General features: G+C 38.8%; 2 protein-coding genes, 1 long non-coding RNA gene and 2 pseudogenes across 3 annotated transcripts in view; 2 read left to right on the top strand and 3 right to left on the bottom strand.

Annotated features, from left to right (window-relative positions):
• LOC102958242 overlaps positions 1-2,301 on the top strand; it is a 24,341-nt pseudogene extending 22,040 nt beyond the window's left edge.
• A 69,237-nt stretch (positions 2,302-71,538) lies between these two features.
• On the bottom strand, positions 71,539-218,518 carry LOC102953771. The gene is made up of 6 exons (XR_001509926.2): positions 218,412-218,518; positions 202,926-203,047; positions 201,840-201,942; positions 141,286-141,417; positions 131,724-131,859; positions 71,539-73,204 (listed from the first exon to the last, which is right to left on the bottom strand). It is a non-coding gene; the product is annotated as an uncharacterized LOC102953771 (long non-coding RNA).
• On the bottom strand, positions 192,028-192,570 carry LOC102953496 (annotated as a pseudogene).
• A 14,991-nt stretch (positions 218,519-233,509) lies between the features above and the next one.
• Positions 233,510-242,818, top strand: NR2F1 (nuclear receptor subfamily 2 group F member 1). The gene is made up of 3 exons (XM_042959593.1): positions 233,510-234,008; positions 236,442-236,969; positions 242,058-242,818. Exons 1-3 carry the CDS (start codon positions 233,546-233,548, stop codon positions 242,336-242,338), a joined length of 1,272 nt encoding a protein of 423 aa, XP_042815527.1. The 5' UTR covers positions 233,510-233,545; the 3' UTR covers positions 242,339-242,818.
• Positions 242,819-266,673: 23,855 nt separating this feature from the next.
• FAM172A (family with sequence similarity 172 member A) overlaps positions 266,674-288,358 on the bottom strand; it is a 424,226-nt gene continuing 402,541 nt past the window's right edge. The window contains exon 11 of the mRNA XM_007078915.3: positions 266,674-269,656. Coding sequence (XP_007078977.1) covers positions 269,514-269,656 — 143 coding nt within the window. The 3' untranslated portion in view covers positions 266,674-269,513. The remainder of the gene's footprint in view (positions 269,657-288,358) is intronic.

Genomic DNA, 288,358 nt, shown 5'->3' on the forward strand with positions numbered 1-288,358 from the left:
CACTGGGTGTTGTATGGAAACCAATTTGACAATAAATTTCATATATTAAAAAAATAAAAAATAAATAAATAAATAAATAAATAAAAATGTTAAAAAAAAAAAAAAAAAAAGGTGACCTGACTCTCCAAGGGATGAAAACGATGAACTACTACATGCCCTGAAACTGAGGGAAAAATTAAAAATAGGCAGCTGGAAGACAGAAGACTCACTGTCTATGTCACAGGAAGTTTACCCAGGTATGGCTGATGGATGAATTACAAAGAGACCCATCAAAGTGCCCCTTCAAGAAAAAAATCAGCTTCAAACAACCACTGAGACCAGACAGAGAACCCCAATATCAGGGATTTCCTGAAAATTCCCTCCCTTCCATCCCCCTCATAACCCTGGAGGTACAAGGCAACCTAATGGGATGAGTAGGGAGAGAAGAAATGAAATATAAGATAATAGAGTTGTTCTGCATACCTGGCTGCCACTGCAGACCTTCAACCAGAACAGGTTCAAGCTGAGGGAGGGAAAAAGACTTAATTTCATATGAAGTATCAAGTTTTGCTATTACATGGACCTTGAAAAGAGAGTTAGTTTTATGACTAAAGGGACTAGAAGGCTTTTGATTTTCTGGGAGGAAATGGGAAAGTTATGGATCTAACACATATTTCATCCCAAGAGCAGAGAAGATCTACCCAGAGCAAGTTTGGCTGAGCAAAGGGAGAGGGGAGCACTTTTCAGTTTCACCATACGTCCTATGAACAACTGCTATTTCCACAAATACTACCTTTATAATCCAAAAGTACTCTTTGAAGTTGAAAATGGATATATCAGTAATTTGGTAATGTCAAGATGCTTGAAATGTTGCCCCTGGAAAGTGGTGTTTCATTCTCATGACCCAAGGTTGAACTTCTAAACTCTCTATTTTGCAGTTACAGCGGTAATTGATGATAAGATCTTCATATTCGTCCCCCAAAAAATAATTTCTTGACTTTAAAAAGTATTTTTGCAGGGTGCCTGGTTGGTTCTGTTGGTTGAACAACTGACTCTGGATTTCAGCTCAGGTCATGATCCCAGGGTCATGGGATTGAGCCCTGTGTCGAGCTCCATGCTAAGCATGGAGCCCGCCTAAGATTCTCTCTCTCTCTCTCTCTCTCTCTCTCTCTCTCTCTTCCTGCCCCACTTCCCTACTTGCACCTACTTGCACTCTCTCTCACTCTAAAATAACAGAAAAAAAGTATTTTTGCAACAATATAAATAAATACCCCCTAAAAAACTTTTGCACTAAAACATTTTAACATTGACTATTATTGAAAAGGTCTCATTTGCATTTATTATTTAATAGACTGCATTCAATTTGCCAGTGAGCACAGGAACAAAACGATATTCTAAATTATTTTCCATAAGCAAATCTCTAATTCAGTTTGATAAAAGAGATTCTCAACATGTTATAGATGAACGATTAGGAAGCATTTTACGTGATAATGATTGTTGGTCTAGAAATCATTATTATCTAACACATGCTGAAACTATAAAGAACCCCATCATTCAAAAATGGCATGTAAGAAGGCTACTTTGCTCATACCATAACTAAACTTAGTCTCACCATCCACCTGGTTGATCATATCCTCTTAAAGCTGACAGCCAGATATAAAATATGAGAAAAATTCCAAAATCATCCTAAAATGCATAAGGTGAACACAGAGGGTCCTTCCTTTTACAACAGTATTTCCACATAACGTTCCTGGCATCAAATAGGTCAACATGACAGAAACCAGGAAGACAAAAAAGAAGAATATCTTGATTTGGTCAGTTGGTAGGTTGCCTTTCTAATCGTTCTACACTAATCTTTTGCTATTCCTGAGTTTCCTATACTCTGACACCTCTGTGTGTTGGTCTTGATGGGGACTTTGTTTTTGTTGATCTATGGGCCTGCACAAGTTCTTCCATTTCTTTAAGGCCGAGAAGATTTAAACTTCTACAGACAAGATGAAGAATATATGCCTAGTTAAGAATCCAATCATCAGAAATGAGTGGAAAACGGGTTAGGTGGGACTAGGCCTGCACAGTTATCACTAAGTCCATGGGGAGGGACAGGACTGTCCCAATAGCTGTTTGCCTTCTCATTTGGCTACTCTTCTTAGGCTCCTGCCACAGGTCAGCCTCTTGGCCAGTGTTGCTCAAAGACCTTACTTCAGTACAACCATCTGCCAGCTCCATTCCTTCCAGGTTTATGCCAACACAATGCCACTCAGAAACTTTGGCCTTACTCTGAAATTTCCCTTGCTCCCAGTGAAACATCTAAAGGCTTCTTAACTTTGACATGATTTGGGTTCTTCCTTTAGGCTCTGTAACCAGCTCTTCTACAGGAACAATCTGCCCTCCATTTTTACATTTATTCCTAACCCTCATGGGTTGGAAAATCAGACTGATGTGTATCCGTAAATTCGTCACTTGCACAAACATGCATCCACACACTCTTTTAACAGGTGTACTAATAACAAAAATTAATTTAAGCACCATCCCAAATCCTGCCTTCTCCCTCCAACCACCGTCCTCCAGCCCTGGCCTCTGCTCACTCTCTTGCTTTCTGCTGGGAGCTCCCTTAGCAAAGCTATATAGGTCCTCCTGTGATGTAAAAAGCCAGCAGAAGCTCCACACACATCACCAATTGACAAGGAGGAAGCCCAGCTTTCCAAACAGTCCCAGAAGTCACAGGAACTCATTCCTTTAATTTAGACCAATAAGATACAGGAGGTGGCAAAGAGCTGTCAGAGGAAACTCCCTATCTCTGCAGTCAACCCTTCCATACAACCCCTTTGGAGACATTCTGCATGACCTAACAACTATAATTGTTCCTTTGTGGCAGTTCCACAACGCACCACATTGGACTTACTCTTTTCCCTCTCTGCCTACCTTCTATTCGCCCCTCACTGTTGCTTCCCTGAGATTTCACCTTCCAATAAACTACTCGCATTTATCTTTTGTGTTCTCAGATATCTATGTAAAGAGAGCGTAAAATAAACTATTTCCCTTGTCGAAATTTTTTATTACCTGATAGTTTTTTCTAATGTTTAAGGTCTCTGTTTTATCCACCAATTGGAGGGCAAGTTTAGCTTTTTAACTGGTTCGCTTTATTTATAAATGTGTCTTGAAGATCTGAAGATACCATATTTTATCAATGTGCCATATATTTTTTTAGTCGTTAATAATTATTTTTCCAAGATGACTCAGACTTAATACTCTTGAATTTGACCAAATGAGGAAGGTGGTTGGTGCATCAACAGGGGGTTCTTCTACAATAATCACAATCAGATAAAGATTGAATTTGCCAGAGCTGATGTACTTCATACTTTTCAACTTGTGTGCATGAGGACCGAACTGGACATTTCTCCTTTTTATGTCGTGTTGAGTTGTTCTTTAAATTACAGAATTAAATGCTCAAAGATGAAATCTTTTGAGTTACAATGTCGCTGAATCAAATGCTGTAAAGATGAAGTAGCTTTGCTGTTATGTCTGTCAAAGCCTTCTAGCTATACTTCACATTTGGTGCCTTTATATTTGTTCTTCTATTTCTATTTTGTTAAATAAAATGTTGGAACATATACCAAGAAACACAGATTGTCCATAGCAGCATGAGACTTAGGCTGTGGTTGGAAATAATTTAAATTAAACATTACATGAACACCGAAGAAGTTTCCAACTTCCCAATTTAACTTATGTATAAATTATACCCCACCCCTCAAAAAATATAAAAATATTATATTAAGGCATCTAGGTATCTAAATATACGATAGATAGATAGATAGATAGATAGTCTGTATTTGTGTATAAATTATATTTTAAAGGGGATAAAAATTAAATATATCCTCATTTTTTAGCAAAAAGATTACTAAATCTCACCAGAATAAAGTACTAAACATAGAAAAATCCCTAGAACATAAATCTTGCTTGAAGAAATTACCTTACTTAAAATATAAATTATGCTTTTAAAGAGAACTCTTACCCAAAACATACATCCTATGATCAGATAAAGGGCATTCAATGATAAGGATGTAAATAATCATGCAAATGCTTTTCCAATTGGGCAACTAGAAGCATTCATTTTATTCCACAGTCCTCCAAAATGCTGTGTTGCTTATCAAGTTTTAAAATAACTGCTTCCGTGTCCACATTTTGGCAGCCACAAACTATGGCGTGACTAGAACTTTGCTCATGTTACTTTGGATTCACAGGCTGTGTCTAAATGCAGCCTCTGAATTGGACTGCCTCATGCAGACTCTAGCCAAATTGGTTGCAGAGATCTTCATCAAATGTTAAGAAATCAAAAAGATCCAATTATTAAAGACATTTTAAATGTACAGGCCCACACACAGTCTAGGCTAAGGCCCAACATATCCCACGGAATGACAGAAAACATTTGGCAGCTGATATAACTCTTAGAGTTGATAACAGATGACCCTGATCAGAGAGTGACAGGAAGTACATTTTCTAAAACTTAGCTGTGACCTAATCACATATTGAATTACCAGAGAAGTTTCATGAAGAAAACCTTCAGCCCAGTTATGACCCTCCTACACGGACAAGACATCAGAAGAGAAAACAGCAGATACATCAACAGGAAAATGTAATGAATAATTTTATGCCCATAAATTTGATGACTTAGACAACATGAACAAATTTCCAGAAAGCAATAACTTAACTGAACATGCTCAAAAAAGTATTAACAACCCAAGTGGTCTTATTACCATAAAGAACACTGAAGTAAAGTTTAAATTGTTCCCACAAAGAACACAACAGAGAATTTTTATAAATTTTCAGGGAATAATCCCAGTCTTATACAAACAATTCCAGAGAATAGAAAAGGCAGGGAAGAGGGGACAATTCATTTTATGTGATTTCATAAACCTCTCATACTGTAAGCAAACAAGGACAGTAAGAGAAAGGAAAATTACAGGCCAGTCTCATTCACGCACATAGATTCAAAAATTCCAAATAAAATATTAGTAAACATAATTAACCACTCTATACAAAATATACCATCATCTTTTCAGCTTCTATCAAGAATAAAAAGTTGCCAATTGTGGTTTCAGCTTCAAGCCGTAAGGAGGTTGGAAGATGTCACTCCCATCATTACAAGAAGAAAAAGCTGGACAAAGTGAAAATCAAAAACTTTGCTTGGATCTATCAGACAATGGAGGTTGTGAGACAAATTACCACCCCAAAACCTAGGGGGAGGCACATCCAGAAAGATATGAGAGTTGAGACTTGCTTTGCTACAGCAGAAGTTCCTAGAGCCTTAAACTGATAGGAACAATTAAATAGTAATTTTGACAACTGCTGAAAGAGAAGTGTAGGCATGAGAGTTTCAGACTCCAAGGTGAATTTTTCCTAGGGTCAGGGTCTTTGGTCCCCCTAGATTTTAATGGGCTTTCTCTCCAGCAACCCCAACAGGTCTTACATGAGCATCTGAAAACTGGAGAAAGATTCCCGTGTGGCTCTGGCAAGGGGAGGGTAAGAGTAATCCTCATGAAATCTACTCAGAGACATCTCCATTAAATAGGGCTACTCTCCGAGGCAAAGGACTTTGTCTTAGCATGATTTTGAAACCTTGTCCCAGATAGGGGAAAGGAACTCTTCCCTATTCCAGCCCCCCTCCAGCCTTCCTATCTCATTCAAGAGGAAAAAATGAAAACCATAGCAAACAGGGGACAGGGTGTCAAGGAAATAGATTCAAAATGCTACAGCTGAGGAAGGGAGCAGGGAAAATAAAAAGCAAACCACTGGAGGAGGGACAGAAATAATTATAAAGACCACAGCCCCTGAACACAGGCTCACTAAAAGACTAAGAGTTGATCAAAAGATTACGTAAGGCTTAACTTGGAGTGCCTGACTGGCTCAGCCAGTAAAGCATGCAACTATTGATCTCAGGGTCACGAGTTTGAGCCCCACGCTGGGTGGAGAGATTACTTTAAAAAATAAATTACGATACTCCTCCTCATCCACCACGGTATCAACTGGGTTTCAGTAAAATAATAGTGGATTTCAGCCAAAAAAGCTGCAAGACACAGGATCTCTCTGGGGAGCAGTACATAGGGAAGCCCCAAGACAAAGAGAAGAGACAAAAACAAGGATGCTGGAGGAATCTGAGGACTCTGCAACAGTAACTACAACACACATTAAACACGTTAAACACAACCCAACTCTTAGCAAGAGTAGCGTAAGTCCACAGGCTGAAGGCCTATTAAATTAGTCTCTGTTATCTGACACAATATGTTCTGCTTACAACAACAACAAAAAATTACAAGGTTGCCAAAAGACAGGGGGGAAAAAAGCACAATCTGAAGATAAACACAATCTGAGGAGAGAAAGCAGTCATCAGAATGAGACGCGGATATGGCAGACCTAATGGAATTATCAAACAGAGAATTTAAAGGAACTACAATTATTATGCCAAGCGCTCTAATGGAAAAAGGAGACAACATGCAGATTCAGATGGGTAATGTTAAGTGAAGAGGTGGAAACCTTAAGGAAGAATAAAGAGGAAATGCTATAAATTACAAACACAGTAAAGAAATGATGAATGGTCTTGATGGGCTCATCAGTAGACTTGACACACTTGAGAAACAATCAGCAAACTTGAGGTAAATAGGTCAATAGAAACTTCTCAAACTGAGATGCAAAGAGAAAACAGAATGACACAGAACAGAACTTCTAAGCACAATGGGACAACTTCAAAAGGTATAACCAACTCATAATTATAACACCAGAAGAACTAAGAGAAGGAAGAAAAAATATTTGAACTGATAATGGCGAAGAACTTTCCATTTTAAGGACAGATAGACAACCCACATATTCAAGAATCTTAAAAAACACTAAGCAAGACTTTTTTAAATAGCAACAACAACAACAAACCACCTAACCTCTTGTATTCAAATTACATAAAACCTAGGGCAAATAGAAAATCTTGTTAGAAGCCACGGGATGAAGAATAAGACAAAGCTTCTCTCTGTGACAACTTCTGCTTAACATTGTATCAAAGGTCTTGGGAAAAGTTAAGCAAAAAGAATTCAAAAGGAAGAGAGAAAACTACCATGATTCTTAAATAACACAATAATGTGTATAAAAACCCAGACTTAATTATAAAGTTTGTAATATTTTTATGAAGAAAGTTATAAAATTTGATTGGAACACATAAAAGAAGATATGAAAAAGTTGAGAGATGTGTCATCTTCATGGATACAATAACTGAACACTACAAAGATGCGAAATCTCCTCTAATTCATGTGTAGACTAAAGGCAATTCTAAGAAATTTCCAAAGGTTTTCGGTGAAACTCAACATGTCAATTCTAAACCTTGCATGGAAGATCAAGGGTTAAAACTATCTGAGTCAATCTTCTGACAAAAACAGGATGGGGGAATTGCCCTGATACCGAAAAAAAATATTATCAAGTTACATTAGTTAATACAGTGCAGAACCGGAACATAAGAAAGAAAAGGAATGGAATATAGAATCTGCAGGCAGATACACACCTGCATATAAACTTGAGTTGTGAAGCAGTAACATTGTAGGTCAGGGAGGAAATGTGTCAATAAGTGTTATCTGGACAATTGCTTATCTATATGGGGGAAGAAAGAAGTTGAACCTCTGTATCGCACAATGCATAAAAACGAATTCCAAGTGGATGAAAGACTTAAAGGAGAAAGACAAAATGATAAAACTTTTAAAGGATAGTAAACGGCAGAGAAGACAGAAAATAAATACTGTGTATGCTATGTATTAATTAAGTCCAATGATGACATATAGGGGGAGATCTCTGGGAAGGTGGGAAGGGAGCGATTATTCCAAGCAGAAGAACTAGCGACTTCGAAGACCCAGGGGTGTGTATTGGCAGGGACTTGCGGGGACTTGTAAGCAGCAGCGTAGGGCTGGCTATCTCAATGTATGGGGGCAGGAATAGTAATGGAAACTAATCTGGAAAAATCGATGGAGGTCAAATCCTAAAGAGCTTGTTTGCTCCATGAAGGAATTTGAGCAGAGTCCTATAGGAGCCACCAAGGAATTTGAAATAGAAGTAACAGGATTTCATTTGCATTTCAGATACATCTATCCGACTTCCAGGTAGGTGATAGAATGGAAAGGGCTTCGACTGGAAGCAGGGAACTAAGCAGACTAGTAAAGGAATGTAGGCACTCATGTTAGCTTGAGTTAAGACAGCTGCAAAGGAGCCAAAGAGGAGCGGAGGGAATGAAACAGGAGATAAGGAGGAGTTGGAATCCACAGGGCTCTGTAACCGTGTGGAGGAGGTGGAGGATGTGAGAATGCCTCTCAGGCTTCCAGAATGGGTAAATGAGTAGATGGTGATGTAAATTAATAACAGCAAGAGGAACCAATTTGGGGGATGGGAGATAAGGAGTGAGATAGTGAGTTCGGTTTTAAACAAACTGATTTTGGATACTATTATCATATCCAGGCGGAGATGTGCAGTCAGCGTTGAAGACGTCAAGACATTGGAGATAGTGAAAGGTCAAAACCAGTTGTGTCCATAGTGAAGGAACAAAATCAGAAGGCACCCTGATATTGTTAAAGAAAGTTCGCTCTAAATGATTATGGTGGTCAGAGGCACCACCTGGAAAATGTGCTGCCTGGGGGGGAAAAGTCTGAAAAAGAAACTACTGCTAAATTTCTGTCTTAATTAAAAACAAAATTATATTTAATGATGTGAAAATAATGAGGTCCAAATGAGCTTGAAGACCCAAAGTTGCAAAGATACTTTGTAAAATTTAAATGATTGTGCCTACCTTTGCTGACTCGGGTGAAGGTTTCTCTCTATTCGCTCTTTATACATAGAATGTATAAGAAACACATTGTTGGGGTAAGTCTCTCCTAGATGGAGATATCTAGGGTCTCACGCTATATAAGTTCTTCCTTGAAAACTAGAATGTTCAATACAATAGCAACAGCATCCCAAGACGTAATGGGAAAATGCAGTCTAAAATGCCAGGGAAAATTAAAACAACCCTATAATGGTGGCACTGGCACTTTAGATCCCTCCATAAACTTCTGATTAACTAGAGTAACAGAGACCAAATGAACACAGAAGCAGATTTAGCTTTTCAGACTTTGGAGCATCATATAGGGAATCATTGCCTCAGTGACCTGGAAAAGTGTATACATTCCCCGAGGTGAACAGAGAGATTTAACTCAATAAATATTACAGAGAGCACATGAGAAAGCTGCCGAAGTTTCAGAGATGGGCTTTTAAATAAAACAATTACAGAATTGATGGAGTAGGTCTTCTGGTTTTATCGCCTTCACTTTTTCTAGGTCTCTAAAAAGCAACATGTTTTTAAACGTTACAGGCAGTTTCCTTGGCACCTTTTGACATTAGCTATTATCTTTCTTAATTCCCTAAATTCTCTCTGTTTTCAAAATCTCCACCTGTCATTTCTCTATTGTTTCCCCCGACATGTGTGCAGAAATGGAGAGACTCCAAGCAGACCTAAAGACGTGTCTGTGTCACTAAACACAGTCCATTGTACTCTATTTTTCTTTAGTTACAGAATCTCTAAGAAAATGCTCAAAACAATTATGCTTCACGTTATACAATAAAAATAGCTTTCTGTATTAAGCTGCTGCACATGTTGGGGAGACAGTGTTGTTTTTTTACTAGCATTTTTCTTGAACACACATCTCTGACTGAAACTCTGAGCTTCACTCCCAAGACAGTACAAATCGGCTCTTTTTACTTCTCTCATTTGCCTCCCTAAACAATATTAGTTGATTTCTAGTTACTAGAAGTTCTGGAACGTAGGAAACCAGGTGCTGCTATTTTATTTCTTCTGCTTCTCTAAAAGCCTAAGGTTTAAACACTGAATAACAACCTTGGCTAATGGAAGGTGTCCTTTGATTCCAGCATCGTTGATTGCCAGGCATCGTATTTAAATAATTACGGTGTAGAGTCCTAAATTAGGAATAAACTCTACACTATGGCATGGACATTTAAGTTAAATATTCAGACTGGTAGCATTATAGTTTTGCATGCTTGACCATGTTTAATAATAAATGACGTACTCTGCTTAAATGGTTATGTTTGAAGGTTAAGCTACCATGTGAAAATCTCTTTGGTTTTCATACTATTATAATAAATGACTGATTTTAATTTTATTTGGAGTATTAACCTTTGCTGAAATAATCCTAAACCATGCTGGTTTTTGTTTTCCATAACATTTTAGTGATTCTCAACCCACCACACTTTTATAAATGGGTATACATAAAGGTCACACCTTTCTGTGAAAGACATGTGATTCTCTTTCAAACAGAGAAAGACCAGATACAAAGTAAAAGTGAGAAAAAGTTGGGGTCAGGCAAACAGCTTTATTTGCCACACAGTGAACGGAGCAATGCTACTTGTCCATCTTGGGGGTTTTGTTCCAGTTTCTTTCCCGAACTGGCTGCTGGAAAATTATCTGTCCCTGAGAATGGAGCCTGAGGACTAAATCCGCAAATATTGGTAATCACCGGTGATAATTATTAGGGTAGTGTATTTGTTTTCTGTAGCAACTGTAACAAATTGCCACAAACGGAGTGGCTTAAAACAACACAGATTTATTATCTCATAGTTCTGGAAATCAGAAGTCCAAAATGAGTCTCACTGGGCTAAAATTAAGGTGTCAACAGAGCTGTGTTCCTTCTGGAAGCTGTAGGGAGAATCTATTTCCTTGCCTCTTCCAGCTCTATCTTAGTCTACTCAGGCTGCTCTCACAAAATACCACAGACAGGAGAGATTATAAACAACAGAAATTTATTTCTCACAGTTCTAGAGACTGCAAGTCCAAGATCAGAGGACCAGCATGGTTGGGTGAGGGTTCTCTTTGGGTCACAGACTACCTGGTGTGTCCTCACATGGCAGAAGGGCTGACGGAGCTCTGTGGGGTCTCGTTTTAAGAGCACTAATCCCATTTATGAGGACTCCACCCTCGTGACTTACTCACCTCCTAAAGGGCCCACCTGCTAATGCCACATCACATTAGCCATTAGGATTAAAATGTATGAGTTGTGAGAGAATACATTCAGCCGCAAGTTCCTAGAGGCCCGTCACCTTCCTTGCCTCATGGCCCCCTTCCTCCATCTTCAAAGCCCAGAACAAAAAGTTCTTCTCACACTGCCCACCTCACTGGTCCTCTTATTTCTGATTCCTCTTCCACTCTTAAGGATGCATGTGATTCCATTGAGTTCACATGGATAATTTAGGGTTATCGCTCCACCCTAAGGTCAGGTGGTTAGCAACATTAATTTCATCTGCAAACCCAACTCCTCTTTCCCTGGTAGCCTAACATACTCACAAGTTCTTTGAATTAGGACCTGGACATCTTTGGGGAGCCATTGTCCTGCCTACAATAAACTCTTACACAGCATTATTTTGACAAGAACTGTGATACTCCCTTGAAAGCAGTACACGTCTCAAGGGACACCTAACTCTGGCTCCCCTCTTAAGCATTAACAATCCCACGGAGATATGCACCCCTGAAGAGGGCCACTTACCCCACTTACCCCCAGATTCTCCCACTCACACCTTTGCCATGGAGTTGTCCCCACTGTGAGCTGGCATTGACTCACCTGACAAGGGTGAGGTGGGGAGTATCATGAAACTTGAAGGCCAAGGCAGAGAATCTTCAGGAAGAGGAAATACCTGTGTTTCCCATGAGCTTGTGTCTTATGATTCCAGTTCTGGACATCCTCAATGCCTGTTTTCAGAAGCTGCCTGGTACCTGGTGACTATCCCACCAAAATATGTCTAAAATACTTGTGTATGGGGACGTCTGGATGACTCAGTCAGTTAAGCCTCCTACTCTTGATTTCAGCTCAGGTCATGATCTCACCATTAGTGAGTTAGAGCCCCACCTCCGGCTCTGTGCTGACAGTGCAGGAGCCTGCTTAAGATTCTCTCTCTCTCTCTCTCTCTCTCTCTCTTCCCCTCCCCAACACATGCACACTCTCAAAAATAAATATTTTTTTTTAAAAAAGGAAATTCTTCTGTATTAGTTAACGTAAAAGTAAGCCACTATGACAGCTTCTTTCTAACAATGAGATACAACTTTTAGTCTCTCTGACATCACGGTCCACCCAATTTCAGCTGAAGGGGTAGCTCTGACCATTCATCAGCCCAGATCCCTCCCATCCTGACTTTGTTGAGTGACCATTGTCCTCATCTGCCTGGTCAAAGTGGGGTTACCTTCAAATCTGTTTCTATCCCAGAGGTATAAGAAACAAGGGAAGTTTAGTATGAGTAATTCTTCTCAGCAAGTGAGGCAGTGACTGCTCTCATCACTTCTCCTCACATTCAAAATTTAATCACGTAGACACACACCTAGCTGCAAGGGAGGCTGGGAAATGTAGTCTCTAGCGAGGGAGCTTCCAACACTTATTTAGGGGCTGCTTTGTGCCAAGTCCTTTATGCACGTTTTTTGTATTGCTTGTTATAAACAAATGAAGCAACAGAGGCTGAAAGTAGCTAAGTCATTTGCTCATGATTACCCAGAACACCTGGAGCTGAACCCGGTCTCTCTGGTCACAAAGCTGACCAGAAGCAACATGTGACCTCAGAGCTACACACACTGCCTTGCTAGGCAGAACTTGTTTTTCAGGATTTTGGAAAACATTAAAGTTGGATCTGCCTCTTTTCTAAGTTCTTCATTTCCCTGTACAAACATTCCCTCTACCTTCTTTTTCCTTTCACTGATCAAAACATAGTGTTCACATTTATTTTATCATCTGTCCTATGTATTCAGTAAAGTGCTGTGTACATTTATAGAGTCCTTAATTTTAAATTTTAAAAGTCCTTAGATTGTTGTAGTCTCTTACTTTTAAAGAGCATATTTCAAATTCATTCAGTTCACTTTTTCTTTTGCTGTCTTTAAAGACACTTGATTTCTGGGGCCCCTGGGTTGGCTCAGTCAGTTAGGCCTCCGACTTCAGCTCAGGTCATGATCTCATAGCTTGTGAGTTCAAACCCTGTGCCGGGCTCTGTGCTGACAGCTCAGGGCCTGGGGGGCCTGCTTCAGATTCTATGTCTCCTTGCCTCTGCACTTCCCCTGTGCTCTTTCTCTCTCTCAAATATAAACATGAAAAAAGTTTTTTAAAGACATTTGATTTCCTTCCCCACAGTGGCCCACCTTGGTGGGAGGAGTTACTCGTTGAAGGCAAGGAGCATGCAGGCTTCAAGTTAATGATTAGACCCACAACCTTGCACAAGAGCAAACTCAGAACAAGATCAACCAGAGGAGGCTGAAGAGAATTAGTAGGTGGCAGAAAACCTTATAAAAAGAAAACTGGGGAAGTTTGCTGCAGAACCCCAGCCCCTTTGAAAACAGAGTGGGAAGCGACAGAGAGGTCCTGTCTACTCTTCCTCTTTAGGAAGTATTCACTTGTCCTTTCTCTGCTGTTTCATAAGCCTTTATATCAGCATTCATGAACTTCCAGTCCCAGTTTTGAAGGTAGCGCCCAAGAGACAGAGTGACGATCTTCAGTCGGTTCTTCATCCTTCCACAGCACTCTGCATACAAATGGTGTTCGCTAAAAGATTTTGGAACTTAAATGTGGAAGGTATGAGTGAAAAACTATGGATGACATATGCTCTTTTCTTCTTCCCAGAGCCCAGACAATGACCGTCTGATGGTTACATATCTGATGATAAGGTCCGTACAGAATGTCAGACGCATGCTCACTGACACCGTGGGCCCCACGGCACTGGAGGGCCTCCGGACCCGGGTTTGCCTCTCAGGTGCTCACCGACATAGCTCCTACCACCACCTCCGCAAAGAGACCAACAACAGTGCATGTCCTTGTAAGCTTAAAGTGCTTTTTCTCAAAGCTGCATAACTTGTCAAAATTGTTTGCCCACATCACTGCAATCTGTGTGCAGGGAAGCCTGAAACAAGCCCGTGTTTGGAAAGCAATGGAGAAAGTACAAGAGGTTCTGAAATTCATAAGCCTGGGAAAGCAATGATTCAGAGAGAAGCTGCTCTTCTCGGTTCTTCCAAATTGAAAAGCACTCAAAGCAATAGAGCAGCTGCTGCTTGCCTAGGCTGGTTCCTATTGACCTGACTTGACCTTGTACCTCACGTGTGAATTGGGCCTCCAGCCAGACCCGGAAACCACAGCCCCCTCCCATGACCAAGTTTGACCTACACATCTCTCCTCCTCCCTGCAGAAGCACCAGGGGAGGCTGGCCGCAGAGAGACAGTCAAGAGTGAGGTCAAAGGAGTTGCTTAATTAAAGGGTTAACACCGAAGCAGTCCCCACAGCCCTCCTTCCTTCCCTTTCTGCCAGTCTGCTCTCTTCTCATCCTTTGCATTTTATAGTCTTCAGTTCCAATTACAGGGGATTAATAATTAAGTGATTGTTAATTCTTTTCTGTCTCCTGGAAGTCATGATCATCTGAGCAATGATGATACAACCGTAGCCTGAGAAGGAAATGAAGATGGACAGAACTGAAAGAAAATACAGTGTTTTCCTCCCTGTGTAAAAATTATAGCATCCTCAAACGAAACAGGTTGTAGTTCATAGTCTTCAACCCATAAACAAACAATTTATTCTATTTTGAAATATGTTTCTTCTTTCCCATTTCCCAAGTACTTTCATGTTCTCCAGACTTGGGGAGGAGAAATAAAGGCAACGTTACCATTCAGGAATCATTATGAGCTTCCTTGGCAACAATTATTCAACTTTAAATATTTACTTGGCAGCTGATTCAAATTCAAATAGACCTGCAGTTATTGGGTAAAATAAAGTGTGCCCCATAACTCAAAGCCCTCATAATGTGTGTAAATTTTTCAGGTGACCTAATTTGTGTTTCCAGTTTGACCCACAGTAAGTTGAGTCACTCATTACTGGATGGCATGCAACTAAGGCCAACCCAAAAGATCTCAGTCAAAGAATGTTCTTCTCTGATGTTGTTCTTGACTTCCCAGGTTTGTAAAACTAAATCCATTCTGGAAAACAGTGAATCTTTATGGTGTGTGTGTGTGTGTGTGTGTGTGTATGTGTGTGTGATGTGTTTGTAGCTAGGTGATGAATACCAAGCATGTTCCTATTTTTTTAAGTTTATTTACTTTTTTGAGAGAGAAAGAGAGAGAGAGAGTGTGTGTCAGTAGGGGAGGGGCAGAGAGAGAGGAGAGAGAGAATCCCAACCAGTTTCCGCGCTGTCAGTACGGAGCCTGCCACAGGGCTCGAACCCACGAACCATTGAGATCATGACCCGAGCCGAAATCAAGAGTCGGATGCTTAGCCAACAGAGCCACCCAGGTGCCCCCTAACTATTTTAAAGCAATTCAAAGAACTGGCAACTAGGGGCACCTGGGTGGCTCAGTTGGTTAACCAGTTAAGTTTCTGATTCTTGATTTCTGCCCAGGTCATGATCTCGTGGTTCGTGGCATCTAGCCCTGTCCAGTGCAGAGCCTGCTTGGGATTCTCTCTCTCCTCTGTCTCTCTGCCCCTTCCCCACTTGTGCTTGCACTTGCGCTCTCTCTCTCTCTCTCTGAAAATAAATGAATAAATAACAGAACTGGCAACTAGAAAAACCTAACCACCTCCTAACCTCACTAACCACCTCCACATAATACTAATTATTGTCTTTGTACTCCCTCAAAGTGATTTGAACTACATTATCCTACTCTTGCATTCTCCATTTTCCCTAATACAGATTTTATATCTCCAGCAGCTGCATCTTAAACTCTTCAAAGACAGTAGCTCTTTATTTACAGTTAGACTCTCAACAGATACTTGGGAATGAACAAATGAACAAATGGATGAATGAATGAAAGCCTAATTCAGACAAAGTCCCATTCATTAATGAGGCTTTTTTGCTACCTACCTTCTTCCCTCCTACCCTCAATGTTCTTTGGAATTCTAAGGTTCTGCAAGCATGGGAGAGCATTTGGGTTTGAGCCGATATCCCAGTATACTACCCACAGCAAAGATCAGGCAAACCGGCATGGTATCTTCCTTTGGTGACAAATTGACTAGCGGTCAGTAACAAATGAATGCCTACGAACTTATCCATACCATAGATACCTTTAGCATTTGTATGAAGTTTGCAGTCCTTCTGATCTGACGAGCTGATGATAAGGTTTAAGAGCAAGTAAATACTGTAAGTGATTCCACTTTGAAACATTTTCTACTAGTTCTTTCAAGCTCCTGAGTCAGTTTCATTGAGGAGTATCCTGGGATTGCAAGGCAAATTACTTTTGTGTGAACCGATATTTTCTTGATACACTATCGGGCAAGCAAAGTAGAAGACAGAAATGAATTGGATCTGAGGCTGCTATGTGCCTGCAGGTGTCATTCAGAGTCCCGGATTTCAGATTTTTCATTCGTCACATCACATCTTCATAGCTATCATCGACTAGCTATGAAATAAGGGAAAGTGAATATTTGGACTTAGTAATTAAAAACACTTTTAGTTATATGTTCAAGTTTTATATAAGATTTCATTTTTTTTCACTTTAAAATGACTAAGGCATTCCTAGTGAAGACAATGACATCTGTCAAGAACTTGAGAGGTTTTTAAGTAACCTACACGTTTCATTCATTCACAGTCATTCGACAAGTAGGTCCCAGCACCTGCACATTGTCTGGTGCTGGAAAATAGCTGTGAATCAGAGAATCACATTCCTGCCTCCACTCAAGACGACTGGTATAGTAGAGTATCTATAGTATTTTCTTTTTAACTTCTCACAATAACTGTGATCAGGGCACTTTGTCCTCAGTTTCATACATGCCATGGAATACCAGCAAAATGAACTTTCAGGACCAAAATATCCACAAATTAACTGCCTCACTCATAAAAAGCTGTGTGAGTTACAATATTACTGATGCAGGTGAAAGCACCTCTTTCTGAGGTAAACACTCCCTGTATCTTCCACTGTTACTCTGGTTTCCGGGTCCCTCGCAGCCCTGTTTGCCATTTCCCTGCTGCTTTCTAATCTGTGGACCCCCGCGCAAGGTGTCTGAAGGCTGGGGGGGAACACTCCAGAACTGGCTTAAGCACTGGTTGCAGGAGACACAGGCAACGAAATCCCGATCCAAATCAACCCACAGGAGAGGCCTTTCTCCTTAACCTGTCCATGGCTCTTGTCCAGATTACCTGCATGCTGACCAGATTCTGGAATCCGATGCTCTCCAACTGGCCACGGGATCGCGGCACAGCCCACGTGAGCGCTATGTACTGTAAGAGAAAGTCAGCCTCCAGTTCTTCCCTGGAGAGCAGAGCGCAGAGGTCACATCATTCAGTTCAAGCCAATCATCCAGCGAGTGTCAGATTAGTCCCTGTCACATGTAAAACCAAACCTGGGTCTTCTTCTCAAGAAACGCACACTTAAACGGGGTGCTTTACAGAGCTTGCTGAGGGATCAGTCAAAACCTTATGTCATAAAAACCATAGGGGAAGGCCAGCGCCAGCCTGAGTGCCACAAGGCAGCAAAGCAGCCCTACCGCACCCAGCAAGGACTCTGGGCCGGAACGCCCGCATTCATAACCCTCCACAGGGGCACATTCCTTAACCATTCAGAGCATCCTTCTATAAACGCGGAAGACAAAACAGGGCTTCCTCACAGTACGGTTGGAAGAATGAAGTGAGTTCGTGCACGCAAACCCGTTAGCTCTCAGCCTGGCGCAAAACCCTGGTGGCTGTGATCCCGGGACACACCACACGAACGCCTGGGCACTCCAGGCTCAGAACACTGGCCCACCACCGTTTGCTTATTTCCGGCCACGTGACTTTCCCCAAAGAAACATGAAGACACATTAAACAGTGGGAGAGACAGTGAAAATATTTACAAATGACATCAAACGCCAGGCTCATACTAAAATTGTGACATTTAGTTTCTTCTCCTCAGTCACTGGTACTAGTATATCAATCACGGGGAGAAACGCATTCAGATTATTAGACTGTCTCAGGGCACCTGTGGCCTTTGTCTGTTTTACAAATTCCTCAAAATTCTTTTCTAAAAATGGATGAGACTGTAATTCATTTTTAATGTGCAAGAAGAATTGTAAGAAATGCAAAAGCCTCTTAGGTGATATAAAAATTGAAAATGCTCCATAAAAAGGACCCACTTAAATGTCTGACTTGTAAAAGTAAATGTCGTTTTAAAATTTTTCATTTGTCACACTCCATGAGGTCTCTCCTGCCTGCCAATGCCATGCGAGTCCCTCCTGGTGCTCTCTGGAGTGTGGGGACAGCATGGCCACCAGCGCTTCTGCTGGTGTGCTGCTGGATATGCGAAAATCCACCTCGCCCATGGGCTGCTGTTACTACTGTTCCCCAAACTGGCTACTGTAAGAAATTTTCATCCACCTCCTGCATTTTACAGCTACCCAGACAGAGACGCTGCCCACGTCACTCATCCAGATAGATGCAGAGCAAGCACCAGACTCCTGCTTCCTGAGGACTCCCAGTCCAGTGCTCATGCCACAAGACCAGGCTTACACTGAGATGCACCAGAGAGAATGCCCAGTGCCAACTTCTAGCTATAAGTTCTTACTTAGATCAGAACCTTGAAAAGCCTCTGAGTGCTGGGTATAATTTTGGCCCCAGCACCTCCGGGACCTCTGTGGAAATATCCTCCCCCCCCCCCCCCACCCCACAACTCTAGCAAGCTTCGGCCCTCCAGGACTCCTGAATTAATGCCAAGCACACGTTGCCAGAATATCCCTGAGAACCAGTGCTGCCCATGGTGGGACAGGATGGCTTCCAGCTCAGCCAAGCAAACCTGTTCTCTCGGAATTTCAGCAACCACCAACCCAGGGAGAGAGTAAGCCATCTGTAGGCACCGTGGGCTGGTTTGCTGCTCCTAAGTTCATGCCTCACACTGAGCTGCCTTCACTTAAGGGCTGCCAAAGTTCTTCAAAGTATGGAGATGAAAATCTTTATAAAACAAACACAGAAATCTATTACCAGCAGTCAACAAATGCTGGCACCTTGACGAATGGCCAACCTGCTGGCATCCAGAAAATGTGCCATGCTGACAAGTGACTCTTTCAGAGGAGCCCTTCGCTTAAATGAGGTGTGTGTCCACCACAGCAGAACACGTGGGGAAGTTCAAGGATCAATGAGGGCGCTAATTAAAGCAGAGCATCAATCCCCTGTGTTTAGAATGCATTTACAGATCCAGTACTTGTCAGCTCACCCAAGCTCTCTGAATCCATGATTATAAAATGTGTCAAGTCGTGCTGTAGATGTCAGCAGACTCTGCCCCCTGCCTGAACTGCTGCTGGGGGTGCAGAGCTGGCCAGGCCCTGGCTGGGGGGAGGGAGGATGCACCTAGTGTTCTATGGCATTGCACCTTGTCTGGGCAGGCAAGCCCATGGTCACTCCCCGGAAATGCACAGAAGGATAGTTCACCCAGTTTCAGAATCAGGTACAAAACCTGAACTCGCCCACCCAAAATGCAGATGTGGAATGTAAAGCTGTTGCCTAAACAGATTAGGATGAGAAGTCTCCTTAATAATGAAAATCTTTGGCAACTTAGCCTGAAATTCTGCAGAAACCCTCAAGGGGATTTTAAGAGAAGAAGATTTTTTAATCATCATTTTTAATGAAAGCCACATCCCCTCCCGATCCACCTCTCCACAAGATACCCAAACTAATGCCCCCAGCAAGTTTTAATATCTTTTTGTATTTATCCTTTTATTTACATTTTTAGTCTTAGGTTTTTATTGAAACAAAGATTAGTTATAGAACATTTTGTTTCCAGGTTAATTTCAAAACAAACCTTTGCACTACTGGCTTGCATGTATATATAGAGGAATTTTTATATGTACTTATATTTGCAAAATATATAAAAGTAAAATATATAAAAATTTATAAAAATGCATATTATATATAACTATATAGGCAATATAATATATAATGTATGTATGTTATATAATATAAATACAAACTTTATTATATATTTATATACCATATGTATGCACCAATTTTATATACTATGTGTATACAAATTTATATATATATATATATATATATATATATATATATATTTCAATGCCTATATACAAGGACACTTCTGTTTTCTATCACCTTTGAAGAAATACAGGAAGCTCAGAGGAATGAGATGTATTCCCTAATCTTTAATCTTCATATTAGTAGACGGGCTTGAGTAACTAAGAGTTTGCAAAACATAAACCTACAATCCCCACCTGGTCCTGCAGGCAAAGTGCACCTAGCTCCCAGGCACAGGCCTCCCCCTCTGTGGGAGAAATGGTGTTTTATACCATGTTGCTGCCTAATATTTCAAGTACATTTTGCAGACTCATTTTCCCAGCATTCTGTTGTTTCAGCTGAACCATTCATGCCACAATATTTTTATAAGCTCTGAGGCTGAAAAAAGTTCCCATCCAGGCAGGATATATGAACCTCTTAGTTTTCTGATGCAAAAGTAACATTTCAGATTATCCTCATGCAAAAGAATCCACTTTCCTTATGCTGGCAGGTGACTGGGAGAGTGGAGACTTGAACAAGGATATGAAATACAGGTAATACTTCTGTAGTGCCTTCTGCCACGGCATATGGGCAACAGCTGCCTTTAGGCTCTGCTGAGATTAAATCGGTGTTTTCCACCCGGATGTGGGGCATGGAGAGGCTTCTGTGAGAGATACAGGTCACAGACAGGAGGCCCACACTCCCACTAGGTGGCCACAGTCTTGTAAGGACCGTATTTCACACTAAGCATGGTGGGTAAGAAGAGCCAGAGCTCTGGAATCAGAGACCTGAGCTTGAATCCCAGGTCTGCTACCTGTGCAGCCACAGGCAAGTTATGTAGGCTCAAATAGCCGTAGCCAATTGTGCAATCTCAGGCAAGTTTCTTTACGTCTCTGTGCCTCAATATCCTGTCCTAGAAAACAAGAATATTAGCAGTTCTGTTCTTATAGGTGAGGACTGAATGGTTAAGAGAGATAAAGCTCTTGGAATAGAGCTAGCACATAAGACAGCTGTTTCAGATGGTTCCGAAAATCCCAGCTTGAGAAAGCCCTCCAGGAAAAGATGAAGAGGGGGAAGAAAGAAGCAAAGATGGGGACAATGGGAGGAAAAAACGAGCAAACATTGTTGCCCTTGCCTTTGAAAACACTTGGTCACACTGGCTTCTGTGGAGTCGGCTCTCAGTGCCTCTGCTTCTGAATTTGAGCTGCCAGGCAGGATGAGTGGGTCCCCAGGAATTGACCACTGCTGTGGTCACACAGTTGTTTCTTCAATTGCTTTACCATACAATGACTTGAAAGCCTCCAAACAGAGAACTTTTTTGTAGACATTGATATGGAGAAAAGGCGGAAAGAGAATTGAGCTTGAATGCTACAAAAAATACCGTTTAAACATTTAAAATTAACCAATGGTAACAGAAAGAATGTTCTAATTTCAATTAGCTTCCAGAAAGTTCTCCTGTAAGAACAATTCAGGAACCAGTCATTGCATATAAATGTCATATTAGTGTATGACCATGGGAGCTTTCTAAGCTCAGAGTCTGAGAGCTTCTCTTAAGTGGCTAAGATCTGTCTTCCTACATTCTGAAGGTAAGGGACCAGGGAAACCCCAGGAAAAAACAAACCCATCTCATTAAGGCTCTCTGACCTCATCTTTGAGATGGGCACACACCCCTTACAGCTGAGTCTGCCAAAGCAGTGGGCTCTCAGGGCAGTGGCCAAAGGTTGCAGTCTAAAAAGGACACTAAATCTCCTTGACATTTGCAACACTCTGAAAATGTAGCCAGAAAGAGAAACATATGGGGTACCTGGGCGGCTCAGTCAGTTAAGCATCCAAATTCATGATCTCGCCGTTCGTGAGTTCAAGCCCCACGTCGGGCTCCATGCTGACAGCTCAGAGCCTGGAGCCTGTTTCAGATTCTGTGTCTCCCTCTCTCTCTGGCCCTCCCCCACTAGCACTCTGTCTCTGTCTCTCTGTCTCCCTCTCTCTCTCTCTCAAAAATAAATAAACATTAAAAAAAAATTTTAAAGAGAAACATAGCTATGGAACTCCTTCCGGGAGGAATACAACATATAGTTGAAGTACATTACTTGATAAACCTTTGGCAGGGACTATTGATGTCTAATACCCATTCTCGCCTCTTTTCATGTGGCCAAGCTGGGAAGGCTGCAGTTTCCTCATGTAGTCATGTGATTAGGTTTTGGCCAATGGGTGGTAAGCAGAAATGGTATCTGGAGCTTCCAAATCATGCCCATAAAAAAGAAGAGAAGTGGCCTCTCCTTCCACTGTACCTTTTCTCCTTCCCTTTGGGTGGATGTGGTTGCAGTAGGAAGCCATCTCAGACTCTGAATATGAACGTCCTGCTGTAGGGATAGCACAGCAACAAGCTAGAGGGAGTCTGAATCCCAAATACTGTGGAGACCGCATGCTAGCCCCAGACTGCTTACAGGCTGAACCTTTATAGGGCAAACTTGGTATTTGCAGTCTCTGTGGCCCTAACATCATCTACGTTCTAACTAAAACAGTCTCATTTGGGGTGGGAAGCTGGGGTGAGATCACAAGGGATGTCCTTGAATGAAAATAACTGAACATAAACTGCCTTCAAAGGTGGAAAGGTTCCAGTAATGCAGGGTTCTGTTTTGCTTTTTGCAGCAGAGCTGAATTGCCATGAACAATAAAGAGGACACGGAGCCCATGTAACATCCTCCTTCTCAGCTCTTCCCACAGGCAGTGCCCAGCCTAGTCTTCATATAAATGTGACTAAATATTTACAAAATATTGACTTGAAGGCAGAGGGCCTGGGTGCACATCTCAGTCTTGTCTTGCCTTCCAGGCAAAGTTTTTTTGAGATGTGAGATGTTTGTGAAAGCACTTAGCAGAGTGCTTGCCAAGTATTTGGGGCTCAGTGAATGTTGCTTTCCTTTCTTCTTGACAGCTGCCTCCTTTTTCTCATAACATACATGGGGTTTCTAATAGAGGACCTCACTCACTACTCAAAAATACTTTGGAGGTTCCCTACCTATAATTTCATGTCTTATAAAAGATATAAATGCAGCCCAAACCTCCTGTGAATTACTGGAAGGCCAAGTAAACATGTTTTCTCCAATTTACAAAGTAGGAACGAGGCTTTCTGAATATTTTGTTTGGGAACCAATGGATGAAAGGATAACCCCATGCCAGGAGAACGAAATTGTTCATTGGGGACTCCTAATTTAATTATTTTACACTATTCTCCAAGTTTCTTTCCTTACTGTATTGAAAGGAATGTTCTGGGTCAATGAACCCTGAAGGCCAAAATGTGAAAGTGAAAGGAAATACGACATAGGAAAGTATCTTACACTCATTGTGAAAATCATCTTACTGTGGCCTCATTGGTTCATCCCTCACTCTTTGGATCTTGACGACCACAATCCATCCAACACACATGCATGAGCACTGCCTGAGACCCACATCCTGTGCCAGGCTCTGAGGATACCAAGACAAAGTCCCTGAAGACCTTCAATCCACTGGGGCTTCAGACCAGGAAGAGGAATGGAGTGCGAAACAGGCAGAATGAAGGGTAACCAATTCTGCCTCCACAGGGAAGGATTCAACATTCTAGCTGGGTCTGGAAGACCTGAAAGGACTTTGTGAAGGGCAAAAGACATTCTTGACAGTGACTGATTACAGATCACTTTGGAGCAGTACAGATGCTGAAGAGAACCGGAGAGAGAGACGAGTTAGACCAATTATAATCAAGGAGTGAAGAATAAAGGCCTAGGTTCAAGAGGTGGTAATAAGGATGCCAACAGCACAGAATTTAAAGACAATAAGACAAGGGCACCTGGGTGGCTCAGTCGGTTAAGCGGCCGACTTCCGCTCGGGTCATGATCTCGCGGTCCGTGAGTTCAAGCCCTGCGTCGGGCTCTGTGCTGACAGCTCAGAGCCTGGAGCCTGTTTCAGATTCTGTGTCTCCCTCTCTCTGACCCTCCCTCATTCATGCTCTGTCTTTCTCTGTGTCAAAAATAAATAAACGTTAAAAAAAAAATTTTTTTTTTAAATAAATAAATAAAAATAAAGACAATAAGACGTAAAAATAAAGACAGAGGAGGTAACTGCATGGTTCTTCGCTGCCTGTATTAGGTAGTTGGTGTCTAAATAAAACAAGGCAAGTAATCGAAGATATAAAACAAATTTAGGAAAGAAGGCACCAAGTTCGGTTTTGAGATAAGTTTGCAGTTCTGCAAGTCATATCCAGAGAGATATCGGGGAAGCTGTCGGAAGTAAGGGCCTCAAACTCAGGCAAGAGTTTAGGCTGCAGGTTTGGATTGGGAGGTCTTGCCAACACTCACGGTGGCTGAAACAATTGGAGTAGATGAGAGACACAAGGAGATATGCAGAAATAAGGGTATGGACCAGAGACAGAACCATAAGTACTCCGACACCTAAGCAATGGAAAAGGAATGAAGAAAAGACTCAGGGAGAGAACACAAAAATGGGGATTTCAAAATGTAGAGAGTAATCAACGGTCTCAAATACTGTAGAGAGGTCACTGAGAATAAGAACTGAAAATAGGCCGGCAAACTTGGCAACTGGGAGATGCCGGTGACCCGTGAGAACCCATCCAGAGGAGCTATGAAGGTACAGCCCTGACTGTAGGGAGAGGGGAGAAATGAGTGGGCACGAAATAAACTTGGTGAGACTGAGTTACACCTTCAAGAAATGTGGTGGTATGGGGCGCCTGGGTGGCTCAGTCGGTTGAGCGTCCGACTTCGGCCAGGTCACGATCTCACAGTCCGTGAGTTCGAGCCCCGAGTCGGGCTCTGGGCTGATGGCTCAGAACCTGGAGCCTGCTTCTGACTCTGTGTCTCCCTCTCTCTCTGCCCCTCCCCCGTTCATGCTCTGTCTCTCTCTGTCTCAAAAATAAATAAACGTTAAAAAAAAAAAATTAAAGAAATGTGGTGGTAAATTGAAGGCGGGAAATTGAGTGACAGCATGATGGAAGGTTGTACCAAAAGAAAACAAAACGAAAGATGGAGGAAGATTTAAATACCTTTGCAGGCTGATCAGAAGGGACCAGAGCAGAAGGAGGGGTCAGTGATGCCAGAAGGAAGGAACCGAGGGAAGGAGATCTGGAGCAGGAGAGAATGGATGGGGTGTGGGACCCTCACTGACTTCAGCCTGTGAGCAGGCATGAGACTTCCACACTTATTCTTTAGGCAGATTGCCGTTTAAAATAATAATAATAAGGGGCGCCTGGGTGGCTCAGTCGGTTAAGCGTCCGACTCCAGCTCAGGTCACGATCTTGCAGTCCGTGAGTTCGAGCCCCGCGTCGGGCTCTGGGCTGATGGTTCGGAGCCTGGAGCCTGCTTCCGATTCTGTGTCTCCCTCTCTGTTTGCCCCTCCCCCGTTCATGCTCTGTCTCTCTCTGTCTCAAAAATAAATAAAACGTTAAAAATAAATTAAAAAAAAAAATAATAACAACAACAACAATAATAAACTCACCTAGGTTGGATCCTCGGTGACCAACATGCCAGATTGAACGGTACTACCCTACAAAATCTAGAAAGTCTAGTTGCCTTCGAACTCCAGGAGATTTTGACTCTAACTTGAGAAGCCAACACTGTTTCCCACTTCTGTCTATACTGATCTCTCCTTAGTGTTGTTTATCACCATAGCCCTCTGCTTACCCTCCCCTCTTTAGACTGGTCTAGTCGGTAAAACACAGTTTCTGAGTTTAAATCCAAATTTCACCACTTACTCCTTGTGTGATCATAAGCAAGTTTATAGTATCACTGTGCTTCAGATTCTTCATATGTAAAGCAGAGATGTTCGCACGCCTCAAAGCTGGATCTTCTTATTTTTCATGGCAATTCACTTATAACTATAAAAACATCTTTATTTCTTAAATTCCTACAGGAGAAACAACCACATTGTTGTGATTCAAAAATTCCCTATTTATCCTATTGAAATGACTGTTTCTTTATTATAAATGTTTGCAAAAGCAAAAAAAAAAAAAAAAAAAGCCAGGATCCCCCTCTAGATACAACACAACTCAGGCCCTACTATTTTTATGAAATCTCAAACACTAGTATGGTAGGCTTAATAGGGGTTCCCCAAATATTCAGATCCTAATCCCTGGAACTATGGAATATTACTTTTTTATGGAAAAAGGGACTTTGCAGATGCCATTAAACTAAGGATCTCAAGATAGGGATACTGTATTGTCCAGGTGGGCCCAAAATGTAATCACAAGTGTTTCTATAAGAAGAAGCCAGGAAAGATCTGGTCACAGAAGAGACAAAGGCCATGTAAAGAAATGGAGGGAAGCCAAGTGGAGAAAAAAGATGGTAGTCAGTGTCTTCGAAGATGAAGGAAGGGGCCATGAGCCAAGGAAAGCAGCTCCAAGAGCTGGCAATGGCAAGAAAGTGGATTCTGTCACAGAGCACAGCCCTGCAGACAACTTTAACTCAGTAAAACTAATTTTGGACTCTGACCTCCAGAACTGTAAGAAAATTAATTTTTATTGTTTTTAAGTCACTAAGTTTGTGGTCATTTGCTACAGCAACAACAGGGAATTAATACAACTGTTTTCTTCTTGCTGATACCTAGAAGGCAAGTTATCAAGCCCTCTACTTTCAAGAGAAGAAGGCGTCAATAGTTACTGATCCTCTTTTATTTCTGGACCACAAAATGGATCCTCTGAGAGAACCTACCAATACCATCCCAATCAAAGCAGCCTCTCAGACTCTGTGATGGGGGACTGTCCATCCCCCTCTAACCAAGAACCAAAGAGAAGGTTCACATGTGCTAGGGAGAATGGTTTTATGTTTTTAATCAAATGAAATTAAAATAATCATTTCAAATTTTACATATAATATAAAGGTAATCAGACTAAATTAAGATTCCACTTTTTATTTGCCCAAGAAGCAGGGAAATTCAAGTTTATTTTTAAGTACTAATAAAACCTGCAGTGTAAGGAAGTGGTTTCCAAACACAACCCATAAAATAAGGATGTATTTAAAATGCTGTTATTAGATAATTGCCATTCCCACAAACTTCCCCTCACGCATCCTGGCAGCCAGTCACACTCTGAAGCAAAAGGAAGAAATGGTTTTATGAACACTTTTTTTTTTTTTTCTTGTGACATTCTGGTGAACAATAAGATCAGGACACCAATAAAAACCTGCTCCCTGAAAGAAAAAAAATATTAAATTTTTGTCGAGTGGTCCTAAGAGAACGCATGAAAAATGTACTTCTTCCGGGAGGGTATCTGGGTGCATTCAGGATAGAGTCAGAACACAAAAGCCTGGAGGTCTCTGTTTTTTACAGTTCACCTTCCTCTTTAGCAGTAAGTACATGACATTTTCTGAATTGTTGTAGGGTGTGGTTCATGTGCCTGGATAAATGCCTATCTCTGTTTGTCCCTGATCCCACTTGGAAGAAAGATAAAACTTGATTTAATGTATCCTCATTCAGCATCCGAGTGACTTTTAATGAAACTTCATTTTAAACACTACTCATGTAATTGTCTATAGCTGAAAATATACCATGAAGAAAATTTACCATGGAAATTTACCAAGGAGATTTGACTCATAAAAAACATCTAGATCTTATTCTCAATTTGATATATCAAACCAACTGAGCTCCCACTGTGTACAAAAAAAAAATAAGCTAGATGCTGAAATTGGGGATGAAGTTCAATGATGAATGAGTCACCTGCCCTGAGTGAGCTTAAAAATCAACCTTTTCTAAAATAAAGATAGAAGGAAGCGAGCAAAGTTATTCAATTCAAACCTCGGTTTTCATTGGAGCTGGGTAGTACTGCATGTTTGTAGTGTTACTTTGTATTAGCCTCTACTCCCCATTCTCCTAGTAAGAGTCATGATACCACCTCAGTACATTCCATTTTTCAGGCTCTTCATATATCTGAAATTCCCAGATATTCCATATTTCATTTGTTCCAGACCCACTCTATTCCAGCACCATAAAGAATTGAGGGCTAGCTTATATTTCTGAACTCTGTTGAAATGGGGTTTTTAATTCTTTGAGATCACAGTTTAAGTTACATATACCAAAAATGGAAATCAAATATAAGCATGCTATCCTGAAATGTGGTAAGAATAACCCCAAAACAGATGTTCTTCTTCTAAAAAAAAAATACAAATAAAAATTATAGAGTAAACACCTCTTTCCAGAGGGCACCAATAAAGAGATGAATCAAATTCTATTAGTATTAGTGTGTCCGGTGGTTGAGAATCACATTCTCAATTCCAAATTCCAGCAACAACCCCATTAAGAGTCTTTTTGAAAAGCTATGCAACTGGCTTTTCTTCTGTTTGCTCTAACTGGATTCCAGGTTTTCTCCAGTATCCTTTTCTTCTGGTGGGTCTGTATAAACCGTTCCTCAGTTTTTAGTGTTCTTGTATAATTTATTCTCCTTTTTTTCCCTTATGTGTATTTCCCCAGCCTCACTAGAAGGCAGCCCTTCTTTTTCTCCTTTCTTCTTTGGCTTTTCCTTTTGTCCCACAGGTAGTCTGTGACAAAGCCATTTCTAGGTAGTATCTCTAGGGCTCCAGTGCACGTGTTTGTCTGATAATCAAATAGATCTCCTGCCTTTAAAAAACATTGTCAGGGGCACCCGAGAGCCCGACTTCAGCTCAGGTCACGATCTTACCATTCGTGGGTTCAAGACCAGCATTGGGCTCTGTGCTGACTGCTCAGAGCCTGAAGCCTGCTTCAGATTCTATGTCACCCTCTCCCTTTCCCCCTCCCCTGCTTGTTCCGTCTCTCCCTCTCTCTCTCAAAATAAATAAATATTTTTATTTAAAAAACAATTGTCAGTTCAGACCACTTTCTTACACCATACAAAAAAATAAACTCAAAATGGATGAAAGACCTAAATTTAAGACAGAAAACCACCAAAATCCTAGAGGAGAAAACAGGCAACAACCTTTTTGACCTTGGCCACAGCAACTTCTTACTTGGCATGTCTCCGGAGGTAAGGGAAACAAAAGCAAAAATGAACTATTGGGATCTCATCAAGATAAAAGTCTTCTGCACAGCAAAGGAAACAATCAACAAAACTAAAAGGCAACCAATGGAATGGGAGAAGATATTTACAAATGACATATCAGATAAAGGGTTATTATCCAAAAATCTACAAAGAACTTATCAAACTCAACACCCAAAAAACAAATAATCCAGTGAAGAAATGGGCAAAAGACATGAATAGACAATTTTCCAAAGAAGACATCCAGATGACTAACACACACATGAAAAAATGCTCAAACATCACTCATCATCAGGGAAATACAAATCAAAACCACAATGAGATATCACCTCACACCTGTCAGAATGGCTCACATTAACAACTCAGGCAACAACAGATGTTGGTGAGGATGTGGAGAAAGAGGAACTTTGTGCACGGCTGGTGGGAATGCAAACTGGTACAGCCACTCTGGAAAACAGTATTGGAGGTTCCTCAAAAGATTCAAAAGAGAACTACCCTATGCCCCTGCAATTGCACAACTAGGTATTTATCCAAAGCATACAGGAATGCTGATTCGAAGGGGCACATGCACCCCGATGTTTATAGCAGCGCTATTGACAACAGCCTAGCCAAAGTATGGGAAAAGCCCAAATGTCCATCCACTGATGAATGGATAAAGAAAATGTGGTATACACACACACACACACACACACACACACACACACACTATAGAATATTACTCGGCAATCAAAAAGAATGAAATCATGTCATTTGCAACAACATGGATAGAATTAGAGTGTATTATGCTAAGCAAATTAAGTCAATCAGAGAAACACAAATATCATGATTTCACTCATATGTGGAATTTAAGATACAAAACAGATGAATATAAAGGAAGGGAAGCAAAAATAATACAAAAACAAAGAAGGAGACAAATGATAAGAAACTCATGAACACAGAGAATAAAACTGAGGGTTGCTGGCAGGGTGTTGGGTGGGGGGAAGGGCTAAAGGGGTAAAGGACATTAAGGAGGACACTTGTTGGGACTGATTACTGGGTGTTATATGTAAGTGGTGAGTCACTAAATTTTATTCCTAAAATTATTATTACACTATATGTTAACTAACTTGGATTTTAATTTAAATAAATAAATAAATAAATAAATAAATAAATAAGATTATCAGTTCATCTGTCATCTTTCTGGTTCTTTAAATTTTGAGAACATATAGATGATATTGATAAATTATCAGGCTTCTGTGGTGCTAAAATGGCCAAAGCTAAGGTTTTTATCTCATTTTATTTTTCACCAATTGCTTCTGGCAAAAGAGGAGAATTATGTCAAGATTTTAAGACTTTATGAGCTGCTGTGTAAACAATATTATATACTATTAAAAAAAAAGAAAACCTGTGAAAACATTTTTAAAACATCAAATGAAATTAAACTTAACAAAAAGTTACCCCAAAGAGAGGAAATAAGGCAATGGTTAGTATGTTTAGTCACATATTATTCCTAAGGTTTTATATAGTGATACACATTTTTGGAATGGCATGACCAGGTATTATAAATCTAGATACATATAAAACAATCTTTGGTTAAGTTTATTCCTAGGTATTTTATTTTGGGGTACAACTGTAAATGGAATTGTTTCCTTAGTTTCTCTTTCTACTACTTCATTGTTAGTGCATAGAAACACTACAAATTCTGGTTATTAATTTTGTATCCTGCAACTACTGAATTCACTTATTGCTTCTAATAGATTTTTTGAGGGAGTCTCTAGGATTTTCGATGTATGTTATGTCATATGCAAAAAGTGACAGTTTATGGGGTGAGCATAGCATAATGTACAAAACTGTTGAATCACTAGGTTGCACACCTGAAACTAATGTACATTATGTGTCGACTATACATACATTCAAACATACATACATACATAGATACATAAAACAAGCTTTGGGAAAATTTTGTTAAAGAGAAGCATTAAAGTAAACTTAAATTTGGTGAATTTTGTGCCATAGAAAAAAATATATTTACTGGTCTTTTTTTATATTGTTTTGCAATAAAGGTAGTTAGATGTAAATATGATTTTTGGTAATAATTTAGGGATGAGCCCCCCAACATTGCTTTCATTTGAGCAAATGAGAAATCTAATTTGGATCTGTATTCTAAGAAGTAGATATTATTTTCATTTGCCCACGATCTCTGTAACTCCATCTTCTGAACAATTTTATTCATTTCTAGGAAGAAGGTTGTGGAATTCCCAAGAGCCAAAAGAGATCATAAATTAGAGTGAGACATTAACCATGTCCAGAACAGAATGGGGTAGAGTAACAAGCCATGTGATGTGTGTGGATTAGTATATGCTTAACAAGCTTGATCATCTTTTAAACTTGTTTTTCAGATAGCCCATTAGCCTGAAAAGAGCTCTGGAAACTCTTACATACACAGGAGGTATATGACTTGGTTTTAGAGCCTACTAATCATAGATATTAACATGACAAAATAACAGAATTTAGGAAATTAATAAGGTATCCTGGTATCAGGGCCTCCTGACAAATACTCAAAACAGATTGGATCCAGAGAGATAAACAAGTGAGGTTCTAATTCTCACCCCACCCAGTGTATCCCACTATACCTGAGTCAACAAAAAACTGAAAGATAACACAGATATCACAGGGTGGGATATCTGAGTGCGTAACAGCAGAATGCATTTCTTTCCTTTTCCTGTTTATGTTGTCAATTACAAAATGCTGAGTTGGAATGTTCTTATATTTAAGACCTGTTCAGCGTTTTCTCTTTTTCCTCACATTTATGTTAGCCTTTTCCTTTAATTATCTCACTGTTGTTATTCTTGGCAAGGCTTCCCTTTGCATTATGGTGTGTTTACCTTCCAAACAGTCCCTACTTCCTCCTTATCTTTGTGAGCTTATTAAAATTTCCAGCTCCAACGGCTCACTTCCCCTCTTCAGCATATCCTCACCTTCACAGCTCACTTCTCTTTCTTTCTTTTCAACCCTTCTTTCAACTCTCACCCCAGCCCTCTCACCCCTTTGGAATAACAAGTTATTTCCTCTTTCATTTCCTCTTGCAGAAGATGTTTTTGGACCCATTCCCGAAAATCTTTGGCATGAAACCCATGCCGCTCTGTGTTTCCACTGGGCACATTTCCAGAGGTGTTTCATCGGCCGGGAGCCCTTGGCCTTCACACCAACTTAGGCCTGGCTTTGTCAATCATGTCCATCACTGTCCAGCATTCCCGGCAAGCCACTATGGTGGGAACAGGACTAGCAGGGTCTTGTTCCCTCTGGCAATAGGCTCTTGTTTTTGTATGATTTTCAAAAAGTCTGTTTGAGGTAGGAAAATCTGGACTTCTTCTTTTACAGCAAGTGAAAAGGCGATTAGGTGAAGGGAGGGAGTGCTAAGTCAGCAATACTTACGTGGCTAAGACATGTTTCTGAATCTATGTAATAAGTTTATTATCCGATTGCTTTTCATTCTTTATAGGTCAATACAGAAGTGAGTTTGACAGCTGCATCCAAGCTGGAGGACAAAAATCTGTGAAACCAAAACTCTACCTAAAATCAAATGTTTTCTATTTTAAGGTGGAAAAAGTTGAGCAGAGGAGAGTTGAATTAATTTGTCCTTTACTGGGGAACGGAGCCTTATTCCCTGTAACGATTCTATTAAACAGACTAAAAAATTTACTATTTATTACTCGATAGTGTATTGAAGTGAACAGTTTCATTGCACATTTTGATGTTTGTTCTTAATGTTTAGTATCACTAATATGATATATTTAAGAGCTAAATGACACTGTCTTGAGAAGAAGGTCTTTCTTAGGTACTGAAAGACACGAAGATTAAGAAGCCATGACAGTGTCCTGAGTCATGTAACCCTAAGCAGTGTCCTTGACGTTCTATATCTAGTACTCTGGCAACCACGTAAGTAATGCACGAGAGTACACACTCAAACTAATGGCATTCAAATCTGGTACCCATGAACAGACACACTGAAAGTGAACAAATTAGTAATTTCCCTTGAGTCAAAGCATTCTGGATCCAAAATCTAAACCTGGTCTATTTTATGAAGTTTGATTGGTTTGTTGGGTGCAAAGGTTGGTAACAGAATAGAAGAGGCCGTGACTTTTCATCTAATTTTAAATATTGCTTAGTAAATAAGTCCAGGTACTGGGCCAAGTTAAAACATGTTCTAAGTTACTCCAGTATATTGTTGTCAGTACAGTTAAAAATGCAAAGTCAAAGAGACTTCGAATTCAAAATTGTATCTGCCGGCAGCTCCAATACAGCATCTCCCTTCAATCTTATGAGCATACTGATGAGGGCTCAGAAAATACCACATTGCTTATAAGGCCAGCGTTCAGGACACAAATAAATCAGTGGAAGAGGAAGGAAGAAGACGGAACCTTTGTAGATCAGGGGGCACTAGTGAGCGCTTGTTCAACTGATGACCCAGCAACCATTTAAATCCACCTCACAGCCCTAGGGCTAAAGAGGACACCAGACCCCACACAAGAGACTGAGAGCAGGGCCCAAAACAATCCACTCACCCTCTCCACTAACACTGTCCAGTCTGCAGAGCTCACTCTTGTGTGAGGATGAACAAAAACGGGTGGGAAAAGTACTACAGAACGAGAGAAAGAGAGCAAGTTCCGCAAGACCCCAAGAAAGAGCAAGCTGGGTTTGAGTTTATCACTTGCTGGGCACCTGAACTTGGACAAGGTACTTAAAACTCTCTCATCTTCAGTTTTTGTGAGAATTAAATAATGTATAAAAAGCAAAAAATGTTGTCTCTAAGATAGAAATATTCATTAAATGCTGATTAGTGTAATGATTATGATTACCAGATATTAAGATGCATTATCAAGTTGTCATTCATTCATTCAGCAAATATGATTGAATGCCTGTTCTATTCTGACATTAAAGCCATACTGTATTCCCTTTCTTATTATCATGCTGCTTGTATTCTAGCATAATAATTAATAATTAAAATAGTTCTGCTTTAGGAATGATAAGCTAAATGGAAAGCAGGATGGTAATATTATCAATTGAGTTCTGGGAGAGAGGGTCATAGGAATCTCAAAATCAGAGTCAAAATCTGAGTTCAACTACACAAACTGTATTATAAACTGGATTTAATATAAGCTTATGTAATTCAACTTTTATATCTAATATTTAAGAACAAAATTACTATTGTACCCACAAATATAAGTGCAACAGTATCTGACCACAGACTCCACATCAATTGTTTGTCTAATGTGGAATATGGAACACAGAAGGAAACTAATTTATTAAGTTTTTCTATTAAAAAAAGTAAACCAATACAATAATATTGGTTCTAACTTGCTAGCAATCCTGATGTTCTGTAAGTCACTATTTCAGAACCAGAACTTTCTCCCATGCAATACTCTAATTTTACCCTCAGAGGTCTTTGCCATTTAATTTAATGTTATCAAATTAGTCCTTTTACACTAATTCTGCTAATATTGATCTATATGGATTTTCTTAGAGAAAATCACAATAAAAACACAATTTTAAACTGACTTTTGAAATATGGTTTAAATTCATTGATCTTTTTTGTCTGGGTCAGGGCTGAAGGAGTAAGTTATCATATATTTGCCTTAAAGTAAACCCATTCTTCAGGTTTTCTAAAATGTAATATGTTACCGTTTCTGCTCCTCACTAATTTAATAAATCCAGTTGTTGTTGTTTTTTCCAAAAAAAAAAATCCCTGAAGATGTTTTTGTTCTGTGTATAATGACTCCTCAAGCATCCTAATAAAGTACACTTGAATCTTGCAATGAAAGTGTTCTTAAGTAAGTCTTCTTCTCATTCGGACTACCTCACCCGGCAGCAAAAACTTTTACCTAATTGTAAACATTAAAATTACATGATTTGGGTCCCCTGAAAAGTTTTGACTAAATAGGTACTCATGGAAACATGTCAGAGGATATAACAATTTTTAAGCCATACATTGGTGTATGGCTTAGAAATTAGAAATTGGATGCTGAAATGGAATCCTCTTTTGTTTTTAAGATTATCTGTCTATCCTTATTTAGAGAAGCCAAAAAAGAAAAATAACTTCTTGCCCCACACTAAGCACCTTTAAAGTCATGAAATGCAAAGCCCCTTTGGACCATCTCCTGTCTTTCTAGCTCTCTCTGCCAGTAAAGGCTTTTTAAAAATGGAAAGGAATATCTTTATGTTCTGCCTAACTGTTCCCTGCTGCCTCCTTCTTTTTGATGGGTAGGTTGGTGCTACCATCAGCAGTCCAATTCTCTATCATCACATTTTAAACTACACCGAAAAGGAAAAAGGAGAGAGCAAGTATATCAGAATCCAGAGAGCTGACCACACTGGCTTCAAGTTTGCTCATTGAAACATGCCTCCCTAGAGCCACCAGTCCATAACCGTGTCTGAAGAGTTTGAAGAAAGAAAAAAAGCAGGAGAAGAAATACCAAATATTCAGATACAGGTAGCTGACCACAAATGGTTTCTACCGTGTTACCAGCCAGTATCTTACTCATGCATAGAGCAGTGGGCAGAAATGGTCTTGGAGGCAAACAGTCCTGAGTTGTTGTAATCATGGCTCTGTATCTGGACGAGTTAGTCAGTTTCTCTGAGCCTGTTTCCTCATCCAGAAAATACAGATTATAATACTTTCTTGTTTCTGTTGTAATACAAATTAAGTTAAAATGAAATCTGTGAAGTACTTGGCACGGTAACTGACCCACAATAAGTACTGTTAAGTATCAGCTATTAGCATCACCAGCCTCATCATCATCGTTTCTTCTAATTGTCTCTGTTGTGCATTCCTTGTTTCCCCCTATTATGCCAGTCATTTCAATCAAAATGTTTAAGTACATACCACGTGCCAAGCAAGCACTGTAGAGGGATTTGTGATACAAAGAATAACTGGAATGTGGAGATTCTGTATGCAGGCAACCAAGATCCAAAAGATGGGACAGAGATATAAACACATAAGCACTCTACCTACTAGTGAACTCATGACACTGTTTTGCCCTTATTTCTGTGTATGTCTACATTTGTTAACAAACTACATGCCTCTCATCGCCAAGGCCCATGTCTTAGTCTTCTTGATAGCCCTAGTACTTAATCTGGCCCATGATTACATACTTGTGCAATAAAGGTTTGCAGAGCAAACAAATGAATAAATGAATGCTTTGCATTCACAGCAAAGAGAGCTTACTTCACCTAGAGAAGACGGGGTGGTCTCACCAAGGAGGTCACATTTGAGCTGGGTCTTAGTGAATAAATTGAAATTCAATACGTGAAAAGGGCTGAGGTGTGAAAGAGCTTTCTCGGGAAAAGGAACCATATAAAAATTCAATTATAAATTCTTTGAGGGTTAGAGTTCCAGTTTTAAATTCTCTTATAACAGCGCACAGGACTTTGAAGAGTACTGAACAAGAAAAGTTATCCATGGATAACTGAATATCAACACCACCTAATATTTCTTGAGCACTTCAACATGCTGGTACTGTACTAAATGTCTTACAGTATTAACTCATTTAATTGCAAAACAATCATATGAAGTAGGTAATCATTTTACTTAGGAACAGAGAGGTTAAGTGCTTTACTCAAGGTCACACAGACAGGAACTAGCCGAGCCAGCTTTCAAACATAGAGTCTGAATAGAGAGCTTATAGTCTTACAGGCTCTCTCACCTTTCTATTTATTCACTCCATCACTCAGTAAATACTGATTACTGACTTTGTGCCAGGCACTCTAGTGTTCTAAGCACTAGAGTAGTGCTTACCCTTGTGAAGCTTGCATACTAGTATGAGAAGAAATACAATAAACTAAACAAATAAGTAAACAATATAAAATATGAGATAATAGTGCTATGGGATGATAATAATAAGGAGAGAAGGGGAAAAAAGGGGTGTGAGATAAAGAAGAGATGTTAAACTTTAACTACGGGAGTCTGGGAAGGCCTCTCTGAGAAGATGACATTTAAGCAAAACTTGAAACAGGTGAAAGAGAGAGAACTCTGTGGTTATCTGGAGGGAGAGATATGGAAGCAAAGGGCAGATCAAGTGCAAAGTTGCTGAAATAAGAACATGCCTGGCCTGTTGAGGAATCACAGTGGGCCAATGTGGCCGAAGCAGAGTAAGCAATGAGGGAAGATGAGGCCAGATCATCCAGAGTCTTCTAAACACTGACTTACATTCAGTAGGGAAAACACCATTCAATGATTGGTTTTCTTTACACCGCTACTCAATCAGCCTTCTTCCCTAGCCTGAGCCAAGCAATGGAACAGGTTTGACAACTGGCCACCCCACTCATTCTGTTCTTTAGACCCAAAGAGAGTGAGTTCACTTTTTGGTACTAAAGGACCTATCCCATTTTCTTTAAATCCGTTTCTGCATACAATAAAATAGAACCATGGACAGAATCATTATTGACTTAGAAAAAGTCTCTGGACCCTTAAATAAGATTGATGCGTTTAATAGACCAGAAGATTAGGGGCAGGGTAGGAAAGGAATGCTTACTTTAGAAGAGCTGCTCTGAGCTTGTAACCATTTTTTGATGACAATTTTTGTGATTTTATCTTATCTCCTACCCAGTGTTCATGGGTAGTAAGGCGCATTTAGTTAAAATGCTTTTTTTTTTTCATATATTTTACAAATGTTTCAAATAAATACCAATTTTTTGCCTCCTAAGCTTAGATTATTTTGTTTTACCTCAATTTTCAATTTATAATTTGATACCAGAGTCCCATTTGGGGTGAAAATCTTCTTCAAGGAAGAACCCCATTCACCATTCAAACAAAACACAAAAGGGCATCTGGGTGGCTCAGTCGGTTAAGCATTGGACTTCGGCTCATGCCATGATCTTGCCATTCTCGAGCTCGAGCCCCGCGTCAGGATTTGTGCTGACAGCTCAGATTCTGTGTCTCCCTCTCTCTCTGCCCCTCCCCTGCTAGAACTCTGCCTCTCTCTCTCTCAAAAATAAATAAACATTAAAAAATTTAAAAGAACCCACAAAGATTAAATTTGACAGGGAAATTTCATAAGATAAAAGCAAATATAAGTAACCAAGAAATGAATAATCTTAAAATCTATTATCTTAATAATCATTCTTTATAAGAAATGTGAAATCTTTGATTCAATGAAATTTTTAATCATTTTTATTTAGGTAAAATTTACATACAATGAAATCCACAGAGCTTAGGTATGTAGGTTAACAAGTAAATATAAACATCCAAGTAACCAACAACCTTTAAGCAAAAAGATACAGAAAAATTCCATCTTCCCATAAAGTTTCTCACACATCTTACTAGTAAATGCCTTCAAATTCCAAGACAACCACTGTTCTCATTTCAAAATCTCACCCTAGATTAGTTTTACCATGTCTTGAGTTGCACACAAATGGAATCATACAGTACACACTCATTTGAGTCTTGCTTCTTTTGCTCAACATATTGAGATTCATTCATATTGTGTACTAGCCTTAGTTCATCATGTTTATTGCAAAGTCATATTCCATTGGATGACTGTGCCAGTTTGCTTACTCATTCTCTTGTTGATGGACATTGGGTCGTTTCCAGTTTGAGGCTATTATGAAAAAAAGCTGCTATGGACATTCTTGTAGAATTCTTTTGTGAACAAATGTTTTCATTTCTCTTGGCTAAGAACACTAGAGAGTAATTGTGCAGTTATAGAGGTTATTTATCTACATTTCACTTTAGAAGAAAGTACCAGACAGCTTCCACAACTCCCGTTGTTTTCTCCTCCCACGCAATAGTTCATGAGAGATGTAAATTGTACATATCTTCACCAATATTTGGTGTGTTGAGTTTTTTTTTTTTAAGAAAAGCCATTCCAGTCTTCCTGAAAGGCTACATCATTGTGGATTTAATTTGCATTTCTCTGATGACAAATGATTCTGAGCCTATTTTCAGGGGCTTATTGGCCATTTGCCTATCTTCTTTTTGAAATGCCTGATCTAGTTGGTCTTTTTGCTCATATTTATTGCATTGTTTGCTTTCTTTATTGATATGTAAAACTCTTTTACATCTTTTTGATTATGTCATTTGGCAGTATATTTTTTAAATGATTTGTTTCAGTCCGTTGCATGTCTTTTCTATTTTCAGTGGTGTTTTTGATTATAAAACATTTTTAACCTTGATGAAGTCTAACTTAATCATTTAAAAACTTTTTTGTGGTTCATACTTGTTGCATTCTAAAAAGCCTTTGCTGTCTCAAGTTCACAGTGATATTCTCGGTTTTCTTCTAGAAATTTTATACTTTTATGTTTAAGTTTATACACCATCTCAAATTAATTTGCATGTAGTATGACAAAGGGGTCAAGATTCATTTTTTTCTCCATGCATTTATCCATTTGTTCCGAGTCTATTTGTTGCAAATATTTTCCATTTCCTCACTGAACTGCAGTGGCATCTTGATCAAAAGTCAATTTGCTATATGTATGCATATCTATTTCTAGACCTTATTCTGCTGATATATTTTTTTATCTTTATACCAATAATATATTGTCTTGACTACCATAGTTTTATAGTAAGTGTTGAAATCAGGTAGTTTAATTCCTCTAAGTTTGTTCTTTTTCAAAATTATTTTGGTTCTTCTAGACTCTTTTCACTTCCATACAAATTACAGAATCAGCTACTTTCTCCAAAAGTGGCGATGGGAGCTATTGTAACTTTGATTGGAATTGTGTTGTCTCTATCTTTGGATCAATTAGGCAGAAGTGATATTTCAACAACACTGAGTCTTCTTTCCATGGACAAGGTATAATTCTCCTTTATTTAGGTTTCCTTTAATTACTGTCAGCATTGTTTTGATGTCTTCAGTGTAGAAGTCTTGAACATGTTTTGCTAAATTTATGTCTATTTATTTTAGGAATTTTGATGCTGTTGTATCCTTAAATTTTGTGTTCAAATTTTTTGTTCCTATAATATAAAAATACAAATAACTTTATCTATTGACCTTGTATCCTATGACTTTACAAACCCACTTATTAAAATTTTTTGAGAGAGAGAGAAAAAGCACATGAGTGGGGAAGGGGCAGAGAGAAAGTGGGGGAGAGCAGATCCGAAGCAGGTTCTATGCTGACAGCAGAGAGCTCGATGCAAGGCTCGAACTCACGAACCATGAGATCATGACCTGAGCAAAAGCTGGACACTTAACCAACTGAGATACCCAGGCGCCCCACAAACCCACTTACTAGTAATTTTCCTGTTGCTTTCTGAAGATTATCTATACACACTATTATAGCATCTGCAAATAAAAGCAGTTTGACTTTTTTCTTTTCAATATTTATGTCTTAAATTCCTTTTTATTTAATTCCTTTTCATTTTATTTCTTTTCTCCTTTTCTAGGTTTTTGGGGTTTTTTAATATTTTTTAATGTTTATTTATTTTTGAGAGAGACAGAGAGTGAATGGGGGAGGTCAGAGAGAGAGAGGGAGACAGAATCTGAAGCAGGATCCAGGCTCTGAGCTGTAAGCACAGAGCTCCATGTAGGGCTCAAATGCAGGATCATGACCTGAGGCGAAGTCAGACTCTTAACTGACTGAGCCACCCAGGTGCTCCTCTCTTTTTCTAGGAGAAAATACTTCATATGGTGGCAGCTAAGACCTCCAATATAATGTTAGATGGAACTTGGAAAACTGGACATCCATAAGAGTACATTGTTGCCTTAATCCTTATCTTAGGGAAAACCTATTCAGTTTTTCACCATTAAATGTAATGTTATCTGTAGGTTTTATTTGCTTTTCTTTTTCTTTGTTTCTTTGTTTTTTTTAAGATGCTGTTTATCACATTAAGTAAGTTTTCTTCCATTCTTTTTGCATTTCTTCCAGTATGGATCTGTTGAAAATGAAGTCTCTCAAATTCTATTCATCTAAAAATATCTTATTATGTCAGTATGATTTTTAAAGGATATTTTCATTACATATTGAATTCAAGGCTGACAGGTTACTTTTTTATGACCTTTAAAGATATTTCACTGTCGGGGCACCTGGGTGGCTCAGTGGGTTGGGCATCCGACTTCGGCTCGGGTCATGATCTCACGGTTTGTGAATTTGAGCCCCGCATCGGGCTCTGTGCTGACAGCTCGGAGCCTGGAGCCTACTTCTGATTCTGTGTCTCCCTATCTCTCTGCTCCTCCCCTGTTCACGTTCTGTCTCTCTGTCTCTCTCTCTCTCAAAAATAAAATAAACATTAAAAAAAGGATATTTCATTGTCTTCTGATCTCCATACTTTCTCATAAGAAATCAATCATCATTCCATGTGGTATATATACACAATGGAGTATTACTCGGCAATCAAAAAGAATGACATCTTGCCATTTGCAACAACATGGATGGAACTGAGTGTATTATGCTAAGCGAAATTAGTCACAGAAAGACAAATATCATATGACTTCACTCATACGTGGAATTTTAAATATAAAACAGACGAACAGAAGAGAAGAGAAGCAAAAATAATACAAAAGCAGGGAAGGGGGACAAAACATAAGAGACTCTTAAATACAGAGAACAGACAGGTTGCTGGAGGAGTTGTGGGTGGAGAGAGGGGCTAAATGGGCAAGGGGCACTAAGGAGGACACTTGCTGGGATGAGCACTGGGTGTTACATATAGGGATGAATCACTGGATTTTACTCCTGAAATCATCATTGCGCTATATGCTAACTAACTTGAATGTCAATTTAAAAAGAAAGAAAGAAATTAATCATCATTCTTATCATTGTTTCCCATCATGTAATGCCTTTTCTCCCTCCCTCTCTCCCCCTCTGTCTCTCTCTTTCTTTCTTAAAGATTTTCTCCTTATCACTGGCCTCCAGCAAGTTTATTATTATATGTGTAAGTATAGATTTTTTTAAATTTATCGTGCTTGAATTGGATCTTTAATTGGATGCTTTTCACCTAGTTGAGAAATTTGGGATCATTATTTCTTCAAAAGGTTTTTCTGCCCTAGCCTATTAATTCATTCTCTCAATTCTCTTAGTTGAATATGTCTTATACTCCACAGATCACTGAGGCCCTGTTCTCCCCCTGCCATCTTTTCTTCTCTGTATTCTTCAGCTTAAGCAATTTCTATTGATTTTTCTTGAAGGTTACTAACTCTTCTACATTGTGAAATTTTTATTTCTTATATTTTATTTTTCAGTGCTAAAATTTATATTTGGTTCTTTTTCATATTTTCCACTTCATACTGAGATTCCTTATCTGTCCATTCATTTGACCACCTTGTCCTTTAAGCCCTCGTACACATTTCTCATAGCTTTTATAAAATCTTTGTTGCAAACTCCAACATCTTGACTATTTTAAGGTTTGTTTCTATTGACTGCTATTGTGGACTATAGTTCATTGCTTCTTCACATATTTAATATTTTTGCATGTTGGATATTGGGAATAACACGTTGTACAGAGTGTATCTCCCTTTAAGGTATGCTAGTATAATTGTGGCAGTTAGATAATTTACTGGCAGTTTCTCTTAGTCCAGTCAGACCTGGTTTTAGGCTTTGTCAGTATATTCTCTAATTGAGGATGTGGCTCTTACTCTAAGTTGTGGTCCTTATCCCTAAAGCATGGCCTTTTAGAGGTTTCAACTGAATGTCAGCCCACTTTGACTAGGCTAGAACTTCAGTACCTTCCAGCATTGCACAAACTATGGAAGCTCCATTCAGCCTTTGGACCCACTAGCTTCGCTTTGCTAGGCCTTACAGATTCTTACCCTGCATATATATAGCCCAACTCTTGGCAAAGGACAAAAAGAAAACGTACATACAGATTTCTAGGCCTCAATCAATGTCCTCCTCTCTTGGACCTTGTCCTGAATATTCCAGGCACCTTGGCAAACTCGAACTCTGATCCTTGCCTTCTCAGCTAAGCAAGACTCATACTTGGGCCTCATCTCCTTGAACCCCAGTCTGAAAGATGCTACAAGTCAGAAAATTGGATTAAACATGAAACTTACCTTTTATCTTTCCTCCCAAGGATCATAGCTTTGTCCTGTCTATTTCCAGTGCCTGGAAAACTATATCCTCATATAGTTGGTTCCGTTTTATAATTATTTACAGTAGGATATTGATACCAGTTACTCTAATATATCCAGAAAAAGAAATCCAATCTACTGATAACTCATCAATTTATTATCTTGTGCCAGAGTTAATTACTTCAGCCTCAGTTTCCTCATCTTGTAAAATTATGGGTTGCCTATACAAGTCTGCCTCCTCTAAGATCCTAAGATTGAGTAATATCTTGCTTCAAAAGTTAGAGAATATCTCAGGTCACAGCCTCATTCCTTATATATGCACAAATGGATTCAATTAGGGCCAGCATTTGGACTACCACTTTGACCTTTGCCAGTCAACACTGGGGCGGTATGATTTTTCTGAAAGCTTAAACAAAATAAATCATTTCCTTAAAGGCATTATAGTTAGCAACACTCTTACAAACCCTACATCATTGTGCTGGGGTAGAAATAAAAATGGTCCAAATTTTTCCCATTTAAAATGAAAAGTTGGCACCAATTTAATAGAGAATTGTATAGGTTAATGACTAGAATATTGGGAATGTGCCTGGAATTTCTTGAGAGAAAAGGTCCCAGAAATATAAAAGAGAATTTTCCATACTCAAGAACCATAATACTTCACATATGTGCCATGGGGTAGAGTGAAGAGAAACAAATGGGAAATAGTTAATAATCTGGCATACTTTCAAATCTTCCAAGAACACACACACACACACACACACACACACACACACCTATTTTATATGCCTATCATGAAATGATAGAATAAACTTACTAACCTTGCAAAAGACTAGGATTTATAAGCTACCTAAAAAACTATCCATTTCCCCAATTTCCCTTTTTGCTTTTCTTCCTTTCTTTACAGACACTGATATTTACACATAAAAGTATATTTAAAGGGTTTTTAGGCAAAAATACTTTTGTACCTATAAAGCCCTTTATTTAAAAGTTTAAACCTTTCTTCTGCCTGAGAGCACTTGAAGGTTGTCTTGATAAACATTATATGTGGAAAACACAATTTTTTCTTGCATTAAGCATTTTTAATAAAATATTTTTAAACTTCATGGAGTCATTTCAGATGATCTAAAAGAACCCCAGAGACAATAAAAGAAGAGCACATCTGTTATCCTCTCTGTTAATATAAGTGTCTGATTGTTTCATGTCCCACAAGGCATATTCCCACATAAAACATGACAGGGAGAATGAGTAGTAATGACTAGAGTGCAATGACTGGATTTGTGAACATCCCACACAATGACCATCAGTCCACTTATGAGATGATGTGCTAACAATACCAAAAATGAGCAATGGCAACCATTGTACCTCACATGACTATTAAACAACATAGAGGGATATGTGAACACCGAACGCTTGTTGGAGAGAAAGCATTTACTAACCCTGCTCCTAGGACTCCCAAAGCCTCAGCTCCCAGTTTACAGCACATTTTTCTCTTTCTTTGTCTATAGGATGAGAACACCTATTTCCAGGCAACTCTTGACCTTGAGAGTCACGTGAGAAGTTTTAGGTATGCAGTTTTTTGAGATGGAGCTATTTTGAGGTTGATTTTAAATATGCAGTTAAAGGAACATTTCTGTATACAGACCGTGCTCACATTGCACAACATTGTGGAACCATAAAAGTGGTCATGCATGCTGAAACTGTTCAAGTCATTTTATTTATTTTTTCCAATTTTTTAACATTTATTTATTTTTGAGAGACAGAGACAGAGCATGAGTTGGGAAGGGGCAGAGAGAGAGGGAGACACAGAATTGGAAGCAGGCTCCAGGCTCTAAGCTGTTAGCACAGAGCCCATTGCAGGGCTTGAACCCACGAACCGTGAGCTCATGACCTGAGCCGAAGTCAGACGCTTAACCAACTGAGCCACCCAGGTGCCCCTGTGCAAGTCATTTTAATAATCAGTGGGGAAAATTATGATTGCTCTGTGATCTCTAAAAATTTTTGTCACAACAAGTCATCTCTTATTATCCATTACAAATATATAGAGAAATGAAAACAATAGAAAAAATTACTATTTGTTCAATACATTCTAATTTAAAACACTTCATTGAAAATTAAAGGTTTTATTTTCATAAAAATCTTATCAAGAGTAGACTAAACAGTGTTTTCCCTCTTCTTATTGTATAACAGGATATAGAGCATGTATGTTTTCTGTCATATTGAATTGTTATAGTCTTTTCTAAGTTTGGGTCAGCTTTTAGCATTTTGTTCCTTGTGATTTAGACATCACATAATATTTTGGAGAGTACTTTAATGTGGAGTTTTTTGGTTTGGGATTTTGGGTTTTTGCCAATGTCACTTTCTCTAGGACATATTCACCTTTTTTGTTCATAACCACTTTCCAGTTTCACTTCCAGAGTCATCACCGTTTGTTTCTTTGTTGCACTTTCAATTCCCTGTTTCGATGATGTAGACTTGTAAAATGTCATTTGGATTCATCAGTTAGGAGACAAAGACACAACATCACTAAGCACTTTGCCATCTGTGTATAAACTGAATAATAGATGCAACCGACCAATCACCAAACAGGCACCAAGTAAAGTGATGTGATTGGTTACTGATCACGATGCGCATCTGCTTTTAACATCATGATTTGGGGGCCAAATGGGTACCCGTGAAGTTTGTGCATTATACAATTACTTGTAGTAACTGAAATTTCGACCATTTTGTCGAGGGACTGTTGTTATCTAACTATACTGTGATAACTGAAATTCATGCATATCTGAACCATGCAAAATGAGGACTGGTTGTATTTAGAGAATTGGTTTTCCCATTGATTTGATTTTGCCTAAATTGAGTCATTGGGTGTTTTCTCTCTGTTTTAAAGGATTTTACTAAACTTCTAAGCACAGGGCTTGCTGTTCTCTTCAGAATGTAGAGGAAATAAATCTCAGGTAAAACACAGTTACGTAGGAGATAGAAATATTCAACTTTCTATAGAACTTATTTTCTCATTAAACGTTTATTTCACCAAGTGGCAAAATCTAATATTATTCAGTACAGAATTCCCTTTAAAGTACCTGTCTAGAGCTTGTGTCTGAATTCAAGAGGCTTATATAATGCCAGGTTGTGGTAGGGTAGTAGGGTGAGTAAATTTCTGACCTCCAGTCATCAGCTTCTCTCAACGCCAGCATGCATTGGTGTTGCAATGAGCTACCATCTTCCTGCCTGAACTTGACTGTCATAGAGTCACAAAGTCTTCCTCTCCTGATCTTGACGCCCTTCGGGTGCCCTGGTTCTTTGGGCAGGTCTAACAGCTTTCTGTAACCTAGAAAAACATTCTGTGGATCTACAAGCTAGGCTAGGATGCTCAAGGTCTCTTTAGGAATCTCAAGTTCAATGCCCCATTCGAAAGGTGCTCTTATCTCTCCCTATCAAAGCAGAGTTTGTTCCCTTTCTGAGCCCTTCCTGAAAGAGGACACAGGCTTCTTCTTGGATTTCCAAACCAATCTGGGTATTCTATCAATGCTTTCAACTCTATACTGGAACACAATCCAAGAATCCTCTTCTTAAGACCCACAAATACCCCTTTAGCTTCAGCTTGATTGATTACCTTCTCTTTTATACATGGTCCCTCCCCTACCAGCAAACACTACAAGAGTGGATGGATTCTGGCTCTGACAATGAAGTATCCTTCTACCCTCCCAAATCATCTTACCATATGCCTAGATCTTTCCAAAACTCAAAATTCAAGATTTTGGCTCACTTCTCATGTCTACCATCAGGGGTTCCACTACAATGACCCCTTCTCAAGCAGCAGATGTTTCAAGAATGTAGCTTAAGTGGAGGAAGGGCCATGGAATAAAAATACATAGGAAAAAAATGAGCTAATGTATTTCTTAAATTTTATCTCGTAGCAAATGAAAAAGAAACAATGTGTGGGGTGTTGATTATGAACTTGAGCAAAGGTCTGACTGCTTCCTAAGTCTAAATCCAGAATTTACGCAGATATATTACTTTATTTCTTTGAGTCTCAGTTTCATCATCTGTTAAACTGTCATTATAATGGTTCTGACCTCAAAATTTTTGTGGAAATTAAACTTTGCCAAAAAAAGCATTTAGCATAGTTCCTGGCAAGTAGGAACTGTTCAATAAATGTTAGCCTTTGTTACTAAGGGAAACAGTCATTAGTGGATGCTGAAAACTCAAAATTTTGAGGCTACATATCCCCCCAAATACCCTTAGAATTATGCCACTTATATGCCACTTATGTGGTTGCCAAAAAGTTTGCAAAATACAGTTATCCCACAATTCTGTTTTAAGCTAAAGAACTAAACTTTGCTTAGAATTTTCTTTACACAAAATTAAACGATGGGTAGTTGCTGCTTTTTAAGAAGGATTCTGCAATTACACATTGCATGCATCCTGTGATCTAGGATAGGATAATAAGTTTTATGAATTTCAGTAAAAAGCATTTTTCTTTATCATCAACAGAGTCAAACATTTAGAAGGCTGCCAACAGGGTCCAATCATGCAAAATCCTATTAGCTAATCCACGCCATTAATTCATATGAACTAATAGATTGAGAGTGAAGGATCAAGAATCACAAATATTCACATTTGCCCCTCCTATATTTGAATGATTAATATGCCTATGGCCCTGAGAAACATTCATAATTGTCACTGCCTTCCATCGTTTCCGTGTTGTGCCTGGAACTGCTTCCCAGAAGTGTGTGTGTGTATGTGTGTATGTATGTGTGTGTGTGTGTACACAAAGGTTGAGGGCAAGAGAAATAAATGGTTTTGAAATGAATGAATAGGATATAATTTATTGAAGCATTAAACAGGGTATTGATAGCTTTCCTTAGCTTTCCTTACAGTAGCTGCACATCTGGATACAAAATAAAATCAAATACATAAATGAATAATCGTCTCCTCAGCAACTGCACCCACTGAGAAAAGTAACACCTGTTAAAGCTGAATACAGGGGCAACACAGTTAGAGAGGCACTAAGTCAGGACAAGCCCAACAATTAAATCATAGACTCAAATCTCTCCTGCAGTGGGAAGAACCATCCTCTTAGCTCCTGCCTGTTATTTCCAACTTCGTACATCTGTTTCTCTACGAGCTTGACCTCTCCCCCTTCTTCTGATGGCAGCATCTCAATTTTGCCTTAGGGAACTACTACTCCTCCAAAGAATGAATTTGGTGAAGAAAGCATCTCCCTCCATCTTCAACTAAAAACACTCAGAATCTCTCTTTTACAGGAATTTAGTCTTAACCAGGAGAGTGTCCCAGAGAGCTCCTCACCCCTTACACCATGTGAGCACACAGCAAGATGGCTGTCCACTAACCAAGAAACCGACACTCACCAGACACTAAATCTTGAACTTCCCAGCCTCCAGAGCTGTGAGAAATAAATGTTTGTTATTTAAACCATGCAGTCTACAGTAATTTGCTATAGCAGGCTGAAATGATAATACCAAACAGTTCTTAATCTAATATTATACTTCCTTACCAAAAACACGGGTTTTTCTCCACATTAAAACAAACAAACAAACAAACAAACAAAAATAATAATAACAGAAAACACGACTTGTCTAGAGATTCATGGTTAGTGAGAACTTGGTCAACCATCTTGGACTAAGGAGTTGCCATGGCAGTTTTTAACCCATACTCACTCATTTGAAGGAAAGGCAGGACTTGAGTGTCCCTGAGGCTTGTCTTAGCTTCCTAGACAGATGTCCCTCTGTGCCTCTTTGGCACAGACACACTTCTTCATTTCTTTCACACAGTTGACTACCAGCAGCTCCCTTTCAGTTGGCCAAAGAACACTGTGAGGCAACCTTCCACCAACCCCCTGCAAAGCAGCCCAGGACACTGTGAAAAACCAGAGCAACCTCTTTCAAATAACAAAAAGAGCTTGAACAATAATTTTTTTAATCATTCATTCCAGAATCCTTTGAAGCTATAAAAGTTACTATTATTCCCATTAGACTTTTAAAGGGGCTACACTTTTTTCCCAAACTTTTAACAAAACTGAACCATGCAAAAAACTTGTTTTGTTTTGTTCTGTTCTGTTCCGTTTTTAAAGAGAGTTATGTAGTAGTTTTCTCACATTTTCCAAGGTACTGCCTTTGGTAATTAATTCTGATATTTAATAATCCTCAGCTTGATTTCTTTCTTTAATATGAAGGACAGTGTAGGCCAGTATTTAACTAGCTTTTTGAACTACAACCGCCCCCAGATCCTGCTGAGTGAGAAGGGAGATTCCACACCAATGTACTTTTTTGTGACAGGCATAATGCTACCCCTTTTAATGCAGAGACCTCAGACTTTCATTCAGAATTGTTCCCTAAGGCAAATGACCATTCTTATACCAATTTGGAATTCAGCAATCAAATTCCATTTTGGACACCTCCTATATAACTGCCTTATTTTAGCCACTCTCATGAGTATAATAACAATAGAGGGTAATGTTTACTTATAACACTGTAGTGATACCACCAAATTTCAGGACTGGTATCTATTTTCCTGTGAAGACCACATCTTTCTCTCTCTGAGCTCCGAACGTCCTTGGATCACAAGCTTTTACAGACTGCGTTGTCTTCCCATTCTTTGTAAAAGAAACAACAAGATACAGAAATGGCAATGGCAAAATAATAGTAATAATAATGGTGAATAATGAACCATGAACGAAAGGAACCACAATGCAGAAGAGCTGACTCAAACCCACCTGCTGTCCAAAGATATCAAGAAATACTGCCCCAAGTGTTTATTCTGAGACTCACATTTACTTATGTGATCATATATTTCATCATCCCTTTTGACTGACTTCAGTTACTCCCCACTTTTTGTGTACAGAAAACTCTGTAGAATCTCTAAGATGGGTAGAAGTCACAAAGAGGATAGGAAGTCCACAGTCTTGTTACTCAAAGTGGGTCCAGGATCAGCAGCATTAGCATCACCTGAGACCTATCAGAAATACAGAATCTCTTGGAGCCTGGGTGGCTCGGTTGGTTAAGCATCTGCCTCTTGCTTTCAGCTCAGGTCTTGATCTCATGGTTCGTGGGTTCAAGTCCCACACTGGGCTCCACACTGACAGCGTGGAGCCTGCTCAGGATTCTCTCTCTCTCCTTCTCTCTCTGCCCCTCCCCTGCTCTCTCTCTCTTTCTCTCAAAAGAAATAAATAAACTTAAAAAAAAAAAAAAGAAATGCAGAATCTTAGGCTCTCCCTCACACTTAGTAAATCAGAATCTGCATTGCGATAATCTCCACTGGCTAAATTCCTCCATACATTAAAAGCCTGAAAAGCTCTGGACTATAGTATTTGATAATTGGAAAGAGTTTTCAAAGCTACCTGGAGTTTCTGGTTGTAATTTCTAGAATATGGGAGAATTTATAATGCATGTGCACGTCTTCCTTGCAGTATAACACGAAACCCTTCTGATTTGTGACTGAAATAAGAAGACATCTTATAAGATCTGTCTCTACTGATATGAATTGCCCCACAGTGAAATTTTTCAACCATATATGCATCCACTGAAAGAAAAGAATTTATGTGCATATCAAATTTAAAATAGTTACATTTATTTTAATAACACTTAACATGAACATGAATTATGCAACCACATTAAGGATAGAATAAGAAAAATAAAACCGGTTCCTGTAAAATAACTTTGTCCCCCAAATGTGCCCAAAACAAAATCTTGGACCAACATTACTTTTCTTTGTCTCTTTTCCAAAATATTCCATTAAATAGATTTAACTTTGTCTTTCAGGCAAAATGCCCTTGGCAAGAATTATTTTGTGATACACTTAGATCCATATGGCTCATTCCATTATAAAATGACCATGAACATTGAAAGGAAAGAACACAGATTTCTTCTAAAGAATTTATTTGAGGTGCCAAAATAGACTAAAATGAGGCTCTTGCAAGGGTTAAACTTACATTCCATGTCGTCCAAAAATCTAATGAAATTTGGGCCTTCTGGGAAGGATGGAGAAAATTTTATAGAAAATGAAGACTCCAAGGAAAACAATCTCCACAGATAGTTCAAGACGAATGAGAACCTATCTATAGCATTCAGGATTTAGGTTAAAAATAAGGAAAAGTTTCCTGACAATTAAGATTATTAAATGCATAAATTATCATTAAATGGAAAGTCAAGAGGACGCACTTTTAACAAAGCTTGCCACCATGAAATCACAGAATTGATTTATTCTTATTAAGGCTCTTGTTTTAACAATAATTTGTGTTGTTATTATTATTATTATTATCATTATTATTACATCAGTGCCAATTGAGCACTAAAAACACACCAGGCACTGTGTTTTGTACTTTACATACATTGTAGGTGCTACTTTTTTTTTTTTTTTTTGCTATTATAAATTATTTTTCTTATTGACGTATAATTGACATACAACATTTAAGTTTCAGGTGTACACCTGTAGATGCTATTATTATACTCATTTTACAGCTGAAAATAATTGAATATTCCCAGTTAAATAAACTTATCCAAGGCCACAAAGGCAGTGTATGGTAGGATTAGGATTCCTACCCAGGCAGCTTCCCTCCAGAGTCAGCGCTCTGAACCACGTACCATACTACTCTCCCTTCCGATAGTCCTACATCATGACAAGCCAGACTCGGACTCTAAAGTTGGGTTTACTTGGTTTGTTGTGACAAATGGACTTAAAGGGAAACTGTAGTCAATATGGGGAAAGGCACTAAGGAGTATTAAGATAACATCTAGTTAACCAGGTGGTTAAAATATCGAAATTTATTCCTTGTCTATTCAGTGTGTCATCGGGCACCAGGCATCGCCCACCAAGCTGAGAACTGATTTAGGCTGCCTCTGGATTTCCATATGCCATCCAAATGGCCCTCACTGTATCAACACCCGGAAACAATGCAGTTCTGGAGACATTCTGCCCCTCACTCTCCATTGCATGAACCAACCATGACGTGTCAACATGTACATGCGCAACTAGAACAAACACATTCTCTCTCTTAATTACACACAAACCAAATCACAAAAATTTTCTTTGGAAGGTAACTTCAAAGAGCCTGGAACTGAATTGATACTATCATCATATAAATACAGTGGATGTAATGTCCTTAGTATCTACCTAGATGAAATAAGGTTACATGTGGAAGGCCCAGCCATTGTGCAGAACATCGGAGGTACTCAGCAAATGTCACTTCTTTCCTTTGCCCCCTCCTTGATCACATGGCTCTCACATATTTTATTTTACTTTTGAATTGGAGAGTGGAAAGGCATGGTCCTTTTAGAAAAAGCCAGGCAATAGACCACCGTGAAGGAAACAGATTGGCATTAGGAGTGACAGGGCAGGAATGGAGATATTTATAAGGTGTCTCCATTTTATAAAAGGCAGCTTAATTCCACAAGAGAAAAGGAAGGTGAGTATACATCCACACTTAACACAATATAGCAGAAAAGATCAGAGACCTATGCAAAAATTTGACACCTATTATAAAACCACCTTGTGCAGGAAGAAACCATGAGTTGTTTGAAAATACCGAGCTTTACTGAATTATTACCAAACTGACCAAAAGCCATAAAAATACCAGAATGACCAAGTACCAGAAAATGACCCAACTGTACACAGAAAGGTCCAAATAAGCTGATTAAAAATGGTTCAGATAACATTCTACTTTTTTTTTTATTTTTTTTTTAACGTTTATTTATTTTTGAGACAGAGAGAGACAGAGCATGAACGGGGGAGGGGCAGAGAGAGAGGGAGACACAGAATCGGAAGCAGGCTCCAGGCTCTGAGCCATCAGCCCAGAGCCCGACGCAGGGCTCCAACTCACGGACGCGAGATGGTGACCTGAGCTGAAGTCGGACGTTTAACCGACTGAGCCACCCAGGCACCTCGATAACATTCTACTTTTGTCAGAAGCTACGTTATTTGTCCTTAGAGGTTTCAAAATCGATTCCTTGGTTACTGGAGAAACTTAATTTATGCATGAATGTTTTAATTATATTTTATTTTTATAAAAGTCTTCCAGTAATAAGTGAGATGCCCTGTTTTTCTCAGTGACCCTACTAGAAGCAACTCTAATGTCTATGCTTCTGTGATCTAGTACATCAGAAGGCAAACAATGTAAAAAGAATGAGAAGTTCTCTCTAGCAAAGTGTTTTTCGCATTTTTGAAACTCGTGTCCTCTTTTGAAACGTACCAAAATCTCATGCCTTCTTTTAATGTTATTTAAAATTCAGAACAAGATGAATCTTGTTATTCTCACTGAATCAAAGCAATGGAACAAAGTGATATTTTGTTTTCAAACCACACGGTCCCCTGCCTCCACTACGATACTGGAGGTGGCAGTGAAGGGGAAAAATGCCCCCCCACCAACTCACTTCTGTTTGAAGATTCATTGCTCTCATACTCATCCTCAAACACTGCTGGCTCTTACATAAGAAAAATATTCTCATTGACCAAATGTCAAAGTTCCATTCTAGCTCACTCTGAATGAATACTCATGGTCTTTAAAGAAGCCTAATTAAAGTACTAAGAGAAATATCTTAAATAACTAAATCTTAGCAATTGCACATGAAACTTTTGCAAGGTATCTGTTAACATTCTAGCTTTTATGAAGCTAGCTCTTACATGTTGCTGGAACATTTTAATTTTTGCTGTTTCAAGTTTTTATTTAAATTCTTGTTAGTTAACATATAGGGTAATATTGGTTTCAGGAGTAGAATTTAGTGATTCATCACTTACATATAACACCCAGTGCTGAACACAACAAGGGCCCTCCTTAATGTCCATCACCCATTTATTTCGCCCATTCCCCACTGACCTCCCTCCATCAACCCTCTGTCTTTATAGTTAAGAGTCTCTTATGGTTTCTCTCCCTCTTTTTTTTCCCTTCCCCTCTGTTTATGCTTGGTTTCTTAAATTCCACCTATGAGTGAAATCATGTGGTATTTTTCTTTCTCCGACTGACATTTCACTTAGCGTAAGACACTGTAATTCCATCCACATCATTGCAAATGGCAAGATTTCATTCTCTTTGATCACCAAGTAACATTCCATTGTATATATATACCACCTCTTTATTCATTCATCAGCTGATGGCATTTGGGCTCTTTTATAGTTTGGCTATTGTTGATAGTGCTGCTATAAACATGGGGGTGCATGTGCCCCTTCGAATCAGTATTTTTGTATCCTTTATGTACACACTTAACGGTGCAATTGCTGGGTCAGAGGGTAGATCTGTTTTTCACTTTTTGAGGAATTTCCATACTGTTTTCCAGAGTGCCTGCACCAGTTTGCATTCCCACCAACCATGTAAGAATATTCTCCTTTCTCCACATCCTCACCAACACCTGTTGTTTCCTGTGTTATTAATTTCAGCCATTCTGACAGGTGTGAGGTGGTAATTCATTGTGGTTTTGATTTGTATTTCCCTGATGAGAAGTGATGTTGTGTTGCTGGAACATTTCATAGGTCATCATTTCCTGTCATTATCTGGATTTAGGCTTTTTTTTTTTTTTTTTTTTTTGGTTTCACACTTAACACATTAATGCCTCTTGTGAGCTACCACCATTTATTGACATGGAATGAGAAGACACTATGGAACTGTGGAAGGTTCCAAAGGCCTGTGACAGATACACCAAAGTTCAAATCCTGAAACTGCTGCTGACTGTCCACGTGATCTTTGGCATGTTCCTTAACCTCTCCAGGCCTCAATTTTCACATCAGCAAAAGGAGTTTGGTAATTTCCATCCCTCAGGACTACTGTGAGAATTAAAAAATATACATTTAAAGCCCCCCTTGCACAGTACCTGGCACACAGCAGGTACTTAGCATAATTCTTTACTATCTAATAAAAAAATTATTAGCACTATGATTTTTAGTACTAAATGATATTGAATATTTCTTTAAGAAAAGGAAAAGAGTTTAAGTTTTTAAAATGGAAAGTATTATGTGTCTAGATTTCATGAAATTTGATCTTTACTATCATAATAGTGATCATTTTGAATGAAATTGAAATACTGTTACCTAGGCAATACCCAAAAGCGAATTCCCCAAGACAGAGTGAAAAGAGATGCAAACATTACTTCAATAATTACCAATTTGTTTCCAAATGCTGGTTTTCTTGTCACATCATATAAATTAACCACAGTGTGCCTGCCACCAGTATATCAAATCTTTCTATTTTCCAATATATCAACTAAAGTTAATTTGAAACAGTTATCTATGATTATCAAGACACCACCAGCTTCAGAAACTCTGATCTTTTCCATTTGAGCTCCTCCACTCACATGGTGTAGTCTCTCATTGGTAGTGGGGGAACCTGCCCTTCTTACCCTCACCCACAGGCAGTCATGCTCTGCTCAAGAGCAAGGCAGGAAACACCCATTGGAAAAGCAGGATTCTGCAATTCCACCCCATAAAGTACTAAAAACACACGGAGTTACAGAGTAGAATCTAACTGTTTTAACCAGTGAGAAAATTTTAAGTGACAATTCTTATCAAACCAGATAAACTCTCATTAAGCCCATGTTCACATATTGCCAAAAGGTCCAGAAGAAAAATGACAAACACAATCATCTCAGTATTTTACTATTTAGGAAATTAACCACTGTATGGCAAAAAAAAAAAATCACTCTGTTCCATGCTAACAGAGAATATCATATGGGTCATGAAAAAGCATGCTACCATTTGATTAAAACACAATGGTGAAATAAATACCAGCAGTTTCTCTTAGGATTTAGAGTTTGACATATGTGAAAGTTCCTGGCATAGTACCTACCCAACACAACTGCCTAACAGAGAATATTGAATACCAGCCCAAATTTATCTTGAACCTGCTATTCTGTGTCTGATGTGTCAATTTATTTGATTAATCTTATAGCTATCCAAATAGTTTCCTTAATATTCTGGTAAGAACCTCTCCATATTCTTGTGCTCTGAAAAGAAAAGAACTCTCAGAATAGGAATGCAATGAAGTTTTCACATTTTGGTATAAACCAGTAACAGATATGCAATTTCTTATGAATGTTCATGGAATCAGAAATGTACTGGATGCTTTGAACTCGATCTCAGCTCAGCAATGCATCTAAAATAAAAATCTAAGTATAAAAAGCACTAAAAAATAATGGTAGTTTTTACTGTGGGTCTGGAGTTAGTAGCAGGGGAGAATTGCATTGCATAATATGCAGCAAGAACTCCTTCCTTAAAAATATTAACATTCCCCAAAGTTACTCACAAAGGCAGCCCTCCTTTCTCTCTACCAGTGCCCCCACACTACTCCCCAATATTACCCCTGTGCTAATTCTCTTCACGCATTTACCTCTCTCTCCCTCTTTTATACTCTTCAGAAGAGAACAAAAAGGAAAAATTGCAAAACTGTCCTAAGCTTTCTTGTCTGAAATCCTTGGGGTTACATACATTCTGAACTCCGAACTTTCCAGATTCTAAGATTCATATAATGCATATACTGCATATTATATTCAGGGAATGGAGAGTACCCTAAAATCAAACCCATTAATAATTTGGCAGTGAAAAATGTGAATATTCATATTTGGTGAGATAAATACATATCATACGTAAGACAATCAAGCTCAGGGAAGGTTTTGGACCAAACAGGTTTGACAGAAAGAACAGAACTTTTTGTTTTCAGAAACAAATCTATATTTTAAGTTAATATTTTTTTCTTTTATTCCTATCACATATAATTTTATTAACAGCCAACTAAAATGTTTAATAATGATTGAATTGTGTTGGCAAAGGATGGGTGATTCACTGAGCACCCACTAGGTGCTGAGGACTATTCTAGGCTCTGTATCCGCTGAACAAAGCAGATCAAAGTCCTGCTGTCATGGAGCTTGCTTATATTCTGGGGAAGGTGGGGGTAGGGACAGATAATAAACAAACAAGCAAATGAAAATACAATCTGAGATCCAGTGGTTAAAAATGCAATGAAAAAAGATAATAATAAACCAAAGAAAAGGCCTAACGAGTGACAGAGGGTGGAGGGATGGCCAAGGAAGGCCTTTCTGGGGAGGCAGAACTTGAATGGAGATGAAAGGCACAATTGAGCCAGCCTTGTGACTTTCTGCAAGAAGAGTATTGCAGGCTGAGGAGACAGCAAGCGCAAAGTCAAGGGTAAGGCAGAGAGAGGGTAGGGTGTTGTTTGAGGATGCCAGTGTGGTAGAATAGCCTGATGGACTGAGACAAGGGAAGTGAAGTCAGAAGAAAAACGTAGGATGTAGGCATGGCTCTAAAAATTCAAAAAAGATGGGATGGGACAGGTGACCAGAGCCACCATTGACCACAGATGACAGGAGGCAGATAGCCAGACAATGATGGTGAGTAAGAGTTATGAGTCAGGCAGGGAAGAGAATGAGGTCAGCAAGGGGCCGCCATGCTGCCAAAAGGCTGTGCCAAAACTCTAAACAAGCACAGTGGGGCAATGCAGGAAGGCAGGAGAGCAGGCAGCAGAGGGCAGAGCCCAGGTCTTGAGAAGAACAGTGGGACAGAGTGAACAGACACAACTCATGGAGCTGTCAATCAAGGTGAAGCCCTGGCTAAAGGACAAGGAAGAATCCATTGCTCAAAGGTGAGGTCTCAAGCAAAACAGGTCTGGCAGCCTGAGGGAAATTAATGCTGAATACTTACTGTCCTCCTAAACAGAGCTGGGATCAGTTCTCCCAGCTGGGGAAGGGCCCAGACAGGTGGGAAGTGGGATCATTACAAACAGGCCCTCCTACTTCTGAATTCATGGGTCAAGTTTCTTAATATTTTACTCTTCCACACACCTAAACAGTCCTAAAACAGTCTTAGAGTGCTAAAACGATCAGAAAAACGCTCTGCATCCACTTATGAACAATGGTATTTGGTAACAAGGGAAGGAAACAGCTGTGGTAGTAATACAGAAAGAAGGATCGATCTTTGGAAAGAGTATGCTGCTCCATAATAGACGAAAATGGGAAGAAAAAAACTTGCCAGGTCAGAGGAATAATGATGTTCCATGACCATTGTTAGTAACGATAGTAAGAAAGTGACCATGGCAATGATCATTAACTTCCATTTACTGAATTTTCATTATTTGCCAGGCACAGTACTAGGCACTTCACATATGCCTTCCAAACCTCACAGCCATGGAGGTATTAGAAGGACAGATAGATGGTGTTATTCTTGTGTTTTTTGCTGGCTGCTGGAACTTTGAGTGTAGATACAATTAAGAAGTAAGACCCAAGGATCAAACCAATGTTTACTAAAATGCCCGCTTTAATCTTGAAAAACAAAATTAGAAAACTTGACTTGGATTTGCTGTCAAATGAGTTTCTTAATTTATCTCCCCCAAAGGGAATCTTCCTCCACAAACATAAGATCTATTTCTGTCAACTTGGTCCAAAGTAGAAAAAGGAAGAGAAAGAGGTCAAATAAACTATTCACTTAATAAATGATTCCTTGTCTCAATGGGAAAAGTGAGAAAGGGACAGGATAAAAGAGAAGGACAAATTACCTCTTTGTATGGAAGAGTGAGGAATAATAAAAATTCTGGTCTTATTATCCATACTTTACAGACTAGCCAACTACAGTTCTAAAGTGTAGATAACTAGTCCGGGTCATAAAGCTAGGAGGAAAAAAGAATTCAGCATTTGAATTCAGGTCAGTCTGACTCAGAAATCCCAACTTTTTGTACTATATCATTTAAGAAATTAACTTATAGGAAAAAAAAATCCTAAAATTTGTATGGAACCACAAAAGATCCTGAATAGGAAAAGTAATCCCGAGAAAGAAGAACAAATCTAGAGGCATCACATGTCCCAACTTCAAACTATATTACAAAGCTCTAGTGATCAAAACAGTATGGTACTGACATTAAAAATAGACACAGATCAATGGAATCGAATCAAGAGTACAGAAATATTCATACATATATGTTCAACTAATATTTGACAGGAGAGCCAAGAATAGTCAATAGAGAAAAGGGTTTCTTCCATAATGGTGCTGGGAAAATTGGATATTCACATGTAAAATAATGAAACTAGACCCCTATCTTATACCACTCACAAAGAATAACTAGATATGGACTAAAGACTTAAATGCAAGACTGAAACCATAAAACTCCTAAAAAAAATAAGAAAAAATCTTCTTGACATTAATCTCGGCAATGATTTTTGGATATGACACCTACAGCACAAGCAACAAAATAAAAAATAAATACATTGGAGTACATCAGAGTAAATAGCTTCTGCAAAGCAAAAGAAACAATCAACAAAATGAACAGGAAACCTACAGAATGGAAGAAAATATTTGCAAACCATACATCTTGGTAAGGGGTTAGTATCTAAAATATATAAGGAACTCGTATAACTGAATAGCAAAAACAAAACAAAAAATCCAATTTAAAAATGAGCAGCGGATATGAATAGACATTTTTCCAAAGAAGATACGCAGATGGCCAACAGGTACATGAAAAGGTGCTCAACATCACTAACCATTAAGGAAATGCAACTCAAAACCACAATAAGATATAACCTCACACCTCTTAGAATGGCTATCACCATCACCAAAAAGATAAGAGATAATAAGTGTTAGCAAGGATGTGGAGAAAAGGGATCCCTTATACATTGTTGGTGGAATGTAAATTGGTACAGCCGCTGTGGCAAACAGTATGGAGATTCCTGAAAAAATTAAAAATACAACTACCACATGATGCAGCAACTCCACTTCTGGGTACACATACAAAGGAAATGTAAGTATCCCAAAGAAATATCTGCACCCTCACATTCACTGTAGCTTTACTTACAGTAGCCAAGACATGGAAACAACCTAAGTGTCTATCAAGAGGTGAATGGATAAAGAAAATGTCATGTATAGATGTAATGAAATATCATTTGGCCATAAAAAAGAAGGAAATTCTGCCATTTTTCACAATGTGAATGGGCTTTGTGGGCATTATTCCATTATATCGCTTTATTTCAAGTGAATTAAGTCAAAGACAAATATTCTATGATCTCCCTTCTATAGGGAATCTAAAATAACGGGGTACCTGGGTGGCTCAGTCAGTTAAGTGTCCAATTTGTGATTTCGGCTCAGGTCATTATCTCATGGCTCATGAGTTTGAGCCAAACATAGGGCTCTGTGCTGGTGGTACAAAGCCTGCTTAGGATTCTCTCTCTCTCTCCCTCTCTCTCTCTCTTCCCCTCCCCTGTTTGTTCACTCTCTCTCTCTCTCTCTCTCTCAAAATAAATAAACTTTACAAAATAAATAAAATTCTAATTTTTTTAAATTTAAAAAACTGAATCTATGGAAAAAGAGAACAGATTGGTGGTTGCCAGAGACAGGGGATGAAGGGTAGGGATTTAAATAGAGATGGTCAAAATGTACGACTTCCAGTCATAATAAAAATAAATTATGGGGATGTAATGTATGCATGGTGATACAGTTAAAAATACCGTATTATATGTTTGAAAGTTGCTAAAAGAATAAATCTTAAAAGTTCTCATCACAAGAAAAAAAATGTCTATAACTATATGAAGTGAAGGATGTTTAACTAAACTTGTGGTACTCATTTCACAATTTACACATAGATCATGTTGTACACCTTAAACTTGTACAATGTTATATGGCAATTATATCTCAATAAAACTGGAAAAAATCAAAATTTAAAAGGATATTAACTTATATTTTTATTTCTTACAAAAGTAACATAGGATCACTGTACAGAATACATACAAATTGGGGTACCTGGGTGGCTCAGTTGGTCAAGTGTCAGACTTCGGTTCAGGCCATGATCTCACAGTTCGTGAGTTCGAGCCCCGCATCAGGCTCTGTGCTGACAGCTCAGGACCTGCAGCCTGCTTCAGATTCTGTGTCTCCCTCTTCTCTCTTCCCCTCCCCCACTCACGTTCTGTCTCTCACTCTCTCAAAAATAACATTAAAAGAAGTTTTTTTTAAAAAAGAATACATACAAATTAAGAAAAAGAAAATTAAGAACATCCATAATCACCCATACCCTCTGTGAATACTTTGGTATAGAGCTTTCCAGCCTTTAAATTAGATGTCCTATCTGTGATCAGGCTTGAACTAGGTTATTACTAGGAAATTTCTGAGGGAGTTGGATGATAAGAATTGTCAGGGTGACAGGGCTCAGGACTCAAGAGAATAAAGCTAGTAAGTAGTTCCTACAGACTTCTGAGACACACCAGTCTTCAACATCTGTCTACCAGAAGTCAGCTCTCACCTCAGCAAAGCCAGAATCCAATGCCCTCTCGTGTTTGCTCCACCTGGATATCTGACTGAGGTCCCTCCCTTCCTCTGGCACCTGAAGTCGGAAAGCTGCCTCATCCATCATAGTCCTTTTTGTTTCCAAGGCCTCATACCTGTGCTCTTGCTCCTTGGCCATTCCTCCTCATCTCCCCAGATGACTGGTTGCTGGCAATTGCCTACTTTTGGACTACTTCCTGATTTGGACATCTGGAATTGGAGGCTCCCCTTGTCTTAAATGTTTACCTGGCTTCCAGCTCACTGCTTGCTTTAATTCTCATTCTTTTGTTGCTTCCATGGATAATTCTAATACCTGGCTTTCAGAACTAGCACATTTCCATTCCAGCCTGCTATTTCTCAAAACCAGGTTTTACCCAGAGTCTACCCCTTCCTTGAAGGTACCTACCATCTATCCAGACTTTTATCCAGATCTGGATTTCACATTCCCAATGCCCATTCAACACCGGTAATCAACAGCTATTAATGTCCCCAGATAGATCCCACTCTTTCCCATTTTTTACCAACAGCCTGATTAGAAACAAAGGATTGAAGACCTTTCCAAACTCATCTAGCTTATACAGTAATTTGTTCTTACTGGAAAGTGGCATCTGTTGCCTATCACCAAAAGGTGAAGTCAGACCACTGCTTCCCACTGCATCTTGGTATCTGAGGTGCCAAGGAAAACACAACGCAGTCAGGCACCAGAGGGAACAACATTTTACTCACATAAAGAAGAGACAGAGCAAGCTCAGCTTCATTGGTCCTTCATGGCCATGGTTACTCCTGACAGCTGCAAGGCCATTGGCCTGCAAACACCCATCTGGTGCCATAGAATGAAGGACCCTGTCCCCTCCCCTCATGGAAAAGATATAGCCATATGACACACACACACTAAGCAGAACTAAGGAGTATATACTGAGTCTGAAACAGGAAAAGATGTGCCCACATTAGGCGACCATGTCAACACAGGCTGTGAGGACTCTTTATCTCTTGGTAAGTCAAGTTCCAGGCCCATAGCCCATTCCCCTGCAGATGAGGGCAATTCTAAAGACTACACACAAAAAACTGCCTTTCCCAACAGTCCCACTCTCAGAGCTACTCTACTTAGAAATAGTGTGATCTATAAACATGTTATCATTCCTCTTCAAATAGCAATATAAATGTATCTCATAAGTGCAATATTTTTATAAGATATGGATTTAAAGAATGTTTTCTTCTGAATTCATTTTCAGCACCAACTCTGTGTGATATAGATTCTCTTAAAGTTACCTGAGGCCATATCTTCCCCTCTTCCTGAAAATAAACCACCAACTTGGCATGAGACCACAACTCAAGTGTTTTAGACTGTCATTTAAAAGACAATAAACATTAAATGGAATAAATCTTAGTGGAAAAATTAGAATGATCAGAATTAGAATGATTATATTAGAGTCAAATCAGTCAATTAAATTAGAATTACTGATTTGGAAAATTAGCTATAAAAAAAAGGTTTGCATCAGTCCCTTCATTTCGAACTTGACTAAAATGTCTACAAGTTTTCTAGAAAGAATTTGAAGAACCAGTCCCTAAGCCCACACCATGACTACATTCATTATGATTACCATGGCAATGAAGAACTCTTCTGTTGGGCATTTCTAGCTAGAAGCAAATAGGTAGCCAATGCACATAGACTGCCCTCCTCCTTCTGAGACATGTTTTCATCCTGACAGCAAGGGAGATTAGACCACAGGATTTCAATCCAAGGGGAAGAGGGGATGAGTCTTGAATTCCCTCACCTTCTAAATGTTCAGATTCATGTGGCTTTGGGATGTGTACCAAAGATTTTAAGAAACTTGGAAAAGCTCATCAAACCACTAGAATGTACTTTATCTTAAATTCACTTTTGAAATCACTTCTGGTAACTTCACAAAACAGGAACATCTTAAAACCTGCTATATACAAGTGCATATAATTAGGTAAGTACCAGATTTGTTCAGACTGTAGCAGAATAAATGAATAACATGATTGCACTGAGTAAGCACCTTGCTTATTAAAGCCTTGGTCCCTGAAACATCCCCAGCAGTGTAACTATCTCCAGCATCTAAGTGTTAGCAAGGAGCTAAAAACACAAGTTTCTGAAACCAGTGAAGAATCAAAGATCTTTGAAGTCTAGCAGGAGATTGATTTGTCCTAAGGCACTACTGAATCAAGCTGAAGAAGGACCTCAAGAAATACATTTATCACTACTGCAGTGTTCTTTTTAAGCCACACCCACCCTGACTGAAGAGACAGGCAAAGTGGATCTCTAGAAAATCATATGGTCTTCCAGGCCAGGAAGGTGGCCCTTGTCCCATTATCTAACACCAAAACACCACATCCACACACATAGTGGGGACTGATATAAAAAAGAGGCTCTTTGTGGCACACAAAAAAAGAGAGAGATTGGGGGGGGGGCGGAGAGAGAGAGACAGAGAGAGATAGGGAGAGAGAGAGATTCGCTTTTCTTTTTCCTACTTCAAATGTGTGGGATTTTATAGCACAGTGCTAGACCAGCTCAATACCTGATTGAAATAACCCAAGAGGAGGATACAGAGGAAAGGCTGAATTCAGAATGCTCTGTGAGAGTACATCTGTTTTATATGAGACACACAATCTGTCTCATTCCAACCTGCATTTCTGGGTCACTTGAGACATTTAAACTGCACTTATAATTAACAGCTATTTTTAAACAGTGAAAAAATAGAGCACTGGTAAGGTACAAAAGCATTAAAATTGCCCCAGTTTCGCTTTTCAATAGGACACACCACTGCAATATGCTTCAAGATCAAAGAATGCTCAGAAAAAGAGAGAGCGAGAAAGAGAGAAAGAGAGAGACAGCCCGATCAGTGGGGATAAATTGTTCCCATTATGATGGTGTAAGAATAGGGTTCTTTCAATTGAAACAATTTAATAACCACATTCATTACATTGGTGTCCACTTGGTTTTATCTGAGCAGTTTTTGCATAACTGGGGAGCAAGTTCAATTGAGCTTATTCTCTAGAAATTAAGATGTGCAGGGTTTGACATTCAGAAATTAAGCACTAATAGTCGACCAGGCAGTTGTCTTGAGATTCCCTCTGGATGTAGTGAGATCTGCCTACCACTAATTATGTCAAATGCAAATGCATTCTGTACAAGACCTGCCCCAAATTTTCATCAGCTCATTTTAAAGCAGTTAAGGTTATATTAGGGTGATGATGGGACAGCAGAGTCTCTTCCTTGGAATATGTTTACAGAATCACTTTGCAGAGCATCGTTTGCATAGTGTAAGTATAGAATTGCCATCTGTAAACTTGTTTTTCCCTCAGCTATCAACAGAAGAAATCTTTCGGAGCACTTTTCTAATATTCTGTGACATCAAGGCAACCAAACAGAATCATGACAAACACTGGAAGTGCTGATTTGATGAACAAGGGGATCATTGATTTTGGAGGGGAAAAAATGACTAATTTTCCAGGGTTCACTAATTTTCCAGGGTTCACTTCAACCGTGGATAGCTATATACTAGAAAAAGTGTTGCATTTTGCCAACTAGTTTTCCTGAGAATGGTTACATTTGCCAGTTCTCAACTGCCCTATGGGGCATCGTGTGTCATTTGAAGTGCAGTTTATCCTAAAGAGCTATTTAAAAAGATATTAGGAATGGAACAGTAGAAATGCATAGAGGGGAAAGCTCAAGGTTTGCATATCTTGTAGGAGGAATATACAATCCATTCCTGTCCGCTACCGTCACTAGGCGCTAAATCGTAGACAGGAACATTTAAAAGACATTTCCCAGTGTACATTCAATCCTTCTTTGTTTTCTTACTGCTGCCAAACAAGGCAGAGAAGAGAACTGCTGAAACATTCATTGGGTGGCAACTTCCTAACAGTGGCACTTCTTCTTTCCTTCTTTTTTCCAGAAGACAAAGTGTAAAAACTAAGAAGTCACCCTTACCTCCACAAAAGCTTTTAAATAATGGCTTTTCCAGGAGCAACTGCACTTCTCTCACCAGACCATTTCCCCAGATGGGATGTGCAATATAAAACCACCATAGATTGGCTTATTGAGGAAAGGAGATAGACTTGTACAAATCACTGGGAAGATAAATAAGCTATAGAGATCAATAAATAAAAGCCAGGAGGAAAAAAAAATCAAACTCCGGCATTCCAGACCAATTAGGATGTTATTTACTGCCCATGTGATTGTAACTTCGATGCTCTCCTTCCTTGTTTTCACACCATAGGCATTTGTTTTGCTGAGAGAAAGATATATAACTGATGTGTAAATAGAAAATGATATAGATAGATTTTATGTCCCATAAAACTGTTAATCTGTGCTCCACATTAAATATAAAGTACATTTTTTATTTAGACACTGCACTGGTATAATTAAAATAAAGTATGCTAGCTTTATTTTTTCAGTAAGTCATTTCCAACCATAGAGATCAAATAACAGTGCAACAGCAGCATGAAATGTGGTTATAATAGCCTGAGACCACATTTCCCAAAACTAAAACATGGGAGATAATAGTGTGAAGGTACAAATTAAATGCAAATAAAACAGATTCCCCATTGTTGCTAATCCCTGTATTGGGTTTCAATGGGGAAATTTCACTGTAGTGTTTAACTTCTTTGTATAGTAATCATTGACATGCTATCGGCTACATTTTGAGATCATTGATGGAAACTATCAGTAAAAGATACTACCTACCCACCTTTCAGGAAGAGAATGGAAGTGGCCTGGACAAAATTAAATAAAAATATACTTCCCAGACTGCCTCCAGGACACTTACGGCAGTTGGCAAACATTTACTGACTTGTTTCCTAGTTGATGTACATTTTTGCGGCAACCTACTTTTCATTCGCCAGTAGACGGTCTTTTTGATTTCCGAGGTGTGTCAGCATGTCTTAGCAAGATTCCACTTTTGAGGGTGACTGCTCTAAAAACATCTCACATTTTAACACGAAGGGACTTACAGAGTCTGCTTGTGTTACAATTTCTGGTTTTCCTACATTGTAATAAGCCTATATGGCATTGAGATCAATGCTGGTATAGTGCAGATGATTTCAGAGTCAGAAACTATGATTTAAAATGAACTTAGCAGGCTTTGTTTCTCTCAACCCAGTTTCACATGGACCTTGCCCCTAAAGTTTAAAATGGCCACTGAGCCCCTGGCTTCTTGGGATTTTCAACTGTGCTGACCTGAGTAGCTGTTTGATGAGATATGGCCTTATTCTAGTGCTTCTGGTGAATAATCTCTTTCCAGCCTTTTATAAAGTGGCACTTGTCTTGTAATTCTGTAATTGGCAGCTCTCAACTTTCAGGTAACTTTCTGGTATGTTACATTCTATACTGTTACACTCGGTAAGAACAAACAGCAGTAATAGTGTAAGTGAAACAAATAAATAAATTTCCTCCTCACTTCCAAAAACTACCAGAGACCAACCAAAAGTCTCTGCAGTCCCTTCCTCACTTTGAAGACTTACATTCTGAAAGAATAAAGAGCCACATTTACACGAGTTAATCCAAACTTCATCCTTTTTCCTTCTTCTCCAAAATAAGGGGCACACAAGATGCACTGGGGTGCAAAGAAACCATTAGGAGATCCATTTTACTTATTTATATACTAAAAAGAAATCCATTGTTTCTAATAGTATATATACTATTAATAAAAATAATAGGATGGTTTAGAAGGAAATGTACATATTTTGGGTTACATAATCAAAAGTTTAAAACTATTTTCATGCATCATTTTAAAAGTTTGGGAACTGCAACTAACTCTCCAAATACTTGTATGAGAAAGAACTCTCAGAGATTCCCTGTGGTAGGCAGATTAACGCCATCAACTCCCTCTCCCCATCAAAGATGTTCAAGTCCCATTATCCAAAATCGGTAAATATAGATTACCTGACAAAAGAGACATTTAAGACGTGTTTTAAGATACGGACCCTGAGATGGGGCGATTATCCTGGATTCTCTGGGTGGGCCCAATCTAATCATATGATTCCTCAAAGGTATATAACATTTTCCAGCTGCAGTCAGAGAAAGAGAAAAGTGATAGTGGAAAAGAGTCAGATAGATGCCATGTGAGAAGGATTTGACTCACCACTATTTTGAAGAAACTGCTAGATTTGAAAAAAAAAACTGCTAGTTTTGAGGAAGAGGCCACAAGTCAAGGAAAGCAGGTGGTATCTAGAAGCTAGAAAAGGCAAGAGAAAGGATACTCCTCCAGAGCCTCCAGAAAGAATGTAGCTTTGTCAACAAGTGATTTTAGCCCCATGAGACCTTTGAACTACTGAAATGTGAGCTAATAAATTTGTATTATTTCAAGCCACTAAATTTGTGGTAATTTGCTAAGGCGGGAACAGGAAACTTATATACTCCATCTGCCCTAACTAATTTTGACTGCTGGAGTATTAGGACAGATCAAAGTACTACACCAAATGGATTCAAGCTGCAATCATTTAAACATTTTTTGGTCAGCATCTCCTGAATTTGCATCACTAGGGGAACACGTAACAGTGAAGTCTGACATGAGAAGTTGATGAAATATTATTTGCAAAAATGGAAATAGAAGAGGAAAAAGTTCTTTGGTCAAGAAGAGGTAAGAGTTTTCAGATACGATCTTTCTCCATTATCTGAACATTATCTGCAGTGCCATCAAATATCACAAAAGAGTAAAACAGCTGACCTTGGGATAAGTTGCATTTTCCCCCAAATCTAAGGCACTTAGAGAATTTTAAAAGTCATTCTTCAATATTTGAACTTCAAAAGGTAAAATTTCCAGGAATGACAGTATCGTGCTGGAAACATTAATGTGCCAGCATGAAATAATGTCATTCTGTAGGAGGTAATAAAGGTATGAATTATGTCAAATTGTATTTGGCTCATGGATGTTACTGTGCTTCTTATGGGCAGATACAGCTAACAGGCACAAGAACACCTGCCTGTCTCCCTCAGAAAATTAAAGTCATGTGCACAAACATCAGTCTACGAAATTAGGGGACCATTTGTGGCAAAATGAAAATGTGCCCTGTTACAGATACACTTCCCAAGGATATGGAGTATCTCTTGTTACAGCAGAACATAATTTTTCTCCTGGTCTTGCTCACTGTAGAAAGAACCATTAAGCCATTTACATTACAAGTGGTGGCTTCTACTCCCGTTAGGTAATATAATATGCTAAATGAACTTGCTGCTATGCTATATAGTGCTCTATTATAGACTTTCGCCATTAATTGGTTTGGGGTCATTGGCCATCTCAGTTAATGTGAGGAATCCATTGTTCTTTAAGCAAAATGTTCAATAGCATCTCCCATTGAAATGGGCCAGATTCAAATGATATGCATCGTTATGCGTGTGCCAAGGTACAAGTGTATGGGTTTTCCTGCATTTGTATTTAGGGTAAGAAAACAGAGTCCAATTTTTAAAGTTTAAATAAAGTGTTTACAGGTGTTATTTTGTCCCAAAGTTGCTTAAAGTCTGAGGAAATGTAGCCCGAGGAAAATACAAAAATCTGTAAGCCTCACGGTGATTTAACCCTTCTGGAGCTAAAGCACTAAGAAGGGAAAGCTGCCTTTCTCTTCTTTGCCCCCGTCTGCAGCTGCATGTAGATAACACTGCAAAGAGAACCATCACTTCTGCTACAACCTGGGTAATAATGTGCTCAGTTAATCTACACAACATAGAGTCATCCTCTCAAAAAGTAATTCACTTCTTTAAAAACTGGAAGGAAAATAAATATGGTGCAGTAAAATTGTTGAGTAGAGGAATCTATCTGGACATTTCACAAAACATTTCATTATGCTGACAATTCCCAGAAGTACTCTCAAGAGTGCTTTAAGCTGAGGATTACTGCACTGGAGCTGATGGACTTTTTTTGTAGCCCCTTTAAAAGGCAGTGAACCGTTTTTCTATTTTATTTAAATAATGCCCCTTAAAATGGATTTTTAGAGGTATAATAACTCCTTAAGAGTCAGTTATGCTAAACAGTTTCTCTTGATAGAAATGTTGTAAAACTCGTTAACTGCACAATTTCAGATGCCGGCTTGGTGAACACTAACTGACATGTGAATGACCAGAGTTTGTAAAATAAATTGCAATAGTTGTTGTATCACACAGCTAGCATTGCACAAGCTGGAGGCCACGAGGGGCTCCAACCTGACAGAAAATTACTTCAAGATGAATGAAAAGTGCTTGTTGCTCTTTATTAGTTTTTAGAGAACAATGAAAATGTTGAATTGTTTACAGAGGGCTGATTAAATGTGGTCAGTGGGGCCATGTCCCTACTGCTAACTGTTGGCCTCCTTCTCTCACTGACCCCCAACCTACCCACTCACACACCACCTACTCCAAGCACCCAACCCCCACCCTTAGCTCCCTGCCACATGCATCTTCTTAAGAGGCTATTATGGCTGCACATCTGTGTGTGAAATGTGCTCATTCTGACATTCCACTGCTGCTCAGAGCTGCAGAGGCCTTTGTTGGGTAAAACACTATTGTCAACTCTAACAAGCAGGTCGTGCAATTTGCTGGACACTGCAGCAGAGAATAGCCCAGGATGAATTGCTTTGGCCTCGAACAATGCTCAGTTCCATACTGGAATACATATGTATTTCTTTCAATGTGCAGTACTACAAAAAATCATGACATTTTGGGTTTTTTAAGGCTTTGATTTAAAAATATATACACACGATGCTAGGGTTAGACTACCACAAAATAGCCTATTTGTTATATTTACTTAGGATAACTACTGTCTTATGGCTAAAGGAAAAAGGCATGAAGTGCTTTAATTGGTCATTTGTGGTTTAAATCCCATTTATGTTTTACCAGAAAGCACAGTGAAAGGAAAGGCACTAGCTACCATTTTAGCTGACTCTTTGGTGTACTTAAAGGGGTGGTCAAAAACAGGGCATTTAGGAGGATGTTGTGGAGAATGATTCTCACTTTATATTTCCACAAAGTAAACAGCCTTTGATGGAAAGAAATATGAGAGCTCATTAATAAGCACATGCCAAACAGGAAGAAAAAACAGTCCTTTTACCAGACCAAGCTAAGTGAATCAGACCCAGAAGATGTTTGAGTAAACTAAAAAATTAAGGAAAAGCAAATCACTGCCACCCGGCTCAACAAACAGCCTTCCATGGCCCATCTCCTTCCTCACTTCTAACCTCACCCTTACACGCACACGCGTGCACACACACGTCAGGGAAGTCAGCGGTAACGGAGCAGTTCAAGTGCTATTTGTGGCATTCTGACACAACACATGGTACACACCCCTAATGTGTAAGCAGGACTCTCTTTCCCTCTGTGCAGAATATGCATTCTGAGCCTATTATGTGTATAAACAATGGCATATGTAATTACCTTACTAGGGTGGCAATTATTCCTCAGAATCAACAACCAGAGTTAAAGCATGTTCCCCTAAAAGACATTTGGGGATCAATTCTGGGTCAATTACGTCAGGCTTTGATTTATCACATGGTGTCAGGCTGTGTTAAAAAAAGAAAGTTAAAAAAAAAAGGCATTATGAGATAAAGGCTAAAGGCTTGACTCAAATTGGTTTGTTTCCAACTTTGCTTTCTCCCAATTGCTCTGCCCTCCCCCATTCTCAAAACAACTGTGATTTGCTGGGTTTTATCTGTTAGACAGTTTGCTGTTTGGGAATACTAAATGAAATGATTCTGGACTACGTCCAGATTTGATCTGCCCCCACACCACCAGGCACTGGGAATTTCTCCTGGGATGCAGCAGAGGGGAGAGGTTAATAGTTCAGGCTTTAGAATCTAAGAGATCTGGATTTAGATCCCCATGACTTAAGCAAGATACATACATATCTCTGCAGTAGATAATGCCTACTTCAGATGGTTGCTGTAAGGTTTAAATGAGATAATTAAGTGAGAGAATATGTGTAAAAACACTTAGCTCAGCGCCTGGCATGTCGTGAATACCCAGTGAATAGAGTGATTGCTCTTCTATTGGTGGACAAGCCAGAGGAGGAGAAGTGGAACAGCCCCTCCAAAGGCCCACCCCTATTGAGCTGGCCAAGGGCCAGAGGAAGCAGAGTGGATGTTAGTACAAATCACAGGGCTGAACTGATGAATCCAAGATACTCATTCAGAAGCCCAGTGGACTAGACCGTATATGAAGAATCCAGTTGATTTGAGACTCATTCTAACGAGACTGACTATAAACTACAAACCAATGAAGGTGCTACTCTGTTAGCAAGACCCCTCTGTCTTTTTATAGAGTTTTAAGAACCACAGAAAAAAAGCTACTTTACACATTTTAATCACCAAATGTTACTCAACATATACTTACTATGCACCAGGTACTGTGCTAGGTTCTGGGAACACAGAGATGGTCCCTTCACAGATTTTCCCAGAATAGGAAACAAATGCTACAGTTTCATACAATATAGTTTTGTAACTCTGATTAACAAATATCCAATATCACCATCAGGAGTTTGGGGGCAGGCATCCTATTAAGGATGACTCATACAACTAAAGTTATCAGTCAAATTAGAACTATTCCTTATTGAGGAGCAAATAAAAGTTTTTGGAAATTAAGTAAAGAAAGGAAGGTATGAGAATTCTTATCAAATTCTTTCAGAAGCAATATAATTTCCTATTCAAAGAACATTTTAAATCCATTTTCTATGGAGCAACATTGTTTATTCAGTAAGAGGGAAACAGCACTTACACGATTCATTTCTCAAAGGGCACATAGTGCTATTGGCAGTATGTATTGGCAGCTTAATTAAGAAGTCTGTTGATAATGATTTTAAGAAAAAAAAAGCTGGCACATTTTCAATTCAGATGGACACTACTGAAGACAAAGACATGTCTATTGTTGGTTCGTACATACTAAAATGTGTTACATACACTACATAAAATGTCCAGTGTCTGCAGTCATATTAGTGCCTTAACATTGGAAAAATCATGACTTATTCCCAGATCAGAAATAAATTTTTGAAAAAACTGTACAGTAATTTTGGAACATAGAAGACAACACAATGAACACTAAAACAGCCAAGTTTTCCTACAGAGTAACTGCCTAGGTCTGTTTTGCTCCTTCCCTGCCCTATCTTGGGTCCATGAGCTTTCCCAAGTTTGATCCAAATCTTCCCTTCCCCACGCTAATAACTTACTCAGAATGTCAGGCCCCTAGGGCACAGAAGGTAGAGGCCTACAGAGACAACAGATGTAATTCATCTACCTACTCTGCAAGAAATGTACAAACACAATAGACTTTTCCAACAGACAATCTACACCTAAAGGGGAAAAAAAATTTAATTCAATTAACTCCAACTATAATGTGTTAATATCTCTAACATCTACTGAATATTTATAAAATCAATGAAATAAATCCTACCTATTGAAACTCAAAAAAAATGGAAGATGTCCTGAGTTGCCCACATTAGATTATTTTGTTTTGTTTTGTTTTGTTTTGTTTTGTGTTTTATTAAAGGGATTTAAAATACTTGCAGAATACACTTTTCCATTCATTTGTTTTCTATCTTAGGGACACACTTAATTAAGAGCAGAAGAAAAAAAGTGCCCTGAAACTAATTGTAAATCCATTGAAGGCAGGAAACACATCCTAATTGTCTCCCTCATTTTCCCTCCCCTATTTTGTGCAGTGATTCACACATAGTAAGTACTCAATTAAGCTGAAAAGACAATGCATGTTTCAATTCACATTAATTTGGAGGGGTTGCATTGATTTAAGGAACAGCTGAGACAAAAAAGGATAAGTTCAATCTTTCCTGATTTATGGCTAGTGAGGCACACTGTCTTGAAAACTTTGCCGAAGCTTGTGTAACACTGGCATCATTAACTGCTGGCCACTGTGGCATTCTTAATGTCTTGATTTGTTTGCATTTTTGCTGATGGTAACAAGATGATTCTCCAACGGCTGTCTTTCCAATAAGAAAATGTGAAAGGTGATGTGAAGCAGGTATTCAGTGAAGCAGGTATTCAGTCTACCCCTGTCCTACAGACAGTACATCTGTGAACAAAATGGAAACAAATGATTAATCCAAGCCTTTCTAAGAGCAACTTTTCAGAAGTACAGCAGTTGGTCTTTTGCTGATCACTACAATTATTTAGCTCAAACTTTCAAAAATACAACCAAGATCTTTGGTGGTGATGATGCTGTTTGAAGTTATCTTTCCTTACCTTAAATAATGACTTTGAAACCCATGCCACCCCAGGTGCAGATCCGAGCCCTAATAAAATCAGGAACACCATATATCTATACATTTTGAAAACAAAATGTCCCTATCCAGGTAAGGAATCTGCATTTTCTTCCCTTGCCTCCATAAACAGGAATAAACCCCTCCTGAGGTGCCGAGCCTTATCCCTTAATGAATAGTACATTTTGGTCCATGCCTGTGTCCCATCAAGTGGCACCAAAGTAGATGGCCAGGAAATCACAGCTGCAGACAGCCTCCTGCTGTGAAGCAGTAAGGCTGGGGAGGAGCACTCTTTATTCAGCAAAGGCTCTGAACTAACCAGGTAAGTAAAAGAAGCATAAACACTTCAAAGGTCACCTCCGGCAGACAAGGCCCCTTGACAGCAACACAGACAGATACAGGTAGGCCCCACCTTTAGGCTTTTCAGTCATACTCAGGCAGATGCACCTTACTAACACTATCTTAGAACAGGAAAGAAAACCATCTTTGCAAGAAACATTCACATGCTCAAGGGCTATTTCTCTCTAAAATGTCCCACTGCAGACCCACTGCAGTTGAGATGTAAAGCCAACAAACACACAAGTAAGCTTAGCCTTAACACATTTATTCACTAATTTACTTTATTTATTTGGGTTTTTTAAAAAGCAGGAGCAAAGTAATGTGCTTAAAGCACCCTTCAGCTCATGAACAAAAATGTCATACTATATGAGCATTTAATATCAGCCTGGAATCATTTTAGGTTTTTCCTTCTCTATCCATTATATCAAACTTGTCACTGAAACATCTTCTTAATTTGAAATGTCTTTTGCAGTGCCCTTTACTTCTGAATTTCTACTAAATCCTCCCTACCCCTTTGTCAAGACCTGATCTCCTCTGCCTGGCATATGACAGGCTCCTAGCTATGCCTACATCTCCTCTGCTCTAGTCTCAATTCCTTCCAGGTGATGCTACCTCCACTGGGCCTCCACTGCAGCCATTCACTCCAAGATCTGTCTGAGCTCGGTCCCCTGAAGTCTCTACTAAAGAGGTTCAGCCCAGCTGTGACCTTCAACCCATCCTCATCTGGCAGGCAAAAGAGAAGCAACCTCAGCCCACCAGATAGCAGGAACCGTATTCCTTCCTTGGCCACAAGTGCACTGAGTTGCACTGAGTTTACACAGCTTCATCATTTCTCCATATCCCTGCTTCCTCTAGACATGTTGGCCCAATCTTTGGAGCTGGCTTTTACCTTGACTAGTTTCCCTCTTTCCTTCAATACCATGTGCCTTGCCCTGAACTTAAACCTACCTGACTAGGGCCATGACACTACACTTTCCCAGATTCTATTCCAGAACTCCAGCTGCTGGCTGGGATCCAGCTACGATTAGATTGCTCCCTGCCATGACACCACCATTCCTGACTCAATCTCACCTGCTGTCTACATTCTAGTTAACCAAGTCTCCTGCTGAATTGGATCTCCTCGGTTTCTTTCCTGACCCAACCCTAAGATCATCACTTCCTCTTGTTCACTGTGGACTACACTGCGGGCTAACCCTAGTGCAGGCAGACTCCAGTCACTGATATACCTAGCCTTGACTTCTCTTATTCCCTGGCAACCTATGTCACTGAGATACTGCATAGAAACCCTGTCTTCTCAGCCTACACAAATTCTACTTAAGAGGCTAGTTTTTATAATATCTACAATGTCTTTATATTTATTCATTCATTCAATTTCCTAATTTATCCTCCCTTCATTCCATAAAAACTTAAAAGAGGTTAACATTAACTTAGTTAAAAAAAAAAAAAAAACAACTTACATGACTACCTACAGGTTAACTCCTGCCTGAATTCTGAAGTACCCTACTTTCCTATTCTACTTCACTCTCTGGTCTCCAAAATGAAGTCTCTGCTTCAGGCACACAGATGCACTGACCTCTAAGCTCATTATGCATCACCCCCTCTTTTCTGCCTTATTAATTAGTTCCTTTCATCCTTTGGCACCTCACTTGTGACATGATCTAAAAAGCTTTCCCCAAGAAACAAATCCACATTGACTTATCTCTTACCTGGGTTCTTCTGGAATAATCAATAACACACAGTTCAACTACTTAATCTTCACCAAATGTTTCATATCTATTAGCTCCCAGACAACTAATTCTTTGAAAAGTGGGATACGGGGGTGCCTGGGTGGCTCAATCAGTTGAGCAACCGACTTTGGCTCAGGTCATGATCTCACAGCTTGTGAGTTCGAGCCCCGCGTCGGGCTCTGTGCTGACAGCTCGGAGCCTGGAGCCTGGAGCCTGCTTTGGATTCTGCATCTCCCTCTCTCTCTGCCCTAACCCACTCGCATTCTGTCTCTGTCTCTCTCAAAAGTAAATAAACATTAAAACAATTTTTTAATAAAAAAAAAAAGAAAAGTGGGATAAAGGCCATGTCCTGTATTTGTTATGGTGCCTTCAAAGTACTTGATGTTGATCTCTAGAAGGACAGCAAAGTTCCACTTCCACATGCTCTCTACCCTTACTCCACTCCCCAGCCTCACTCCCATGGAGGAAAAGAGGCAAGGGACTGAATCAAGTTACTGGATTCAAACAAGCCTCTTAGTAGGCAGCGAAGCTTTTGGTCTATGCGGAAAAAAGGTTAAAGTTTTGACTTCTGTAGGCTGTGGCGTCTTTGGAGTTCATCTCTTGTGATTCTCACTCTCTTTAGATTGCTTCTCTCCACTTCCACATGGCCGGTGAGGCAAAACAAGTATAGAACTGCCTTTCACTTGGGAGATGCTCCTCAATAACACTTCCTCCAGATAAGGCCTACGGCAGACTAATAAGACCAGCTCTAACTTAACTTCTATTTTTCTTTTTTTGTTTTTCTCTTAGTCACTAGTAAAGTAGGACCTAAAGAGCTGGACCCAGGAAAAAGGACCATGGAGGTCTACTGTGAGCAAGACACAATATTTCCAAGCAGCTCCATATGGGCAACTGAGTTCATCAGAGACTGCATTAGGTTTGAGAGCTGAGCAGGGGGGCTCTTCTCTTGTGAAATTTTGAATTAGCAATTGCAGATGACCAGAGTCCACTGTAGAATCATGTAATATTTATGATATCTCACATATTATATTTAAATATATCATACATGCACTGTATACATTCATATATATACATACATACACACACATACATACATAACTTTGATATACTACTTGGAAAAAAATGGAAAATGGACATAGGAATATCCCAAAGTCTTGAGCTCGTCTGTCATTGTCTAAGCCTGTGGTCAAAATTTTATTCTGAAACAATGTTCGTAATTAGCATATGACGCGGAGACTGCCAACTGTCCTCTAATACCCATTCTTTCCTTTTTCCTTCATTACTAGAACCCCTAAATTTTGAGAAGTACATGGCTACAAAAATATTTTTTCCTGGCAGATAGGTATAGCTAGTAGGATGTGAGTATGAGTTAGAAGTGCAACATCTAGGAAATGCCTTTAAAAAGAATGATTATGGGGCACCTGGGTGGCTCAGCTGGTTAAGCATCCGTTGGTTTCAGCTCAGGTCATGATCTCATGGTTCATGAGTCTGAGCCCCAGTTGGGGCTCTGTGGTGATACTGCAGAGCCTGCTTAGGGTCCTCTCACACTCCCACTCTCTCTGCCTCTCCCCACTCACTCTCTGTCTCTCTCAAAATAAATAAATAAACCTAAAAAATTTTATAGGATGATTATGCATCTTAAGACATATGAATGAAGCCAACACCCAGGGATAGCTGAGTAGTAAGACAGAAGTTTATTTCTCCCCTCTTTGACAGTATAAGCATAAGCAGTCCAAAGCTGGTATGGCACCTCCACCGTGTCAGGGAGCTCTTTCTAGCTTGTTTGGAGTCTCTTAACCAAAGCAAAAGTTAGTTTGCTATAGCAAATACAGCACTGTATTTCTAGCCCTGCCACTTATGACCTATCAAACCAGGGACAAATTATTTAAATTCTATGACCTTATTTGTGTCTATACCTATTTCACAGGTTGTTACCAACATGAGATTGTATCTTTTTCCTTTTTTTTTTTTTTTTTTGCTTCCCATTATAGCCCCAGCTTCTATCACAGTGTTGGCACACAGTAAGAATCCAATAAAAATTAATTATTATTGCTGTTCCTATTGATATGCCAAATCTAGACACATAATGCCACACCTTAACAACAAAGTATTAGGTACTTCCAATAAAGATACGAATAATGCAACTAATCAACATGGCGTACACTAGAGTGATCGCTTTTTCTGACCCAAATCTTTTTTTTTTTTAATTTTTTTAATGTTTATTTATTTTTGAGACAGAGAGAGACAGAGCATGAATGGGGGAGGGGCAGAGAGAGAGGGAGACACAGAATCGGAAGCAGGATCCAGGCTCTGAGCCATCAGCCCAGAGCCTGACGCGGGACTCAAACTCATGAACCGTGAGATCGTGACCTGAGCTGAAGTCGGACGCTCAACCGACTGAGCCACCCAGGCGCCCCCTGACCCAAATCTTAATAAACCTGGTCTTACAGAAGGTTTTTTCTGACTTGTGAACTTAGCATTATGAAAGTTCATATATGTTAAACCACTGGTTGTCAACTTAATGAACTGACTTCACTTTCAAAAATTATCTGCCTAAATTGGGCATCCCTGGAAATTCAAAGGCACATAGCCCCAACATTATTGGTTCTAGTTTTTATTACAAGGTTCCACTGTGCATGTATACAATGTGGGGGAAAAAAACTGATTTTTTTTTTTTGAGATAGAGAGAGACAGAGCATGAGCAGGGGACAGGCAGAGAGAGGGAGACACAGAATCTGAAGCAGGATCCAGGGTCTGAGCTGTCAGCACAGAGCCCGATGTGGGGCTCGAACTCACGGACTGAGTCCGGTTGGACTGAGTGACGGACGGTCAGATCATGACCTGAGCTGAAGTCAGATGCTTAACCGACTGAGCCACCCAGGTGCCCCAAAAACCTGATTTTTATAACACGTTTATGGTTGTGAATTTGTATTTCAGTCTTTCAGAATCTTAAGAAAAATCATTCTTCTGTTTTCCCAAAGGAAGATGGGCACTTCTTGCCTCTGCAAAAATAGCATGGATGAGAGAGATTTCAGTAAAACCCACTTTTTTCTATTGAAGAGCACTTAATAAACACACACACCTGGCTGCTTTCACTTCACCATGAGTGCCACCCATTTGCCAGTCATTGAAGTAATTCAGTCTGATCTGTTGAGGTGATGGATTCCGACAAACTGTGTAAGCCTGTCATTAAGGGGAGGATAGATTACTGTCTCCATGCAGGACATTATAGTGCTTACATTTCTCATCCATACAGCCTATGAAACAAACAGGGAAAGCAAGATGAAAATAAAACTGAACATGGATTTAACTGCTTCTCTCTCCAGTGAATGGCAGGAGCTGGTGTCCAGTCCACACTGTCTACCACGCACAGACGCGCACACACACACAATTTGATTTCCTTCTAATATAAAGACCTCTCATAAAGGACACAAATATTATGCACAAAATTGACTATTCAGTAACTTAAGTCTAACTTAAGGCCTTGCGCTCCCACTTTTAAAATATTATTCTTTCCTCTTTCACCCTATTTATAGCCATTTTGCCTCTCTATAATTTTTTACTTATGTACTTAAAATCCACATTTAAAATGGAGATTATATCAAAAGTGAAATGAGTTAATTAGGTTAATTGAAGAAAACGAGTCTGAATTAATTAAAAAGTCTAAAGAATGGATGGTTGTCAAAAAGATCACGATAATAGCAACAGGTGATGTTTTGAGAGGTTACTACATGAAAATCAGTAGGCTGAACGCTTTACATGCACTATCTCATTGAGTCCTCATAAAAGTCCTGGAGCAGGTATTATCATCCCATTTTTACAAATTAGAAAATAAAACCTGAGAGATATTAAGTAACTTGCCTAAAGCCACGTAGCTAATGCGTTACAGAAATACTTTCAAACCTGAGTTTGTCTGACTCCAAAGCTCATGTTCTTTACCACCACATCAAACTGCTGGGGGGTTCCTTCAATCAATAATAAAAGTAAAGCGGTATTTCAGATTAGTGTTCCAAAACCCTAACATGTGGAACACCGCTTCAGTGAAAAAATGAGAAGTGTTTAAAATTAGCTCACCAATTATTTTAGGTAGGTGGTAATTACCTGCAACTCATGAAGTACGCACTTCACACCAGACGCTTTCTATATACATTCAATCTAACCCTCAAAACAGCTCCATAAATTAGGTAAACTATCTCCATTTACAGGTGAGGGAAAAGATACTCAGAGAACCTAAGTAATTTGCCCAAGGTCACGCAGATGGAAAGTGGCTCCTTCTGCACTATGCCTTTTTGCCACACTACCTCATTCCATCCTGCGTTACTTCTCTAGACTGCCTGAAAAGCTTGCTTTATAAAACGGTAATGCCATTCCCCTTTAATTGTATTATACTATTTATTAGCTCAGCAAAGATTTGGTTCAGAGACAATGCAAAAGTAAACTTTAACCCAGCCCTCTCTCTTATCATAAATTCCAAATTTAGTAAGGTCCATGTTAATGGGTTTTACTGTATATAGAAAAGAGTTTAATAGTCACTTAGCCCCGCTCTATCTCCATTAACAAATGTAAAAGGCCACACAAAGGCGGAGAAAGAACAGTGACCTTAAAACTAAAACAGTTAAGTGTCTGTAATTTGTATTTCATATGCCAACATACAGTACACACATATGCCAACATGTAACAACACATTCAACTCTACAATTTTAAGTGCTCTATTCATCAATTAAAGAAAATTAATCCTAATCAGATGTTCATATTAAGGAATACAGCCATAACAAATCGGTAATAATAATTAAAAGTCCATTTCAAATCTCTTTGGTTAGCAGGGAAATGATGTAACATAGCCAGGCCGCCCTAGTCCTTTCTGTAGTGTTGTATAAATATGCACATTAAATGAAAATTCCTGGATGTTTAACATGGTCATCTTTGCTACCCACACTGCACGTGTTTCTAACAAAGACATGCAACCATGTACACCCTGAATGGGAAAAATGTACAAGTTGTGACAGTCAAGCATATGTCTGCTCTGACAGCCAAATCCTAATACACAGTATTTTCCCACTTAGAGTCATCACAGTATTGCAAAGATTCCAAACAAATCTACCTGCTTTGGAGGGGGCTACCTGAAGCAGGAAGGATGCCACAGCTCTCTCCAGTTGCATCCGGTTTTGTTTTGTTTGTTTTCTTTTCTTTAGGTCAGCTTGTAAATGAGCTATCAAATGCCTCTGTGCAACAGAAATAGCCTTGGGACAGAAGCAAAACAATCCGGGTGAAAGACAGCCCAACTATTCTTTCAGGCCTGATGCACTGTGAGGTAGGTAGTGGAACCAGATTTTTAAGATCACTTGTAGTCTGGCTGGACTCAAGAGGTCCACGTATCCAAATATCAGACTGCCGTAGCTCTTACAATCCTCTATCTGGCATTGCTTGGTTGCTTTGCAAAACAGCCCCACCAAAGTACTCCCTTAGGATTTAGTCTTCCACTTTCAACTCTCTTGGCCGGACCATTATTTCTTTGACAGTCTATTTCAATTTCAAGTCACTGGAAGGCATTACTGGAAAGACTATGGAGTCTCATTCTCTGTACTTTTCAAAGTCAGGGCGAGAAAAAACATCCTTCCTAGAAGTGTGGGATAAACTCTGAGCTCTCTCAGAATCCTTCCCAACCTGAGTGTCTGATCATTACTAATCAATTAAATCTTATGAGATACCCAGCAATACCAGCTCTAGAAATCTTTCCTACAGAAATACTAACATGAATTCACAAAAATAAAAACAGTATCATGTTCACTGAAGCATTGTTTATAACCTCAAAAGTGTAAAAGGATCTAAATGGCCAGCAGTTGAAGAATGGTTTATTAAAGACCATTTAAACTGGAGAACACTGTGCAGCCACTAAAAATAATAATACAGGTCTCTATTTACTGATATAAAAATGTGTTAGTGAAAAGAGGAAGGTGCAGAACAAAATGTATAGATAGTGTGCTACTATTTGTGGAAAAAATACAAGTGTGTATGTATACAAATAAATGTATATGTAAAGAGATTATATGAAATAGAAATACCCATTTTAGAGAGATACAAGTATAAATATATAGCTATGTATATTTCTGTTATGTGACATTCAGGTAAAATTTTTCTATTATAAACTTATACATACATTTGCATATGCGTAGAAAAATCAGGAAGAATTACTCAGCTTGGGCTGCTATAACAAACTACCACAGACTGGGTGACTGAAACAACAGACATACATTCCCACAGCTGTGGAAGCTGGGAAGTCCAAGATCAAGGTGCCAACAGATTTAGCTCTTGGTAAGGGCCAGCTTCTTGGCTTACAGACGGCAACTTTTTTGCTATCCTCAAAAGTGCAGAGAGAGAAAGAGAAGCCAAGCCCCTGGAAAATGAGATTGGGAAGGAAAACTAACTTTCTACTTGTACATACTATTTCATTTATTTAGGTTTCTAAGCAATTCTCCCAAACTGAGACTTCCTTCTTCTCGTGGGTTGTGAACAAGAAAAAATACAAAAATAAAACAGATGAGAATATAACCATTGTTACAGACTGCAACCAGCATAGAGGAGATAAAAGCCAGATAAGCCTAGTTTTCTTAACTACAGAATTAGTCCATCTCCACAGTGCTGGTCTGGGGTGGGCTTCCTTCCTCTGGGAGAATGTAGGTTCCTGGTAGGCAGGCCCTTCTCAAGTAGAAGGAGAGTGGCAGGAGGCTAAGCTGGACTACTTATCCACCCCAAATTTACCAATTAGGTAAGTCATTGTGCCCTACAGGGACAGTAGTCCTTGAGAGAGTAGCACCTATAGTGGCTAAACGTAGACTACGACAGGTGAAAGAGTGAATGGTGCGAAAGCAAAGGCAAGAAACAAGTCAAGAATAAAGACAGAAAACAGAGTAGGGAATATAGGGAAGGAATTTTTTATTTTTAAGGAAGAGGCCAACAAAATGTCAAATGTGGAAAGCGGAAGAGTCTAAGCACAGTGACAGAATCATGGACACAAGTGAAGGTGAATGCCTCTTACTGAGACATGAATAAAAGGGAAAGAACAGGAAAAGCCACAGTGATTTTGAGGCAGAGATGAAGGAAGGGAAGTTGAATTCACAGCATGATACCAGTTCTGTACAAGGGTAGAAAGAATCTGTGGCCAACGCCAGGCAACAAAAATTGAACTTGCAAACTGCCACAGGGCTGGTTGTGCTAAAGTCATAACAACACTTAGCAGAACCAAGATGTACTTGTAAATGTTTTATCATACTGTGAAACTTTTGAGAAATTGTGATGTATAATTTATGAGACATTGCTTAGATTAGTATTGATGTACATATACTGTTGATATCATTCAACATTGTGCATCATAATATTAGTTGATTCACATGCTCCTTTGTCCCTGGGAACCCTGAGGAATAAAGTTTCTCATAAATAACAATGGTTTAAGCTTGACTAGCCTTGTGCAATTTTTCATCACAATTCTGGCTACCATCACAACTTTATTTCCAAATCACAACACACTATAAAGTAAAATCAAACAGACCAAAGAAATTGGTGGAAAGATGCATAGTCTAAAAGTCTGGCTCCATACTTTTGACTGATAGAAACTAAAATTTCTGCACGGGACATGGTGCTATATTCCCACGGATCTATTTTTATGCCACGGTGTCAGTGGCCATATATGCCTTTCTGGCAAACTGAGTCTTCAGGTAAAGAGGCTTCTGGTAGATCGATTTCTGTGAATTCGTAATAGAGGGAAAAGCTTCATATCTTTCAATAGTCTCCAAAGTTATACTCTTTACCAGGTTTTAAAGTTATATTCCAGTCTCCATTCCGCTGTGAGATTTAGCTTTACAACCAGCTGCCCACTCTTAACAGTTTTTGACGTCATTCAGGTTTTGCAAACTGCGTGCTACAGCCCTTACTTGGGTTTGTCGACTGCTATTAAAGTTATACTTCATTAAGTGTGGAAGCTGGCACCAGAAAGGATCCATAAGGGTGATCATAGTGCAAAGCAGCCGCCTCAAGTCCAGCTCCTCCACAGAGGGCTTCCAGTTCTGCTTCCTCAGTGTCACTTCACGGTCCCTAGGATAAAGGGAACCATCTTTGCTGCCGACACTGAATGCAACTGAGATTGGTTCTCCTGACAGAGATTAGTGGGCAGCAATGAATCTTTCAGTTGGGTTAGAAATATGATTTTATTTAAGAAAATAACCATACATAATTGGGCTTCTGTCACTTTAAATTTTAATGGTGAAAGTAATATGGAGGCTTCTGGGACTTTAAATTATGGCTTTCAGAAGCTTCACACTGAATCTTTCAATTATTCTATATAAGTACTTTCTCAAAGCATGTGCCACCATGACATTGCTATCACAATTCAAATCTAAATTCAAAACTGACTGCGGGGCTATGAGCTATGTGCTGGCGTGCCGGCTGCCTCATTTTATCTTTGAACATCTGACGAGGCGAATCAAGAGGCACTCTCCCAGAGCCCAGCCAGCTGTTTGCCAAATATTCAAATACCCTGGCACGCAGAAGATTTCCCCACATCAAAATTAGTGACGACCCCCTATTTTTCCCATTAGCTTCTGGCTTACCTACATCCTTTCACGCAGGCCCACTTGACTCACGCGCCTAAATGGTCACTCTTGCCAGCTCACGCACCTCTCAGGTTCCCCCACTTCAGCAACTGGATCCAGCGTGTGCTACAGAATGGCAGCCAGTTCAGACAAAACCATGGAGGAGAGTTTTCAAGTCTGTGTTTCCTTGAAGTGGATCTGAAAGAGGAGCTGAGCTGATATTTGTGGTAGGAGGCAGATAGAAAGCACAGAGAGTGTGTGTATTTTTACTTAAAACGCATTCATTAGGCTGGAGCAAAAAAAAAAAAAAAAAAAAAAAAAAACGAAACCGGGAAGACAGCAAGGGAAAAGTGAAAAGGCCTTCTTCCTTTACACAGATACCTTAACTTCCTTGTCATGTACCTATTTTAATCATTTTCATATTTTTATCTTCATATGAAAATAAGTGGAAGTGAACATTCACTTATTTGCAGATTCAGCTTTAGACTGCTTCAATTGTTTTTAAACGAGTCCCCTACCCCACCAAATGCAATGCCAAATCTACAACTGTAAATAACTAAATCCAGCTGCACTAATGAATCTACAATGAAAGACAACCCTTATTTCACATTTTAAAGGTCCTGAAGCAATCTTCCTCAGCTGAATGACTTAGAACAGAGGGTATGGATAGCACATGGGAAATCAGAAGGAGAAAGGGACAAAGGTGCCACAAGACAACGGCCTCTACCCAAATGGCTGGTCAAATTTCCTGAAGCTGGACACCAAACCCCAGGGTTCCAGCTGGGTAAGGGGATCCTGATTCCTTCCAGAAAAGTTGGGCCTTTATTTGTTCATTTCCTGTGATGTGTTTACACTTGGACAGAAGGGGCACAGCAGGGATGCTTTCAGGGCACATTTGTGGGGAAGCCAATCTCACAGGAGTCGTGACTGCCAGATGTCAAACCAGTGTGTGCTGCTGAGCAAGCTCTAAGCAAGATGCACAGGCACCAAATCATGGTCTGAGGAAACTGCCCTGATCTGGGGCCTTTCCTGAGATTCAGGGAAAGCCTGGCAGAAATTTATGTCATTCAAAAAATAATAACGATCATTTTAAAACCTGATATGACTCTGAGCACTACCTGAGAACCACACAGGCAGATGACGTTCCAATTCTGCCCGTCACAGATCTTCACCCTGTCAACCCAAATCATCATAAGGCAAATAACTTACTTCTGGGAACCATGGGTGGCAAAGGTTAGGAGGCCCATGTGTGAAGTGACCATAACAAAAATGTTGACTCTCATTATGTCCTGAAAACAAGCTCAGATATTCCTTTGCACTAAGATCAGGACAATGGTGCCCAAGTGAGAACTCTTCGAAGACGACGACCATGGACAGAAAAACAAAATTTAAATACACATTGATTTTAGAGCCCAAAACACTATAATTACAAATCCCATCTGACTTGATTATTTAAGGCTCATGGAATGTTTCAAACATAAAGCGGTTCTACATAAATCATCCACCTAAACATTTACTATGCTCCTATTATGTCCCAAGTACTATACTTTGATGAGCCAGATCTGATTAAAAAATAATCCACAAACTACTGGATTTCTCTGCTGAATTTAGTATCAGGGCTTAGCCCTTCATCTTAAAGTTTCTTCGCCTCTATAAAAGTCCTGTCCCTCTTGAAGAGGTATACCTCTCAGACCATTCTGTCCTCTTCCTCAGCAGTGTCCTCATTTTACTCTAAATCAACAAGGGGTGAAGGGTAATGTATCAAAATTACCTAAGGGTTGTTCTTCATTTTTTTCAAACTACATGATACCTTCTACCCCTATCTGAGAATCTTTACCTATATGAACCACTCACTACTTCTAGTGAATGGTTTCTAGTGAACTATTTCTGGGATAAATCGTATGCCTTAAGAATTTGGGGATAAAAAAAAAAGCCAAAGATTTCTATACTAAACTCTTCCTCTTTATCTCATTTACTTCTGTGACTTCAACTACCTATCACCTACATGCTGATGACTTCAAAAATAACATTTTAAGTTTAGACTCACATATATAAATGCCTCATGGACCTCTGTTTTCAAATGATTTACTAACTCAAACTTGGTGCAACATCATGTCTATTTCTTTTTTTTTTTTCTCTTCCCTTTCTTAATAGTATCCATTCAATGGATATTTTACAGTCCCCATTCTCATCCCACATACATCAAATCTGTCACCAGGTCCTGTCACTTCCAGAACACATCTTAAGTCTGTCTACCATATGCCATATCCTACCTGGACCTCTGCAATAGCCTCCTCACTCCTCCCAACTGCAGCCCCTCCCTACTTCCATTTTTTCTCCACATGCTGCTGATTCATACTGATTAAAGCAGGAAATACTAGAATGCAGCACTCACAATATACAAGATGATTTTTGATAGCACACAGACAACATTTTACATATTTATATTTTAAGTTTCAGAAATAACACATCAAATTGGGGTTTTAATATTAGGTTTGTTTTTAAAATAAATTTTGATATACAAATCAGACAATTTGGTGCACCTTGGTGGCTCAGTTGGTTAAGCATCTGACTCTTGATTTTGGCTCGGGTCATGATCTTACCATATGTGAAGGAGGGACTACAGGACTACGGGGACAGCAGTGGAGACTGCTTGGGATTCTCTGTCTCCCTTGCTCTCTGCCCCTCCCCACCTGCAAGAGTGTTCTCTCTCTCTCAAAATAAATAAACTTTAAAAAAATCAGAAAACTTAAATAAAAATCTAGTTCATGTAGTAATTAGACATTTTTAAATACATCAAAGTGGTACATTAATCAGTGAAGTTTGGGAAGTTTGGTCCTGTAAAATAGATCTAAACTTCTCAACATGATGTTGCAGATGTTACATTCCTCTTCATCATCAGTTACTGCCTCTTCCCACATTCTCTGCACTCTATTCAGACCCTCTGTGTATCAGCTTTGCTGCACAGCAAAGCACTCCAAACCTAGTGGCTAACACACATTTTATTTAGTTCATAACTGTGCAAATAAGCTGGATCATTCTGTCTGGGCTGACAACAGATTTTTCCTGGACTCTCGCATGTGGCTATGGGCAAATGGTGGATCAGCGAGATAGTCCAAGATGATCTCACTCACATCTCCAGTGGTTAGCGGACTGTCAGCCAGAGACTCTGTTTCCTGCAGGTGGCTACTTTATCCTCCAGCAAGATAACCTGGGTTCAATCACAGTATAGTCTTTGGAATTCCAAGCACAGAATCCCTAGTGCACAAGCACTTTTTAAGTCTCTGCTGGTTTCACGTTTGCTAACATCCATTGGCCAAGGCAAGTCACATGGTCAACCAAATTCAGTGATGAGGAAACAGATTCCACTTCTTAATGGCAGAATCTTCAATACCATTTTGCCAGGAGTCAGATGCAGGAAAAGGAAGAATTTTTGACCATCGTTCAATCTACCACTCTTGTCGTATCCTAAACATACCAGGCATATTCACACATGTGCACAGGCTGGTCCCATCACCTGAAATAAATTATCAACCTCTTTCTGTCCTTTTGGCAAATTTTTATTTCTTGACGTTCAAGGCTCTGATCAAATACAGCATTTAATGACATCTTTCCTCAAATTAATTATTCCCTCCTATGCTCCCATGATCCCTTGCATATGCCTCTATTATAGCATTCAATAAATTGTATTATAATGTTATAATGTCTCCCTAAATAGACGGTCTTTGTACCACCAGCATCTAACACAGTGACTAGCAAAGAACAGGCATTCGTAAGTGTTCACTAAATTGAATTGAACTGAATAAATTCAAAACAAAGATTAAGATCTTCCTCAAATAAGCCTACATTTAAACAACTTAAGGTGCAACTATATAAAACTGGCCTTATAAGTTAGTAGGACTAATTAGATCCACCTCATCTAATTTGAAGGGCACCAGGGCAATGTTCCCAGCCAGAAGCAATTTTCCTTTGTGACCAGCACAAAACCTGAACTTGCAGCATAGATTATTCTAGGTTTTAAAATATTTTGCTGTAGTACAAACAACATAGGCTTTGGAGTCTGAAACGGATTGAAAACCTAGCTACTTGTGTGATGCTATTTATTTCTTGCATTTCTCTGCAGCACTTTTTTTTACATCCATAGTTATCTGTATTGCAATAAATTATGTGAAGCAACTAGCACAGTGCCTGTCATACACCTAACACTCATCAAACCCGAGGGTCTCCTGTAAGAAAAGCAAGTCACCTGGGAGGGGGTAACCTCCAGACTTCATGGACATCTGAGTAGAGTGGGAGAGGGGTAAGAAGAGTGTGAAAGTAAGCAAAGGGTAAGTAAATAATTTCACAACGTTACTGAGAGTCAGAACTGCAGCTGGTAATTAGTTACGTCACGTTGCAGGGTACCCAATCAGGGAATAAAAGTTCCCCCTCCCCAAGGAATGCAGAGCTATCTCTGATGATACTGGACTTAGGAATCTCTATTTTGCTGGGCATCAATATGGAATCAACATTTATACATTTACTTAGGTAATATTACTGAGGGAAAAGCTAAGGAAGAAAAGAGGTTGTTCAAAATGATGTTATCCTAATATTTTAATGCATATTCCTTCACTCTTTTAGTTTTTACATTTAAAAGGAGTAGTTACGGTAAACAAGTTTTTTTATCCCTATGGATACAATTTTTTAAGTGAGAAAAATGAAAGGCAAATTACAAACACATGATTCTAAACTTCAAATTATATCACTTCTAAAGGAAATGGTACCAGTGAAACCAATATAAAGTGAGTTTTAGAAACACTGAAGTCCTGTTTCAAAGTAAAGGCAAATTTAATACATTTTAATAAAATCTTTAAACTTCCAAAATCCAAGTAGAAACTTGACTCTTGTAAGATGTCTCTATAGTTAGCCCTCCTGAGGATGTTCTCACATCTCAATGGCAGCTCTGAAACACTTATATACTTATTGTTCACTAAATCAATCTATATTTGTTGATACCTAGCCCTGTAAAAGAATCTCCATCTTTCCCCTGCAATCTTTCATATCAGCTATACCGTAAACTTCCTGGTACCCAGGATTGTACTTTCTGTATTTTCCTAAGCCACTTCTCCCCACTCCCAGCACCCTGACTGTACTCAACAAATGTTCATTTATAACTGGCAAGAAAATGTATAAGCGTTTGCTTAGGGTAAATTCACTGGTACATTCAAGTTCAGATCAAGACCTCTAGAGACATTCAAGACTGGAAAAATATGGTGCCTTCATCTACATGTAAATCAAAATGAAAATAATATCAAGCCACAAAGCACAAAACTTACATATATGTTCAAAGTTACATAAATGTTCAAATTAAAATAGCTTCTTCAGGCAAAATTTTAGGTAAGCTCATCAAAAGCTGAACACCTCTCTCATTCTCCTCCCTCCCCACTGTGAGGTGAGTATATGTATGGAAGGGAAGAAGGAATGGGGGGAGGGGGGGTGGAGATAAGCTGGAGGAAGCATGTGTCACTAATTTCCTGGTGCTTGGTCTGTTATAAAATACTCCAATTCTTGGTCCAATTCACAAAACTATGAATCAAATGATTGCCTAAATTCTTATGTATATTTGCTGTTCCCTTATGGGTTTGTTTCAAGTTTTCATTTAAATTCTAGTTAACACATAGGGTAATAATTGGTTTTAGAAGTAGAATTTAGTGATTCATCACTTACATATTTCAATTCATCACTTACATATGTAACACCCAGTGTTCACCACAAGTGCCCTCCTTAATGCCCACCATCACCCATTTAGCCCATCCCACACCCACCTCCATCAACCCTCAGTTTGTTCTCTATAGTTGAGTGTCTTATGGTTTGCTTCCCTCTTTTTTTCACCTTCCCCTATGTTCATCTGTTTTGTTTCTTAAATTCCATGTATAAGTGAAATCATATGGTATTTGTCTTTCTCTGACTGACTTATTTCAATTAGCATAATACACTCTAGCTCCATCCATGTCATTGCAAATGGCATAATTTCATTCTTTTTGATGGCTCAAATTCTATTGCAGGTATGAATAGAAACAACCTAACATTGCCTTGCCTGCTGTTACAACTGTATTGTGGTTGTGTTTAGAAAAGGAGATACAATAAATGATTATCAGCACAACTCTCAGAAGCACAAGTTTTTGCATTTTATTTCATTCAACATTTGATAAAAAGCAATAAGCACCAAATTATATTTGGACAAACCTTCCATAAATAATGTTTTCAAAGTATCACAAAGTCTAGAATGCAGATGTTAATTACAGAGTCAAATCAAAACCACCGTAGTTGCAATTAAAACTAAAATATTTCACTTATGATTCTCATATTCATAGGAACAGATATTGGTTAATATTTCCAATAAATTTGAATACTTTATGCTTAGATATAATTATTTCAGCTGATCTGTTTCCACTTTTATATTTTATTTATTTATTTATTTATTTAATTTTAATTTTAACGTTTATTTATTTTTGAGACAGAGAGAGACAGAGCATGAATGGGGGAGGGTCAGAGAGAGAGGGAGACACAGAATCCGAAACAGGCTCCAGGCTCTGAGCTGTCAGCACAGAGCCCGATGCGGGGCTCGAACTCACAGATCGTGAGATCGTGACCTGAGCTGAAGCCAGTGCTCAACCGACTGAGCCACCCAGGCGCCCCTCCACTTTTATATTTTAAAAATTTAGTGTATTCTGTATGAGTTGAACGTGGAATTTGCTTATTTTGACGTACCCAGGTAAACCTTGCCTTGTGATGAAAAATGCTTGGATACCTAGGAAAAAGGCCTAAATAAGAAAGTGCTTGTAGTTATAAAGGTCTTTTACTTCTGATTATACAGTCACTTTAAAACACAGTTTTTGGGGTGCCTGGGTGGCTCAGTGAGTTAAGCACCCAACTTTAGCTCAGGTCATGATCTTACGGTTCCTGAGTTCGAGCCCCGCATCTAGCTCTGTACTGACAGAGACAGCTCTGTGCTCTCTCTACCCCTCCCCACCTCGTGCGCGCGCACACGCGCCCACGCTCTCTCTCTCAAAAATAAATAAACATTAAAAAAATTTTAAACATGAAGTTTTTAAGACTTATGCTGATAGTGAAGTACAAGAATGCACATTTACGAATGCAACTGAATAATTCAGTTCATTGTTATGTGATCAGATCTCATTGGTTCTAAGATGTATCCAATTAAAACAAGAAAAAAATGTCCCTTGGTGGCTTTGATCTAGAAGTAAAGGGTATATTACGTCCAGTAAATAGGAAGCCAAGGATTACTTGAAGAAATAATATTACAGCTTTGTAGAATGACTGATGGTCTTTGCAAAGGTCCAGACTGGTTTCATCTTTCTTGAGATTTTATCACTGATTTGTTCTTAGTCATGTGCAGTCACTAAGGCCAGCAGAGGTAACAAGTGTTTGATGTATGATACTTGATCCACTTTTGTCAGACTGCATTTATTTTAAGCTACACTCATACTTGGTACTCTTCTACGTGTATGTTCTTGGGCTTTAGTTTTTTCTTGTTTCCAGCAATGCGTCAAACAAATATTATAATAACACTACCTTCTAAAAACTCTACAAAAGTAACGTACCTGCTTTCTTGCAAAGGATGCCTTTACATTGCAGATAAAATAAATGACTGTAGAGCAAGTACCTAATGTAAGGACTTATTCTTTGTTCGTTGCCTTATTTGCACAGCTTACAACATATCCCTTACCTTTTAGCATATATTATCCGTTTCAATTCAATCCATTCTTTACAATCTGCAGCAAGCCACAGAAGTTCCCCAGTTAGTTGAAAGGAAATTTCAAGGGAGGAGGGGTGTGGAAAAACACATTTAATTTATGCTATTGAAAAGGGCCTGTTCTAAATGGTTTCTGCGCACTTTTGCATCTTCTTACACACTACAAATCAGCTCAGATATCTTAATCAGTGGCTAGAAACATATCCTTATCAGTAACTTATTCATGAAAGATGGTATGTGTATGAGCTGCAAAATGTTTGGCAGAGGCCCAGGAATAAAAAAGAAAGAAAGAATATGGTAAAGAGTTGATGGAATAGCTTTGTATTTCAACCCTATTCATTTTGGAAATTTTCTATCATCTGTTTGTTCTATTTGGAAGGATAATAGACAAACCAAAAGAATGTCAGATTTCTATGGATTTGATTTCACCTATATATAGATACACTTCCTGTACAATGATCCAGAATGGAAGCATATCTGTACACAGTGGTGTATATGAGAACATATATACCTTCTCATGTCCCTTTCTAAATTTTCCTACTCGTGGTATCACCTTATGCAAAGTTCAGCACTTTCCTGTTTTGACAGTCTAAGCGCTGTCTAAACATGATTTCACAAAATCAAGAGTAGTTCTTGACAATTGATTTCTACAGTCAATGGTCTTCACAAACTGGGCAACTCCCCTTGGAACTTAGGAGCCACAACAGCAGACTGTGTGCGTGAAGGAGCAAGACAATTCATTAGCCGATTCTGCAGCAGCTCAAAGTGGCGGGGGATGTCAGCCCCTGCTCTGGTGCTTCAATACTAATGAGAGTCATTGCATATTCATAACCCCAAATACAGTCAGCTTCTTGTAAAAACTTTTGTCACCCAGGCTTCATGGCAAGAGCAAAGCACTGCACAATCCGTGTCGTGGCACTTCCGCCAAGTGAGTGCAAGAGCAAGATTGATTGTTTTCCAACCTAGCCTGACACAGAACCAAAGGATGCTGCCCCAAGGGTCCTAAAATTCTACTCAGTTTGATTTCAAAGCCCCAGATAATCAAAGAAACAAAAAGGAGGCAGTGGTAGTGAATGCATATGTCTATATATACATATAGCCACATATACACCATATACAAAAAAATTTATAGAATACTTTAAGCAAGGAATTTTGCTTATTGAGTGCTCCGAGTAATTATCTGGTAGGGATGTAAAACCACTCACATCAATGTTGAAAGAATGGTGTGCCCCAGTAAACTTGTTCTTGAGTTGCAGAAACACCATGACATGTCTTAATAGAAACAGATTTCTAAAACTGTCTGAAGTTTCCCGTCATTATCAATACCAAAGCTTAGTGAACTGAACCTGTCAGCTCTGCCAAGTGTAGAGCAACCTGGAATCCAATTCCTCAGGCAGCTTTTTATGTTGTTGTCAGTGCCTCCCTTGCTTTATCATCATCATCATTATGATCAGTTTCCCAGAAGTGAGCCATTCAGTGTGCTTGCCAGGAAATCCTAAGGGGCCAGCACACCACCATTTGACCCCAAGATACCTGTCTGTTTGGGGCAGCTACCAGCATCCCCTGGAGTCAGAAAAAGGAAATGTATGTTTCAGCACCCACTTTGAAAAAGCCTTGAGCACTTTTTTCACTCGTAATGATGTCTTCAACTGGAATGCCAGCACACTTCCACATTTTTCTGACAGGCATACAGTCTATAAACTACCCATAAAAATTAAATAAAACAGGACAGTGAAAGAAAAGTTTCTAAATTTGATCACACTTGAGTTGTTAAAAGTTATTTCCAGATGCATAACATGTATAAATATCTGCATAGCTAAAGACAAATCAGGAATATTGGGAAGGTGGGGGGGGGATAGATGATGAGGTGTTGTGGGGGAAGGGGCTCACCAAACTGTTTTACATCTCAGTCACAGACACAAGCTTCGAAAATAGAAGGATTTGTGTTTATGATTGATTGAGGTAACTGATTATCCACAGATATTTTAAGTGTTGAGACATTAAATTGTCAGCTCTATCAGTTTGATTGCAGTAAAACATGAAAACATTGACTTTTGTCTAGTTAGAGAAATTTATTTTTCCCAGAATGACAATCCTTTAAGTAGAAGCCAGGCAGCTTGCCAGCTTTCCATGTCATACACTGAAGTTTGCAAATGCAACCCATATTTTCAAGTGTTTTTCAAGGTTCAATGAATGGTGCATAGGTCTTTTGCAAATAGTCTTGTAATAAACATATTCCTGCAGTATGTTTCCTTCTTTAAGCCTGAGAAAAGTATTAACTCACTTTGAAGAAAAAACAACAACGACAACACTGTAGCTTTGTATTCATGTTACCAGTGCTCTCCAGCTATTCAAAGTATCTCTCAAAAAGAAAATAACCCTCTTTAGACCACCATGCTGTGAACAAGTTTGATTAATATGTTTTATAAGCTTGAAATAAATGCTCATCATAACTGTCAGTTAGCTGACAGCTTTCAAAAGTCTTTGTTCTCAGAATGAGTAATTTGTCTGATCTTTAACATACCATATTCCAGCTGAAAAGGAAGATATAACAATCAAGTAAATTCTACTAAAATTTGATTGCTGTTAAATCAGCCTTATATTCCAGATCCTTGCAGGTACTATATGTATGCACACTACTTTACAAAATAAAAATACTATACCTTATTTGTTATTACTTGTCAGAACACCTGTGCTTTTCACTGGGCAGAATTGTGGTTCCAGTGTTTAAAATCCAGTCCATTAAGAGAATCAAAAATGTCAGATACAGTCAATCCTTTTAATAAAATATGTGACTGGGAAATCATCACTAGGCCTCAGGATTTAAATGAAAACACCAATCAAAAGACAGACGTGACCATTACTCTACTGAAATACCAACATGTCTGTATTTGCTGCATACTTTCCAAGCATTTATAATGGTAAGTAAAATACAGAATGTTCTAAAGGCCAGCACACCACTGGCCCTTCCATGTGAATTCTGCAGACAGCAATAGATAATACCTGGAACAGAGAGCTACACAGCTCCCTGCACAGCTAAGCAAGGCTACACCAACTACATTAACACTTCTTCCTGACTCAGCCAACCACCTCGTGTTGTGGAGCAGACCTGGCTGCTCTTCTCATCCCATCTCAGAGAGTAACGACTATTATAAGTGGTCATTCAATTATATTCTTCTCTGGCTTTAGTCCCACCACCACTGATGTTTCACTCTTTTTCTGGGACAGAACCTGTGTATATGCCGCCTAAATTGTTCCTTTTGTCAACAAGCTTTCCTCCTCAAGTTAGCTGCACCTATTCTCATACCAGGTCCACAGAGATTAAAATTATAGATTGTTTTCCATTTAACATCTTTTTTTTTTTCTTACGTTTTTCCGAATTTCTAAAAAAGGGCCATTTTTATAACAATTGTGTTTTTTACCCCTGCATCACCTTTGTTCATAAGAAGTCATTTTTCATTTCATTATTTTCCAAATTGCCCAAAAGCCACAGCTCCTGTACATACAATCATCTGTATATTGTAAGCATTACTGTTGTTCTTATTCATTTTGATATACCCATTATTAAACTTTTAATGAAGTTCATTTTCATTCTTTATCTGCTCTCTATGCTATAACTACCCCTTATAATTTCTAATGGACTGTGGAAGTTTTGAAACAATGTTCTTTCATGTCTTGTATACAAACTTCCCCACTTGTGTTATTTCTCATTATTTTATTGGTTGCCAGCCACATTTATTCTGATGAAGACAATGTTCAGGCTGCAAGCAAACATTGCCTTCTTGTGACTAGGCTTGGGATGGGTGATTGGTCTCACATCTATCTTTTCTTTTTGATTCATGGCACTCAATAAACAGGTCTCTTTTCTTTTTAAATGCCGGATATTAAACACACTTAGTTCAGGTAAATTATGCTGATTGGGCTGAAAATTCAGATGAGCTTCATCCTGGCTTTTTGTCTGGTTTAAAACTCCTCTTCTTCATGACTTAGATTATTCTCTCTTCCAGGAAGGCTTCTCTACCCCCAAAGTAGGGTTAGATGTTTTTCCTGTGTGCTTACTCATGTTTCAGCATTTAATACACAGTATTATAATCATCTGTATATTTATCTCTCAACTAGATGGCAATCTCCTTGAAGATGGTGTGTCAAACTCATCATTGTACACTCAATGGTGGCATCATGGCTGGAACATAGTAAGTACCACATAATTTGTTTGGCATACGTGAATAATCAGATCAGGCTCTTAAAAATCAGAAAGAGAACTATAGTCTTTTTAAAAAAAGGAGAGTAATTTAGATTGTAGAGCTTTTCTTATCTCCTATCACATACTCATACACACTGACATGCCATGTCACTGATGTTTTCTATAATTTCAACAGTCCTCCCACTCCTAGGTTTTCATTTTAAGGGTGATCAGAAGTTTTGTTTTTGTGTTTTTTATTTTTTTAATGTTTATTTATTTTTGAGAGAGAGAGAGAGAGAGAGACAGTGTGAGTGGGAGAGGCAGAGAGAGAGAGGGGGACATAGAATCCGAAGCAGGCTCCAGGTTCCGAGCTGTCAGCACAGAGCCTGACACACGGCTTGAACACACCAACTGTGAGATCATGACCTGAGCCAAAGTCAGATGCTTAACCGACTGAGCCACCCAGGCACCCCTCAAATTTTTATTTACATTCTAGTTAGTTAACATAATGTGCAATACTGGTTTCAGGTATAATTTAGTGATTCATCACTTACATACAGCACCCAGTGCTCATCACAAGTGTCCACCTTAATACTTATCACCCATCTAACCCATCTTCCACACACCACCATCCATCAACCCTCAGTTTGTTCCCTATCATTACAAGTCTCTGACCTGGACAATTTCTTCACCAACTTTTTAGGATCAAATATCATCATCTTTGCCCACTATCCTCTCCAAAGAGTTGAAGTATTTCTTGCCTCTGGTTCTGAATTCTAAGAAGAGAAACTCAGAATGCTGCTAAAATTTCTTCCAAGACCTAACCCAGAACAGCCAGTGTAGCCCTCCAACAAAGTAAAAAGAAGAGGCCTTTAAGGCAACTGGCACACCACTGCAGATTTCAAGAATACCTCTGATCCCAGCAGTATGAATAGCTAAGGGAGAAACTGGTGACCTGGAAATTGGTCATCCCAATTTAAATTTTCAGAGTTTCCTTGGCCAATATCTGAACCATCATATAAAATGATTTCCAATAAGATCACTGTCACTGAGCTTCATAATTTACAACCTGGTTCTTTTAGAGTATAGAAAACAAAATTCTTAAACCAGAGAATATTTTCCTTTGTATAAAGAAAAGCATCACATATAGAGATAAATCTGGGTTCAAGTAATGACTATGCAACTTGCTACATGAATCTGGAGTAATAATTTAAAACCGTCTGAACCTCAGCTTACCCTTTGTTGTGAGGATTAAATAAATAACAACACAATGTGCCTTTAATATTACCCACTATGCTGTTAGTGCTCAATAAATAGCAGTGATAATATTTATTTTTTTTAATTTTGAGAGAGAGAGAGAGAGAAAGAGCGCGCGCACACACACAAGTGGGGGAAAGGGGCAAAGGGAGAAAGAGAATCCCAAGCAGGTTCCACACTCAGCACACAGCCCAAAGCTGGGCTTGATCCCATGACCCTGGGATCATGACCTGAGCTGAAACCAAGAGTTGGACACTCAAACGACTGAGGTACCCAGGCATTCCAGTAGTGATAATTTTTTTAAGGTTCTTTATAACAGGGGTTAGCAAGCTAGAGCCTGCAGGCCAAATGTGCTCACCACCTATTTTTATAAATAAAGCTTTACTGGAACACAGCCACAGTCCTGTTTACATATTGTCTATGACTACTTCTGTGCTATAACAACAGAGTTAAGTACCAGAGAGAAAAATGACAAAGTTACAACAGAGACCATATATTGCACAAAACCTAAAATATTTACTATCTGGGCCTTTACAGAAAACCTATAACACAGATTTCACTACAACTTCTAAAATAAAACATTATCTCTTTTTAGAACCAGATAAGCTTCCTTGGCTTTCTGTTCATGGGGTCAAAATCAGCCAACAAGATAGACCAAAATTGTTTTCATAGGGTGAAAAAAAGTTAATATCATTTGGATGATTTTCAATATACTTAAAACTGTTACTAAATGCAGCATATTGGGGCGCCTGGGTGGCTCGGTCGGTTGAGCGTCTGACTTCGGCTCAGGTCATGATCTCACAGTCTGTGAGTTCGAGCCCCGCGTCGGGCTCTGTGCTGACGGCTTGGAGCCTGGAGCCTGCTTCCGATTCTGTGTCTCCCTCTCTCTCTGCCCCTCCCCCGTTCATGCTCTGTCTCTCTCTGTCTCAAAAATAATAAAATAAACATTAAAAAAAATTAAAAAAAAAATAAATGCAGCATATTAAGTTTCATAAACAAAATGGCTAATCTCATGGCTCTTTCTCTTCATCTATCCTCCATAGTGACTAGACATAGCTAAAAATAATGATAGGGATGGCTAAGCAAAATAATATGCAAAATTCAACTCTTCATAACAACCTGAGAGCTTAAGTGTGCTACTTGTATAGCTCTATTTTAGGCTTAACCAAGACAGGAAGGCAGATGTATTAGTCTAGGTTTTCAAAAAAAACCAGAACGAATAAATGAAAGAGAAAAGATTTAATATAATGAATTGACCTGAAAGGTCCCAAGATCTGTAGTCAGCAAGCATCGACTCAGGAGAGCCGACAGTGTTCCGGTCCAAGTCCGAAGGCCTAAGAACCAGGAGAGCCAATGGTATAAGTTCTAGTCTGAAAGCCAACAGGTTTGAGACCCAAGAAGAGAGAGCCAATTTCTCATATTCAGTCTCAAAAGGAAAAGATCTATGTGCCAGCTTAAGCAGTCAGGCAGAATGAGCCCCTTCTTACTCATCTTTTTCGTTCCATTCATATCTTCAACTGATTAGGTGAGGACCACCCAAACTAGGGAGCACAGTCTTTCTTATCCAAGTATAAATAACATACAGTATTATACTAGGTTCAGGTGTATATTATAGCGATTCAACAATTCTATACATTTCTCAGTGCTCATGAAGGTAAGTGTATTCTTAATCCCCTTCCTCCATTTCATCCATATTCCCACCCATCTCCCCTCTGACAACCATGTTTGTCCTCTACATTTAGGAGTCTGGGGTGTTTTTGCTGTGTTTTTTTTTTTTTCTTTGTTTTCTTTTGTGTCTCTTTTTGCTTGTTTATTCCTTTGTTTTGTTTCTTAAGTTCCACATGAGTGAAGTCATATAGTATTTGTCTTTCTCTGAATTACTTTACTTAGCATTATCTAGATCCATCCATGTTGCCGCAAATGACAAGATTTCACTTTTTTATGGCTAAAATTCCACTTTATATACACATATCACCTTCTTTATACATTCATCTATCAATGAATACTTGGGTTGCTTCTCCATATCAGTTATTGTGAACAACGCTGCAATAAAAATACAGGTGTATATGTCTTTTCAAGTTAGTGTTTTTATATTCCTTGGGTAAATATCAGTAGTGGAATTACTGGATCATATGGTGATTCTATTTTTCATTTTTTGGAGGAATCTCTATACTGTTTTCCACAGTAGCTATACCAGTTTACATTCCTACCAACAGTGCACAAGGATTCCTTTTTCTCTGCATCCTCATCAACACTTGTTGTCTTTTGTGTTTCTGATTTTAGCCTTTCCGACACGTGTAAGATTTCTCATTCTGGTGTGACTTAAATTTCCCTGATGATTAGTGATGTTGAGCATCTTTTCACACATCTGTTGGCCACCTACATGTCTTCTTTGGAGAAATGTTCATATTTTCTGCCTATTTTTAATTGGATTATTTGGGTTTTTTTGGGTTTCTGAGTTGTATAAGCTCTTTAAATATTTTGGATACTAATCTTTTACTGGATATGTCATTTACAAATATCTTTTCCCATTCAGTAGTTGTCTTTTAGTTTTGTTGATTGTTTCCTCTGCTGTGCAGAAGCTTTTGACATAGTCTCAATAGTTTATTTTTACTTATGTTTCTCTTACCTCAGGAAACATATCTAGAAAAATGTTGTTAAGACCAATGTCAGAGAAATTACTGCCTGTGCTCTCTTCTAAGATTTTATGGTTTCAGGGCTTATATTTAGGTTTTTAATCTCTTTAGAGTTTATCTTTGTGTGTGGTGTAAGAAAGTGGCCCAGTTTCTTTTGCACCTAGCTGTCTAGTTTTCTCAACACCATTTGTTGAAGAGACTATCTTTTTTCCACTGCATATTCTTGCCTCCTTTATCATAGATTAATTGATCATACAACCATGAGTTTGTTTCTGGACTCAATTCTGTTCCACTGATCCACAAGTTTATTTTTGTGTCAGTACCATACTGTTTCAATTACTAAAACTTTGTAATATATCTTGAAATCTGGAATTGTGGTCCCTCCAGCTTTGTTCTTCTTTCTCAAGACTGCTTTAGCTATTTGGGGTCTTTTGTAGTTCTACACAAATTTTAGGATTATTTGATCTAGTTCTGTGAAAAAATGCTGTTGGCATTTTTATAAGGATTGCATTAACTCTATAGGTTGCTTTGGGTAATATGGACATTTAAAAAATATTGGTTCTTCCAACCCATGAGAATGGAATATCTTTCCATTTGTTTGTGTCATCTTCAATTCCTTTCATCAATATTTTACAGTTTTCAGAGTCCATATCTTTCATTTCCTTGGTTAAGTTTATTCCTAGATATTTTATTATTTTTGATGTAATTATAACTGAGATTCTTTTATTTTTTTAATATTTATTTTATTTTTGAGAGAGAGACAGAGCATGAGCAGGGGAGGGGCAAAGAGAGAGGAAGACACGGAATTTGAAGCAGGTTCCAGCTTCTGAGCTGTCAGCACAGAGCCCAATCCAGGGCCCAAACCCACGAACCACAAGGTCATGACCTGAGCTGAAGTTGGACCCTTAACCAATTGAGCCACCCAGGCGTCCCAAGTGGGATTATTTTCTTAATTTCTCTTTCTGCTAATTCATTATTAGTGTATAGAAATGCAAAAGATTTATATATGTTAATTTGTATTCTACTACTTGGCTCAATTCATTTTCTTTTAGTGGTTTTTTGGTAGAGTCTTTAGGGTTTTCTTATATATATCATGTCATCTGCAAATAGTGGTACTTCTTACCAATCTATATGCTTTTGATTTCTTTTTCTTGTCTGATTGCTGTGGTTAGGACTTCCAGTACTTTGTTGAATAAAAGCAATGAGAGTACACATGCTTATCTTGTTCCTGACCTTAGAGGAAAAGCTCTTGGTTTTTCACCATTGAGTTGGACGTTAACTATGGGTTTTACATATAGCCTTTATTATGTTACATATAGCCTTTACATATATAGCCTTTATTATGTTGATGTATTTTCCCTCTAAACCTACTTTAAGAATAATTATCATGAATTAATGTTGTACTTTGTCAAGTGCTTTTTCTGCATCTGTTGATATGATCATAGGATTTTTATTCTTTCTCTTATTAATGTAATTTATCACATTGTTTGATTTGTGAATATTGAATCATGCCTGTACCTCTGGAATAAACTCCCCTTGATTGTAGTGAATGATGTTTTAATGCATTGTTACATTTGGTTTGCTAATATTTTGCTAAGGAGTTTTGCATCTATGTTCATCAAAGATATTAGCCTGTAGTTTTGTTTTGGTTTTTGTAGTCTCTTTATCTGGTTTTGGTATCAGGGTAATGCTGGTCTTGTAGAAGAAATTTGGAAGCTTTCCTTCTTCTTTTACTTTTGGCAGTAGCTTGAGAAGAACAGGTATTAACTCTCCTTTAAATGTTTGAATGATGTGTTCGCTTCGGCAGCACATATACTAAATGTTTGAATGAATCCACCCATGTAGCCATCTGATAGTGGACTTTTGTTTGCTGGCAGTTTTTGGATTACTGATAAAATTTCACTGCTAGCAATCCATGTGTTCAAATTTTCTATTTCTTCCTGATTCAGTTTTGAAAGGTAATGTTTCTAGGAATTCATTCACTTCTAGATTGTCCAATTTGTCAGCAAATAATTTTTCACAATATTCTCTTATAATCCTTTGTATTTTTCTGTGGTGTCAGTTGTTACGTTTCTTCCTTTATTTCTGATTTCATTTACTTGAGTCCTCTCTTCTTTTTTTGATGAGTCTGGCTAAAGGTTTATCAATTTTGTTGATCTTTTAAGAAAAACCAGACAGCTATCTTTTTTACTCAGTCTATCAATTCAAATGTTAATCTCAATCATAAAGAGCCCTCACATACACCCAGAATGTTCAACCAAATATCTGGGAATCTCGTGACCAGTCAAGTTGACACATAAAATTAACCATTACAGAAGGCAAGCAGCTGAGAACTAATACTTCTGTCAAGTAGAAAATATAGAACTTTCATATACACAATATATTCTGTAAAAACATTTTTCTTGCTGCTACATAAATGAATACACAATTAGGATTTTATTTTTTTTATTTTTTTTTTAAGAGTGTCAGTTTATTTTTTTTATTTTTTTTTCCTGATTTTTTTTTTATTTTTTAATATATGAAATTTACTGTCAAATTGGTTTCCATACAACACCCAGTGCTCATCCCAAAAGGTGCCCTCCTCAATACCCCTCACCCACCCTGCCCTCCCTCCCACCCCCCATCAACCCTCAGTTTGTTCTCAGTTTTTAACAGTCTCTTATGCTTTGGCTCTCTCCCACTCTAACCTTTTTTTTTTTTTCCCTTCCCCTCCCCCATGGGTTTCTGTTATGTTTCTCAGGATCCACATAAGAGTGAAACCATATGGTATCTGTCTTTCTCTGTATGGCTTATTTCACTTAGCATCACACTCTCCAGTTCCATCCACGTTGCTACAAAAGGCCATATTTCATTTTTTCTCATTGCCACGTAGTATTCCATTGTGTATATAAACCACAATTTCTTTATCCATTCATCAGTTGATGGACATTTAGGCTCTTTCCACAATTAGGATTTTAAAAATTACTTACATGAAATATCTAAGGGAGCAATTTTACACACTGGAAAACTAGGATTCAATGTGAGAATTAGTTCCTGAAACTACATTATGTAAATAAGCATATTTACGACAGAAGGTAAAATTTATCCAGGACTTCTTGAAAATAATGGGTTATTGTAAAGCTAGACAACCCTCATTTCTTGTAAGCATCACAAAGTAGACCATACCAAACACTCTCATCAGATACAAAAAGAGTCTATCTTTAACCAAAATATTCTTTCTTTCAACTAACACTCCAAATACCTTGAGAGCTGTAAAGACCTAGATACAGTTACAATGCAGATCACTTTAGCTTTCTCCTTCTTTGCTATAATAACTCAGTAGGAAAATGTGCATTAACCTTGTAAAATACTAACACAAAACCATTCATTAACCATATTTTCCTAAAGTTCACCTCCTAATGTGTTTATTAAACCTAAAATTTCTTCACCTTTACTTAAGAAATAATGATAAGGTATTATGATTAGTGAAACTAATCAATTACAGACAATTTATTGTAAATCTCACCTCTTTATAAAATAATTTTATTGTAAATCTTACACATTATAAAAATCAAGAGTAAGTGCTTCTACAGAATTACAGTGTTTTCTGCTCTACTGCTTTGAAAACAGCAGAGTAAACACAAGCTAAGAAATTCTATTTCCAGAGGCCTGTTGGCATCACTGATTATTGTTTTGCATAAACAAGGAGATACCTATTAGAGCTGTGTACTAAAACCAAATATCAAATTGCTGGAGTGGGAGGCATCTAAAGGAAACAACTTTTTAAAGACCCTTTGCCTTACGTCTGTTCATCACCAAAAATAAATAAAAGACAAAATATTGTGTCTATATTTCTGGGTGATTAGTGGTCGAACCTGAAATATCAACAGATAGTTCTGATAGATCATTAAAAGTGTTGTGAGTAGAGTAGTAACCTCAAAAAACTTGCTTTGCAGTCTATCAAGATCTGCAAAGCACATTCGAAATACAAATGTTCATTTTATAACTCTTTTTTGGAATTTAAGTTAGGAATGGATGACTCTGCATGAGAATCATGCATATCCTGAAGTTTTTAATGTAGGAATTTAGAAAAACCCAAAACACATTTGGTCAAAGTTTATTTAAAGCCATTTCTCAAAATATGTATGCTCTAGGTATACTTCAAAATCAATTTATTTCATGTGTTTCTAACTCATGTACCCTTTGCCCATCCAAAGTTTATTTTTTATAAGAGTTCTTCTCTACAATGCTTTATGAGGTTTGGTTTTATAACACTTTGAAACATTCTTATTTTGAAGGGAGAAAGTTGCTCGGAAAACTTGTATTTCAAAATTAGTAATTACTAATTTGAAAACTTATATTCAAAATTACTGATTACTAATTACTAATCAAAATAAACAAAGTCCACAGTTGGCAAAATAGTTCTAAACTCTCAACCAACTTTTTTTAAACATTTTTTTATAACTCTACAGGTCCAGATACAAATACAACATAACTAAATGAGATGTATCATCATCATGTAGGCAGCATTTCCAAAACTGTGCTCTCTGGAACACTAATGTCTCGAGATATAAAGAGGTGTTCATGGATAGAAAGTGATTAGGAATGGCAGTCAAATAACTGTGGAAATGTTTACTTAAACAAAATCAAAAAGGTTTCTTTACTATAAGATTTTCCAAAACCTTTATGTATATAATGAATATTTAAGAGATAAATATAGGAAGCAATGTTTTCCAAACTTATTTAACAATGGAACTCTTTTTTAACAAACTTCTTAACATGTTTTAGGACATTAGTGTTTTGTAAAACAATTTGTAAATCTGATCTTTGTGTTCTCCAATACTAATGAAGTGACTGCATTTTTCATTTTCTACCTGTATCAGTCACAAGTCAATGCAATAACCTAGCAAATATTTTAAGTAAGAGGATAGTCAAGTAGTTTAAAAAATACTCCTAGATGTCCAAAAGACATGTGAAAAGATGCTCATCACCACTAGGAAAATGTAAGTCAAAAACACAATAAGTTATCACCTCCCAACTGTCAGAATGGCTAAACTCATCAACACAAGAAACAACACGTGTTGGGTGAGGCTGTGGAGAAAAAGGAACAACTGTGCACTGTTGGTAAGCCTGAAAACTGGGGCAGCCACTGTGGAAAACAGTATGGAAGTTCCTCAAAAAAATAAAAATAGAACTACCTTATGATCCAGCAATTGCTTTACTGTGTATTTACCCAAACAGTACAAGAACACTGATTTAAAGGGGTATACATGCATCCCTATGTTTATTGCAGCATTATACACAACAGCCAAATTAGGGAAGCAGCCCAAGCTTCCAATGATAGATGAATAAAGAAGATGTGGTATGTATATGTGTATACACACACACACACACACACACACACACACACACACACACACACAGTGGAATATTATTCAGCCATAAAAAAGAATGTAATCTTGACATTTGCAATGACATGGATGGAGCTAGAGAGTATAACGCTAAGTGAAATAAGTAAGTCAGAGAAAGGCAAATACCATATGATTTCACTCATGTGTGGACTTTAAGAAACAAAACAAGCACAGAGAAAAAATAGAGAGGAGAGGAAAGGGAGAGAGGGAGGAAGGAAGGGAGAGAGGGAGGGGCAGCAGGGAGGGAGGGAGGGAGAGAGAGAGAGAGAGAGAGAGAGAGAAGGAGGGAGGGAGAGATCAAGAAAAAGACTTAATTATGGAGCACTGATGTTACCAGAGGAAAAGTGGGTGGAAGAGTGGGTTAAATAGGTGATGCACTTGTCAAGATGAGCACAGGGAGATGTATGGAAGTAATGAATCACTGTATTGTACTCCTGAAGCTAATATAACACTTTGTTAACTAACTGGACTTAAAATAAAACCTTAAAATATTTTTTAAAAAGATACAAGTACAAATAAGAAAAAAATATTCCTAGTTAAGGCAGAATCACCAATAACTCCTTTTTTAAAAAATAGAAACAGGGGTGTCTGGGTGGCTCAGTTAGTTAAGCATCCGACTCTTGGTTTTGGCTCAGGTTGTGATCTCACAATTTGTGAGTTAAATCCCTGCATCAGGCTCTGTGATGACAGTGTGGAGTCTGCTTGAGATTCTCTGTCTCCTTCTCTCTCTCCCCCTTCTCTCTCTCAAAAATAAATAAACATTAGAAAATAGGAACAAATTGAAAATCTGAATTGATTAACAACATGATGACAACCTGGCAACCATATTTAAAAAAACTACCTAAATTTAATTTACAAAAGGTTTTAAGAAGGGTTTTCTTTTGTTTTTTGTTTTTAAGTAGGCTTCACACCCAGTGTGGAGACTAGCGTGGGGCTTGAACACACAAACCTGAGATCAAGACTTGAGTTGAGGGGGTTCCGGAAGATGGCGGCGTAGGAGGACACGGGGCTCACAGCGCGTCCTGCCGATCACTTAGATTCCACCTACACTTGCCTAAAGAACCCAGAAAACCGCCAGAGGATTAGCAGAAGGGAGTCTCCGGAGTCAAGCACAGACTAGAGGCCCACGGAAGAGGGTAGAAAGGGCGGCGAGGTGGTGCGCACTCCACGGACTGGCGGGAGGGAGCCGGGGCGGAGGGGCGGCTCGCCGGCCAAGCAGAGCCCCCGAGTCTGGCTGGCAAAAGCGGAGGGGCCTGACAGACTGTGTTCCGACAGCAAGCGCGACTTAGCGTCTGGGAGGTCATAAGTTAACAGCTCTGCTCGGAAAGTGGGAAGGCTGGAGGACAAAGGGAGGGAGAGCTGCTGAGCCCCCGGACGGCAGAGCTCAGCTTGGCGGGGAACAAAGGTGCCAGCGCCATCTCCCCCGCCCATCCCCCAGCCAAAATCCCAAAGGGAACCAGTTCCTGCCAGGGAACTTGCTCGCTCCGAGCAAACACCCAACTCTGTGCTTCTGCAGAGCCAAACCTCTGACTCCCTCCCGCTGCCACAGGGCTCCTCCTGAAGTGGATCACCTAAGGAGAAGCAAGCTAAGCCTGCCCCTCCACCTTGCCTACCCACCCCAGCTAATACGCCAGATCCCCAGCAACACAAGCCTGGCAGTGTGCAAGTAGCCCAGACGGGACACGCCACCCCACAGTGAATCCCGCCCCTAGGAGAGGGGAAGAGAAGGCACACACCAGTCTGACTGTGGCCCCAGCAGTGGGCTGGGGGCAGACATCCGGTCAGACTGCGGCCCCGCCCACTAACTCCAGTTATACACCACAGCACAGGGGAAGTGCACTGCAGGTCCTCACCACGCAAGGGACTCTCCAAAATGACCAAACGTAAGAATTCCCCTCAGAAGAATCTCCAGGAAATAACAACAGCTAATGAACTGATCAAAAAGGATTTAAATAATATAACAGAAAGTGAATTTAGCATAATAGTCATAAAATTAATCACTGGGCTTGAAAACAGTATAGAGGACAGCAGAGAATCTCTTGCCACAAAGATCGAGGGACTAAGGAACAGTCACGAGGAGTTGAAAAACGCTTTAAACGAAATGCAAAACAAAATGGAAACCACGATGGCTCGGCTTGAAGAGGCAGAGGAGAGAATAGGTGAACTAGAAGATAAAGTTATGGAGAAAGAGGAAGCTGAAAGAAAGAGAGATAAAAAAATCCAGGAGTATGAGGGGAAAATTAGAGAACTAAGCGATACACTAAAAAAAAATAATATACGCATAATTGGTATCCCAGAGGAGGAAGAGAGAGGGAAAGGTGCTGAAGGGGTACTTGAACAAATTATAGCTGAGAACTTCCCTGAACTGGGGAAGGAAAAAGGCATTGAAATCCAAGAGGCACAGAGAACTCCCTTCAGACGTAACTTGAATCGATCTTCTGCACGACATATCATAGTGAAACTGGCAAAATACAAGGATAAAGAGAAAATTCTGAAAGCAGCAAGGGATAAACGTGCCCTCACATATAAAGGGAGATCTATAAGACTCGGGTCTGATCTCTCCTTTGAAACTTGGCAGGCCAGAAAGGCTTGGCACGATATCTACAGTGTGCTAAACAGAAAAAATATGCAGCCGAGAATCCTTTATCCAGCAAGTCTGTCATTTAGAATAGAAGGAGAGATAAAGGTCTTCCCAAACAAACAAAAACTGAAGGAATTTGTCACCACGAAACCAGCCCTACAAGAGATCCTAAGGGGGATCCTGTGAGACAAAGTACCAGAGACATCACTACAAGCATAAAACATACAGACATCACAATGACTCTAAACCCATATCTTTCTATAATAACACTGAATGTAAATGGATTAAATGCGCCAACTAAAAGACATAGGGTATCAGAATGGATAAAAAAACAAGACCCATCTATTTGCTGTCTACAAGAGACTCATTTTAGATCTGAGGACACCTTTAGATTGAGAGTGAGGGGATGGAGAACTATTTATCATGCTCCTGGAAGCCAAAAGAAAGCTGGAGTAGCCATACTTATATCAGACAAACTAGACTTTAAATTAAAGGCTGTAACAAGAGATGAAGAAGGGCATTATATAATAATCACAGGGTCTATCCACCAGGAAGAGCTAACTATTATAAATGTCTATGCGCCAAATACCCGAGCCCCCAGATATATAAAACAATTACTCATAAACATAAGCAACCTTATTGATAAGAATGTGGTCATTGCAGGGGACTTTAACACCCCACTTACAGAAATGGATAGATCATCTAGACACACAGTCAATAAAGAAACAAGGGCCCTGAATGATACATTGGATCAGATGGACTTGACAGATATATTTAGAACTCTGCATCCCAAAGCAACAGAATATACTTTCTTCTCGAGTGCACATGGAACATTCTCCAAGATAGATCATATACTGGGTCACAAAACAGCCCTTCATAAGTTTACAAGAATTGAAATTATACCATGCATACTTTCAGACCACAATGCTATGAAGCTTGAAATCAACCACAGGAAAAAGTCTGGAAAACCTCCAAAAGCATGGAGGTTAAAGAACACCCTACTAACGAATGAGTGGGTCAACCAGGCAATTAGAGAAGAAATTAAAATATATATGGAAACAAACGAAAATGAAAATACAACAATCCAAACGCTTTGGGATGCAGCGAAGGCAGTCCTGAGAGGAAAATACATTGCAATCCAGACCTATCTCAAGAAACAAGAAAAATCCCAAATACAAAATCTAACAGCACACCTAAAGGAAATAGAAGCAGAACAGCAAAGGCAGCCTAAACCCAGCAGAAGAAGAGAAATAATAAAGATCAGAGCAGAAATAAACAATATAGAATCTAAAAAAACTGTAGAGCAGATCAACGAAACCAAGAGTTGGTTTTTTGAAAAAATAAACAAAATTGACAAACCTCTAGCCAGGCTTCTCAAAAAGAAAAGGGAGATGACCCAAATAGATAAAATCATGAATGAAAATGGAATGATTACAACCAATCCCTCAGAGATACAAACAATTATCAGGGAATACTATGAAAAATTATATGCCAGCAAATTGGACAACCTGGAAGAAATGGACAAATTTCTAAACACCCACACTCTTCCAAAACTCAATCAGGAGGAAATAGAAAGCTTGAACAGACCCATAACCAGCGAAGAAATTGAATCGGTTATCAAAAATCTCCCAACAAATAAGAGTCCAGGACCAGATGGCTTCCCAGGGGAGTTCTACCAGACATTTAAAGCAGAGATAATACCTATCCTTCTCAAGCTATTCCAAGAAATAGAAAGGGAAGGAAAACTTCCAGACTCATTCTATGAAGCCAGTATTACTTTGATTCCTAAACCAGACAGAGACCCAGTAAAAAAAGAGAACTACAGGCCAATATCCCTGATGAATATGGATGCAAAAATTCTTAATAAGATACTAGCAAATCGAATTCAACAGCATATAAAAAGAATTATTCACCATGATCAAGTGGGATTCATTCCTGGGATGCAGGGCTGGTTCAACATTCGCAAATCGATCAACGTGATACATCACATTAACAAAAAAAAAAGAGAAGAACCATATGATCCTGTCAATCGATGCAGGAAAGGCCTTTGACAAAATCCAGCACCCTTTCTTAATAAAAACCCTTGAGAAAGTCGGGATAGAAGGAACATACTTAAAGATCATAAAGGCCATTTATGAAAAGCCCACAGCTAACATCATCCTCAATGGGGAAAAACTGAGAGCTTTTTCCCTGAGATCAGGAACACGACAGGGATGCCCACTGTCACCGCTGTTGTTTAATATAGTGCTGGAAGTTCTAGCATCAGCAATCAGACAACAAAAGGAAATCAAAGGCATCAAAATTGGCAAAGATGAAGTCAAGCTTTCGCTTTTTGCAGATGACATGATATTATACATGGAAAATCCGATAGACTCCACCAAAAGTCTGCTAGAACTGATACATGAATTCAGCAAAGTTGCAGGATACAAAATCAATGTGCAGAAATCAGTTGCATTCTTATACACTAACAATGAAGCAACAGAAAGACAAATGAAGAAACTGATCCCATTCACAATTGCACCAAGAAGCATAAAATATCTAGGAATAAATCTAACCAAAGATGTAAAAGATCTGTATGCTGAAAACTATAGAAAGCTTATGCAGGTAATTGAAGAAGATATAAAGAAATGGAAAGACATTCCCTGCTCATGGATTGGAAGAATAAATATTGTCAAAATGTCAATACTACCCAAAGCTATCTACACATTCAATGCAATCCCAATCAAAATTGCACCAGCATTCTTCTCGAAACTAGAACAAGCAATCCTAAAATTCATATGGAACCACAAAAGGCCCCGAATAGCCAAAGTAATTTTGAAGAAGAAGACCAAAGCAGGAGGCATCACAATCCCAGACTTTAGCCTCTACTACAAAGCTGTCATCATCAAGACAGCATGGTATTGGCATAAAAACAGACACATAGACCAATGGAATAGAATAGAAACCCCAGAACTAGACCCACAAACGTATGGCCAACTCATCTTTGACAAAGCAGGAAAGAACATCCAATGGAAAAAAGACAGTCTCTTTAACAAATGGTGCTGGGAGAACTGGACAGCAACATGCAGAAGGTTGAAACTAGACCACTTTCTCACACCATTCACAAAAAGAAACTCAAAATGGATAAAGGACCTGAATGTGAGACAGGAAACCATCAAAACCCTAGAGGAGAAAGCAGGAAAAGACCTCTCTGACCTCAGCCGTAGCAATCTCTTACTCGGCACATCCCCAAAGGCAAGGGAATTAAAAGCAAAAGTGAATTACTGGGACCTTATGAAGATAAAAAGCTTCTGCACAGCAAAGGAAACAACCAACAAAACTAAAAGGCAACCAACGGAATGGGAAAAGATATTTGCAAATGACACATCGGACAAAGGGCTAGTATCCAAAATCTATAAAGAGCTCATCAAACTCCACACCCGAAAAACAAATAACCCAGTGAAGAAATGGGCAGAAAACATGAATAGACACTTCTCTAAAGAAGACATCCGGATGGCCAACAGGCACATGAAAAGATGCTCAACGTCGCTCCTTATCAGGGAAATACAAATCAAAACCACACTCAGATACCACCTCACGCCAGTCAGAGTGGCCAAAATGAAGAAATCAGGAGACTATAGATGCTGGAGAGGATGTGGAGAAACGGGAACCCTCTTGCACTGTTGGTGGGAATGCAAATTGGTGCAGCCGCTCTGGAAAGCAGTGTGGAGGTTCCTCAGAAAATTAAAAATAGACCTACCCTATGACCCAGCAATAGCACTGCTAGGAATTTATCCAAGGGATACAGGAGTATTGATGCATAGGGGCACCTGTACCCCAATGTTTATAGCGGCACTCTCAACAATAGCCAAATTATGGAAAGAGCCTAAATGTCCATCAACTGATGAATGGATAAAGAAATTGTGGTTTATATACACAATGGAATACTACGTGGCAATGAGAAAAAATGAAATATGGCCTTTTGTAGCAACGTGGATGGAACTGGAGAGTGTGATGCTAAGTGAAATAAGCCATACAGAGAAAGACAGATACCATATGTTTTCACTCTTATGTGGATCCTGAGAAACATAACAGAAACCCATGGGGGAGGGGAAGGAAAAAAAAAAAAAGAGGTTAGAGTGGGAGAGAGCCAAAGCATAAGAGACTGTTAAAAACTGAGAACAAACTGAGGGTTGATGGGGGGTGGGAGGGAGGGGAGGGTGGGTGATGGGTATTGAGGAGGGCACCTTTTGGGATGAGCACTGGGTGTTGTATGGAAACCAATTTGACAGTAAATTTCATATATTAAAAAATAAAAAAAAAATAAAAAAATTAAAATTAAAAAAAAAAAAAAAAAAAAAAAAGACTTGAGTTGAGATCAAGAGTCAGACGTTTAACTGACTGAGCCACCCAGGCACCCCTCGAAGGTTTTTGAAGAAAACTGACAGCTATAGAATTCTTGGTAAACTAAATGTGTAATATATAGTCATTTCTTGATTATGACTACAACAAATTTTAATTCTAAATTGGCTTCTCCCTGCCACTGAACACATTTCAGAATCATACTTTCCTTTTCCCTACAAGCACATGGTATATACCCAGCCAATACAAAGTAATTTAAATATTAACTTAACCAACACATAATTTTGACATAATTAAGTACACTTCAGGGCAATGAGCTCTCTACTTTGCTTATGGCTGAAGTTTCTGAAGGGAAAGACTTTATTGACACTTATTTACACAATTGTAAGGTAATTTTACTGTGCCTCAAAAATCACATAATGCATTCCGAAGATCCCTGTAAATTAATTTTAAATTACCTAGTGTTTTATGTAATGCATACCATTTGTCTTCAATTATAAAGATAACTAAAAACTGTTTCTATTTTTAAAATATACTGGTTTAAAGCAATTAACTATACTATAGCATGGAAGGCATTATAACTGCTAAAATTCAAAGATTTTTTTAAAAATTTTTTAATGTTTATTTATTTTTGACAGAGAGAGAGACAGAGTGTGAGCAGGGGAGGGGCACAGAAAGAGGGAGACACAGAATCTAAAACAGGTTCCAGGCTCTGAGTTGTCAGCATGAACTCATGAACCCTGAGATCATGACCTGAGCCAAAGTTGGACGCTTAACCAACTGAGCCACCTAGGCACCCCTAAAATTCAAATATATTTTTATCAAAAGTACAAAAATGATAATAACACAGTTACTCTTGAAGAATATTAACAAAACTCTTAAAACAATTTGACAAGACTTTAACTTCCATCCATGAAAGATTAACTTCTATGAAGATTGCCCTATAATTGTAAATATTAGAAAACTTGATAAAATACATAAAACAAAAGCTTTCTGACTCTGGGTAACAGACAGCATAGAACTGTAAACCCTGAAAGAAGGCAAACAAACTAGATGAGCCCTCCAATTGCCCTTACTACCTGGAAGGATTCTCCAGGCTTAGGAGCAGAGACAGTAAGTCCAAATAAGACCTAAGGCAGTTAGCTTAAGAGATAAAGAGAGGCATCTGGGTAATCTGACACATCTAGAATTTTGGGGGCAGGGGGTAACTAAACAGAAAGATAGCTCTGAAAATATACAGAGGGTCTCCTCAAATCTTTGGCTGAATATTTATCTACATACGGATGAAGTGAAACTCCTCAAAGCTAAGGGAAAAAAAACATCACATCAAACAATTCTCATAGTCTCACTGAGCTAAGAATAGTTCATACAGGTCAGAGTAGAGAGATAATTTAAAACATGAAGTATCAGTAGAGTCTGCAATGAGACTAACTTAGTGAGTCTAAGTTAGTAAGACTAACAGCTAGAATAAGGCTTCTCTGGAAGCCCTAACAAAACTCAAAACCAAACCACAAAAGTGTAAAACTGATCCTAAGTAATTCAATTACAGCCAGAACAAAGTCCAATATTCTTTAAAGGAATATAACAAAACCCAGCACCCAGAAATATAAAATGCATTATGTCTGGCATCTGATCAATCAGATAGTAAAGAAGTAGGAAAATATGGCCCATAACCAGATAAAAAGCAATCCATCGAAACCTAGAGAAAAAAATCAACAGAGTGACAGAGATGGTAGAATTAGCAGAGGAGATTAAAACAACTATCATATGCTCCATATATAAAGAATGTAGTGGAAAACATGAACATGTTGAAGAAAAGAGATATAACATACTTTTTAAAAAGTTAAAAGTCTAGAACTGATAGTTATAAAATCTGAAATGAAAATGACACTAGGTGGGATAAATCACAAAACAGAGATCACCAAAAAACAAAAACAAACAAAACAAAAACACCCCAGTGAACTTGACAACAGCAAAACTATCCCAAATGAAGCACAAATAGAAAAAGACCCTAAAACATGAATGCAGCTTCAGACACCTGTAGGAAAATATCATGCTGACTAATATACATGTAATTGGAGTCTCAGAAGAAAATGAGAGAAGAGAAAAATATTTTTTTAATAATCACCATAAATTTTCTAAATTTAGTGAAAAATATCGATCCACAGATACAGAGAGCTCAAGAAATCCTGAACAGAATAAACGTAAAGAAAACCACAAGTGATCATCACAAACCACAACATAATCAAGCTGTCAGAAACAAGAAATAAAGAGAAAGTCTTAAAAGCAGCCAGAGAGAGAGACAGAGAGAGAGAGAAGGAAGGACAGAGAGAAAAAAGACATTTTGTTCAAGGGAATAAAGAATGACAGAAAACTTCTCATCGAAAACTAGTCAAGCCGCAAGGCAATGGAGTGACAACTTTAAAGTACTGAAAATATAACAAACCCAAAAATGTTCTATACCCAGAAAAAATATCTTCTAAAAAATGAGGGCAAAATAAAGACCCTTTCTAGACAGGTAAATAATGCTTGTAATCAATGCTAGAAAACTGGCTCTATAAGAAATGCTAAAGGAAGCTCTTCATCCTGAAGAAATGATACCAGAGGGAATGTAATTTTACACAAAGGGATGGAAAATATCAGAAATGTAAATATTTAAGTAAAATTAATAGACGTTTTTTTCATGTTTTTTAATCCCCTTCAAAGATAACTGATTATTTAAGTCAAAACAATTACAATGTATTATAGGATTTATAAAATACCAAGAAGTAAAATATATGAAAATATGACAGTTGTGAGGTTCTTACCCTATATGTGAGGTGGTATAATATTATTCAAAGATAGACTGTGATGAGTTAAAGACATATAATTTAAACCCACAGTAATCACTGTAATTTAAACCAAAGAGGTATATAGCTAATAAATCAACATAAGAGAGGATGATACAAACAGGAAAAATAATAGAAAGATGATCTGTTTACACTAACCATATCAATAATTAAATTACAGTTTGATAGCATGGTTTAAAGGAAGGGAAAAAAAGAAAATCTACTTTAAATATAAAGACACACATAGTTCTTAAGTAAAAGGTGCAATAGATATATAATCACTAATCAAAAGAAATCTGGAGAATCTGTATTGATATAAGAGATGGGAGACTTCAGATTAAAAGTATGACCAGGGATAAAAATAAACACTTCATAATGATAAAGGATTACTACATCAAGAACACAAAACAACATTAAATGTGTTTGTACCTAATAAGTGACCATTTAAATATATAAAACAAAATCAATAGATTTGAAAAAATTAGACAACTTTGAAATTTTAGCAAGAGATTTCAATGCTCCTCTCACAGTAACTGGATAGAATACACAAAATCACTAAATATATCAATACTATCAACCAACTTGACTTAAATGACAATGTATAGAACCAACAACACTACAACTAACAACAGCAAAATATACATTCTTTTGAAGTAAATATGAACTACCAAAACAACTTACACATTGGGCCATAAAAAAAGGTTTCAATAAATTTAGAAGAATTATTATGCAAAGTAAGTTCTCTGCCCTCAACAGAATTAAAAATACAAATCAATAACAATGAAATGTTTGAAACATCCTCCCCTTTAAGAAAAGGGAAAAAAAGAGCAAATTAAATCCAAAATTAGCAGAAGGAAGAAAATAATAAAGAGCAGAAAGCAGTAAAATAAAAGAAGAGCTAACAATAAAGAAAACACAAAATAAAAAGCTGGGTCTAGACTAGTCAAGAAAAAAGGGAAAATACACATTACCAATAACAGAAATAGAAAAAGGTGAAGCACCACCGATATTATAGACATTAAAACAATAGTAAAAGAAATTCATGAAATATTTTATGGCAGTAAGTTTGACATCTTAGATTAAATGGACATATTTCCTGAAAGATACATATTACCAAAGCTCAGTAGTCCCATATCTTTTAAAACCTTACTACAAAGAATATCCTGCATCCATGTGACTTCAAGGATGAGTTCTATCAAACATTTAAGGCAGAAATATTATCAATTCTCTATAAACTCTTCCAGAAAAGTGAAGCAAAGGAAACACTTCCCAACTCATTCTAAAAAGCCAACCAATGATACTGCATGAAAACCACAAACCATTATCCATCGTGAATAAGAAATGTAAAACTCCTTAACACAATTTTAGCAAAGTGATTTCCACAATATATAAAAAGGATAATACATAATGATCAAGTGGAATTTATCCCACACAAAAGCAAGGTTGGTTTAACATTCAAAATCAGTCAATGTAATTCATCAATTATATTAACCAAAAAAACACATACATGAAAAAACAAATAATCTTAAAAGATACAGAAAAAAGCATTTATTTCAGAAGTGTAATATTCAACTTTTGAAAAAGCAGTGTAATTCACCATGTTGACAATATACATATGATCATCTCAAAAGATAAAGAAAAAACATTTGGCAAAAATACAACACCCATTTATAATAAATTCTCAGCAAACTAGAAATAAAAGAGTTTCCTCAAACTGATAATGGAAATCTAGGGGAAAAAGTCATAGAAATGAGAAAAAGACTGAATTTTTTATTCCCAATATTGGGAACAAAGCAAGAATGCATGTTTTAACCACTTCTAGTCAACATTGTGCTAGAGTTCCCAGGGAAAAATAATAATAGGAGGCAGATAAATTAGAAAGTAAAAGTAATACTGCCTTTGTGATAAATGGCATGTGATTATGTATTATTATACCTATGTAAGGGACCTACAAAAAAACAAATAATAACAGCAAAAACTACTAGAGCTAATAAATGAATTTAATAAGGTCATGGAATTAAAAGTCAACATGCAAAAATCTACTGTATTTCTACATACCACAAACAATTGGAAACTGAAATTCACAAAGCAATACTGTTTAATAGCAACAAAAATTGGAAATAATTGGGAATAAATTTAACAAAATGTGTGAAAGATCTGTACACTGAAAACTACAAAACAACTGCTGATAAAAATTAAAAATCTACATACATTAAGAGATATACCATATTTATGGAGAAGATCCAATTTCCCCCAACTAATCTATAGATTTGATACAATTCCCTAATGAAAATCCTAGTAGGAGAAGTCAACATGATGGAGGGGGGGGGGGGGGCAGAGTTCCCTCGCTCCTCAAACACAGCAGTATTGAGGCCAGAACACTTGAAATTCCAGGAATTCGGACTACAGAGTGACAGAAACATATCCAGGGGCCCACGGAGACAACTTAGAGGAACAGAGAGTTACTTCAATGAACAAATCAAAGCGCACTTGGTGGAAGGTCCAAACCACCACTAGGGAGATAAAGCAACCAGAGATACAACAACAGTGAGCATGTAACACACTCTAAAAACACCTTCTGAAGGGCCAGTATTAAAAAGCAGTACTTTTTAATATAGTACTACTCACAGGTGCAGGACACATAACACGCTATTAAAACATCTAAAAAAACAGGAAACTAGCTAAAATGGCAAAACAAAAGAATTTTCTGCAAAAGAAATTCCAGGACGAAATGGCAGCCACAGAATTGCTCACAACAGATATAAACAGCATATCTGAACAAGAATTTAGAATAATGGACACAAGACTAATAGCTTGGCTTGAAAAAAGCATAGAAGACAGCAGAGAATCTATTGCTGCAGAGATCAAGGACCTACCAAATAATCACGATGAATTAAGAAATGTTGTAAAAGAGGTGCAAAGTAAACTACAAGTAACAACAGCAAGGACAGAGGAAGCAGAGGGGAAAATAAGTGAAAGAGAAGATAAAATTATGGAAAATGATGAAGCTGAGAAAAAGAGAGATAGGACAATACTAGACCACAAGGAGAGAATTAGAGACCTAAGTGATTTAATGAAACATAATAATATCCATATCACAGGAGTTCCAGAAGAAAAAGAGGCGGGGGGCAGAAGGTTTATTTGAACAAATTATATCTGAGAACTTCCCTAATCTGGGAAGGAAGCACACATTCAAGTCCAGGAGGCACAGAGAACTCCCTTTAGATTCAAAAAGAATAGGTCTTCACCACAACATATCATAGTGAAACTGGCAAGATACAAAGATGAAGAGAGAATTCTGAAAGCACTAGAGACAAACAGTCCTTAACTACAGGGGTAGACACATAAGGGTAATAGCAGAACTATCCACTGAAACTTGGGAGGACAGAGAGAGTGACAAGAAATATTCACTGTGCTGAATAGGAAAAATATGCAGCCAAGAATCCTTTATAATAGGAGAGATAAAGGCTTTCACAGACAAACAAAAACTGAAGGAGTCCATGACCACTAAACCAGTCCTGCCAGATATCCTAAGGGGGAATCCGTGAGTGGAAAGCAGCAAAGACTGCAAAGGACCAGAGACATCACCATAAGCACAAAATCTACAGATAACACAATGACACTAAATCCATACCTTTCAATAATCACTCTGACTGTAATGGACTAAATGCCCCAAACAAAATACACAGGGCATTAGAATGGATGAAAAAACAAGATCCATCCATATGCTGTCTACAAGAGACTCATTTTAGACCTGACGACACCTACAGATTGAAAGTGAGGGGATGCAGAACCATCTATCATGTTACTGGAAGTCAAAAGAAAACTGGAGTAGCCATACTTATATCAGACAAACTATATTTTAAACTAAAGACTGTTGGCACAAAAATAGACACATAGACCAATGGAATAGAATAGAAACACCAGAACTAGACCCACAAACGTATGGCCAACTAGTCTTTGACAAAGCAGGAAAGAACATCCAATGGAAAAGACAGTCTCTTTAACAAATGGTGCTGAGAGAACTGGACAGCAACATGCAGAAGGCTGAAACTAGACCACTTTCTCATACCGTTCACAAAAAGAAACTCAAAATGGATAAAGGACCTGAATGTGAGACAGGAAACCATCAAAACCCTAGAGGAGAAAGCAGGAAAAGACCTCTCTGACCTCAGCCGTAGCAATCTCTTACTCGACACATCCCCAAAGGCAAGGGAATTAAAAGCAAAAGTGAATTACTGGGACCTTATGAAGATAAAAAGCTTCTGCACAGCAAAGGAAACAACCAACAAAACTAAAAGGCAACCAACGGAATGGGAAAAGATATTTGCAAATGACACATCGGACAAAGGGCTAGTATCCAAAATCTATAAAGAGTTCACCAAACTCCACACCCGAAAAACAAATAACCCAGTGAAGAAATGGGCAGAAAACATAAATAGACACTTCTCTAAAGAAGACATCCGGATGGCCAACAGGCACATGAAAAGATGCTCAACATCGCTCCTCATCAGGGAAATACAAATCAAAACCACACTCAGATATCACCTCACGCCAGTCAGAGTGGCCAAAATGAAGAAATCAGGAGACTATAGATGCTGGAGAGGATGTGGAGAAACGGGAACCCTCTTGCACTGTTGGTGGGAATGCAAATTGGTGCAGCCACTCTGGAAAACAGTGTGGAGGTTCCTCAGAAAATTAAAAATAGACCTACCCTATGACCCAGCAATAGCACTGCTAGGAATTTACCCAAGGGATACAGGAGTACTGATGCATAGGGGCACTTGGACCCCAATGTTTATAGCAGCACTCTCAACAATAGCCAAATTATGGAAAGAGCCTAAATGTCCATCAACTGATGAATGGATAAAGAAATTGTGGTTTATATACACAATGGAGTACTACGTGGCAATGAGAAAGAACGAAATATGGCCCTTTGTAGCAACGTGGATGGAACTGGAGAGTGTGATGCTAAGTGAAATAAGCCATACAGAGAAAGACAGATACCATATGTTTTCACTCTTATGTGGATCCTGAGAAACTTAACAGAAACCCATGGGGGAGGGGAAGGAAAAAAAAAAAAAAGAGGTTAGAGTGGGAGAGAGCCAAAGCATAAGAGACTCTTAAAAACCGAGAACAGGGGCTCCTGGGTGGCTCAGTCGGTTGAGCGACCGACTTCAGCTCAGGTCATGATCTCGCGGTCCGTGAGTTTGAGCCCCGCGTCGGGCTCTGTGCTGATAGCTCAGAGCCTGGAGCCTGTTTCGGATTCTGTGTCTCCCTCTCTCTGACCCTCCCCCGTTCATGTTCTGTCTCTCTCTGTCTCAAAAATAAATAAACATTAAAAAAAATTTAAAAAAAAAAAACTGAGAACTAAGGGTTGATGGGGGGTGGGAGGGAGGGGAGGGTGGGTGATGGGTATTGAGGAGGGCACCTTTTGGGATGAGCACTGGGTGTTGTATGGAAACCAATTTGACAATAAATTTCATATATTGAAAAAAATAAAATCTAAAAAAATAAATAAGTAAATAAAAAATAAAAAAAATAAAAAGTATGTTATATTTGCATTCATAAAAAAAATAAAAATAAAAATATATACTCAAAAAAAAAAAACTAAAGACTGTAACAAGAGATGAAGGGCATTATATCATAATTAAGGGGTCTGTCCATCAAGAAGAGCTAACAATTATAAATGTTTACGCCTCTAATTTGAAAGAATATATGTGTGTGTGCACACACACGCATATATATATTTATACATCTTAATTACAAACGTAAGCAATATTATTGATAATAACACTGTAATTGTAGGTGACTTTAATACTCCACTTACAACAACGAACATATCATCTAGACAGAAGATCAATAAAGAAACAATGGCCTTGAATGATACACTGGACCAGATGGACTTGACAGATATATTCAGGACTTTTCATTCCAAAGCAGCAGAATACACATTCTTCTTGAGTGCACATGGAACATTCCCCCGAAAAGATCACATACTGGGTCACAAAAAAGTTCTCAATAAATATAAAGGGATTGAGATTATACCATGTATATTTCAGATCACAATGCTATGAAACTTGAAATCACCCCAAAAAAAAAATTGGAAAGCCTCCAAATACATGAATGTTAAAGAACATCCTACTAAAGAATGAATGGGTCAACCACGTAATTAAAGAAGAAATTTAAAAATATACGGAAGCAAATGAAAATGAAAACAGGAAAGTCCAAACCTTTAGGATGCAGCAAAGGCAGTCCTAAAAGGAAAATACATTGCAATCCAGGCCTATCTCAAGAAGTAAGAAAAATCCCAAATACAAAACCTAACCTCACACCTAAAGGAACTAGAAGCAGAGCAGCAAAGAAACCCCAATGCTAGCAGAAGTAGAGAAATAATAAACATTAGAGCAGAAAAAAACAATATAGAATCCAAAATAAAAAATAAACAGTATAACAGATCAATGAATCTAACAGCTGGTTTTTTGAAAGAATAAATGAAACTGATAAAACCTTAGCCAGATTTCTCAAAAAGAGAGAAAAATCACAAATTAAAGGGGACAGATCACAACAAACACCACAGAAATACAAATAATTATTAGAGAATTGTATGAAAAATTGCATGCCAACAAACTGGACACTCTGGAAGAAATGGACAACTCCTAGACACCCAAATACTACCAAAACTCAAACAGGAAGAAAAAGAAAATTTGAACAGACCCATAACCAGCAAAGAAATTGAATCAGTTATCAAAAATCTCCCAACAAATAAGTGTCCTGGGCCAGATGGCTTCCAGGGAATTCTACCAGACACTTAAAGAAGAATTAATACCTACTCTTCCCAAATTGTTCCAAAAAATAGAAATGGAAGGAAAACTTCTGGACTTACTCTACAAAGCCAGCATTACCTTATCCCAAACCAGACAGAGACCCCACTAAAAAGGGGAATTACAGGCCAATATCCCTGATAAACATGGATGCAAAAGTTCTCAACAAGATACTAGCAAATCGAATTCAATAGTATATTAAAAGAATTATTCACCATGATCAAATGGGATTCATTCCTGGGCTGAAGGTCTGGTTCAGTATTCACAAATCATTCAATGTGATACATCACATTAATAGAAGAATGAGAACATATGATCTTGTCAATAGATGCAGAAAAAGCAGTTGACAAAATACAGCATCCTTCTTAATAAAAACCCTCCAGAAAGTTGGGATAGGAGGAACATACTTTAACATCATAAAAGCCATATATGAAAGGCCCACAGCTAATATCATCCTCAATGGGAAAAAACTGAGAGCTTTCCCCATGAGATCAGAAACACAACAGGGATGTCCACTCTCACCACTATTGTTTAACATACTGTTGGAATTCCTAGCATCAGCAATCAGACAACAAAATGAAATAAAAGGCATCCAAATTGGCAAAGAAGTAAAACTTTCACTTTTCACAGATGGCATGATACTTTACATGGAGACCACAAAAGACTCCACCAAAAAAGTGCTAGAACTGATACATGAATTCAGCAAAGTCGCAGGATAAAAAATCAATGTACAGAAATTAGTTGCATTTGTATACATCAATAATTAAGCAACAGAAAGAGAAATCAAGGAATTTGTCCCACTTACAACTGCACCAAAGAGGTAAAAGATATGTACGCTGAAAACCATAGAAAACTTATGAAAGAAACTGAAGAAGACACAAAGAAATGGAAAAACATTCCATGCTCATGGATTGGAAGAACAAATGTTAAAATGTCGGTATTACCCAAAGAAATCTACACATTCAGTGCAATCCAAATCAAAATTGCACTGGCATTCTTCTCAGAGCTAGAACAAACAATCCCAAAATTTGTATGGAACTACAAAAGACCCCAAATAGCCAAGTAATGTTGAAAAAGAAAACCAAAGCTCTAGGCATCACAATCCCAGACATTAAAAAGCTGTAATCACACAATAGTATCGTAGTGGCACAAAAACAGACACATAGACCAATGGAATAGAGAATCCAGAATTGGGGCCACAAATGTATGGCCAACTAATGTTTGACAAAGCAAGAAAGAATATTCAACTGAAAAAAGACAGTCTTTTTAGCAAATGGTGCTGGGAGAACTGGACAGCAACATGCAGAAGAAAAACTGGACCACTTTCTTAGACCCTACGCAAAAAATAAACTCAAAATGGATGAAAGACCTAAATGTGAGACAGGAAACCATTAAAACCCTAGAAAACAGGCAACAACCTCTTTGACCTCAGCCACAGCAACTTCTTACTCAACACATCTCTGAAGGCAAGGGAAATAGAAGCAAAAATGAAGTCATCAAGATAAAAAGCTTCTGCACTGCAAAGGAAAAAATCGACAAAATTAAAAGGCAACTAACAGAGGGCACGTGGGTGGCTCAGTTGGCTAAGCATCCAAGTTTGGCTCAGATCATGATTTCCCAGTTCATGAGTTCCAGCTCCCACACCGAGCTCTGTGCTGACAGCTCAGAGCCTGGGCCTGCTTCAGATTCTGTGTCTCCTTCTCTCTCTGCCCCTCCCCTGCTCTCTCTCTCTCTCTCTCTCTCTCTCTCTTTCTCTTTCTCAAAAATAAATAAACATTAAAAAAAATTTAAGGCAACTCATGGAATGGGAGAAGATATCTGCAAGTGACATACCAGATAAAGGATTAGTATTCAAAATCTATAATGAACTTACCAAACTCAACACCTGAAAAACAAATAATCCAGTGAAGTAATGGGCAGGAGACTTGAATATACACTTTTCCAAAGAAGACATCCACATGGCTAACAGACACATGAAATGATGCTCAACATCACTCAGCATCAGGGAAATACAAATCAAAACCACACTGAGATACCACCTCACACCAGAGTGGCTACAATGAACGACTTAGGAAACTAGAGATGTTGGCGAGGATGTGGAGAAACGGCAACCCTCTTGCACTGTTGGTGGAAATGCTAACTGGTACAGCCACTCTGGAAAACAGTATGGAGCTTCCTCAAAGATTAAAAATAGAATTACCCTATGACCCAGCAATAGCACTACTAGAATTTATCCAAAGGATACAGGAGTGCTGATGCATAGGGGCACTTGTACCCCAATGTTTATAGCAGTGTTATCAACAAGAGCAAATTGTGGAAAGAGCCCAAATGTCCATCAACTGATGGATAAAGAAGATGTGGTATATATATATACAACGGAATACTACTCGGCAATAAGAAAGAATGAAATCATGTCATTTGCAACAATACGGATGGAACTGGAGGGTATTATGCTAAGTGAAATAAGTCAGCCAGAGAAAGACAAATATCATGTGTTTTCATTCATGTGTGGAATCTGAGAAACTTAACAGAAGACAATGGGGGAAGGGGAAAAATATAGTTACAAACAGAGAGGGAGGCAAACCATAAGAGACTCTTAAATACAGAGAACAAACTGAGGGTTGATGGTGAGGGCGGAGGGTAAAATGGGTGATGGGCATTGAGGAAGTCACTTGTTGGGATGAACACTGGGTGTTGTATGTAAAAAATGAATCATGGGAATCTATTCCCAAAGCCAAGAGTACACTGTATACACCGTATGTTAGCTAACTTGACAATAAATTACATTAAAAAAAAAATCCTAGTAAACCTTTTTATAATAATTGGCATGCTTATTCTAAAATTCATATGACATTTATATTTCATATATATGGTTGACTCAGTAGCGCATGCCACTCTTGATCTTGGGGTTGGGCATTCAAGCCTCAGGTTGAGGACAGACATTACTAAATAATATTTTAATTAAATTTATATGAAAATTTATATAGTATAACTAAAGGAATTTTGACAAAGGAAAAACAAACCTACAAAGTTAGAGGTCTTACACTATTTTATTTCAACACTTACATTAAAGGTATGAGAACCAAGATGGTCTAACTAATACCAACTAAAAGAAAGACATAAATGTCAATGATACAGAATATAAATCAGCATATATCTATGATGGGGCGCCTGAGTGGCTCAGTCAGTTGAGCATCTGACTTCAGCTCAGGTCCTGATCTCGCAGTTCATGAGTTCAAGCCCCACATTGTGGTGACAGTGTGAAGCCTGGAGCCTGCTCCGGATTCTGTGTGTCCTTCTCTCTCTGCCCCTCCCCTGCTCATGCTCTGTCTCTCTCTCAAAAATAAATAAACATTAAAAAAAATTTTAATAAAAAAAAGCATATATCTATGATAAACTAATTATCAATGCATCAAATTAATGCAATAAGTAAAGAGTGGTCTCTAACAAAGAGAGCCACATAGTCACATGTAAAAAAAATGCAACTCTACCCTTACCTCACACTATCTACAAAATTAACCCCAAATGGACTGTAGACATAAAAGTTAGAGCAAAAACTATAAAATTTCTTGAAGAAAACATATCTTGTGACCCTCAGTTAAGGGCCCCTCAGTCCTTTATGATAGGACATAAAAGACATGAACCGTAAAAAAAGAAAATCAGCAAATTGGCTTTTATCAGAAGTAAAACTTTTGCTTTTCAAAAGACCATTCAGAAAATGAGAGAAAATACTTAAAAGATTAATGTGATAAAGGATTTTAATCCATAATACTTCAGAGTTCTTTTTACTCAAGAATCACAACTCAATATTTTTTAAAATAGAAGATTTAAACAGACACTTATCAAAAATATGTATGCAAATAGAAAATAAGCATATGAAAAGATGCTCAACATCATTAATTACCAGGAAAATGCAAATAAAACCATGATGAGATGTATGTAACTAGATACAACATATCTGCTGGAGTTACTAAAATTAAAACATTGATAACACCAAATGAGAACAAGACTGTGGAGAAGGTGAACCTTCATACATCACTAGTGGGAATGTAAAATGACACAATCACTTTGGAAACCGGTTTGAATTATATCTCTACAAGTGGTGAACTTTATATAACTTATACCTGAATAAAGCTGAATTTTAAAAATCAACTTGAAAAAAACTTTTTTTTAAGTTTATTTATTTATTTCCAGAGAACAGGGGAAGGGGCAGAGAGAAAGGGAGAGAGAGAGAATTCCAAGCAGGCTCTGCGCTGTCAGGGCTCAATCTCATGAACTGCAAGATCCTGATAGGAGATGAAATCAATAGTCCCACGCTTAACCAACTGAGCCACTCAGGTGCCCCAAAACATTTTTAAATAAGTAAAGTAAGGGGCACCTGAGTGGCTCAGTCGGTTAAGCGTCAACTCTTTTTTTTTTTTTTAATTTTTTTTTTTAACGTTTATTTATTTTTGAGACAGAGAGAGACAGAGCATGAACGGGGGAGGGTCAGAGAGAGCGGGAGACACAGAATCGGAAGCAGGCTCCAGGCTCCGAGCCATCAGCCCAGAGCCCGACGCGGGGCTCGAACTCACGGACCGCGAGATAGTGACCTGAGCCAAAGTCCGCGGCTTAACCGACTGAGCCACCCAGGCGCCCCAACTCTTTTTTTTTTTAATGTTAATTTATTTTTGAGAGAGAGAGTGAGAGAACCCAGACAGGAGAGGGGCAGAAAGAGGGAGACAGAGATCTGAAGCAGGCTCCACCACTGACAGCAGAGAGCCCGCTGTGGGGCTTGAACTCACGAACTGAGAGATCATGACCTGAGCTGAACTCTTATGGTTAACTGACTCAGTCAGCCAGGCACCCCTAAGCACTGACTCTTGATTTTGGGTCAGGTCACGATCTCATGGCTCGTGAGTTCGAGCCCGGCATTGTCTATGCTGACAGTGTGGAGCCTACTTGGGGTTTTCTCTCTCCCTCTCTCTGTCCCTCCCCTGCTCACATGTGCACGCCCTCTCTCTCTCTCTCTCAAAATAACTATTTTTTAAAATAAGTAAAATAAAATTCTTATAATATCCTTTATTTAGTAGTTTACCCTTTATGTTAGTAGTTTAACATTTTTTATATACTAGCCAATTTTTTCCCTTATTCTTAGATTCTTCCTCCATTCAAGTAGTAGATAGGCTCACCTTGCCTAAGGGAAAGCAATGACAACAGAAAGCAGAAATAAGGAGTCTTTTTCCAAACATTTGGATTCCAAAATCCTGGGCCTTGAGAATAATGGGAAGGATTCAAAACATATGCTAACCAAGTCAGGCAGGTGAGTAACACAAAACAAACAAGGAAGTGGGACTGGAATGAGCAAACCCCATAAAGAGCCACTATTCAGCTCCAACCGATTTTTATCATATAGAAATGTGGGTCCAATGTTGCCAAATCATTCTCCCCCCCCCCACCCCACCCCATCAAAAAAAATCTGGAAATTCAGATTTTTATGTGAATTTTCCCATTTTTAAAATATTACCCAAGTAAAATGAACTTCTGTGGGTCAAATTCAGCCCACGTATGTGCAACATCTAGGACAGAAAACAGATCTAGAACACCTTAAAAACAAAATGAGCAAAGACAAAAGATTTCCTCACCCTCTAGACTTGATGAAAATCCTTGAATGGGGAAAAGAAGAGTAAAATGAATAATGGATTTAGACATTGTTCTTACAAGAGAACAGAGGCAATCTGCATCCCACTTCCGAGGTACAGATTCAGGGAGGCAGGAAGATCCCACAGAACTGGTTGGATAATTGTAAGGGGCAAATGAGATATTATCCTCAGAATTTCCCAGGCCCCACTCAGGCCCAGCAAAGCTGAGACAAGGGGCAGTCTCACAGAATTCTCCATATCTTATTAAAGTCTGGAGACCACAGAAAGATTACAGTGTTGTCATTAGCATGGAAATTGTAAGAACAGTTGTTTTACTAGCTAATACCTTGTGGATGTGAATGAGGAATGAGCAGCAACCTATGATGGCCAAGTAACTTCAAAAACAAAATGAAGGACTAACATTTCTACAAATGCCACTATTGTGGAAAGATGAAGATGTGTAGTAGGACCCACCACCCCCATCCAAGAATTAGCAGAGGTAAGAGAAAAGGAAAAAGACACTCCTCATCAAGATTAAAACTTCAGTCACCTGGACAAAATGGAAGCTCAAAATAGAAACTGAGTTTCAAACAAAGAACAAAAAGTGTATCCCTTGAACATGTGACATTGTAGACTGAGATATACTTCCACAGTCGGCTGTAAGCAGGGAGGTTATGACAGGAAGGGGGACGCATTTTATGTTCTTTCTTTACATGAATTATACCAAATAAATATTAGATTTGGTAACATGCCCTATAGATAGGCTACCAGAGTATAAGGCTTCAAATCACTACTAAAGAGACTACAGAACCAAGCTCTTCGGATGACTTCTGTAACAATTTCACTAGATACACTGAATTATCAAACACATTCATTAAGTTTCTCAAACTCATTTGAAAGTAATAAACTACCTTAGGGCAAGCCCAAACAATTGGTAACACTAAACAAAATGAGTAAAATCACTCATTCTGCAACTATTTAAATAAATACAATAACAGTACCGCCAGAATCCACTTTCTACATTGGGAAAAGTGTTAATCTGAGGTATTTACAAGGTGGAAGCAGAGAGGCGGTCACAGCATGTGTATATGGGTATGTGCATTTTAAAAATTGTATTTCTTTTTTTTTTAGGTTCAATTTAGTCACCATATACTGTAGTATTGGTTTCAAGTATAGAAGTTAGTGATTCATCACTTACGTATAACACACATTGCTCATCCCAACAAGCCCATCCCCCCACCCACCTCCCTTCCATCAACCCTCAGTTTGTTGTCGATAGTTAAGAGTCTCATAGTTTGCCTCTCTGTTTTTATCTTATTTTAGTTTTCCTTCCCTTCCCCTATGTTCATCTGATTTTTTTCTTAAATTTCACATGAGTGAAATCATATATTTGTCTTTCTCTGATTGACTTATTTTGCTTAGCATAATACACTCTAGTTGCAAAAGGCAAGATTTCATTCTTTTTGATTGCTGAGTAATCTTCCATTACACATTTTCTTTATCCATTCATCAGTTGATGGACATTTGGGCTCTTTCCATAATTTGGCTATTATTCATAGTAAAAAACAAATATTTCTAATTTTTCCAAAATGACCACATACATAGTCCTTTAATTTCCAGAAAATTATAAAGTATGTGTTTTAAAGTAAAAGACTTTTAATTACCTCTTTAATATAGTCTTAGAAATTTAACAGCACATTGTCTGATTAAAACTATAATACCCAGATCTACATTGCTGCAATTAATCCCAGCAATTCAGGCAAGGACCTTACTTTAGTATGAATATTCAGATACTCAACCGAATAATTACAGCAGTTATGGCACAATAGGACCTCTGAGCTTTCGTATTCTGATCCGTAAAATGGGGACAAATTGTTGCACAGCCTAACATGTGCAAAAGCAACCAGCACAGTGTCTGATATTTAATAAGCCCGCAAAAATATTTGCTGGATTGGCTACCACTGACTTCACTTCTACTGGCCTCTAGAAGAATTTATCACTGAAACCTTCCCAGGAGAACAGTCACCTATCTCATTACGGTACTGTAGTCCTCTTCTGAAGGTAAAACAGACCTTCAGTAATGTGACTCAGCGTAAGCTGTCCTGAACAACCATTTCCCATTTCTACTACAATATTTATATTAATAAATGCAACTGGGTAAGTGCGTAAGAATTCTGATACCTTGCAGCTCTGCTCTCATCTGAGAAGATACCCCTAGCATGGAGTGAATCCACCTCATCACTCTTAAAATAAAATCCAAGAACTTTACTGTGGTCTATCAGGCTTATGACCAGCCTCTGCCTAACTCTTAACCTCATTTCCTACCATTCTCCCCATCCATCCACTGCACTTCTTGCTGACCCTTGAAGACATCAAACGTAAGCCTATGCACTTGTCTCACCAAGCACATACTGCCCTGAAACTCATATGGCTTGTTCCCTCACATCATTCAGATTTCTGCTTAAATATCACCTCCACAGACAAAACTTCCTTAACTACCCTTTCTAAAGTAGCATACTCTGTGATTCTCTACCCCCTTCATTTGCATTTTTTTCTCCCCAAAGCAATTCAAATATATACTTATTCATGTGTTGTAACATAAGCTCAATGGGAATTGAGACTTCAACTCATTAAGTTCTTTATATCCAGAGCCTAGAACACTACCTGGCATACATAAAGTGACACTGCATTATTATTCACAGTGAATCTGTTCATTAACTAAGTGGAAATATTTGAATATTCAAGAAAGCTTCCTAGCAGCACCTGACTGGCTCAATTGGTTAATCCTCCAACTTCAGCTTAGGTCATGACCTGACAGTTCATGGGTTCAAGCCCCACATCAGGCTCTGTGCTGACAACTCAAAGCCTAGAGCCTGCTTCGGATTCTGTGTCTCCCTCTGTCTCTGCCCCTCCTCTGTTTGTACTCTTTCTCTCCCTCAAAAATAAATTAACATAAAAAAATTTAAAAAGAAAGAAAGAAAGAAGGCTTCCTAATAAATGACAACGGAATGAGGAAAACAAAGCCCAGTGACAGTTATGGTGGCCATGTGAACTTAGGATACCTGTGGATGCAAAGGTAAAAAGTCAGGAGGAACTGGATTAGCACCAGAATTAGAGTGATTTTAATAGCTGGAGGGTGATCATCAGGGTAGATGTAAGAGGAAGAAAGCCAGGACATGGTTGGTTGAGGCCTAAGCCAAAAGGAGAAAAATCACTCTCTTTTGTTTTAATCCCACCCATTCTCCCTCATCTTCCTTCCTCTAATATTTCCTCTCTCAGTGTCTACCCACTTTTGCCATCTCTTCACCATCTCTTTACCTCCTCCACGTTTGCTTCCTGTCATCAACTGTTTTTCATTTGTAGATTATACCCAAGAGTTTTTTTTTTCCTGTGAATCAGTAGCCTCAGCAGAAGAAAAGCTTTCTAATGTAAAGAATATATTTGATATTCCTTTAAATGCCAAGGAATACACCAATATCATTATTAGCAGTATCAAGTACTCATCATGAAGGCAACAGAATGAAACAAAGAATCATGAAGCCATTCCTTTTCACAAACTCCTACATCAAGAACTGAATGCTTTGTGACATCATCTATTTAGTATTTTTCTCCTCCTTCTCCAGAGTATATCTTTAAAATACAATCAACATGCATTTTAATCTTTATTGAATTATAAGTGACATATAAAAATGGCACATATTTAATGTATACATTGTGATAAGTTTGGACTTATGCATACACCTCTGATACTATCACCACTATCAACATACTATAAACATATCTATTATCTCCAAAACTTCCCTAGTTTTCTCTTGTGTCTTTTTTTTTTGTTATGTCCTAAGAACACTTAACAAGAGATCTATCCTCTTAACATATTTTAAAGTAGAAGTGTCATATTGTTAACTATAGCCACCAGGTTATACAAAAACAATCAACATCTTTGACTTTTATCCTCACATTCCATTAAAAAACTCATGGAATATCCACCAAAATGTATTTGCTAAAATCTTAAGCCTGACATTACCTTTTTTTATGAAGTTGATCCTGATGCCTATTAAAGTTTAAAAAAGAAAAAGAAAACTGACAAATAGTACCATCAGGCTTATAAATGATTCTGTATTCCCACCCCTCAACAAAAGACACTGGTATTCAACTGGACTTTTTGAAGAATAATCTCTAACACATTAGCAGGAGCCAACATAAAAGTATCCATTATTTAAGCCAAATGTTTCCCAAAGTATCATATCCCGGAAAGTCAACTTACTCTTTTGGAAATCCTCCCAAAAGAGGCTACAGGTAGAAGATGATCTCTGTAATTCAAAATGAGTCTTGCAAAAGTAAACTTTAAATTAAAATTTCAGGAGAAATTCAGAGTGAAGTTCATGTTTTGCCCATTAATCCTAGAGAGCAAAGAAAATCCAAATAAGGAGAAATGGACTTTTTTTTAAATATCAGGTATATTTACAAATGACAAGGCATTAAAATTTATAAACAACATAATGCCCTACTTACAGCTAATGAATATACTCAGCGACCAAAAAGATACCAAGTCTGAAACGATTTATTCCATTATTTTGGTAACTATGCTTAAATTAACTCCAATTACAACCATAAGTTCAAGACTTAAGAGAAAAGAAGTTAATTCTACAAATTAAAAATCAAAAGACAAGAACATTATTCTCTACACCTTTCTCTGTTTCTTTTCAATTCCCCACACCCACACTCCCTGTCTCTGTCATTGTACATTCAGGTGTAGAATACTATCAAATCTGATAGGGTTTGTATAAACTATGTGTAGCTACCAGTGTGACTTTATTATCTGCTTTCCTTAGTTTCAAGACCAAGGATGCTAATACCAGTGCAAGAGGATGGATCATTTGTGTATATGTGTCTCCCCACCCCTTACCAAAGCTGTGCCTTCACTGACATATATTCAGTAGAAAAAAAAAAAATGACAAGTGCGGAATATAAGAAATGTTTGTATTTGTCTGTATTAATACCACAACATATTTACCAAGCATGAAGGGAGAGGTCCAAATTTAGCTTATTTAGCAGCCTAATCTAGCTTAAAACAAAATACATGTTCTTAAAGCATTCTTATTCTCAAATAACTCATAACTTATATAAAAGGTAAGTATTTATAGGAAAAAAGTCTAGAATAATAGTAGCAGCAAAATATTCTTTTTCTCATTTTCACTAAGTTGGAGTTAACTTAATGAAATTTGACAGTGCTATCAATGTAGTATAATAAACATGAAAAGGTGCCCATGTACAAAGAAAATGTAAAAATTCCTACTGACAACAGCAAAAACAAGAATAATGTCTCTTTTCCTTTCACATGCCCTTTTTGTTAGCTTGAGCTTGTGACTTTGTTATCTATATGTGATAGTAAGAATAATATTGCTTGCAATGTGCCTAGATAGAGGCTTCAAACATAACTAAATAAAATTATATTTCTCTGTGTCCCATAAAAGATCCATCATACAGGACCCAGTTCTCAATCCCCTATGTTAGAAGCTGCAGTAAACACAGCTAAGCAAGAAAAAAAATATCTAAATAACTCTCAGAAGTAGCATATACAGACATTACATCTTTGTTGAAATCTCAAATCTTACATTATCTAAAGATTTAAATCACCTTTAAAAGAGAATTTATTAAAATTCTAAACTCTATTGTGTATCTTTTTTGTAAGTGTCAATATATTCTAGTAACATGTTTGTATCTGATGTTACCCATATAAATAAAAGCATACAGTCATTTTAGGGATTAATAGAAAAAAGACATCTGCATGGAACATTTCCCTCATTAGATATAATCATGTTAGCATATTTTTCCTATTTCCGATTTTTCTACAAAATAAAATGAGCTGATTTTTACCCTTAAGTTTCTCCCTATATATTGCCAATAATGCAAATACTTTAATTGCACATTAGAAGAATCTCATTTTCCTCTAAAAATTGCTATATTAGCCCCAAAGAGACCTCATAACACATATAAAAATCAAGATGTGACTAAGTCAAATTGGCATACCAGCTACCACTTACACCAAATGTTACTTTAAACATTACTTTTAAATTAAAAGCTATCTTTAGAAAATCCCAGGAAAGATCACATGGGTCATTATAATGTTATTCAAACTCTTCCTAAATTAGTGCCAAACTGAATCAATTAGGAAAGAATCAATTAGCCAAAAACTATATATTAATCAACTGACTTAACAACTAGCCAAACTGTATATTCAAAAAGCAATTCATTCTTTTGTCAGAAGGTCATATTTGGGGCTAGTGGGAGTATTAATTGACACTTTTCTGGAAAGCAACTTGGGCTAATATATATCAAATGTTAATGTTAATTCTCTTTGATCAGTAATTCTATTCCTAAGAATTATCCTAAGGAAATAATAAGAAGTGCATATAAAGTTTATATATATAAAGATGTTCATTCTAACTTAGTGGAGCAGGAAAAAAATGCAAACTTCAAAAAGAACTTGGTTTAAAAAATGAATACTGTGTAGCCATTTAAATCACAATTATGAATAAAATGTAATGGCCTAATAAATTTTTCAGCATATACATATAAAACACACCAAAATATTTACAATGGTTTCCTTTAGTTGGTACAATTACAGGTTATTTTTATACATCTTTTTCACATATTTAGGAGCTAATATTGCTATTCAAGAATATTTGGGAGTGCCTGACTGGCTCATTTGGTAGAGATGCGACTCTTAACTTGGGGTCATGAGCTAAAGTCCCACACTGAGCAGACAGCTTACAAAAAAAATTGAATATTCTACATTGCACTATTATAAACGAACGGTTTTTGTTAAAAGCCATTTCACTTAGTGATAGTCATAAAATATATTTCACACAAACAGTGAAGAAAGGACTGCTGGTCATAAGTAGGTGATTGTCATCAGCTGGATTCTCCTGAAGCAACAAAGATAGTAGTAACTTCCCCTGTTAATATCTATTAACTATCAAATCAGTAGAGCATTCATGTTAACAATCCGTATTTCCATATAGGAGTAAATCTATTTAACAATAAATTTCTCAGTAGAGGCAGTTAGTACAACAAAACTGAAAAGGGGTTGGGAACAAGTATTTACTGAGTATGTAAAAGACACAAGATGCTAAACCCTTTACATATTCCATTTAATCCATACAACACTACCAAGTAGTGTTATTATTCCCATTTTTCAGGGGAGGGAAATGAACCTCAGAAGTTAGCAATTTATCTAAGTTTATAAAGCTAGTAAATAGCGATACTGTAATTTGAACCCAGCTTTTCCATATGCCAGAACACCTAATGATACCAGTGAATGAAATTAAACTATTAACTGTAACGATGGAATTATTCATCTTGCACTAGATAATAGTATTGAAAATATTTCAACTATAGGGGTGCCTGAATGGCTCAGTCGGTTAAGTGTCTGACTCCAGATTTCAGCTCACGTCATGATTTCAGGGTCGTGGGATTGAGCCCCGTGGTGACAGTGCAGAGCCTGCTTGGTATTCTCTCTCTCCCTCTCCCTCTATCCCTCCCCCACTCTCACTCACTTGCTTTCTCTCAAAATAAATATATAAAATTAAAAAACTATTTCAACTATAAAGTATTAAATAATTTTGAAAAGGCAACTAATAATTTACTGAACATTATTAGTTTTTAACAAGATTCTACATAGTCAAGGAAAAGGCAAATAAACATTTTAACTAATGTTCAACAAGATAGTAGCTAACATTAACTGTTTCTGAATAAGAGGTGGTTAATACATACTTGGTTTTTTGGGGTTTTTTTTTAATTTTTTAAAAGTTCAGGGGCGCCTGGGTGGCTCAGTCGGTTAAGCGTCCGACTTCAGCTCAGGTCACGATCTCGCGGTCCGCGAGTTCGAGCCCCGCATTGGGCTCTGGGCTGATGGCTCAGAGCCTGGAGCCTGCTTCCGATTCTGTGTCTCCCTCTCTCTCTGCCCCTCCCCCGTTCATGCTGTGTCTCTCTCTGTCTCAAAAATAAATAAACGTTAAAAAAAAATTAAAAAAAAAAGTTTACTTATTTTGAGAGAGAGATAGCATGAGCAAGGGAGGGGCAGAGAGAGAGGGAGAGAGAGAGAGTCCCAAGCAGCCTCTGTGCTTCCAGTGCAGGCTCCAACTCAAACCATGAGATCAAGATCTGAGCCAAAATCAAGAGTCGGACGCTTAACCGACTGAGCTAACCAGGCGTCCCTAATAAATACTTGTGGTACTGAACCAAACTAACCTGAGACTGGCTGCCTACATATATATACATACACACACACACACACACACACACACACACACACAAATACACACACACACACACACACACACACAACTCCCTGTCACTTTCCAAAAGATAACATGAACACACTCTCAAGATATAAAAACTTAAATCTACTAAATTATGTAGTTAATATGTTAGACAACTGTTTATCAATAGACAGAAAAAAAGTGTATGTCAGAGGTTGCAGAGGTGGGGCTAGTTACACACATATGGAGTATAGAAATCCCACATTCAGGGTGGTGCATTTAGTCCCTATTAAAATCAATATGATGTTGATTAAGGATCAAAAAGTAGATGAAATAATTAAGAAAATTTCCAATTAACTCTTAAAATCCAACAATTCAAATTTTTCATCTGAAAGTTACATCCCTTTACATAAAACATTCCAGTGATTTCAATAATTTTCCTCTTTGGATAAAGCTATTTGAAATCACAGCTCCTAATAATTTAAATAATCTGTTAAAATGCAGCTAACCAAGTCAGAGTTAAATGGGTATGGTTTTGGGCACCTGAGCGGCTCAGTCATTAAGCATTTAACTTCAGTTCAGGTCATGATCTCACAGTTGGTGAGTTCAAGTCCCATATCGGGGAAGCACAAATTCCAGTTGGGGTGAGCTTGAACCCCCATCAGGTGAGCATTAGCCCCATTTCAGCTGAGCTCGAGCTCCACTTCAGGTGAGCACAAACCCTGTTTCAAGTAAAAACACGAGCCCCAAGTGAGCCTCACTTCTCTCTCTCTCTGCCCCTCATGGGGTTCTCTCTCTCTCTCTCTATCTCTCTCCCCACCCCGCTCACGTGCATCCTCTCTGTCTCCCTCTCTCTAAAAATAAGTAAATAAATAAATAAAATGGCTATGGTTTTGATTCAAAAACATATGCTCTGAGTAATTTTTGCCTATTCTTATCAATATATATATAACCTATACCATCTATACCATTAAGATGATTAAACCAAGTTAAGGCTCATGTGTCCTGTAAATTTCCAAAGGCCAAAATTTTTGTTGCTGACAAATACACCAATGGTCAACTTTACAAAAGGTAAAATAGACAAGGCAATTTTTAATTAATTTATTTGTTTGTTTTTGAGAAAGAGAGAGAGAGACAGAGAGAGACAAAGAGAGGGCAGGGGAGAGGAGGGGCAGACAGACAGGGAGACACAATCTGAAGCAGGCTTCAGGTGCTGAGTTGTCAGCACAGAGCCTCAAGCGGGGCTCGAACTCATGAACCATTAGATCATGACATGAGCCAAAGTCAGCTGCTTAACCAACTAAGCCACCCAGGTGCCCCTGAAACAGACAAGGCAATTTAAACTGCTATAGACAACCAAGGATAAAAATGGGACTAAAAGCACATTAAGTATGCAAGTTTTATACATACATAACAAGTTTTATACATACATAACAGTGCTACAGTATACCCAAAGATTAAACATGTGCACGTACATGCACACACACACCCAAATGACCCCTCTGAAGTTACAAAGGAATTAATACTATCTAGTGGAATAACAGATTCTGCACGTGTTGATATTACTCAAAAGTTTCTTTGAATTTAAACCCTGGCATAGCACAGATAAGTGACTCAAAGATAATCAAGAAATTAATTAGCACCCCACCCAAGATCCTTTACACAGTTTAGAGTTTAAGACTAATTCGTAAAACTGTATTAGTATGCCTTATGCCTTCTTCATAAATTATTATAAATTATATAATTTAAGTGAATAAACAGAACAAAAAGATGGATCAAAGTTACAGCATTAATTAATATCACCTAAGATTATTAACCAAAATGGAATTATAATTAGGATGGAAATGATTAATAAAATCTGTTGAATTAAACTTATAAAATTAGTCTCATCTACTGTTTCAATACTTGTATTTTTCAATTTTTATGTAAAATTGTCAATCTTGTCACATATAAAATTTGTCCAAGATTTGTAAATATAGGTCAATTTTTAACCAGTTCAGAAAGTAAAAAAAAATTTTTTTAATAATAATCACACAGTAATTTCTGAAAATGTGTTAATAATTTGCCACAGTTACTCAGATGTTAAGGTTGCTCATCTTGCTCATTGTTATTTTCCCAGACCAAGCACAGTGTCTGCAACACTACAAGTAGTCAATTATATCAAACTGAGGTTCCACCTTTCAGCAGCCTGTACCAAATTATTTTTCATAACGTTTTCCCACCCTGAACATTTAGTGCATGTCTGCTTATGTATATTTTCTGGGAAGAGGATTAATATCTTTTATTCCAGACTCAAGTGACTATATGGCACCAAAAATAATTAAAAGCTACAGATTGAAACAAATATGGGCATGCTAACTGTAAGTTGTGTCTCTCAAACACACAGTAGAGAGCTGAGGTCCCTCTAAGAACAGTTCAGAAAAAGAGGTCAACTCTAGAAGGAAAAGGGTTTTTCTGGTTGTTTTTTCATATTTTTGTATACTCTGTTTTGCCTGTTAATCAAAATTAGAAGATTACAACAATTATTCATTTAATTCGACTGTCACAAATTCAGCTACTGAGACATCTACACTACATCATACTTTAGTAAGGAACAGTACAGTTATCATTAAATGTACCTACCACAAATGGACAAATATGAGGATACATACTAGATAATTCTCTTTGGAATCCAGACTGGCTTATTAAATATTCTTTTTTATTGATTTCTGTAATCCTTGCTTACTTTAACTCAGTAAAATAGCGGCTAAATCTTACATGATAAAGTAAGCTAGACTTCCAATTAATTTTCTTTTACATGCCACTTTAAATCTTCTTTTAATACTGAGTATACCTATTTCATAGGTGAACACCATAGAGTCCTGCCCCAGCAAACTCACTCTACGTGCTCATCCTCATGCCAACTGTAACTAACATGCTGCAATTCCACAACATTACATCAAGAAAAAGCCAAGTTTCAGATTTTACAGTTTGATTACTAAGATTACATTAGCTCATACCAGTGGTTTAGTCACCGTATCAACTATTCGTATTAAATCTTTGGATGCAATGAAAGTTAACAATGCTATTTTTATGTTGTGCAAAAAAAAAATCATTCAGTCTGTTTTCCCTTTTTGATTACAGTTCATTTAAGGAAAAAATGTTGCTGTATGGCTTGACAATGTTTTATGTGTCTTCGGCTGATAGAACACACAAAACGTTTGAATAGGCCCATTTATTTGAGCAGACGTATTAAATAATACTTTAAATGTGAACATGCATGTCATAAATTTTGTAGTCTCTTTAAAGTAGGATAAATCTGGTATTTAAAATAGTCTTTGTTCAAAGCCATTTTTTTTTCTAACAGTCATAAAGGGACTCTGATTTGTGCTGCATGAACAATGCCAGCATCATCATTTTAATGTTATCCATATGGGCTTCTAATAATAGATAAGAGTCTACATTTGTATTATATGTCTTAGAGACATTTAAAATCTAGATAAGGAAAGGCTGATTTCATTGGCCCCATAGTTAAAGGAAAGCAGACCCTAATTAAAAGAATTCTGTTCTGAATTAACTAGTTTGACATGTGCTAATTGACAGTTCCTGTGAAATGGTTCTAATTAAAGTCAATATGTCTTTTTCAATTAAAAGGAAATTAAGAATATACTAATATACATTAACAACTTAATCTGCCTTCAATATCCCATACATCAGCTGCTTTTTCCCCCCTAATGTTATTGAAGAACCATCTGACATGAATCATCTACTGTTTGCTTATGGTATCTCATTATTACTTCACACGAGCACAGCAGTAGTATATGTCCCCTTGAGGAAGAGAGTAACCTGCATATGCTTTAATTTTCAGAGCTCCCAACTTTTAACTCATTAAAAATAAACACACCTTTTTGAATTCAGAAAATGGACATTCTTAGTAAGTTTTGCTAACTGAAAACAAAGACAAGTGTTCTCAATTAGTTGGTCATTTTACTATAGGCCTTAGAGGTAATTGCAATTTGCTGGAAAGAAGGCTAGACTATGTTTTCATCATTTGGCTTGATTCAAAGCAAAGCATGATTTGAGCAACATACAGAAAACATCCTTCAAATTTGTTCTGTTTCCCAAGTGAAATTTTGGGGAAATCTCAGGTGGGAATACTTTGCATTGTATACACAACAGAAAAATAGAAAGCAAAATTGCTCAAATGCTAGCACTAACAGAAGGCCCATAATATTCACTGAAAATATAGCATTAGTGAAGCTGTTTACAGCAACATAATATTCAAACGTGCATTACCAAAGCTACGGTGTTAACAATTTTAATGCTACAGAAGGTAATATTAAACTCAAGCACCAATAATAATGTGCACAACATTAAAATCACACAGAGACCTATGGAAAAAATTAAAACTATTTTCTTTGGTATATTATAATTTAGACATTTTAATTAAAATTAAAAGTATGTTAAAAAAGTTTTTATACTATCAAGACACTATATGCAGTCCTTTCATATGAGACAGCAGATATTCTGATGGATGTTCCATCACAACCCCCTTTCTACAGTTTAAATTCAACCATAAAATGTGGCTACTTATAGCAATAGGAAATTATTTTACTTAATTTTACCAAAATTAATTTAATGAACATTTAATGCAGAACAAAAAAAGTAAACATTTTCACTTTTCTACTTTTATTCATTTATATTTTGAAAACATTAAATTTCTATCACTTGTAGCATTCTGAGTATGTATGAGAGTGATGGAGAGACAGTTAGCCAGCCAGTCAATACAAGATCACTCATTGAAAACATTTTCCCCAAATGTACTCTATTAGTCTTTTCCAAGTAGTTACCAAAAACTTTAATCGGGAACTGTAAAAGTCTAGTGATTTTCCAAAATGGGCAAATGCACATTAACCCATGTTCAAAAAAGCACCTCCCTATGATTATAAATATAATCAGACTCAATAGTCAAAATGCAATGGTCCTTATCGCCCTGTGGAGCCCCTAGTCTGATTTCCAATCTCAGGTTCTTGTTCCTCGAGCTGGCATAGACAAACTGCTGCAGTAACAGCATGTACTCAGCTTTCTGAAATGGGAGGGAAGCCAATGCAGCAACTTTTCTGCCCAATTAAAGAGTAGTGTCTATAGCAGGCCTACACAACATAAGGCCTGCAGACTGCATACAGCCATGAAGCAATTGTTCATGACCCACCTACAGAATTGAGAAAGTAGAACAAGTAGAAAGACAGACAACATGGCACCCATGTCAGCAACAAGAGATATAGCTGTCCCACAGATTCACTCCATCTCTTAGTTTACATGTTATAATACCCCTTATCTAAACTCAGGATACAAATCAACGTGCTTTGTCAACCCTGCCAACAAAGGCATTCACTGCACCCATGCTAACCTAGTATAAAAACCTCCCAACAGATACAAACTAAATGGAACTAAAACTAGGAAAACTCTATAGCATTCATCTAACAGCTTATCTTCCTTAAGCAGTCAGTAAATATTTATTGATGATCCTCATGGTTTATATTTTCTTTTCATCTCTCTCTCTTGCTCTTGTCATTTACTTACCAATGGGTGACCAAAAAAATTATTTTCCAAACTGGAACACTTTTAAGAGTGGACATGGCAGGGAGCAGTGTCATGGAAGATGGCAGAGTAGGAAGCTCTAGAATCAGTCCCTCCACCAAAACAACTATCATTCTGGCAAACAAACAAACAAACAAACAAAAAACCTGTTAGAATCAACTATTTCAGAACTCTGGAGTCTAGCTGAACACTGGTAGCATCCAAGGGAACACTTGATAAAGAAAAAGACTGGTAAGTTTTGGTGAATTTCCGCATTACATATGACAGCTATAATCCACAACCTTGCTGAAAGTAACCATGGGGACAATGGCCTAAATTCCTGATGCAGCTTTTTGGCATCAGGGTGGGCAGTAGAGACTTTCTCCTCCAAAAACCAAAGTTCTGTGTCTTGATCTATACAGCAGTTCACTGAGGGGCCAGGACAGAGACAGCCAGTGGTTCAACCCATCAGGTTGCTTCATTACCATCAATGGAGGAAGTCACAGAGACATAATACCCTTAAAAATTTTTTTGTTCTCGGGGCACCTGGGTGGCTCAGTAGGTTGAGCCTCCGACTTCGGCTCAGGTGATGATCTCATGGTTCGTGAGTTCGAGCCCCGCGTTGGGCTCTGTGCTGGCAGCTCAGAGCCTGGAGCCTGCTTCCGATTCTGTGTCTCCCTCTCTCTCTGACCCTCCCCCGTTAATGCTCTGTCTGTCTCTGTCTCAAAGATAAATAAACATTAAAAAAAATTTTTTTTTTAATTTTTTTTTATTCTCTCATTGGATCCAGGTATTTAAGGAAATCTCTGTCAGGTCACTGGCTGACCAAAGATATAACAGAATATAGACTTCAGTGATCATACATGACAAGAAATACAGTCTTTGCAAAATCCACTGTGGAAAGGTCACTAAACAAATGAGCTACTGCAACCTTCATCAAGTAACAACAGCACTACTTGGTGTAGTGGGAAGAATTTGATTTCCTAAATTACATTACAATATTCAAAATGTCCAGATCTCAACAAGAAAATTATAAAGCACACAAATAGGAAAATATTACTTTCATAGGAAAAAAGGAAACTGACAGAAACCATCCTTTAAAAGCCTAGACACTGAACTTAGTAGGCAAAAACGTTAATTTACTACCTTAGATATGTTTGATGAACTGAAGAAAACCGTGGACAAAGAACCAAGGGAAATTAGGAAAACGACATATGAACAAATAATGAATATCAACAAAGAGAAATTATTAAACAGATAAAAGTAGAAATTATGGAGCTAGACAATACAAAAGATAAAAAATCCATGAAAGGGATTCAACAGCAAATATGAGCAAGCAAAAGCAATAACCATCACATCTGAAAACAGGGCAATTATAACTGCACATTCTGAGGAAAAGAATAAACACAAATAAAGCAAAATAAACAGGGGCCTAAGAGACCTATGAGACACCATCAAACATCTCAATGTGCACATTATGGGAGCCCCAGGAGAAGAAAAAGCAGAAAAAAATTTTTGAAGAAATACTGCTTCCCAATTTTGATGAAAGACATGAATATACACACCCAAGAATCTCAACAAACTCTACGGAGGACAAAGAAATCCACACCACATTATTAACAAACTGTTGAAAGACAAAAAATCTTGAAAGCAGAAAGAAAGAAGCAATTCAAGGGTGGCTAGGTGGCTCAGTGATTTAAGCATCTGACGTCAGCTCAGGTCATGACAGTTTCATGGGTTTGAGCCCTGCATTGGGCTCCATGCACTCACTGCACAGATCCTGCTTGGGATTCTCTCTCTCTGCCCCTCCCCTACTTGTACTCTCTCTCTCAAAATAAATAAATAATTTAAAAATTTTTTAAAAGAGAGAGAGAAGCAACTCATAATACACAAAGCATTCTCAAAAAAGATTAACAGCCAGGACAGGGGATGGGCTAAATGGGTAAGAGGCATTAAGGAATCTACTCCTGAAATCATTGTTTCACTACATGCTAACCAATTTCGATTAAATTTTTAAAAAGAAAATTAAAAAAAGAAAAAAAGATTAACAGCCTATTTCTTATCAGAGACTCGGAAGGCCAAATGACAGGAGGACAACATATTTTTAGAAATTGAAAGGAAAAAAATGTCAATCAGGAATTCTGTACTCAGCAAAACAATGCTTCAAAAATGAAAAAGAAATTACAACATTACCAGAAAGGCAAAGCTAAGGGAATTCACTACTAAGTAGATCTTCTCTATAAGTAATGCTAAAGGAAGTCCTTCAGGTTGAAATGAAAGGATACTACAGAGTAACTCAAAGTCATACAAAGAAATAAAGATCACTGGTAAAGGTAACTACATAGGTAAATATAAAAGCTAGTATTATTGAATTTTTGGTATCTTTTTTTTTTTTTCGTATCATTTAAAAGACATGCACAAAAAATAATTATAGGTCTATGTTAATAGGCACACAATGCATAAAGATGCAATGTGTGACAATAACAATATAAAGGAGAGGATAAAGCTAGAAAGGAGTAGACTTAATTTTTCAACTGAAGCTAAACTGGTATCAATTCAAATAAGTTTTTTTTTAATGTTTATTTATTTATTTTGAGAGAGAGAGTGTGCACTTGAGTGGAGGAGGGGCAGAGAGAGAGGGAGAGAGAGAATCCCAAGCAGGCTCCACTCTGTCAGTGCAGAGCCCAACATGGGACTTGTACCCATGAGCTGTGAGATCATAACGTGAGCCAAAGTCAATACTCAGATGCTTAACTAACTGAACCACCCAGGCAGCCTTAAACAAAATTATTATCGATTTAGGATGTTAACTGTAATCCCCATTGTAACCTCTAGGAAAATAACTAAAAAATAAACATAAAAAGAAATGAATACACCTGAAACCAATGTAACATTGTCCACTATATTCAAATAAAACAAAAAAATTTAATGAAGACAGAATCAAAAGGTATACTAGAAAAAAATCAAACACAAAAGAAGGCAGCACGTAAGGAAGTGAGGAACAACAACAAAAAACAGGACACAGAGAAAACAAATAGAACAATGGCAGAAATAATCACTTTTATAATCACATAATTATAATCAATAATCATTATAAAAGCAAACAGGTTAAACTCACCAATTAAAAAACTGCTACTGGCAGAAGGAATTTAAAAAATGATACAACAATTAACTGCTTATAAGAGACTCATTTTACACCCAAACACATAAGTTGAAAGTGAAAGGATAGAAAAAGGTATTACATACCAATAGTAACCAAAAGGGAGCCCAGCTGGCAGTATTAACATGAGACAAAATGCATTTTACATCAAAAACTGTTGCAAGAGGGCACCTGGGTGGCTCAGTCAGTTAAGAGTCCAACTTTGGCTCAGGTCATGATCTCACAGTTCGTGAGTTCAAGCCCTGCGTCAGGCTCTACACTGACAGCTCAGAGGGTGGAGCCTGCTTCGGATTCTGTCTCTCCCTCTCCCTTGGCCTCTCCCCCTCTCCCAATGTCTCTTTCTCTCTCTCAAAAATGTGTAAACATTAAAAAAAAAACTGTTGCAAGAGACAGAGAAAAACATTTTATAGTGATTAAAGGATCAATTCATCACAAAGATATAAGAATTATAGGCATAAATGGCAAGGGTGTGGAGAAAAAGGAACTCTCATTCACTGTTCTTGAGAATGCAATCTGATGCAGCTACTATGGAAAACAGTATGGAGGTTCCTGAAAAAATTAAAAGTAAAATTAACATATGATCTAGTAATTCCCACTACTGGGTATTTACCCAAAGGATGCAAAAACACTAATTCAAAAAGATATATGCACCCCTATGTTTACTGCAGCATTATTTACAATAGCCAAGATATGGAAGCAACCCAAGTGTCCAAAGATAAGTGAATGGATAAAGATGATGTGGTGTGTATGTATGTGTGTGTATGTATGTATGTATGTATGTATACACATACATATTCAGCCATGTAAAAGAAGGAGATCTTGCCATTTCCAACAACATGGATGGATCTAAGGGTATAATGCTAAGTAAAATAAGTCAGATAGATAAACACAAATATCATATAATTTCACTCACAGTGCAATTTAAACAACAAAACAAAGAAAAAAAGAGACAAAAAATATTCTTAAATAAGGAAAACAAACTGGTGGTTGCCAGAAGGTAGATGGGGGATTGGTAAAAGAGGTAACGAGTATTAAGAGTATGTTTATCATGATAAACACTGAGTAATGTATAGAATTGTTGAATCATTATACTGTACATTTGAACTAATATAACACTATGTTAATTATACTTTAATAAAAATAAATTTTTCAAAAAAATTATAAACATATACACATCAAACAACAAAGCCTCAAAATATATGAGGCAAACAGTGACAGAACTGAAGAAATAGACAGTCTACAGTAATAGTTGGAAACTTAAACAGCCCCTTTCAATAATGGACAGAATATGTACAAAGAAAATCAATAAGAAAATAAAGGACTTGAACAATACTATAAACCAATTAGACCAAGAGACATATATAGAATACTCCACCCAAGAATGGCAGAATATCTATTATTCTCTACTGCACTGGAACATTCTCTAGAATAAACCATATGTTAAGCCATAAAACAATTTTCAAATTAAAAAAAATATCTAAATCATTCAAAGTATCTTCCCTGAGCACAACAGTATGAAGCTAGAAATCAATACTGGAAGAAAAACTGGAAAACTCAAACACATGGAAATTAAACAACATACTCTTAAGCAAGCAACCAGTAGAACAAGTAAAGACTCACTAGGCACAAAAAAAACACTTTGAAATAAATACAAATAAAACACAGCATACCAAAACATACAAGGGGCAGCACAAGAAGTGTTCTGAGGGAAATTCATGGCTGCAAACACTTACATTTAAAAAAGAAGATCTCAAGTCAACAAACCAACTTCACACCTTAAGGAACCAGAAAAAGAACAAACTAAACCCAAAGCCAGGAGAAGGAAAGAAATAATAAAGATTATAGCCAAGAGAAACAAAATAGAGAAAAGCAATAATCAATAAAACCAAAGATTGGTTCTTTGAAAAAAATCAACAAAAATGAGAACCCTTCAGCTAGACTGACTAAGAAAAAAAAAAGAAAATGCAAATAACTGAAATAATAGATGAAAGCAGGGACATTACTACATTCACTTTTTCAATACTATTTTGACTACTTGGAGTCTCTTGAAGTTGCACATAAATTTGAGGAACAGTGGTTCAGTTTTACAAAACTAAAAGGGCTAGAAGAAAATACCATGAACAACTTTATACCAACAAATTGGGCAATCTAGATGAAATGGATGAATTCCCAGGAAAACACAAATTACCAAGCCTAACTCAAAAAGTAAAAAGTCTTAACAGATCAGTAACAAATAGATTGAATCAGTTAATAAAAATATGCCAACAAAAGGAAAGTCAGGACCATAAGGCTTCATTAGTGAAATCTATCCATCACTGAAAGAAGAATTAACAACATTCCTTCTCAAACTCTTCCAAAAAGATAGAGAACTCTAACACATTTCATGAGGTCTGCATTAAACTGATACCAAAGCCAGATAAAAATAACATAAGAAAACTACAGACCAGTATCTCTTATGAATATATACAAAATTCCTCAACAAAATACCAGCAAACCAAGTCCAAGAGGACATTTAAAAAATTACACATCATCACCAAGCAGGATATAACTCAGGTATGCAATGGTGGTTCAACATATGAAAATCAATCAATGTAATGCACACCACACTAATAGAAATTAAAAAACAAAACTACATTATAATCTCTATATATGCCAAAAAAAGAAAAAAACAAAACAAAAACAAAAGCATTTGACAAAATTCTATGCCCTCTCATGATAAAAATGCCCAGAAACTAGGATACAAGGAAATTCCCTCAACATGATAAGGGGAATTTATGGAAAACCCATAGTTAATATCATAGTAGTGAAAGAATGAAAGCCTAACCTCAAGATCAAGAACAAGACTAAAACGCATGTTTTGATCACTGCTATTCGACTTTGTAGTGGAAGTTCTAGTCAGAGCAATTACCCAAGAAAAGGAAATAAGATGCATCCAAATTGATAATGCCTTTTAGAAGTAGAAAGAAGTAGAAGTATTTCTACTTGCAAATGGCATGATTCTACTTATACAAAATCCCATAGAATCCATACACACACACACACACACACACCTACTAGAGCTAATAAATGAATTCAGTAAAGTTGCAGAGTACAAGATCAACACACAACAACTAGTTGTGTTTCTATATGTCAGCAATGAACAATGTGGAAATTAAGAAAATAATTCCATTTACAATAGCATTCAAAAGAACAAAATGCTGAGGAACAAATTTAACAAAGAAGGTGAAAGACTTATACACTGAAAACTATAAAACATTGCTGAAAGAAATTAAAACACCCTAAATAAATGGAAATACATTCCATGCTCATGAATTGGAAGACTTAATATGGTTAAGATGACACTACTCCTCAAAGTGAACTAAGTTTCTCAAATTTATATGGAACTACAAGGGATTCTGAATAGCCAAAATAATATCCAAAAAGTAAAATGCAGTTGAAAGACTTACACTTCCCAATTTCAAAATTTACTACAAAGCTACACTAAGCAAGAGTGTGGCAGTGACATAAGCATAGGTATAGAGACCAACAGAATAGAACTGAATGAGAGTCTAGAAGTAAACCCAATCATTCATAACCAACTGATTTTTGACAAGATCGTTCAACAGGGTAAGAACAGTCTCCAACAAATGGTTCAGGGATAAATGGATAACAACATACAAATAATGAAGTTGGACCCATACCTCACTTCTTATATAAAAATTAACTCAAATAAATGACCTAAATCTAAGAGCTAAAACTATACAATTATCGAAGAAAAAACAGGGGTAATCTTTATAACCTCAGATTTGGCAAAAGATTCTAAGATTTGACACCAAAAGCATGAGCAATAAAAGTGAAAGACAAATTGGACTTCATAAAAATTAAAATCTGTTGTACATTAAACAACATTATCAAGAATGCCAAGGAACAACCTAAATAATGGAGAAAAAGTTTACAAATCATAGATATGATAAAGGATTAAAAATGAGAATATACAAAGAACCCTTACAACTCAACACATAGACAAACAAACCCAAATAAAAAATGGGCAAGAAACGTACATAGTTTCTCCAAAGAAGAAAAAGCACATAAAATATTTTCAATATCTCTAGTCACTGAAGAAATGCATAATGAAAAAACTCTTCATATCCACTAAGATAGCTTTAATCAAAGAATAAATTAATAAAAATAACAAGTGTTGGCAAGGATGTAGAGAAACAGGAACCCTTATACATACCTGGTGGGAATACAAAATAGTACAGCTGCTATGGAAAACAATTTGGCTATTCTTCAAAAAGGCAAACACAGAATAACCATACGCTTCAGAAATTCTGCTCCTAGGTATACACCTAAGAGAAATGAAAACACATATCCACACAGAAACTTGTACATGAATGTTTATAGTAGCATTAATTATAATAGCCAAAGGATAGAAACAGCCCACGTGCCCTTAAGTGGATACACGGATAAACAAATTGAGGTATTTATGTATTGCATGTGTGTGTGTGTGTGTGTGTGTGTGTGTGTGTGTGTGTGTGCATTCAGCCATAAAAAGGAAAAGAGAACTGATATATTCTACAACTTGGATGAATCTCAAAAACACGACACTAAGTGAAAGAAAGCAGACACAAAAGATCACATATTGTATGGTCTACTTAAATAACTGCTTGTAAGGTTTGCTGTGATTTTCTTTGATTCTTTCAAACACTATGCATTTTTCAAGTAGTGATATTGTTATTTACATTGATTTAATCTACAGTCTCCACAGGGTTTCATATATGACGCCCATCTTCTCTATATTAGTCTCTCCTATTTTAATCCCTAATGCTTCATTTTTGTCTTTTCTCATTAATAAAAAGTACAATTATACATCTAAATCTACCATTAAACTACAATTATTTTAAAGTGATAAAATAAAGCCAAGTGCATAAGGAAAATGCACAGACTGAGGGCATCTCCAAAATTCTAAGATGTCATTCTTAAAAGTACACAGTTTCTGTAATGAAATGTAAATGTTTACAGACTTTTCACCAAGAAACAGGAGAACCTAGGCTTGGTCAAGGCCATGTAAGGTAACAAGTAATTTCAGAATCCTATTACTTACCTTTGTATTCTACTTGGGGGAAAAAATGTATTCCCAAAGTTTTTAATCTTTAATATATAAATGTTTGTACTATATAAAATCTTATAATAAGGTATATTTGTATATATAAATATGGCTATTACTGGACATCTAATTTTTAAGAGAAAATAAGTTTATTTCAAAGCACTACTTAACTCTATTAGCTATGAATTATTTTGGAAATGCTCTCCTGAAACAAATTTGCTGAGTTTATTTTACAAGTTTAAAACCAAGTAAAGAACTACAATGAGATACCATCTCATACCTTTCAGAATGGCTAAAATCAACAACACAAGAAACAACAGGTGTTGGTGAGGATGTGGAGAAAGGGGAACCCTCTTGCACTGTTGGTGGGAATGCAAACGGGTGCAGCCACTCTGGAAAACAGTATGGAGATTCCCCAGAAAGTTAAAAATAGAATTACCCTATGATCCGGCAATTGCACTAGTAGGTATTTACCTAAAGAATGTAAAACCACTAATGCAAAGGAATACTTGCACACCAATGTTTATAGCAGCATTATCTATAATAGCCAAATTATGGAAGTAGCCCCAAATGTCCATCAAATGATGAATGAATAAAGAATATATGCTGTATGTATGTATATGTATGTAATATATACATACACATACATACATGCGCATGCACACACACACACACACACACACACACACACACACTCAATGGAATATTATTCGGCCATAAAAAAGAAAGAAATCTTGCCATTTGCAACGACGTGGTTGGAGCTAGAGTGTATTACGCTGAGTGAAATAAGTCAGAGAAAGACAAATGTCCTATGATTTCATCCATATGTGGAATTTAAAAAACAAAACAAGAAGGAAAAAAAATAAAGAGAGAGAAAGACAAGCAAACCAAGAAACAGACTCTTAATTGTAGAGAACTGATGGTTGCGAGAAGGGAGGTGGGTAGGGGAATGGGTTAAATGGGCGATGGGAATTAAGACGTGAACTTACTGAGATGAACACAGGGTGATGTAAAGAAGTGTTGAATCACTATATTGTACACCTGAAACTAATATTATACTGTATATTCACCAACTGGAATTTAAATAAAACTTAAAAAAACAAATAATGTTTTTGGGTAGTGTAAATCAAATACAGTATACATTTCTCAAAATTCTTATAGAAGATAAATGGTTTTATTGCTAACATGACTATGATCTGAACATAAAGAAGAAATCCAGTACCCCCATCATGAAAAAAATGAATTACTTCTCCAAGACTAAGTATCTCTTTTTCAAATATCAGTAGGTTTCCCTAAAAGTCAATAAAATCAAAGTGAAACACACAAAAAGAAACTCTGAATTCCTTTATTCATTCACAGTAATATGAAATAAACACAAAACCCACATTTCATTTTGTGTTTATGTAAATATTAAGCAAAGCATTCTAGCTGTTTATATCTTGCTTTGATCAAGCAGGCTTATCTATGAAAAAAAGAAATTGCTATGTTGCTAATGCTAGCTAAACCCATCCTATAAAGTCTAGAGTCTGGGGAAAATAAATTTTTTGCAAGAAATCTATCCAATCAATAATCAGAATTGGGAATATGGGATGTCTTGGTCCTTATTGAAAGAACTCCCCTTTTTGCCAGAATTGTTATTCAAGCACTTCAGCTATTATTCCCTTCTTTCTCTACGATGTCTCTCTACCTTGAGTATTCAGAAATAGTAAGACATCCTCCTAATTTATGCATTAAGGAAACCGTTTGCACTGTTAAACAAATAGACATGTTTCCTACATTTATTTGTTCATGAGTTGAAAACAGAAATATAAGGTGTTTTTAATGTCTTTCTGGCTTTGCCATATAAAATAATTGCTCCCAGGCACTCTTAATTTACATACCATGACTTTTGTGACATTTCTCTCTTTTTGTATTAAGTGAATATTCATCTTAGGTCTCTCAAAGCACAACAACTTTTCTCCTGATTCTGATCCCTTTCTAGGATTCAAAATCCCTAGATGCGTGATAAAGAGACAGTCACTTTCTTGCCAGAAAAAAAGAAGGATATACATGCAAGTACATAGGTCACTTTCTAAGTGTTTCCTTTAGTTAGCTTCCTCTCTACTGTGAACACACACAGCTTCATTAAACCGTGCCAATTTTCAGTAAGACAGCTTACATACAGAAAAAAATTACATGAAAAGAAACCCAATGACTCTGAAATATTCTGTCCAAATGTATGTACTTCTAAAATGTAGCCCTTCTTAAAATTTTATAATATTCAGTAGAGTACTTTTTTTAAATATTTTAATGTTTTATTTATTTTTGAGAGAGAGAGAGAGAGAGAGTAGAGGAAGGGCAAAGAGAGAGGGAGACCCAAAATCTGAAGCAGGCTCCAGGCTCTGAGCTGTCCTGTCAGCACAGAGGCCAATGCAGGGCTCAAACTCACAAACCATGAGATCATGACCTGAGCCGAAGTTGGATGCTTAACAGACTGAGCCACCTAGGAGGCCCTCAGTAGAGTACTTTTTTAAAGCTCTAATTCTTCCACATGTGTCACTGATTCTCAGTAGTCATTACCACAGACTGTGACAGACACCAAGTATCTCAAAGACCAGGTTTCTAGTTGAGTTTCTATTAATGCAATATGTAGGACATACATAAAAGATGCCGAAATAGTAAATAACATGGATAACAACGGAGATATTATGCTGTTTGTTAAGGTTGCTGTGTGAAACGTTCCCATTCTCCTCCTCTTCAGAGCTGTAATTAAAACTTTGGCTGCCTGAAACCAAATATAAGGTTGTGTTCTCCTCACCGAGCTGTCAATCTTTCAACTAGTTGGTTTATAGATTCTGAGAGAATACATACCCCTGTTTTAAACATGTGGATGAAATATATTCCCTTGGCAAATTCAATTAGATAAAAAATGGAGCTTTTTTTCTTAATTCCACATCACTGTGAAACAGTGACAACTACAGGACCTTGGACTGTTACCTTGTTGAACCCTTTCTACTTATTAAATGATGTGTGTCTTATTGTATCCATGCACAAATTCATATTCAAATGTATACACTATACTCAAGTGCATTTAATGTAATACATATTTATAAATCTAAGTTGATAAAACTTTGACACAGATATCACAAATGTATGAAGAAAATGAAAGCAAATGCCATAGCCTGAAATATTAAAAAAAAAGTTAAAATTCTCATTAGCTCTCTCACATTTATGTTTTTGCTAAACATGTCAGCAAATGTATACACTGCATAATTTCCTATAACATGAATCAAAGGTCAGTTAGAAAACATTTCACTTTTCAGTTTGCTGATCGATGCACAGATTTAAATAATGTGTGCCATTTTTGCACTGGATTTTTTAAGTGTTTTTTTTTTAAAACTAAAGAAGTATTATGCTTCAAAGTTTCTATACAAGCAGGTCTTATAACAAAAAAAGAACCATAATGACAATAACTTTTGGGGTACGCTGAAAGTTAACTTTCCTTGGAGCCGCTTAAAGCAGTCTAAAGAACATAGTCTTTTCCCATTGCTTTTCAATGGTTAAAACATTATACATAGTATGAGTTAAAAGCTAACAAAAATAAGTAACAATAAAATTACTATTATTTTTATCACTCAAGAAACTCAAAAACAGTTGAAACAATTTTCCCAATACTTTCCCAAAATTCTTACCTCTGGTCAAAGTTCCAAGTAAATATATCATCCCCAAAGAAGAATCTCTCTGAAAGCTACAAACCTCTTTAAGGGATCTAAGATTTAACTATGATTTGCACATTTCCAGGCTATTTACTGTGTATTAATATTGCCTCCATATTTTAACTTGCAAAAATGCACAGCAAAAGATCTAGGTGAAATGTATGAAATATCAAAGTTCATCTGTGGCATGCCAATACCAGATACAGTTTTAATGAAACACCTGCACTGCAAATAGAGGAGTATAAAAGAAAGAAAGGGAAGACCCAAGTTAGAGGGCAGCACAAGTGAAACAAAGACATAAAATCAAACAGCAATGAATGTCATTGGATAAAGGCTCTTCAACGACTTTAAAAATACCCTGAACCAAGAATCTGCACTTGTATCCACAAATCATACTTTGGTCATTTTTTTTTCTGTTTTACTAAAAAGAATTTATATTCACTATAATGTGTAAAAGCCTTGTAACTTTATTTATTGCCCTTTTGAAAAAAGCACTAACATTAGTTGACCTGGATTCTCAACACAGATTTTTCTTTGATTTAGAGGTAGATGGAAAAAAAAAAAGGAAAATAAGTAAGGCAGAGAAGAGAAAAAGGAAGAGAATATACTGAAAATACGTAAAATAACTATTACGGAAGATCAATAATCTTTTCAAGCAGAAGAAAGAGGGGACTGTTTTGTAGGAAATGCCATAATTTTAGTCATAAGATATTTCTTTAAAACTTGTCTCATATTTGTGAATGTGTGCATGTATTCCTTCAGCCCGTTAATTACAGAAAAAAAGGATGACAGACACGAGTGAGAGAAAATAAATGCTGTGGATCTACTTATAGGAACATGACAAAGTGAATTTTTCCTGCTCCAAACACAAAGAAATGGTAGATAAAATACAACCAAAAAAGTAATATATAGCTTAGAAATACCCAGGCTCCAAAAGCAAAGAGAGAACCCTAGCCAGAGTTACAAGAGCCAAAGCTAACAGCCTGACAACTTAGAGAAGTACAGAGTAGAAACAGGTGTAAGATCCAGTAGCTGAAGTTTTAAGGTCCATAAGTAGGGACGTAATACATGGTTTGGAGCCCACACAATAGGGAAGTTAAACTGAAGTAACTGGGATACCTGAGTAAAAAGTTCAGATAATCACAGGGCTGTTTGCCCTATTAAAAAAAAGTGTCAAAAATAAAAACAAAATCTCTTCTCACAATCCCAGAAGAGGAGAAAGGAAGAGGGTTCTCTGCCAAAAGCTCTACATAGGAAAACAGTTTCCTACGAAAGAGCAAAACCTGAAGATAGGTTTGAGGTCTGAATTTATGTTACATGCATGGTATGGTAATCCCAAGTAAGATAAAAAACAGATCCTAGGGGTGCCTGGGTGGCTCAGTCGGTTAGGCGTCTGACTTCAGCTCAGGTCATGATCTCTCGGTCCGTGAGTTTGAGCCCTGCGTCGGGCTCTGTGCTGACAGCTCAGAGCCTGGAGCCTGTTTCAGACTCTATGTCTCCCTCTCTCTCTGACCCTCCCCCGTTCATGCTCTGTCTCTCTCTGTTTCAAAAATAAATAAACGTTAAAAAATTTTTTTAAAAAAAACAACAGATCCTAGTAAGGAATTTTTACATACTATTATGGTATGATCTCCAGGAAATAGTAAATGAAAAAAGCTGTGATGAACAGTGTAAATAGTAAGCATATGTTTATATAAGAAAGAAAATACAAATACATAGACACACATATTTGATTCCATTTATTTTAAAAGGTAGATATCAATCAAAAGCTAACTAAATTATTCATCTGTAAGAAAGAAAAAAAGCGGGTGGAAAGAAGGAGAGAAGCCAGACTTTTCTAAATTTATCTTATTTTACTATGAAACCAAAAATATCTGATATGATTATGAAACAAAGTTGAATCCAGAACTTAAAAAGTACTCCCCAAAATTTGAAAGTAAACTGAAACAAACTAATCCATGTATCAAGTCAATGGCTTAAACACACAATTCTATCAAGAGACAGATTGATTACAGATTGTCAGTGGGATGTACAACAAGGACCAAAATAATGGCAAGAAGACTTAAACTATTTCAGTAGCCATATTATTAATAATGGCATTGGTGTTGACAAACTGATATCAATATATAAACAGCAATTATTTGTATTAAGGTCACTCGGAACCAACATTTTCAGCTTAAAAGAAAAACTCACAAACACAAAACCAAAAAAAGTTAAAAATCCTTGTAATCCCAAATTTGAATTAGAAATATCAGGATAAATTCATGAAGTATTTTTCTTTTAAAAATGTTTATTTCCTAACTGATCATATTTCCACTTTAAAGGTCTAGAAATAATGACAAGTCCAGAGCATTGAGCACCCCCAACATCTAAACTGTGGTCTCCAAATGGAACTTTTGCACTAAAAGGAAATAGAGTTACTTAAAACAAATGATCCCAGATCTGGGGTAGAAAACAGACAAGATGAGCCTGAAATACCTGACTGCACCAGAGAACAAGTAAGTTATCAAAAGGTGATGGTGGTGTGACAAAAGGGCTCAGTAGCTAACTTGAGGAGATGGCAAAAGATGTGCCAATGTTAGGAAAAAGATAATAATGTCAATAGGTTAAAATATTAAATGTGTTAAAAATCCATATGTTCATAGCAATAATAAAAAATGAATATTCACAATTTCTTTTGGAGGATGCCAGAGAACCAACTTACTATTTTGAAAACTAGTAAGTAAAAGGTAAAAACCATGCATTTTTTCCTGTCTTTTCTTACTAACTGTATCTCAGAAAAACTGAATAGTTGATGAGGGCAAGTTCTTCTTTATAGAATATTCCAGCTAATAGATGAAAAAACAAAGTTAGATTTTACAACTCTGAATGGCAGGATGAATCTGGGCAATGATCATCAACAGGTGCTAAGAAAATCATTAGGTAAATAGCAGATAGGGAACTTTATAATCTACAGATCACGCTGACAATACCTGAAACTACTGATCAATCTTAACATCACACACACAAAAAGAGCAACCTCTTATGCCTCCTGATGTGATGCAAAAGAAAGTATACAACACCATGTATGAAATATTCTTGCCAAATAAAAATCAAGCCTGTGTAAGCCTGTAGATATGAATACTGGTTGACAGAGAATAGAGAGAGAGTAACACATTTAACAACACTTCAGATGCAATTAGCAAATCCTGAATGTGGTGTACAGGAAAGAGTTAATACAGCAGGATTGAAACTGCTATCCTTAGAAAAGTCTGTTTGCAAGACTGGCCTTAGCTGGTGTCTGAGAATTTGTATTTCAGTAGAGTTCCCACCATTCCCAGAACTGATAAGAGTGCTCAATGTGCCTGTTTGTACAATGTGGTTTATGCTGGACATCTGTTCTCCTTCTACGAGTCCAGAATTTTGGTATATGCCAGGCAGAAGATGCCTACATAACCAGCCTCCAATAAAAACCCGGGCACTGAGTCTCTAGTAAGCTTCCCTTTTAAACATTTCACACATGTTGTCACAACTCATTCCTGAGGGAATTAAATACAACCTGTGTAACTGCACTAAGAAAATACTCTTAGACACTCGTGCCTGGTTTTCTTCAGACTTTGCCCCGTTCACCTTTTCCCTTTACTGATATTGCTCTGTATCCTTTTGCTATAATAAATCATAGCCAGGAGTACAACTATATGCTGAATCCTTTGAGTCCCCCTAGTCCATCAATAAACCTGGGGTGGTCTTTGGAATCGCCAACACAATGGGAAACTTTACAAATTAATAAATTGATCTGTTCAATAAATAAATTGCACAAAAAACAAGGTGGGAAAATCTATAAAGAAATTTAATAACAAATGTTTAATTATAGTGTTTTGTTTCAGTTCCTATGACTAAATATGGCAAACACAGACTGAAAATTTATTCTATGATTCAGAAACATAAAACCTAAAAGAAATTTAAATAAACATCCAAATAATTCTACAAGTCTGTGGAATTTCTACTCTTTAGGTCATTCAAATTTAAAACTGCAGTAAGACTTTTGGGCCAACCTATATAAATAAACTAAATTTGACTCAAGAAGAGTACCGAAAACCTGAATATGTTTATAAACATCAAAGAATTAAATCAGCAGCCAAATATCTATCCACAAGAAAGCACCAGGCCAAGGCTGTTGTTTTTAGGCAAGTGTTACCAAACCTTATAAAAAACAGATAACCTTTATTTTAAATAAAATATTCCAGAGAACAGAATAAGAGAGAAAACTGTTCAGCCCATTATATAAAGCTAGTATGATCTTAATGCTCAAAATGACAAAACTGTATTTAAAAAACAATAGGATATTCAAATTTACTAACATAGATTAAAGAAATTCTACACAAAATATTAGCAAATTTAATGAATTTAATCATGCAGAGTGCATCTATATACATCATCTACATATCTACCTATCTACATACATGTATCTACACAGACTACATCATGATCAAGTTTTATCCCAAGAAGCCAATGATTAATCAATGTACTTTGCCACATCAATATGTAAAACAAGAAAGATACAAGAAACTTTTAAAAGGATATAAGAAAAAATTCAACATCTATTCATTACCTTTTATTAAGATCCTCTTAGCAAGTTAAGAATGCAAGGAAATTTCCTTAACCTGACATTTAATGGGAAAAATTTAAAAGCATTTACTTTAATGTCAGAAACAAGATGGGAATGTTTATTACTACATACTGCCTACATTCAACTTTTCTTAAGTACAGGAAATCCTAACCAATTTCAACAGTAGTTATTATTTTCAGGTAATATTATTACATACAATATCCCAGAGAATCTACAAAGTGTCAAAACTAATAATAGAGTTCAACAAGGTTACTGGATACCAGATCAAAATACAAATAACTAATAGTACTCCTATGTACAAGCAATAACCAAGTAGAAATGTAATAGAAGGTCTCATTAGCAATAGAAATAAAATCATAATGTACCTGAGTATATCTAACAAAATCAGAGTAAGACCTCTTATAATTTATAAGGAAATTATTAAACTTTATTGTCAGGTATAAATGGAAACATAAATGAATGGGAAGATATACCATAATACTAGATGGGAAGACGTAAGTTTCATGAAAATGTCTATTCTCACTAAATTACTTTATTAATTCAATTCCAGTAGAAATCCCATGAGAGTTGTTAACAGTACTTGACAACAGGACCCCATAATTCACACGTGAGAGAAGACACTGAAAACAGAACAATTTTCAAGAAGACGGACAAGGTGGCAAGACTTACCTTGAACAGCCATCATCTTATTATAAAGCTCTGATAATTTAGATGGCATGATACTGGCACAAAGATAAACAAATCAACAATACAAAATAGAGAACCCAGAAATAGATTCATCTACATATGGCAATTTGGTAAATGAAAAAGTTGGCAATACAAATCACTAGGAAAAGGAAAAAGTATTTAAAAAATTAATCCGAAGAAAATTAGGTACATATATGGGCAAAAAAATTAGATCACTGTCTCACAAAATAAATCCCAGGTAATTTTAAAATGCTAAATCTAGAAAGCAAAATTATAACATTTCTAAGGAAAAAAGCAGGAAATTAACCATATGACATCAAATAAGGAAAACTTGCTTCAACAAGATACAAAAAATTATAAGCATTAAAGTGAAAAGCTACAACTTCTTACATAGTAAATTTTAAAACTCCTATATAATATACCAAACATCATAAACAAAGTAAAAAGACACAAATAGGACAAATTTATAAAGCATGCAACCAAAAATGAATTATTATAAAGAACTTCTAAATCAAAAAGAAAAAAAAAACAATTTAAAAAAAAAAGAAATGTAAATAGGTATTTCACAGAAAAGGAAATCCAAATGGTCAAGAAACATATAAAAGGTTGCTCAACTTCACTAAATGTTAGGGAAATGCAAATTAAAACAAAATAACATTTGATACTATAGTCCAATTACATTAAGTTTCAGCAACTATATGAAAAAAAGGAAATCTTACAGAGTGCTGGTTGAGTCATAAGTTGAAATAGCTACTTTAAGGAATGATTTGGCCTCAGTGTGTGAAGTTGATAATGATTACAACAAAGAAATGCATACCCTAAAAAAAAAAGAAAAAAAAAGAAAGCCTTCACACGTATGTGTAAGGAAACATGCATAAAAGTGCTCACTGCAGCATTATTTTAACAATTAAAAACTGAAAAGAGCCTAAATGTCCATAATTCAGTGTGTCATTGCAGATAAATCTCAAAAACATAATGCTGAGTTAAAACTAATCTCCAGAATATTAAAAGTATAATACCATTTGTAAACATGCAAAAAATGGGGGCACCTGGGTGGCTTAGTTGGTTAAGCATCTGACTTCAGCTCAGGTCATGATCTCATGGTTTGTAGGTTCAAGCCCCACTTGGGGCTCTGTGCTGACAGTTCGGAGCCTGGAGCCTGCTTTGGATTCTCTGTCTCCCTCTCTCTCTGCCCCTTCCCCATTCATGCTCTGTCTCTCTCTTTTTCAAAAATAAAATTTTAAAAAACATTAAAATAAATAAACTTAAAAACATGCAAACAATGGTTTATATGAGAACTTCTCGCAATGATAAAAATGTTCTGTATCTGCACACCCAATACAGTAGCCTAAGCTACATGTGGCTATTAAACAGTTGTAATGTGGCTAACGTTCCTGAGGAACTGAATGTATTTTATTTTAATTAATTTAAGTTTAAAGAGTCAGATATTAATGTGTCTACCCTATTTGGCAGAGCAGGGCTATATAATTTATGGGTACATACATACACAGAAATATAAAAACTTACAGGAAGAATACACATCAACTTCAGGATAGCGGTTACTCCTGGGGAAGTGAAGTGGGTGGGAATGGAATGTGAAGCGATTTGACAGTCTCTGTGACCTTTCATTTCTTTAAAACAACAAAAATATAAAGCAAATATGCCAGAATACTAGTATTTGTTAAAACTGATGAATCTGGTTTTTAGTATGTTTGAAATATTTCCCATTTACTTTTTCTAATATTTCCTACTTTAAATGTTTCCTTTTCACTTCTTTGAAATATTTACCTATTTAAATTTTTAAATAACTTTTTGAAAGTAAACAGTGTTTAAATATTTATCATACTTGGAGATCTAAAGCCAGGTGATCAACTCTCCTATATATAGTCTCAATGAATATATATGTAACATTGAGAAAAGCAAACAATGGAGCAAAAGCTATGACACAATATACTTGCATAGTTACTAACTTGATTTTTACAATTAATTTTCAAAGGTCCAACAAAGAAATTTCAAAAACGTGTTATTTTACTTAGATTCTAAATATACCAAATGGAATAACCATGTGTTTATCTTATAATTAGAAGTATTAAAAATATATTAAATAAAATAGTCAAGGTAGCACTGAACCAGGGATCCAGGCAGTTCATACTAACTTTCTAATACCAGTTTGTATTAACTTTCTGTATTCTATTCACCACATTTGCTCATTTGTACAGGATGACCTAGAGAGTCTCTGCATTCACTGTCAATTTTTATAAGATGGGAACTTTTAATCCAGTTTCATTTCTTCTTTTAAATATGTACTATAAGTTGTTTAGAATAATCATCCCTTCGTATCAAAGTGTGAAAAATCTACATACCTGAAATCCAAGTTCCCTTACTGCTGTCTAACTGTCCATACAACAGACAAAAAAATAGAAGAGTAAAATAAATGATCAGCTGGTCAGGGATCCACGGCTCTCAAACTCATTTTGCAAAGCTGGAAACTCTTCTAATGGGTTGATTTTCATGTGGATATCCCGAGATCCTGAATGGAATATGTGATTCTCCATATATACTGCATTCTTAGAGTACATATTCTTAGAGTGCATATGCTAGCAGGGGCGGGGACAGAGAGAGAGGTGGGGAGAAAGAGAAGCCCAAGCGGACTCCGTGCTGACAGCAGGAAGCCTGATCCCACTAATGGTGGGATCATGACCTGAGCCGAAACCAAGAGTTGAATGCTTAACAGACTGAGCCACCCAGGCACCCCACAAAAATTTTTAACATATGCATAATTCTAATGCATATTTATGCCCCATTTTTTAGAAATATTGAAGATCCTATGAAGAAAGAAAGGCAAATACAACTACTAACATGTAACATTAACCAGAGATCTCAATTCATTCAGTGCTCTACCCATGTTATCATGCATCCAAAGAATGTGGAAGAATTAGATCTCTGCTGTTCACACACACAACTTTTACTTACATCACAAAGTGTATAACAAGAATGTTCAGAGCAAAGGAGATTAAGTTTAACTGCTTATGATCTTGTAAGATGTACATGACTATTATTGAATGGTGAGGCTTTGGGGTTATTTTGGAAGGTAGTACAAAAGGCAGGAAATGATGGCAATTAACTCTTACTTTTTAGTTTATTCTGTAGCATAATTATTGACACATTTCTGGTTTCTATCACCTATCATAAAATATATATACAACTTAACAATGCTCTGAAATTAACTTCTCAAACTTGATGGCGGGGAGGGGGAGGCAGTATTCTTACTAGACATAAGTATTTTTTAACATATGGACAAATTCAAGCTTGCAGTACAAGGGCTGAAAATTAGGGAAGAGCATGCCCCCTACTCAAAGGGGGGAAAAAGCATTTTAAGCTTCCTTAACCTTAATTATAAAGTTGACCCTCCTAGAGCCCACCATAAACCAGGAGTTAACAGATAAGATTACAATGTATTTGAGGACAAAATTACAATGTAGTTTGAAACACTCAAATTTCCTTTATATTCTCATCTATTCAGAGCCAAGATAACACTGCTGGTTGTAAAATACAGGCCTCCTTAAAGGAACACCTTTTTTTAAGTCCAAGGATTAAAAGAGAAGAGAGAAAAAGTATTATCAGTTTGGTATTTCTAGTAACATCTAATACTGAATATTCTATACCAAATACTGAACATGCAAAAAATTTTTACTTTTTGATAAATCTAAATTGAAAATTACCAAAAAAGAATGGGTGGGGTGGGTGGGAATGAATGTAAGGTTACTGTCCTCATGATTAAAATATACAACTCAAAGACTTAGATTTAAGCTGTGATTAAAAAAATAAAGAGAAGGGTCAGGGTGCATGGGTGGCTCAGCATTGGACTCCTGGTTCCTGCTCGGGTCATGACCTCACAATTCATGGGATAGAGCCCCACATCAGGCTCTGTGCTGACAGTGTGGAGCCTGCTTGGGATTCTGCCTCTCTCCCTGCCCCTCCCACATGAGCTCCCTCTCTCCTCTCAGAATAAATAAACTTTAAAAAAATTTTAAGAGAAGGGAAATATTTTATAAAACTAAAAATCTTTTGATTTCTTAAATTTCTTGTAATTTATGAATTCAAACAACAGTATGAATAGTTCATGTAACAAAGCAAAATTGACAAATTTAGAGTGAAACTAATGGGTTCCCTTTATAAAGTTAAACTTCAAAAGAGTAAAATCATCAATGAAAAAATAATATAAATTCTTAATGCTTGCATTAATATCTTAGGAAAGAATTTTTGGCTATCTTCATAGTTTCCAAAGTTGTATTTTCCTACACTTTAAGGCAAAGGAACACTGTGTACAAGAAAGGGATATGTGTAAAGAGATAATAATTTAGCATATGGATTTATTCCTCCAATTTCAAGCATATAAAATAAAATCATGGGGTTTTTCTCTTATGGTTCAGGTTTTAAATTTAACATAACTTTTATAAACTATTTTATAGAATTCCTTATTACCTCAAAATTAAGTGTATCTAGCCAGTAGAAAATTACTTCCAACTATATAATTTTATCAAAACTCTTACCACTAGAAGTCTGTGATATATAAGATACATGAAATAATGTTGTTATTGATTAGATAGGGAAATTTCTCACTTCTTTTTATCATTCATATATATATATTTTATTACTTTTTCTATTTCTCTCAAATGTCTGTTCTCCTAAAACCACATACTTCTCCTTAGTATTTATAACTGTTTTAGTTTAATTCTGAAATTATTTAATTCCATGTTCTCCACTAGATTGTAATTTCCTCCTAATTTATTCCCAGCATCTACCATAGTGTCTGACTTAGAGAAAATGATCAATAAATACGTGTTAATAAGTGGACGATAGTAAAAACAAAATACCAACTATTCCTTTCACTTTTAGAAAATCTCTCCTGTTTGCTATATATAAATTGGGCCTCAATAAATAGGTGACTCAATGGAGACATAACACCGGAAGAACTTCCTCAAATTGCAGCTGTGCATCTAAGAAATACACCATTTTTATCTCTTTTGTGAATCAATTTTGAACCTTTAATATTTAAATTTAAAATAATAGACTGAAAAGAGAATGGATCCTTAACAATATCTACACCCAGTGAAGATTTCGATGATCTGATGAAAGCGTATATAATATGAACAGAAACCAATAATCATACAGTCAACAAACTGACAGCCAAGTTTTCATAATTAGTGTAGTCAAATACGGGAGCCAGGACAATTAATTTGTAACCTGGCACAAATAATGGCACAAAAATGAATGAATGAGTGAATTACTCTAAAGAAGTCATCTATTCATATACCTTTGCAGTACTTTGATTTGCCCAGACACAATGTATATATACATTACATGCAAATATACTGCGCACAAATACACAGACACTCAAATTATTTTCATACATAGTATACAGGTAAACAACAAGATCAAAAAGTAAGATTACAAGATTCTAGAGCTGAAATCAATGTCAAATATAAGAATATACATGACCTAAAATAAAATCTATGTCCTATGTTAAACTTTCTAATCCTCTATTGACAATAGACAGAGTATTTGGCCTTTCTGAAGTATTCCCACCCTACTGAATAAAGATTATGATTGTCATCTCTCATATGAACATTAGTAAACAGAAATAACAAATACAGTTAATTTTTACTTTTTCCTTTATACTTTTTCTCATTCTGAAGAAGGTATTTTAAAGGTATATCTAACAGCACTTTATGATTTACAAGGCATTTTCACTTAAGCTACATAGCAACTCTATGAGTTATATGGGCAAGTATTATTAGCCCTGTTTTACAAATCAAGATGCTAAGGGCAAAAGAAGTTAAATGGATTGTCAAAGACACAAAACTAGTAAGTAGAAAAGCCAGGACTATAGCCCAGATGTTTTGACACCATCTTTTCAGGGCACCACAAACAGATATACAAAGTTAGAGATACTTGAAATGCATAGCAGCATGGCCAAGTATTAAACCAGCAGTATACCTCTGTGAAGTTTAGAGACTAGAACAGAATAATCTGAGCCCTTCAAATCATCAAAGAGATCTCACTATTTTATTTAGAATTGTTTCACTATACAATGCACTAGTTAACAAAAGATTCACTAGAATAACACCTATCTACCAAACTAGAAAAAAAAAAAAAAAAAAAGCAAACAAACAAAAAAACCTGGTAACAGATTTACTCAATTACAGAGTTAATACAAACCAGTATGTAGTTTGTTTATAAAATATATATATAATGGGAATATTTCCCTGAATCTCTCACTGACAGAATGCAATCTTTCAATTAATTTACATGATTATTTTTTTCATGAAGTGTATTTAAACTGTCTTATTTTTCCTCTCCCTACCACTCTAGAATTTTTTTAAAAACTTCTAAAGGTCGAAAATGGAATAAGTAATTGCTTGATACCTCCTTGCAAACTCTTTAAAAGTTGTACAGCTGCTAATGTATGTTTGCGCTGGCATTGCAGAATGGAGCCTGGGGAATACAAAATCTGATTTCAGAGAAACCAGAGCTTACTTCAAAGAAAAGAGCAACTCTCTCCAGCTGATAAGATATTTCCTGAAAGAAAACAACTACCAAGTAAGAAATACACTAGTGATATCTCCTGTTAGTCTTCTACAATCCTTCATTTAATAAAATAAAGGTTTTTTTTCCCATTTACTTGATTACATACTTCCATTTCACATTTTCTCCTCTAATGGTTTAATTTTTGTTAGCTTATTTGTTTATTGTAGGTTTCAGAGTGTAATCCCATTGTTTCAAAGTACATGGGGAAAAAAAGCTAGGTAACTCCAAGATATCCTCAAAAATCTCATCAGAAAGGGAAATAAATTTAAGAAATATGAAATATGAACTAGGTATTTTTCTTATAGATTTAGAATGTTGCTGGGCAACAATAATTAGATAACTTATTTCATATACTCATGCCACGAAACTTAAATGTCATATCTAATCAGGCTTATATTCTTCTTTCCAGAAGAGATTAAAAGGACTTTTGCAATATGTTACAGGCATAAAATGACCTCTAAAAATTGGGCTCATGATAACAAGAGTTCTGCAAAATTTCATTTATGATAAATATTAGTAATGGGGTACAGAATTAGTAATAAATAGACCTAGTGTCTCTAGACCTGAGATTGTGTGGAAACAGCAGGAAGAGCACTGAACTGTTCTTTTCCAATGTTACTAAACTGATGACTATGCAACTGATAATGTAATTATTACTGTAATTTTGGCTTTTCATTTGTATGGAAACTTATAGTTCCAAACATTTTCACTTAGATTATCTCATTCAGCCCTCCCAATAACCCTCAAAACCCATTTTACAAATGAGACAAAAGAGACTAAAAAGATAAGGATTTTCCAGAAATCACATAATTCCAGAAATGGAATATGAAACCAGCTCTTTTCATTCTAAGATAATACATTTGCCTTCATCTGTGCTTGAGTTTCTTCATCCTTAAAATGGGAACCATTATATCTATGACACGGTTTTTCATTCACTCCTCAGATATTTAGTGAGTACATGACAGGCAAGATTAAATGATACGCATGTTGAAAGTACTTTGGACACTCTATAAAAACAAAAACAAAACATCCACACAAAAATATAGGGTACTAGCAGTAAAGAAACTGGCCTGGGCCTAATGGGGATCAATGTCAAAGCTGACAATTTAACCCACAGTATTATGCTTCTTCGGGCCTCCTACAATATGCATCTGGGAAATCATCATAGTACAGGCTGGTGCAGGAATCTATTAAAATAGATTTAAAGTAGATTAAAACTGTCTAGCAGACTATTATAATTTTTAAATTAAACAAACAAAATACACTAGTTAAGTGACCTCTTTCTCAGGGATTAGGATCCAAAGTGAGCACGCAAAAATTTGCATATGGTCAAAATCCTTTTGTACAATGCACACTGAAGACCAACATACTTCCTCTCATAGACAGTTATCTTTTTTCCTTAGTTGAATACCAGATGATTTAGCTGGCCTGCATTTTATATTGTATTAAAATACATATATATGTACATATATATACCTGTATATGTATATGTATGTGTGTGTATATATACATATGTATTCATTTCTAAAGTGTACTCACGTACACACACACACATATTATATGTCTTTAAACCCTAGAAACACACTCAGCCTAGCACATATAAAGGAGTTGAAATCAACAGGAACAGAAAATTTACATCTCACATTCACTTCTAGCACAGATTCATTGAATGGAATACTTTAATTTCTCTCTTTGGCCACATATGTGCATATGTATTTAGGTAAGGTATATGTACAATGTGAGTCCACAATGTAGGTCATTAAAATAGAAATTTGAATACATATACCCACACTAATATTCACATGTGTGCAAACAAAAATATACTCAAACTGCCCACATTTTATAATGCCAAGAGGACCCTTAATTTCTATTTGACACTGTATATTTTGGTAATAACTTACTTGTTAGCCTATTTATCATACCCATTAACAATATGAAAGCATACATAAATGTATATTAACATTTTCAAAGGAAGACCCTCTAAAACAATGCTTTCTGTTTAGACATGAAACTTAGAGCCCCATTCCTGTTGCTATTGCCCAATAATTCTTAAAGATTGACATAAAGGAAAATATCCAACTTGATTACAAGAAATATGTGATCTTTTATAGAAAGGTATTCTACAACAACTGCTACTACCACTTTGTTCAATAGATCACTTAAAATACAATATACTGTTTGAAAAATTAGAATAAATAACATTTAAGAAGTCTAGACTAAGAATTTCAAGATTATTCATCAGCAATAACTACATACAAATTGACATTTCTCCTAGATAAGGTTTTAAAAAACCCTATTTATAGAAAGAAAAATTGAGCATTACTGTATCTAAAGTCTCAATGTTAAAAATCATAGGGTTTTTAAGAGACAAATTCACATGCACCATTATTTACAGTAAAAGATAGATCCTATAAAACTCGTGTGAATCACATAGGAAATAATGGGGTTTCCCTGTTCAAAACTGAACTACATATACGTAAATTATTATAAAATTTTGTACATCCTTAGAAACCACAGGTTGTTTAAATTTTTAGTTTTTAGTTGTTCATTTCTGCATAGTTTAAAATTGGATACAGATTTGTTTTGGTTAGTCTCCACTTTGTTAATGAACACTTCCATATTTTCCTTTTTTCTAAAGAAATGCCAAATCCACTCAAAAAAGTTGTCAAATCCACAGCGTCATTTTCACATATTTACCATGTTCAATAATATCCAAAGGAAAGTTCTAAACAAGTAGACTCACCACTGAAATTTCATTCCAAACAAAAAAATAATTTTATTTATTTACATTCTCCCTTTTTATCCAACAAGAAGAAATGTATAGGTTTATTCTACTAAGAATGCCTTAATCTAAATTAGAAACTATTTAATCTAGGACCAGATTCTCATCCTACGAACTTCAAGAAAATTTTCTTCTTTTTTAAATGTTTTTTTAATGTTTATTTATTTTTGAGAGAGAGACAGAGAGTGAGATGTGGAGGGGCAGAGAGAGGAGTCACAGAATCCGAAGCAGGCTCCAGGCTCTGAGCTGTCAGCACAGAGCCCGACTCAGGGCTCGAACTCACGGACTGTGAGATCATGACCTGAGCTGAAGTCTGACGCTTAACTGACTGAGCCACCCAGGCGCCCAAAAATTTTTAAGAGTAACGCAGCCCATTCTTAAGTGAATTTCCACCAAATGTTATGGAGACTTTGATAAACACAAATAAGTTCTCATATTCTTTAAAAAACAAAGGAAATTGTTTAAATGAGCAAAATGTAAATGATGGTCATAACCAAAACACCAGATTAATATAGGGCTCTTCTTCTGTGGTAAAATAAAGCTTCTACATGTTCCTAGTCTAAAAGAAAAAAACAGTTGTGATTTTTGTAATTCTTTGGCCAAAATAAGAATGAAAATCTAAAACCAAGCATCTGGAAATGTGACAATACTTCATCAATGAACAGATGAAATATTAATATTATAAATGTTTTACAATTATATCTTCTAAATACCCAAGAGGAATACTTCAGTAGTATGAATTTTTGATGTTCTGTACTTTATTTTTGAATTTAAAGAGTGAAGATATAACTAATTCTATCTCTTTACATAAATGAACAGCAAGAAGGACAATTATTTTTGGCTTTGTGCAATTCAAAATAGAATATGAGTAATAAATAAAATTATATGTATGTATTCATGTGTATGTGTATATGTGTATATGAATGTGTATATATACTATGTATAGTCTTCAATGTATGCTGGTTAGCCTATATTAGTGATAATTAAAATTCTTTATCACATAATACAAATAACAGTTGATAAAAGTACTGTTATTACTGCTGGAGAAATAAGAAAGAAATAAAATTTCCTAAAGCAATCCTATATTATAGGTAGGAGGCTCACCAAACTTACTGGTAACTAAGTGATGCCGAAAGGGACCATATACCAATACATATACACTAGAAGAAAGATGAAGACATCAAGAAGTTTAAAAAAGATTAACACTTGGGGCACCTGAGTGGCTCAGTCAGTTAAGCGTCTGACTCCGCCGGCTCAGGTCATGATCTCATGGTTGTGGGTTTGAGCCCCACGTCAGGCTCTGTGCTGACAGCTGAGAGCCTGGAGCCTGCTTAGGATTCTGTGTCTCCCTCTCTCTCTGCCTTTCCCCCAGTCATGCTCTCTCAAAAATAAACATTGAAAAAAAATTTTTTTTAAAAAGATCAATACTTCTCACTGACTCTAACACTTAGCTTATAGAAAAAGTGAAGAATTTGGCAATTATCTTAATTGACACAAATATTGTACCAAAAAATACTTAAAATCTTCTTGTTATTCCCTTAATAGTTTATTTACTTCAAAGCACCTACAACTATCCACTTCCCTTTTCCTGGGGAATCAAGACCAAAGTGATCACAGGTGAATTATGTAATCAAATGATGACTCATTTTCAATAAGAAATTAATTCATGTTATAGAAATTTTGAGGATCCAGGAATCCTGGCTCTGAATTTAAAAATACTACATTACATTAAAACTCTAACTTTGCTTTTATTCATATAGATCTGTTAATTTAAAATATAAACAATAGGGGCGCCTGGGTGGCTCAGTCGGTTGAGTGTCCGACTTTGGCTCGGGTCATGATCTTGTGGTTCATGAGTTCGAGCCCCACATCGGCCCATGTGCTGACAGTTCAGAGCCTGGAGCCTGCTTTGGAATCTGTGTCTGCCTCTCTCTCTGCCCCTTGCCCACTTGCACTCTGTCTCTCTGTCAAAAATAAATAAACATTAAAAAAAATTAATATAAACAATAAATTGTGATGTTGTAGAAAGAGGGGAAAATTATTTGCTTTTGTTATTTTGTACCAATATTCACAAATTTCATATCTACCAAAAGCAGTAGGTAAACTTTGTAGTAAGCTTTGAAGTTTACAAAGTTCTTTTACATAAATTGACTTATTATGTCCTTACATTAGCCTTAATATCCAGTTCACAAATTAAAAACTGTGCCTCAAATATATTAAATGATTTACCCAAAAATAAGTCACAGAACTCAAAACTGACGAAATGGAATTCTGACAGATTCCAATCTCTATACCTTTTTTTAAATGTTACTAACCATGCTCATTATGTTTTATGTTAGCTCTTATGCATTATACACCTTATATCTGAAAGTTCAGGCCCTTTTACCAACCTCTACTTCCCCCACTTCAAGCCTCTGGTAACCACTTTGCCATTCATTATATGAGTCTGAAGTTGGGTGTTTTGTTTTGTTTTTAATTCCACGTATAAGTGGTACTATGCAGTATTGGTCTTTCTTTGGCTTATTTCACATAGCATAATGCCATGAAGGTCCATGTTGTTGCAAATGGCAGGATTTCTTTATTTATCATGACTGAATAGTATTCCATTTGTGTGTATATGTCCACTGATGTACACACACATGCAAAAAAAAAAAAAAAAAAAACCCCGCTGTGCTATGGAGTATTACTTGGCAATCAAAAAGAATGAAATCTTGCCATTTGCAACTATGTGGATGGACCTAAAGTGTATTATGCTAGGGGAAATCAGTCAAAGAAAGACAAATATCATATAACTTCACTCATATGAGGATTTTAAGACACAGAACAAATGAACATAAGGGAAGGGAAGCAAAAATAATATAAAAACAGGGAGGGGAACAAAACATAAGAGACTTTTAAATATGGAGAACAAACAGAGGGTTACTGGAAGGGTTTGGGGAGGGGGGGATGGGCTAAATGGATAAGGGGCATTAAGGAATCTACTCCTGAAATCATTGTTGCACTATATGCTAACTAATTTGGATGTAAATTTAACAAAAATAAAATTAATAAAATTAATAAAATAAAATGGAATATTCTTTGTAACACACACATACACACACAAAAAGCTGGGCTATAGAAGAAATGACCAAGATAGAGCTAAAAGCAAGCTGGAATACCAGTGTGTATCATGTAGATGATGTCTTTACTTTAAATTCTGTACTGAAATTTGCTTCTGGTCCAAGAGGGCAAGATAGGAGGATCATGGACTCATCAACTCCTAGGACTCAGCTAACATACAACTATATACAAGGCAATTCATTCCACACGAAATCCAAAAACTAGCTGAGTGACAGGTACACATTTAGCAAATAAGAAAATACCCACATGGGAACAGGTCTTGGCACACTCTCAACTATTTTGAACAATAAAGAATAAGGTGAAATGAACAACCATAAAGATTTGACAATCATAAGTTTGGGCCAGGATGAATGGTAAGGTTCATTTCCTACACAAGACCACTCTGTCAAGACTAGGAGAAGGTTGTTTTATTAAATCTTGCAAACCAATACAGAAAGTGAAGGAAACTGAAGAAAAAGGAATATGTTCCAAACAAAGGAATAAGATAAAACTCCCCCAAAAAGGTTTCCCATAACAGAGATAAGTGAGCTATCCAAGAAAGATTTGAAAATAATAGTCATAAAGATCTTCACCAAGGTCCTGGGAACGATGCATGAACAAAATGGGAATTTTAGCAAAAAGAAAAATATAAAAAAGTATTAAACACATTATCACAAAGCTGAAAAATACAATAACTAAACTGAAAATTCAATACTGGGGTCAACATCAAACTAGATGAAGTGGAAGAAAGAATCCATCAACTCAAGGGGCACCTGGGTGGTTCAGTCAGTTAAGAACCCTACTCTTGATCTCAGCTCAGGTCATAATCTGACTCTGAGACTGGGCCCCACGTGGGGCTCTGTGCTGAGTGCAAAGCCTGCTTGGGCTTCTCTTTCTCTCTCTTTCTCTCCCCCTCCCCCACAGACGTGTGCGAGCTAGCTCGCTCTCTCACTCTCTCTCCTCTCAAGATAAATAAATAAACGTTAAAAAAAAAAAAAAAGAATCCATGAACTCAAAGATGGGGCATTCAAATTCATCCAAAGAAAAAAAGAGGAACAAAAGGAAAAAAGAATGAAAAAGATTAAGATAGCTTAAGGGACTTGACACCATCAAGCAGACCAAATACACAAACTAACTTTACACCTCAAGAAATTAGAAAAAGAATAAAAAACTAAGTCCAAAGTTAGTAGAAGGAAGGAAACAACAAAAAGCAGAGAGGAACTAAATGAAATAGAGACTAAAAGAGAAAAGATCAGTGAAACCAAGAGCTAATTTCTTGAAAAGATGTACAAAATAAACTGTTAGCAAGATTTACCTAGAAAAAAGAGTGAGAGCTCAAACAAATAAAACTGGAATGAAAGAAGAGACATTATAACTCATACCACACAAATACAAAAGATCATATAAGACTACTATAAATAATTATATGCCAACAAACTGGAAAACCTAGAAGAAATGAATAAACTCCTAAAAACATGCAGCTGACCAAGAATGAATCTCAAAGGAACAGAAAATCTGAACAGACCGATTACTAGTTAGGAGAATGATTCAGTAATCAAAAACAACAACAAATAAAAGTCCAGAACCAGACACCATCACTGGTGAATTCTATTTTTAAAAAAATTCAAACAGGAATTAATACAGTTCTAGTCAAAAACTTCCAAAAACTAGAAGAGAGAACGTTTCCAAACTTATTTTATAAGGTCATTATTGCCCTGATAAGAAAACCTATACAAAGACATTATAAGAAAACACGTTACAAAAAAATAAAATTATAGCCACCATCTTTGATGAATACACATGCAAAAATCCTCAACAAAATGCTAGTAAATCGATTTTTTTTAATTTTGATTTTTTATTTTAGAAAGAGAGAGAGCATGACAGGGGAGAGGAGCAGAGGAAGAGGAAGAGAATCTTAAGCAGGCTCCACACTCAACACTCAGCACGGAGTCCAACATGAGTCTCAATACCACAATGCAAGCCAAAATTAAGAGTCAGATGCTCAAGTGACTGAGCCACCCAAGCACCCCAAATACCAGTAAATTAAATTTAACAGTACACTAAAAGTATCAGATACCATGATCAACTGTGATTTATTCCAGGGATGCAAGGATGATTCAACACGTGTAAAGCAATCAATGTGATACACATTGGCAAAATGAAGAATAAAAATCATATGATCATCTCAATATATGCAAAAAAGCATCTGTAAAATTCAACATCCATTCATGATAAAAATTTTCATAAACTACATATAGAGGGTACATACCTCAACACAATAAAAGCCATATATGACAAGCCACAGATAACACTATATTCAATGGTGAAAAACAAGAAGCTTTTCCTCTAAGATCAGGAAAAAGATAAGGATGCCTACTATACCACTTTTATTCACATTGTACTGGAAGTCCTAGCCAGAGCAATTAGGCAAGATCAAGGGAGTGGGGAAAGGCATTCATATTGGGAAGGAAGAAGTAAAACTGTTTCTATTTGCAGATGACATGATATTACATGTCGAAAGCCCTCAAGACTCCACCAAAAACCTGTTAGAATTAATCAACAAATTTCATAAAGTCATAGGACACAAAATCGATACACAAAACTCAGTTGAGTTTCTATAAACTAACTTTTTATATTAGAAAGATAAATTAAGAAAACAGCCACCTTTACAACTACATCAAAAAGAATAAAATACCTAGGAATAAATTTAACCAAGGAGGTGAAAGAATTATACTCTGTAAATTCTAAGACACTAATGAAAGAAAGTGAAGAAAACACAAATAAATGGAAAAATATTCTGTGTTCATGGATTAGAAGAATTACTATTTTTAAAATATCCATATTACTGAAAGCAATCTACAGATTCAATGCAATCACTTTCAAAATCCCAAGGTCATCTTTCATAGATACAATGAAGAATCCTAAAATTTGTATAGAATCACAAAAGACCCTGAATAGCCATAACAATCTTGAGAAAGAATGGAACTCCCAGATGGCTAGGTCAGCTAAGCATCCAACTCTTGATTTCGACTTAGGTCTTGGTCTCATGGTTGTGAGATTGAGTTGTGCTGACCATGAGTCTGCTTAAGATTGTCTCTATCTCAGCCTGGGTGTCTCAGTCGGTTGAGTGTCCGACTTCGGCTCAGGTCATGATCTCACAGCTTGTGAATTCAAGCCCCTCATCGGGCTCTGTGCTGACAGCTCAGAGCCTGGAGCGTGCTTCTGATTCTGCGTCTCCCTCTCTCTCTGCCCCTCCCCCACTCATGCTCTGTCTCTCTCTGTCTCAGAAATAAATAAACATAAAAAAAATTTAAAAAGTAAATAAAAAAAGATTGTCTCTGTCTCATAAACTGAGGGTTGCTGGAGGGAAGATGGGTGAGGTTATGTGATAAATGGGTGATGGGCATTAAGGAGGGCATGTGTTGGGATGAGCACTGGGTGTTATATCACTAAATTCTACTAATGGATACAAACTATATGTTAACTAACTTGAATTTAAATAAAATCTTGGAAGAAAAAAAAATGGCAGAGAACTGAACAGGCATTTTTCCAGAGACAGACAAATGTCCAGCAGGTACCTGAAAGGTATTCAACATCTCTAGTCATCAGGAAAATAGAAATCAAAACCACAATGGGATATCACTTCACACCTGTTAGAGAGGCTGTCATCAAAAAGAAAAGAGATAACAAGCATTGGCAAGGATGTGGAATAAAGGAAACCCCTGTGCACTGTTGGTGGGAATGTAAATTGGTACAGCCACTATGAAGAACAGTATGGAGGTTCCTCAAAAAATTAAAAATAGAACTACCATATGATCTAGCAATCACACTTCTGGGTATACATCCACAGGAAATTAAAACAGGATTTTGAAGAGATATCTACACTCCCATGTTCTTTGCAACAGTATTCATAAGAGCCAAGGTATGAAAATGAAGTAATGTCTAAACTTTTTAAAATATTTATTTATTTTGAGAGAAAGAGAGAGCTTGAGCAGGGAAGGGGCAGAGAGAGAGGGAGAAAGAATCCCAAGCAGGCTGCACGCTGCCAGCACAGAGCCCAACATGGGGCTCAATCCCACAGACCATGAGATCATGACCTGAGCCAAGACCAAGATTCAGATGCTTAACCGACTAAGCCACCCTGGCACCCCTAATATCTATACTTTTAATTCAGATCAGAGGACCTGCCTGATTTGGAGAAATTTAAATGGTCATTTCATACCCGGCTCTTAGTAGAGATGTTATACCAGGAATATCAATCTCTGGTTCTACCAGGGATCAGCTGACTCCTCTCCTTTAGGCCCTGTAAGGTCCTACTTGCTGGCCTCATCAGAAAGTCAGAGTTCTTGAGTCCTAAAAACAGTATTGGTCTGTTGCAACTTTAGTTTGGAACTGGGGGAAACCTTAAAGATTTTCTAGCCTTCATTTTATTTATTAAAAAAAAAGATTCAAAAAGGCTCAGTGACTTGTCCAGGGTTACTTTTCTTAAGTTTAATTTTTTTTTTTTAAAGAAGTAAACATTTTTCAAGTTTTCTCTGAAAACTTTTTATGGGAAAAAGAAGTAAAAATCTGCCCAAAGTTTTAAATACGTTCTTTTAAAAGTTGCCATTTTAAAATTTGTCCAATACAGTCTGATTGAAAGACATTAAAATAAAGGAAGATGAACTTGCCCTTCTGTTTAATAAAAAAAGAACAGAGAGGAGAAATCTATTTATCAACACATATAATACTTTATGTTTCAGCAGTGTTCCTAAAACCAAGAAATTTAAGGAAAATAAAATAATGGCAAATGCATTCCAAACTTCACAGAATTTTTTTTAGAGCTTTCTGGAGAAAGTAGATAAAGACAAGTCCACCTGTGAATTATGATATTCTCAGAAAATTGTTTAAAAGATAAATGGTTTTGTTCTATTTTTCTACAAGGAGAAAAGAAATCAGACTTTATGAAACACAGTGGAAAGTCCCATCCTTCCCATGCCTATCCTCATTAGTACAAGATAATGAAAGCCAGGGTATCACTATTTATGATCCAAACTGCATGCTTTGGTTTCCACTAGGAGTTACTCTAAATTTCCTAATAAAATGTTTTTGTATTTCCATTTATTGGGGTGATTTCTTTGTAACTGCTACTATTGCACATGTTTATTGACAGTTAAAATGGTCTGTGGCTTATACTTTGTGTTTGAGATCATTGTTTTGCCGTCTTTTCATTGTCCCTTGCCCCACTTTTTTTTATACATTAAGAATATCCAGTGCCAGGGTGCCTGGATGGCTCAGGCGGAAGAGCATGCTACTCTCGATCTCCAGGTCATGAGTTCAAGCCCCATGTTGGGTGTAGAAATTACTTAAAATAAATAAATTAAATTTTAAAAAAGAATATCCACTGACTACATCTTCATTAACTTTATCAACAGACCCAAAAATGGAAATATACTAGAACTGACCAAGTCAGAACTTGTAATCCTGAAGTAGTGTATAAGTATGAGAAAACAAACTAGTAATGAAGACAAGTATGATAGCCAAAAAAATTGAAGAAGGCTCTTGAATCCAAGCTTTATTGCCAGAGAAAGTAAATGTAACATTCACTTTGGTTTTTGTATTCCTGGAATGCATTCCTCCTCTGAGGAAGAATAAAAACAGTAATAAACCTAAATCAAGACAAAAAAAATTTTGAGGACAACTAATTATATCTTTTTTCTTCATAATACAGAGCAAATCTTAACACTCAACGGTGTAACATATAACGGAAAAAGATCTCATTAATTAAAATATCTCACTAGTATTTAAAGACTGCCTCTGGTGGCTTAGGTGAAACAGATATATAGTATCTTTTTAAAAAGGCTATAATAGCCCCAAAGTTTTCTGCAAGTATTTTCAATCTTCTTTGTTAGTTTGATAAACTTAACTCTTTTTCTAAAATATAATTTGTAAATTAATTTTGCAAGTATTTGTCATAACACATTCAATGTGTGGACCTCTGTCCCTAAAAAGAAAATTCTAAATTTATTTTATATAAAATATGAATTTATTTGGTTGTCTCATTTATATACTTAGCTTCTATAAAATTCCTTGCATTTTCATAAACTTCAGACAGCAGGACACACACAGAAGAGTGAGAAAAAGAGAAGAGGATTTTGTAATAGAATCCTGCCTGAGCCAACTCTCAGTAGTCTTTTGGCAAAAGGCCTTGTGTGAACTATATCCAAGACCTCAGTCTAAGGCAGCCAAAGGTTTCCGAAAAGAATAGGTCCAAAATGGCTTATTACCTTTCACATTTGACCTTCTACCTAGTTGCCTCATACTTTGTGAACTTAAAATCTTGTGAGAGAATGCTTAGCCATCCTGTTTACAAACACAGCCTATTTATTCCACAGGAACAGTTTGGCAGGACATATCCAGGTCAACTGACCTTGAGTTGTCACAGAAACGCTAGGCCTCAGACTCCTCTTATAATTAAGCCAAACTGCAACATTGTGACCAGCTGAAATCAGGGCTGGACTGTGTAGCAATCATTAATTATTCAGTTCACTTTCATGTTGTATACTTCCAAGTATTAACATACAAAATGTGAAAGCAATCATACGTAAACTAGAAGTAGTATAAATGAGGCCTACATGGAAAAGAGGAAAAGCAGAAATTTTTAACTGGAATATTACAAGCTATTCTCAACTATTACACTGCAAAATTTGTAAGCACACAACGAAAATCACACAATCTTTTAGTTATTTATGTGTTTTCAAAACCAGTCTGTCTTAGTCAGGCTTTGCCTTATATTAAGCATTTGCCTGAAGAAATTACTTGATTAAATTAATTATCTCCAGAGGCAATCCAAGATGGCAGCACAGAAGATCCTGAACTCACCTCCTCCACAGACCAAATTTACAGATACATTTGGAACGATTCCCTCTGAAAAAGATCCAAAAAGTAGCTGTACAGCTCCTTCACAACAAATGGTAAAAGGGCCACATCGAGATGGTTAAAAAAGGTAGAAAGAGTCTCAACAAAAACCCCACCACCAAGTTGGTAGCCCACAATTGGGTCAGATCTCAAAAATCCCAAGCTTCTCCCCGAGAAGTAAGGGGTTTGTCATTCTTCATGTAAGACACCCCAATCCTTGAGACCTACAAAAAAGAGACAAACCCCCAAAATGTGTGGCTTTGAAAACCAATAGGGTTCACATCTAGGAGACCCAAAGAGCTGTAAGGAACTGAGATTCTGCTCTAAAAGGGCTTATGGAGTGGCGCCTGGGTGGCTCAGTTGGTTAAGCATCCGACTTCGGCTCAGGTCATGATCTCACGCTCCGTGAGTTCAAGCCCCATGTCGGGCTCTGTGCTGACAGCTCAGAACCTGGAGCCTGTTTCAGATTCTGTGTCTCCCTCTCTCTCTGCCCCTCCCCTGTTCATGCTCTGTCTCTCTGTCTCAAAAATAAACGTTAAATAAATAAATAAATAAATAAATAAATAAATAAATAAATAAATAAATAAAATAAGAAGGCTTATGGACAGACTTACTCCCTGTAGAGACCAGTACAAAAGCAGCAGTTTGAAAAGTGTCTAGGTTCTATGTAAAGGAGATTCATTTGCTAATCTTAAAGTGCTGCCAGAGGGGCAGACGCCTGCTGAGACTATCTCCAGGGACAAAGGTGCTACAAGTCACCATTTTTGTGTTCTTCTAACTTGCTAATGCCAGGGAGCAAATCCCAGCCCAGTGCTTTCTTGCTGCTCTGCAAAAGCCAGCGGGTGCATGCTGGCCCTGCATTCTCCTGATGCCTCACTAAAGCCAGCAGGCATAAGCAGTACACACAGGAGACACTCTGTGATCACCTGGCTCTGGAGGGTGATCTGGCTTCCGCGGGGAAAGGGGGTGGGTTACATTTCTAGGCTCCATGGGACTGAAAGAATCAGAGACAGTTCTTGGCAGGCTGCCACCCAAAGGGTACTGCACAGACACAAAATGAAACACACCCCAGTCCTCCTGTGAAAAGACCTATTTACTTTCCCTGGAGCTTCAGCCTGAGGGGCCGATTTCAGGTTTGCCACATATTCAGAGGCTACAGAACCACTTAGGCAATCAATGTATGCAGGGGAATGCCATCTTCATACTCTCCCTCAGCCTCAATATAGTTCTGCAGTAACCTCCCAAAAAGGACTTACATATTCATCTGCAGCCCTGCTATTTCCACCTGTCACCCAGGGGTCACCTCCAGATCACCTTATCTGGAAGCCAGCAAGGTTTAAGTTCCACAAGGCTGTATATATCTGAATACTTAAAAGCTGCTGCCTGAGGGTCTCGTTTTCAATCAGCCGGAAAATAGGTGCTGACTGAGATCTCTCCCTTTGGAACATTGACAGGTCTTGGCACACCTTGACCTATCAAGTATAAATCAGGCTGCTTAGACAATCACAAAGGTTTGAAAGACAACCAGGTTTACCTTCCAGACTGAGAGAAGTACTATTCTGCATAATACACAGAAACAAAACCAGAGTATTTCCCAGAGAAAACAAAGGAATATCTACCAAATGAAAGACCAAGATAAAACCTCATTAAAAAAAAGAAACAGAAAAGAAAGAAACCTCAATGAAATGGAGATAAATAAGTAATATACCTGATAAAGAATTCAAAGTTAATAGTCATAAAGATGCTCAACTGGGGAGAAGAATGAATGAACACAGAACTTCAATACAAAATATATGAAAATACCAAAAAGAAGTCATAGAGATGAAGAATATAACAACTGAACTGAAGAATACACTAGAAGGTTCAATAGCAGACTAAATCAGAGCAGAAGAAATGAACACTGAGCTCATAGACAAGGCAGTAGAACTCACCCACATAAAGCAACAGAAAGAAAAAAGAATTTTAAAAAGTGAATGTACTTTAAGAGACCAATAGGAAAACATCCCAAGAAACAACATTCACATTACAGGAGTCCCAGGAGGGGAGAGAGAGACAAGGGCAGAAAACTTATTTGAGGAAATAATGGCTGAAAATTTCCCTAACCTGAAAAAGAAACCAATATTGAGATCTAGGGAGCCCAGAAAGTTCCAAATGAGAGGAACCCAAAAAAATCCACACCAAGACATATCATAATTAAATTGTCAACAATTAAAGAGAAAGAGAGAATCTTGAAAGCAGCATGAGAAAACAACTTGTCACATATAAGGAAATCCTCATAAGACTATCAGCAAATTATTGAGAGAAACTATGAAGGCCAGAAAGGAATGGCATGATGTATTCAAAATGCTAAAAGGAAAAAAAGTGCAACCAAGAATACTTTAACCAGCAAGGTTTTCATTCAGAATACAAAAAGAGATGAGTATTCCAGACAAAAAAAAAAAAAGCTAAAAATTGTTTATCACAACTAAACCAATCTTACAAGAAATCCTTCTTAAAGCTGGAAAGAAAGGGAACTAGTATTAAGAAGATGAAAGTATAAACCTCACTAGTATAAATATATAATAAAGGTAGTAGATTAATCACTGATAAAGCTAGTATGAAGGTTAAAAGACAAAAGTAGTAAAAATAAGTGTGACTACAATTATCAGTTAAGGGATATACAAAACAAAAAGATGTAAAATGTGACATCAAAAACATAAAATGTGGGAGGAGGTAAATGCAGACTTTAAAATGCATTTAAACCGAAGCTGCTATCAGTTTAAAATGGATTTATATAAATATATAGGCTGTTACATGTGAGCCTCATGATAACCAAAAATCAAAACCTATCATATATACACAAAAGATGATACGAAAGGAGTCTAAGCAAAACACTAAAGAAAGTCATCAAACCACAAGCTAAGACAGCAAGAGAATAAGAAAGGAATATAAAAGAACTAAAAACAACCAAAAAATAATTAATGAAATGGCAGTAAACACATACCTATAAATAATTATTTTAAATATAAATGGACTAAATTCTTAAATCAAAAGACACAGAGTGGCAGACTGGATTAAAAAACAAGACCAATCTATACGCTGCCTACAAATGTAAGGGCATACACAGACTGAAAGTGAAGGATGGAAAAAGAAGTTCCAAACAAACAGAAATGAAAAAAACAAGCTGGAGTAGCTATATCAGACAAGATAGACTTTAAAACAAAGACTATAAAAAAAAAGAAAAAGATATTACACAATGACAAAAGGGTCAATCCAACAAGAGGATATAACATTTGTAAATACCGATGCACCTAAAATAAGAGCACCTAAATATATGAAGCAAAAGTGAACAGACCTAAAGGTACATATCGACAGCAATACAATGGTTGTAAGGGACTTTAATACTCCACTTACAACAATTGATTGCTCATCCAGAGAGAAAATTAATAAGGAAACAGCATATTAGACCAAATGGACTTAATATATAGAGAATATTCCACCGAAAAACAGAATACACATTCTCTTCAAGTGCACATAAATTATTCTGTAGGATAGATCATATGCTAGGCCAAAAAATAAGACTCAATACATTTAAGAAGACTGAAATCATAATATGCATCTCCTCTGAACAAAATAGTATGAAACTAGAAACTAATTACAGGAAGAAAACTGGAAAAAACAAAAACACATGAACAGTAAACAACATGCTATTAAACAACCCATGGGTCAACAAAGAAATCAAAGAGGGTATTTAAAAATACCTTGAGACAGAGGCACCTGGGTGGCTCAGGCAGTTAAGCATCTGACTTATTATAATAACATCTGGCTCCATCCATGTTGTCATAAGTTTCAAGATTTTATTCTTTCAGGGGCGCCTGGGTGGCTCAGTCAGTTGACCATCTGACTTTGGCTCAGGTCATGATCTCATGGTTCCTGAGTTTAAGACCCGCATTGCGTTCTATACTGACAGCTCAGAGCCTGGAGCCTGCTTCGAATTCTGTGTCTCCCTCTTTCTCTGCCCCTCCCCTGCTCATACTCTGTCACTCTCTCAAAATAAATAAACATTTAAAACATTTTTTTAAATACCTTGAGACAAATAAAAAAGGCAATACAAGTCAACAAAAATCTTTGAAAAGCAGCAAAAGCAGTTCTAAGAGGGAAGTTCATAGCAATACAAACCTACTTCAAGAAACAAGAAAAATCTCAAATAAACAATCTTTTACCTAAAGAAACTAAAAAAAGAAGAAATGAAGACCAAAGTTAGAAGAAAGGAAATAACAAGCATCAGAGATGAAATAAATGAAATAGAAACCAAAAAGACAATAGAAAAGATCAGTGAAATTAAAAGATGTTTCTTTGAAATGACAAACAAAATGACTCACCTTTAGGAGACTAAGCCAGAAAAAAAAAACAGATGACTCAAAATCATAAATGAAAGAGAAGTTACAATGATATCACAGAATTACAAAAGATCATAAGAGACTACTATGAATGGTTATATGCCAACAAACTGGACAACTGAGAATATATATATTTCTAAAAACACAATCTTCCAAGATTGAATGATTTATAATCAGAAAATGTGAACAGACCAATCACTACAAATGAGATTGAATCAATAATCAAAGCTTCCTAACAAACAAAAGTCCAGAACCAGGCAGCTTCACCACTGAATTCTAGGAAACATTTAAAGAATATTTAATACCTAGCCTTTTCAAACTCTTCCAAAGAATTAAAGAGGAGAGAACATTTCCAAACTCATTTCACACAAAGCCAGCAATACTCTGATAACAAAACCACCACAAAAAAACTGTAGGTTAATATCTCTGATGGACACAGATGCAATGAAATATTAACAAACCAAATTCAAAAACACATTAAAAGAATAAAACAATGTGATCGAGTGGGATTTACTCCAAGGATGCAGAGATAGTTCAACATCTGCAAATAAATCAGCATGATACACATTAACAAATTGAAGGATGAAAATCACCCTATCATCTCAACAGATGCAGAAAAACATTTGATAAAAGTTAACACCCATTTATGATTTTAAAAAACTCTCAACAAAGTGAGTATAGAGGGGCATCTGGGTGGCTCAGTCTTTTGAGCATTCAACTCTTGATTTCAGCTGAGGTCATGATCTCGTGGTCCCTGGGATCAAGCCCCATGCTGGGCTCTGCACTGACAGCATGTAGCCTGCTTAAGATTCTCTCTCTTCCTCTCTCTCTGCTCCTCCCCTACTTGCATGCACAGTCTCTCAAAATAACTTAAAAAAAATAACTTAAAAAAAACTTAAATAAACTTTAAAAAAAAGTGAGTATAGAGTAAATGTACCTCAACATAATAAAGGCCATACTTAAAGCACACATCATAAACTTTTCCTTCAAGATCAAGAACAAGAGAAGGATATACACTCTCCCCACTTTTATTCAAGATAGTATTGGCAACCCTAGCCACAGTAATAAGGCAAGAACAACAAATAAAAAGCATCCAAATTGAAAGGGAAGAAGTAAAACTTTCCCTATTCATAGACAACATGATTTTATATGAAAACCCTAAGTACTCCGCCAAAATCTGTTAGAACTAATCAGCAAGTTCAGTAAAGTTACAGGGTCAAAATCAACATACAAAAATCTGTTGCATACACTTAACAACAAACTATCAGAAAAAGAAATTAAGAAAACAATCACTTTAAAATTACAGTAAAAAGAATAAAATACCTAGAAATAAATTTAACCAAGGAGGTGAAAGACCTATACACTGAAAACTTTAAGACACAGATGAGAGAAATTAAAGAAGACACAAATAAATGGAAAGATATTCAAGCTCATGCCCTGGAAGAGTTAATACTGTTAAAATGTTAATATTATCCCAAAACAATCTACAGATTCAATGCAACCCCTATCAAAATCCGAACAGTAAACAATCAATCAACAAACAATCCTAAAATTTGTATGAAACCATGAAAGACCTTGAATCCCAATGGCAATCAATCAATCAATGAACAATGCTAGAATTTATATGAAACTACAAAAGACCTCAAATAATTAAAGCAATCTTGAGAAAGAACAAAGCTGCAAGCATTTGCAACCTGATTCCAAACTATATTACAAAGTTATGGTAACCAAAACAGTGTGGTAAAAGCATTAAAACAGACATATAGATGAACAGAACAGAATAAGAACCCAGAAATAAACCCACACGTATATATGGTCAATTAATCTGCAACAAAGAAGCCAAGAATATACAAAGGGGAAAGAATAGGCTCTTCAGTAAACAGTGCCGGGAAAACCGGATAGCCACATGCAAAAAAAATGAAACTAGACTGCTACCTTACATCACTAACAAAAATGAAGATGAAATGGATTAAAGACTTAAATGTAAGGCCTGAAACCATAAAACTCCCAGCCTACCATTACTAAAAATCTTTGGCCAAAGGTTAGCCTTTATGGGGATTTGCTCACCAGGTTCTCATTACCTTAAATGATAGGAAAACTCAAGCTGTGATTTTTGGTTAAAATGGTCCTAGGTTCTTTGGCAAAAGTAAATGCAAATCCTCTCTATAGAAAAGTAGCTTTATTCTAAGCCTCCAGGATTCTCCAAATAATATTTCAAGGGCAATGAGAAAGATAATACAAGGACACAAAACACAAGAAGACAAAAGCCTACACAAATAAAAAACAACTGCAAGAGACCCATTAAGACTTTAAATATTAGAGGGGCGCCTGGGTGGCTCAGTCGGTTAAGCGTCCGACTTCGGCTCAGGTCACGATCTCGCAGTATGTGAGTTCGAGCCCCGCGTCGGGCTCTGTGCTGACTGCTCAGAGCCTGGAGCCTGTTTCGGATTCTGTGTCTCCCTCTCTCTCTGTCCCTCCCCCGTTCATGCTCTGTCTCAAAAATAAATAAACGCTAAAAAAAAATTAAAAAAAAAAAAGACTTTAAATATTAGAATTATCAGAGACAATTTACTACATTAAAAAATGAATGGCATGCTTAAAAATATCCGCAGGTGTAAGAAACTACAAGAAGTGGAAAAGCAAATTAGGAAAAGAATCAAATGGAATTTCTAGAAATTAAAATGACTGTATTTATAATTTAATTATTTGCAAATCACCTCTCTGACAAAATATTAACACCCAGAAAATATAAATAATACAACTCAACAGCATAAAAACAAATAACTTGGTTTAAAAATGGGTAAAGGATCTGAATAGACATTTTTTCAAAGAAGACTTACAAATGGCCAACAGTTATATAAAAATACTCAACATCACTAATTGGGAAAAGCAAATCAAAACCATAAGGAGATATCATCTCATACCTGTTAGGATGGCTATTATCAAAAAGTGAGAAAAGGGAATATACGTTGAAATATAAATTGATACAGGTATGGAAAAAGTATGCAGGTTTCTCAAGAATCAAAATTGGAACTACAAACTGTGGGATGTCTGGCTGGCTCAGTCAGTAAAGCATGTGACTCTGGATATTGGGGGTAGAGTTTATCCAAAAAAAAAAAAAAAGGAAGGAAGGAAGGAAAGATAGAAAGAAAGAAAGGGAGGAAGGAAGAAAGAAAACAGAACTACCTTATGATCCAGCAATCCTACATCTGTGTACATATTCAAAGAAAATAAAATCATCTCAAAGAGCTATCTGCATCCCCCTGTTCACTACAGCATTATTCACAATAGCTAAGATATGGCAACAACCTAAGTGTCCATCATGGGTTTTTAAAAAGGAATATTATTTAGCCAACAAAAAAGGAAGGAGGAGCACTGGGGTGGCTCAGTCAGTTGAGCATCCAACTCTTGATTTCAGCTCATAGTCTCATGGTTCGTGAGTTCGAGAGCCCTGAGGGGGGTTCTGTGCCGACAGCACAGGACCTGCTTGGGATTCTCTGTCTCCTTTCTCTCTACCCCTCTTCTGTTCGTGTTCTCTCCCCCCCCCTCAAAAATGAGTACATAAACATTTAAAGAAAGAAAAAAAAGGAAGGAAACCCTGCCATTTGCAATAATGTGGATAAACTTGGAGGACATTGTGCTAAGTGAATTAAGGCAGGCAGAGAAAGACAAATACTATATGATCTCATTTTTATGCAGAATCTTAAAAAGTCAAACTCAGAGGCTAGAAAGTAGAACAGTGGTTGTCAGGGTTGGGGGGTGGGCGGGAATGGGAAGATGTTAATTATAGGGTATGAACTTTCGGTTATAAATTCTGAAGATCTAATTATACAGCATAATAGTTAATTATACTGCATTGTATACATGAGATTTGTTAAGAGAGTAGACCTTAGGTGTTCTCAACCACACACACACACACACACACACACACACACACACAAAGGTAACTATGTGGAGTGATAGATATGTTAATTAACTTTACTGTGGTAATCATTTCACAATGTATAGGTACATTAAATTATCATGTTGTACACTATATAAGAATAAATTTTTTTTAACTATGCTTTTTCTTGGTTTTGGCACCAAAAAAACCCAAAAAGCAAAAACAAACAAAACTATGATCTGCCATTAAGAAGTTACTGTGATATACAATATACTTCAGAAAAGTTGTTTAGAAGCTAAAGTGTATACACAAACACAAAGCCTGACATTAGTGAAACAAATATTCATAACTGAAACAACGGCCAGAAATGATTAGTCATTATATTCTTGTACTATGAGCTAAATAATTGTGTCCCCTCAAAATTCATGCATTTAAGTCCTAATCCCAATTTAATGGTATTTAGAGGTAGAGGTACCTTTGGGAGGTAATTAGGTCTTGGGAGTGAAACTCATGAATGGGATTAGTGCCCTTACAAGACATGAGAGAGATGATCTCTCTCCCCACCATGTGAGGATACAGCAAGTAGGTAGCCATCTGCAAACCAGGAACAAGAGCCTCACCAGACACTGAATCTGTCAGCACCTTGATCTTGCACTTCCCAGACTTCAGAACTGTGAGGAATAAATGTTTGTCATTTAAGTCACCCAACCAGTTTACGGGATTTGTTATAGCAGTCTGAACTGACCTGAACATATTGAAAAAGCAGCAACTAATTACTTATAGGACCTAAGAAAGAAAAATACAAGAATATGAAATTGTGCTATGCTTTCTTACAGAGATACAGGTAAAAGATCATGTATAAAGTAATGCAAATGAAGAAATGTTTGCCAAATCCTTTGGGAAAATGACAAATTTCTAAGCAACGAGGGTCAGTATGACCATTCATGCATCACATAATACTATTAATGCATTAGTAACATTTTTGTCTCTTTTAGTGGTGCATAAATAAATGGTACATCTTTCAATTGACGGTATTTTAGATTTATGAAAACAGTACTTGAAGAAATCAAAAATTTTCCAGAACTGATCAAAGACACCAATCCACATAATCAAGAAACCAAAAGTTCCCAGGCAATATAAATAAAAGTAAATCCACACTTAAAGACATCACAAAAAGACTATTTAAGTCTAAAAGAAAAGAACAGGACCTTAAAAACAACCACAGTGGGAGAAAAAAAAGGAAGGTTACCTTCAAAAGAAGGTCAGATGCCAGGTTTATGAAGCACAAAGTTAAATATTGTTACAATGGCAATTCTCCCCAGGTTGATTCATATATTCAACACAATTCCTACCAGAACTTTGGCAGCCTTCTGTAAAAAATTGGTAAAGATAATCCTAAGATTTATATAGAATTACAAATTACATAAAATTGCAAAATTTACATAGAATTTATACAGAATACCAAAACAATTCTGACAAAGGAAAACAAAGCTGGGGCACCTGGGTGGCTCAGTCAGTTGAGCATGCAACTCTTGATTTGGCTCAGGTCGTGATCCCAGGGTCGTGGGATCAAGCCCCACGATGGGCTCCACCCTGAGTGGGGAGCCTGCTTGAGATTCTCTCTCTCTCCCTCTCTGTCTGCCCCTCTCCCCTACTCACACTCCCTCTCTAAAATTAAATTAAATTTAAAAAAAGAAAGACAAGCAAAGCTGGACAACTTATACTTCCCAGTTTCAAAACTTAATATAAAGCTACTTCAGTTGTTATCAACATGATGTTGTACTGGCAAAGGACAGACATGTAGAGGCACCTGCGTGGTTCAGTCCGTTAAACGTCCAACTCTTGATTTCAGCTCATGTCATGATCTCATGGTCATGAGATCAAGCCCTGAATCAGGCTCTGCACTGACAATGTAGAGACTGCTTGGGATTCTCTCTCCCCCTCTCTCTCTGCCCCTCCCACACTTGTGCACGTACACACACACACACTTTCTCTCTCAAAATAAATAAATAAACTTAAAAAAAAAAAAGACATGTAGATCAGTAGAATAGAACTGAGTACAGAAATAAACACTTGTATTTATAGTCAACTGACTTTCAACAAAGGTATAAAAGAAAGTCACAGAGGGAAAGGATAGCCTCTTTAATGAATGGTAGTAGGAAAACTGAATATTCATATAAAAATTAACAGAAAATAAATCAGAAATTTGATTGTTAGAGCTAAAACAAATTTTTAAAAGAAAACACATGTGATTATCTTTAAGACCCTGGGCTAGGCAAAAATTTCTTAGATATAACAAAAAGATTTTTGATAAAATAGACCTCACCAAAATTCAAGTCTTTTGTACTTCAAAAGACGCCATTAAGAAAATTAAAAGACAAGCAACAGAGTGGGAGAAAATATTGCAAAATTTATATGTTATAAGGGACTTATATACAAAATAGTCAAAGAGGGGCACCTGGGTGGCTCAGTCGGTTAAGCGTCCGACTTCGGCTCAGGTCACCATCTCGCGGTCCGTGAGTTCGAGCCCCATATCGGGCTCTGGGCTGATGGCTCAGAGCCTGGAGCCTGCTTCCGATTCTGTGTCTCCCTCTCTCTCTGCCCCTCCCCCGTTCATGCTCTGTCTCTCTCTGTCTCAAAAATAAATAAAACGTTAAAAAAAAAATTCAAAATAGTCAAAGAATTCTTTGTATATAAGAAAAAAAACAATCTAAAAACTGAGTAAAATTTTCAAAAAAAAAAAGCATTTCACCAAAGAATATATATGAATGAATAATAAGCATATGAAAAGATATTCAATACCATTAGTGTAGGAAATGCAAATTAAAACTACAACAAGAAGCAATTTCACACCCACTAGGATGGTTATAATATTTTTTTTAATAGATGATAATAGGGGCACCTGGCGGGCTCAGTCAGTAGAGACTCTTGATCTTGGGGTCATGAGTTCAAGCCCCATGTTAGGTGTAGAGATTACTTTAAATAATAGATGATAATGTGGGGAAACAAGAATCCTTACACTTTGCAGGTGGGAATGCAAACACTTTAGGCAATAGTTTGACAGTCTCATATAAAAAGTTGGAAATAAATTTGCCAAGGGATGCCTGTGTGGCTCAGCTGGTTAAGCATTCAACTTCGGCTCAGGTCATGATCTTACAGTTCGAGAGTTCGAACCCCGCGTCAGGCTCTGTGCCGACAGCTCAGAGCCTGGAGCCGCCTTCGGATTCTGTGTCTCCCTCTCTCTGCCCCTCCGCTGCTCACACTCTGTCTCTCTCTCTCAAAAATAAATAAACTTAAAAAAGAAAGAAAGAAAGAAATTTGCCAAATGACTGGGTAATTCTACTCTTAGGTATTTACCCAAAAGAAATGAAAACATATACAAAGATTTACACATGAATTCTTTTAGCAGCATTATTCATATTCACAGTCAAAATCTGAAAGAAACTTAAATGTCCATCAACTGATGAAAAGAGAGACAAAATGTGGTATATCTATAGAGTGGAATACTATTCATCAATAGAAAGAACAAATTACTAATACATGCTTCAACACACATGAAACTCAAAAATATGCTAAGTGAAAGAATGCCAACACAAGAGATCACATATTGTGTGACTTGATTTATACAAAATTTCAAGAAAAAGCAAATCTACAGAGACAGAAAATAGATTAGTGTCGTTTGGGGTCAGGGAGAGGGAATGGGGATTAACAGGTAATGGACATGAGGTTTCTTATTAGGGTGACAGAAATGTTCTAAAACTAAACGATGATGGCTGCACAAAATTACTGAATTTATTTTTAAAATCACTGAATTATATACTTGACATAGGTGAATTTATAATATACAAAATATATCTTCAAAGCTATACACACACACACACACACACATATATATCCATATATACATACATATATACATATGTGAAGGTCAGATCAATAATTGACATCACAAAAACAACAGCAAAAACCAGAAAACAGTGGAATGAGATCTTAAATATGATGACAAAAATTACTGCTAATCCTGAATTTTACACCCAGCAAAATATGGTTAAAGAATAAAATAAAAAGACTTTGTCAGAACAATAAAAACAGAGTTTGTCATCAACACTTTCTAGAAGAAATGCACAAGAATAAACTACTAGTAGCAGAAACATATTCCAGACAGAAGATCTAACATGGAAGAATTAACAGCAAATAAAGTGCTAAATATGTGAATACTTGTACATAAATATAACATATAAAAAATAGTAACAAGTCTCAAGTGTTAAAAAATATACAAAGCACAATAACAATGTGTCAGGTGGGGGGATAAATGGGGTTAAAGTGTTGTAAAGTTTTTGTATTATCCAAAAGGAGGTAAAAGGTACCGATTAACTTTAGACTATGAAAATTATGTTTATTATTCATTCTAGAGTAACCAATAAATGAACAGAAACAGAGTGTATAACTTCTAAATTACATGGAAAATGGAAAATTTTTAAATTATCAATTGTATTCTTCAGGGATATCCAGAGAAACAGAACTAAAACCAATAGGTAGGATGGATATATACATATTGGTTCATAAAGAGAGCTGCAGTAAACAAGCTGGAGGCCCAGGACAGCTGATGGTGTAGTTCCAATCCAAGCCCAAAGGCCTGAGAACTAGGTGAACCAATAGTATAGTTCCTGTCTGAAAGCCAGCTGGCTTGAAACCCAAGAAAAGCTAAATGTTTCAGTTCTATACAAACCTTCAACAGATTAGATGAGGCTCATCCATACTGGAAGGGCAATCTTCTTTACTCATCTACCAAGTCAAATATTAATCTCATCCAGAAACACCCTCATGAACACACCCAGAATTTTTTACGAAAGAATATTTGACCAAGTCTCTGATTACCATTCTGGCCCAGTGAAGGAGACAAAATTAATCATCATGTCGATCCAAAGACAGCAAAAACGGAGAGAAAAACAGAAAAGACATGACAAATAGAAGATGTAAAGACAGCAAAGTCTACCATGTCAGTAAATACAATAAATGTAAATAAATTTAAATTCTACTTAGAATCTGCTACATGTCTAAGAGAAAATATATTAATTCAATCCACTCCTTCACCAGCATCTACTCTGTGTTATCTATGTTTTAGGTACTTGGACACATCAATGAACAGAACAAAACAATCAGATTACACAATAATAAATAAATGTCTTACATTTGTTTTTGTCTATCTAGAATATTTAAAAGACTGTGGTGATTTAGAACTTAAGATATTTGTATATAACAGGTTGACTTAAAAGTAAAGGAAAAGCTCAGTAATTAAACGAACAAACCAGAGGGCATGATTACATGAGGTACCACAGACAAGGAAATTACTGAAAGTATTATGAGCTTATGGGCAGCCAAAACAAAAAGGGCAAAAGTTACATACTTTTAATTATTTGGCAAAAGCTTCATACTCTATGGAAGACAGAAACCTTTATTAGCCCTAAATTACAATTAAAACTAACATGGATCCTTCTATATTAGGGGATACCTAAATATATAGGCTGTCCCAAAAGATCCAGTAGCCTTGCTAAGTTTCCTACAAAGACAAGCAGATTCAAACAGAATCTAAATTAAGTCTGAATTCTGTTCCATCACTTACTGTTTGTACAACCACGGGCAAGTTCCTTAACCTCTCTGAACATGGGTTTCCTCATCTCTAAAATAGATCTATGATTGATGGAGTTAGAGAGAAGTTTCATAAAGTATCATGAAGTTACATAAAGTAATTTTAAAAGAATTTTTGTTATTACTATGGCACATAATCAATAAACATAACAGCAATATAAACTGATACAGACTAGAGTTTTTGCTTCTAGATTATAATACATGGTGCTTTATTTTTTTGTTACCATATAATTATTTTTAATGTCCAGCATTTATAATATAAGGGCCAGAGTTTTCTTCGCAACTCAAGTTTATAAATTTTCAATTGACTTGTGAGGCCAATAGGGATACTTCTTCTTGTCTAATCTGCTTTCTGGGAAGACTTCATTCAGGTCCTCAATGGTCATCTGATCAAATGGAATTGTGTTCTTCATCTTCTCCAGCTCTTTTTCATATTCCTCAATCCTGGCCTTTGAGAGAGACAAAAACTCAGCACAACTTTTCACATCTTCTTCTTCTTCAGCATCCACCTAAATGGTATATTTATCCTCTGGCACAGGAATCTTCAGAGCATTAAACTTCTTAAAATCATCTACCTACCCAGCCTTCACCACACTGGTCTTATAGTAAGCCCCGTTGAGAGCAGGTAGATTCTCAGGGAGAAGAGCCCACCTGGAGGTGAGGGTCTCATTCCAGGATGTCAGGGAGTTAACAATGGCCTTCGTGTCAGGGTATGATCTCCCCAAAACCTACTCAGTATATGGCTTTTAAAGCAAGTTTTTTCCCAGCCATCTTGAGATCTTTCACTGAACCCCATTGGCCCACCAAAACACAATGCTTTAAAAACAGTTCCACAGAGGGGCGCCTGGGTGGCTCAGTCGGTTGGGCATCTAACTTCGGCTCAGGTCATGATCTCGCGTTCTGTGAGTTCGAGCCCCGTGTCGGGCTCTGTGCTGACAGCTCAGAGCCTGGAGCCTGTTTCAGATTCTGTGTCTCCCTCTCTCTCTGACCCTCCCCCGTTCATGCTGTCTCTCCTGTCTCAAAAATAAAATAAACGTTAAAAAAAAATAAAAAAAAAAAAACAGTTCCACAGAACCAGTGAACTAAAATATGAAAAATTTCCAAAAGTGTTCTTAGAAATCTCTAAAAAAAACAGTATCAAATATAAATTATTTAACTAAAGAGATAATTGACAATTTTAGATCTTGAGATATAAGGTTTATGTACTAAAAATTTGCATAAGGCAAATTAGTAAAGTTGGGCTTTTGTTAAATGGGTTTGTCTTTGAGTTAACAACCACTTTGTCTCTTTCCTAAGCATCAACAATAATCATTATACGTGAAAGTAGAGTCCATTTGTGGTTTTGAATGCCATTCTTTTGCAATACTAGCACATAGAGAGCACTCAATTAATAACTCTTAATGAGCAAATGGCTATTGGCTATTATCTCTGGAATTAATAGTTTTCACTTCAAGGCAGTTGCCTAATATGTTCTGTGGTGACAGTTTGATAGCTTGACCCCAGGCATTTTTGTGACTTGTGACATAAATACTTTTTAAAAAGGCCAACTGTGATGATTAATTTTATTCGTCAACTTGGTTATAATTTATATAGTGCCCAATTATTTAACAAAACACTAATCTATGTGTTGCTCTGAAAGTATTCTGTAGATGTCGCTACTATCTATAATCAGTTGACTTTAAAGAACAGGCATTATCCTCAATAATGTGGGTGGGCCTCATCTGATAAGTTGAAGACTTTAAGAAGAAAAATTGATGATCCTGGACAAGAAGGTATTTTGCCTCCAGACTGCAGCATTATCTCCTCAGTTTCCAGCCTGCCAGCCTGCCCTGCAGATTTTAGACTTGCAGCCTGTACAAGTCTGTGAGCCACTTTCTTAAAATAAATCATAAACATATATGTGTATATGTATATGTTATATGTATCTTATCAGTTCTATTTCTCTGGGGAACCCTCAGTGATACACCAATAAAAGTGAATGATGTTTTTTTAGGCTGTAAAGTACTACATAAACATCAAAAGTAGAACACACCAAATGATACTATATATTGGCTTCAACCTTTTGTTTTAATTAAAACAAAATGTTTTTTCTTTGATATCAATCCTAGATTACAGATACCAACCAGCATCTATCACCTTTAATATTCATGTCCCTTGAGTCTTCTTGCATAATAAGTGATTTCTCAGAATCAAACCATACATCATTAAATCCAATTGAAAGGAGATTCTAAAACAATTCTTTTAAAGATTATCCAACACATCAACAACACAGACAACTGAAATCATACAGAATGCACTTATACTATATCAGTATTCATGTAATAAAAAAGATACCATAATTGTGTACCCCATACCTATTAATCTGTAGTTCTACCCTTTAGCATACACCTAAGGAAGATAAAGACCTTATCAAATCTAGGCCCATGAAGGATTAACCAAAAATACCTAGTACTATTTATTTATTTATTTATTTGTTTGTTTGTTTGTTTATAAAGATTTTATTTTTAAGTAATCTCTACACCCAATATGGGGCTCAAACTCACAACCTCAAGATCAAGAGTCACATGCTCCACTGACTCAGCCTGCCAGGTACGCCCCACCCAATGCTATTTAACAAGTCAGTTTATATCACCAAAACAGAAAATGTCACTTTTAACATAAAAACTAGAATAGGTACACCAACATAATGTTGATCTCGAGAAATGCAACATATTTAATTACATAATCTGAGACACTGGACCATGTTACAAAAGTGCACATTTTATTGTCTTGTACATTTTGTGGGATAAGGAAAGCAGAATAAATATCAAGGATTAAAGTATAAACTGGAACACAAGTCTTTGGCAGATTTTCTTTATACTGGACATCCTGACCCCCTTTCTACACTTACCAAGAAAGACAAATACCAGAAATTCCTTCTTGAATATTTTCTTTCAGTTTCCCTATAATCTCCAGATACTCCCATTCTCTCTCCCAATGATTGTCCTAATATTAAATTGTTCAAAGGAAGCAATTAATTGAAAAGCAATCAGGTTGTACATCACAAAATGGAAACAATCTAGCAATCTCTTTTATTTAATCAACATAAACAAATGATCAAAATAATTCAGTCCATTTCTGGGGCCTGAAAACATACTTTTTGTCTCCTCCTTTCCACCCCACTCTTCTTCTATTCCCAAGTCCTATGGCCAGGTCACAGCACCAAAAGCCCACTTTATCATATATTGCTTACCTCAATCTACATGAAGAAGTACAATGATGCTGCTAGATTCCAAATGTACAGCTATGTCGAAGTAAAAACCATCAAACCAGGCTTGAAAATGGCAGTATTCTATTACCTCAGTGGAGCTTATGGTCATTCTACAAAATCTACTGAAGTTATAAAACACTTAAAGTTTTTTCTATAATTAATAAATTGATCCTCTGTCTCTCCATTTCTAATTCCTTAATTCCAATACCCAGATGGCTTATATTGTTAAAAACATCTATGGAGGATTAATCTTTTGGTCATAATTTTTAAATGGATGCAATAATTGATTATATATATAATTCACTGCCTAATCAGAAATAAAACTGTAATCTCATAAAAGATGTTTAATAGCAATTTTAACTACTAGGCACATAATTAATGGTTAGTGTATTAAAAATTAAACTTCAAGGTGGCTAAAGCATAAATTTAAAAACTTTAGACAATTTCAAAGAAAACAAAACATTAAAATAAAAATTTCATAATTGTGTTTCTAAAAGTATGTGTAATAATACGTTGCTATTCTACATTTTCATATAAATTAATAGTAGATAGATATTATTCACCAAAAAAATTTTGTAAAATATTTTTAAAGACAGTGGAATAGCAATAAAACATTTTTTTAATAACTGAATAGAATAAAACCATTTTTAGTTATAAAGAAATCTTACATATAAAAGAGAGCAAAGAAAGTAAGTTAAAGGCAATGGAACGCTGCAACACTAATTACTCTGTTTTTATATAAGGGAAAATATGGCAGCACAATTCGGTGATTGTTATATATGCAAAGCTTCCACGAACGTTGATGATGTCGTCTTCATAAGAAATACACAACTACCTTGCCATATGTAATTTTTTTTTATTAGTAAGGGGATCCATAACAACACCGTTACATAATTGGGGCCCTACATTCCCATGCCTGACAATTTTCAATGAACAAACCTCACTAAGGCAATGACTGAATTTTGTGCAAGATTCTCAAATTCTAAATATATCACATTAAGGAACACCCATTTTATTTTCAATTGCTTGAGTGGATGGGATTAAAGCAAATGCAGTTGTACTATAGGAATTTTCTGCCACTCAACTGCCAGTGAAGTAATGCATGAAGAATTCTTATTAAGTCAAAAGAGAAGAGAATGCATTTGAAAGCATAATTTACCCCCTTGATTAAGTTTTACGAATGGAAAGATTCAAGATTCAAGGCACTATGGACCCTTTTCCCAACTCAAAAAGAGACCCTTTTTATTAATAACCATTAAAATGCTCCACATTTTAAAGTATGCAACATCATGGCCTCATTACAAATTAGGTATTTAGGGAAAACCGCATTTCCTTCAAAGGAAAATGTTAACAACATACAATTCCTTCATCATGCATTTTTAAATACTAAGGAAAGTTATGCAACTGTTTTCACAACCAAGGCTCAGGCAACTGCCCAAGAAGCCTATAGAATTGATATCAATAGGAGTTTTATGCCTGATGGAAAACCAGTCTACAGATTTTTTTAATCTGAAAAATAATGTCATCATTGTGAATTCCACTTTGGAATACAAAAGCAAGGATTACACTGTGTTGTTAAAATGTTAACAACTGCATTTCATTCTTTGAAAAGGCTATATAATTTTCCTAAAATAAAGAGTTGATTGTATCTCTTATTACTGTTACAAGAATTTGATATATCACAAGGTTTAAGAGTTACAGCATGTGCCAACTATCAACCAGAAAAAATGAACCTGATTCATAATTCACTTTGAAATGTCTAGTTAGTCAATCAAGTGATTTGTAATCATGAAGACTGCCAGAAATGTAGTGAATAATGAGCTACAGTAAAATCCCTGGATTTTTTTTAGTATTCTTTTTCATTATGTGACTTTTGTTGCCATTTTTTACCACTGTTTCTCAGCAGCACACATATTTACTTACAAGTTTTTGACTATTAAATAGGTTAAAGGATATACAAGTTGAATGACCAGAGTATTTAATGTCTTCCCACAAAATTAAAAGTCTTACTGTTTGGGGTGCCTGGGTGGCTCAGTCAGTTAAGTGTCCGACTCTTGGTTTCAGCTCAGGTCATGATCTCACGGCTCATGGGATCGAGCTTTGTTTCAGGCTCTTCACTGTCAGCATGGAGCCTGCTTCAGATTCTCTCTCTCCTACTCTCTCTGTCCCTCCCCCACACACTCTCTCTCACTAAATAAATAAACGTTTTTTAAAAAGTCTTACTGTTTATAGCTTGAGCAAAGAAAATCACATTCCATCCAACTCCCTTCACACACACCTCATTTTATTTATTTAGTGAATATGCTGTTTCAGCATAGCAAATTTTAATTCAGTACATTTTCATAAGTTGTTTCTATATAGCCTAAAACAAATAAAATCACTTAACATAATATAGTTAATATCAGAAGCCATAAGCTTCCTTTTACTATCTTCATTGTATAACATTTCCTTAGTTAAAACTAATGTAAGCTGATGGCCAAAGAACATTTGACCTCTAACTAATATAATCTTATTAAATTATAAATAAACAAAATATAAATCAACCCGAAGTTCGGCATATAACTAAAAAGGTAATATGATAAATTAGTGTTTTATAAATGTAAAACTACTAACCTATGTTAGAATCTGTCATTCTGATAATACTGGCCATCACAACCATTTTAATCAGGATTGCATGACATAAGAATTACAGTTTTAAAGCACATAGAACTTTAGGGGTGCCTAGACAATGGCTCAGTCGGTTAAGTGTCCAACTCTTGATTCTGGCTCAGGTCATGATCTCACAGTTGGTGAGACGGAGCTCTGTACTGAGAGCACTAAGACCACTTGGGATTCTCTCTCTCTCTCTCTCTCTCTCTCTCTCTCTCTCTCTCTCCCCCTCTCTCTGCCATTCCCCCACTTGTGCGCTCGCTCACGCTCTCTCTCTCAAAATAAATAAACATTTAAAAAAAAAACCTCTGAAGCAAATGAAACTTTATTTTTTTAATGTTTATTTATTTTTTGAGAGAGACACACAGAATGTGAGCATGGGAGAGGTACAGAGAGGGAGACACAGAATCTGAAGCAGGCTCCAGGCTCTGAGCTGTCAGCACACAGCCTGACAAGGGGCTCAAACTCACAAATGGTGAGATCATGACCTGAGCCGAAGTCAGACACTTAATCGACTGAGCCACTCAGGCATCCCATGAAACTTTAAATGTGATAAGAAATAGGTTCATTCTTTCACTTATTTTTCATCATTTTCAAAGAGAAGGATCCTTTCCCAACTTTAGACTGATCATTATACCAAAGCACATGTGGCTCTCCTTAAGGGAATTAATAGAGTCCTTAAGTCAAGATGTATTACACTTATTATTAAAATATATTATTTCAGAAAAAATTCAACTATTGAAATTTTATGGGTAAATTTCCAATAAGTGGTTAGTTGTTCAAGATAACAAAATTGCAGACATACACTATACTGCCTCTAAGAAGCTAGTATGACTATGGTGAGACTTCAGGAACAATACTGTTTATAACACTGAATATCCCAGAAAAGTGTAGTAGCACTCCACCTTGGAATTCATTTTATCACCATTATCACACCAACTGTGAGGAAAATCTTTTCTTTCCTTGTAGGTTACCCATCTGTTTAATTCATTCACTTAACAAATGCTTATTAAGCATCTATATGTACCAGGAATTGTACTAAACCCTGGGGATATAAAAATGAATTAAACACATAGCCTTTGCGCTTGCCATTAAGATATGTAACAGTCTAGGGGCGCCTGAGTAGTTCAGTTGATGAAGCTTCTGACGCTTGATTTTGGCTGAGGTCATGATCTCATGGTTCTGAAGTTTGGAGCTCTGTGCTGACAATGCAGAGCCTGCTTGGGATTCTCTCTCTCTATCTCCCTCTCTCTGCCCTTCCCCTGCTTATGCTCTCTGTCTGTCTGTCTCTCTCTCTCTCTCTCTCAAAATAGATAAATAAATCAATCAATAATCCTTAAAAAAGAAAGAAATCTATAGTCTAGAGAGATATAATAAGCGCAATAAAATATAAAGGTACATAAATATAAAATATAAGGCTCTCAGTTTAACTGAGGTAGACATGTAAGGAGTATACATGACATGGGGGAGTAAGGAAGAGGGCTGCCGGAGGCAAGCTTGAGACAACATGGAATGGACCACTAACAGAAAACCTTGTATGTATGCTAAAGAGAACACAATCTGTACCTTAAAATCCTTCAATGGTTTCTCTTGTTTGTGGAGGGAAAAATCATGGGATCATAGGTTTCCAGAATGTCTATTCAATTTATGTAATATGGCTTTCCTCAACAATGGTCACACTAACATTTCATATTGCATTATACACCTGTTAGAGAACTAATATCACCATTTTAGCCTATCTGCTTTATATCAACATGTAAATAATCTCCCGGAACAAGGATCTCCAGCTCTAGCAAACTTGTAAATTAAACAACAATTTTACTACTTGAAGAGCGGGGCAGACACTAAAGTTATAGCAAGTTTTCCAAGAAAGCATTATCAAGAATCCATACACGTGATAACATGCACGCAGCATACACACAACATGAAGTATACACAATATACTGGCAGACTGTCCAACGTTGTGTCTACATAAAGTCACAAAAGCAAATGTTTCAGCCAGATACATTTTGTTGTACCTCAGTCAGTCGTACAAAATCACTGTGAACTGGCCAGACTGTGCCTCAAAAGTGAAACAGCGCATTCTCAAGTTGCGTAAGTAAACCTTTCAAGCAGCTTAACACAGCACTTATAAATAGGAGCTCTGGGCAGAAGTTCTGAGGCCACATAGTTCAGGACTGAAACCCTTGGTCATTCACTGACCTTACGCAAATTATTGAACTCTGGCTCTAAGTTTTCTCGTCTATAAACCTGAGATAATTATTCCTACCCCACATAACTGTTGTAAAAATATAATAAAATATAAAAAGCACTTAGAGTGGAACAAATTACATCAGTTTTAATAACAATTATATAATTATAATTATTAATTATTCAAAAAGTAGTATCACATCACTACACCTACAATAGAAATTATTCTAGTAAAGACAAACTCAAGTTTATACACTAAATAAGTTTAACTTCCACTATAATGTTAAAGAAATTTCCAAAGTCTAGTCCAACTGAAAATGTTTGAGCTAGGCCTAATGAGAAAAAAATAATACTGAGACAATCATCTTAAAATAATGCTTTCAAGAAATGAGACTTTTGAAAACACAATGAGTTATACTTAATAACTACTTATAAGACATGGGAAGGGAAAGCCCAATCTTCCTACAAAAATACTGAGTGCCTTTTTGAGGAAAAGAAAACTATGCAATCAAACCTTTTCTCCACATATAGTGCCATGTTATTCCTTTTTATATTTTGTGGCCTTTCACAAGCCATTTAGTATAGATGGTAAGGCTGGTTATAATCATGGAACATCATGTACCTGTAAAGATCCTCTCCCTACAGAGAGACCTGTTTTTTGAAGTCAGTGAGCATCAGTCCTACCAGTCTTTGATTTGGGATTTGTTTATATCCCAAAAGAAGAAAAATTAAAAGGGAACAGTGACAACAAAAAAGAGAGAATAGTACTAAAGCAGAACTGTAAAAGAAAATTTACTTTGACAACCTGACATTGGTGATGATTCAAGTGAAAACAACTTGAGTAAAGAGGGCCAAAGCAACATCGGTAACTGTTATCAAGTTACTTACATACAATGTTACACACATGCAGACACACACACAAACATCATGGTTAGGAAGGGTTAGGTCAAATCACAAATGTAATTCGTAAAGTGAAGTAACGATTAATGAATATGCATTAAATAATAATGACCTGAATTACAAATTGCTATTAGATACACTACTACCCCTTGTAATAATATGAAACATATATGGTCATCCACTATATATCTAGGAAAGAAAGCCTGTGGCAAGCATCAACAATGGCTACCAGTTGAAAGACCAAATAATGTATTTGAAAACAGATGAGACATTGATACTGCAGTTATCTGAAATTTCCTGAAATTAGTAATATATTTTATGTTTTATATAAATTTTTTAATGTTTATTTATTCTTGAGAGCAGAAAGAGACAGAGCATGAGTTGGGGGAGGGCCAGAGAGAGAGGAAGACACAAAATCCAAAGCAGCCTCCAGGCTCCAAGCTGTCAGCACAGAGCCCAATGAGGGGCTCAAACCCACAAACCACAAGATCATGACCTGAGCCGAAGTTGGATGCTTAACCAACTGAGCCACCCAGGCGCCCCTGAAATCAGTAATATATTTTAAAATAAATAAGTAACATATGTGATTCTGTTCTAGCCAATATTCATTCAAATAAAAGTCAAGAATTTTAAGTTAGCTAGCATGTGTTATATGGAAATAAGAATGGAGGTGAGAAAGAGTGCTCAAACTGGGGCACCTGGCTGGCTCACTTGGAAGAGCATGTGACTCTTGATCTTGAGGTCAAGTTCGAGCCCCACACTGGATATAGAGATTATCCTTAAAAATAAATAAACTTTAAAAAAATAAAAGAAAGAAAAGAAAGAGTACCTCTACTACTTTTAGGTATATTCATAAACACCAAACTGTCACTTCCACCCCTTTTCATTGTCAGGTTGATTTCTGTGTGAATCTTCACTACAGTCTAGTAATAAAGCATGATGGTTTAACATCCCATAAAACAAAGTTTAAGCCAAACTATTGCTTGATAATGCTGAAAACATCAAATAACACTAGTGTGATCTTTCCTGTGTGAAGATGACACTGACTCACCTTCAACAGAGATGAGCTTCAAGTTGTTTTTCCCCAAGGGAGATGAACTCGCTGATCTGGCCAATTCTCTTGCCAAAGCTCCCTGGTGAACAACAGCTTATATCTGCAAGATGAGTGTTACCAGTGGTCACAGAAAATAACAAAATAAAATTATTAACATAGAAATGAAACCTATGCCATGGTCCCAAGCCACTATGTTTTAATGAACTAAAAACAAAGTCAGAGAAATATATATATTTTATAATACTTACATACAAAATTGTACATGTATTTACTCTCATTCATTTTATTTGATCTTTCCCTGACCTAAAAATACAAACAGTCAAAGGCTGACCTCTATTCCTGAGTAAAAATGTTCTCAGCTGTCTTACCTAAAACAAAGATTGCTTCTGACATGTAAAATCAAAAGTGTATAATGAAAATGCTCAAAACATGAAAGCATGCCAACTCTACATCCCTCATCACCAGTAGCAATAACTGAGGAAATTACAGAATATTTTTGTTAATGTTAGCAACATTTTCAATAGCATTAAATTCAGTATGACTACAGCCAAAATTACTGTGACATTTCCTAAAATCCTGAAAAATACTTCCATTTTTATGAAGAAAAAATACTTTCATTACTAGCTATAGTGTTTATTCATGTTAAAACAGAAGTTTGTAATTAAATATTCCTGATATGGAATTTTATTAGTTACCAGATGAATCTCCTTCATAAGAGTTAAGAAGTTGGTTCAACATTACCTGAAGTCATAGTGTTTAAGTATAAGTAAAGTTGATGTTATGTGCTTCTTTATTATTGAAAGGAATACAAATTAGATTAGCATCTGTTAATAATCAATAAGGAGCTACTTACAACTAGATACAATTCAAACAAAAACACAATGCTAAGCATCTACAATGAGCAAGGCACTCACTATTTGGGGTTTCTGTGAACAGGTGTAAGAATAACAAAGCATAATACACAACCTCAAAGAAATCACAATATCAGTATTATTAAAACATTCCACTTCCAGTTCTACATAACTGTTTGCAATAACAAACAGCGAGAATATGAAGGGTGAAATAGAAAGCACAGCATCATACCAGAGAATGGTAGCTACCACAGGGATGAGGCTCTTGGGCTCCTCTTGCAAGTGGATATAAGGAAGTCTCGATAGAAATGTTGAGAACATCTGCTACAACCTGTGATGCAGGCCCAATGCCACCTGTAACCAAATAAACTTTGTTAATTTAAAGTCACTATACAACCGTTTCCACTCACAATTCTATTTCAGTGGGTCGGTCCCCTTAACCAGTCTTCACTGTATTTCTTACCGTGATTCCCCACCAACTCACCAAAACTGGAAGTTCTCCACTAGGCTGCAAACTCTTAAAGTTCTCCTTCATTATTTTTTTTTCAATTTTTTAACATTTATTCATTTTTGAGAGATGGAGAGAAACAGCGTCAGTGGGGGAGGGGCAGAAAGAGAGGGAGACACAGATCTGAAGCAGGTTCCAGGCTCTGAGCTATCAACACAGAGCCCGATGCAGGGCTCAAACTCATGAACTGTGAAATCATGACCTGAGCCGAGGTCGGACACCCAACTCAATGAGCCACCCAGGTGCCCCTAAAGTTCTCCTTCACTTTAGTTTCCCATTTCCACAATGCCCAGCAGAATACCTCACAAACTGTAAATGCCTAATAATTGCTTGATAACTTGAAATGAACTAGTCATCTTATTCTCTTATCAAAATACCACTTATTCTTGCTAGAGTTCTATTCCTGGCAAGACAATATTAGATGAAAACACAAGATTGTTTACTTATTCAGCAAACATTTTGCTCAAACACCTACTAGGTACAATGCCAAGTGCTATATATACTAACATAACTAACACATGACCCTTCCTCTTAAGTAATTCAGTCTAGTAAAAAAGATAAAGATGGCAGACTCTGAAAACTATAAAAACACTGATTAAAGAAATTAAAGATGATGGGGTGGCTCAGTTGGTTAAGCGCCTGACTCTTGATTTCAGTTCAGGGTCATGATCTCATGGTTCGTAAGTTCAAGCCCTGAGTCGGGCTCTGCGCTGACAGTGCAGAGCTTGCTTGGGATTCTCTCTCTCCCCTCTCTCTCTCTGCCCCCAACCCGCTTGCTCTCTCTCAAAATAAATAAACTTTAAAAAAATTAAAAAAAAAAAAAGAAATTGGAGATGACACAAGAAATGGAAAGACAATCCATGCTCACGGGTTGGAAGAACAAATATTGTTAAAATGTCTATACTAAATTTCATATATTGAAAAAATAAATAAATAAATAAATAAATAAATGTTAAAAAAGCAAAAAAAAAAAAAAATGTCTATACTACCCAAAGCAATCTACACATTTAATGCAGCCACCAAAATACCAACAGCATTTTTCACAGAGCTAGAACAAACAATCCGGAAATTTGTATGGAACCACAAAAGACCCAAATAGCCAAAGCAATCTTGAAAAAGAAAAAGCAAAGTTGGAACCATCACAATTCCAGACTTCAAGGTATATTACAAAGCTGTAATCACCAAGACTGTATGGTACTGGCATAAAAACAGACACACAGATCAACAGAACAGAATAGAAAACCCAGAAATGGACCCACAACTATATTCTCAACTAATCTTTGACAAAGCAGGAAAGAATATCCAAAGGAAAAAAGTCTCTTCAACAAATGGTGTTGAGAAAACTGGACAGCGACATGCAAAAGAATGAAACTGGACCACTTTCTCACACCCTACACAAAAATAAATTCAAAAGGGATGAAAGACCTAAATGTGAGACAGGAAACTATAAAAATCATAGAGGAGAACACAGGTGGCAACTTCTTTGACATTGGCCACAGCAACTTCTTACTAGATATGTCTCCTGAGGCAAAAGAAACAAAAGCAAACATGAACTAAAGGGACTTCATCAAGATAAAAAGCTTCTGCACAGCAAGGGAAACAATCAACAAAACTGAAAGACAACGTCCAGAATGGCAGAAGAGAATTGCAAATGACACATCTAATAGATCCAAAATCTATAAAGAACTTATTAGTAAACTCAACACCCAAAAAAACAAATAATTCAATGAAGAAATGGGCAGAAGACGTGAATAGACATTTTCCAAAGAAGACATTCAGATGGTTAACGGACACATGAAAAGATGCTCAACATCACTCATCATCAGAGAAATGCAAATCAAAACTACAATGAGATATCACTTCACACCTGTAAAATGGCTAAAATTAATAACAAAGGAAACTACAGATGTTGGCAAGGATGCAGAGAAAGGGGAACCCTCTTACATGGTTGGTGGGAATGCAAACTGGTGTAGCCACTCTGGAAAATACTGTGGAGGTTCCTCAAAAAAGTAAAAATAGAACTACACTATGATCCAGCAGTTGCACTACTAGGTATTTACCCAAAGGATACAAAAATACTGATTTGAAGGAATACACCCAACTCGATGTTTAAAGCAGTAGCATCAACAACAGCCAAATTATGGAAACAGCCCAAATGTCCATCGACTGATGAATGGATAAAGAAGTTGTGGTGCGTATATACAATAGAATATTACTCACCATCAAAAAGGATGACATCTTGCCATTTGCAATGATGTGGATGAAGCTAGAAGGTATTATGCTAAATGAAATATGTCAGAGAAAGACAAATACTATATGATTTCACTCATATGTGGAATTTACGAAACCAAACAGATGAACATGGGTCAGGGAGGTGGTGTGAGAGGCAAACCATAAAACAGACTCCTAGCCATAGAAAACAAACTGAGGGTTGCTGAAGGTGAAGTGGGTGATGGAATGGGTTAAAAGGGCGATGAATATTAAGGAAGTCACTTGTGATGAGTGCTGGGTGTCATATGTAAGTGATGAATCACTAAATCCTTTTCCTGAAACGAACACTGGAACTTAAAGCCTGTAACACTGTAACTAGTATTTAAGGCTTGAAACTAAAAAAAGAAAAAAGATGTGGTATACACATACACACACACACACACACACACACACGCACGCACACACACAAAATGGAATATTACTTAGTCATGAAAAATAAATGAAATTTTGCCATTTACAACAACATGGATAGAATAGAGGATTATGCTAAGCAAAATAAGTCAGTCAGCAAAAGACAAATATCATATGATTTCACTCATATGTGGAATTTAATTAAAAAAACAAGCAAGCAAAGGAGAAAATGAGAGAAAAGCAAACCAAGAAACATACCCTTAGCTACAGAAAATAAGTTGATGGTTACCAGAGGGGAGATGGGAGGGGGGATAGGTGAAATAGGTGATGGGGATTAAGGAGTGCACAAGTTTTGATGAACACCAGGTATTGTATGGAAGTGCTGAATCACTATACTGTACACCCGAAACTAATATTACACTCTGTTAACAACTAGAATTTAAATTAAACTTTTTTAAAAAAGAAAAAAATAAGAAGGATAAAGAAGGAAATTAGTCACTATGATACCCTGTCATCAGTTTATAGCCAGTTTTCTAGAAAGTGCTACAGATACTAAAAGAAAACTGGCTTAGAATAAAGGCTTTAGAGAAGAAATGTCATGTGAAATGAGTATTTAAAAAATAACAGCCATTGAACAGAGGGACAAAAAGAAAGAAGACATTCTTAGTGCAGGGGAGAGGTGAAAAATTATAGAGGTGCAAAAGGGTACACAATATTCTGAGAAATTCTAAAAGCTTTTTGGAAAGTATAAAATGAGAAGAAAAAGGCATGAAAAAGATCACAGAGATGCCTATTATGCTAAATAGCTGGACCTCGGTCTGACTAAAGGAGGTAAGCCAGAGGAGTGATGTAATCATTAAAAAGATCTTGGCAGTAGTGTGAAAGACAGGAGGAAGGACAACAGGACAAGGCAAAGGACTAAATCACATGAGACAAAACTGTCTTGACCTAATGGTTTATGGAATTATGGTGACCCGATTCATCATCAGTGGTCATTAGGTCTCTTCCCCAACGGGTCTCAAATTCAGATACATATTTAGAAACAGGTGTTGATTTATTTTTAGTAAACTATTTAGGTGGTATAATCTCAGTCAAAAAGCATGGCAGGAATTTCATAAGAATTGTATCAAGATGCCAAAATGTTAATAACAACTAGCACTGGGTAGTAGGGATACAGGTCATGTTTTTCTTGTTAATGATATATTTCAAATTGTCTACAGAGTAAAATTAAAAATAAATCCTACAGGAATTTCTTGAAACTTAAAAATTAAAATTGGCCTTAACTCTAAAGGGCCAGAGCCAGGATTCCTTCACAATATAACTGGCCCAAAGCCTCCCTTTATCACCATGGCCCACTCTACATAAAATACACATTCCTACAACAGAACCTCAACCCATAACCTCTCTGTTTCTATAGCATCCTCTTGCTCTGAATATCTGTCTAAATCCCAACTTCATCATACCACAGCTATACTGATTTTGTACTTGAATTTCCAAAAGCTCATTATCTGCTCCATACACTGTGACACTCCATCGTATCATTTATTGAAATCCTTCCTAAATACTTCTCCAGTCTGTTCTTCCTACAGTGTTTTAAGAATACTATGGTAAAATCAGTCCTATTCTAAAAGAATATTCAGACCTGACTCACTTATGGGCAGACATGCGTATAATTGTACCAGTGAATTGATAAACTGCAAACATTGATCACTATTAAAGAGTTTTCAAATCTATTATCTCAGAAAAAGTTGCCTACTGTTATGAGTTGAATGGTGTCCCCCCCAAAATATGTTGAAGTCCTAACCCTCAGTACCTGTGAATGTGACCTTATTTGGAAATAAGGTCTTTGCAGATTATCAAGTTAAATGAGGTCATTAGGATAGGCTCTAATCCAATATGACTGGTGTCTTTATAAATAAGGAAACTTTGGACATAAAGACAGAAACATACACAGGGAGGTCACCACATGAAGATGACGACAGGGATCAGGATGACGCCGTCTATAAACCAAAGTATACCAAAGATTACCAACAAACCACCACAAGCTAGGAGAGAGGCATCTAATCGATTATCTTTCTCACAGCCATTGGAAGGAATTACCTTGACAACACCTTGATCTTGGACTTCTAGCCTCAAGAACCAGGCAACAATAAATTTCTGTTGCTTAAGCTATCCCTTTTGTGGTACAATGCTACACAGCCCAAGCAAAATAATATACCTAATAAGTGAAACTGATTTGTCCCCCTGGAAGTCACTAAAGACAAAAACATTCTGAAGATTGCAAATCAGTAATAATAAATTTTCTTGATATTCATTTTTCAACCTCTAGCAAAGGTGGTATTTAATAGCTAAGTCAACCTAGTACCAAATGACTCTAAGGAAAGAGTTTCATCTATAAAGTACCATTTATAAAGCACATAATCAAACAGAGAGAATATTATCCTATAGCTATTGGGACATAAAAATAACATGAAATTATATAGATTTTCCTTTGTTTTATAAAAGAGTTGCTCTATGCACTTTTATGTGCCTGTGAGAATACAATGTGACCTATAATCCAAAGATAATACAATGAGTTACTTGATGAGAAGCAGGGAAATCAGCATAGATCAGGAATGGGCTCTAGAGGGACACATACTTCAAATCCTTGCAATGTTACTCATCAGCTATGTGACTTGAGCAAATTACTTAACCACGGTTGAGCCTCAAATTCTTCACCAGTAAAATGGGAATTTTACAGTTTATATAAACAGATTAAACAATATATGAAATATGCTTAGCATATAATGATAAGAAGGTTTTACAATGTATATAAAAAGGAAAATTCATAATTAAGGATTTTTTTATACTTCTCTTGGGTAGGACAACTATTAAGCAAGTTTACATAAGAACAAAACTCTTCATCATACACACTGTATATAAAAATATAGTCTTTGGCTAATTCCCTACTATAAAATGCAGAAGTTTCAGAATTTTAAACCTATTGGTCAAAACTCAAAACACATTTGAACTGATTAATATTGGAACTGAAATACAAACAGGATCTTGGTGACTTTTGGCTCTGTCACAGACATCAGTTGGTATGCTGCTTTCGAAGCTCTGTAATACCACTCCTTTATTCCTTCAGATCACTAAGCTCTAGCCAGTCCAAACAACAACCCATAAGTTGTCAAACTAGACTGACATGAGCCTGAGCCTAATAGTATAGTACAATCCACTGGAACCTTCTACCAAATATTACTGGTTTTTTTGCCTTTTTAAAAATATCTTATAAAATACACATCTCAAAACTGTAGCTAAATAAAAAGGGACTTATTTTGGAATGTGTATATCTGTTGTAGGGGGTTTTTTTAATGTTTATTTATTTCTGAATGAGAGAGAGACAAAGCGCAGGTGAGGGAGGGGCAGAGAGGGGGAGATGCAGAATCCAAAGCAGGCTCCAGGCACCAAACTGTCAGCATAGAGCGACACAGAGCTAGAACCCACAAAGTGCAAGATCATGACCTGAGCTGAAGTCTGACAAAACCGACTGAGCCACTCAGGCGCCCCAGGAATGTGTATATTTGTTTTGAGAAATGTATAAATAAGGCAAAACCTTATCAATCACTAAAATTCAAAAGGACCGTATTTTCTCACTCTACACAAAATATAAATTATACTTTGACTGTTTATTGTAATACTTGTAAATTGAAACTTACACCTACATCCACATATAAACAGATAGAAAAACTACAAGATTAAATCCAAAAAGACTTTATTATAGGGGTAGGGGTATTTTTGTTAAACTTTTTTATCAAAAACAGCTATCTACCTAGGTCAGATCTATTGGCAAATATATCAACAACTCATTTTTTGTGTGACAGCCAAATAGTAACTGTTCTTAGCATCCTTTAATAAACTTTGATGAACTATAAAAACATGTTCATTTGTAATGCTATAAAAACATGTGCAGGGGCACCTAGGTGGCTCAGTAGTTTGAGCGTCTGACTCTTGATTTCGGCTCAGGTCATGGACTGAGACGCACATAGGGCTCCACACTAAGAATGGAGCCTGCTTGGGATTCTCTCCCTCTCCCTCTGCCCCTCTGCCCTGCTCACAGTCCCTTGCTCTTTCTCGCTCTCTCTCTCTCTCTCTCTCTCTCTCTCTAAAAAAGAAAACAGAAACATGTTCAATGCGAAAATTCAATATTTCCATCGAAGCTAATGGGAAGTCAAAACCAAACACAGGTATTTTTCTAAATATCTATGAAAATATGTTTTGCCTTCATACTTAGTGTAGTTCCCAACTTTAATTTAAATATACTGTTAGTTGAGGTTTTTTTTTAATTTACATTGAAGTTAGTTAGCATATAGTAACAACGATTTCAGAAGAAGATTCCTTAATGCCCCTTACCCATTTAGCCCATCCCTCCTCCTACAACCCCTCCAGTAACCCTCTGTTCTCCATATTTAAGAATCTCTTATGTTTTGTCCCCCTCCCTGTTTTTATATTATTTTTGCTTCCCTTACCTTGCGTTCATCTGTTCTGTGTCTTAAAGTCCTCATATGAGTGAAGTCACATGATATTTGTCTTTCTCTGACTAATTTCGCTTAGCATAATATCCTCTACTTCCATCCACGTAGTTACAAATGGCAAGATTTTCCTTTTTTTTTTTTTTTTTTTTTTGAGCTTTGAAAAAAATGAACCTGCTTCTTGCTAAAGCAGCAGCACAAAGGGTGCTTTTCAGAAACATTGTTAGGCAATTGTTTTTTATTTACAGAGAGATATTGTTAGGCAATTATTTTTTATTTACAGAGAGATAATTAGACTGGTAGACTTAATTTAAACAAAATAGGGTATCAGGAAAAATTCTTAGATCTTATATTCTTTAAAAAAACTGATTTAAAGTTAGCAAATGCCACATCCTATTTGTTCAAGATACTATATTAATATCATTTTGGCTGATCCCAAATTATAACTCTAACAATTTTTCAAAAGGCAAAGAACAGCAATGGAAACCTAAATGTATTTTCTTTTTCTCTTAAAGTCTTCATGTAGTAATATTAATAAAATCACAAATACATTATATTAAGAAAATATAATCTGTTAAATTACTGGCAAAAGACCATATCAATAATTATCCCCTGAAGAGCAATGACTTTGCTTTTATCTATCTCACATGCAGTAAGCATGACAAGAATTCAATAAATAGGTGTTAACTGTCTATATCTCAAGAACAATAAGCACAACAGCAGCATAATTCTCCTAAGAATCAAATAGTGAGAAAATCCTAAAGATCTGGGATTTCGAAACAGGCCATGAACAAAATTTTACAACAGGCAAATCTAACGTTAGTAGAAGAAAACTCTACCCTTTACCCACGAAAAATTCTGAGATCACATCTGAAAATTGTGTGTTGGCTGTGTCAATAGAAAATACACAGCCAATGCTAGTTTTGAAATAATCTCAACTTGGTCTAAAGTACAGTCATTAAGAACTGAGTACAAAAAGCACAGATATTTAAGCACCTATAATCCTGATAGTATATATGGCAAAAAATATACATAATATATAATCATATAAATATATACATACATACATAAAAATACATACATTTTTTTCCAAATTCAGAGGTTTCTGTAAACAATGCATCACCTTTCTTCAAAGAGCTATATAACTAAAATAATAAAATAATATAAATGACTATACATTGTTGTGTCTCACCATGGTTTCTCTAGTGTTAGCACTGCTGGCTTGGTGATTAAGATTCCATATTCTCACCACTACTGTCCAGATTCATATTATGGTCAAGGAGAAACAAGTTAGCAAGGGGCTAGTTTCCTCTACTCACATTTTTTCTGCTGAGTTTCACCTACCTGATAGAGCAACAATGGAGAAATTTAATAAGTGTAGAAAAGTCTTTATATTACCCATTACAGACGTTCACCAGAACTTTCAACTAGACAAATGCCTTGCAAATATTTATAGACAGACATACACACACACACACACACACACACACACACACACACAGCGTTCTCTCCAGACAGAAATGTTACAGATATGAAAGAAATAATATTTTGTATGAGCAAATAAAGCAATATGCGTCATAAAAAGCAATATGCATTTATAAATGCTAAATAAAAGGAGTACTGAATGTTGATATCTGATTACATTGGATCTCTCCTCCCCAAACTAATATGCTAGGGAAAATTTCCTACTAGCAGCTGCTGAACACATAATATAATTGATCTAAAATAGAGAAAAATGTGTTACCTGCCTTGCTTGTTAAAACACAACTACCTTGAGAATATTTATAGCACTGACAAAGCTACGATTAGTAGCTTCATCTTCCCTAAAAAGAATGATTGCTACGATTACAAGTTTCCTAGTATGTATTTATAGAACCAAATAATTTATTAAACCAAGTTTTTGGTCTTAAAGCAACAGATTTGGGAACAGATAGTCTTATAATAGGATACATTAACTCCATCTCTAGTTATATTGAAATTTTTTCATAGGAAAGGCACGGCACTGTGAATATTATGACTCAAGCTTACTCATCTCAACTAAGAATGAATTAAATTCGATAGAGTAAAAACCTGAAAGAACGTACATGCATGGAATTCTAGGTTGCCATTTTTAGAATAGGGTTTTTCTCCAAAGAGATTTTAAAAATGTGTTTCAAAATTATTCTATTTGTGCTACTCTCACTTTAGTCCTCTGATAAGTTGGTTGCTAAATAGAAACAAGAAACAAACTCATTTTCAAATAGAAAGTCATTTGTGATTTGACCACAACATAAGCTACCAAAAAAAAAAAAGAAAGAAAGAAGCAATTTGTCAGTCCTGACTGCCAAAATATATTGAAAAATAGATATATGTACACATAAAGAGACACTTATATTTGTGCCCATTCCTATTTTCCTGGTCCAGTTACCATGAAGAGATCAGAAAACAGACCACACAGTAAGACAACTATCGAAAGCTTCATTGTACCCAAACTACCATTTTTTCCAGGAAAGTCCAGAAAATAAAGAAGAAAACCGCAGCCTCTACAGGAGGCTACAGATTCAGTCTTCTCCTTCTATAGGTAGCTTACAGGCTGATAATGGCTTCAATGTTTTCCCCTACAGGAGAAATACTCTTAGAGAAAAACCTTTTCTGCATACACAATCACAAAATTATAAAAGCCTACAGACAGTCTTTAACCACAGGATACCAGAGTGGTCAGATAGCCAGTACCCAAAGCAGACAATGTGAACTGAAGAGAAGAGTGCTTTGAATGGAAGTCAGGAGAACTAAGTTTCATTCCTGGCTCTGGATTTACTATATGGTCTTCAGTAAGTTACTTAAATTTCTCTGAGCCTTTTCCTTTTGTTTTATTTTATTTCATATGGAAAATAAGAGGTAATCAAAAAACTTTAATTATGCCTAGGAGGACATCAAAGAACATGTGGATCTGTCCACAACTTCACAGATGAAACATGATCACTCACAGATGATTAGACAAAAAAGGTTCCAACAGCTTTCACAGCTTCAACATCTTAAAATTAATTCATTTAAAAGGACAAGTCACTTACAACAAATCTTTAGACATGTCAAGAAAAATACTTAAGAGGCAAAAAAGATAATGATAAAATTTAGGATGATGATTATCTCTTCAAGAAGCCATCAGGGAGTAAGATCAGGAAGAGCTTCAATTGTACAGGTAACACTTTACTTCTCAAACAGTTTGGAGCACATGTCTGTTTTTCTTGATATGCCACATTTTGTCTGAAATACTTTCTAACCATTTTTTTTTAATTTTTTAATGTTTTATTTATTTTTGAGACAGAGAGAGACAGAGCATGAACGGGGGAGGGTCAGAGAGAGAGGGAGACACAGAATCTGAAGCAGGCTCCAGGCTGAGCTGTCAGCACAGAGCCCGACGCGGGGCTCGAACCCACGGACTGTGAGATCACGACCTGAGCCGAAGTCGGATGCTTAACCGACTGAGCCACCCAGGCGCCCCACTAACCATTTTTTTTAAGTAACCACCAAAACATCTTTAACCAAAAGCTGAATGAAATAAATGAAAACACTTCCCTGGAATATTAAAGGTCAATGGAAATAGTGTGTCAGTTTCAAACATTCTCCTCATGAGCTTAAAAGGCAAGTATCACTATGATCCCCTAATATGTGGGGGAAAAGAGTGCTGGGCTGAAAAAAAAAAAAAAAAAAAAGGAGGGGGCGTTGCCTGGGTGTCTCAGATGATTAAGGGACCACGTGACTCTTGATTTTAGCTCAGATCATGATCTCATAATTCGCTGTACCAAGCGCCACTTCAGGCTCTGGGCAGATAGCTAGGACGCTGCTACGGATTCTCTCTCCTCTCTTCTGCCCTCCCCCACTCACATGTGTGTGCACTGTGTGCAGCGTGCACGCACTCTCTCTCTAAATAAACATTTTAAAATATATTTCAAAAATATGTACATAAAACTATTTCCAATTTCCAGCTTAGTAAAATATTAAAAGAACACACACAGCGCAAAACACAAAACGAACTGTATTATTAGCACCATGATTGAATCACTTAAGAATACTCAGATAGCTAATAACTTTTACTCTAAACATCTGCCTAAGAAAAATACATTCAAGAGTCACATCCGATAGCCTCGTGTTTAATCTTCAGGGTTGTTTTTACCGAGATTGCAATGATTCACCTAAACTAATCAAAGGCCTGTCTAAACCTCTACATGGAACCTACCTGTAAAAACTAAATGCCTCTGCAATTTCCGAAATTTTCCAACAAGAAAGTACAGGTCATTCAGCAAAATATATTTACTGTATACTACCATAATAGCTATTTAATTGTTATCATTATGATGCAGATATATAATGGAAACAGATGTTCCTTTTTCCTTTCAGCAAAGCACAGGAAAAGCATAAACTTGCTGATATTGCATGGACTACTATCATAGCACAATAGAGGGGGAAAAAACATTAGCACATGACAATATTAGTTTTTACTACACAACTAATTGCATAAAAAGTATAACTTGAGATCATTAAATCAATGATCTACAGAAGGGAAACAAATAGATTTGTATAACCAGCCTATTTCACATCTGCAGTTGAGAAAATACTTCTGAGAGACTAAGTGTATGCAAAATGCTACCAGTGCTTTCAGAAGACAAGGAAAGAATGTTGTTCTATTTTCTTTGCTCATGTAACATAGATTACAATGCTGCCTCTACAGAGAAATTTTTTTCAATAGTACCAGTATAAACTGGAAGAACTTTTCTGGAAAACAATTTGGCCATCAATATCAAGAACCTTAAAAAAAGTCTATACCCTCATCCAAGTAAATTCTTTTGTAATAATATATTGTAAGGAAATAGCCAGAGGGATGAATAAGATTTATTTAAAAAGCCATTTATCATAACTTTATTTATAATTATGGAAAATTAAAAATCTAACTCTCCAATAGAACAATGAATAATTATACATGCTAAAACATTAAACAGTCAACATAAATGACTTTAATAATTTTAATTACACAGGAAATTTTCTACTATTTAATGCCAACTGAAAAAAGCAAGATACAAAGTGGTGTCTATCTATATATAAATAAAACATATAAATGCTTGGAGAAAGGCTTAGAGAAATATACAAAATGTCATTTTTAACTTTTGCAAATTATTATGAGCAAATACTAGCTTTTTAATCACAAAAAGTTATATTTTCTTTAAATAATTAATTCTATATCTATGCTCTAATACTGTGTCCTTGTCCAAAGTTTCTAAAAATTCTTTGCACCAAATAGCCCTATAAGTATTTATAAGTAAATTTACCTAAATTTATGTTGACAAGTTATTTGATCCTAAAATTTGACATATAAAGAAAAGTGTTTGTCAATCACATAGACAACACATTTTTTTCCTGAGTTAAATAGGATGCTTACAAATTAGAGAAAAATTTTATGAGACAAATATTATAAATGCTTACTTACAAACTACCAATATGATGTGTTTTAAGTCACCAAGTCAAAGACATTTTTCAAATAAAACTATTTCTAAGCCAGATAAAGTAGCCTATTAATTGTTCTCTCCAATATGCCAATAAAAAGTTTGCCATAGCTTTCATTAGGATTCCTGGTTTCATGATTCTATTTTTACAAAAAGGAGCTGATTTGTCTTAGGCTATTACTGTCTATTACTTCTAGAAGTCTTGAGGAAAGGTGGGAAGCAGCAAATTCTGGCAATCTGCCTAAAGAGAAATCAATGAAACAAATTAATCCTTCGCAGGCTGCAATGACACAGTAATCCATCATTCAGAGCTGCTTTTATATACCAAATCAGAGAGCAGAGGAAAGAGCCCTGGGGGACATCACAGACAACAACTTACACCAACACTGGGAAAATACTGAGGAATCAGTTTATTTAAAGAGGATAGATTTCAGTTGATTGCCTATTTCGTCAAATAAAGATTTTTTCTTTCACAGTGTAGTGAACCCAAGGCCCAATGACTTTATCTTCAGAATTCACTACCAAATACGCTGGCTGACATCAATAGGGGATGAATGTTTTTAAATAATTAGCATCATTAATCAGTATAAACAAATATCTGGCTAAAGTAATATTACTTTTTCCATTAAAATTCCAGGTGTTAAACACATTCCTTGTTTTCAGTACAGACTAATTCTAAATTCACCTACTAATCTCCAACTTAACTGACCAATTTCTGGTAAACCACATTGAAGTATTTTTTTCACACATAAAATGTAGCCATTTACAATATGGGTAATTTTCTAAGTACTGTGTCCAGTTTAAAGACTTGAAAATTTTAATTTCATCTCTTGCCATTTAAGATTCAACAGCAAATCAGATTATAAATAACTTCTTTCACAATAATAAATAGTTCTTTAGCTTTTAATGTCATTGGCAATGCTGAAAGATAAAATTAAACATGGTTTCTTTTTTAAAAATAAACATATCAATGTATGGCAGTACATTCACATTGAGTATATTTATTTACACATATACAAGAACATATGCATCTAAATTTATTCATGCTTATGTAGAAACTTATGCACCTGAGTACATCTTACTCTATACTAAGTGGGATTATATTTCCTAGATGAAAACTAATGACAAGAACAATGCAGTCACAGGAATATTACTATTCCTAAATACAAATGCATCATTTTTGTGGCTGAACGTGAGAAGTGAAAGAAAAGAATTTCCAAGAAATAAACAAAAACAACAAAAACCTGTCACGATGGTCTCTGAAATGTTAAAACCCAGAGCATCTAATCATAGATGCAAAATAGAAAAAGGTTAAATAAATGCTAACTAGTCAATTTTTGAGTGGCATCTTCGATTCTGTGGTCCATGGCCATATGATTGCAATTCCTGGCCATGCTGATACATTTTTAATTCAATACATGGATCTAGTATTTATTGATTTAATAAGGTTAGGGTATTACATTGTGGCTGCTACTGATGAACTGTCAGCAGTTCTATCTAGTAAAATCTTACAGAGGAGTATCTATTTTAGGGGAGAGAGAGAGAACATCTATGTAAATGTAACCCCTTCACTACCTGACAGTGGCAAGAGTAAGGTCCCTTCTTTCCTAGACTGCTTAGAGCTCCACACATCTTCTACGACTGAAGATGTTGGCTGCCAACTGACCGAGGTGACCGTGAAGAGACTGCAGCAAAGCCTTCCAGGTACACCTTCAAAATGAGGGAAAGCAGTGATTTACATCCCCGTCTCCACCCTCTGGCCTCTCCTCATAGGTCGTGAAGCACATACACACGCAAGGACATTACACATGCGCGGACACACCCAAAGACCTGAGCCCTTACCTTGTCACCTAACAGAGTTTAAAGGAGCCTTCAGTGACTTCTCTCTCTGGACCCTAACATCGTCCACTGCTTCGTTAGCATGCAGGCAGACATAAAAGAAGGGAGAAAGTTTACTTTCTCGAAAACAGTTCTGCCAAAATGCAACCCAAGGAGAGAGGCTTTAAAGGCTCTGTGAAATAAGGAGGTACCACAGGATCCAGCATCAGAAAAGGGGAGAGAAATCCACCAAAGTTGCTGAAACACTTGGGGACTATTAAGAAAGCTTTTTGCACTGCTGTGCTACCCTGCTTGTGGGCTTATTTTCCCAACCTAGACACCTGGGAAGCATGTTGTGCTCCAGCTTTTCTCTGACTTTGAAGAAATGGATAATCTAAGGAGTGGTGCTGCTGCTGGGGTCAGTAAAACTATGCTAATTGGTGAACCTAATTGCTTCAAGCAGTCCTGCCTCTAAACAGGGAGAGCACAGTTGATGGAGTCAGTCTGTTCCTAATAAAATGAAGAAGCACTGAATTAAATTCCCAAGGAAGGCACTATAAAAGTTTCCACAGTGTAACCAAATGACTTCACCTATGCTATTACCCCTAAGATGACATCTTTGAAAGAAAGCAGAGCCCAGTCAGGCTCCATATTCATAAATTGGCTGAGCTTAGGCCAGTGAATCTGGATTGATTTAAAAAGGCTTTTTCATCCTTCCAATCAAATGAAGTCACTGTTAATTAGATACTTTCTGTTAACAATGTCACTCTTCTCCACGTTACCTGCTCACACTTGCAGCGCCTCTAGTGCAACATCTGGAGCACCAGTTTCCCTGCAATCAGTCCTCACAAGTTTGGCTGGAGGGTGGTGGTATTTCCGTTTCTCAATCCCTGTCTGGAGGAAGATACTATTCAGTGCACCGGTGGCGAGATACATACCAGCTCGCTAATTTGCAAGATTATACAACACTCTCTGAGAAAACTCTCCAGATACGGTCCCCCAAAACATTTTTTGATGAACTGCACGGCGGTTTCTCTGTGCTGTTCCCGCCTTGCAGAGGTTTTCAAAAACGCCAAAGGCCACAAAGTTAACTCCCACTGACTTTGCGGCTTCTTCAGGCCAAAACTAGAAAATCGGGTTTGAGGTTTCCTGGCCGCGCCCCAGGCCTTGCTGCCTACCCCTCTCAGCCCAAAACCTGAAGGGGACTAGGTGCTCAAGGCAGGGCCCAGCGTTAGTCAGCCCCGGAGCACCGCAAAGGCTCAGAGCGCTCTCGCCAGGGAGGGGAAGACTGCAAAGGCGGTCTCTTTCGACGGTGAGTCTCTGAACTTGACCAAGTTGCGGAGAAGTCGGCTCTCACCCGCTTCGGGCCCATTCCCAGGAAGCTTGCTGAGCCGACCGCGGGACACAAACCGCCAGCGCTGACCGACAGCGTGGGCCTGGGGTTCTCGCAGCGTGCGCCACTCGCCGGTCGAGCCCGTCTTCCTTAAACCTTAAGCCCGCACAGGCCCAGCTCGCGGGCTGGGGACCCTCAGCGCCCGCGGGAGCGCGACCCTTGCCCTCCGACGAGGCCCCGGCGCGCGGATCCCTCGGCCAGGGCCCCTCACCGCGCGCAGCGACACACTTGCGTCGAGCGCCCGGAAGCCAACTCCGCGAGTGAGGCTTCGTGCCCGGATGTGGGCCTAGCTTCCGGGAACTGCTCCCGCCCTGGCGGTGCCCAGGACTGAGTTCCCGGGCTTCGAGGGAAGGTGTGGGGGCCGGCCTGGAGCCCCGACACCGGAGCCTGGTTCGCAGAGTGCAGAATCGTTCGCAAGGGAGCGCCCTTGTGGGGTGAGAAATGTGAAGAGACACACGGGAGTAAAGGCCCTCGACTGAGCCGGGGATGACGAGGAATCGCGCCAGGTGCCTCCCGGCCGTCCTCAAGGCCCACACCGCTCAGCCCAACGCTGATCCGAGGGCTTAGGCGGACAAGAGGCCGCCACAGGCAGCTTAGGACCCTGGAAGCCCAAAGGCAGCTCGTCGTTAGGAAAGACTCAGGGACCTGCCGCCAGGTCACGGACCTCATCTGGGCAGGGAGCTCTTGAGCGAGAGTCGCTGACCAGGGCGTGCACCTGCACCTGGGACCCTGCCCCTGACTCTGCGGCGCCCAAGAACCTTGAAGACCGCGGCCATGGAGTTCTCCCCTGCCAGGGAAGGCGGAGGGGCGACGGGGTGGGGGGGTGGGGGGCGGTGGACGGCAAGGCAACAGTGAGACTTGAATTCCTAGACATCAGTGAGGGCAGAAACAGACTAGATGAGGTTAGACAGTGACGGTGGAAGGACAGAACCATACCGAGACAGGCACACTCTGGGAGTTGGAACTCTTAATTACATTTCTTCAAATCTTTGACCCCAAAGCTTCGCCCGTGACAACGTATGCCTTCTCCGCAAGAGGGTTTGGGGAAATTAAGTTTCCTGGGACTCTTTGATCCCTGGTATGTGGGCTCACAGAGGAAGGCAGACAATAGCAGCCGCCGAAGCACCTGCGATCTCTCAATATAATAAAATCTGGACAGTAATTGGAGTTGTTTCTCCTTACGCTTCCAGAGGGAGCTCAAACCTGAAGCATCAAGGTTATCCCTCTCCAAAGAGTAAAACAGGATACTTGCAAAATCTGCTAGAGACACAACCGCTCGCCCCTAAAGGGGGTTCCCCCTTGCAAACGGGAAAGGCGATCTGGATTTTTTGTTTTGGTTTTTTCATTTCAGCACTTGAGTGGCCCTACGTTGGGGGCTTGCTCAGTGCGGTACACTCCTTTGACACTGACGACTACACTAGAACTGCGCAAAGAGAAATCAGGCGAGGGATAGGGAAGGTGCTGAGGAGAGAATGTTGGGCAGAAGTCTGGGGAGATGGTGGGCCGGAGACACTCTGAGCCGGCGACGGGACCTAGCGCCGGTAAACCTCAGGACTCCCGGCCCTGGGTCTCTGGGCAAACCTGGCAAAAATACGGCCACGTGCTTTGGTTTTGCGTTTCAGGGCCCCCCCCCCCACACACACACACACACACACTGCGGCACGTGTCTTTCTCTCCTGGTGCTGAGGGTGTTGAGACAGCGTAACCCCGCGAGTTCCCGCCGAGCTCGGCCACTTGACCACTTCGCTCATGCTGGATGAAGAGTAGCTCTAGCGAGGGCAGAAAGAAACGCTAGCTGTGTGGGGATCCAGCCCCGTGCAGGGGAAGGGCTAATGCAGAGGCAGAGTCCGGGATGGGGCGGCATCCACCCTGGCTCGGGGCTCCTCCCCGCCGCCATTCAGTGCGGTCACTTGTCATCCCTGAGCTCTCCCGGGTCCTCGTCAGGCCCCCGCTCTCCGCGACCACGCGACAACCCCCGACAGCCCGAGTTGCGCGCCCTGGTGGCCCCCAGGTGCCCCAGCCCTGACAGCCAGGGCTCACCCCTCACTGAAGCCTCTAGATACAAACGGCACAAGCGCTGCTTTTCCTGCCTCCAGATCCGCGTCGTATCCTCCCACCTATCAATGACTCGCCGAGGTTTGGGGTGGTGGTTGTTCTTTTAAAAGTATATTAAAGGATCATTGGCGTCTCCCCGTCAAGTCATTACGCCTTTATCCCCATCAATTAACCACACCTCAGAGGGCTGCTATTAAGAGCTAAATTGAGCTGCAAAAGTAGGTATCCCGTTTCAGGCAGATGTTGTCATCTCCCGCAGAGCTAAGCAGCCGGCGGGGCCAGACCCGCAGCTTCAGCAGCTGCCCGGGCAGCGCTGGACCAGGTTAAGGACTAGGAAGTGCGGGACCAGAAAGGCGGTCCCCGTCCTCCGTTGTGCTGGTGTGCCAGGAGCCTGGTAGAGCGGGGAGGGCCCTAGCTCCCGGACTTCAAGCGTCGTGCATGTCAGAGGCAAGAGTCTCCAGAGTTGTGCCAGGGAAAACGCCAAAAACGAGCCGTGCGTTTTTGCGCAGAGAAGTAGAGTGGAGAATGTTCGCAAAGCCGGAGCTCCCCTCCAGAAGAGGGGCGTGGAAGAGAAGAGGGCAAAGTAATGAGTTTGGTTGGCAGCCTTACCCCAGCAAACCTCACCTCCTCTTCCCGCCACCTTTAGCCTCCTTTTTCCCTGGTAGCAGGCCCCCAGAACCTCAGACCCCCTGGTGGAAGAAGGCGCAGTGTTGTACAGGGATGCTAGCTATACATGGAACTAGGGAATCTGGGACAGAAAGGTGGCATTTAGGACAAAGGGGTTCCCTAGGAACCTCCGCGGACTTCTATACGGGTGTGTCTTTTTACTCTTCCTCACCCCCAATCACTCCCTAGGTCTTGGGGCAAGGCTGTCCCACGAAACTGGGAGGCCCCAGAGGCTAAGGTAAAGAGGGAATAGGGGACGTGGCCCTCGCTGCAGTTACAGGGCTTTCCTCCCGACAGTGACCACAATAAATTTAGCCAAGACTAAAGGAGATTAATTTCCTAGCATAATCCAATTAAAAGATTTCTAAAGTAATCTTTTGCGAAAATGAAAAAAAAAAAAACAGTGCGCAGCGAAAGAGGGGACTGGTTTTGATGACAGTGATTTATAACCTCCGCACAGCTGCGCTGGTCCCTCGCTCTCATGCACGCGATTTGACCAAAGCATCCCGTCGGTGCCTCCAGTCGAAACCCTCGCCTTTCTGAAAGACAGCCATCCATCACGCCAACCTGGGCTAGGGTTGCTTACAAGCACCATAGACTTTTTTAAGTGCTATTAGATTTATGGTCTCTTTTTCGACGCCCATCCAGAGTAATTAGCACATATGTTCTAAATAGATGATAGTTTTGTGAGCAATAAAGCAATTACCCATCGTTGGAGCTGACAGTTCCTCCAACTAAACTCCAACCAGCAGCTAATTGGAAAAGTCATTTCAGCTCCATTGTCTGCAATTAGTCCTGCTAAACTACTACACCCCAACTAGCTGGTTTGAGGTTAATTTATTCAGTGTTGTATTTGCAGGAACGAGACACCGGCACGAAGGGACTTGCCTTTTGCCCCTCCAGACTGCGCCCTGCAACTAGAGGAGCAGGTGGGTGTGAGAGGCCAATATTTTGGGGGTTGGTATGATTCTCAGGGGAGGTAGTGCCTGGCCTCCTCAGCTTCAAGGTCAGTGTCCAGCTCGCTGAACACAGCAAACAGAAAAAGCTATTGTTTCTCCTACTGGGCAGTAACTGAAGGAAACTGCTCAGTTTGTGCTACAAAACCTTGGTTAAAAATAAGCACAAAAGAGGGGGGAACGTAAGCATAGTAGAGGTGACAGGGTTCTGAGTTCACCTTTCCTCTCGCATACCCAGTCCTGACCCTGACACCAAACTGCCCCCTAAAGAATAATCGTGGACTCAGACCCACACAAAACAGCAAAACTCTGTGCCCTCATTGGGGAAAGACAGCGTTCAATTCTTGGAGTAGTTCAGGGGAAGAAAAGACTAGAAAAGTCAGGAAGCCCTGCTTCTGCCTTCAGCCTCTCTGAACTCAAAGTCACTTTATCCTTGAAACTGGGGGTTCTCCTTGACTTTTTTTCCTTTTTTTTCTTCCTATTTTCCTTCCTTCTTATCTTTTTTCCTCTTTCCTTTCTAAAGTTAAGCCCAATGAATCCAATATTTGTGCACAGTGAGTGGAAAAAAAGTGTTAAACGTCAGTTTGACACCCCACCGGAGCTTCCAAATATCCAGCGTCTGGGATTCTTCTACTTAATTTAATCTTTATTAGAAAGGGCGGCTCCTACCCTCCTATTCACCAGGAAACCCCGGGAAACAGATCTGTTGGGGTTCAGAATTGAGGACAGCAAGGAGAGGAGTTAAAGAAGGATTAATTCTCTCCCATCCAACCTCGAACTTTGGAACTTCGATCTCCAGTAGGCTGGGGGACGGGGGAGGGGTTCAAGGTCCCAGCCCTGACAGCCAAGGGTCTCTGCAATCTGGAGCAGGGGGGCAGGGAGGCTGGCAGGTTGAGATGGGAACTTGTAGCCCTGGTAACCAAGTATTCTTCTAAAGGAATTTACAGCAAAGTGTCCCAGGCTCTGGGAGCAATGCGAATCTTATTTAAAAGAACATTGCGGGGGAGGGGAAGCATTTCTTAGGAGGTAAAGCCCAGTGCTTTTCAGTCCTAGAAATCAAATGTCCTTTTCTGGATAGTCATTTATACTTCACCTGAGGGCTGTTTCTCCTTTTTAAAGTAAATGTGATGCTTAAGGAAGACAACTTAGGTGGTATTTTAGTTAGCATATGAGACTTACTAGAATAATTCTAATTTCAAGTTTCAAAACAAATTGTAATCAATTTCTCACCTTCAAAGGTTTGGAGTTATGTATCTATAGCAAGAAAAACTTTTTAATTGCCTAATGTCAGGCTCTTGTTTTCCACTTATTTATTGTGTTTTAACCAATTTAATTCCAAGAAAGACCGAAAAGAAAAAATATTGGGGAGAAATTGAAAGCAATGGTCTCGTGTTACCCTATCACCTCTCTCTCACCTGTCACACAATCTCCACCCTCTGAAAAGAAATCCTCCTGTCAGTGTGACTTCCAGTTGAAAATGGAAAAGAAATGAGATGTTTTCACTAAAAGGCTGTCCATCGTGCTCTCAATTATTTGTTGTTGTTTTTTTTAACTAATATGACATCCCGCAGAGTGAGGACAAGAAAGAACTCAAGGAAGAGTCGGCTCCAAGTATCACCTAGACTTGGTAGAGAATCTTCATGTGGGTGTGTGCATATTCATGTGTAAAGGCAAAATAAGCAACCCAATCCGACCCTGCCCCCAGAGTGTATAGGAAACATTTACATACATATCCATCTACTCCGAAAAATCTCTAAGCACATGTGTGCAGAAATGTAGTCCTACGCAAGCTCAGCTTGCACACACAAGCTCCACACACATGTATTCACTTCTGGACTAAAGGCATTTCATTGCTCCCATAGTTTCTTTCCATTAAGAGCGATTAGATAATGTCCATTCAAAGTTGCTGATCCAGAGAGAAAATAAGAGTAGATAAAAGGAGATTTCAAGTGACCTCCTCGTCCCTTTCACACCAACCTGAGCCCTAGAATAGCCAAGGATCAACTAACACAAAAGCCCTTTCCTTTTGCTTTTCAGCTTCAGAAGATTTCATGCAAAGGGTTAAACAATAAAACAGAACTATCCTCAAGTTTTGTTAGATCATGCTTTTGGAATACTTTATTAACTCCTCCCATAGTTGAGCTAGGTTTATTATTCACCTCTGAAACGAGTAAATAAAATATACATAGCATAACAGAAGGCATAATTATTTATTGCTCCATGTGGTTTATATCAGTGGTATAGCATGCTCATTCTTTTTCATTTAAACTTTACCTAATCCCCCTCTCTCCTTGGTGATGGAGGACACTGTGATAAACATATCTTTCCACTGACAGTTTAGAAGGAATTGTCAGCTTTATTATTTAGATCAACCTTCTGATAGGTAAATACTATTGTAATATGACCATAGTTACCAATAGATCTGCTGGCTTTGTGAGTCAATACTTTTTCACCAGTTTCTTTTATAGGCAGTTAAGAAAGTGACATTAAAGAATTAAACATATTTGAGCAGAATTTAATCAGTGAATGTCCAACTCAGATCTACTCTGATGGGCTAATCCTGCAGTAAAAAAAAAAAAAAAAAAAAAAAAAAAAAAAAGGTGTTCTGACAGGTAACTATTAAAATAAATTATTATATGGTGCAGTTGATTTATTATCAGGGTACTTTAACAAGCTTCAAACTCATTTCAAAATTCCAACTTTTCATCCAGACCCAAATCATTTACCTCAGGAAAAAGAACCACGCGGTTATTCTTCACTCTAGTCTCCATTTAAAATTTAAAAATACATTCTGTAACATAGAAGTCTCTAGTTCTTTCTTTCTTTTTGCATAAATGCATTTAGATAGCGAAGGCTTGATTTCTACAAAAAGTAAATATTTGTCCCTGGCTTCTCTAGTGTACTAGGAATGATTGTCACTTTTCCTCCGATAAAAGGCTTGATTTGCATCCAAAGGTCAGCACTTGCTCTCCTGCCACCCTCCCATGGCTACTCCTGGCCCTCTAACGGGAGGCCCAAGCAGAAAGCGGAAGTGCTTCCTTTATCTCTCTTTCCAAAACACATGCTTTAAATGGCTGGTTTGTGATAGAAAACCAAACCGTTTTCTAAGGTAAAGCACTTATCTCTGGACATTCTGACCCAAAGGTGACAAAGAAGAAATGCTCAGACTACCAGAGTGATAGTGAATATGCAAGCCTGCTCATCCGTGGTTCAACCACAAGGGCAGGCTAAGAGCAGCCAGTCTAACAGAAGTTCAGCTCCCACTTTGGCCTTCCCATCTTTGTTTTCACTTTGACAAAGGCAGAAGTTTTTACAACTGGGCAGCCACAATACAGACTGAGTTCAGTCTTGTGAGGGGGTTTTCCTGAGTTAGGCAGCAGCTTTTGCTTATTTGTTTGGATTTTGGTTTTGGCTTTTTAATAATCACAAAACATTAGGCAGGCATTCCTGTGCCTCTCTCTATCCTTCAAAGTATCATTCTGAAGACAATTTTAAATATATCTTCTTCAACTGTGTTCCTCCCAACCTTAATCTCATGCCAAGGGAGACTAATTGATTTGCCCCTTTAAAACAAGCTCTTTGGGAAAGGTCTGCAGTAAGAACAGTAGAACTGACCTTTCTCCCAACAATTGCAGGCATACTCATTTCTCCAGATGGGCTTGATAAAACAGGGTTATTTCTGTTCTGTGGTCTCTCTAAACTGAAAAGTGCCATTTTAACAATTTAGGAGGTAGGAAAAACGTATGAGAGAAAATTTCCTACACATATCTGGTCATTTGCAGGGTCTCAACCACTTTTGAATTAGATGTAGAAAATTTTTTGCAAGGCCACCTTGTTCAGTGTGATTTACCAAAAAGCCAAAATGAATGATCTAGTGAGTTTGGGGAGAGCAAAATGCCAATATCAAAGAGGTCATGGGATTGATGAAGAATAATTCAGCCTTCAAGGAAAGAAAGATTTGGGATAGCAGGGTGTTAATCAACTAGAAAGTCTGCTTAGATCCAGACTCTGGGGCCTGGAATGCAAGTCAGCACAGTGTATGCCACCACCAATCTCTGCTTCTCTCCTTCTCCCCAGCAGGTCATAACTGTTTACCAGCGATCTGGCTGGGAGAGATCAAGTGTTGGGTGGAAGATATTTTAAAAAGTGATTCGGGCTGAGCCATAATGCTAGCAACCCACAAGGGAAATTGCAAGCTTACAACCTGATTCCTCTTTCCCAAGCAGAGGGGTAACGTCTCATCATCTCTTGGGGGAACCACACTGGAGACTTTATGCGCATTGAATGGGCCTGTGGGAACCACATGGCCAGAGAAAGACTTGAAAAGGGAGACTGGGGATCCCAGACCCTGGTGAGCTTTTCCCCATCCCTAGACCAGCCTCATCAGGTGAGAGAGACCTTGGAAAGGACCGAGTATATATGGTCGCTGGGCTGGCAGTCTCAAGTAGGGTACTTTGGCAAGGGCCACAGTGGGTCTAGGTCCAAGAGCTACCTCTATATGCTTAGACTTAAAGGCAACCAAGGTGGAGGACTTAGTTGAAAAAGGAGAGAGAGAGATCTGGAGAAGAGGCCTAAAATAAAGGTGGAAATTGCAATTGTGTTTTCTTATCCTGCAGTTGAGTAGGCCTGGACACTTGCGGGGAATTTCAGTTTGTGGACCTACCTACTCCCACAAATATGATTATTTTTATGTCCTCATGGGGCGCATAAGGCCCCAGGACCAGTGTGCCAAGTTGAACCAAGAACAAAGGAGAGCTTCGCAGAGAGAAAGCAGAGCTGACCAGGACCTGAGCTGACCCCTCAGTCCCTCCATGGAAGCCATTTTGCTGGGGCTGAGGCTGTGAGCACAAGAGGAGGCACACCCACACAGTGTGCAAACGCGATACGGAACACAAGGTCCGTAAGAAGAATTGAGCCCTGAGTGTCGCTCGGGCTGTACAAGTCCCAGAGGGGGACAGCACCTTTCTTCCAAAAAGCTCGGGTTTCTTCCTGCCCCCTGGCAAGACAGAAATTTGGCACATAGGGCCGGCAGAAGAGCGATCTCTCCACTGCTCTGAAAAGCCGAGATTTTCCACAGCTACGGTCACCACCGCCAACAGCCCCCATCTTTTGGATTATGGCCGGTTACTACATCCCTTTTCCCCTTCCTTCTGGAGGAGGGTGGCTTCGCCTGAAGCTTCGAGGGCCCCAATTCTCCCCATTCCCAGGGTCATGCCGGATCCCAGGGGCCTCTTTCATGTTTGGAAGCTCAGGGTGGGGGCTAGCGGAAAGAGCCCACAGTGAGGGTGAACGGGCGCCACCGCTCTCAGGAAGTCTCAGCTCGTCTTAGCGCCACGCCTTGTCCCTAGCCTGCGTGGCGGGACCGAGGCCAACCCAGTCCGGCTGGCTGAACCTCTAGCCCATGCAGCCCCGGGGCGCGGCCCGCGGCGTCGACTCCCCCCGCCCCCTGCGCCCGCCCTGCGCGCCCTCTGACGCAAACGCGCGCCCCTGCCCAGCGCAGAGGAAAGCGCTCTTGTAGGTTTTAATTGAGGCTCTTCCTTTCACGCACACCCCCTCAGTCCCCACCCCTGGGAGGTGACCCCTCCCCGCCCCCAGCCCTCGTGCTGCCGCGCGAGGAGCCAGGCTGGGCTGCGGGGCTAGGGATCTGATGCTCGGTCGCCGCCGCCGCCGCGGGTTCTCCACTCGGGAGAGCGGCTTGGTGTCCCTTTTAATCCGCTGACACTATCGCCCACATCAAAGAGGCAGCCATCGATCGCGTTACGTTAGGGGATCCCATTACAAACGGCGCCCGCAGGTGGGCGGCGGGAGCAGAGCTTGTCAGGCTCTAGCCATAGCCAGGCAAGGCGCGGGCAACCGGGCCAGCCCAGCCGGACCCCGCAGCCGGTTCCACCGCAGCTCCGGCTCTGCACTGGCGGCACGGATGCTAAACGCCATCCCCCTCCTCAGCCACCGCGCTGGAGGCCCGGCAGCAGTTGCCCACTGGTTGGGGGGGGGGGGGGAGCGGGGGTGGGGGGCAGGATGATGGGGGTGGGGAGACCTGTTTTGAATTTGGACTGACGCTCGGCTGGCAGGATCCTCAGCTGCAGGAGGGCGCGACGGCCGCGGTCCCTGTCCTCGCGCTTTGGCGGGACAGAGGCCGGGTGAGGGTGGCTCCTGAGCAGGCCCCGCGGAAAGTTCTCCTCATCCCGCCCTGGCTGCCTGGACTCCGGCCCCGGCCTGCGGAGGCCAAGAGAGTCAACGCCTCCTCCCGGCCTGTCCGCGTTGCCAGCCCCGAGTTCAAAAGAAACAATTATCATTGCGTTACTTGCCTGGTGGAGAAGGACTTGGCGAAGTCTCGCTTCTGGTGCCCACGACTCACGGTCCAGGGTCCGAGGGTGGCTGGGCCCGCAGACCCGGCGTCCAGCGGGCCTCCGGTTCCCTGGAGCTCGCTTTCGCCGCCTCTTCCACTCGCTCTCTCTCCACATTCTCTTTCCTTCTCCTTGTCTCCCTCTCTCTGCCTGCTTCCTCTACTCTCGACTGCCTTTCTCTGTACTAGATGGGGAGTAAAATTTAGAATTTGGATATAAAAAGCTTGTCCTTTCTTTTTTTCTCTTTTTAATCTTCTCGTCTTTTCTTTCTTCCTTTTCCTTTTTTTTTTCTTTCTTTCCTTTTTTCTTTTTTTGTCTTTTAATCGTGTTCGTTTCACCTTTTAATTGACCAGGAGACGTGAGAGCGTTTATTTGGGGGAGAAGGCCGAGAACAAGGAGCTCCTGCCTGCCCCATTCGCCTCCTCTCCGTCAGCTGCGTACAATGGGCCGCCGCTTGCAGAGTGCATTGACTGTCTCTCCATTATTCGAGCTGGAGGGGCTGTGGGGCAGGCACGGAAAAGGCTTTATTCTGCTCTTTAAAATCATCGCTAGTCACTAAGCGGTCGCTGACTCCCGACTTGGAGGCTGGAGTGACCGGGAAGCGCAAAACGCACCGCGAACACGCAGCGTTTCCCAAACCCCTCCCTGGTGAAATTTAAAGTGAGAACGAGTATTAAAAAACAAACCCTACCTCTGTCAATACAGCGTGGCCATTTGCTCCCACCTTTACCTGAGGGCGTGTTGAGGATCGGGATGCTGGAGCTGAGACAAACTTTTACGCTCTCCCGAGTCGAAGGGCGGGCAGGCGAGCGCGGCTCCCACCCCCAGCGGCTGCCGCGGCGGCTTTGTCACTCCGCACAGCTCCGCACCCGCCTGAGCCTGCCTAGGGAGCGATCTCAAAACGAGGGGGGTGCGAGTGTGCTATTGGAGAATATGTAACTAATAGAAGTATCATTTTCCCCAGTACGATCTTTCAAGGAAAAAAATCCATTGAAAGAATTTTCAAAGTGCTGTCTCCGTTTGGAGAAAAGGCGCAGGCTGCCTGCGGGGAGGGGAGGAGAGAGCCGGCTGTGCGCCTCCCGGGCGCGGCTCCCGTCCGCTAGGTGGCAGCCAGAGCCAGCGATTCCTGCAGGCCCCGCGGTGGGACCCGCTCCTCCCTCCCGCCCCTCCTCCCACGACCAATCGCCTTCGGGAATCGGGGTCTCTCTCTCTCTCTCTCTCTCTCTCTCTCTCTCTCTCTCTCTCTCTCTCTCTCCCTCTCCCTCCCTCCCTCTCTCTCCCTCTCCCTCTCCCTCTCCCTCTCCCTCTCCCTCTCCCTCTCCCTCTCCTCGCTCTCTAGCTCTCTCTCTTCTCTCTCCCCATCCCTCCCTCCTCGGTCTCTCTCTTTCTCTCTCACTCTCTCCCCCTCCTTCCCCCTCTCCCCTCTGTCCTCTCGCGCGCTCTCTCTCTGTCTCTCTTTCCCTCGCCTTCCCTCCCTCTCGCTCTCCCTCCCGCTCTCCCGCTCTCCTCCCTCTACCCTGCAGCTCCCCCCTCGTCCAGTCCCCACTCCCCTCTCCCCCACCTCTCCCCATCTCCCATTTTCCCTTGTCGGTCGTTCTCCCCTTTCCTCTTTTCCTAGGACTCTGACTTAACCGCACTAACCGCCCCCCCCCCATGAGGACTTACTACTGTTTTATTAATAATTATTTAAGCGTTGTTTGAAGTTTGGAACTGCCTGAGAATACCAAAGAGGAGAAAAGAAAGGAAAAACCAGACTGATTGTAAAGTTTATTTTTAAAATCATCATGGGATGAATAGGAACCGTTGATTCAGATTGATTTTGTGGCAATAGCTGCATATTCCAGGAGTGTGTTTTGTCATAATTAAACCTTTAAAACCATTATATACTTTGGGCCAAAAAATAGGAAGTCCTTACTTTGTTTCTTAAAACGATATAAAATGAGCAGAATCCACACTTGGATTATGCTTATATATGCGAACGAAGAAAACAATTCAAACCCAGTATATTTCATGAATCATTAAAATGGTGAGAGTTTAATTCCCATTAAAAATTTCCCTAACATATTCAACGACACTGTCTTCACGCTCATAAAACCTAATTTTAAAAACTTTTCAGAAGAAATCAAAATAATTTCCTTCTAATTCTCTTTTACCCATTACAAGGCATTCTCCCCCTCGCCATCCCTTCCCCCTCTAGTGTTCGTGTGTGTGTGTGTGTGTGTGTGTGTGTGTGTGTGTGTGTGTGTGTGACCATAGACGACCCATACTAATCAGGTCTCAGAGTAAATAGCAGCGCAGGGCGATCTCAATGTAAATTGCGCTTGTCAGAAGCACACCCCCCCCCCACTTTCCCTCCTCCTCCCCTCACCGTCCCCGTCAGTAGGTAGCTAAGAGGGAGGGGGGGAAAAAAAAAGAAAGAAAGAAAAAGAGGAGGGGGGGAGGGGCTCTCCAACCAATGGCGTGCGGGAGGCTTGGCTAACCTTAGACTCCCATTTTCTCTCCCCCCCGATTCAGGGCTCTGACCAGTCAGTCGCCTTTGATTATCAGTTGCCAGCAGCCCTTCTCTTGGCTCCTTGACACGAGCTCCATATAAGGCAGCGATCTCCATAGAAACGTGTCAGTTTCAATAGTAGTGTCAAAGTTCACTATATACAGACATTCGCGCAGATCCCCCTTTCGGAAACATTGCTCTGCGAGTCCTCCCGTTTAAACGCATTCAATTTTGGGGTCTCTCTCTCTCTCTCTCTCTCCTCTCTCTCTCTCTCTCCTCTCTCTCTTCTCTCTCTCTTCTCCTCCTCCTCCGCCTCTCTCTCAATCTCTCTCAATCTCTTTCTCTCTTTTCTTCCCTCTCCTCTCTCCCTTTTCTTTTCTTACATATTCTATTAGTTGTTTCCCTTGTATTCTTCTTCTTTCTCTTTTTCTCCCTCCTCCTTGTCTTTTACTCCATTCCTGCAGAAGAGAGAGGGCTAAACTTTAAAAAAAAAAAAAAAAAGGAGGAGGAGGCACCCCCTTCGTATTCTTCTTATCGTTATTTTATACATATATGATTTTTTTTTGGAGGGAGGGTGTTGGTTCCCGGCTGAAGAGCACTTATTTAAAATACTAAAAAAAGAACATTTTTGGGCGATCTCCAGGGTTTTTTTAACTAGCTCTGTGTGTTATAGCAGAAGAAGCAGAAGAAGGAGCAAGAAAGAGGAAAAGAAGAGGATTATTTATTCGACCTACTTTGGATGTCTCTCGCTTTTTTTTTTTAATTGAAATTCTTTTTCTTCTGATTTTTATTTTTTCGATTTTGCTGTGAATTCGTCGCCGGCGTGAATTATCTCGTATTTTTCTCCCTCTCCGTCACCTCCCGAAAGAAGAAGGCAGCGAGAACCCGGCGCCACCGGCACAACAAAAAGAGCAAAGTGTGTGATCCTCCTCGCCGGCTGCCTCCCTCTCTCCAGCGCTGCCTTCCTGAATGGCTGGCTGCGTCCAGCCCTGGACCTGGCCCCCCGACACCAACGCGCCCTGATCGCCGCCTGCAGCCTCGCCCCGCGCCCTGCTCGGCTCACCGCGCTCCCCTCAATCCTGAGCCCAGCGAGGGCTCCCGCCGGGACAGCCGCGGCGGCGCGGGCGGCCCCGACCCGGGCTCGCGCTCCGGCTGCGGCCCCGACTCCAGCTCGGACTCCGGCCCGGGCCCCGGCTCCTCCAGCGGCGCTCGCCGCTGCAGCTGAGGCGGCGACTCCAGCGGCGCCTGCAGCCGCGACCTCCTCCTCCTCCTCCTCCTCCGCCTCCTCCTCCTCCGCCGCCGCCGCCGCCGCCGCCCTCGCCGGCTTCCTCTATGTCGCCTCAGCCGGCGCGCAGCGTGTAGCCCGAGCGGCCGGCGGGCGGGCGGGCGCCCGGCGCGGGTGAGCGAGTGTGTGTGAGAGTGTGTGTGTGCGCGGGGGTGCGGGCGAGGCGGAGGGCGAGTGTGTGCGCGCGCCGTGGCCCATGCCCGCCGCCCCCGGCGCTGCGCCCCGCGCCGCTCCCGGCTGCCGCCTGTGCCATTTCTGATTTTGCAACTTGGGGAAGAAGAAAAAAGCGAGAGAAGGGAGCTTGCTCCGTGGGGGGGGGTGGGGAGGGGGGGGGAAAGGAGAGCGTGGCCCCCCCAGGATCGGAGCGCGGGGGGAGCGGGCGAGGGGAGCAGGGGTGTTGGGGGGGGGAGCCTGAGAGCCTGGGGGGGCTGCAAAAAGAGAGAAAGAAAACAGCAGGAACCACAACAAAACGCCAGCAGGGCGGGCGGGCGCGCAGCAGCAGCGGGGCGGCCGAGGCAGTAGCGGCGGCAGCGGCGGCGGCGGCGGAGGCAGCGGCCGGTGCCCGGCTCGGGCTCGGCTCCCGCGACCCCGGGGCGCCCGGCGGGCCCCCCGCCCCCTCCCCCTCCCCCCTTCCCCTTCCCCTTCCCCTCCCAGCGCGCCCGCGCGCCCCGCGGCCCTCGGCGAGCAGCTCGGCTCCCCCCAGCGCTCCCCGGGCCCAAAGATATGGCAATGGTAGTTAGCAGCTGGCGAGATCCGCAGGACGACGTGGCCGGGGGCAACCCCGGCGGCCCCAACCCCGCAGCGCAAGCGGCCCGCGGCGGCGGCGGCGGCGGTGGCGAGCAGCAGCAGCAGGCGGGCTCGGGCGCGCCGCACACGCCGCAGACCCCGGGCCAGCCCGGAGCGCCCGCCACCCCCGGCACGGCAGGGGACAAGGGCCAGGGCCCGCCCGGCTCGGGCCAGAGCCAGCAGCACATCGAGTGCGTGGTGTGCGGGGACAAGTCGAGCGGCAAGCACTACGGCCAATTCACCTGCGAGGGCTGCAAAAGTTTCTTCAAGAGGAGCGTCCGCAGGAACTTAACTTACACATGCCGTGCCAACAGGAACTGTCCCATCGACCAGCACCACCGCAACCAGTGCCAATACTGCCGCCTCAAGAAGTGCCTCAAAGTGGGCATGAGGCGGGAAGGTGAATATTTCTTCTCTGCTTCTTTCCCTGAGCTTCGCCCGCCTCCCCGGCCCTCTTTCTTTCTCTCGCGGGGGTGGCTGCTGTATGGGACTGGAGCTCCTGCGGTCCCTGCCCCGTCCCAGCTTCCCCTGTCCCCGCTGCCTTCCACCCCCGGCGTCACCCCCCCCCCCCCAACCAAGCTCGCTGCCGCTGCCTCCCCCTCCCGGCCTGCGCTCCTCTCCCCGGCTCCTCCACCCCTCCCGCTGCCTGCTCAGGATTGTGTCCCTGGGATCGTGAGCTGTGGCTGAAAATCCCCTTCCTTCCTCTGTCTTGGATGTGCTCGGTGTGTGTCCCTTTCCCGCGTGTGCGTGAGGGTGCTTGGGGGCTGTGCTGGCATGAACTTGGGGAGGGGGTGCTTATTTCCCCCAGAAAACTCTTTTCTGTGTTTTTCATTCCACTTTCCCCTCCACCTCTTCTTACCCTTTATTTAAAATTGGGGAGGGCTGAGGACTGGAGTACCCACAACCATAGATTCACTGCTGCATCATCGTTTTGGAAGCTTAGCTTGGAAAAAGAGGAGTGAGATTTATTGCACTTGTAGGTCTAATTAGGGGGGAAGGGGGGCTTCTGGCCTGTTCACTGGTTCCCTCTCCTCTTCTCTTCACCGAGCTGGGGCCGCCTCCTCCAGAGCTGTGGCCTTGTTTTCACCCCTCTACTTTGAAAGGAAAGTTTGTGACTGAACCGTCCTTTCATAGTTGTGTCATTTTTTTTAAAGCATGATACTCGTTTTATTTCTTCATCAAACTCCACCCTCTGCTTAAATACTGCATACAAATTACAATTTACAACGGCATTTACCGATCCTTCTGATTTGGCTATAATGCATAGACTGCAGCTGGCATGAGCTTCCCCTTCATTTAATCCCTGTGTTGTATGGGTTTGGTTTCTTTTAACACAACTTTTGATGTTGTATTTAGATATGCTTCATGTTCATGTGGCAGGAGATGCAGCACTTTTCTTATAAATATACTTAGCCGTTTACAGTTAAAGTTTATCTCCTGACAATCATTAAAGATGTCTTATAGTCAAATTAGCGAACCAGTCAATTTTGCAGAATGCAGATTACTCCTTCTTGTAATTGACTTTAAAATTATATTTTATATGCCACAAGAAAAGAAATTGAATTCCTTCAGATCTCAAGGAGCAGGCAAATATGACGACTTCATTTCCAGCTCCAGGGAGATTTTGTAGGCATCTGAAAAAAAAAACTGAATTGTGCTCTCATTTAATTGAAAAATAACTGCCAAGTTCAAAACTATAATTAGAAAAAAGTATTCTAGCTGTTATGTTTCAAGAGCTTAAATTGCATTGGGGCTTGCATTAAAATTAGAATCAAAGCAAACTTAAGAAAATAGTGCACAACTTGAAATAAGACAGCTATGTGTACATGGACATATCTATATTAATTTGTTGGGGGGAGAGTTCAGTAGCCCTAACTTTTCCTAAAGTTGTCTTTGTTTACATGGCAATTTAAAGCGCTGGCACTGTTGAAGTAAAACATACACATTAAAAAAAAAAAAAAAAAAAAACTTTGGTCAGCTTTAAGAACTCAAAGCATGCTTACGTTTTGCATTCAGATGGTTAATGAATCCAGTGTTTTTGCAGTTGCAAGCTCGTGCATTCACTGGGCAAAAGCTGGCTGCAGGTTGCAGTGGCACCTCACAGGACAGACATTAATTCTATTTCCCACTTTTTTCAATAATGTTTGGCTACTGTAAGTTCAACTTTTTTCTTGAAATTTTTCAATTTTCTGTTGCTTTTAAGAGTGAACTTTGTGTGGGGCGAAGGGGAGGAGGGGACAGGGAAGGGGTGCAGGATACTTGTTTTCTATTCAAAAGTTGTAAGTGGTTATGTAACTTGTATCTATTTTAAGGATAATTCTATAGCATTTTGGGAGAATATGGAAACATTTTGAGCAAAACACTGCTTGCTTGCAAATGAAGAGGCGGCTAGGCATTTGCCTAAAACCACAACCTTTCTCTGGTGTTCGCCTGTTCTTTTTTGTTTGTTTTTGCTTTACTTTGATTTGTTTCATTCTGGAGGGGTGAGTGGTATTTCATTAACCTGAGTGTTACACCTTGGTGGTGAAGGGGTTGGGTGCGCTTTCTTGACCATGCCGGGCTGGGGGCCCTGAGGTCAGGCCTAGTTCTGGCAGGGTTGGGGTGGCCAGGGGCGCAGGCGATGGCTGGGCAAATTGAGCCGCGGAGCTGGAGGCCCTCACCCCAGATTTCCTCCGGGTGTGGGCTGTGAGTGAGAGCGAGCGCGAGAGAAGATGCACCGGGCGCCTGTGGCTGCAGAAAGAGCCTCCGCATTGTGTCGGGTGCGCTGCGGCACGCCGATGTTCGCAAGCCCCCTGGATGCACATTGCCTCTTTTCTCTCTTTCTTTTTGTCAGCGGTTCAGCGAGGAAGAATGCCTCCAACCCAACCCAATCCAGGCCAGTACGCACTCACCAACGGGGACCCCCTCAACGGCCACTGCTACCTGTCCGGCTACATCTCGCTGCTGCTGCGCGCGGAACCCTACCCCACGTCGCGCTACGGCAGCCAATGCATGCAGCCCAACAACATCATGGGCATCGAGAACATCTGCGAGCTGGCCGCGCGCCTGCTCTTCAGCGCCGTCGAGTGGGCCCGAAACATCCCCTTCTTCCCGGATCTGCAGATCACCGACCAAGTGTCCCTGCTGCGCCTCACCTGGAGCGAGCTGTTCGTGCTCAACGCGGCCCAGTGCTCCATGCCGCTGCACGTGGCGCCGCTGCTGGCCGCCGCCGGCCTGCACGCCTCGCCCATGTCCGCCGACCGCGTCGTGGCCTTCATGGACCACATCCGCATCTTCCAGGAGCAGGTGGAGAAGCTCAAGGCGCTGCACGTCGACTCAGCCGAGTACAGCTGCCTCAAAGCCATCGTGCTGTTCACGTCAGGTGAGGCTGTGGCCGCTGGGAGGGCAGGTCGCGCCGGGAGCGACAGTAGGCCGCGCTCCGCGGGGCCCGGCCTCCTACGCCGCGTCGCCGCGCGGGCCTGGCCGGCCCTCGCCCGACCTTGGGCCTGGCCGGGACTTGCGGCCCCCGCGCCCGGACGCGGCCCGCGGCGCCGCTGCCATCTTGGGAACGCGGCGGTGCGGGAGCCGAGGCGGCTGGGATGCGGGCGGCGGGCGGCCTGGCCTGGGGGCCTGGACCCCCACGCGGGGCTGCGGCGGCGGCGGCGGCGGCGGCGGCGGGTGCGCGTCTCGTGTGTGCGTGGGGGGTGTTGGATCTGTCTGGCTGCGCGAGTGTGCGGTGTGTATGTGTGTGCGATGAGCGTGTGCGTGTGTGTGCGCCAGCGCTTAGTGTTTCTGGGGGAGGAGAGGGAAGGAAGAGAACGTGGGAATGTGGCTTTCTCCTCTGTGTGGCAAGCTCCCTGGATGAGTTTCCCGACACAGAGAGACACACACAGAGGTGGAAAGAGAAGAATACGCGCAAATAAATCATAAATAATCCCGCTTTATTGCTGCCTGATTTTCCCTTATCGGAAACCATTCATGTTTGCAGTTGCTGAGGTTATTGAGGGTCGTAAAAAACGGTTTCAATCTAAACAAGAAAGATAAAAAACAAAAGGAACACTGTAGATCCCGCAAGTATGGGAGGATTCCCGCCCCAGAGATAAATCTCATAGCCATGCAAAACACATGAACATTGGAAATTTAACAGAGTGCCTTAAAAATATCAAATTAAATGTAGGTGGTGGTAACATGCATGTTAACAATTTCTCTTATGATAGATGGTTCAAATTAACTTCCAGGAAAGTGCATTAACGTTGCCTTTGAAGGCTCTAGTCTGAGCCTCTGAGAACACTGCCCGCTTTTTATTATTGTAACCTGCAAGAGGGAAACATATAAACACCCGGGACAGCAGGTAATGGGGGGAAATATAAACAAAGCCAGAAAGGAGGCTGGTGGGGAACAGAGCTGCTCAGATTGGGTCTCCGGCCTTGCCCACTGCGAGTAGGGTTAGCTGCAGCTTTACCCCCATTATTGGCACTATTGTTTTTAATTTCTCCATTCAGAGAACAAATAAACCATCCTAATAAATCTATCCTAGAGCCAGGACCTCCAAAGGCCAAATTAAAACCATTCCTGAGCAGAGATGGCAAAACCCCTTTCCCAAGGCCTTGTTGAACAGTAAGCAATGGTATAATCTATCAATATTTCCTGGCTTTCATGCGTGAAGAATCGTATTTACATTGTATTAAAATGACTCTTAAATTTGCACAATATTGTAATGTAGCAAATGTAGTATTAATATCGATCTGAACAGCAGATAATTTATTTAGACAAGAGCATCTCATTTGTATGCAGGGTGGCCAGAGCCATGGACTTGGACTGCCCCCCTTTTACTTTCAGTGCAAATGCAGGTCTGCTAGTGGGAGAGGGAGTTATTCTTTGCAAGAGGATAAAGTGCAAACCTTAAAACAAATGGAAGATTTATTGAATAGCCTCCTCAGTGTTTGAATGCATTTTATCTTAATAAGTCTTCTTGATGGAAACGTGTTTTTCAAAAGTGACAAAGAGCCTGGGAAGCAGCAACCGGGCTGCTTTAGCTCTGGCAGGCCTGGGGCCTGGCTGGCTCTCTACTACCCAGCTCTTTAGCCAAATTAATCAGGAAGCAAGCCAGTGTCGGGGAAGCTGGGGTTTTAAAAATCTCATCCAGTGAGGTGTCTTGAAGCAGAAATGTGACTTGGAGCTGGACAGAGGTCTTCTCAGGAAAGATCTTTCCTCCCTTTCCCTTGTCCCCTACTAAGGTTCTTTGAACTCCCTTGACTTTTCTGATCTCCTGCCCTTTCCCAGAGAGAGGCAAGGACCGTGCTGGCTGCAGGGAGGATTGTGGAATTATTCATGCTTTTCTTTCAACTTGCCATCCTAAAACATCCCCGTGAAAAGTGTTCCTTTTTAAAAAGTTTTCCCGAGGAAGTTACTTGAACAAAGTCTTCAAGGTGCAAAGGAGGCTGAGAAGCGAACAATAACATTATTTTGTTGGAAATTGCAAGCAGAATATCTGAAAATGGAAATGGAGCTGTCAGTAGTAATTCACCCCCCTCCTCCATACAACACATTTCCACTTTTGACTAAACTTGTTTTGATTGCTAGCCAGAAGGGAATTCATGGGAAGCCTTCTCAAAGTCATCCAACTTTTAAGCAAACTTTGAATGATGGAAAAGACAGTTTTAGACATATTGTCCAACGAGGTTTGCTCCGGCTAAGTATTTGAAGCTGGCACGGGGGTTCCCTGTGGTGGTTTTCACATTTGGCCTCCGGATGGTATGCTTAATCCTTAATATTCTGGACAGCATCCAAGGACTAGGTCATGACCTGAACTTACTTTTTTAAAAAATTCATTAATTCATACACCTAAATGTTCCTTCAAATAAATGGGACCTCCTCTGAAAGGAGCCATCTAGTTAACATAAATACAATAAATCCATTTTCACCACAATAATAACTTTGATTTCTAGTTATGGCAGCTGATTACATCTATATTTCCTGAACACTAAACTCTTCTGAATGCACAACATGAAATACATTCTCTGCACTACAAAGGCTAAGCCGGGAGGGCCTGAGCAGTAATGGTTATTTATTTACATAATTTCTTTCCCATATACTTTAGGAGAAATATTGACACTACCATATAAAAAGTGAGACATTGATTTTGTACGTTTCTACCCCCTTTTCTTATCTTGGGTATTTCTCCTGGGGTCTAAGTATGTACTGCGTTACACCCCCTGCTCACCTAGCTTTGCTACCACAACCACCCAATCGATCTGAGAGCTCACACTATCTATCCATAGTTGTGGGGGGGGGGGGATCCTGTTGCAGGAATATCCAGAGAGGGAATGAATATCTAGAGTGGGAATCCAGGCCTGAAGTAGGACTCCTGCTGGAGAGAGGCCACAGAGCTGGCCGGCTGGCACCTGGCAGCTAGGCCCAGCTACAGGCATTCTGCCTTCAGAGGAGGAAAGAAATCCAAGCAGCCAGCACAGGGCCCAAGTAAGCCTTTCCTGGGCTTCTCTCTTTTGGAGTGGCATAGCTGGGAGAAGAGTAGTGTCCTTGCACTCTGGGGGCTCTAATTGTAAATATCAGATAAATATTTTACAGACCTGAGGGAATGCCATATGGGTGATTAAAAGAAAAAAAAATCTGCTGGGGTATCAGTGGGCCTTTTTCATCCTGCATTGTCTAAGGCTGAAAGGGATCCTGTGGCATAATGGGCAGATAATGCATGTAAAGCAAGATATATGTAAATATGAGTCTGCATAGTGGCCATTCAGCAGGGCCAGGTTAGCAATCAGGACCAAGGGCAGACCTCAGGGTCCCCTCTCTAAGCAGTGAAGCCCCAAAGTGCTTCTGCTCTCGCCCTTCTAGCCATAAAAATCTCACTGGCTTCCCCAGTCAGGCCAGTGTGGATGCACCCAAGTGGCTGGCTGGAGTAATTAGACATCTGAGAGGAACCCATTCTGGATCTGGGGTCAGAGGGGACCTGCCTTAGAAGTTCTTGAATTAGCACTGGTTTTATTTGTATTTTTGCTCAAGGCCATTGCCTTGTAGATGAAGGTGTTAGAATGCTTTGTACATCCCAATTCTTGAAATATAAAGACATAAAGCTGAGGAACTCAGCAGACACGGGTTTCACTTTGAATCATTTGGTGTGACTTCTTAGGGTCACACTTACCCATTCACAATTATATAACGTCCTTTTGGGGGCATTGCCATGCATGAGTTTCTTCCCAGATCTATATATTAGCAAACTCTGCCTTTGATCTCTAGTCAACCTCCTGACTGGCTAAGGGCTCCTCTGTGATCTTCCTGTTTTTAAAATATTTATTATTAATACAAGAAATAACATGGGTGTTTGAACTCAGAGAGGAAGCTTTCACTTCATTCCTCTAATTCCCCCTTCTCTTCCGTTTCTTCGCCTTTAGTTAGTTAGTTGATATAAACTGCTGTCTTGAAATATTTTTAGGAGACCGTGAGGAGCCTTGGTTGATATGAGATAAACACACAGGTTTTAAGATGCTGTCATTGTGTGCAAGTGCCTTTTTCCCCTTGGTCCTGCAACAGGAAGCCTATCTCCCCAAATCCCCCCTAAACTCCCCAGCTCCCAGTTTGGAAACAGCAACAGCAGCTGCCTCTAGCCCAGCTTTGTGTCTGATCGCTGAAGATGTCTCCTTCCTGCAGCCTGGAGTAACTGAGCCATATTCCTCCTGATTATTATACAGCTTACAGAGATGTGACCAATTTTCAATTACTTGATCTAAAGCACAGATAGAAGTATACACCCTCACCAAGGATTTGCTGCAGAGTTCTTGCTTGCATAGATAGTGGATCTCAAATCCAATAGTGCTAAAGCATGGGCTTGATCTGATTCCATGCAATGCCAGCCTATGACTCCTTCCCCCTCCCATGCATTTGTTCACTATACAATCTAGGTTCTCCTTGAAGATTTTGGTTGGGGTCATTTGGGTTTGAGAGGGAGGACTCCAAGAAGCCTGTAAGAACTACCTCCAGGCTACATATTTCTTCAGGGCTTCTGAACACCCTGAAATCAGGGGCAAAAGGGGCAAAAGTCCTCACTTTAATGAGCACAGCGGAAAGATGCACCCCTGCAGGCGGAGGACAGGTTGCTACGCACAGCAAACATGGCTCCAGCATTGTACATTATTTAATCCAAAGGTGAAAGAGGAAAAACAAAGAGACTAGAGAGGTTGCTGCCTCTGCATGTGTGTGCTTCTGTCTCCAGCTCCCCTAGGCTTGGTGGGGGTTTGATTTATTTTTATTTGTACTGGGGTCTGAGTGGGGGGAATGGTGAGGAAGGATTGGGGAGGTATGGAGAGGAAGATTTTTTTTTTCTTTTCCCTTCTCTTTCTTTTTCCCTCTTTTACCAACTTAAAAAAAATTTAATGGCTTGTTTGTACCTTTGCTGTTCACTAACCTGTGTATCCTCTCCCCTTGTGTCTCCTTCTTGTGGCTGCTCGGGCAGATGCCTGTGGCCTGTCGGATGCCGCCCATATCGAGAGCCTGCAAGAGAAGTCGCAGTGTGCACTGGAGGAGTATGTGAGGAGCCAGTACCCTAACCAGCCCAGCCGCTTCGGCAAACTCCTACTGCGACTGCCCTCCCTGCGTACCGTGTCCTCCTCGGTCATCGAGCAGCTCTTCTTCGTCCGTTTGGTAGGTAAAACCCCCATCGAAACTCTCATCCGGGATATGTTACTGTCTGGGAGCAGCTTCAACTGGCCTTACATGTCCATCCAGTGCTCCTAGACCTTGGGCGCTTCCCACCTGCCCCCACCCCCCTAGAGACTCAGAGGACCGGCGGGGGCCATGGACTCCAAAGCTTCGGGGACATCAGGTGGCTGTTGCAGGGTGCAGCCAGGCAGGGGGGAGGTGGGCTGGGCCAACAGGAGCAGCCCACCCTGCAGGAATGCAACCCGAGCTGCAAACCAGGAGAAAAAGAGACTCTCTTTAGGATCAGATCTGTGAACAAGTTGGAAAGGAAAGAAAAAGGACCTTGTGTCTGGTGAGAAAAGGAAAAAAAAATTTGAAGAGAGGACCATGAGAATTTTAATAAAACAGAAGGAGACTAATGGACCTTCCAGGATTTATTGTGGACGGATGTGGATATATTCTGTACAGAAAAACAACACACATGGAAGTGGACTGAATTCTATGTAGAAACACACACACACACACACACGCACACACAAACACACATACACACCCCAAACATTGTTATTCATTTTGTAAAATACTAGTCTTTATTTTCATTTTTTTGTAAAATTTAAACATCGTATGCACATAAAAAAAGGAAACAAGAATTAGGGGAAAATAACATTTTCCAAATAATTATAAAAAATTGTCCTGTGTCTATGTATCTATATCTGTTTTGTATTTTTTTCTGGTTCCAAACCAGATTTCCTGTGATTCTATACTAATAATTTTTGATATAACCCTTTGCTTCTTATAATGAGTGCGATATATGTTGTCGAGGCTGTTCTTCAAGAATTAAAATTGAAGTGAAAATTTAAACAAAAATAAAAGAATTTAGCAAAACCCATGTGTCTGGTTACTTGACAGATGTCATAAGTGCAAGAGAACCCTCCAATTAATTTTCACTGCAATTATTATTAGAATGGGGAGGTGAGGTGGAAACTTTTAAGGTCCATTACAAAGTTGTCTAGATTTATTTCCTAAACCCAAGACGCTGCCTTGGTTTTGTAAATGCAGGGGATCAGGCTCTGCATGGGCTGGGGTGGGCAGGGAGAGGGCAGGGCACCTTGGTTGCCCCCAGCAGCTCATGTCACCTCTCGGGTGGCTGGTGCTCTGCATGGAGCTAAGCAGGCAGCTGGGGTAGGCTCGGCTCAGCCCCAAGTGGAGGCCTAGTCTCTGTAGTCACCAGCTTCAGTGACTGCAGGTGGGAACGTTCCTGGCTGGAGAGGCTGTGAAGAGAGGCATGGAGAGCTGACTGGGGGGGGGTCTAGGGAGGAGAGGGCCGCTCAGAAGCCACTTAGAAGACCATTGGCCTCTCCTCAGCTCTGGGAGACAGAGTTAGGGCCTCAGAGCTGCCAAACCTAGCTTTGCTCCCCCTTTGGTCCGGAGCACAGCAGGCTAGGGTTTACCCTTCACTCCAGACCCTGTGACAGGGGTTCCCTGGAGGGCTCTCAAGCTCAGTTGAGCGAACGGAAAGGCCCTCCTGTGGCACTTAGGGACATGGACCTGGAACCTGGGAGTTGGTGAGCTAGGTAGGCTAGACTACACTATTTACAGAAGCAGCGTTTGGGCCCTAGTGGAGCATTCAGGGCAGAAACCTAACGCTGAGGCCTCACTTTGGGTGTGCAGGGGGCGAAGGTGGGGGGTGGGGAGTGCTGCTCTCTGTTACAGCTTTTGGAGCATGAATGTTTTATAGGATTCTAGTCGGTGTTGTGAGAACACATACTACCAAGGGAGCTTTTTCCTAACGTATTAATAAAGCCCGATCTTTTGAAATAACACCTCTCACCTCCTTTCCCGCCCCTCACCCCAAACAGGCCTTGGATGAGGCAAGTGCTTCACTTGCAGAAGTCATTGACAAAAGTTTTGCTTTCCTTTGCTGCCTGGGAATCTCCAGGTTCCCCCACTCTTTAAAAAATGTATTAACAATCTCTAAGCCGCCCGAAGTCTTCCTGTTCTAGGTGCAGTGCAGCCTGGGCAATGCCGGGCTCTGTGTGGAGAAACCGCCGCAGGTCGCCCGCCGCCCGGCCTGAGACTTTGGGAGACTGGGCGGGTACCGCGTGTGGTGTGTGGGGCCGCCAGAGGCCGTCCCACCGTCCCATGGGTCCCCACCTGCCTTGGGCCTCAGCCTTTGCACTACATCCAGGGTTAGTGTCTTTGGGCCTAGGCTGACTTCCCTGCACAGTGAGCACCCAAGGCAGGAGGGGCGAGGGAAGAGCTCCTATTTAACCCCTGACCGCCTCCCAGAAAGTCTCCGAGAGCCCTCCCGGGCTGCGGGATCAGGGAATGTGGGAATTGGGGTGGGGTAGGCAGCAGCCGGGCGCGGAGGGGGAGGGGAATCGAGCTGCCTCCAAACGCTCACGGATCTTTGCTGCCTTTCTTGAAATGAGATGTAAATATATTCATTACAGTGTGATCCCTCTGATGAAAACAGATAAACATTTTTGTAGGTCGGAAACGTATTTTTCAATTAATTTCAATATGGAGGCCCAAGCACAAAGTGCCCAGTGTGGGGACTGGCCCGCAAGCCGAGGCCCGGGGTTTACGAGGCACTTGCTGTGGGGTCCAGAGGTGACAGCGGTAACCTGCCTCTTGCCTGACGCGGCTGGAAGCACTGCCCATGGCCTGAGGGATCCGGCGACCCTCCTCAGCCTGGGTCCAAGACCCGGGCTGGCCAAGCACGGTGTAGGAAGCAGAGCAGGCCTTCCTACGTAAGGCTTCACAGACCCCTTCGCAGACTCGGTCCAGGAACCAGGAGACTTGGGGCCGAGCGGAAGAGAGAGGGAAAAGGTGGTCGGCTCCCATTCTTGGCGGGGCCGGTCTGGGGACCCGCAGGCAGAGGGTTTCTCCTGTGCTGTCTCCCTGGTACATACGGAAAGGCAGTTGTCTTCAGAGGTCTCTGTGTGTCCCAGCCAGAGAGACAGAGATTCCCCAGAGATTCAGTGGCCTTGTGGGGGAACCCGCGCTACAAGACCGGCTGCCTGCGTTCCCTGGTTTTTCACTCTCAGAGCGCGCAGTCGGGACCCACAAATCTGATCCTGCTAAGGCACGTTTTGGAGCCGAGACTGCAGCATTTAAGCCATGGGTTAAACCTTCCGACCACGAGAAAGCGTCCTCTCTGCTCCCAGGGCGTTTTAAAGGCTCCTTGGCGGGGCTGACCAGTGTCCGTGGCCCAAGAGCTGGGGGGCTCTAGTGGCCCCGGGGCCTCCTTGCTGTGCGAAGGGCAGCCCCAGTAGGGGTCGGGCCGCTTCCGTTCAGTGTCCTGTGCCCCCTCAGATCCTGGAAGCCAGTGGGCAAAAGGAGACATGGAGCAGGTGGGAGTCTCCTCTGCCTGGGTGGCCGCCGGGAGGCCCCTGGGCGATGAGCCCGCTTTCGAAACGAGCGCCAGGGGGAGCAGTGGAACTTGGGTGTGAGGCCACAGGCAGGTGTAGGTCCGACGGTCACCTTGGGGCTCGCAGTCATGCCTCGGCCTACGGAGGCTTAGCAGCCCTAAGGAGTTGGGAGAATAGGATTGGGCTAACCGGGCGGGATACGACTGACTGGGTCCCCAGGACCAGAGGAAATACAGCTTAACAGTTGGAGAGCGGCCCACACAAGGTGACTTCCCTCTCAAAATTACCTGTGACACATGAAAGTCAAACACTCCCTCTTCTAACCCAAACACTTGCTGGGCGACTGAGAAATTTAGGGGCTTTGAAGTCGGTTTAAACTACTTTAGCCACAAGCTTTTCTGAAAGCATCAAAAAAAAAAAAAAAGCCATCTTAGGACGCGCTATCCTCTAGGACTCTCTAGGGTACCAGGCTGCGGCTCATCCCCCGCCTGGGGACAAAGAATGGCGCAAGGGAGTTAAGATGCGACCTCTGCCCCCACAGGCACATCCCACCCTGCGACCAGGCCTGGGGGAAGCCCAGGGGTGGGAATGGGCCTCCCTTCTGGCCACCGGAGCAACCTTGGGCTTCCGGGACTCGGCCCCTTACGTTGGTTCAGGCCCTCGGTCTCTGGCTGTCGGAAAGGGTCTCACAGGGCTCCCGGAGGCCCACCGACCAGCTTTGAGCTCAGGGGCACTAGGGATATGGAGCTCTCTCGATCCAAACCCACCTGAGCTCGGCTGCTTGGTGAGTGCAAAAAGTTTTCTTTAAAAAAAAAAAATCCTCCTCTTCAGCGTATAGGCAGTCCTTGTATCTCCTACAGTGCCAGAATCACCTCCTGTAAGCTACTCGATTCTTCAGAACAAATCACCTGAATGTCTCTACAAATGGAAAACCATGGAGAGCAGGGAGGGTAGGCTGGGAGACACAAGTGGAAACTAATAAAACTCTTGTTAGAGGGCCTGCTCAGGATTCGTGGCGTCACTGGGCCTTTTACTTGGAAAGCCAAAGAGTTGTATTCCTAAATGAGTTAAAGACCCATTTACCTCTGTCGTGTTCTATTCATCAAGCCACAAGTTGAGAGTTCCTAACATGAAACTATTTGTTTGCTTACACAACCAGCTGGGCGCAATTTCACGTCTGAGATATCTATCTGAAAGCGCCTCTCATTTATTATCTCTCCTTGTCAGCGAATCCATTTTCCAGCTCCCCCTCCCCCCTTTGGAGTTTATTTATTTATTTATTTTTGGTGGGACTTCTTTGCCTGGGAGGGCCTGGTTCTGGAATGCTCCCCAGGGAGCAGCCGCTCCCTGCGGGGTTCCTGCCGCGCCCAGGGCGCGTGGACCAGGGCGCAGCCGAGGCGAGCTCGCCGCCACCGCTGACCCCCCGCGGGCTGGCAGAAGGGCCTGGGTGAGGGGCGGGCAGCGGGTAGGCCGGGCGGGACACTGCGAAGCTGCCTTTCTCCCAGGATGTCCTTCCTGCTAGCTCTCCCAGAGTGAGCCGCAACCACCTGTGCGAGGAGGGGGTGGGAGGAGGCCCCGGAGGGGAGTCCAGGAGCCTCTCCCCCAGATGGAGGCCCGAGATACGGATTTGAGAGATGCTTTTACAAAGCCTCACCTAATCCCATGGGGCCAATTTCTTCTCCCGGGCTGGGCCGAAGCGCAGAGTGAGTAACCAAGATGTAAATAGTTGTGTGATGGGTTGGGGGAGGGGGCAGAGCATTTATTGTGTGTGCGGAGGGAAGAAGGCTGCACGTGGTTTCAATTTTGAAGCACAAAGAAATAACATGCAATGCAGAAAATAGGTTTATGAATGTAATTGAGAGGAAAGAAAACAATTAACACGGTGCAAGGTTGCACACTCGATTCTCCACCCCTCGCCTTCTCTTCTACCCCAATTTTGAGAAATCCGGGTCTTGTGAATAGAGTGGGTCTAGGCACTTGGATCCGGCTCACAAGGGAACCCCTGATGGAGATCACAGTGATGGGTGGATAATGGTGTCTATCCATCTCTTAGTCTGCTGAGGCCTCCTCCAACCAAGCTGAAAGCGAGGGATCAAATCCCCAAGTCCAGCGTATAAAATATCCCTAGTTGTAAAGGTAGAAAGGAGAAGGGGTGTCTGTAAGGGAGGGGAGAGGGAGAACGAGAAAGAAAGATAGCGAGGGATTTCTTTAAGACAGACCAGGCTGGTCTCTGCAAGCTATCCTATTGTGTTGATTTAGGAGGACATTTGCTGTATATAACGTTTAAGGCTGATAATATCATTGCGCAGCCAGATAAATAAAGCATTGGCCCAACAGTGGGGTCAGCGATCGATCTCTGGGCTCAGAGGAAAAAGGAGAGAGACAGGATCGAGCACGAGGCTCTGTCTGTGTGCTTGTCAGTCGGCATGCAGGAACCCGAGTGTGTGTGTGAGCGTCAGGGTGTGCGAGAGAGAACCTAGTCTTCAGCTGGCCAAGAGGCTCATTAGCATTCCTAACCCATGGACCTGCGCTGACAACTAACAGAGATATCCCGCTCACCACCAGGCCTCCTCTCCTTTTGTCTTCAGATCTGGAGGAGAAAAAGATTTCTCGGTGGAAGCTGGAGCCTGAACTTCCATGTGGTTGATGGAGATTCAGGGTATAAAGAGACGTTTCGGGATCTTGCCTGATCGTTCACTCTGCTTTTTAAAACTTCCCTCCTAAAGAAGGAACTTTTTTTTGCTTTTCTCTCTTAAAGTGTAATATGTTTGTTGAAACTCCAGGCTTAAACGAGAGAGAAAATTCTCTGAAAATATTTTGCCATTTCTCCTTGTTGACATGCAGAGAGGTGGATGTTTATATGTTTGGCTCACATGCACATATAAAGCTGGTAAAGATTTCTAGAACATAGCAACCAGGGGTTGTTTGAGATTTTTGTTTCTCTTCTTTCTTCTGCTTGGCTTTGTTTTTGTTATGATAAAATTCTTCTGATTTTCTATAATAAATGTTCTGCTTATTACTTTATCAGTCCGTTGTTTGAGTAAAGCACATCTTTCAAAATTAAATAGGGTCTGATTTTGTATTAACTATCAGAAATGTGCGATTTTAGAGGCCTCCACTATTCTAAGAAGCATTTTAAAATTATACTGATTCATGCAGTTTTAATCACCTTACACCTATTTTGGGAAAAGTGTCTTAGTTAACTACATGTCACAGGGATAAATACATATGTACTGCTCTCCTAGATCCTGTGCCTTGAACTCCATCAAATGAGGCAGATAGTTTTACATCGGAGTGTACAAATTATCCCATGTTGACAGATGTTTGTCACTTAGTAACTTCTTTCCAAGTTTTCCCCCTCCCCTAAGCCTTCTTTCTTGCTTGCTTTGTTGTTTTAAAATATGCATGTCTCTCACTGGAATGCCAGTCACGAGTGCAAACTTTGTGTCCAACCTCCCACATGAAATGATCCTTTTAGAGGGAACTCGATATGTCTCAATCTGCACTTCACTCAAAGCCTGTGGGTACGGACCACTCACTCACTGGTCCTGGCTCCAAAATAACTCAGCAGAAACGAGTTTCCAACTAAAAATCCCCTCGAATGTCTCCCAGGGAAGAAATATAGCTCCTATAATTAAAGGAGGCAACGGCCAGAGGGGGAATGCAGCCGGCAGCCAAAAAAAAAAAGTAAGAGTTTTATTTATTTGCTGATTGAACTTGGGTTGTCACGACCAGCAGGTTTATCCACACTGGAAGTGCCGGAGGTTTGTCCTGTGTGCGCACAAGAGGGAGAGGTGGGCAGAGAAGAAGGGGAAGGGGACGGAAGGGGAGGATGACATGGAATAGGGAGAATGAATGAGGCGAGGACAACTTTGGGAGACAGAAAATGATCTCTGTGGGACAATGTGAGGAAATTTCCTAGCACTGGGTTTGTGTAAAAACCTGTAGCTGAGGGATATGGGAGGGGGGGACCTCAGAGGAGATGAGGGGGTAATTAGAGTAAACTCTTAAATGTGGGGTATCGGCAGGAAAAGGAGGACTCTGATTTCCCTAGAAAAGTAATGTGACAGCAGGAAAATTATTAGCTGTGCTGTGTGTGGCGGTTTCGGTATGTGGGGGGTGGAATTATGAAGACAGGAACCGGAGAGTAGAGAAGAAGTTCCAGGACTCACAGCAGAAGTACCAAGGAGCCAGAAGCCCTCCACCCTCCTTGGCAAAAGTTGCCTAGTAGGTGTGGATGTGAAGTCTCTAGAAGACATCATCTTTACTTTAATTAGTTTCATCCATTTGAACTGATTCTGGCATTAGAACCACTTATAGGATGATTCAGCTCCAGGGATGAAGAACACCTCCCAATCTCTTTGACCACCTCTCCAACTGCCCCCCCTCCCCCCCAAAAAAAGCTTCAGAACAGAAGGAGTACTCAGGCTGGGCAGCTCATTTCTATTAAAAAGGCAAAACTTTAGCACTGATGAAAAACAGATGAATTTTTTCTCCCTCTCTCTGAAACAGTTACTCTTTTACTGATGTGAAGTGACGTCAGCAATGCCTGTCCTATCCCCTTGGAGAGAAGGGAGGGAGGAGGAGGGGATGGAAGGAGGGAGCTGGGAGAAAGAGCTAGAGAAAAAGAGAAAGAGCGAGCTGAGAGAAGAGGGGAAAGGGAGGGGGTGGGAGGGAAAAATTGAGAATGAATATTCTACACTTTTTGACCAAAATTCCACAAAGAGTGGGCAAAACAATGCTTCAGAAGCCCGCAATTGATGGGACACCTTTCTCTGCTCTCGCCCGATCTACATATTCTAACATATGGAAAGCTTACAGGCCCTGTGCACTTATAGAAGCCGATAATGCATTAGCTCTCAGCAATATTTACAGCACCACTTTTAATACACACCAGATGGTTCGCGACTGTGCCGCCTCAGCCAGCTCACTCCTCGATTTTACTCGGCGGCACTTTGTTGCAATTACGCTCCATGCTGAGACCAATTTTATTGGTGACCTATTTTTCATATTTGCAGCATTTTATGTTAAAAACCTCCTCCCTGGCCTTTTTGTAAAGGGCAGCGCTCGGGAAGGGAGAGCTTAGGAGGACGGTGGAGCTGTCTAGGTGGATATTAATATTTATCATGATGTTACATACCTCAGGTTTAAGCGAGTAAACCGGATAGACATAAATACTCTGGTCATTACGTTTGTTCACTCACCTCCTGTTTGTCAGACCCCCACGGACTGTCTACACGGCGCGCTTGCCTCAGAGTCAATACATCGGACCATAAATATTGTATTCCATTAATTATCACGCCACTGGCTTATCCTGGGCGCCGGCGTCCTCGAGCGACGCAGGGCAAATGAGGACGCTTCCTGAGCATATTTCTAGGCTGGGAACCCCGCTGAAATTTCCGCCGTGCCTGGGAATTCCTAGAGCCTGAGCGCCTGGCTCAACTCGGGCTGGGCCTGGGGCTGGCTCGCGGGGGAGGGGGGTGCGGCGGGCAAAGGCCCGACGCCGCCAGGAGCGCTCAGTACCTGTTATCTAGCGACGCAGAAGGCCACAGGGAGAATCCCATTTGGCACGCCAGGAAAGGCTTTCAACTTTATCTCCCGCCATGTAAATATCCCCGAGTGCCCGACTGAGGGACTTTGTTTTGCACCGAACAATATAAATATCCTATTTGCTACAACGCAGGTGTGCCCTTCCTACCCAAACTCTTTTTCCCCCTCATTTATAGTAACTCTTTATACCCCCTTCCCTGGTTAAAAAAAAAAAAAAAAAAACCCACAGATGTTTACTTTATTGGTATAACCTATACCATGGTTAGGCTGAGAATAATATGCTTCAACTAACAGTCATTTAGCAAATAATAGAGGCGTTCTGGATGCTTTCCAACGTTACACATGTACTTGGTCATAAAATGATACGTGAAAAAATTAACATCTGCTTTCCTAAAATAAAGTGTGCCAAGTAGCTTTTTATGAATGCTTCCCTCATTTTAAAAAGAAATATGGAGAGATAAACTGGCACGCAGATGTATAGCATATTTATAATGGTTTTAGGATTTAAAGGTAGCTATTCATTGCACAAACCATTTAAAAACTGACGGTTTAAAAGCTACTTAACCCCAGACATCTTCGAATCCTGAAGAGTCTTCTCAATTTTATTATTTAGAGAGGAATTTACTGTAATTTAATTGTGTACCAAAGCAGAACTATGTGCAAGTCGGGGCACTGCAGCCTGAGCGAGCTCAACAGAAATTCCAGCCCGCCTTTTATTTACCTAATTTCTCAGCAAGGTTCCCAGGCCCTTAAGAAAGCAGAGCTGGAAAGTTTAGTTGGGCTCTTTTTTGTTGTTGTTTAATTCCACTATTAGGAAATGAGGCCTACCTTTGAATTATTTCATTAGGATTTGGCCTTTTGGGGGAAGGGGTGGGAACCATAATCATTAGTGGCTTTTTATTATTTCTACAATAAATGGCTAGATTCTTTGTTGAATAAGCTGCTTGAATGTTTTGCAGATGTTCCACTTAGTCCAAATCTGACCCCCTATTTCCTCCCAAATAAGTCGCTTAAACTCTCCCACCAGTGCATTTACTCGAGAGCATACTCCCCCATCCTGGCAAGTTTATAAGTGGAGAGCATATTCTTATGAAATTTCCACCTAAGTGCACACACGCACACGCACACACACATTTACACACACACACACTCCCACCCACCGAGCCTCTGAGCGTGGCAGAGGATAAGAGAAGAGGGAAAAAAAAAAAAAAAAAAAGGAGAAACTGGTGAGGCGGAATGGAAAGGAGGAGGGAAGTCAGCCCAGTGGTTACTCCCCTGTGCGGAGGCGCGCCCTCCTCGGGCCTCTCACCCCCCTTTGTGCCTTTGGTTTGAAACATAGGGGGTGGCCCGGATCCGTTTCCCCCAAAGTGCGGGGGATCTTGTTGCGCCAAGTGCTGGCGGGGGCGGGAGCGGGGGGCGGGCGTCCGCCCTAGGTGTTTCAGGGCTGTCCGAAAGGGCGGCGGCGGAGCCGGGCCGTTGCCCCGCGGTCATCCCGGAGCATCCGTGCGGCGGCACCGCCCAGCCGCTGCGGCCGCGCGTGGGGACCGAGGGGCTAACAAAGGGCTCTGTGGGGCGCGGGGCGCGGGCACGTGACGGCTCGAGCGCCGCGACGCGGGGCCGCGGCGGGGAGGGGCGGTCAGCCCAGGGTGCCTGGTGGCTTCTTGACATAAAAAGCGGTGCCCGCCTCGGGCCGGCCGCGCCGGGCCGCGCTCTGCCGGGGACAGAAGTACTTGTCTGGCTCTGCGTTGGAGAAGCCGCACCTCTCCTCTCCAGCTCTCACTTGAAAAGCACTTGGAAGAAACTGTGTGTGCGGGGAGGGCCGCGGGGTGGGCCGGGGCCAGGCTGTGAGGCTGAGGGGGGCCGACTTGTGGGTGGATGGGGAGGAGGTGGAAGAAACAGCTCCTTTCTGAGTGACAGGACTCCTTTTCAAAGGGCAAACAGGGAAAGGGGGAAAAAAAAAAAAAAAACCTCCTAATATGAATAGGAGAATTTTCAAGGTTTCGCAGTTACTCTCACTCCTCCCCTTTTTAAGCCGGAGATCTTTCTATTTTTCTTTTTCTTCCCTTTCCCATTCCTTTCTTTCTCTTCTTAGGTGGCAAGTGAGTGTGCAAACGTGTGTGGGTGTGTTTCAGGAGGAAGAATGCTCTCTGAACTTTTAGACATCTTTTCGGACTGGTAAAAATTACTGAAACATTTCCGCATGTTTTTGTGGACTCACTGACCAGGCTGGATAAGGCGGTCGATGAGGCACGCTCTCAGACGAGGTCTTCAGTTACAGATGGTGTATTTGTGAGGCAGAGAAAGGGAGTATCTTACAAAGTTCTCCCTCACCCTAGTAGCAAAACCTGCCACATCTTTACTTTCTACTAGAAAAGAGATAGTTTCCTTATTTGAACACTTCTGAGTTGATTATTAGATGCCTCTGTGAAAAATCAGGTTGGGAGAGGACAGCTCATCACACACACACACACACACACACACGCACGCACGGATTTTAAAGCCTGCCTGTATTTATAATTTAATCTTAGAAACACTTTTATTATCTCCATTCTCAACCCTAGCTTTTTTTTTTTTTTTAATTGTTGAAGGACCATGGCTTATAGAGGAGAAAACTTTCTTTTCAAAAAAGACTTCAACCCACAGGACCAGGTGTTTGTTGTTGTTATCATGATTATGATGGTTATTATGTCATCCCTCCTTTTTGCACTTGATCTGATGAGAGAACTTTTTAAAAGAGTGTGAAATGAAGGACACAAAGACAGTATATCAATGAAAAGAAGAAAGTGGCCCTTTTAATGAGAACTAAAGAAAACCCAAATGTAGATGAAGTGTACCGTAAAAGCTGCTTCAAAGTCCATCTTAATTCCCTTGGGCTCAGCCATCACGAACTTGTGGTAATTGGGAGTTCTTCACGGAGGTAAGGCGGCCATGGGTGGGAAGTCATGCGGATGTACCCCCCTGCCCGATAATTCCTAATACATTTTCACCAAGAACTTGGAGATTTTACAGAACTCAGATTTGACTACTTCACTTTCAAATGCTACCTGCCCATTAAAGTAATTTGTTTTCTTCCTGAGTAACTGTACTCACTAAGGGAGCTTCAACCTTCTGCACCCCCCAACCCCCAGCAGGTTGGTATATGCTGGGCCATATTCTAGGTTTTGACTATTATTTTGTGATCAACTCTGTTTAATTTTCTATTTATTTTTGGACCTCAGCCTTTCTGGATCACAAAAGTCCCCACAAGCAACACAGCAATAAATCCAAGCAAAAATAAGACAGATTTCCTCATCGATGTGTAATAAAGTTAAAGGACATTGTTTTGTCAGACAAGCGCTAAGTAGAAAATAAATCTCAGAGTCTGGGGAAACAAAACGGAGCGCTGCTGGCATGTGTGTAAATTTACTTTTAAAAGCAATAAATCAATGTTAAATTAAACAGCTGGGTACCCTGTCTAAGAGAAGGTTCAGTGTTTAAGAAGACCTTGATGGAGAAATGTGCTATTTAACAAGACACCAAAAAAAAAAGTTAAATTTTTATTGTGATCTGAGGCAAGACTGGCCTGGGAACTTCTCTGAACTTCATAGAGGAAGAGAAGGCAGTGTGAATTGTATCTATTTGCCATCCTGAGATCTTTACATATGTTTTCAGGCATCAGGAAGCAATGAGCGTTCGTGGAAATGCTTTAGATGTTTTGGAAATTGTAGATTAAGCTCTGAGATCCTGTCTTTATTGGCTTAGGTTTGTTGGAGGAGGGGTTATGGTTTTTGTGTGATTTTTTTTTCTGTGAATACTATAACCTGTGGAGATATTTTAATGAGCACATTGAACATATTCTTATCAAATGGTTCTTTTATTCTCACTGTGGCTATTTTGCACAGTAAATAGCATAGTAGAAAATAAAGAGATCTGTTATTTCATATCTATTATGCCTGTTTTGATTGAGAAGCAAAACCTGGGAGTGGAGTAGTATTTAAAACTCAACTGGAATATTGTAATAGTAATTTTCTAAGGGTGTGTGTGTGTGTGTGTGTGTGTGCACGTGCTTGGTTGGTTGTTGTTATGGTTGTTGTTTTTTACAAAATACTTCACAGGAAAAACTGTATGTGTGGGGTTGGGCAGGGGCCAGAACAATAGAAATACAAAGCTCTGGCTTTGTATTCTAAGAACAATGTGAATCAATGAGTTATTACAAAGGCAATCATCAATAGCAAGAAATTAGGATAGTTTAAGGCTAGTATATATGTACATTGGGTTTCTGCCCCCACCCCTCCCAACCTTAAAGTGAAATTCTGGAAAGGCTGAACAGATAAGTACTTTAGAAAGCAGACATATTATTGAGATGAGCCCTCTTGGTTTTTTAAATTCAGATCGACTGGTTTAAAAGAAAACTATGGGGTTGTTGCCTATACAGAAACTAGTAGATAATTCTTTACTTTTCTTCATATCATAATCTCAGAAGCTTTCTTTTGTTAGCCCAGTTGCACAGAATATTCATATAATTAGGTAACATCATTTAAACCTAAAAAATGGGATAGGTGCTGTGTTTCCCCTCAAGCTACAAACTAACAGGCATTGTTTGGCAGCGTCCTAGCTACCTTTGACTTTTCTCCAGCCAAAGGAGCTATCAAAGACCCAGTTGCCTGGAGAAGACTGAAGTTATACTATTTATATTTCGAAGGCAGCATTCAGTTTCCCTGACCATCCGTGGCATGTTAAGTAAATCTGTGTCTTATGCCACTCAGAGATAGCTCGGATTGCCTGACAGGAGACGTCTGGGCAGCCCTGTAAACTCAGAATGACTTCTCAAATCCTGCTAGGTTTTCCCAGCGATGTGCTTTCCTCTGCGCTGAAGCCCTGGGAGTCAAGTCAGCCCAAGGTGAGCCTTTCAGGAGCTGCTCTTTGTCCCCATCTGGTTAGGAAGGTGCAGAATTAGCTAGACGCTGGGCTGGTTTTGGCGGGGGGGAGGTGGGAATGGAAAGGCCGCTTGTTCTAATTAAAGACAATAAGCAACCCTGTGAGGAGCTGTCCTTTAGCCTTAGCTTGAGGCGGAAAGGGTCTGTCTCACCTCAGTGGTCAAGTTTGTTTGAACTGGCTGGTGGGGTGAAGAGTAGAAAACTGCAGGTAGAGCCGGGCTCAGGTGACACAGGGCTGGTGGTTAAGTCACAGCAAGTACGTCTTGAAGTCCCTCTCTGCCTCCCAGTCCTCTGGTATCTGTGCTCTGTGCTGGACTCAGGAGCACTTTGATTCTAACTTTGCTTGCTAGATGGCGCTCGGTGTCTCAGGACCTTCCATTTCAGAATTAAAGCGGCTTTTTAGCACCGTTGTTCTCAACTAGTTGTGGATATTTGATTAGCACAGTGCTAGCAATGTTATTATTGCCCTTGCTTTTGTCACCCTTGTTCACTTTTTGATTAAAGTAGCGCTCAGGTGGGAGTTACTCATCTTAATCTGGGTAATAATAAAATTCAGTGAAACTCTGCACCTGAATTTAGGGCACATTTACGGCTCAATTACTCTTTGTGATGCATTTCAAAAAGCACTTTAGTAACTTTTCCTCCAGTAATCGGATTGAGGTTTTCAGGAAGAAGATAAATCAGCAGGTCCGGATGGATATTTACAATCCTTGAGGTTTACCACCAGAGTGCACCTCCCACTTTACCATTGCTAACCCATTCCCAGTTTAAGGTGAATTAAACTGATCTTAGGGAACTTATTACTTTCATTTATCATTTGTGGTATGCCATTAATTGATTTTACAGGTATCATAATTTGTTTACAACCCAAATACTGAAATTCATACCCACAGAAGATGTGTTTTAATATTGGTGGTAAAAGCCTACACAAAGCTTGTTTCATGGGAAGGGTGGTTTGTGGATTCTAATGTATATTTATTTCAAACACTCATGATTCTTCTCAGATATTCAAAACACTTCTTAAAACTCCTTTGTGTTGAAGCACAAAGAGACAGAAAATCAATAGTTCTAAGTTTCTGATGGAAAAAAAAAATTAAGATGAGCCAGAAAGAATTGTATATTGTTTTCTCGAATGAAGATGTCACTTTCACAGCAACCACCGCTCTCCTACAATTGTGTGTCCCTTTTAGACAAGGATGCAGGTGAGGAAGGGTAATGGGGAAAAAAAAGCCCACACCTCTATATAGACATTTTGCAAACACTTTGACAAAAGAGAGTTAAACTTGTTACTTGCTTTTAGGATTTAGAGAACTAACTTATATGGAAATGTTCCACCTTTGGGAAAATCAATAACACTCAGAGCTGTGTGGTTTGGAAACCTTTTATCAACCCTTGTGCTTTGGTGAAGAACCCCGCAAAGTCTCTCTCTAGGTGTTAGGCTGAAACTAGCAGGCGCTGAAAACCTAAAGCGGAAAATTTACAACTTGATCAGCCCCAGCCACACACCAAAAACCTGCTACTGCTGCAAACATATGTTCCAGATTAAGTTAAGCAAATGGCTCTTGTTTCTCAGGGTTGAAAGTTGATCATGAAAATTCAAATTTGAGTGAGTTGTGCTTCCAGTGGATCACCGGATCTTCAGATGCTTATAAATCCCTCCCAACTGTTTACTCAAGAGATTTCATATACTCTCTTATCTTCTTGAGAGCTTAATTTAGAATCTCCTGTAAATTTAACCCAATCAGGTATTACTTTCCTGGAACACTTATAGTTTTAAAAGTTGGCTGAGTTGAAAACTAGGTGTATTCTTCCTTCTAATGTTAAACTGCCAGATAGCAAATGTGTAACTCAGTTGTTTTTAATGCTCGATTTCCTTGCATACATACTAGCTTTAATAAGCAGAAATTAAACGGTCAGTTTATTTTAAAGTTCCTTGAAAGTTTCATTCGCCAGAGGAGTAGGTGATTTTTTTTTTTTTTTAACAGCATGGGACAAAATGAAGGAGTGTTATCAAAGCCTTTAATTATGTCAGGAAAGACTGAAATAATGGTGTTTCTTTTAATGGGGGGTAACTGTATTTTGGAACCTCCCTGTGGTCATCCAGTCATCTCCTAGCTAAATTATTTGAAGACTGGTCTGGCTACTAAGGTGTCTTGTAAGGAAATTTAGAATTAACTCCCGACTCTTCAAGGGGTCTAGTTCCTTGGGTGAGCTGGACAGGATGAAGACAGGCATCAGATGCCTCGGGCACCTTCCTAAATAATCCCGGGGGCCCAAAATCGTTCCCTACTACCTCCCCGCATTCAAATGATTGTCCTGCAGATTTTAACCGATATTGTCATGTTGAAGTTTGGTACTTACTGTTTACATTTCTCCCTTCCCCACGGGGTCTTGGCAAGTGTTTAAGAGATTATTGATTTCCAAGAAACCAAATAAAGAAGGCTGTTCTTTTATAACATATGAAATACACACTTTTCTTTAACTAAATAGGCAGTGTATATTTGACATTGACAAATGGACAAGAAACAAGAAAACTTATTTTGAAATATTTTGAAAGGGATAAAATGGACAGGACAGCAGCAGTCCTACAGAAGAGGAGGATTGGAATTAAGGGGAAAGCTTGGATAAAAGTGGGGGGATGGCTGTCTGTGCTGTAAAATAGTTTCAGGTTTCCCCGAACACACACAGGTGGTAAGCAAACATCGTTAGGGAAGCTCCTTTTAGGGGGACCTAATCAGTAGCAGTTTTTATTTATTTATTTTTAAAATGGACTTCCTGCACTTCTTTCCTCCACATTTTTCTCTGGAAATGTGGTACTGAAACAATTACCCAGGTTTGGGAGTTTCTGATTAACCTAGAATAACCCTGAAAAGCCATTCTGAAGCTGTGTCAAGAATACATTTTTTTTTTAAAAAGTGGTAAATACCTGATAAACAGAGATCTTAGTTTCCCATCCCCCAAGTCATAAGGGAAATACCCAGTGAAGGAAGGAGATTCCCAAAAAGCCAGATTGAGGGAACAAATGTGGGCACCCAGGAGTTCAGTATTATATATTCCACCCCAAATCTCCACAAGTCCCTTGTACTAACAAAGGAAAGCCCCATGTCCTTCCCTGCATCTTGTTCTCCGTTCTTGCTCCTGAAACTTAGGAAGCTGAGAATGAAATATTTCATGTATTCAAAGATGGAAGCTCAGTTTATGGGATGAGCTCCCCAAAAACATACAGGCAAAGGCATGCAAATATTATGGAGATATTTCATTTGCAGGTTCAGATCTAGAATTTGCGAGTCTCAGGGTCACTGTTATTCAACAGGTCCCCTTTGCTACCCTGCACACTTCAGCTGACAAACTTCACCAACCAAAATTCTCCCCAGTTTTCGTAGGAGGGTCATTTAAATAGCTCTCGGCATGGCCGAGTTTCTCTGAGACAAGTAGCGCAGACTTGTCTTAGCATTTAGGCAAAACGACTCTTGAGATTGCAAGAATAACCAAACTTTGAGGGGAAATTATCTTGGAGGAGAACTCAGCAGTGATTTTGCACACTAAAAAGTGGGGGGGAAAAGCAGCGCCCTTTGAGAAAACAGTCTGAATTGTTAACCTGTGAAGAATTTAATAAAATATTTATATGTTTTAAGGGATATAAAAATAGAGTGTTTTGAAGCTAAATTGCTACTAAACTGAGGAGTTCAAGGAAGTTTTTCAATGTAATAGCATGCCAAAAGAGAATAATTGTCTCCTGAAATGTATTGTAATCGTGCTACTCTACAAATCAATTATGAAAGCGGTTTATTGAGGCTAGTTTTATAGGGGGGGGAAACCCACTTAAAATATAAGGGTCCTCTCCTTTTTTCTTTGTTGGCCCTTTCTGGTAAAGTATGGATTAACTTGGTTTGAAACCAACTTGGTTTGTACAATCAATATTTAATAGAAGTTTGCTTTTGGTTGTCTCACCTGCTCCAAATGTATTATTTTCATCCTCAAAGTCGGTTCAAGAGAGTAGATGACTAAAATGGGGTTCCAGGGGAAGGGAAGAGATTTTACTCAAAGCCCAACAAGTGAGGCGAGTTTCAATAAAACAAGGTGCAATTTGAAATCTTCAAAAACTAGTTTTTTCTTAGGAGTGGTGACTTAAGTGTTGCTAGGGAGACCGTGAAATGAAAAGACACCACACGGAAGTGCTCTTCAGTTCTTGTACTTTGCTTAACGCGACAGGAAAAAAAGCCAGACAAGAAGACATGCAGAAATTTGGAACTTGGAGTTGAGGTCTGCAAGTTGGAGAAGAGGTAGTGATGGGTACTGAGGCAGGCGCGCCCCCTTTTTAGTGCTGTCAAGTAAGTTGCTGTCAGGCTCTTTAGCGCGCCGCGGGCCGGGCGCCCCGCGGCACAGCCACCTCCCCCGGGGCGGTAATTAACCAGTACCTGGGCGCACGCGACGATCCGACAGCATCAGCCACAGGCAGAGCCGTGCGGACAACGGCCGGTGGGTCTGGATGCACATTTTCCCGATCTCTCGTGTCTGAGATCACCAGCCTAGGGAGAATGTGCTCATACTACAGAGCTCTTGAACTGGAGCCGCTTTGGATCTGGCCCGCTTAGGGGTGGTGGTGAAAAGTTAGGCAGAGAATAGTTGTGGGGGTAAGGCTTCTACCACCAAAATGACTGAGAGTGGCGCTGCTTTCATCGTAAAGTAGATGCAAATTCGGGGAGCAGGCAAAATGGTGTATCAACTCTGGGGCACTCTAACTGATTAACACCGGGCATGGAGCAAGCAAGATTCTCTACCCACAAACTGTATACTTTTCAAACTCATTGTCGCTTTGGGCTCAGATCCTAAGATTTCAAGAGCCAGTTTCCTATGGTGAGGGAGTGGTCGGAGAGAAGCATCAGGCGAGGGCCGGAACTTCGGGGTTCTGGCGGAGGGGAAAGGGAAGGGGGCGCGCTGGGCGCTGTCCATGGTGCTGGGAAGAAAGCGGCTTCACTTCGCTGTACCCAAACCAAGATCAGGTGTAAAAGGGGGACGATAAACCAACTCTTGCGGCAGGGGATTTTTTAATTCCGGCGAATGTGAAAAATACGCATGTGGCTGCAGTTTAAACAGTACTCTAGGAGTGCTCTGCTCTATCTCCCAGTCTTTGGTGTTTAGTCAGACAACAGCGTTAACTGGTCATTATAGGAAGGTTTTCTCCTTAAAATGTTCCATATTTCAAAGTAATGTAATCATCAATTTTTGATGTACAATGTAAAGAGGAAGGCGGAAAGACAAAGGGTGATTTGAAACTTTAAACGTATCCAAAGGCACCTAGCTATTTCCAGATTTGGTAGTATATAAAAGCAGAGCATGACTTAGCCTGTTAGATAACATGGATTTATTGAGAAAGTATTAAAGCTGTATTGATCTAATTTCATTTAAATATCCTCTGAACTCTACGCTGGCCCAACGCTGCAGTTATATTTTTGCCAACAAGAATAACAAGAGCGATTTACCTATTGTAGTGTGTATGTGTGTACATTTGAAATGGCTAAGATTTCATTCTGAGTTCTAAAATGGTACTCTAACAACCGCATGCTCTTAAAACAAATTTGATTTCTTAAAAGACAGGTGGCCAGAAAGAAAATAGGACGCAGATAGAAATTATTTCAAAATGGGGATGAAGAACTAAACGGAAACATGACTACCTAGTAGGTGACTCACACTTTTGTAAATACACAGTCACACACATTCACATATACACCTTTAAATATATATACTGTTACACACGTGTATAAAATACATGTCTTCAAACACAGAAGTGTGTATATCTATCTATCTATAAATAGTTGAAATTGGGTAACAAAATTTCAGGTAAACTATTAACCATGTTTGGTCAAACCAGAAATGTGAAACACAGGAAAAGAATTTATCTTAATTGTGTTAACCATGAAAATCTTACTTTGCCTCAACTACTTGAATCCATGTGATAATGAAGGAAAAGGACAAAAATTCAAACAGCTGACACAATGATCAGCAGCAACTGACAGCATCTCATTTGATATTTGATATCAAGTACTAGATCAATATTTGTGAGATCAATGCAATTTTAATGGTTTTCTTTCGAAACTGTATGAAAGCCAAATTGTGACTCTGTGCTAGCGTTATTTTTAGAGCTGGTTATTCCAGGGGATGATATTAAGTAATTTACTGACGCAAAGGAACAGGGGGAAAAAAAAGCAACTAACCCCCCCCCCCAAAAAAAAAACCCAAAAAGAAAAAAACAAAAACAAAACCACCACAACAAACCATCAATATTTCTTCAGTTGGTAAATCCTGATTATCTAAGTACCTAGAGAAGGTGTGAACATTTATTGGAAAAAAGCCATTTATTTAATTATGGTTTAAAAAAAAACAAAGAAGAAAGTAAGCCAGATGAACTAGATCAGAAATACTTTTTTCAAACACAATAAGATTAGGTGGTAGTTGAGCAAAAAGAAATGAAAATGATAAAAAGAAAACACCTAGGATTTTCACCTAAAGAGTTCATCCCTTCATCTGTGGAATTCAGTGTGAAATTAGAGGTTTTTCTGTGTCCCAGGCAGAGTAGAAAACTGACAGCCCTATCTGAAACTCATACACAGCAAGGTTCCTACAAAAGTCAAATAGAGGGGAAAAAAAGGTAATTAGGTATATAGTATAGTCTTTTATTTTCCTTTGAAGAGTTTATACCTTAAAAAATGAAATGCAAATTAATCTAACTCAGAGGCATGTAGGTCCTCAACCTATCTTTAAACAGTAATCTAGGAGGGTTCTATGCTTTATTTTTCAGACTTTCCTGCTTAGCAGTAACTCATTTGCCTACCAGCTCCTTTTGTTTGGTAAAAATGCTAAACTTTCTGTATTTGTTTTTACAGATTCAATTTTGAGGAATGTTCACCTAGAGGACTCCAAGATCTTCAGCCCCAACAGCAGTTTCTGGGGAGGTAGATGATGGGGGTGGTGCAGAGGGAGCAGAAGTAGGTGAACATTTCAGTAAGGCAGGGAGAAGGTGAGATGTGGTGATTGTGGATAGTGTTCCTGATAAGATGTTTACGTTTTCAGGCTAAAGGAGAAACAAAATGTCTTTCATTTGTAACTCAACTCTGATTAAAAACTTGGAAGAAGTTAGTTTTTCAGTTGAAATGATAGGAACATTTTAGGAAATTTCTGATGCCTGACCTAAAGATCTCATCCTTGTTCAAGATAAATAATAAAATACTTCAAAACGATGCAATTCTGAATTTTTCCCCTCTTTTTTCCTTAATGTTTTTGATGGCAGTGAATTGCCTAATAATAAAACTGTTAATATATTATTACAAACAGATCACTTCCTATAAAAGGCAATGCCTTATATGCTTTTAAGTGAAATTCACACCTAAGTCCTTTAGCAGTAGAATTAGAGTACCTAGTATATTTCTAAAGTGCCTAGGTAAAGACATATTTTCCAGGATTTTAATAACTCCATAACAAAGTCATTCTCTCCATGTGTCTCTATGCTCTATTGTATTTCATGTCTGGCAGATTGCCTATAAAATAGACACCAACAGTTTAAATCAATTTTTCTTTAATGGAATAAAGCCAACCTTACACACAAATACACATTACATACAGACAGAATTTACAGATGCAAATGAAGTTGGGGCATTTAAAAATATTTATTACAATGCCTTAAAGCATTTGAACATGAAAATTTATTTAGAAGAAAATATGTTTACAAACAATCCCAACATATACTGAGTACCTACTATGTAACAGGCACTGCAAAGACAAACACATACTGTATGTATTGTTTGTTTCTGGTGGGAAGGGTATATATACCCCATGGATGGGTATGGATGTTCACATGTGTGTATGTGCACACACACACATATATGCATACATACATATTTTTCTATTAGGTCTTTTATTAAAAAACAACAACCCTGAGTTACCTCAAAGAAGGAAATCCACTTTACAGTCAATTGTAGTTAATTCAGACTTCATTTTGACCAATCATAATTTGACCAATAATTTTTTTCCTCATAGCATGGACAGTACTTAGAATTTAAAAGTTTAGTGTTCCAAAAATGCTGCTCTTCTTAAGCCACTTTGAAGTAATGCTAGTGAGTCTAAGATCCAGATCTACATGTTAATCTCTAGTTTTGCCTTCAAACAGAATTCAGTTACAAAGAACTTGGAAAGATTTTGAATCTATTCAGAAGAGGAAAACTCTTTAATTTTCTGAGGAGTAAAAACTCCCCAAGAAACTTCATATAGCTTCTTAGATTTTGCTTAGCATACGTGATAAAACATTGATTGTTGCAGTTTGGTGACCCATGAAATTTGGGGGTTAGTTTTCTCTTCAGACCAGAGCATATAATTATGCAAATAAAGAGCTGTCACTGATCTAGTGAAATACTCACAAACACATGCACTCTGAAATTGGACAGAAAAGTGAAAATGGTTGGTGATGTGATGGTGCCATGGTTTGTTTTCCTGCCAAGTTTCTATCCAAGTTCATTATTCAAATTGTAAACTTTAAAAAGAGACATATCATTCTTGGGGTGTTGGTTGTCTTTTCATTTCAGATTCTTTGTATTGGTACTGCAAGCTGGTTACAAAGTACAGTTCAACATTATTTTACCTATGACAGTCTCCCATATTACCCTATGTAATAGCCAAGGAAGAAAAGCTGAATGCTCTAGAAAGAAAGATGAAGGGCCTCTCTAGATTTTTCTAGAAACATGTTTCATGTATGTTTCAAACAGAACTCAACCCAACAATACAAAGAATATAGTGAAACGTTTTCCACAAATCTCAAGGCAAAGGGCTGGGAAAAGTTGCCTGGAAGGCCTCATGGGTTAAGTCAAATTTCCATTTTCCAGTTTTTCCATTAAAGGGGAAAATACTGGGCACTGCACGATATCCACTTAATGGTCAAACTTTCAGGATGATTTTCTCCTATCTAGCAATTCAAGCCCACTATATAATATTTGGTCACTTTAACCTTTATGGTTCATTTACAATTACCACTCCCTAAAACCTTTGTGCTAAGCATTAACAAGAGTTCTTAAATATGACCATGCTCTCTGGCATCGAGGTCTCCCAATTCCAAAGTTACCACTGCACAGGCTGTTGCATAATTTTAGATGTCATGGAGAGTCCCACTGATGAAATCTGAGAAGGCTCATGTCAGACCACTGACTGCTAAAGACATCACTACATGAAAGATCAGTGGTGTGAAACTTTAAAAACATTGATCCAAATGAATCAATTAAATCAACATTCATCCCTCCTAAGTGTGAGGTTTAAAACTATCATTGTTGCTTTTTTTTTTTTTAACTCTACATAGATTTCAAGATAAACGTTGGAATGCTTTGATGGCTACTTCTATTCTCGAATCTCCGTTAATCGACTTTGTGCTATTTCCCTCTTTTCAACATCTTCCACTTGGTGTACATTCTTTACTTTTAGTACAGTGCATGACAGTTGCAATGCTTTAAATCTAAAACCGCCTAACAAAGCTGACGCTTTAGGTAGGGTAGCTTTAAACTCTGTGAAGTGTTGATTAAAAACCCTTTCCCAGACTCAAACTGATCTTTTTGGAGATTAATAGAATATTAGATAAAAGGAAGACGAACAATTCAAGAGACTCCCACTCAGTCACTCTATACAAGGAAGGAAGGAAGGAAAGTATTCAATTTTTGAAAGGGAGTACCTCCTGGAGTCTTTTATTTTATATTATTACAGCCCCTAATAAGTAATCATAAAATAACCACCATTATTATCGGTTTTTTTGCCACCCATATTTCAAAGATGAGAATGTCTCACATTTATTTAAAGACATTTTTTCCCTATAATGGCATGGGGAAAGTTTTTGAGAAATTTTTAGACTTTCTGTAACAGTAATCTTTCTTAAGTGAACCAGGATTATAGAAACCTGTCAGTTTACAGTTATAAAACTATGATTGTAACCGGAGACACATGTGTTTGGATTGGGACTCCAGGTAACCCAGAGAAATGTGTAAAAATTTTTTAAATTAGCCCTGATAATACAGTTAACATATTTTGTCACTCACACTTTCTCAAAGGAGTTACAGGTTTTAAAGAAGGGAAGGCTGTAAAATATGTGTAAACAGGATATTTTCAGATTAGACATAATACATCAAGGACCTATATAGGGACTTGGGAGCAATTTAATGTCACTAGACTGTTTTTGGAAAACATTTGTTTACAGTATATTAAAGTATATTTTATAAAATGATAGCTTAACAATGGCTTCAGATTTCCTTGTAGCTCAGGAGATATTTTAGATATTAAAAACAAACATCTTAAAAACTGTTAGCTTTGTGAAAGGTCCAAGCCAAATAGTGAGTGATCAAGTTAAGTTAGGATATTACCTTACAGCAACAGTAATAGTAATAAAAGCAGCGATGCAGTTTAAAATATTGATGAATGCTGTCCCACCATTCTTTTTATGTTTCTGCTTTTATTAACCTCTATACATGAATAGATGAACTTCTGAGCAAGAATACGCTGAGGCTTGTTGGGAAAATTGTTTTTATTTTAAAATGGTAAACAGAAATATATAATATATATGAAACTCCTGTGCTTTCCTTTTTTTTTTTTTTTTTGTATAAACAATAATGCAATCCAGGTCGAAGCACAAGGCAGAAACTTGAGAAAAGAACAATTATTATTACAAATAGATTCCCCCACCCCCTTCAAATATCCATGAAAACTTTTACCGGCTACGTGGTCAGATACCTTTATAAAGTTCTAAAGCCAGTATCTGGCTTCGAAGTTTTAATAGGACTATTTTGAATCTCAGATTTATCAACAACTCCTTGCTTCCCATTCCATTTGCTCTAAGAACCGAGTATATAATTTTTAAAAAAGCCTACATCCTAACTTTCAACCTCTACTCTGCTAAAAACCTGTCTAAAGAAACCAAAATGGGAAGATCAGAGCAGAAATACTGTTAACACTTGTCGCCTCCAAGCAGGCGTGTTACTACCAACTGACTGTTGTTACTCCAGGAAAATTGAGGTGGATTATATTACTACATTTATACCAACAGACACATAATCAACAGGTTAAAAAAATCTTCCATTACAAGGAATCTTCTCACTCATCAGTCGGAGGTCTCGGCTGGTGTGCCTAGCTCTCTCCGGGTTGCTACAGCACAGATCCAAAAGGAGAAATTACATTTGCACAACTTAAGTTTGCAAATAGATCTGCATAGACAGTTAAACAAGGCTAACAACCCAGTAGGTTTAAAGTATTAAAGGCAATTAAACAGTGATTCACTCTAGTTGCAAGTAAAAGTTTTCAGAAAGAGAAGTGAGAAAACTGAAGAGAAGGAACAGGAGTGATTTAGTTTATAAGCTGAGCATATTTACTTTGCTCTAATTCAGGTGCATAAGCTTCATAAATTTAGCAATGTACAAGTGTTGATTTTTAAAAAAGCAATAAGACTAGCTCTCCTGTGAATACTTTCATACAGTGAAAACACCACACAGTTTATAACACTTTGAATAATTATTCAATCCACGTCACTTCTCATATCCTCTCAAAGGAAGGTACCATTATTGTACACAGTTCACCATTACTTCTAAAACAGAAAAGATTGCAGACCAACACGGTGGATGGACACTGTTGAGGTGATACATTTTAAGTTATCCAGGAGTTGGATAAAATGACGTTTTGATGTTTTCTCCTACAATGTTTCTGCTAAAATAATATCAAAAGATATGCATATATGACCACTGAAAGAAGATCATTTTGATTTGCCATCATTAAAAGTATAAGAACGAATTAATGCATACCAAACACAGATATTTTCAGTTTTAAAACTTGCTGAAATCGGTTCATAATATAAAAACATTTTATCCATGAGGTGGTTATTTTAAGTTCTTTTTTCTGAGAAGTCAGACAGTTCTAAGTCGTTTTGGGTACATTTTGTCATGTCCTTAAATAAGGCAGGCATATTGTTGCATACGCTTTAAAAAAGGATGAAAGATATTAAATTCAGACCCTCATCTGCTAGAAACAGAATCTTCACTAAGTAATTAAATTCAAGTAATTAAAAATTGATGTTAAGATTTAATATTTGAATGTAAAAGTCAGCAAAATCTTAACTCATTTTACCTCCTATATTTCACAGTGTTGGCCAGATATTAGCTGGATTACAGCAATTGTTGAAACTGTAGGGCAAAACCCTGCAGAGGAAGTGGACTACTAAAAATTATGTCGTTGGATTGAGAGGAAAAAATCTTTCACACTAGGTCTTTCCCCTTCTGTTGGAGCAGAAAACTAAAAAAAAAATAATCTTAGCCCCACTCAGCCTCTCTGAAGGAAAAGGCGAAAGAGGACAAGATTCATTCACCTGATGACCATAAAATACTAAACCTAAAAGGATCGAACTCCATGAATCAGAATAGATCATTCTAGTTAGGATTATCCACAACAGCAAACTTTGTCCACATTAAGATTTAAAAAGCAAAACAAGTGTGCGATCTAAATTACAATGCCACTCAATACACATTACACATTTAAAAAGTAAAGTCAATTCTAATGATAAAGTTAGGGATTCCACTGAAAATGGGGCCTTTCACACTTAAAAGATTTGCTCATCATTTATGTTTCGGTTTAAACAACGTCTTCTGAAATTAGAGACTGGTGTAAAAATCTCCTATTCAACTGGCAAGGATCTTTCAGCGGTAACGTGTAATCGGTACTTCATAAATTCTTATGCAAAGTTTTTCTTCTGGTCTCGAAATGAAAATAGATTGTTAGAGAACAATTTGCACTCCCAAGACTACACAGCACATCACTGCATTCACGTTTTGAATTTAAATTTGGCTTTTCTGAGGGGATGAGGTGGGGGAAACTTGCTTTAAAAAAAAAAAAAAAAAAAGGCTCAAGAGGCCCTTAGGAGAGACCTACTTAAAATGGAGTTTGAAATCTAGAATAAAAGTTTGCTTCTGCTCGGCGGAAAAAAAAAAAAAAAAAAGGACATGTTTGAGGGGGGCCGGGGGCCAGGGCAAGCAGCGGCTGCGCTGCAGCGGGCGGTAGGACCGCGCAGACGCCGCTCGCCCCACAGTGCCGGGCGGGCTCCTTCAGGGCAATTAGAAGCGCGCCGGCCGCGCCGGGCAGGGCGCTGTCAGCCTTAATCTGCGCGCTGACGGGCAGCGCGTAGCCCGAGCTCAGCCCGCAGGAAGCGCGACCAGTGAACCCATATTGCTTTGACAGTTGCACTCATCTAGAAATAATGCAAAACGCTATTTAGATGTATATATCACGACCCTGTGCTCTAGGAAGAAAACAATCTAATGAGGGGCTGGGAGTCTGCTCGCCGACAACAAGCAGTTAGGAGACGTGTGGATGCATGCTCGAGTGTGGTGCCTTTGCTTCCCCTCCCCCGTCTCGCTCGTTCTCCTCTTACAGCTCTTCGTGCTTTATTCTGTGGGAGCGCCGCGTCAGAGCCGGCTTGAGGGAACTGGTCTTTGCCTCAGAGGCTTCGGTAAAGAATTTGAAAATAGACGGGAAGCTCTTCCAGGAAGTTAGCTCGTGACGGTCGGTGCCTGCAAAAAACACAGATTCGGTTACGAGGCGGCCTCGCTCGGTAACAAGGCACAGGCCGCCCGGCTGCCGTTCCCGGAGCCCGAGCCCCGCCCTCGGAGCCCGCGTCCCCCGCGTCTGGCCCGAGCTCCAGCGCCCGCTCCCCAGCCGGAGCGCGTCTCCAGGCCCGGACGCGGCCTCTCCAGGCCACACCTGTACGCGAGGGTTCTCTTTGCCCCCAGGGCTCGGGACCGTCCACGTCTGCTTCCTCCGCTGCTCTGCAGCTGGCGCCCGGGGCGGCCCTCGGAGACCTCCGCAGCCTCCGGCCCGAGGCCCCGTCCCGCCCCCGACGCGAGGACGCGGCTGGGCCACCCCCCGCGGGTTGCCCGAGGCGCGGCCGGGCGGCCCCGGGGCCTCAGCCCCTCCGGGCCAATCGAGGCGCTCGGAGGGAAGGGCCACTCCCTCTCCCGCCTCGAAACCACCCACTTCCCCAGGCTGCGCGCGCGGGCGCGCGCGGGCGCGGGCGCGCGCGGGGATTGGTTTCTCCTGCGCGCGGGACCCGGCTTCTTCGCCCACTCCGGAGCACCCACGTTTCTCTGCTACCCAAGAGAATAAAATAAATCGGAATTTTCTTGCCTCTCTTGGAAGCTGTGCCGTTAGACATAATTTGTCTCAGGGAGGTCACTGCGACCAAATTACATGGGATGCTTCATGAAGGTTCAGATTAAAAGGAGACTATCCCTAGAAGTGCCCTGGGAGGCTACATTTTTACAGACTTTAGGGGACAGTTTTAGAAAAGCTAAAAAAAAGTGTTTCAAAAGCAGTGACTACAAAAAGAGCATCTAGGCCTTCTATTTTGTCGGGAGGAATTCGACTTAGAAAATACAACTTAAGTTTGTCACTTTACTGGGTTATTTTACTACAGCTTTTTTTGTGGCTTCAATTTGATACTAATGTGTTTTTCAAATCAAACCTACCTTCAGTTTAACACAGGCAAAAACTAACATGATGTAGACATAAGAACAAATGAGGATATAAATCTGTTTCGACTCCTTGTGATAACGTTTCATTTCACCAGCCTCTTCATAACAACCATTTGTTTAATTACAAAAATAAAAATAATAACAGCAAAGACTCCTAGCATACAAATGAGTGAACAGCTTTGAAACAGTTGAAATCTCTTCCTAGATCACTCAATTATGCAGAGAGACACTGCCTGGAAGTCTTGGGATTCAGGGCCTCTGTCTGATACTTTAACATTGTTAATGATAATTCTTTAGTCTGTAATAGTAGGTCATTGCTATGGTTACTCTACAATGGTGCAACACTTTGCTTTCCCCTTCAGCTATTCGCTGAGACCTGGTAACCACATTTGTTGCCTAGCAACAGTTTTGTGACAGTATCACAATCTGGGAGTTACAACAATAAGGATGCTATGGCTGCAGTCGACCAGAGAGCAGAAAGCTACAGTCTGTGCATGGGACTTAGATACGGGAACTGGCCCTACTAGAGAACCCCTGTCTTTAGAGGTGCCCTCACAAGGATGGTCTCTATCCTCTTATCCTCTGCAATTTGGCTTTATGAACTGGCACTGGGAACTTAGATCCACTATTTAAGTCATATCCTTGAAAAATATCCTCCAACACTACTGTATTCAGATAAAAAAAATGAGGTCATTTCTTGTTTGCTTACGCATTTTTGGCAAAATTCAGTGTTATTCAATGGGAGAGAGAAATGAGTATAGGTTATTTTGGCATAACCTAAAGTGCCTGACTTGAATTTGACAAGTCTTAATAGAATTCTTGGGGGGAAAATGTATGTGCATATATATGTATGTATGTGTGTATATGTATGTAAATATGCCTGCCTGCATCAAAGATATATAAACTTTCAAGTTCCTTAAAACATACATAACATCCAGATATTTATCATTGTAATTCTCACTGATTTGTTCTTATGACAATCTTAAAGAATTCTTTTGAATTTGGAAGGCATTTATATTCTCTAAACCCAAGTAGTAAGTCATTCTAGATATGCTCAGACATACCTACTTGAAGTAATATTTTGTGGGTCTATCGAGAGAGGGCCTAGTTTCTGGATAGGTTCATGCAATACCTGTTCCTATTTCTACAGTGCTTGCGGATCTAGTTTCACTTCAATAATAACTCATTGCACTTACAATGATAAAATACTTTAAAATCAATTGTATTCCTGTCTTTTGAAGATGCACACTACATGGCAACACCCATTTCCAAACACAATAAGAAAGAAAGAAAAAAAAAAAAAAAGAGGTGTTAATTGTCTTCTTTTCCTTCTCATTTCCCATGCTTCCAGCCTCATTTGGCATTTCCTCCATAGTGATCACACTTACACTTAGTAGTGTTACCAAGGCTATGATCAATTTGTGAGCTTTCTCAGGGAATTCTTCTCATAATTCCTCCCACCCCATGAAAACCAATTCAATCTATGAATCTAGAGGGACCTAAGGAGTCAATGGTCTGAAGCAATTTAACTCCTTTATTTTTTCTTTCCTGGTGACAATCTTTCTGAAGGATGAACAAATTTCCCTGGTGATAAAGTGACTACAAAGGCTTTTTAGTTTTAGCTTATGATGACTATCTGCTTGACTAGTCCTGGGCTGAAAAGACCAAAAATCCCTGAGTTAACTGAGTACCTGCACTGGCTCTCAACATTCACCCTTGCAATTTAAGAGTATAAATTATGAGAGTATGTGCTCTGTCAGTGGAAGGGAAATTGCTAGGAGTGAAGGTAATAAGAGAAGTGGGGTAGAAACTGAATTACAGACAATGGAGTGGGGGAGGGAGAATTCTCCCTAAAATAAGGAGTAGTAACATGAATATTTTATATAAAATGGCTTTCTTTTCAAAAATTATCAAAGGAGGTTTTTAATAATTTTTTTAAAATAACATTTGCAAGTTAGTAATTGCATATCCATCTGGGGCTGCATATACACATTTCACGAACATGTTTGGAGACCATTTTCGAAAGGTCGGAGCCAAAGTTCAATGAAAATATTTATAAATTAATATGAATATCTATCCATAGAATGCTTAGAAAATGGAAACTTTTGAGAGCAGCTTTCTAGTAGCTAAAAAATATACTACTTTAGGCAAACTACATGAGGACAGAAACACTGGGCCATTACATTATCTATTCATAAAAGGATATAAAAGTGGAAATTTTAGGCCAATCAAAAAAGGAGCCACTTATTGATAAGCTGCAGTGATGTGTGGGTAATATGGAAAATTATTCCATTTTGCAGTGTATTATGTATATATGTTATACATTATGTATAACCATGGTCTCATCTCTATCACAACTTTACCCTAATCAAAACCTCATCTTTTTAGGGACTATGTATGAACTACTTTCCATTTTTCAGACCCCCTTTGCATAATCTAGAGGGGTTCCCACAATGTAGAGAATAAAGGGTTTCCATGTTAAATGCCTGCCATGTTCTCAGGGAGTGATTTTTGTATGTTTTTGGATTGGCAGGCTTGTTCTTTCTGGATAATTCACCTTTGGGGAAAATTCAGTTGTCTAATCCATAGAATCAATTCAGTATCAAAATAAAACGTACTGGTTCCCAGTGCTTCATGACAAAAATGGGCCTTTGTTCAGTCTCAATAAGTGATTCTTAGTGGCCATGGCAATGGTCTCTGGGGCATTTTGGAAATGTGTAGGGGTATTTTTGGTGGTCAAGATGATTGGAAAGAACTATTGGCATTTAGCAGAAGAAGGCCAGAGATGGTGGAAATCCTACAGTTTGCAGGGCAGTAGAGCACGATGAAGGATTGTTTTGTATCCCACATGGTTTTCGAATGTTCCGCCAGCTATTCATGTAGTTAAAAACCCTGTTTATAATTATATGGGCTCAGAATTTAGATGTGTTTAACAAATAATCTCAAAGTACTTTTGGCATCATTTTAACATATACAGAATTTTCCAGGAATCCAACTACCATGTAAATTGAAGGGATTTTATACTTTATGTTGTTCAGAATATTAATAACCAAGAGTGGTTTATACAATTACCAAGAGTGGTTTACCATATGAGAAAAATCTCATCCCTGATGGCATCACTGCCCATGAAAGTTGAGCTGTCAATAAACACACCTGCATCAGCCTGCATTTGTAGCTGTTGAATCCATGGTGATTTTATGTACAGGACTAGGTATCTGACTACTATATTATGCCTTCTTATGTATATTTTCTAGGGCACTTTAAATATTGATGTGGATATTATTTTTATTATGAGTTACTTTTCTTTTATTCCTTCTATATGTTAACTAAAGCATTATAATAATTTAGCAATCTTAGAAGTAGGTGGATCGTGTTATCTTTAGAATTCATATCAAGACAGTAAAAGCACTGCATAAGATTTGTTTTAATAGGAGGTATTTAAATGATCAAGTGTCAGCTTAAATAAAAATGAACAGTTAATTCTTTTTTTTATTATATTAGAGAATAATTTTCCCTATAATCTGAGCCCTACTCTAGCTATCTCTTTTATCCTATACAGAGTAGAAAATGCCTGTTATTTCTCTTAATGTGTCTTCCATAAATACTGTTTGTCAATGATCTTATTCACTGGTAAAGAACCAAAAGGCGGGGGCAGGGGATCACCCATAAAATACTAGACTGATTATTTATCCTTTACTTATCACTTGTTTTAAAAAATAAGCTGTAGCAAATTTCAAAGTGGTAATGATAGCACAAATGGTCAAAAGGATTAGAAACTTTAAGTATGAAGTACGAGACTGTAAATCATATGAGAAAGATCAAATTGCTAAAATGTGTCATTTGTTTTCCCCAAAGACTATGTATTTTAAAAAGGTATCTTGTAATGGAACTGAGAAAGAGGAAGGCTACATTTATATAATAGCATTTAGAAATTAAACAAAAAAAATGGTTGGAAATAGCACTGAGAGTGGAATGCTCAAAGAATAGGGTAAGAGAGAAGAAAACATTGCTGTTTCTTCTGTCTTGTCTATTCCCTTTACTTCTTCCTGTGATGACTTCAATCCAAGTGTTTCTTACAAGTCTGCCTTGTCCACACTCCTCTTCACTTGATCTTGGTGCTTATATTTTTTGGGCAAAAACCATGCCAAAATATGCTAGTGAGTTAGCAGCCAAAATCCTGATGTTTACTTTGGCAGATGTAGACTAGTCTGAAGCTGTACCTCATTTCATGCAGTAGATGTCTTAAAAACTTATATGTAAATATAATTTCTGTAAATAGAATTTCTTTAAAGGAAGAAGTGGGTTATTCACCTCCTCAACAAATCTTTTAATAAAGTGAAGAAATGTCTGGGAAAGCAAATAATCACTCTTCAAGTGATATTACACACACACACACACACAGAGATGCATGCGTGTGCAGACACACATAACACACACATCAAATTTGTGAGCCAGAGATGAGGTTTACTAGTATAATGATGGACAGTCTAAGTTCTCACCAAAGAGATAATTTAGAAGAATTTCTTGGTCAGCTACTCGCTATTCTAATTATTGCTAGTCACCTTATTTTACATGGCCCTAGACCAAAAGGTCATGGAATAACTTCAACAATCTATGCATTATTTACATTTTCTGGTCTGGTTTAGAATAGGGAATATAACTGTTGACAGAGTGACTTCTGAATACAAAATATAATTTTTATGTCTTTGTTTTAGGGTGAGGGAAACTAGCACGTGCCCCTACCTACCCTCCTACCTTCTCACTGATATTCTCCAATCACCCTTCCCACGACAAAAATATACTTTATTTTTAAAGCAAAAGGTAATGAATAAATTTTGTTTCCTATAATAAAGGGGGAAAAACCTAGAAAGATATGAAACATTAATATTAACAGGATAACGTGTCTATGATACTTTCAAAATGACAAGGTTTGATTTTAAAAATTGATCTTTAACAAGAAAAAAGAAATATGGGCAATTAGGAAGTAATGAGGACCCTGTCAATATAGCTATGTTGATAATAACAGGTAAGGGAATTCTTGAGCAAATCTAATTTATAAAAATCAAGAGGTCTGTAATATGCATTATTGAGTCCCACTGGGATTAACTAATGAACTTATGAGCTTACCAGCAGTTATTTTTAGACAGTTATAAAGAATTAGAGAAATACTAGAGCACTGAAAAATAATGTGCCTTCTAAAAAGAAATAAAATATAACTACTAAAATTCATTTTAAAATGAATTCTAGAGCTTCTAAGGAGAACATCATAAAAAAAAAAAAAAAAAAAGTACAACTTACCAGAAGGGCTCCTAACAGAGACTCTCCAAGTTAGAAGGCACAAGTGTGAGACTCAGTCACTGTGTGGGGTGGTAAGTAGAGTGGGGTGGGCTATTCACTGGGACTGTGTACCAGAAATGCCAAGAGCATGCTGCATTGCCTTGTTAAATTACTTGTGTAAGAAATAGGCAAATCTCTTTCCATTGCATGAAAAATGCAATGCTGGTTAAGGCTGAAATTGTTGAGACCCGAAGGCCGGTTGTCAAGCTTGACCAGAAATAAGAGACAGGCAGAAACAAAGATGTAAACTCAGGGGTAGAAATCTTTGGGTCATTTGAATCTTTTGGCATCCTGTCCTTTCCTTCAGCTTCTTTTCTACATCTCTCATCTACAGAAGGGGGTTTGGGGGTGGGTATGCAGGGCATAAGGCATCTTAAGACCCAGGGAGACAACTCCGGGAAGTAAACTTATTCTTAGGCAGAGTAGACAGCCTATAGTAGGTGTGGGTCTCTGACATTGAACCTGGAAGACCTCTCTAATCGACCTCCTAATCAATGAAAAATGGATGCATTTTTATTGCTTCCATTGCCTATCAAATTCCAACAACTGGTTTAGAAGTGCTTTCTTCGGTTTTAATTCTTGTGTCACATACTACTCCTAATGTTGCCACAAAGCCTGGCCTCCAGGGATACTGTTTCCCTTTAAAATTTGAGCCAAGATGGGCAAATGCTCCCTTTTTCCAGTTTCCCTTTGTCATTTTCCGCAGTAACTTTACCAAAGGGTAGCGAGAGGACAGAGCCCTGAATAAGGGAATTTAAAGAACTAAAAAATAGTTATTTCCGTAAATCTAGGTTCCTAATCCTATTCCCAACACAATCATCAGGAAGAGCTTTACTAGCCTCCATTCTAAAATAGTGTTGCCTGAGAAGACTGGTACAACGTGACAGGTATCTATCTTGTCAGGCTTCTCTTTCTCCTGGCTTCTCTGTTACTAGAGATAGGTATCCATAACTTAGGGATGCTAGTTTGACTCTGTGTATTAAGAGAAGGAGAGGAGCTGGGGAGAGAGGAGGAAGGGAGGGAGAGAGAGATGAACTGCAACATACTATCCTTATTTCAAAACCAAATCAAACGCAAACATTTACTAGTTCAAATATCCAGATCTTTTGTGATCTTCCTTTCTCCATTGTGGACTCTACTCTAAATGGTATGTTTTGTGGGCAGATAGTTTTTCCAGAGGTTCTATGATTAATTTATACATTCATACATGTATTTATTGTATGCCAGGCACTATTGCTTGGGGCTGAGGGTGCATTGGTGAGCAAGATATATCCAGGCTCCACTCTTGTTGCATACATGCTAGAGTGGATGACACTCAATAAACAAGGAAACCAGCGAACATGCTAATTTTGAACATGTTAACTTCAGACAGTTAGAAAACTTCAGACTGTGAAGAAAACAGCACCGGGATGTGAAGACAATGAGGGAGGAAGATGTGGCAGGACAAAGAGAGATGGTCATCAATTTAGACTCGGTGAAGACTTCTGACCTGAGACCTGAATGGCAAGAAGGAGCCAGATGAATGTCTGGGGGCAGAATGCAGCAGGCAGAGTTGTGGAGGAACTCAAGGGCTCTCTGAGGAGAAAAGAACTTGTCACAATTGAGGAATGGAAACGCTGGAGCACTGTGGGTGAGGAGGAAGCAGCAGAAGATGACTTGGAGGTGGGCAGCCTCCAAGCTATATGAGGTATGGAAGGCCGTAATGAAAGGTTTGGATTTTATAACAAGTGCAGTGAAAGAGCTGTTGGCAGAGTTGTGAGCAGAGGAGAAATAAAATCTGACTTGTATTTAAAAAACAATACAGGATGGTATCTGGTGAATGGTGAGTGGATTATGGGAAGTTAGAATGAAGGATTTAACCCTTCCTGATTGTATTTATGGACTCCACCCATGTCTAGAGCATTCTCTGGGGCTCACTATTCTATACACTTCAGAGTATAAAATCTGTTTACTGCTAGTTCACATAAATACATTAATGATACAGTAAAAGTAATATGCAGTAAGAGTTGAGAGACTAATAAAATAATATTTCCAAGTAGTGAATAAAAAATGGAGTTGAACTAGGCAAAGCATTTTCCTAACAATTTACTTTTGTGAGTTACGCTGATACTTCTGATTTCTCAGTCCTGGAAGCACTGCAGTGTGTGATGGCAAGGTACTGGGATGGGGAATATGCTGTCACAGCATTCCATTTCTGCAAGCAGTCCAGAGGAAACTGTTGGGCTTACTCTCCAGGCGGGTTTTTCCACTGAGTTCTTCATTTCTATGAATGGACACAACATTCTCTTAACTACTCCAACTGAATGCCTCTCAGCCATCTTTGATTTTTCTCCTCCCTTGTTTGTGGCCTCCTGAACCAATCAGTTACCGAATCTTGAAAATTACACCTAGGCAAAAAGTTTTTGCAATCTCTTTCTCCCTTTCTAATCCCTCTGTTATCATTCTAGATTTAATAACCTATCATTTAGAATCCAGCAACTTCCTCCTAACTCATTTCATTGCTTGCAGCCTCTCCTCCTTTACCTTGTACCCCTCTTACTACCAGATGAAAAATTCTAAAGTATCATTTGCGTTATATGCTTCTTTCTCTGTTCAAAAATACCTGTGAGAAATAAGCCCACCTACCCAGAGGCTTTAATCAATGTTCTTGCAAGAGCAGGTGTCTGATGGTAGTTACAGCAGGCAATTTATCTCCTAGTGTGCAAGTCCCTTCCCTGATTCCTTATTGGCTGAGTACGACAGAGGTTACAGCCTTAACTGGACATCACCCATGCCCATGTAAGGCAAAAAGTAGTCTGACTGGAACAAATGTACATTCTCCAAGGTGACGCAGAGACTTTCAGTTTGTCCTCCCTTTCTTTGGTGCTTGCTTATTGCAAAGCTCGCGAAAATAAGCCCGAGAAACAGAGAGAGGAAGAAGAACCGGGAAATGAAGTGTCTAAAGGTTTGGGACTCCATTGTGTGTATGTGGTGTTGTACAAATTTCCAATAGGTTGTAAACCTACTATTAACTACACAGCACAGCTTTCATTTGGTATTTGTTTTTTCTTTTTCTTTTTTTAAAGTTTATTCATTTATTTTAAGAGAGACAGAGACAGTGCCAGTGAAGGAGGGGCAGAGAGCGAGAGACAGAATCCCAAGACTCAGGGCTTGAGCCCACAAAATCATGAGATCGTGACCTGAGCTGAAACCAAGAGTTGGACACTTAACCGACTGAGCCACCCAGGTGTCCCTGTTTGGCATTTCTGAAAATGAATCCTCTCTCCCTTACTTCTCACTTATCTGATAGCTCTCCGTAACCTAAGAAATCAAGTAGAAATTCTTTAATATGCTTTAAAGCCCTCCATTCTCTGGCTTTAGTCTTCTTTTCTGAGTTTGTTTCTCAGTTCTTCTATTAGTATCCCCTATCATGTCTGTGATTTCGAAGTCTGGCCAGAGAAGAAATTAGCATTGTAAAGTTTTTGATGAGTCAATGGTCAAACTTTACTCATTTTAAATGCAGACTGATAAATACACCTTATGTTGAAGAATATGTTAGCTTTTGGAGTTAAGAAGTAAATTCCTCTAAAATTGGAATATAATGACAGTTGGAGACTCTATAACTAAAGCTGAAGGGAGTAGAATGTTTTTCTTGCTCTCTCCAAAAAACTGGTGAGGTGATGATCCACAGTCCATTAAGCAACTAGTTGATAAGCAATGACAAATACTCAAAGTATCTTCCAGATCTCTTTAGCTAAAATGTTGTACTTATCTAGTAAATACAATTTTCTAGCATCAAAAGAGGTTTAGAAGTCAGAACTAAGAACTCTCAGAAAAACTTTAACTGTGATTGTTCAAGAGCTTCTATTCCCAAGATGCAGTTGGTTTGGTCTAAATTTAGATGCAGATAGAAACATACCAAATATAAAATAGTAAAGACATGGAAAGGACCCTAGATAAAATTTTACCCCAACAGTTTCCTTTCACAAGTAAGAAATCTATAGAGCGATGTGAGAAGCCAAAGGTACAGAGACATTTTACCATAATATAGTGAATATGTATGATTCAGTAAAACACTGGAATAGAAAAAAAATTCAGAAGATGTATGTCTGATTGCTTTAACATCCAATTCAATATTTACCTCCCTTAATAAGCTTTCTTTGGTTTGCTTACCCCATACCAACTACTCCCTTTCTTTCGTGTTTCAGCACTTTGTATGTAGTGTATATTGTATTATCATACATCCATTCTGCTTAACTAGTTATTTTATGTATGAAAAATACCTTGCTTTATCTCCAAATCTTTTGGTGGGGGTGCTAATGCTTCAAAACACTTTATTCCAGAAATCATAGTTGTTTGCTATATAAACATCATAGATGTTTGCTATATAAACAGCTGTCTGGGACAGAATTCACCAGAAAACTGATGCTTACTAAGTACTGTTAAATATAATAAAGCACAGAATCATAAACCTTTTCTGTGGGTTTTGCACTATCTTGATGATTATTCCCATTTTGAAATTAAGGAAAGGGAGGTATACAGAAGATCATGGCATAAAAACTTATGAATTTGGAAAGCAAAATGCTACTGGTATTCTGAATACATAGATAAACCGTTATATGAACTTTTGTAACCACACCATTATTTTGTATTGCTTTGTCAATTTTCAAAAGCAGACATGTTTTCTTTGCAGCCGGTGAAAGGAGGAAGGAGGCAGAGAGGAAGGAGGAGACAGTAAAGTAGCTATTGACATGTAGCTCATGTCACTTAAATTATTTGGAATTGTACTAAAGCTTATAGGCCAATTTAGTAAGAAGGGATATATTTACAATACTGAGTCTGCCAACCAACGAACATGATATATTTTGCCACTTATTTTTTTGAGAGAGACAAAGAGAGAAAGGGTGCAAGTGAGTGAGGGGCAGAGAGAGAGAGAGGGAGGGAGAGAGAAAGAGAAGTGGGGTTCACCTGAAGTGGGGCTCATGTTCACCTGATGTGGGACTGCAACTCACAAACTGTGACATCATGACCTGAGCCGAAGTCAGATGCTTAACAGCTGAGCCACCCAGGTGCCCTTTGCCACTTATTTAGATCATCTTTAATGCTTCTTAGTGAAGTTTTATCATTTTTTCCATAGAGAATTTGAACTTCATTTTTAGATTAATTAAGCTATAATTATTACACTTTTTGAGATAATTTTAGACTCATGTAGTTGTAAGAAATAACAGATTCATTCTGTGTCCCTTTTATGCTTTTCCTCAATAGTAGCATCTTGTAAAACTGTATTATAATATGAAAGTACTACAGTTAAGACACAGAACATTTCCATCACCACAAATATAACTCATGTAGCCTTTTTATAGCCATGCTCACTTCTCTTCCAGCCCCTCCTTCACCCCGGCAACAACTAACCTGTTCTCCATTTCTATAGTTTTGTCATTTCAAGGATGTTATATAAATGGAATTATACAGTATGCAGCCTTTTGGAATTGTTTTTTTCATTCATTTTAGTTCTTTGGAGATTTATCCAGATTGTTGTATGTCTCAATAGCTTGTTCCTTTTTACTGCTGAGTAGTATTCCATGGTATTGATGTACTATAGTTTGTTTAACCATTCACCTGTGGAAGGACATCTGGGTTGTTTCCAGTTTTTTGGCTATTATGAATAAAGCTGCTATAAGTATTCACGTACAAAATTTTGCATGAGATAATCTTTGTTTTTCTGGGATAAAATGCTCAAGAGTGCAATTGCTGAGCTATATATTAGTTACATGCTTAGTTTTTTAAGAAACTGCCACACTATTTTCTATTTCATTGCACCACTAGGTGGTCAACCATGTCAACGTCACAGAGTTCCAGGAAAAACTTGGACACCAAGGCTTAGGTGAGCTTCCCTGGTTTGCAATACTCCATGTATATTCTCACACTATGCTGCTGAAAGAAGAAAACACTGTCTATTACTTGACTTGAAGAAGACAGCTAGAAACTCATCTTTGGAAATTTCTGACACTGTGCCTTATATGCCTCTTCCTTGACTGATTTTACTATGTACCCTTTTGCTGTACTAAACTGTCACTGTGAATATAACAGCTTTCAGTCAGTTCTGTGAGGACTTCTGGCTAATGATCAAACCTGAAGGCAGTCTTAGGGACACCCACTTGCAATTGGTATCAGAAGTGACAGTAGTCTTAGGGATTCCAGAAGTTTATATATCCAAAAAAATCTTGCTGGGATTTTGACAGGAATTATGTTAAACCTGTATATCAATTTGGAGAGAAATAACATCTTTATTATGCTGAGTAATTGAATATTCAAACACGATATACTCCTTAGCTTTATTTTTTACTACTGCAAGTTTGTTGACACTATTATAAATGGATCCTTAACTGCTTACTGTTAGTATACAGAAATACAATTGAATTTTGTATAATGATTTTGTATCCAGCAACTTTGCTAAATTATCCCTTTCATCCAAAAGATTTAACTACAGATACTGAATTTACTACATAAACAATCATATCATATGTGAACATTTTCAGGGCTTTTTTTCCTAATTGTTATGGTTTTTATTTTCTCCAGTTATAAATTAAGGAAAGCTCTTAACTATTATCAAAATAGCTTCAAATATATTTATGCTACTAATTATTGAGATGAATAAAATATCATATAAAGCAAATTATTGTAAATAACAAAACTGGCACGAAGTGACTACATTTTCAATTTTGATGGATTTCTTGACGTTATATTTAAAAAGGATCTGGCTCTGTTAGGTAATGTCATCTAGTTGCTGATGTTGGTCATGAAAGCTCCCTGTTACCTTACAATGGACACTGACGGCTTCTGGAGTGTCAGTGATGCTCCTAACACTGTAATTTCTTTTCATTCTAGTTAGTAATATAGAAATAGACTATTTTTGTTACCTTCAGCCTTTAAGTCTAGAGTCACCCTCATGCTGCCTGGTAATACACTTTAATTTCCTTACCACTTCTCTCCCCCAAAGCATTTCTTCTCTGAATATCTTAAACACACACACACACACACACACACACACACACACACACACACACACACCAAAAACCCCACAAAAACCCAGGATGCAACTGCTTTTTACATGGCAAGAATCTTTAAAGGATTCTGAACTTATTTACACAACAGCATTAATGCATAAAGAATAGCATCTTGGGTGTCTGGGTGGCTCAATTGGTTAAGCGTCCAACTCTTGATCTTGGCTCAAGTCATGAAGTCACGGTTTGTGAGTTTGAGCCCTGCATCCAGCTCTGCGCTGAGAGCACGGGCCTGCTTGGGATTCAGTCTTTTGCTCTCTCTGCCCCTTCCCCACTTGCTCTCTCTCTCTCTCTCTCTCTCTCTCTCTCTCTAACTAAATAAATAAACTTTGCAAAAATTAACATCTTTCATTAAGATAAAGATGCACTGATTTTTAACGAAATACATATATTCACAAATATGTCATGCAAACACAGTAAATTCCTACTATGGACTAGTTTAGAAAATGACATGAAAACATATTAGAGAGGACTGATTACTTCAAATACCACATAATATTTCAGATTATCAGGATAGGGAAAATTCATGAGCACTAAATTAAGTTCCACTAGGGACTAATTGACAATAAAGACTGAACAGAACCAGATATGGCTAAATTACTAGAAACAGTTATGAAAATTATTTACAGTTGTAATCCTTACTGCATTTATACTGAAACTTTAATTTCCTTACCAGTTCTCTCCCCCAAAGCATTTCCTATCTGAACATCTTAAACACACACACACACTCCAAAAAACCCACACAAAAAATTCAAAACTCTAACTGGGTGTTCCATATAGATTTTTCTCCAACTGTCCAGAAGACTTTTAGGCTAAAATCTTTCATTATTGGTTAAGGAATTTTTTTTTCTGGGATTACTTCTGGGTTTGTAAAAATTTTCAGTTCAGGTTTGAGATGTTGTAATGGATGGAAAAGTATATTTTATATGTATTACAAAATTTGGCAAGTACATATTATTCCCACTTCTTTGTTTTGTATACTGGCTCTAGGTAACCTTATATGTTTAATTATAAAACCATAAAGTTCCTCCCCCCTCCCAAGGATTTTAAAATCGGTGAGAATTATTACTTGGATCTTGTTAAAGTAGCAATGGATAGGAATTATTTCCCAAAGAATCTCAAATATATCCTTTGGGTATCATTGATAGATGGATAGATTCTATTATTTTATTTCTATTCCATAGACAAAATTTAAAAAGTCATACTAATGGGAAAGCTCTGAATCCACTTACAAGGTTAATTAAGGTGGAGAACCTGCACAGTAAAAAAGGAAGATGTTGATTATTGAAAATAAGATGTTTTTAGTCAATTTCAATGCTTTTGGGTCAAAAATTTATACCCATTAGTAGAAAAATTTCTTTGAAAACTTTCCTCAAAGAAATTGCAAATGAAGGAAAACCTACATTATCAAGACAAAAGTACTTTAGGTGTCCCAATAATAATAAAGAATGTTATAACCCATATACTAGAAAAAACATTAATTACACATTTACAAATTGTGAAAAGAGGGGCTCAAAGTTATACACCTTTATGGTGATTTAATAGTGAAAAAAATAATATATTAAGTAAGAAAACAGTAGTAAATTACTTTTGCTTGTTTAATAGTTATTTATTCATATCTGTTTTTGAAAAAAGCATCTGAGATGACTTGTATATATATTATAGTAGGATAAAAGAAAAAGGGGTGAAGAAAAAAAAGAGAAGAAATAGGACAATGGCAGGGATAAAGTAAGATTAATACATAAACTTGACTAATACAAGACCTGTACAATTGCCCAATTTCTGGGTGATGGCCAAAATTTGAGCTTTCTATTAACAAATACAAAGATGATTATACAACTGATTATGATGTACTGTATCTGGGTGGTAAAAGAAAACTAGCCATGGAGAACAGCTGTTTTTCATACTTGTATCCTTAGTGTGGTCTTATGATACAACACCAAAGAGCAATTTGGGAGAGTTAGCTCTGAGGGCATTAAAATAATGTGTTTCAGGTGACCTGATAGTCTGTAAGTAGTGTGGCTTGTTTGAGAAAAATTAAGCACGTCTAAAGGAATGGATGGACTGTATCTCATTCACACAACTTTATTTATTTTTTTAGATAGCTGAATTATTTTTATTTTTTCCCATAACAGAAAGTCTGAAGTTACAGTCTCTGGCAAGAACATGAATGACATTATTTTTGGTATTCTCGGGCCATCAACATGCTTTAATATCTACTCCAGAGTTTATGAAGCCCAACAAGGATACGTGCATGAATAGATGATTCCTCTACCTATAAGAAGGGGGTGTTAAGGAAGCGCTGGTGGGGAGGAAGAGCCAAGATTTGCTCAAAAAAATAGTTTTGACTTCACTTCAATAGATGAATAAATAGTTATAGAGGTCCTATATTGGACAGCATGTCTGTAAAACTTTCAGCCTAGGTATTACTCTCGCCACTAATCATTACTAATAAGTAGCCCATAGAGATGTACTCTAGCTGGCTCAGTCAGTGGAACATGTGAGTCCTGATTTCAGGGTCATGAGTTCAAGCCCCATGTTGGCCCTAGCATTTACTTAAAAAAAAAAAAAAATAGCCCACAGAATGTGGAGAATTTTAAAAATTCAATTTTGAGCTAGTAGATTTAAAGTTGTGATATGTAATGTGTGCTCCTGGTAATTATTATCATCATGAAGAAATAAACATTAAAATTAACTGAGTATCTCCTGTGTTCCTGGCATGGCACGAAACACCTTATCACACTGATAATTCATGTAAACCTGAATAATTTTACAGACGAGGTAGTATTGTCCTCATTTCGCTGATGAAAAAACTGAAGTCTGGGGGCACCTGGGGGGCTCAGTCGGTTAAGCGTCCAACTTTGGCTCAGGTCATGATCTCACAGTGTGTGGGTTTCAGTCCTGTGTCAAGCTCTGTGCTGACAAGCTCAGAGCCTAGACCCTGCTTCAGATTCTGTGTCCCCCTCTCTCTTTGCCCCTCCCCTACTCATGCTCTGTCTCCCTCTCTCTCTCAAAAATAAATAAACATTAAAAAAAAACAAACTGAAGTCTGAAGAGGTTACGGAACTTTGTAAAGGTCAGAGTGCTAGGAAATACGAACATAAGCTCTGTGAAAGCAGGGACTTTGTTTTGCTCACCCTTTATTCCTGTTGCGTAGGGCAGTGCCTGACACATAAAGCCTCCTTTCTGATGAATATTTGTTGAAATAGCAGAGTCCAAATGCCAGACTATTAAACTCTACAATACAGGGCTACTAGGATATAAGCCCATATATGGTTTCAGTTTAAGGTAGTTGATTGCTTACTTCTTTCTTAAAGTAAAGAGACCTACTGTGTTGACTTCTTGTTTTGGTAAGTCAAGTTGGAAAATGATAGCTGTCTTTGGCATGCCAATGTAGACTTTTAGAAGACATTTTGGTGCATTCAAGATTCTTTTTCCCATTTTCATATTCTTTTCCAGAGCTGGTAAGCTTAACTAGATCAAAGAATGGTTTTAAACTTATAAAAAGTTTTTTTAAATGTTTATTTTTATTTTTTTTATTTTTTAAAAATTTTTACATGATTTTTATTTTTTAAATTTTTAAATTTTTTTTAAATTTAATTTTTATTTTTTTAAAATATAATTTATTGTCAAATTGGTTTCCATACAACACCCAGTGCTCATCCCAACAAGTGCCCTCCTCCCTGCCCATCACCCACTTTCCCCTCTCCCCCATCCCCCATCCAGATGGCCAACAGACACATGAAAAGATGCCCAACGTCACTCATCATCAGGGAAATACAATTCAAAACTACAATGAAATGTCATCTCACGCCGGTCAGAGTGGCTAAAATGAACAAATCAGGAGACTACAGATGCTGGAGAGGATGTGGAGAAACGGGAACCCTCTGCACTGCTGGTGGGAATGCAAACTAGTGCAGCCGCTCTGGAAAACAGTGTGGAGGTTCCTCAAAAAATTAAAAATAGATCTACCCTATGACCCAGCAATAGCACTGCTAGGAATCTACCCAAAGGATACAGGAGTGCTGATGCATACGGGCACATGAACCCCAATGTTTATAGCAGCACTCTCAACAATAGCCAAATTATGGAAAGAGCCTAAATGTCCATTAATTGACGAATGGATAAAGAAGATGTGGTTTATATATACAATGGAATACTACTTGGCAATGAGAAAGCATGAAATCTGGCCATTTGCAGCAAAGTGGACGGAACTGGAGGGTATTATGCTAAGTGAAATAAATGTTTATTTATTTTTAAGAGAGAGACAGAGAGAGAGAGACAGAGTGCCAGCAGGGGAGGGGCAGAGAGAGAGAGGGAGACACAGAATCCGAAGCAGGTTGCAGGCTCTGAGCTGTCAGCACAGAGGCTCATACTCACAAACTGTGAGATCATGACCCGAGCTGACGGTGGACGCTTAACTGACTGAGCCACCCAGGTGCCCCTCAAAGAATGGTTTTAAATACTAGATGATTCACTTAATTTTATAGGATAAATATTCTCTATATACTCACAATACAGACTGAATACAGGGTTCAGGAAAGTTCCCAATTAGCCTTTGTTGATCAAAGGGGAGTAAGATTGAAACATATGGATGCTCCAGCAAAATAATAGCCCACACTGGAAAGCTCTTTTCTTACTGGTAGGTAACCAGCATACTATAGTCAAAAAATAATACAAACATTTATTGCATTCTCCTGTTTAATTTTCATCAACTTTCCTTTCCTTGTTTTATTTCCTCATTAATTTAATCTTTTTTTTTTTTTTAACATTTATTTATTTTTGAGACAGAGAGAGAGACAGCATGAACGGGGGAGGGGCAGAGAGAGAGGGAGACACAGAATCGGAAGCAAGCTCCAGGCTCTGAGCCATCAGCCCAGAGCCCGACGCGGGGCTCGAACTCGCGGACCGCGAGATCGTGACCTGAGCTGAAGTCGGACACTTAACCGACTGAGCCACCCAGGCGCCCCCATCATTAATTTAATCTTTTAAAGTCAGATGAAAACCTGCTGTAAGACTGAGTTTTCCTGGTTAGGTTTTTAATTTTTTTTTTTTAATGTTTATTTATTTTTGAGAGAGATAGAGACAGAATGCGAGTGGGTTAGGGGCAGAGAGAGAGGGAGACAAAGAATCGGAAGCAGGCTCCAGGCTCTGAGCTGTCAGCACAGAGCCTGACGCGGGGCTCAAACTCAGGAGCCGTGAGATCATGACCTGAGCCGAAGTCAGACGCTCAACCGACTGAGCCACCCAGGCTCCCCACCTGGTTAGGTTTTTAAAGGTGGGCATTAAACACCAAAGTTAGCATAGTAGCCATGTCAACAAATAAAATGATGACACATGCCACAATGATAGGGTATGGAAG

The sequence above is a fragment of the Panthera tigris genome, chromosome A1 (genome assembly GCF_018350195.1).
Source record: "Panthera tigris isolate Pti1 chromosome A1, P.tigris_Pti1_mat1.1, whole genome shotgun sequence".
In the NCBI taxonomy this organism is placed as follows: Eukaryota; Metazoa; Chordata; class Mammalia; order Carnivora; family Felidae; genus Panthera; species Panthera tigris.

Coding starts and splice junctions, on each gene's coding strand:
- NR2F1 (XM_042959593.1), top strand. CDS start 233,546: ATGGCAATGGTAGTTAGCAGCTGGCGAGATCCGCAGGACGACGTGGCC. Junction 234,009..236,441: donor AGTGGGCATGAGGCGGGAAG/GTGAATATTTCT, acceptor TCTTTTTGTCAG/CGGTTCAGCGAGGAAGAATG. Junction 236,970..242,057: donor CATCGTGCTGTTCACGTCAG/GTGAGGCTGTGG, acceptor CTGCTCGGGCAG/ATGCCTGTGGCCTGTCGGAT.